This window comes from Macaca mulatta, chromosome 10 (genome assembly GCF_049350105.2).
Source record: "Macaca mulatta isolate MMU2019108-1 chromosome 10, T2T-MMU8v2.0, whole genome shotgun sequence".
NCBI lineage: Eukaryota > Metazoa > Chordata > Mammalia > Primates > Cercopithecidae > Macaca > Macaca mulatta.
In genome coordinates this window covers 33,536,613-33,763,976 of record NC_133415.1, presented here as the reverse complement: position 1 = coordinate 33,763,976, position 227,364 = coordinate 33,536,613, and the positions used below count along the sequence as shown (strand labels likewise).

Below are 227,364 nucleotides of genomic sequence, written 5' to 3'. Positions count from 1 at the left end.
ATACATCCAGATGGCCTGAAGCAACTGAAGATCCACAAAAGAAGTGAAAATAGCCTTATCTGATGACATTCCACCATGGCGATTTGTTTCTGACCCACTGTAACTGATCAATGTACTTTGTAATCTCCCCCACCCCTAAGAAGATTATTTATAATCTCCCCCACCCTTAAGAAGGTACTTTGTAATTCTCCCCACCCTTGAGAATGTACTTTGTGAGATCCACCCCCTGCCCACAAAACATTGCTCCTATCTCCACTGCCTATCCCAAAACCTATAAGAACTAATGACAATCCCACCACCCTTTGCTGACTCTCTTTTCAGACTCAACCAGCCTGCACTCAGGTGAAATAAACAGCCATGTTGCTCACACAAAGCCTCTTTGGTGGTCTCATCATATGGAGACATGTGAGACAACTGGGAAGCAAGTCTTATGCTCAGCTGGGGACTCCTGGCAGGTGGCTACCCTGAGCCAGCTGATGGCTTTTTTTTTTTTTTTAAGAGACAGGGTCTTTCTGTCTGTTGCCCAAGCTGGAGTGCAGTGGTGTGATCACAGCTCACTGTAGTCTTGAACTCCTGGGCTTAAGTGATCCCCCTGCCTCAGCCTCCCAAATAGCTGGGACTACGAGCTGGACTGCACCTAGCTAACTTTTTTAAAATATTTTTTTGTGGAGACAGGGTGTGGCTGTGTTATCCAGACTGATCTAAACTCTTGGGCTCAAGTAGTCCTCCCACCTTGGCGTCTGAAAGTGCTGGGATTCCGGCGTGAGCTACTGCACCCAGTCGTGGATTATTTTGAAAGAATGATGCCCCGCCAGGGCCAGAGGATCCAGGTGGGAGTTGGTGGCGGGGGGTCCTCAGGGAGATGGGCTGGGTGGGAGGTGAGCGCCGGGGACAGAGGGGTGGGCTCTGTTCTCCAGCTCAGGAGATGGGCAGATCTGAGGGGCCAGTCTTGGGCATGTGGTGGGGACTCAGCTGCTGGGCGCCCCCGAGGTTGGGCCGGTCACCAGGGCCTGCCACTCCCAATGAGAAAGCAGACAAGAAACAGACTTTTGAGGGTAGAGAGGCCGCTGTGCTGCCCATTCGGCCCCCTGGGGACACTGCAGTCAGCCCCGCTCAGGACTCCTTCTGTTCCCCCACTTGCCACTTGCATTTATTCCCAGCGAGATCATTGTTTCTCCTCAGCCGTGAGCATGACATAGGAGCTCTGGCAAAGTCTTTTTTTTTTTTTTTTTTTTTCTGCCATGTGCCTCTTACCTGGACCCCTGAAATATTTGTTTCTCTGCCGGAAACGGGGCTCCCTGCATTCATTCTGATTTGTTGCATTTTTGCTGCTTGCCCTGTGGCCACTTTTACTGATATATTTGCTCTGTCTGCAGGCAAAGGAATTCATTCCCATTTGTTTAATTTGGGGCTTGTCCTTCCGTTATCTGCTGCACCAAACCTGGGCCACCGGGTATATAAATTCCCTCATCGGTATTTTCTCCCCTTAACCACTCCACACTGCCGTTCACAGATCCTACTTGAGTTCTATTTAGCTATGTCATTTTATTCATTTTTCTCAAAGCTAGTAAAATGTGATTGCAGTTCCTGAAGTTAAGATTGTCTGCTAGATCCCAGAACACTCCACTATTTATGTGAAAGCAATCACACTTCACCACTTTATATAATCATTTTCAATGCACGTGTGAGGAAAGATATTTAGAGCCCCCCCCCCACCATCCCTACCAGATTGTTTCCTGCTGAGACCAGCTCAGTTGGGGAGACTCTAACCCAGTGGTGCTAGAGAAATTAAAGACACACACACAGCTGGGCACAGTGGCTCATGCCTGTAATCCCAGCACTTTGGGAGGCCGAGGCAGGTGGATCACGAGGCCAGGAGATCGAGACTATCCTGGTTAACACAGTGAAACCCCGTCTCTACTAAAAATACAAAAAAAATTAGCCGGGCGTGGTGGCGGGGGCCTGTAGTCCCAGCCACTTGGGAGGCTGAGACAGGAGAATGGCATGAACCCTGGAGGTGGAGCTTGCAGTGAGCCGAGATCGTGCTACTGCACTCCAGCCTGGGCAACAGAGCGAGACTCCGTCTCAAAAAAAAGAAGAAAAAAAAAACAAAAGACACACACAGAAATATAGGGGTGTGGAATGGGAAATCAGGGGTCTCACACTCTTCAGAGCTGAGAGCTTCTAACAGAGATTTACCCACATATTTATTGACAGCAAGCCAGTGATAAGCATTGTTTCTTTTTCTTTTTTTTCTTTTTTGAGACAGTTTTGCTCTGTTACCCAGGCTGGAGTGCAGTGGTGTGATCTCCGCTCACTGCAGCTCTGCCTCCCGGGTTCACATCATTCTCTTGCCTCAGCCTCCCGAGTGGCTGGGACTATAGGCGCCCACCACCACGCCCGGCTAAGTTTTTGTATCTTTAGCAGAGACGGGGTTTCACCGTGTTAGCCAGGATGGTCTGACCTCGTGATCCACCCACCTCGGTCTCCCAGAGTGCTGGGATTACAGGCATGAGCCACTGCGCCTGGCCAGATAAGCATTGTTTCTATAGATTAACTAAAAGTATTCCTTATGGAAAACAAAGGGATGGGCCGAAATTAAGGTATGGGTTTGGCTAGTTATCTGCAGCAGGAGCATGTTGTTAAGGTACAGATTGCTCGTGCTATTGTTTGTGGTTTAAGAACATCTTTAAGAGGTTTTCCACCCTGGGTGGGCCAGGTGTTCCTTGCCCTCATTCCGGTAAACCCACAACCTTCCAGCGTGGGCGTCATGGCCATCACGAACACCCCACAGTGTTGCAGAGATTTTGTTTGTGGCCAGTTTTGAGGCCAGTTTATGGCCAGATTTTGGGGGACCTGTTCCCAATATGTCCCCCTTCTTTGATTTGCAAAGCAATAAAAGCAAAGGCAGCCTTGTCATGGTGAGCTACTTCTTGCAGGAGTCAGGATCCCCATCTGCAGACTAAACAAACAACACAGATGAAAAGCACAATCATCATTGAAATCACAGAGCTTCCAAGTGTTTTCATCCATTTTAATGGGTTGCTAGCCGTTCATCTGTCTGCAGCTCCTTCAAGCACTCCAGTTCCTGGCATTAAGGTCAGGTGTGCCTGGGATGCTTTAAATATTTGTTCTTTTAATTTTGCAATATCCAAAGACAAGTTTGTAGAATGTCCTTCTAGATGCTTTTTAAAAATTCTTTCCCAAATTTTGATCTTATTAAGAGCTATTCATAGTTTCCACAAATCCTTACGTTAAGCTCCTAGAGTGGGCCATATCATTGGAGGTTGAGGTGCCACTATACCACCATGGTTCCAGATAACGGGAACTCTTGCCACACTTCTTACCATTTCTGCCATCTGACCATTTTGTTCAGAGCAGCTGAACGTAGTGCGGCCATGGCACACAGACTGAGAGGTGCAATTTAAGCTAAACGTCCCCTTAGGGGACCAATCAATAATGATTCCATAGGAATCGTTGCGAAGCACCTCTGCCTGTTCTGCAATGCAATCTTCCCAGACAAGTACATTCATTACTTCTGGCCAGGTTCTGTTTTGTTTACAAAGAGGTTTTTAAGGGCGGTATGCCTCAATTATAGGAGCAGATTCATTATGGTAAACACTGAGATCAGAAAGTATGTGTAACTGTGTCATAGAGTGATTACATCAGGCATTATTGCCAGCCACGATTGATAAATATGCCCAATAAGTGTAATTGTTCTCTGTGTCAGCCCTTGTTGAAGGAATACTCACGGCAGTGGTAGTCACCGCTATCATAGCTACCATTAAATTACTCATTTTGACTGGTCGTCCTGCTTTCCTCAGGTTTTCTTCTGCCATCTGTGACAGCTGCTTGATCTGTCCCCAGGTGGGTGCCTGTGTTCAACGGGTGTTGTTCGTGACAGTTGGGGTCCTCCTCAGCGTCAGTCTCCACATGGCTACAACCGGGGGGTCCTCAGGATCTTCCCGGAATCTCTTCCTCAGGATCTGGCTCATGATAAGTTTCAGGTGTCTTGATGGTATCCAAATCAGGTGTTGATTTGGTCCTGGAGAAACACAAGCATAACCTCTACCCCAAACCTATTTCCCAACTTTCTGTTATCAGATCTCTCCACCAAACCAGTTGTTCTGCTTCTCTATCTGCAGCTGGTTTCTGTAGATGCTGTTGAGCTGCTGATAACATCTGGCCTTTGGGCAGGCTCAAAAAATTTACAGTTAATAATGCTAGATTCAATTGTGTATGGGCTGTCCTGTAATCCCTATTTCTCCCCATTTTTTGTTTTTGTCATCAGTTGTTTATCTGTACAAAATAGTAACTGAGTATTTTTATTTTTTATTTTTATTTTTATTTTTTTTTGAGACGGAGTCTCGCTCTGTCGCCCAGGCTGGAGTACAGTGGCCGGATCTCAGCTCACTGCAAGCTCCGCCTCCCAGGTTCACACCATTCTCCTGCCTCAGCCTCCTGAGTAGCTGGGACTACAGGCGCCCGCAACCTCGCCCGGCTAGTTTTTTGTATTTTTTAGTAGAGACGGGGTTTCACCGTGTTCGCCAGGATGGTCTCGATCTCCTGACCTCGTGATCCGCCCGTCTCGGCCTCCCAAAGTGCTGGGATTACAGGCTTGAGCCACCGCGCCCGGCCTAACTGAGCATTTTTAATTAACTGTGTGGAATGAACCACGTATGAAGAATCAGAATCACATTAATAGGCATATTAAAAGCAGTCAACACCTCAGTTAGAGCTCCGCTTTTTGAGCTGAAGTATAGGGCGTCTGGAAAACTTTACTTTTTGAGCCAGAATAAGAAGCTTTACCATTACTAGACCCATCTGTGAAACAATGAAAACGCTTAGTAGGCTGCAGGTTGTTTACCGCAGGAATTGTAAATGCAAACCGTTCACAGTCTTGCTCAGCTAAGGGGATAGTAAAGAAACAGTCTTTTAAGTCTATGACTATTAAAGGCCAATTTTTTAGAATTATAGCAGGAGAAGGCAACCCTGGCTGTAATGCTCCCATAGGTTGTATAAGTGAATTGATGGCTCTTAAGTCAGTTAACACTCTCCATTTACCTGACTTTTTCTTAATTATGAAAACTGGAGAATTCCAAGGGGAAAATGTTGGAGCTATGTGCCCATTTTCTAATTGTTCAATAACTAATTCCTCTAAAGCCTCCAGCTGCTGTTTACTTAGTGGCCATTGTTCTATCCAAATTGGCTTATCTGTTAACCATTTTAAAGGCACAGGTTCGGGAGGCTTAACAATGGCCACCATCAAAAATGATATCCTAATCTTTGGCAGGACCTTTAACTTTCCACTTGAAGCGGTTTTTTCTTTCTTTTCTTTTCTTTTCTTTTCTTTTTTTTTTTTTTGAGACGGAGTCTCGCTCTGTCGCCCAGGCTGGAGTGCAGTGGCCAGGTCTCAGCTCACTGCAAGCTCCGCCTCCCGGGTTCACGCCATTCTCCTGCCTCAGCCTCCAGAGTAGCTGGGACTACAGGCGCCCGCCACCTCGCCCGGCTAGTTTTTTGTATTTTTAGTAGAAACGGGGTTTCACCATGTTAGCCAGGATGGTCTCGATCTCCTGACCTTGTGATCCGCCCGTCTCGGCCTCCCAAAGTGCTGGGATTACAGGCTTGAGCCACCGCGCCCGGCCTTTTTTTTTTTTTTTTGAGACAGAGTCTCACTCTGTCGCCCAGGTTAGAGTGTGGTGGCACAATCTGGGCTCACTGCCAGCTCCGCCTCCCAGGTTCATGCCATTTTCCTGCCTCAGCCTCCCGAGTAGCTGGGACTACCTGTGCCCGCCACCACGCCCAGCTAATATTTTGTATTTTTAGTAGAGATGGGGTTTCACCGTGTTAGCCAGGATGGTCTCGATCTCTTGACCTCGTGATCTGCCCCCCCTCGGCCTCCCAAAGTGCTGGGATTACAGGCGTGAGCCACTGCGCCCGGCCGAAGCAGTTCTTTCAAATCTTGCAAATTTTTTTCTAGTCCCATATCAGGGACATGCCCCATTTCATGCATCATATGTTGACTTTAAGAGCTATATAATTGTTCTGGAATTAGAACTTTGCTCCCCATTGTTGTAATAAATCTCTCCCCCATAAATTTATAGGTACAGAAGTTATAATTGGTTAAATAGTCCCAGGTTATCCATTGGGCCCCTCACAATGCAAAATATGACTACTTTGATATACTTCAGGGGCTTTACCAACTCCAACTATGTTAAATTGAGCGGGTTGAATTGGCCATGCGGACGGCCAGTGCTGTAGAGAAATGATTGAAATGTCTGCTCCTATATCTACCAAACCTTTACATTTCTTTCCCTGAATAGTCATTTCACAGGTAGGATGTTTATCAGTAATTTGATTCACCTAATAAGCTGCTTTGCCTTGTTTATTTGTGCTTCCAAATCCTCCTCCTATTGGTTTAATTTCACTTTTCCCCACTCCCACATACGTCACGATCAGGAGCTGTGCTATGCACTCTCCTGGCTCTGCTTTCCAGGAAACAGAAGTAGATATAACAATTTCAATTTCCCCATTGTAATCTGAATCAATGACTCCTGTATGTATTTGTACTGCTTTTATTTATTTGTTTGTTTATTTATTTATTTATTTATTTTATTATTATTTTTTTGAGAGGGAGTCTTTCTCTGTCACCCAGGCTGGAGTGCAGTGGTGCGATCTCGGCTCACTGCAAGCTCTGCCTCTGCCTCCCAGGTTCAACCCATTCTCCTGCCTCAGCCTCCCGAGTAGCTGGGACTACAGGCACCCGCCACCATGCCTGGCTAATTTTTTTTGTATTTTTAGTAGAGACGGGGTTTCACCTTGTTAGCCAGGATGGTCTCAATCTGCTGACCTTGTGATCCGCCCACCTTGGCCTCCCAAAGTGCTGGGATTACAGGCGTGAGCCACCGTGCCTGGCCGTATTTGTACCCCTTTTAAATTTAAACTAGACCTTCCTAGAAGTAATCCTATTGTCCCCGCTGGCAAGGGTCCACAGACTCCTGTTGGGACATTTTGCAGGGGTTCCACAAATAGAAGGCTCACAGCTTTTGTGCAGCGTAAATCTACTGCGGCACTACTGGCAGTGGCGGGGGACAGACACTGCACGGGGGCGAGGGAATGGCCTGAGCTGGAAATGCCCCGGTTTGGAATGGGCCCCACATGGCATTTCCCGAAATCAGGTTCCCATCTTTATCAAACTTAGATTGACACCGATTAGCCCAACATTTTCCTTTTTTACATTTTGGACATATTTCAGACTCAGCAGTTTTCTTTTTTCCCCTATCTGGCGGCCTGACTCGCTGATTTTTTCTACATTCTTTTTTAGTATGACCATGCTTCCCACAGTTAAAACAAGCTCCAGGAAACAGTATTTCCTTTATCCACTCTTAGTCCTGCCATTGCCTGTGCCAACAAAGTAGCTTTATGCAAATTACCTCCGATACCATCATAGGCCTTGATATAATCAACTAAATATGCCTTCCCAAATGTAAAAGGAAAAGACTCAAATGTAGCTATACTATTTCCCTGTTGATCTTGGGAGTGTATTCTAACAGGGAACTGCCAAGCCTCTATATCACCCTCTCGTCTAGCTTGCTGAATTCCTGCCTGAATAGAACTGAGAGTGGTTGCTTGAGGCGCTGCTCCAACAGTCACTGGGGCAAGTACTTTTCACCCAGTGTCCTCCAGAAAAGAAAGATCTGGAGGGGCGGGCCACTCTTTTTCTTCAAAATAATAATGAGGGGATGCAGAAGGGTAGGGATGAACTTCTCCCTCCTTTGCCACTTTAGCTTTAGCTGGCAAACAAACCTGCTCTGTAACCTCTTCTGTTACTTCGTTATACTCTCCTTCCTCCTCATCACTAGTGTGAAAAGGTTCCAAGGTGGAAGGAACCAGAGCCCACACTTGTCCCATTGTTACCCTGATGCTTCCGAGCTCCCTTTCTTACTCACCATGGGGATTGCTTTAAGAGTACTTGGGTGTCCTCCAGCTTAGTTCCACTTTCTCCAACCGTTGCTCCAGCAACTCTTCAACCTGGATTCGAGCCCCCATGTATGGGCACCGCTTGCCGAGACCAGCTCAGTGGGGGAGACCCTAACCCAGTGGCACTAGAGGAATTAAAGACACACATACACAGAAATATAGAGGTGTGAAGTGGGAAATCATGGGTCTCACAGCCTTCAAAGCTGAAAGCCTCGAACAGAGATTTACCCACGCATTTATTGACAGCAAACCAGTGATAAGCATTGTTTCTATAGATTATAGATTAACTAAAAATATTCCTTATGGGAAAAAAAGGGAGGGTCAAAATAAAGGGATGAATTGGGCTAGTTATCTGCAGCAGGAGCATGTCCTCAAGGCACAGATCGCTCATGCTATCGTTTGTGGCTTAAGAACGCCTTTAAGCGGTTTTCCGCCCTGGGTGGGCCAGGTGTTCCTTGCCCTCGTTCCGTAAACCCACAACCTTCCAGCGTGGGCGTCATGGCCATCAGGAACATGTCACAGTGCTGCAGAGATTTTGTTTATGGCCAGTTTGGGGGCCACTTTATGGCCAGATTTTGGGGGGCCTGTTTCCAACAGTTTCCTTGCAAATTTAGGGTATATTCTGCTGACAAGCATGGTGTTCACAACCTTCCCATGCAGGAGCTACGATCACCGCTCCATTCTATGCAGGGGAGACTGAAGCTCAGGAGGAGGAGGGACTTGCCCAAGAGCCCACAGCAATATTTGAAGCTGAGGTCTCTGTCCTCAGAGACATTTCCTTTTTCCAAGAGTCAGATGTGTGCTAGGTCCACAGAGCCTGCTGCCCCCCACCCCCACCCCAGGGAGATGCAGGTGACTGGCACCAGGTGAGCCCAGGCTGGCATTGTCCTGAGGGCCTGTGGGTCAGGGATCAGGAATGTGGGAGCCCAGCTGAAGGGACCTGAGCCCTCCAGCAATTGGAAGGGGAGGTGCTGATGGGGTTGAGGCCAGGTAAACACGGGCATCTTTGTGGTTGATGAAGTGGGATTGTGTGTGTGAAGGAGGAGGCAGGCTTGGGGTGCATGACCCCTTTGCTGGATGGAGCAGGTGTGAGCCTTGGGAAAGCTGAATGCCACAGTGACAGCAGCAGCAGCACTGACCCCAGATGTTGTGGTGTCCCAGGCGTGACCCACGTGGGAGCAGGTGGACTGCAGAGGGAGACTCCAGGCGCTGGCTTTGTGCCAGATGGGGTTTGGGACTTCTTCCTTGGGGAAGTGAGAATGGTAATAATGCCCCCTCAGGTTACTGTCAAGATTCAGGGGGCACCCAAGTTGTTTAGCACAAGCTCCAGCCCCCACTAAGCACACGATAACGCAGAGCCGTGATCTCTCTGCCTGAGCAGGTAGTGGGGTGGGGGACTGAGAGGCTGCAGAAAAGCCTCGGAGCCTCAGACTCCCTGAAGGCTGGGAGGGACCCTGGGGAAGGTCGGCTGCTGATTTGGAGAGGTCGAGGCGGAGCTTGAGCTGGGCGGTTTACAGGTAGGGGTGCTCCCTGTGAGATGCCCCAGCTGGCATCAGTCTTGGGGCCCCAGACAAGGCTGAGCCTCCCAGAGCCTTTCTGTAGGGTGGCTAGGTGCCTGTGATGGCCGGGCACCAGGGACCTCGTCAGGAGGGCTGACAGGTTCCAGACAGAATCTCAGAGGGCCGCCCCTTTCAGAGGTGGACGGGAGGTCAGAGGACAAGCCACATGGGCTCCTGTGGAGTCAAGATGCTTAATGGAGCCACATGTCTGGTGATGCCAGGCCAACCAACCACCCAAGATGGTTCACCCCATGGCCTGGCCACACCCTCTCTCCAGCCCGTCCAAGGCAGGACATGTGTCTGGAGTGGACCCGGTGACACCCTCGTTCAGGTGGAGCTCTCCTCAGGGAGGGGTGCCCGGCCATCCCCTGAGGTCCCTCCAGCCCGACCTAGCTCTCTTCCCCAGGTGGGCAGTCCCCAGTGTGCGGGATAAGCTTGTCTACTGTCCCCAGAGCCTGACCTGGCCTTGTGTGCCCTGCCGGGTGCCAGCAGGGCTTGTAGCCTCAGCACTGACCGTGCCTCCTGGGCACCCACTCGAGGGCTTGGGGACTTCCCAGAGGCGGTGACAACTGAGCTGAGATGAGGAGGACCCAGGCTGGTGAGGGAGAACCAGGGTCTCAGGGGACACAGAAGGACAGTCCATAAAGTCACAGGGAGACGTCGGCCCCGGAGCGTGAAATCAGCACCCCGGACTCACCCCCAAGCCTGCCCCACTCTAGCCAGGGCAGGTCGGGGCCGGGGGCTGGCAGCCTCCACTTCTCGCTTCTTTGCCATGGACACCCCCATGCCCCCGTCTTCCTCCAGCAGCACGGGAATCCCCAAGGGCCCCATCGGTCCCAGCTCCTGAACCACAGGTCTCAGACTGCAGGCTCTGCTGGAGGCCCGGGCATGGGGGGATATCGGGGGCTCCCACCGGCCCCCTCCCAGGTGTCAGACTGTCAGCAACCTGTGCCTTCCAGCAGAGTTGCCAAGGTGAGTTCCCTTGGGTGGAGGACAGGGACAGACGGTGCTGTGCCCATCACAGCTGAAGGCTCCGGCTCTCCTCCTGTTTCAGAGCCCTTCATGGGCTTCAGGCCTCACGCAGAGCCTGTCTCCTCGGCTGGTGTGGGAGGCGTTTTATCCCCAGGTCTCAGCCAGTGGTTGCCCAGCAGCACGGTCAGAGCCGGGCCTACCTGGTTCCCTGGGCTGGCACTCTGAGTCCAAGGTGGCACCGTTGGGCAGTGACCCCTCCCTAAGCCCCCAACCTCTGACCTCCTAGGCACTGGCCCAAGCCATGGTTCCTGAAAAGGAAAACCTGGGGATTCCTTCAATGTCCACCACAGGTGATGACGGGCTCAGAGCACCATGGGGTGTGCCCAAGATGATGAGCCCTCCCTGCATGTCAGTAACAGGGACACACATCCCTGATGCGCGGGGAGGGAAGAGTCTGAGTGTACGAAGCTGTCTGTCCACGCAGGCCACACGTGGATGGGGGGCTAGGACACGGAACGGAGGAAGACAGGACTTGGAGGACTCCCGTCTTATGTGGTAATGTCTTTGCATCGACCACTCTTGTATAAAGACTCACCATCATTTCTTGCAAAGTAATAACGCCATGAGATAACGCCACAGTTTATCTCGTAATGTGGATCAGTCAGGACCAACTGGAGACGAGCATCGCCCTGAGGCTGACCCGTAGCAGGGGCCACTGGAGCTTTGGGGAATTTGAGATTTCTTTAGCCAAGCCTGGGGTGCACTGTCAGAGAGCACCTCCAGAGCTGTTCAAGGCCTTTGTCTCCCCTCCGGGAAGGGCTCCGAGTGGAGTCAGATGAAGGGCCTATCAGGGGTCAGCTTGCCTACCAGGTTGTTCCAAACGTAGACAGCCGGGCTCCCTGGCAAGCTCCCGGGTGCCCTGTGAGCAGCTCTGACGTCAGTGGACAGTGTTCCCAGTGACCACTGACGTCGGTGGTCGGTCCTTGTGCCCAGCATTGATTTTCCTTCTGCGGTCAAGCTAGGCTGTGTTGTTGGTACTCGCTGTACCTCCAGGAGCTGAGCAAGCTGACCTTGGCCTCCCTGGCCCCATGGCCGCATGAAGCTAATCTCCCCCTACACATCCCGCCCCTCTGGCCCCGCCAACACCAGGGCACAGAGGAGCTGGCCCATGGCTTTCTTGAAACCATGCATTTCATTTCTGATTATAAAACTAAGGTGTGCTGGGCTGGGCACCGTGGCTCACACCTGTAATCTCAGCACTTTGGGAGGCCAAGGTGGGTGGATCATGAGGTCAGGAGATCGAGATCATCCTGGCTAACACAGTGAAACCCAATCTCTACTAAAAATACAAAAAAATTAGCTGGGTGTGGCAGCGGGCGCTTGTAGTCCCAGCTACTAGGGAGGCTGAGGCAGGAGAATGGCATGAACCCAGGAGGCAGAGCTTGCAGTGAGCTGAGATCACGCCACTGCACTCCAGCCTGGGTGACAGAGTGAGACTCCATCTCAATCAATCAATCAATCAATCAATAAAACTAAGGTGTGCTTTGGTAGACAGTGTGGTGGATATGGGGAAGGATAAAAAGGACATCAACCTGTTCTGACATCCCAGCACCCAGGGCAGGGACCCAGAGGGGAGATTTGGGTGTATTTCTCTCCTTTGTCTTCGCTGCAAGCGTGACACAGGTGTGCACACACACATCATGTGGACACGTGCAGATGCAGCCCACCCATGTGTGCACAGGCACGAACATGTGTGGGACATTTGCCCTGCCCCGCAGTGTGTGTGAGGCATGTGCACATCCACTGCCCTTTGTGGAAGGCATGTTCACACCTGTGCACACACCTGAGGCCACTCTGTCACTCCAGGCCCCTGTGCATTTCCTGGGAGACACGTTCCCATTTCATTAAGAATTCTCGGCCAGGCGCAGTGGCTCACACCTGTAATCCCAGCACTTTGGGAGGCCAAGGCTGGTGGATCACGAGGTCAGGAAATCGAGACCATCCTGGCCAACATGGTGAAACCCCGTCTCTACTAAAAATACAAAAATTAGCCAGGCGTGGGGGCCTGTGCCTGTAATCACAGCTACTCAGGAGGCTAAGTCAGGATAATTGCTTGAACCAGGGAGTCGGAGGTTGCAGTGAGCCGAGATCACGCACTCCAGCCTGGTGACAGAGCGAGACTCTGTCTCAAAAAAAGAAAAGAATTATTCGTGATGGATCTACTCCAGGCCCTGCCTCGCCATCACTAGCCACAGAGCAACTCACAGCCAGTGCTCTCCTCACAGGGGTCTGAATGGCAAGGAGTGAGCCCCAGGATTGCCCAGGACAAGTGGCAGCAACAGGGTGAGTTCCCAGGACGCTGGCAGGCTGTGTGCGGCTCCCGGCTCTTGGAGGGTGCAGAGACCCCAGGGAAAGCCTTGAGATGCCTCCTGCACTTGTCCCACCGGCAACCTGCAGGGGTGGGTGGGATCAAGAGTGGCAGCAACTGCAGACACCCAGACATCTCCCCAAAAGAGCAGGGTGGGGGGCTCTGGGTGATGTTCTGGAGGGACAGGAGCAAGGAGGGAGGCCCAGGGCACCAAGGGCTTCTCATCACACAGGCTCTGTCCCAGCCACAGTGCTGTCCCTCCCTGAGCCCTGCATAGCCTCCTGCCCATAGGTGAAGATCCAGCCTCAGCTCCCTGCATGCAGCAGGCCCACCCGTCCATCCATCTGTTCACACCAGGAAGCCCAGTCAGGTGGACGGCCCCTGTCCTGGCAGTGCCATGTTGCTGGAGGCATCCTCCAAGAGTCACCCAGCCCCACAGACACTGATGGAGGACAGCAATGGCGCTTCCTGACAGTGACCACCATTCACCGAGTGCTCGGCAGGGGTGGGCGTCAGGGTCAGCCTCCACCACATCGCTGTGGGGACAGCCCCCAGGACCCGCTGACCCATTTGATACATCAGGAGGAAAGCCAGGGAGCACGGCGCACTCTCCAGCTACCGTGGGGCCAGCACACCATCCAGCCACCGTGGGCCAGTGAAATGGAAAAAGTTCCCGTTGCCCTTGCAGGGTGTGTGACAAGGGGCGTGGCTCGCTTCTTCAGTGCTCCGCTGCCCAAACCTCTAGGGGAGCTGACAGATGCGCAGGCTGGGGCTCCGACCCCACAGCAGTCTCTAGGGGTCAATGTTTACAGCTGAAGCCCCAGTGGGCGTGTGTTATGGGGGCTCTTTTAGTTTGCCGTCCACAGGGCGACTTGTGTTAGTCACAGGGCTTTCTGCATCCTGGGTTTCTTGCCTTGGTGCACCAGAAGACTCAGGTCACATGTGGACTTGCAGAATGAGTGCAAGGTTGTATTGAGTGGAAGCCAGAAGGGGGTGGAGTGGGAAGGTTTTCCCTGGAGTGGGGTCACTGAGCGCCCAGGCTGTCCTCCGACTGCCCAGCCAAACTCCGCGTGGTTCTGCCAGTCGGTGGCCTGCCAGCATGCCGGTGCCTATCAGTGTGTTCATCTCGACGTCCAGCCGCCCGTGTGTGCCTCTGTGACGTGCTCCTCTCCACGTCCAGCTGCCTGTGTCTGCCTGCTAAGGTCTCGGGGGGGTTTTATAAGCACAGGATGGGGGCGTGGCAGGTCAGGGTGGTCGTGAGAAATGCGACATTTGGGCAGGAAATGCCTGTTCTCACCTATGTCCATGGAGTTGGAGCCCTAGTCAGGGATCACGCCCTCCTCTACCCAGCACTTCCCTTCCCCTCCTTCTGTGTCATTTAAATGGACCATACTTTTCCCTTCCCAGCACTTCCCTTCCATATCAACAGCACATTCTCCAGTCACTATGGGGTCAGCACACTCTCCAGCCACGTGGGGCCAGCAGCGGCTGGGCTCCAATTCAGGTCTGCACCAGTCCCTCATTCTTAAACCCCTGGGTCTCGGCCTGCCCATGTCCCAGCTTCTCCAAGTCTTGACTCCCAAAGTCCCAGCCTCCTTGAGGTCTCAGTCTCCCTGTTCCAGGCCTCAGCCTCCCCTGAATCCCTGCCTAGCCCAGTTCCTACCTCCCATATCCCCTCCCCAGGTCTCTGCTACTATGGCTCACCCAGCTGCACCCCCACCCCACATATCTCCTGGGACCCAGGAGGCCAGTCGTGGGCTAAGCCTGGTATCATCCGCGTGTAAACCTTGCTCTGAGCACACTCCCATGGCTGTGGCTGCCGACTTCACTGTGCATATTAAATGCCATTCAGATGGATGGGATTGGTTTTCAGTGTCCAGCAGACGGCAGCACGTGGAGAAACAGCCGTCCTGAGGGGCCTCTCCCTGAGCCCTGGCGGGTGAGCTCTTGGTGGGAGCGACTGGGGAGCAGGAACCCATTTAGGATGGGGTTGGGGGAGAAGGCAGGAGGCAGGTGGGACCCTCCCTGGAGCCTCTCCTGAGATGCCCTAAGGGCTGGGAACGGAAGCTACTTGGTGGGGGAACCCAGCAGGGGTTTCCTGTCCCCGGGCTGTGGCCATGCCGAGGACCCTCCTGCTGCTGCCTCTCCCAAGGCCACTCGGCCCCTGCTCACTGTGCGACCTCACACAGCAGCTCTCTGAGCCCTTCTGTCGTCTTTAGCCACGTCCCACCAGAGTCCCCTGGGAGCCGCTGGCCAAGGCAAGGCTGGGCAGGGGGTTGACATAGGCTCTCACTCCTTCAGATGCCCTCAAATGGGATTCCACCTTGTCTTGGCTCCTGAGACCTCCCAGCCTGGCCTCTGAGGGTCTGTCCAGACCTGCAGGTAGATGGCTGGGCCTGCAGGGACAGAGGCGGCCGGCAGAGGGCAGCAGAGCGCCACAGAACTGAGCGACCGGCACTCATCAGATGGGGATGTGGCCACCCTGCATGCGAGCAGCTCTGGCTCTGCCTCTGCCCTGGGCCTTGTCCCACCCCAGGACACCCCAGGCCCTGGCTCGGCTGCAGCAGGGAGGCCAGGCCTCACCCCTCTCTCTCCTGACACCTGCCCAGCCACCGGCCTGAGCCACCGCCCTCCAGGCCTCTCCTGCCATCCACCCCAGCACCGGGCCCCTGATGCCCCTGCTTCCCTCCCATGGGTCCCTCCTAGACACCATCCTGGCCCAGCCAAGATGCCAGCACCGGATCTCCCCAAAACATTCCGGGCCCTGGAGGACAGGGTGAGGCTCCAGCACCTTCCAGGTGGCACACACGATGAACAATCCCAGGGCCACGCACCCTGGACCCACCTCCCCCAACGCAGAGACCCCCACCGCAGGCCTTCAGCCACAAGTATGGACACACAAGGCTCCTGGGGTGTGGGCAAAGGGTTGACACTGGCCCATAGTGTGGGCACCATGTCACAGGGCGAGACAGAGACTCAGCCCCCAGGGTAGCTGACCTCGGGCTGGGCCAGGCCCTGGCCACGCTGAACCAGGCCTGAGCATCCTCAGGGGCCGGCCTCTCCCTGGGGGGTCCCCACAAAGGCAGCCATAGGCTGGGCCCACCTCAAGCCCAGCACCTTGAGGGCCGCAGAGCCTCATGGCCCGGGTCACTAGTGGTCCCTTTGTGTCCTCCGGTGACAGGAAGCCCCCTTCCCGTCAGCCCAGTCGGTCAGCCCCCTCTGTCCCGGGGTGAGGCCTCTATGGTGAGGCCCGTGGTCCTGGCTCCAACCTAGCACTCCTCGGGACCCACTCCCATGCCCAGCTCCCTGCCAGACCCACACACCCAGCTAACACCAGCCCCACCCGTCCTGCCCCACGGGGGCGGCACCCTCCACTCTCCTTCACTGGTCCCTTCTCTGTCCCCTCTTCCTGCCTCCCCGCCCTATCTGCTGGGCCCTCATTGTCTGGCCTCCTTCCACCACTCCTGAGAACCCTCCCGCACGTGAGCACCCGTCCCCGCACCTGCTCACCAGGCCTGGCTGGGCCGGACCCTCTCCCGAGCTGAGGGCTGCAGCCGGGTCGGCTCGGCTCAGCGGCGCTGACTTGTTTCTGCCACAACAGCGGGTGAGGAATGAGCAGACCACGGGCTAGCCAGGTCTCCGCAGCCTGCCCCGGGGCCGTGATGCTCCAGGGTGGTGCGATGAGGGAGGAGCTGCGGGTGGCTGAAGCAGAACGCGCTGATTGGGGCTGCCCAGAGGGGAGGTGGGCCCCTGGGCTGAGGGAGTCCCAAGGAACAGAGCTGAACCTACCTACCACTAACAAAAGATGGGCCAGAGCCAGCACACTATGCCACAGCACACAGAACAAAGGCCTCGTGCCCTGTCCCAGGCTGGCCGTGTTTCCCCTCCAGGCCCATCACTGGGCTTCCTGACCGCCTCATCTCCACTGTCCCTGGTAGCCGCCCTCACTGCACCCTCCTCCATGGCGCCCTCTGAATGAGGCCACCGAGGGGACATGCATGACTCCAGCTGGCATGGCCTTGCCCATCCCTCAAGGCTGCAGCACAGTGGCCACCCTCTCCTCACTGCTGGGAATGTTCTGGAGCTGAGTTGGTGCAGGGAGGGTGGAGAAGAGGACCCGAGCCCTCCGCACACCCACCCCTGGCAGCAGTTAGCAGCGGCTGGGGAGAGAAGGGTGTGAGCTCTTGCAGACATGGCACCCCAGGGTATCCTGTGCCAGGGACACTGGGCATGCAGGGGCTGTCGGGGCACAGCAGGCTCTGGGGAGCATCGAGGGTGCCCTGACAGCACGTGTAGGGGAGCAGGGTCCCAGTCTCGGCACCGTCCGGTCAGATGGGCCTGGCCTGAGTTCCAACTGCCTCTCCCAGCTCTTTGACCCCAGACGTCACGGCTTTCTGGCCTCTGGAATGGAGTTGGGGAGGGATGAAAGCCTCACCAGGGGTGGAGCAGGACCCACAGAGTCCCGTGGAAGTGCATGGCAGCTGTGAGCCTTTCATTCTGAGTATCTGAGACCCCAGGAGGGGCTGGGCGCTCGTCTGGGCTGAAGTCCCGCAGTGAGGGGCGGCGGCCGCAGCCAGGATGCACCATTCATTGCCGTTGACGAGGTCTGGGAAGAGAGGTGGTTTGGGGGCCATTATCTGGGGTCCCTGGGCTGGAGGGTCCCGTCTTTGGAACGGAGGGGCCGAGAGAATGGGCTCTAAGCCGGCTGCCGAGGCCCCTCGTGCTGTGTGCGGCTCTGTGCTGAGTGCATGGCCCCCAACCCCCCGGCCTGTTTGGTGGCTTCTCCCCTCCCCTCTCTGCTGCATGGTCCCCTGGAGCTCTCCCTTCCCCACTGTGGGGCTGAGTTAAAGAAAAAACTGATTCCAGCAGACGAGGGGAGGAACAGGCCTGCTGGAGGCAAGGTGGGCGTGGGGGGAGTTTGTCTCCCCCAATGCGCAGGCAGTGGCTGGGGGAGCGTCTTTGGTGGGGGGATGAAAGCTCAGACTCTGGCCTGTGGGTCCCAGCTCTAGGCTCCCCAAGCCCCAGGCTCCCCAAAAGGCCTGTAGTGTCCTGGGCACCCAGGCCCCGATCTCGGGTGGAGGGGGCACAGTGCCTCCCACAAGCAGCTCTGCCCAGCCTCAGGGCTCCTCACACACACCCAGGGCCTCTGGAGTGGGCAACTCCTGCATCCTCCGCTTCCCTCAGCTCAAAACCAGGGCAGGTTTGAAACGCGTGTGCAGCTCCTCGTAGACGCGGGTTTGGAATTTCCAACGCGGTGCCTCCAATTTCACAAAATATTGCCCCACGTTAGACACTCTCAAGGAAAGGAAATGGGGGCTGGGAGGGACCAGGGCCTGTGGGAGGTGGGGCTGGGGGCAGCAGCCTTGGGACCCTTTCCCCGCTCCTTTCAGTCTGGCTCAGATATTTTTTAGATGAAATAAAATCGGATTGAGTGGTGGTTTCTGCACTGCCCCCAGGGCCTGGGGTCAGAATTCCCCCGCTGGGGCACAATAGGTGCCATTTCCCGTGTTTGGGGGCTCAGGGAACAGGGTGTGAGCCATGAGGGGAGGGGCTTGGGAAGGTGGGGATGGGCAGCTGGAGGCTGTGGGCCAGCATCCTGGTGTGGCAGCCTCCACCACGGCAGGCGGGTCCCTGGATGCCCAAGGCCCAGGACCCCGGTCCAAGGTGAGGAGCTGGGTCTCTGGGGAGGCCAGGCTACCTATAGTGGACCAGCTGTACCCTGGAGCCCTGTGCTAATGCCCATCCTCAGATGCTCCCAGCTCCAGCTTGCCTCAGGGCCTTGGCACTGGGGGCCCCTCCCGGCCTCCTGTCCCGTGAGGCCTTCAGAGCCTGTGGAAGCAGCGCCACCTGAGTTCCAGCTCTGCGGAGTCTGCTTTGGGCCGCATTTCCTCACTGCAGGCCCAGCTGGCTCTCAGCTGGTATCTGCCCGGGTGCCTGCGTCACAGAGACTGGGGTATGGAGGATGGCAGGCTCCCAGGGACCCTCTGGGGCCACTCTCCAGGTTGGGTGCATGCTGGACACTCACTCCATTCTGCCCTCCATTTGCCCATGCTCCGTCCACCCAGCCAGGCCCGGAGGGTCAGGGGTGTGTGGGTGGGTGCTGCTCAGAAGCCCTGGCTATGGGGCAGGGGGCCCAGCCTCAAGACTGCGGCCTAGCCCTGAGCGTGGGCGCAGCCTGGCTCCCCGACTCTCCCTCCCCATAAATAAAAGATTCCCTCCTTCCAGCTTTCGCAGCCGCCGCCTGCTCGCCGGCCCGGCCCTTTGTGCCCACGCGTTGCCATGGAGATGGGCGATTCAAAGGCCTGGCACTTCAAGGCTTCCCTCCTCTCCTGGTGGGCCGGGGCGGGGGTAGCCGGGATGGTTGCTGGAGCCCCAGTGGGTGCCGCCTCCTCTCTCTGTTCGTGGGAGTTCGTGGGTGTTTTCAACAGGTACCCCTCCCCCCCGACCCGGTTTTGACTGCCCGCTGGGCTCCTGGTGTGAACAGCGGCTCCCAATTTAGCTGTCACTGCCAGGTGGGTGGCTCTAGAAGGATCCGCACTCCCTGCAGGGGCGGGGGAGGGGCGTGAAGCCACAGCGGATGCCTTGGGCACAGCCCAGGGACCCCCACCTTCCAGAGCTCTGCCCCTGCACCAGATTTGGGCCTTCAGGGACCAGAAGCTTCCTACTCCCCAGCCCCACCCAGCCGGCCTCCCCAGAGAGAGGCCACCAACTCGGTTGTGCCCACTGAGAGAAGACCCTGAGCCCATCTGCTGGTGAACACAAGTGACCTGAGCTCATCTCAAGGTCCAGGAGCCCTGGGGACTCACTCACCCCTTCCTCTGGGCACCAGGAAGAGTGGCAGACCAGGGGTCCAGGTGCCAGCCCTGGACAAGTGTCCCACTTGACCAAGTGTCCTTTCATCTCCTTTCAGGCTCCCATCCTGGAGATGGGCCACAACGGATCCCTTGCCAGTACAGGGCTGGGGGAGGCAGAGGTAAGGGCCGTCACTGTGCAATGCACACGTCCCATTGACGGTCACCAGCAGCCTCCGGGTGGTGAGAGATGCGCATGGCCCGTCGGGGGGCCTGACCACAATCCAGGATGCCATTCTGTGGGAGGAGGCCCTTGCTAGTACAGAAGTCGGAGGCATTTGGAGATGGGCAGGCCCAGTGGGATTCTTGGGGCCCCTGCTGGGGTTTGGCTGTCGGTCCCTTCCTTGTACCAGCCCCCTTTGCTGCTGCATGTGGCTTTGGTGAATAAGAGATGAGGAAGCAGATTAATTATGGCTTAATAGGCACCAAAGTTGGGCAGAGGGACTCCTAGGGACGGGAGTCCTCAGGGTGCAGAGCTGACGGGGGAAGGCCAGGACACCCTCTGCAGCCCCGGGGATGGGGGATGGTGAGAGGCTTCTGGAGGAGGCAGAGTCTGTGGACAAAGAGAGGGCAGAGAGGGGCTGCCAAGATGTGGGTCCACCAAAGCTCCCCAGACCTCTTTCTCCCGTCTGGAAAATGGGTGGTGGTAGTAGTGTCTACACTGCAGGACTGAATGGGATGACTCACTCAGCAGGCCTGGCATAGAGTCCTCTCAGGCCTTGGACATGCAGCCGCCCTCTGTGGTGACAGCAGATGGCAGGCTGGCGCCCCCCAGCTCCCTGGCACTGGGACCACATCCCCAGCCGCCCACTCAGAGTGCAGGGAAGGGTCGGTCACACTGACACACTTGGGCAGCAGGCACGCGCTTTCCACATGACCTTCGCGCTTCCTTCCCGGTCTCTCCTTGCGTTGGCCTGGAGTGGCCCAGAATGTGTGGAGCAAAGACACAGTTTCCTTGCTGCCCCATCCCTCCCCAGGAGGCATCGAGGGCCTGGATGTCCATGAGTGCCGCACAGGCATGCCAAGCAAAGCCGTGGCACGCCTGTCTCTCCAGGCGGGAGATGAGCCTCCCGAAGCCCTGGGAAGCAGTGACCTTCCAAGGAGGATGAACCGTGTCCCTGTCAGCCCAAGACAGGCCACTGTGAAAGGTCGCCTCACCTCAAGCTGGCTTCTATGGGCAGGCCTGGAGTTTTTTTTTTTTGTTTTTTGTTTTTTGAGACGGAGTCTCACGCTGTTGCCCAGGCTGGAGTGCAGTGGCGCGATCTCGGCTCACTGCAAGCTCCACCTCCCGGGTTCACGCCATTCTCCTGCCTCAGCCTCCTGAGTAGCTGGGACTACAGGCGCCCGCCACCACGCCCGGCTAATTTTTTGTATTTTTAGTAGAGACAGGGTTTCACTGTGGTCTCGATCTCCTGCCCTTGTGATCCGCCCGCCTCGGCCTCCCAAAGTGCTGGGATTACAGGCTTGAGCCACCGCGCCCGGCCCTAGGCCTGGAGTTTTGAGTGAAAACCCTGCATGATCCTCTCAGGGGACAGGAGGGATGAACAAAGGAGGGACGGTGATCAGCTGACCAGGCCCGGAGGCATTAGCGTCTGCCTCATCCACATGCTGTGCCAAGCTCAGAGAGGCCAAGGGGCTGGGCTGAGGTCACACAGCTGGGCAGGGCCCTCATGACCGGCATGCTGGTGGTGGAGGCCGAGCCCCAGGTTGGGGGTGGGGTGGGAGGTGAGGCAGCTCCTGGCCTCACTGGAGGGGGTTGGTGGACTGGGCAAGCTGGCAAAGGATGTGCCCTACAGGGTGGGTGTGGGGTGGGGAGCGATTCAGGCAGATGCCTGTGTGGCCCTCCTGGCCCAGTCCAGGCAAGGTGTGACAGGTCTGCACGGCTCTGAGGGCACAGCTGTCTGCAGTCTCCAGCTCACTCCTGATCCCCAGGCCACGTGTCCAGAAAGCCTGGGAGCTTGGATCAGCTGGGCACAGATGTCCTGTCCTCCCAGCATCCCTGCTGGGGCTTCCTAGGGACTGATTGGTGTAGACTCTGGGCAGCAGATGGCCAGGCTCTGCCCACAGGGTCCGTGGCTCCTCGCACGAGGTCACCCCATAGAACTGGCTGTGCCCCTTGACCAGGGGCTCCAGCCCTCCCTTGCTGCCCTCGCCCCCTTGCCCACTGGGCCCTGGGGGGTGATGGCTCCGCAGTCGCCTGCCCAGAGAGTACACCACTCCCCATGCTGCCCCCCACCTGGCTACACCTTGCAAAATGTGGCTTACCAAACCCTCCCACATGTGCAGCCTGAGAAGTGGGCTGTGCCTTGCTGGCAGCAGACCGACCAGCTGCCTAGCCCTGCTCAACTCTGCCTCTGCACCCACATAACTCCCTATCAGCGCTCGACACCTAACCATCCCAGCCAGCACCCAGGAGTGGACTCAGCTTCCAGTGGGGAGGGCGCTGGCCAAGGTGCTGACCTAGTGGCAGACACAGGAAATCGGCCAGTCCCTCAGCGCTCCCTCTGTGGGCACTGCACAGACCTGTGGGGAGGTGGAGGCCCAGGCCCCAGCCTAGAGCAACCGGAAACAGCCGGGCTTGGTGGCTGGAGAGGGTTCCGGTGCCAGAAGCCTCCAGGGCAGCCCCAGCTCCCCATTTTCCCCCATGCCCATTCCATGCCCCAGAATGGTCACTTCAGCTGCTGCAGGAGGGGCGGGAGGGGCTTTAAACCTATGGGAGGGGGTGGGCTCACAATCTTCAGCTGTAGTGGGCCACTCTGGGTCACTGATAACTGAAGTGACGCCTGCGTAGTAAGCACGGAAGTGTCCTTTCAAAGCTCTCTGCAAGCACAGAGCAGCCCAAGACTGGAGCCTGGTCCACCCCGGGGCTGTCCTCAGACTGATGGCCAGTGCCACATGACTCATCTAGGGTCTGATCCATCACTGCTTCTCCTAGCAATTTGAAGCGATGTGCAAATTTAACCTTTGGATTTATGACTCTATTTCTTTGCAGCAAATGTCACGGGAAATGTCAGGCCAAGGCTGAGGCTGGGTGAGGGGCCTGTCGAGGAAGGAGGTAGGGCTAGGCAGGCTGGAGTGCTGAGGAGGGGCTCAGGACAGGGTGGGCTTCAGGCCCCTCACCTCCTCCTGGGAGCCTTCCTGGGTTGTCCCTTTCTTGCCTGGATCCCCGGCTGTCACAACCTTGCTGAGATGTTGCCTTTATTTGCCTTCTGCCAGGGCCCAGATGAGGCCAGCTCGGGGACATGCCGGAAGTGCCCCATTCCCCAAGGCTGGTCAGCCGTGGGATCAGCTTGTGCAGTGTCAGCTTGCTGTGTGACCTTGGGCAGCTCCACCCTTCCTGGTCACCGTAGGCCTCATCTGCAGTCCGCGGCTGGTAGCCAGAGGTGGTGTTCCCAGCTCAGGGCCCTCAAGAGTGGGGAAACGCCTGGAGTCCTCGATGTGTGAGGTGTGGGGCTCTGGAGGAAGTGGGCGGGGGCTGAGTGCAGGGCTGGGGTTGTGGAGGGCTGGTCCTTGGTGGTCCCAGGGCCTAGGGCAGCCCCTGCACACAACAGGTGCTCAGTAAAGACCGAAAGGCAGTGTATGGATGTGGAAGGTGGAGGTGGATTCCAGCTGGGAGTCCACAGTCCCCAGTTATGCCCCCCCACTGCTACATGCCAGATGTCATTCCAAGGCCCCAGCCTGGCCTGTCACCAGCTCTGCCCTGCCTCCCAGGCCCGGGCGGGTCAGGGAACGGTGACTGCCTCCTCCCTGCCGTGTGCCAGGTCTGTGCACTGGAGCAGGGGTTCAGGCTCCCTCGTGCCCCGGCAGTTCCGCATCTCTCCTGCACACACAGCTCCCCCCACTGCACACCTTGAACCTCCAGATCCAGCCCATCCGCTAGTGTCACATTCTCCGTACCCAACGTCCAAGCCCGGAGTCCCAGCCTCTTCCCTCTACCCATCCCCAAAGGCAAAATCTGTGTAAAACTTGCACCCCATCTCCCGGTCCATCCCCTTCACTCCTCACTGAGGGCCAGCCTCAGACCCGGCCTCCATCCCTGGTCTGTGACCACAGCCGGCCCCTGCAACCTCCCCGCCTCCCGGGTTCAAGCGATTCTCCTGCCTCAGCCTCCTGAGTAGCTGGGATTACAGGTGCCCACCACCACGCCCAGCTAATTTTTTTGTATTTTTAATAGAGATGGGGTTTCACCATGTTGGCCAGGTTGGTCTCAAACTCTGACCTCAAGTGATCCACCCACCTCATCCTCCCTGGGATTACAGGCATGAGCCACCGTGCCTGGCCTATGAAGGACACTTTCAAGAGAATACACAAACAAGCCAGGAGAAACTATTTGCAAATCATATATCTGGTAAAAGAATTATATCCTAAATATACAAAGAACTCTCAAAACTCAATAATAAGAAAAAAACCTATTCACAAATTGGGCAAAATAATTGAACAACTGGTTCACCAAAGACATTTTGTCAGAAAACAGGCACAAGAATAGATGCTCCACATCTTTAGTCATTATGGAAATGCAAAATAGAACCTCAGTGAGATAGTACTTCATGCCCACCAGGATGGCTGTAATTTAAAACAGAAAATACCGAGTGTTGGCAAGGACGTGGAGGAACTGGAACTCTCATATGCTGCTGGTGGGAATATAACATGGTGCAACCACTTTGGAAAAGAGTTTGGTAGTTTCTTGAAGAGTTAAATATGAACCTACCATATGACACAGTCATTTCCCTCCTAGGTATCTACCCAAGGTAAGTGGAAGCATTTGTCCAGACAAAGATTTGTATACAAAGGTTTATAGCAGCTTTATTTGTATAAGCAAAAACTGGAAAGGACCTGGAAGTCCATCCACATGTGAATGGATAAACAGGCTGTGTTATATTCATACAGTGGATGGATATAACTGTATGACACATGAAGCATGGATGTGTATCGTGGATGAATATCAAAGGATTTTAGACATGGATAAATATCAGAATGATTGTGCTGAGTGAAAGAAGCCAGACAGAAAGCAGTGCATACCGTATGTTTCTATTTAGATTGAATTTCACAAGATGCAAACTAATCTACAGTGACAGTACAGATGAATGGTTGCCCAGGGGCAGGGAAGGGCACCGGGAACCTTTTGGGGGTCATCAGTATACTCACCTCGACTGTGATAAGAGGTTCACAGGTACAAACATGTCAAAATGTACCAAATTATACGTTTTAAATGGGCACAATTTATGTCAATTACACCTCAATAGAGAAAAATACAATGCTTATTTTACGCAAAGAGTTATTTTGTAAAACTCTTTTGAGGAGGACCATCCTGGTCAACGGCCCCCACCATCGAGACTCTCCCAGCATGTGGGTGCTGTGGTGACTCGGCCCCTGGGCTCACCCTCTGGTGCTGTGTGTACATCAAGAGCAGGATGGAAAGGTCCCCTCCCCACAGCCTGGCTGTCAAACCCCCAGCACAGAGGTGCACTGTGCAGCCTCCCGCCATTTCCCATTTGCCTGTCCAAGCTCTCAGTGTCCGAGCTCTGTCCTCTTTCTGGAAGACAGCCAGGTTTAGTGTTGGGAGCAGGAGACCAGCACGAGCTAGCCCAGTCCCACCACCTGAACAGAGGGGCTGTGATCCTCCAAGCTACCCAGGGAAGGTGCCACCTGGGTACACAGCTGGTCCCAATGGTCAGGCCTCCCCCTGACAGAGGGGCAGGGCCGTGTCATGGTCAGGGCCTGTGCCCCGAAGCCAGACTGAGGTTCAAAGCCCAGCTGCCCCACCGACAAGTTTCATGGTCTCAGGAGTGTCACTCTGCACATCAGTTTCCTCATCTATAAAACAGATCAATGACGTTATCTGCCTGGGTACCTGCTAGGGCAAGTGGGTGAGTTAAGTCTGATGAAGCACTTAGAACGGTGCCTGGTATGTGGCAGTGTACAGAGCATGGGGCAATCACTGCAGCTGACCTAGCTGGTGGCCCCAGTGGGCCTTAGTGCCCCCGGTGTCTGAGGAGCCCACACTTCGGCCCTTCCTCCCGGTGGCTGCAGCACACACTCCCCCAGGACCCATTCAGCCCTCCCAAGGAGAGGGAAGCCTCCGGAACCTGGCACTGTCCGAGGCACAACATGCAGGAAGTAGGGCAGGTGTCCTCCCTGGCCCCTCCCGCTTCCTAGCCAGGCTGCAGCTGATCTGAGGTGGTTCCTTGATTCCGGAGTCTGAAGGGACATTGAGGGGCTACCTGTGCTCCAAACAGACCAGCCCTCTTCTCATCTGCTTCACACACAGGGGCTCTGGGTAAGATCTCGCTTCATTTCTTTGAAACACCACTCTGCTGGGCCAGCCAAGTCCTGTAGACCCCACCACTTGCACCCCTTGACCTCAGCATCCACAACAGGCCCACAAACTGCACCCAGCCGTGCTCACCAGACAATGAGGATGGTGCTGCTCACTGGCTCCGGACAGCTGTTGACTCCAGGGGAGCCAGCTGTGGCTGAGATCTTGGGGGTCTTGGTAAATCTGGTAAACTCCATGTGCAGTTCTAGCGAGCCCAGATGTGAGCACTGCCTGTTGGCCGGGAACCCTAGATCTGCTTGGGCTTTGTGAGGATCTTGCCCTGAGTGACCTCCAGCTGGGGAATCGCCCTCCACCTGCACCAGGGAGAGCTTGGTCATTGTCCGCAGGACCCAACTAGTCAGGACGGGCTTCGATGAGGAGACAGATTGGAAAGTATGCTCCCTTCAGGAAGCAGTAGCTTTAAACTGGACTAGTTCTTATATAATGGGCAGTGTGTCCCTAACGAAACCAAAATATAGTCCAATAATGGCTTCTCTGAGGGAAGCACAGGGCAGTTGGGTTGTCCAAAGCCGCCTTTGGAACTTCACAGGTTTGAAAGATGATGGTTCAAGAGGCCCCAGTACTGTTCGGCCATATAAAAGAATACCTAAACAAAAAGTGGCCTAGCCATACAATGGGCTATTATTCAGCCATAAAAAATAACATTCTAATACCTGCTGCAACATGGAAGAACGTTGAAGCATGATCCTGAGTGAAAGAAGCCAGACGCAAAAGGTCACATATGCGATTCCACTCATATGAAATATCCAGCACAGGTCAATTCAAAGAGACAGATGGTACATTAGAGGCTGCCACGGGCCAGGGAAGGGGAAATGGGGAGTGACTGCTAATGGGCTCTGCTTCAGGATAATAAAAATGTTCTGGAATTAAATAGGGGTGATGATTGCACACCATTGTGAATGTACTAAAACCAATTAATTCTACCCTCTAAAGTGGTGGATCTTATGTGAATTATATCTCAATTGTATCTAAATAAATAATTTGTAAAGGCCTCAGGAGGGGAGCTGATAATCAGGACTTAATCCCTGACTTTGCACACTACCTGTCACCCACTGTCTCCAGTCCCTCATACTCATCAGGAGCCTTGTGCAATACCACCTTTGCACTTGAGGCTCCCTCTGCTTGGAATGCTGATCCACCTGCCCCAGCATGTCCCATGAGCCTGCCCGGCTCAGCTCAGTGACCCTTGGCTTCTGCTCTCCCCATTCCAGGTATCACAGCTTGTATTCTGCTTTCAGAAATCAGGTAGTCAATCTTGCTGGTGCCTAGGGGACTGGTATTCTGTCACATATAAAGAGTGGGTGACCAGCATTAGAGCATCAGGGAACACCCTCACCCAGGCACTCACCTGTGGGATGAAGCCACAGCACATCACCATGTGGAAGCCAAACTTGGTCACGTACTGAAGCTCAGCAACCTTACCTTTTCAGCCTGTTGACAGAGATCCTTGACCTGAAGGAGCTATTTGTCTTTCTCTTAAATGTCAGACCTCAGCAGAGCATCAGTACAAGCCTGGGCTGCACATGCTAGAATATAGGTGGTCTAAGGATGTACTACGTACAGTGGCAATTAGTCAATATATGGATCTGCCAGGACATACCTACCTGAAACACACTGGACAGCAGGGTCGGGTATAAAAGGGGTTATTATTACCTCAAGCACACCAGACAAGAGGGCTACGCATAAAAGGGATCATGTGCCAATTCTACTAGCTTATCAGCTCCATCAAAATTCTTATTTAATAATCTCATTTTCAGCCAGGCGCGGTGGCTCACGCTTGTAATCCCAGCGCTTTGGGAGGCCTAGGTGGGCAGATCACAAGGTCAGGAGATCAAGACCATCCTGGCTAACACAGTGAAACCCCATCTCTACTAAAAATACACAAAATTAGCTGGGCGTGGTGGTGGGCACCTGTAGTCCCAGCTACTCGGGAGGCTGAGGCAGGAGAATGGCGTGGACCTGGGAGGCGGAGCTTGCAGTGAGCCAAGATCGCACTACTGCACTCCAGCCTGGGCAACAGAGCGAGACTCCGCCTCAAAAAAAAAAAATCTCATTTTCATAATGTAGTGTAAAGGGAGATGGTATACAACTGAACCTATTATTGAAATGCCACCAAGAAGTACCATGAGCACCAATCTAGGGTAGACAATGTGGCTGGGTCAAGGTACCCAAAAGCAATCTGAACATACCCACTGTGTTCTCCTCCAACTTCTCCCTGAGCTTCTGGTTGTAAAGGTGCAAATCTGCCATCTGGTCTCCAAGTTTTGGTGCTTGACTGAGGAAAGAAGAAATGCCCCTAGTTAAAATAACAACTAAAAAAACATTACCTAGTTTGTTCCATTTTGAGAAATGTTTTAAATACATTAAAAACTACTCTCCACTCTTTAAAAAGTGAAAAATGAACACCAAGTAATGACTCTTTCTTTTCCTATTTCTTTGTTGTTTTTTTGAGACGGAGTCTCGTTCTGTCACCCAGGCTGGAGTGCAGTGGTGCAATCTTGGCTCATTGCAAGCTCCACCTCCCAGGTTCATGCCATTCTCCTGCCTCAGCCTCCTGAGTAGCTGGGACTACAGGCACTCACCACCACACCCGGCTAATTTTTTCTATTTTTAGTAGAGACGGGGTTTTACTGTGTTAGCCAGGATGGTCTCGATCTCCTGACCCCGTGATCCGCCTGCCTCGGCCTCCAAAGTGCTGAGATTACAGGCGTGAGCCACCGCGCCCAGGCTTTTTTTCTTTTTTGAGACAGGGTCCTGCTCTGTCATCCAGGCTGGAGTGCAGTAGCACAATCATGGCTCACTGCAGCCTTGACCTCCAGGGCTCAAGCAATTCTCCCACCTCAGCCTCACAACTAGCTGGGACCACATGCATGTGCCACAATTCCTTTTTTTTTTTTTTTTTTTACGAGATGGGGTCTCCCTATGTTGCCCAGCTGGTCTTGAACTCCTGGGCTCAAGCAATCCTCCTGCCTTGGCTTCCTAAAATACTGGGATTACAGGTGTGAACCACTATGCTTAGCCCTGGCAATGACCCTTTCCAAAAAATAAAATCGTGTAATCACAAACAGGAATTAAGCAAGTGAGCTTCAACAGAAGTCTTAGGAGGTACTAGGAATTAAGGGAGGAGTGCTGAAAAAGTAATGAAAAGTGAAAATGCAGGGTCAGGCACAGCGGCACAGTGGCAAAGGCTTATAATCCCAGCACTTTGGGAGGCTGAGGTGGGAGGACTGCATGAGACCAGGAGCTGAAGACCAGCCTGGGCAACATAGTGAGATCCCACCTCTACAAAACATTTACAAATTAAAAAAAAATAGCTACAAATTTTTTGAGAAAACCAATGTAAATCACATATAGGAGAAAGACTGGGGCTGGGTGTGGTGGCTCACACCTGTAATCCCAGCACTTTGGGAGGCTGAAGGAGGCAGATCACTGAGGTCAGGAGTTTGAGACCAGCCTGGCTAACATGGTGAAACCCTGTCTCTACTAAAAATACAAAAATTAGCTGGTTGAGGTGGCAGGGTGCCTGTAATCCCAGGTACTCGGGAGGCTGAGGCAGGAGAATCGCTTGAATTTGGGAGGGGGAGGTTACAGTGAGCCGAGATCGTGCCATTGCACTCCAGCTTGGGTGATAGAGTGAGACTTTGTCTCAAAAATCAAACTGTCCAAGCGCGGTGGCTCACGCCTGTAATCCCAGCACTTTGGGAAACTGAGGCAGGTGGATCACGAGGTCAGGAGATTGAGACCATCCTGGCTAACACGGTGAAACCCTGTCTCTACTAAAAATACAAAAAAAAATAGCCGGGCATGGTGGCGGGCGCCTGTAGTCCCAGCTACTCGGGAGGCTGAGACACGAGAATGGCGTGAACCCGGGAGGCAGAGCTTGCAGTGAGCCGAGATCGCGCCACTGCACTCCAGCCTGGGCAACAGAGCGAGACTCCATCTCAAAAACAAAACAAAAAAAGAATTGCATATTTGTTCGTTTTGAGACAGGGTCTCGCTCTGTCATCCAGGCTGGAGTACAGTGGCACAATCTTGGCTCCCTGCAGCCTCTGCCTCCTGGGTTCAAGCGATTCTCCTGCCTCAACCCTGTAGTAGCTGGGATTACAGGTGTGCACCTCCACACCCTGCTGTGTTTTTGTATTTTTACTAGAGATGGGGTTGGCCAGGCTGATCTAGAACTCTTGGCCTCAAGTGATCCACCTGCCTCGGCCTCCCAAAGTATAGGATTGCATGTTTAAAAAAATCAAACCTCATGAATGAGACCAAAGCGTCTACTGGTGCACAGGAAAAGAACACCCTTTACTTCGAAGTACCCCAGGGAAAACCCAGCCACAGCCTCCCCAGCCTGGCAGCCCTTGCCAGCCTGTACCTAGGGTGTGTGTGAGCGTCCACAGCTGGGAGAGCAGCTGGCACACCCCAGCCCTGCTCCCAGGGTGAGCCCCACATGCACCAGGCAGAGAACTCCTGGGCTTCGGGCTGCTAAGCCCCAGGGGCCCCAGCGTCACTTGCTGTCATGCATGGACTGAGCACCTACTGTGTACAGTTGGGGGTGGGAGGGAAGGAGTGGTCTCACCCTGCACAGCTTTCAGGACAACTAAGGATGTTTTTCCAGGGCCTGTGGGAAGTCTGAATCAAAAACTGCTTTTCAGTGAGTGGGACTCCTCGCTTTGAGGGATTTGGGTTCTGAGCCAGCAGAGCAGGCAATGCGAGGGGATCCGATCCCACACCCAGGCTCCATGGCTCTGGGGTTCCTCCTGCCAGCACTCTCCACCAGGACCCCTGCTGCCCCTCAGAGCACCCCCCACCAGAGTATGCAGGGCCTCCGAGCCCACTTGGGTCAGAAGGGCGCCCAGACCTGCCTTTCCCCGCCTGCCTGCTCTCAAGGCTTAAGCTAACTTTCTTCATTTGTGCTAACATCTTCCTTCCCTCCCTCCCTCCCTCCCTCCCTCCCTCCCTCCCTTCCTCCCTCCCTCCCTCCCTCCCTTCCTCCCTCCCTCCCTTCCTCCCTCCCTCCCTCCTTCCTTCCTTCCTTCCTTTCTTCCTTCCTTCCTTCCTTCTTTCCTTTCTTTCTTGAGACGGAGTCTTGCTCTGTCACCCAGGCTGGAATACAGTGTTACCATCTCAATCTAGGCTAACTGCAACCTTTGCCTCCTGGGTTCAAGTTATTCTCCTGCCTCAGCATCCTGAGTAGCTGGGATTACAGGCCGGTGCACCCCCCGCCCCCACCGGCTAATTACTGTATTTTTTTAGTAGAGACAGGGTTTCACCATGTAGGCCAGGCTAGTCTTGAACTCCTGATCCACCCACCTCGGCCTCCCAAAGTGCTGGAATTACAGACATGAGCCACCACGCTTGGACTTCCATACATTCTGGCCATTGGGACCAGCTGTGCACCCAGGTGGCACCTTCCCTGGGTAGCTTGGAGGATCACAGCCTCTCTGTTCAGGAGGTGGGACTTAGCTAGCCCATGCTGGTCTCCTGCTCCCAACACTAAACCTGGTTGTGTCATCCACGCAGGGCCCCCACAGGGCCTCCAGTCCATGCAGGGCCCCCATGAGATCTTCTGGTCTGCACAAGGCCCCCAGAGACCAGGAAGGGTCCCCTCACTGGGATTTGAGTCCCAGCCTGAGAGTTGGGCCAGTGGTGTTTGTTCTCCATGTGTGACTCTGCAAGCAGCTTTCCCTCCTGGTTTCTTTTTTTTTTTTTTTTTTTTTTTTGAAACATGGTCTTGCTCTGTTGCCCAGGCTGGAGTGCGGTGGTCTGATCTTGGCACACTACAACCTTCACCTCCGGTATTCAAGCAGTTCTCCTGCCACAGCCTCCCAAGTAGCTGGTATTACAGGTGTCCACCACCATGCACCCAGCTAATTTTTTGTATTTTTAGTAGAGATGGGGTTTCACCATGTTGGCCAGGATGGTCTCGAACTCCTGACCTCAGGCGATCCACCTGCCTCAGCCTCCCAAAGTGCTGGGATTACAGGCGTGAGCCACTGTGCCCGGCCCCGGTTTCTGTCTTGGGTGTGGTCCCCAAACTCTTGAGCATAGCCCCACGCCTCCACCCAGTCATTCACATAGACCCTGGGGTGCACAGAGGCGGAGGGTCGCCCTCGGAGGAGCTGTCCACATGTCCATGGCGGCCTCAGTGTGGCTCCTCTGCTTAGCCCAGGGTGTGGTGGTTCCATCACTGCTTTACGCGGTGGGGTTCAGGAGGAATTCTCATATAACAGGAATGTCTCCACATGTCTTCCCCGCCTTAGCGTCTTGGGGTGTACGTGGAAAAACCCTTGGTGGGGCTCACTCCGACAGAGTCCCGGCCTCTGACATTGAATCATCCACAGCCTCTCTAGTTTACATGGTAGGGTTCGGGATTTATGAAAATCATATATTAAAAAATGACTTCATTATCTCTTTGAATTCAACTTTGATTAATGTTTGATCCTATTTATTAACTCAGACCATGAAATTCCGTTAAGTATTTTTTTTTTTTTTTTTTTTTTGAGACGGAGTCTCGCTCTGTCGCCCAGGCTGGAGTGCAGTGGCGCAATCTCGGCTCACTGCAAGCTCCGCCTCCCGGGTTCATGCCATTCTCCGGCCTCAGCCTCCCGAGTAGCTGGGACTACAGGCGCCCGCCACTGCGCCCGGCTAATTTTTTCTATTTTTAGTAGAGACGGGGTTTCACCATGGTCTCGATCTGCTGACCTTGTGATCCGCCCGCCTTGGCCTTCCAAAGTGCTGGGATTACAGGCGTGAGCCACCGCGCCCGGCCTCCCTTAAGTATTTTAAATGAGATTAATATACATCATAGATTTGATTTTTCTTTTCATATATCAGTTGTTTGGCTAGCAAACAGACCTTCCAAGCATTTAAACCGTGCTTGTAAATCTAATAAATTAACCAAAAAATGTGAAGCATCTTTAATAATTCTCTGGATTTTAATATACTTTGTGAGCTTAGTAACATTTTTCTATTCCTCTTAAGATAAACTTAAGGCCGGGCGCGGTGGCTCAAGCCTGTAATCCCAGCACTTTGGGAGGCCGAGACGGGCGGATCACAAGGTCAGGAGATCGAGACCATCCTGGCTAACACCGTGAAACCCCGTCTCTACTAAAAAAATACAAAAAACTAGCCGGGCGAGGTGGTGGGCGCCTGTAGTCCCAGCTACTCGGGAGGCTGAGGCAGGAGAATGGCGTGAACCCAGGAGCAGGAGCTTGCAGTGAGCTGAGATCCGGCCACTGCACTCCAGCCTGGGCGACAGAGCCAGACTCCGTCTCAAAAAAAAAAAAAAAGATAAACTTAAAAAAAAATTGGGGAACTAGGCCAGGTGCAGTGGGTCACGCCTGTAATCCCAGAAGTTTGGGAGGCCGAGGCAGGTGGAACACCTGATGTCAGGAGTTCAAGACCAGCCTGGCCAACATGGTGAAACACTGTCTCTACTAAAAATACAAAAATTAGCCAGTGTGGTGGCACATGTGTGCCTGTAATCCCAGCTACTCGGGAGGTTGAGGCAGGAGAATTGCTTGAACCCAGGAGGCGGAGGTTGCGGTGAGCCAAGATTGTGCCACTGCATTCTAGCCTGGGCAACAAGAGCGAAAGTCTGCCTCAAAAAAAAAAAAAAAAAAAAAGGAAACTAATATTAAAGAGCACAATCTAAAGTGTAGGGGTGGAATGAATGAATGAACCCTCTAGGGGAGCAAAGGCTTTCAGGGCAGGTGTCCGTCAGTCCTGTGAGCCAGGCCTCCGCAGGCTAAGCACTGAGCGCTGTCTGACCAGGACGTCATCCACTCGGGCAGCGCCCTCCTGCCCCGGCCACCAGGGCGGCGTGGGAGCAGATCCAGCAGAGTGAGGGTGGCACGGCACAGCTGCTCTGGCGCCTCGAGGGCTACTTCAGCAACGTGGCACGCAACATGCAGCGGACGTACCTGTGGCCGTTTGTCATCGTCACCGTCAACATGAGTAAGGCACAGGCTGCGTGGGGGCTGGAGGCCTGCAACCCTCAGGGGTGCGCCCAGGAGCTGGGACCCCATGGGTGGAGCAGGTAGGCTCCTGGCCCCCGCTTGGCCATGCTCTTAGAAAAATGATTCAGAGGCTGGGTGCGGTGGCTCATGCCTGTAATCCCACCACTTTTGGAGGCCAAGACAGGCAGATCACATGCAGTCAGGAGTTCGAGACCAGCCTGGGCAACATGGTAAAACCCCGTCTCTACTAAAAATACAAAAAGTAGCCAGGCGTGGTGGTGTGTGCCTATAATCCCAGCTACTTGGGAGGCTGAGGCAGGAGAATCACTTGAACCTGGGAGGTGGAGGTTGCAGTGAGCCAAGATTGCACTCCAGCCTGGGTGACAGAGCGAGACTCTGTCAAAAAAAAAAAATCAGCAGCTAGGCCTCCGTTTCCTCATCTGTAAATGGAGCCTTTGGGAAGACAGTCCGCGATGACACACCCATCACTCCCAGGGACAGGTCCTGGGCTTGGGAGATGGTGGGCCATGATCTTGGGGGTCCGGCAGCCCTTCCAGACCCTCAGGTGTGAGACTCTAGAAGGGTAAATGTCGAGGGTCCTGCCTCGCTCCAGGCTCACTGCAGACAGGTGTGGGTACAGGTGGGAGGCAGGAAGTTGGAAGTCAGTTCTGTTCTAAAGATGGTCAGTCAACCGGATGTGGTAGTTCACACCTGTAATCCCTGCACTGTGGGAGACCAAGGCGTGTAGATTGCTTGAGCCCAGGAGTTTGAGACCAGCCCAGGTGCCATAGTGAGACCCCATCTCTATTTAAAAAAAAAAAATTGCCAGAGGTGGTGGCATGCTTCTGTATCCCCAGCTACTCAGGAGGCTGAGGTGGGAGGATCGCTTGAGCTCAGGAGGTTGAGACTACAGTGAGCTGAGATTGCACCACCGTACTCCAGCCTGGGTGACAGAGTGAGACCCTGTTTCAAAAAATAACATATAAATAAATAGGCTGGGCACGGTGGCTCATGCCTGTAATCCCAGCACTTTGGGAGGCCAAGGCAGGCGGATCACTTGAGGTCAAGAGTTTGAGACCAGCCTGGCCAACATGGTGAAACCCCATCTCTACCAAAAATACAAAAAATTAGCCGGGCGTGGTGGTGCATGCCTATAACCCCAGCTACTTGGGAGGCTGAGGCAGGAGAATTGCTTGAACCTGGGAGACCGAGGTTGCAGTGAGCAGAGATCACACCACTGCACTCTAGCCTAGGCGACACTGTGAGACTTCGTTTCAAAAAAATTAAGAATAAAATGTAAACAAATAAATACATAAATATGGCCAGCCAGTGTCAGTGTGACAGTTGTGGTCATTTTGAAAACAGCAAGTGTTTAAGAAAGCCCTGGGAATTACGTCTGATTAAAGGAACTGTCCCCCTAGTTCTTGCTGTCGACATCTTTGACAAGTTCAGCTTCATGGGAGCCAGTGTCCCGCGGTTCAACGCCCTTCACGAAGAGTTCCCCGGGGACCTGGAGTCCTCCATCTCCTTCCCAGCTGACTTCCTCAAACCACCTGAAGAAAAAGGTAGAACTGCTTAGAAACCTGCTACTTCCCTCGGAGTCCCCAGCGTTCAGAGAGGGAAGGGTCCCCTCCTGCGGCGTCCCAGGAGGATGAACACGCCATACTCCCCGCACTGAATATCCGGCCGGAGTGTTCTGAGTGTTCACTGGCACCAGGTCCTATTGGTGACAGCGGGTTGTTTCGTCCGGTGCTTAGGTACAGGTTCGGCATCCTAATCCTGAAATCTGAAATGCTGCAGAATCTGAACCTTCTTGAGCACAAGCCTGACACTTAAAGGAAGTGCTCATTGGAGCGTAAGTATCAAACGATACTTTAAAAAAAAAAAAAAAAAAAAAATCTAGGCCGGGCACGGTGGCTCATGCCTGTAATCCCAGGACTTTGGGAGGCCGAGGCAGGGGGATCACCTGAGGTCAGCAGTTCGAGACCACTCTGGCCAATATGGTTAAACCCCGCCTTTACTAAAAAATAAAAAAAATTAGCCAGCTGTGGTGGTGGGTCCCTGTAATCCCAGCTACTCAGGAGGCAGAGGCATGAGAATCACTTGAGCCCAGGAGGTGGAGGTTGCAAAAAATCCAGAATGTTCCCAAGCATTTCAGCTAAGGGATACTCAGTCATGTAACTGATAATGTAAGAAAGAAAAAGAGAACTGAAATTTGTATGTGAGCTGATTGTCTTTGATGTGCAGTGAAAAGCTGCTTCTAGCTGGGTGCGATGGCTCACACCTGTGACCCCAACACTTTAGCCGGGAGTGATGGCTCACACCTGTGACGCACCCCAACAATTTTAGCCAGGCGCAATGGCTCACACCTGTTACCCCACACTTTAGCTGGGTATGATGGCTCACACCTGTGACCCCAACACTTTAGCTGGGCGCGATGGCTCACGCCTGTGACCCCAACACTTTAGCTGGGCGCGATGGCTCACACCTGTGATCCCAACACTTAAGCCGGGCACGATGGCTCACACTTGTGACCCCAACACTTTAGCCGGGCACGATGGCTCACACCTGTGACCCCAACACTTTAGCCGGGCATGATGGCTCACACTTGTAACCCCAACACTTTAGCTGGGTGTGATGGCTAATGTCTGTAACACCAACACTTTGGGAGGCCGACACGGGGAGGATCACTTGAGCCCAGAAATTTAAGACCAACCTGGACAACATAGGAAAATCCCATCTATACTAAAAAAGTTTTTTGTTTTAATTACCTGGGCATGGTGGCACATGCTTATAGTCCGGCCTACTAAGAGGCTGAGGCAGGAGGATTGCTTTAGTCCAGGAGATGAGGCTGCAGTGAATTGTGATTAGGTCCCTACAGCCCAGCCTGGGCAGCAGAGCAAGAACCTGTCTAGGTGGGGGGGAGTCAGGGGAAGCTGCTTCTAAATAGAAATAGAAATTTTAGAATCACCTTCCCTTCCCTGCAAAAAACAAACAAAAACAAACCAGAATGCTGTCTGTGTATGTACAAATCTTCAATCCCGGGTTGAGATTATGACACAAAACAGTTTGAAGAATTTGAACTTTCTTAAGGTGCTTTTTTACAGATCCATGACAGTTACTAAAAACTTCCCCAAATAAAAAGGACATGAAAAGGTAAACTCCATAATGGACAGTTTAAAATTGGAAACCTTGGTAGTAAATGGATTTTGTCAGGTATATGGTGTTATCGCCTGTGTCTTTTTTTTTTTTTTTTTTTTTTTTTGAGATGGAGTCTCACTCTGTCACTCAGGCTGGAGTGCAGTGGCACGATTTCGGCTCACTGCAAGCTCCGCCTCCTGGGTACATGGCATTCTCCTGTCTCAGCCTCCTGAGTGGCTGGGACTACAGATGCCCGCCACCATGCCCAGCTAATTTTTTGTATTTTTAGTAGAGATGGGGTTTCACCGTGTTAGCCAGGATGGTCTCAATCTCCTGACCTCATGATCCACCTGCCTCAGCCTCCCAAAGTGCTGGGATTACAGGTGTGAGCCTTCGCGCCCGGCCCTCATGTGTCTTAAAAAGAGGGGTGACTCTGATGTGGGGTCATGCTTGAAACTGAGAGGACGAGGTCCCCGACTCTCCATTGCAGCCAGCTCTCTCTGGAACTAATAGAGTGAGAACTCGCTCATTACCAAGGGGAGGGCACCCCATGACCCAAACAACCCCGACCAGGCCCACCTCCAACACTGATCACATTTCAACATGAGATTTGGAGGGTTAGACACCCAAACGGCATCAGATACATTCATGTTTAAGCAGTCGGTCCCCAGAACTCTTTTCAGCCTGCAGATCTGAAACTCTAGTCCACAAAACACCAACTCCCCTCCCCAGCCCCTGGTGCCCACCGTTGTTTCTGTCTCTGAATTTGACTCTTCTAGGGACCTCCTAGAAGTGGAATCACACGATATTTGTCCTTTTGTGATTGGCTTATTTCACTGAGCGGAATGTCCTCTAGGTTCACCTGCGTTGTAGCAAGTGTCAGACTTTCCTCCCTTTTGAAGGCTGAGTTGTGCGTGGGATTAAGCAAATGTTTCCTAATCATGTTCGTCCCTGTGCTCTGGCTTCTTGACCTCAGGCTGCCTCACTGGTCCATCATTAATACCCCGATGGTGAGCATGCTGGTATACAGTGAACGGGCTCTGCTCCCGAGACCCCTGGAGAGGCGTGTCCTGGTAGAGTTCACCCTGCTGGAGATGGAGAAGCGAACCAAGCCCATCTGCGTGTTCTGGAATAATTCCCTGGTGTAAGTGTGACGCCGGGAGCCCTGCGTCTCTATGTGAGGGCTTTGCCAAGGCAGAGAGAACCTGCAGGGTCGGAGGCTCAGTTGCACAGCGTCCCACAGGGACAGTCTCTTGTGGTCTGTGTCTCCCATTTCAGCCCCCCATGGGGCAGTGAGCCTCCTGCTCTGCTTCTGTGGGAGCATCAGAGGCCCCCAGATGCCCACACACAGACGCGCACAGACCTGAACAGGGAGACACAGACATGCACATACACAGGCCCCCACACAGACACGCACAGACCTGCATGTGGAGACGCAGATGTGCTGCACGGTTTATGTGAGGTGTGGACTTACTTGAGTTACTCTGTCTTTACAGGGAGCTTGCTTTTTCTCTGCTGGTTTGTTTTCACGTTTGCTGTCTCTGTTTAGAAGAAAACATTAGAACTGGGGTGTGGTAGGAGGATGGGAGCACGATCTGGGAGGGGAAGACCTGCTGTCCCTCCACATACCAGGAGGGAGTGGCAGGAAGGGGAGACGCTGCACCGGACAGGGAGTCAGAGCGTGAGCACCCCCAGGCTCGAATCTGCTGAACGTTGTGCATCTGGGGGCGCCCGGGCAGCAGGAACACTCTCCCCATCACAATTCCTCTGGCAACAGTGGAGAGCTGTGAGTGGGGGCTGTCCTGGGCACTGTGCTATGGTGAGCGAGCGCACGCCAGGAGCTCGTTCAGCCCAGCCTCGTTCTCCTCCTGCTTCTGTGCTTTCCAAGTTCTAGTTAATAAGCAACCAGCACAGTACCTGGAATGTAATAGGCGCTTGTCTTATAAAAGAGAGAATAAAGGAACCCCTTTCACCACGAGGGACATCAGGCCCAGCTCTCTGTCCCGGGTTTCCATCTTTGTTCTGGCAATTAGCTCCAGCTCTAATGACCTGCTCTCTGCTTTATGTTGCACCTATTATTTCCAGATTGTAAAGTTGATGGCAAATGTACTAACGTTCACATCCCATTTACAGATTAGCAAACTAAGGATCTGAGAGGTTACGTGACTTTCCTAGAGTCCGGCAGGGGGCAGGGCCCTGTCTGAAGCTGAGAAACACCTCGTAACAGCTTGTTATTTGGGCCTTCCCATCAGTGAGGCGGGAGTCATCATGGGGCCCTGGCTTCTGGGCAGTTCCCATAGAACATTGTGCAATCTGAAGATGGAAGTGTCAGAGGAAGGTGAGATGTTATTTCTGAAAGATCTGCCCTCAGAAGGAGACAGGAGTGCATTGCAGCCGTGTGAACCCCGGGTGGTGGTTCCAGCAGCAGGGCATGTGGTGGACGCGAGAGGACCACGTTTGAGTTTTGCTGCTAGATGACACATAGAACTTGAACTTCAGAGGGTGCTCCTTGGAGGCCCTGACCAGACACAAAAGGGAAGGGAGACTGTTCCCATGGTCCTGCCTCTGTGGCAGCAAGCCTGCTGTTCTTGCAGCCAGGTGGCTGTTTGGTGCAGGGGGCCAGTGAGGAACACGATGGGGAGCAGAATGCGAGAGTGCCGGGCTTTCAGCACTCATGTTACCTGCTGTTTGGTTTGGCCAGGATGGCCTGGGAGTCCCCAGGGCTGGGCAAAGACTGCCCCCAACAGACTCATGGGTGGAGGGAACTGTCTCTCCCCCGCCCCTTCTCCCTTCTCTCTTCTCTGTGCAGTGTCAGTGGGACGGGAGGGCGGTCTGCCAGGGACTTTGAGCTCCTGTCCGGGAACTGGACACACGTTGCATGCCAGTGCAGCCACACAGCCAGCTTCCAGGTGCTCATGGACATCTCCAGGTATGAGGTGGGCATCCTCCTGTGGCCACTATGCTCACTGAGCCTACCCCCAAACCTGCCCCTCCTCAATCTACATCTTCCATTCTAAGCGCTTAGAACAAAGCAAATTAACCGATTAAAAAAATATATTCCAGGATCGGCCAGAGTCTTTGATGATTTCCATAACAAAGCGCCATTACAAGGGTTTTCAGAGAGCCCTGGTTGTGCATTAAACCCCGGGATGGCAGACCCAAAACTCAGGCTCCAAGGAGCTCCTGGAGTCTGCCCCTCGCTTCAGAGCTGGTCTGTGCAACGGTGCCGCTATCCACCGCTTTGACCACTTTGATCGTAAGGAAGGTGACAGCTGCCGGGGATGGTAGGTGGTCTCCCTCAGGGCCACATGCAGGGCCACAGGATAAAAGGCTGGGCAGCTGATGTTTAACCTCCGGCATTTTAAGCAGCCTGGGAGTGTGAGTCGGCCATTGTGGGCCTGCAGATTAATTGGGGAGTGGACCGAGTGCTGTTCTGTTATCCAGCCAGGAAGTGGATGGGAGCCAGCCTGGGCGTGGCCTACATGGGACCCGGTGTCTAGGAGTCAGAACCAGAGGCCTGGGTGGCCTCCCCTGGCCCCTTCCTGGGGCTGTGCTGTAGCTCAAGGGCCCAGGCCACTGTCCCTCCAGAGGGCTTTCTGATATGAAGTGGCCCTGGTTTCTGTCATATTCTTGGAAGGGTGAGTCAGCCCTGGGGCAGGGCTGGCGGAGGGCTGTGGCCTTCTGTGCAATGTGCAGGTGAAGCTGCCCCGCCTGTGCCGCCGTCTCATGGGCAGATGGCGCTCCCCAGCAGGACCCACCTGGAGAGGGGTCAGTGATTAGTGGACTTTGTTCATGCAAGGGCGGGGTTGAGGGTTGTCTCATGGCCAGGATGCCAGGTGACATCTGGGCCAAGGAAGCTGAAATTGAGGCAGAAGGAAGGAGGCTGGAGTGGGAGTCTGAGGCTCCCATGGCCCCGGTGCCCCAAAGCCAGCGGTCTCTGAACAGCCCCGAGCCAGTGGAGGGAGGCTGTGTTGCTGCTGCTGGCCCAGGGTCCAGGTCATTGAAGGGGCCTCAGGAGGGGCAGTTCCAGGCCCAGGGCCATGAGCACGTGGCCTCCCTGGCTCAGCCAGATCTTGCCTTCCCAGCTCATAGTTCCACATGGTAAGCAACACCTTCCAGAAGTTACCAGAGAACCAGAGCTTGTCGTTCCCCAAATGCAGAAACTCCCCAGGGGCCTGGGCCCTGGACAAGTGTCCTGGTTTGTGAAAGCACAGGAAACACAGTATGTATGTGAACATACATACTGCTGAACTGTGCACTTCAAAGTGGCCAAGATGATATGTTTTATGTCATGTATATTTTAGCACAACTTTCCTTTTTTGTTGTTTTGTTTTGTTTTGTTTTGTTTTTTGAGACAGAATTTTGCTCTTTTCGCCCAGGCTGGAGTGCAATGGTGAAACCTTGGCTCACTGCAACCTCCGCCTCCTGGATTCAAGTGATTCTCTTGTGTCAGCCTTCCAAGTACCTGGGATTACAGGCTTCAGCCACCGTGCCGGGCTAATTTTTATATCTTTAGTAGAGATGGGGTTTCACCATGTTGGCGAGGCTGATCTCAAACTCCTGACCTCAGGTGATCCCCCTGCCTCGGCCTCCCAAAGTGATGGGATTACAGGTGTGCGCCACTGCACCCAGACTGTTTTTTAAAGACATGTTCACTACCCATAAGAAATGCATAATAAGGTTGGGTGTGGTGGCTCACACCTGTAATCCCGGCACTTCGGGAGGCCGAGATGGGCAGATCATTTGAGCTCACAAGTTTGAGACCAGCCTGGGCAACATGGCGAAACCCTATCTCTACCAAAAATACAAAAATTAGCCAGGCATGGTGGTGCATGCCTGTAGTCCCAGCTACTTGGCAGGCTGAGGTAGGAGGATGGCTTGAGCCTAGGAGGCGGAGGTTGCAGTGAACTGAGATTGCACCTCTGCAACAGAGCCAGACCCTGTCTCAAAATAATAAGGGATCTGGAATTTAAAAAGTAAGACCATATAACGAGCTATAATAGAGACATGCGCAGCTGGCACAGGACATCCATCCACTGGTGATAATGATAGAACACGTCATATTGCGGGATAAGTAGGAAAAACAGAACGGATGGGAAGGGTGCGGATGACCAGCGCCATAGCAATCTGAAGCATTGAGCCTGCCAGTCCGCATAACTGAAACCTGAAGCTCTGCCCCTGCCCAGCTCTGTGACCTCCGGCAAGTTGTTCAGCTTCTTTAAGCAAGCGTTGATTTTCTCACCTGGAAGATGAGGGTCGCACTCGCACTCTCCTCATAGCTGTGATCTAAGGATGATATGAAACGACGCCCTTGGCAGGTCTATCAGAACCCCCACCACATAATAAGTGCTCAGTAAAAGGTTTTGCTGAACAAAGGAAATTACATTCATGTTGTATTACCACAATTACCCACTTTCTTTGTAAAGCGGGAGTAGGTCTTTCAGCCAAAAGAATAAGTCCAGGATGGGATTAAGTGAAAGCCCAAGAAGCACTGCGTGCACCTGCAATGGAGATGTGTTTATGTTTTGCATAAGCCAAGGATGTATTTGGAAGGTTTCTGCCAGCCCAGAATTTTGGGTGGACAGGCTGAGCCTCTCCTGACAGCAGGATTCACTTGTGGGGTTTGTTTTGGGTAGACCGGCTGAGCCTGTCTCGTGGAGCTGTAGGAGCTCAAGATGGCATTCCGTTTGGGGAAGGAGCTCATCCAGGAGGACTGGGATCTCTGCTTATATCTGACTTCTGACCTCTGGGGATGGAGGTCTCTCTGTAGAGGCCCGGGCCTGGGCACGAAGGGAGAGAGGCCTCCATTGTTCCGCAGGGGTCTAAATGCAGATGGTGCATCCCCAGTGTTCTCAGGGACCCTTCTCTAATCATCAGGATTCTTCTGGACCCTGGGGTCCTTGTCCTGCTCAGGCATCCCTGCCCTGCTCTCCTTAAGGGCCATCAACACGATCTTCTCTGGACAGGAGCCTGGCGCACAGCCGGGTGTTGTGGGCCGCAAAGGGGTGACTCCCTGCTCCTGGGCCCCACAGAGAGTCCTTGTGCTCAGTGCACTGGCTGAGCTGCAGGACACCCTGGAATTGGGAGCACACAGCACTGGCTTGCTGTGGTACCTGTGCATTCAAATGGAAGGCAGGATGGCCAGCAAGGAACACAGGGCTTGCAGGATCACGGAAAACCCTTGGAGTTGTCATGGCACACCACTGATGCCAAGTGTACACCACTGATGCCAAGTGTACACCACTGATGCCAAGTGTCCGGGTGCTTGTAGGATGGCCTGCCACTCCGTCCAGGGGCGGGAGCAATGGGGAGATCCCACATGAAAAGTGAACTGGGGGATCGGGTGAGCGGGCTTCAGGCAACTGAGCCCTACTGGCAGGTCCTTGCCTCCCGGGCTGGGACAGGAATGAGGGGCACAGAGTGCCCAGGTAACCGCTCCTGGGAACAGTGGGGAACTATTGGATACTCAGACTCTCCAGAGCTGGGCTCTGAGCGTCCTTGTGGAGCTACCAACTAGGTCAAAGGCTAAGCAAGCAGTTTCTTCTGTTGCCAGGCAACGCATCTTTTAAACCTGAGCAAGTGGGTGCGTGTGCAAAGAACGGGTGCAAGTGACAGAGCGACCTTAACGGATTAGCGCGGCAAGGTACGCACGCAAGTCACCTGCTGGCAATGTGGGGGTAGGGAGGGGGAGGCGCGCAATACTACTGGAGGGAGAGGCACACGCACAAAGGACTTGGGAAGAACAGGTGCGCACAATAACATAATGGCTGCAGATCTGCCCGTGGATCACTGAAGATTCCTGCTCTCCTGCTGAGGCAGAGATTGCAGTGAACTGAGATCACACCATTGCACTAGAGCCTGAGTGACAGACCAAGACTCGGTCTCAAAAAATAAATAAAATATGTACAATAAAATCACAAAATAAAATAAAGTAAGGGGAGATGACATCTGGTCATGTTTTAGTGCTGTCTGGTAAGGAAGATTCTTCCCTTTGGTTTTGTTGCCAATCAGTGATTTGAAAGAAGCAATTTACTGTTGGCTTGTTTTTCCCCTCAACTAAGTGTAAGAAAAAAAAAAGAGTCGGCTGGGTGCAGTGGCTCACGTCTGTAATCCCAGCACTTTGGGAGGCCGAGGCGGGTGGATCACAAGGTCAGGAGATGGAGACCATCCTGGCTAACATGGGGAAACCCCATCTCTACTAAAAATACAGAAAAAAAAAAATTACCCAGGCATGGTGGCAGGCACCTGTAGTCCCAGCTACTCAGGAGACTGAGGCCGGAGAATGGCGTGAACCTGGGAGGTGGAGCTTGCAGCGAGCTGAGATCGCGCTACTGCACTCCAGCCTGGGCAACAGAGCAAGACTCCGTCTCAAAAACAAAAACAAACGAAAGAAAGAAAGAAAGAAAGAGTCAAAAATACTGTAGCTAATTTAAAAATGAATATATAGAGAGAGACATGGTCTTACCTTGTTGTCCAGGCTGGAGTGCAGTAGTGCCATCATGGCTCAGGCAATCCTTCCACCTCAGTCAACCAGATAGCTGAGACTACAAGTATGGGACGCCACACCCAGCTAATTTCATGTATTTTTTGTAGAGTCGGGGTTTCACCTTGTTGCTGAGGCTGGTCTCCAACTCCTGGGCTCAAGCAATCTTTTTGCTTCTGCCTCCCAAAGTGTTGGGGTTATGGGCATGAGCCGCCATGTCCCGCCTAAATATTTTTGAGATTCATAGAGATGAGTAGGCCATAGTAACAGTTCACAACTTGTAGTTATATTTAATATCTTTATATATTTAATCGGCCACCCCCATTGTAATTTAAATGATTTGTTCCTGACCTGGTTTTACGTCGTTGGTGAGGGTTGCAGATCCCTTGAACAACATTCCATGAATGAAGCAGTGATAATAAGCCTGCAGCTGCCCGAGGGGGCGCTGTGCGGAGGTTTACAAAGGGACCTGGTGCTCCCTGGTGCGGGTGGGGCGAAGACTCCATTCTGCTTTCTGACACCACCACCGTGGGGCCAGGCTTGATGTGACCCCATCACTGCTCAGTTCACTACACAGTTGCATCTTTTGATATGGAAGACTTGACTCCATCCACGTTCCTTAGGAGGTTACTGGAAATGACAGCGCTGTAAATTCCTCTGTAAATGAGCAGCCAACAGTTTTGGAAGCTGTCACACATCCACGCTGCCTTTCCCTCTGCCTGAAAACCTTTAGGCCTGATTGACCCGGAGAAAACCCGTTAAACTCAGCCGCCACTGACTTGTTCATTCCCACTCAAACATTTCTGACAGTCCCAACACGAGGCTTGTCCTCCAAGGGACAACTTGTAAACACTTCTGAGAAAGAGGGTTGACTGGGCTCGGTGGTTCATGCCTGTAATCTCAGCACTTTGGAAGGCCAAGGCGGGCAGATCACCTGAGGTCAAGAGTTTGAGATCAGGCCATGATCTTGGCTTGAAGAGGCAAGACCCCAAGTTTATTGAACATTTTAAGCCCACTCCTTGATCCATGAGCTGCAGAATGGATGTTGTATTAGCAAAAATGAAAACAACTTTTATCTCTTTGTATCATCATTAGAGCTCCTGGCAGACTGGTTACATTTTCAAGGAGCAGTAATATTTTGAAAGGAACAGTGGGCTTAAAGTGTTCAATAATCGGCCGGGCGTGGTGGCTCACGCCTGTAATCCCAGCACTTTGGGAGGCTGAGACGGGAGGATCACGAGGTCAGGAGATCGAGACCATCCTGGCTAACACGGTGAAACCCCGTCTCTACTAAAAATACAAAAATCAGCCGGGCGTGGTGGTGGGCGCCTGTAGTCCCAGCTACTCGGGAGGCTGAGGCAGGAGAATGGCGTGAACCCGGGAGGCGAAGCTTGCAGTGAGTGGAGATCGCACCACTGCACTCCAGCCTGGGCGACAGAGCAAGACTCCGTCTCAAAAAAAAAAAAAAAAAAAAAAAGTTCAATAATCTATGCTGTCAGCAGATGTGCTATCATCCAGGCTTTGTTGTTTCATTTACAGAGCACAGGCAGAGTAGTGCAGCATAACTCTTAAGGGCCCTAGGATTGTGGGACTGGTAAATGAACATTGGCTTCCACTTAAAGTCACCAGCTACTTAGCCCCTAATGACAGAGACAGCCTGTCCTTTGAAGCTTCGAAGCCAGGCATTGACTTCTCCTCTGTAGCTATGAAAGTTTCAGATGTCATCTTCTTTTAATAGAAGGCTGTTTTATCCTCATGGAAAATTGTCGTTTAGTGTGGCCACCTTCATCAGTGATCTTAGCTAGATCTTCTGGGTAGCTTTCTGCAGCTTCTGTATCAGCACTTGCTGCTTCACCTTGCACTTGTATGTTATGGAGATGGCTTCTTCCCTTCAATATCATGAGCCAACCTCTGCTAGCTTCAAACTTTTCTTCTGCAGCTTCATCACCAATCTCAGCATTCGTAGAATTGAAGAGAGTTAGGGCCTTGCTGTGGATTCACCTTTGGCTTAAGGGAATGTTGTAGCTGGTTTGACCTTTTATTCAAGGCATGAAAACTTTCTCCATATCAGCAATAAGGCTGTTTTGCTGTCTTATCACTTGTATATTCATTGGTGTAGCATTTTTAATTTCCTTCTAGAACTTTTCCTCTGCACTCACAACTTGGCTAACAGGCCTAGCTTTCAGCCTTTTGGCTTTTGCCATGCCTTTCTCAATTAGCTTAAGCATTTCTAGATTTGGATTTAAAGTGAAAGATGTGCGAGTCTTCCTTTTACTTGAACACTTAGAGGCCTTTGTAGGGTTATTAATTGGCCTAATTTTAATATTGTTATGTCTCAAGGAATAGGGAGGCCCAAGGAGAAGGAGAAAGACAGAATGGCTAGTCAGTGGATCATTCAGAACACACAGAACTTTATAGATTAAGCAAACTGTCTCATATGGGCACAGTTCATGGCACCCCAAGACAATTACTATAGTAGCATTAAAGATCACTGGTAATATATCACCATAACAGTTATAACAATAATGAGAAAGTTTAAAATATTGCAAGAATTACCTAAATTGACCCAGAGACATTGAAGTGAGCACATACTGTTGGCAAAATGGTACCAACAGACTAGTTTGATACAGGGTTGCCACAAACCCTCAATTTGTAAAAAACACAGTATCCATGAAGCACAAGAAGGTGAAGTACAATTTGAGGTGCATCTGCATTTTCTTCCACGTCATTAGGTGTCTTCTTATAACCTACGTTTTAAATTTTCCTAGACAATAACTTAAATAATTTGAGAACATTATAAATTACTTCTCCCTTGAAGGATCACTTGTGCTTAGGAGTTTGAGACCAGCCTGGACAACATAGTGAGATCTTCTCTCTACTAAAATTAAAAAAAAAAAATAGCCAGGCATGGTGGCAATCCTCTCACCTCAGACCAGCTACTTGGAGGGCTGAAGCAGGAGGATTCCTTGAGACAGGAAGTTGAGGCTGCTGTGAGCCATTATCACGCCACTGCACTCCTGCCTGGACAACAGCGCAAGACCCTGTCTCCGAAGGGGAAAAAAAATTTCTTCCCCTTTGATTATAGAACTTTGAGATGTATCAAGTTGATTAAATGGAGATAATTCAGGCATTAAGTATTTAATGCCTCTTGTGTTCTTCTAGTTTAAGTTCTATGATTCTATGATCTTAAGATATTTACCTTAATATATAGAGAGAATATATATATGCACACAAATTAATTATTTCAATTAATAATTTGAAGTTTTTTTCCATTTACTTGGTACTTAAAAATGCAAGGAGAAATATGATATAGGATGGTTAATCGTACATAAGGAAAATTCTTTTTGTACACTTGACAGTCTTTGCTACAAATCCAATTCTCTGCTTTCTCACTTCCTTTGGACACTTCTTTGGTGATATATATGTATGGCTTGGGGGAGGCGTTTGGCTTTTGTTTCCTGTAAGACAGATATGTAAGTTCCATAGATATCTGTTCCTTCCCTTTAGAAGCAAAGAGAATACTGGTTATTTTATTGCAAGATCTGTAAGTTAAAATTGGACAATCTGAAATGCATAATCTTTTGCTTTTTGAGACGGAGTCTCACTGTCGCCCAGGCTGGAGTACAATGGTGCAATCTCGGCTCACTGCAGCCTCCACCTCCCAGGTTCAAGTGATTCGCCGGCCTCAGCCTCCAGAGTTACTGGGATTACAGGTGCCTGCCACCATGCCTGGCTAATTTTAGAGACAGGGTTTCGCCATGTTGGCCAGGCTGGTCTCGAACTCCTGACCTCAAGTGATCCGCCCACCTCAGCCTCCCAAAGTGCTGGGATTACAGGCGTGAACCACTGCACCTGGTCTGAAATGCATAATCTTTTAAAACTGAAAGCCATATCTAATAGCGCTCTTAATTTGTCAAGAATCTTTTTTTTTTTTTTTTTTTTTTTTTTTTTTTGAGACGGAGTCTCGCTCTGTCACCCAGGCTGGAGTGCAGTGGCCGGATCTCAGCTCACTGCAAGCTCCGCCTCCCGGGTTCACGCCATTCTCCGGCCTCAGCCTCCCAAGTAGCTGGGACTACAGGCGCCCGCCACCTCGCCCGGCTAGTTTTTTTTGTATTTCTTAATAGAGACGGGGTTTCACCGTGTTAGCCAGGATGGTCTCGATCTCCTGACCTCGTGATCCCCCCGTCTCGGCCTCCCAAAGTGCTGGGATTACAGGCTTGAGCCACCGCGCCCGGCCTCTCAAGAATCTTATAAGAAGTGCCAGCGCCCTTTCCCTGTCTAGCTATAAATGGACGATCATGCCCATCCTTTGGAGCCAGCAGTTTTGGTTCAGTACTTTGGTCTCTGACTACTCACAGTCTGCAGGAAAGAGCAGGTTGTGACACTTGACTGGTTTATGAGAGCAGAAGCTGTTACGTGACACTTAGCACATACTGCTCCCAGAGGCCCCAGATGGATCATTAATGCTTGGAACGTGCGTGCTTTATGAAGAAGCCATCTAATCAACGGAGATAGATTCCCTAATACCCATATCATCTTTCGTTAACTCTCTTAAGAGTCACCCTAAAATTACTGTGCTGATCACTGTAATTTCATTAAGCATCCATTACAAAGCAAGCCCTTATGAGCTTAGCTTTTATTTAACAAATACATTTTTCTCTTTTAACTTGTGCCCTTTATCATCCATTGAAGCTTTAGAATAGTAGAATATTCGTGTTGAAAACATCTTGGCATTCTGGTTTATCATCAGATTTACAGATCTGGGACTGAAACCCCCACAAGGATAAATGGCTGCCTCAAGGCTGTCTTGTGAGTCCAGGACATTATGTAACCAGCTTTCAGCACTATTGCTGTAAGGGTTGGGTCTGCCTTTTTTTCTCTTTTTAAAAAATCAGTGCCTCTGCTTATACACAATTGTGTTTTTAATTTAAGTATGGAACTAACTCTTATAATTTTTACATGCTTATCGTGAGAAGTGGTAATCCAGTTCCATTTCCTTACCTCTAAAATTTCACTGTCCAGAGACAACCACTTTTAATTTTTTTAGCTGTTGTATTTAGGGGTTGATGGTGCAAGACTGATAATACAAGAATAACCAACCGGAATAGAGAAAATATTTATACGTTCAGTAAACTTTTCTTTGGTTTTAGATTTTCTATGAGCTTTGGTTGTGTTATTGTTTTCTTGCTCTGGAAAACCCTAACTACATGTGATCCAGATGTCTCTAAAGGTTCAATTGAGAGCTTTGTTTTGAATGAAAAATCTCATTGTTTCCTGATAAAACTCTAGACCTAGAAATGGATTGGTTAAATCTAAAGAATAATGAAATCACTTAATCTAGTACAAAATAGTTTTAATAAATGAACAACAGATGTTAGTACTACTCTCTGAGGTAATTTAATCTCAGATTAACATTGAGAATGCAGTTTTATTAGGGGATGTACTTCATTAATATGTGGGTCACAGAAGAAAAGATTGGCTGTTTCTTTCTGGAGATGAGTGGAATTAAAAGAATTAATGGGCCGGAATGGTTTAGCAGGCACATATGTATGTGTTATGCTTTACTTGCATTCTAAGCTTTTTTTCCCTTTTTTTTTTTTTTTTTGAGACGGAGTCTGGCTCTGTCGCCCAGGCTGGAGTGCAGTGGCGCAATCTCGGCTCACTGCAAGCTCCGCCTCCCGGGTTCACGCCACTCTCCGGCCTCAGCCTCCCGAGTAGCTGGGACTACAGGCGCCCGCCACCACGCCCGGCTAGTTTTTTCTATTTTTAGTAGAGACGGGGTTTCACCATGGTCTCGATCTGCTGACCTTGTGATCCGCCCGCCTTGGCCTTCCAAAGTGCTGGGATTACAGGCGTGAGCCACCGCGCCCGGCCGCTTTTTTTTCCTAATATAAAAGTTAATGATTCATCAACTAGTAACCTCTGTGTCAGGTAGTGTGCTGAGTGTTTAAATAGAAGTTAGGGAATAAAAATAGTTTCTATTCTCAGGAAGTTTATAGACTAGTCAGCAAAAAATACATCAGTCATTAAAACTTAGTAAAGTAAAACTTTTGTTTCTGGTTACAACAGAGTATCGGACCAAATCTCTGATGAGACTACTGTAAAAACTGTTTAAAATACAAAAATAAATATCTTTGAAGGCACTGGGGACTAATGAAGGCAGCCAGGTCAAATCTGGCAGGAGCCAAAATTGTAGAGAAAAATCCTGTTGAGTTGAGCCATATTTACCCCTGCTTTTTTCCTTTAGGGTGGTGGCCAACTCTACACATAGGGTAGAGGCCAGACAAAGCGGTGGTCCAGAGTTTGTTTTGGAATCACTGAGTAGTGGGAGTAAAATTTGAATTGAGGGATTCTAAGGCAGCCAAGATTTGAGGGTTCAAGATCCTAGGAAAAAGACAACCTCAAGAATAATGAACTCAGCCAACATGGTGGCACATGCCTGTAGTCCCAGCTACTCGGGAGGCTGAGGCAGGAGGATTGCTTGAGCCCAGCAGTTTGAGGTTACAGTGTGCATTGATCACACCACTGCACTCCAGCCTGGGCAACAGAGTGAGACCCCATCTCTTCGGGAAAATAGAGAGAAAGAGGGTATAAACTCAACATCTGACTTAGCTTTTGCTGTTAAGGTATTTTTCAAATTCAGAAGGAGAAATTCGGTAGAAAGTTATTACCAAAACGTAAAAAACTTAAGCACAGCTTTTGTTCTCACAGGAGTAGGTAGACAAAAAATTAGATTTCAAGGCCAGCCAAAAAGGAATGACAATGGGAAATATTCCAGGCCTTCGGTTGAGATCTCAGAAGAATTATGTCCTATAGATAAAGGTTGATCAGAAGTTATCAGCTTGAAATCCAGCTTCAAAACTTTGATTGGATGAGGTGATCAGCCCTTATTCTAGTTACCTGCCAGGAGAAACTTAGCCTCTATACTCTTTGAAACATAGTATCCCGCATTCCATCAAAATACCAGGCCCAGGGCTCATGCCTGTAATCCTAGCACTTTGGGAGGCCAAGGTGGGAGGATTACTGGAGGCCAAGAGTTCAAGACCAGCCTGGCCAACATAGTGAGACCCTGTCTGTATAATTAATTAATTAATTAATTAATAAAAATGCCAGGCGTGCCCATAAGCAGGATCAAGTGAATGAAAATCAAGAGGAAGAATGAGTAACAGGAAAAGAACTTGAGGTGATCCAGATATTGGAACTCTTAGATAGGCTTTTATAATAACTGATTTATGAGTTTAAGGAAACAGATGAAGAGATGGAGAGTTTTACCAGAGAACTGGAATCTATAAAATAGAATCAAACAACAATTTTATTTTATTTTATTTTATTTATTTTTTATTTTTTGAGATGGAGTTTCGCTCTTGTTGCCCAGGCTGGAGTGCAATGGCGCAATCTCGGCTCACTGCAACCTCCGCCTCCAGGGTTCAAGCGATTCTCCTGCCTCAGGCTCCTGAGTAGCTGGGATTACAGGCACCTGCCACAAGGCCCAGCTAATTTTTTTTTTTTTTTTTTTTTTTGTATTTTTAGTAGAAACGGGGTTTCGCCATGTTGACCAGGCTGGTCTCGAACTCCTGACCTCAGGTGATCCGCCCACCTGGGCCTCCCAAAGTACTGGGATTACAGGCATGAGCCACTGCGCCTGGCCAAATGACAATTTTAGGACTAAAAAGTACACTAGCTTGAGTTAGGAACTCCCATACATGTGTTTTACAACCACTCAATACAGAAAAGATTTGTGAATTAGAGGATTGATCAGTAAGAAATATCCACAGTGAAGCACTGAGAAATGAAAGGCTGAAAAAAACAGAGTGTAATGGAGACAAGGGACATAACAGAAGGGCTAAGACACATACAGTTGGGTTCTACTAAGAGAAAAGAGAGGGCTCGGAGTGTCATAATAAAAGTGCTAAAAGTCAAGGACAGTGAAAAAAATCTTTAATTGCTAGAGAAAAAAGATGTTAGGGGCCGGGCTCGGTGGCTCAAGCCTGTAATCCCAGCACTTTGGGAGGCCGAGACGGGCGGATCACGAGGTCAGGAGATCGAGACCATCCTGGCTAACACGGTGAAACCCCGTCTCTACTAAAAATGCAAAAAAAAAATTAGCTGGGCGTGGTGGCGGGCACCTGTAGTTCCAGCTACTCAGGAGACTGAGGCAGGAGAATAGGGTAAACCCGGGAGGCGGAGCTTGCAGTGAGCTGAGATCCGGCCACTGCACTCCAGTCTGGGTGACAGAGCGAGACTCCGCCTCAAAAAAAAAAAAAAAAAAAAAAAGATATTAGGTTAAGAGGAATAATAAGATTGGCAGCTGATTTCTCAATAGATAACAAAAAGAGGATTTGTCACCAGCAGGCCCATTCTGAAAGAAAAAGGAAGTTCTTGTAGCAGAAAGAAAATAATCCCATAGGGAAACAAAATTTCAGGAAGGAATAAAGAACAGTGGAAGAGTAAATGTGAAGGTAAATATATATGAGTATTGACTGCAGTGTAATAAAAATGTCTTATTTAAAGATACATGTAGGTTGAAAATTTAAGATAAAATGGTTCAGAAGTTAGGAGGGGGACAGTAAATGTAATTAAGGTGTTGCAAGGTCCTTGAATTGTTCAGAAGGTTAGGAAATTAATTTGTCGTAGATTCTGAATAAGTGAAGGGCTGCAAATTGTCAGTCTTTAGGGCTACACTCTGCTACAGTTGAGGTCGGCTGCATGGAGTTATTGAGAACTAAAATGTGGCTATTCTGAATTGAGATGTGCTTTGATTATAAAATAAACACCAGATTTTGAACACCTAGAAGACGTAGTATAGAAAAAAAAGAATGGGTAGGGCGCAGTGGCTCAAGCCTGTAATCCCAGCACTTTGGGAGGCCGAGACAGGCAGATCACGAGGTCAGGAGATCGAGACCATCCTGGCTAACACGGTGAAACCCCGTCTCTACTAAAAAATACAAAAATCTAGCCGGGCGAGGTGGCGGGCGCCTGTAGTCCCTGCTACTCGGGAGGCTGAGGCAGGAGAATGGCGTGAACCCGGGAGGCGGAGCTTGCAGTGAGCTGAGATCCGGCCACTGCACTCCAGCCTGGGTGACAGAGTGAGACTCCATCTCAAAAAAAGAAAAAGAAAAAAAATAATGTACAATACTTCATTTAAAAAATACTGATTACATGTTGAAATGATCTTTTTTTTTGAGATGGAGTCTCCCTCTGTCGCCCAGGATGGAGTGCAGTGGCGCCATCTTGGCTCACTGCAAGCTCAGCTTCCCAGGTTCACGCCATTCTCCTGCCTCAGCCTCCAGAGTAACTGGGACTACAGGCGCCCGCCACCGCGCCCGGCTAACTTTTTTTGTATTTTTAGTAGAGACGGGGTTTCACCGTGTTAGCCAGGATGGTCTCGATCTCCTGACCTCGTGATCTGCCTGCCTCAGCCTCCCAAAGTGCTGGGATTACAGGCGTGAGCCACCGCACCAAGCTGAAATGATCATATTTTTAATATATATGATTAAATAAGACACATTAATATATATTTTTAACTTTTTCAATGTGGCTACTATAATATTTAAAATCACATATTGTTAACAAAGTAATAAAAAGAATGGAAAATAAGAGGCTAATAGAAGAGAAATGGAATATTAATACTTGATTCATCCAAAATAAGGCAGGACAGGAGAGACAAGGAACAAAGAACTAAGGTTATAGAATAGATGTAAACCCAAATATGTACAAATCACATTATAGGTAAATAGGCTGAATATTCCATTTAAAAGACAAAGATTTTCGTATTAAAAACAATAGACCCAACCATGATTTTGTACAAGAGACCCACTTTATTTTTTTATTATTATTATTTTTTTTTGAGACGGAGTCTGGCTCTGTCGCCTGGGCTGGAGTGCAGTGGCCGGATCTCGGCTCACTGCAAGCTCCGCCTCCCGGGTTTACGCCATTCTCCTGCCTCAGCCTCCCGAGTAGCTGGGACTACAGGCGCCCGCCACCTCGCCCAGCTAGTTTTTTGTATTTTTTAGTAGAGACGGGGTTTCACCGTGTTAGCCAGGATGGTCTCGATCTCCTGACCTCGTGATCCGCCCGTCTCGGCCTCCCAAAGTGCTGGGATTACAGGCGTGAGCCACCGCGCCAGGCCAAGAGACCCACTTTAAATGGAAAGACCAAAAGTAAAAGAGTTGGAAAAGATGTACTATGCGAGCACTAACCAAAGGACTGCTGGCAGAGCTATACTAATTTCAAAGCATCATTTCTCAGAAAGAAATATTACTAGAGATAGAGATTGTCCATAATGATAAAGGATTAAAACAATAGGCCGGGCGTGGTGGCTCACGCCTGTAATCCCAGCACTTTGGGAGGCCGAGGTGGGCGGATCACAAGGTCAGGAGATCGAGACCATGGTGAAACCCCGTCTCTACTAAAAATAGAAAAAATTAGCCGGGCGCAGGGGCGGGCGCCTGTAGTCCCAGCTACTCGGGACGCTGAGGCAGGAGAATGGCGTGAACCCGGGAGGCGGAGCTTGCAGTGAGCCGAGATTGCGCCACTGCACTCCAGCCTGGGCGACAGAGCGAGACTCCGTCTCAAAAAATAAAATAAAATAAAATAAAACAATAACAATAGCCAAGGCACTCTTAGAGAACAACATTGGAAGACTTCACGCTGCCCAGTAACACTTTAAAGGCACTTACAGCACGTCACAAATTCATATGTATCTAGAAACACAGCCCCAGAGAATATAAAGGGAAACTGATGGAACTAAAAGGTGAAATAGGCATATTTGGAAATTTTAACACACTTCTCTCATTAGCGAATAGAAAAAGCAAATGAAATTTAGTGGAGTTATAGAACATGTAAGTAATGCTATTAACTACTTTGTCCTGACTGATACATAAAACACTGCACCAGACAACAGCAAATTGCACATTCCTTTTTTTTTTTTTTTTTTTTTTTGAGATGGAGTCCTGCTCTGTCACCCAGGCTGGAGTGCAGTGGCACAATCTCGACTCACCACAACCTCCGCCTCCTGGATTCAAGCAATTCTCCTGCCTCAGCCTCCTGAGCATCTGGGATTACAGGAATGCGCCACCGCACCTGGCTAATTTTGTATTTTCAGCAGAGACAGGGTTTCTCCATGTTGGTCAGGCTGGTCTCGAACTCCCGATCTCAGGTGATCCGCCTGTCTCAGCCTCCCAAAGTGCTGGGATTACAGGCCCAAGCCACTGTGCCCAGCCTGCACATTCCTTGTGATTGGCCACAGTATATTCATCAGAATTGGCCACATGCAATCTCAAAACACTTCAATGAATTAAAGTCCTTCAGAGTAAGTTCTCAAAATGGAGGGAAAAATGTGATCTAATCAAAGTGATGAACAAAAGCATTTGATAAAATTCAACACCTGTTTATTAGTTTCCAAAAAAAAAAAAAAAAACCCCACACAACAAATTTCTAACAAACTGGGAATAAAGGGACTTTAAAAAAGATGACAAAGGGCATCTACACAAAATAATATTTATGGTGGACATTAAGCTTAATGGTGACTTATCGAAAGCTTTCTTTCAGAGATGAGGAAAGAGACAAGACCCTGCTCTCATCACTTCTATTCAGTGTTGTATGTAAAGCTATATTGAGAGACTGAGGCAGGAGGACCCCTTGAGGCCAAGAGTTCAAGACTCACCTGGGCAACATAGTGAGACACCCATCTCTACAAAAAATTAAAAAATAAAGTTCTAGTCAGGGCAGAAAGGCAGAAAGAGAGAGAAGAGGTATAATACTCGGAAAGAAAGAAATAAAATTCTAGGCCAGGCAGGGTGGCTCACGCCTGTAATCCCAGCACTTTGGGAGACCGAGGCAGGCAGATCACAAGGTCAGGAGATCGAGACCATCCTGGCTAACACGGTGAAACCCCATCTCTACTAAAAATACAAAAAATTAGCCGGGCGTGGTGGCGGGCGCCTGTAGTCCCAGCTACTCGGGAGGCTGAGGCAGGAGAATGGCGTGAACCCGGGAGGTGGAGCTTGCAGTGAGCCGAGATCGTGCCACTGCACTCCAGCCTGGGTGACGGAGCGAGACTCCGTCTCAAAAAAAAAAAGAAATAAAATTCTATTTGCAGACATGATTATGATGTAGGAAATACTAACAAAGAAGCATGTAAAATATGAGAATTAATAGCAAGTGAAAAAATTTCAGGATCTAATTTTTATTAACATTTAAAAAATTAAGTACAGCCAGACTTTGCTATGCCTGCAGCAGATTAGACACAGAATGCCTAATTTTAAAAGCTGATAATACCAAGTGTTGGCAAGGAAGCAGAGAAACAAGAACACTTGCACCCTGCTGAGAGGGCTGTAAACTGTTCTCGCCAGTTTGGAAAACTTTGGCAGTATCTGCTGAATTTGAATAGTCTTCATAAGAGTCAAAAGCTGGAAACAACCCAAATAATCATCAAGACGTGAATGCATAAATGAATTGTGATATATAAGGTACTACAAAACAGCAAAAAAAAAAAAAGAATAAACTGTTGCAACATGCAGCAACATGGATGAATCTCACACATGTAATATTGAGCAGAAGCAGCCGGATGGACAGGAGTCTAAACTATGATTCCATTTAAATGAAGCCAAAACAGTGGTGGGAATTAATCTGTTATAATATGTCAGAATAGTGGTTATCTTTAGGGGAATTGAGGGATGCTTTCTGGGATTCTGGGATTCTGGTTACATTCTGTATCTTGATTTGGGGGAGGCAGCTACATAGTGTATTCACTTTGTGAAAATTCTTTTAGCTGTACTTGTCATTTGGGTACTTCATGCATATTATACTTCAGGGCAAATTAATAAAAAATTTGTTGGTATTATCAGGAATGTTGTTGCCCCAATTATCGGTGGTTTTGAGGTTTTTATGTCACATTTCTGATATTTTATTCTTCATTCATTCCAGATGATTTATTAAGATCCATTAGATTCATTTTCTTTTCTATATAAAACAAATAATTTATACTATAGTGTATTGGTTTTCTATTACTATTGAAATTACCACAAATGTAGTAGCTAAACCAACATGTATTTTTCATCTTAGAGTTGTGTTGGTTAGAAGTCCAACATGGCTCTTACTGGACTAAAATCAAGGTGTCAGCAGAGCTGTGTCCTTTTCTCAAGGCTTTAGGGGAGAATCTATTTCCTTGTCTTTTCCAGCTTATAGAGGCACCCATGTTTCTTGGCTTGCGGCCCCTTCCTCCATCTTCAAAGCCAACGACAACTGGTCAAGTCATCGCATTGCATCACTCTGACCATAGGTTATCTGCTTTTAAGGCCTTGTGTGATTCGATTGGGTCCACCTGGACAATTCAGGATCATCTTCCTCTCCTTAAAATTCTTCATCACATCTGCAAACTCTCTTGCCATGTAAATAAACATGTTCATAGGTTCCAGAGATTAAGACATCAACAGCTTCTGGGGCTACCACAGATGATACCTTATAAAGTTATCTCCTGAAAGTTGGGTTTCTAGGATTTAGTTGTGTTTTTTTTTTTTTATAACTTGCATGCCATACAATTCGCCAAGTTGGACGGTTCAGTGGTTTTTAATATATGCACAGAGTTGTGTAACCATCATCACAATACATTTTAGAATATTCTCACCACCTTACAGCCCTAGGCAGCCACCGTAGGTTTGCCTGTCCCAGACATTTCATGTAACAGGAATCATTGTGGTCTTTTGTCCCTGGCATCTTTCACGTACCATATTTTTGAGGTTCTTCCATGAGGCATGTGTTAGTACTTCACTCCTTTCTATGATTGAATGATTTTTTTTTTTTTTTTTGAGACAGTGTTTCGCTTTTGTCACCCAGGCTGGAGTGCAATGGTGCGATCTCAGCTCACTATAACCTCTGCCTCCGGGGTTCAAACGATTCTCCTGCCTCAGCCTCCCAAGTAGCTGGGATTACAGGCACACACCACCACACCCAGCTAATTTTTGTAGTTTTTTTAGTAGAGACAGGGTTTCACCATATTGGCCAGGCTGGTCTCGATCTCCTGTCCTTGTGATCTGCCTGCTTCCACCTCCCAAAGTGCTGGGATTACAGGCGTGCGCCACTGTGCCCAGCCAATTAATCTTTTCTTCATGGGGTATGTGTGTCTGTGTATGTGTGTTCGTGTTGCTGTGTGTGTGTGTGTTTGTTTTAAGGAATCTTAACCCGTCCCCAGGTCAAGTGAAATAATTTCCTATATTTTTTTCTTTTTCTTCTTGTAGGAACAAGGTCTCATTATGTTGCCCAGGCAGGTCTCAATCTTCTGATCGCAGGAGATCCTTCTGCCTCACCCTCCCAAAGCCTTGGGATTATAGGCATGAGCCACCATGCCTGACCCCTACTTTTTTTTAAGTGTTTTTCTAAATTTCATATTTAGGTCCTCAATCTGTCTGGAAATAATTATGTAAAAGCTTTTTATTTTGAAATAATTTTAGGCTTACAGAAAGTTGAAGGACTAGTACAAAGAATTCTAGTACAGTCTAAGATTCCTCACATGTTAACCTGTCATGATTATCACTTCCCTGCATATACACATGTATACACACATAGTTTTTTTTCGGGGGGAGCTGTTTGAGCATGAACTATAGACATAATGCTTCTCTACTGCTGAATATTTTAGTGTGTATTTCCAGAAAAACAAGGACATTCTTTTTTATAACCATAGTAAATTGCAAAATCAGGAAATTAACATTGATAGGATGCTAGTATCTAATGTATAGCCTTTCATTAAATTTCACCAATTGTGCTAATTTCAGATATAGCAAAAGAGAAAAAAGAAATCTGTTTTCTGGCCCAGGATCCAATCCAGATTATGTATTGCATTTAGTTGTTATGCTCCTCATCCTTTTAAAATTTGGAATAGTTTCTCACTCTGTCTTTTATCACCTTGACATTTCTAAAGAGTGAAAGGCAGTTATTTGATAGACTGCCCTCCAGATTTGGATTTGGTAATATTTCCTTGTGATTAGATTTGGGTTATGCATTTTAGGCAGGAATACCACAGAAGTGTATGGAAACACATGACTTCTATCTTTTCCATTGTGGGGGATATTAACTTCCTTTGGCTAGGTTTCTCCACTGTCAGGTTACTGTTCCCTCTGGTAATTAATAAGTCAGTAGCTTGTCAGAGATACTTTGAAACTCTGTACATATATCTATTCTCTTTTTCACCAGACTTTTCACCCTGATTTTAGCTTTTTTTTTTTTTTTTTTTTTTTGGCTAGTTCTTTGCCAAATCAGTTAGTACTGTGATTTTGTCACATGGTGATTTTCTAATTCCATCATTCCTTCTATGTGTATTAGTTGGCATTTTGCTGCGAGGAAGAGTTTTTACTTTCCCTGGTTTATGTATTCATTTATATTATTGTGAATTCATAGATTCTTACTTGGTGTGGTATAAATTGTTAGGATCATTTCGTTTTATGCTCAGATTATCCCTGATTTGGCCAGTGGGAGCCCAGCCAGGCTGGTTCCTGTGTCCTTTTGAGGTGTTCCTGTTACTCTTTGAGCACTTCCTTCATTTCTGGCATAGTATGTTTTGTACCTTTCCAGCCCCAGCCCTAGAATCAGCCATTTCCTCAAGGAGGACACACACTCACCCAGACACAGACACACACACACACACACACACACACACCCCTATATCAATTTCTGTACCTGTTTCTCTCTATATTACAATGTATGAGTTCACACTGATACTTCCAATTCATTGACTTAAAAGGTTCCTAACAACCTTTCCACATCCTATAATTGTAATCCATTTATCCAACACTGAAACACCTGGTTTCCACCACCCATATTTACTTATTTTCTCTACCCTAGAATGCACAGATAATAGTTTTAGAATTACCCATACCACTGTGAAAAACAAATGTGTCAACTGAAGTTCAATATTTGCATACACTTTTTTTGTCTTTGTCTTGAGAGTTTGAGGATTTATGGTCAAAATACTACTGTGTTGAAAAAATACTCGGGTTATGCTGTTCATTTGAAATACAGTTAGTCTGTTTGTTCCTATCCTATTCCATTTTAGGCTTCTCCTATCTTTATTTAAATTTTATTTATTTGCTTATTTTCAGCATAGGAAACACTAACATGGCTCCACGAGTCAGAACTATATAAGAAGATATATTCCGAAAAGCACCCCTCCCCTCCCCCATTCCCTCTCATGCAGTTCCCACCCACCCCAGAGGTTAACAGGCAATTTAGCTTTTATTTATTCTTCTCATGTTTCCTTTTGCATAAATGAGCAAATGCACATGTATTTTTTACTTACCCTTTCTTACACAAAAGGTGGCAAAATATATTCTTTTGCATTCTGTCAATCTTTTCACTTATTGTACTCTGGAAATCTCTCTCCACACCAATTTGTAGCAGTCTTTCTTATTTTTTATTGCTGTTTACTACCTCATTGTATTCACTAAAGTGTACTGCGTATGCTTTCCTGTGTATATAGGCATTTAAGGCGTACCAGTATTGTGCAATGAAAAACAATGCTGCAATGAATCATTAGCCTTGTGCATATGTATTTTTGTATTATTGGAGGTGTATCTTCAGGTTAAATTCCCAGAAGTGAAGTTGCTGGGCAGAAGGTAAATACATGTGTAGCTTTGTTAGATATTGCATGATTCCTTTCATAAGACTGTCAAGGTGCATCCCATCAGCTACTAAGGAGAGTGCCTGTTTCCCCATATTCTTCCCAAAAGAGCGTGTTTACCAATCTGTTAAGTGACAAGTGCTGCTTAATTTGCATTTCTCTCATGATGCATTAGGTTGATCATCATTTTCTGTGTCTGTGTGTGTGTGTGTGTGTAAATTGATTGTGTGATTCATTCATTTTGCTCATTTTTCTGTCTTCTTTTGGTCTTTTCCCCTTCAATTTTAAAGCATTTTGTATGTACTAGGAACCTTAACCATTTATCTGTGAGATATTGCAAATACACTTTCACAGTTTTTTATGTTTTTAAATTCTGTTCATGATGGTTTTTGGGCTGCGCAAAACATTTTCACATTTTTTAATTACAAGCATTTTTATTTTTAAGATTTTAATTTGTATGTAGTCACATCGATCAAGTCCTTGTTTTACAATTTCGGATTTAAAATCGTAGTTACAAAACCTTGGACTTTATGTTTGATATGGTGTGAAACAGGTCTCAGCATTTATTTTTGCCCCCTTTGTGTATACACTTGGCCTAGCACCATTTGCTGGAAGACTCTTGTTTTCTGCGCTGCTGCTTTGTTTATAAATCAAGTGTCTATAAATATGCAGCTTCTTTACGGACTCTGTTTCACTAGTTTATTCTTGTGCCAGTGCTGCACTGTCTTAATTATTATAAGTGCAAAGTTTGTGATTTGGTGCCTTTGTGTATATTTAACTTTGTCCTTACCCAAAGGCAAATTGTAACCAGAGAAGTGTGATGAGTAATCCACGTTGACATGACAATGTAGCATGGTTTTCGATGTAATTATTATCAAAGGAAAGAATATTTAACTTAGGAGGAAGAAAGATTAGTTCAAAGACAACTTTACTTTTATTAGCAGGATATAAAAGTAGATTGAAAATATAAGAATGTGTCGAGTTTATTTACTGGCTAACAGAGGAGGGACAAATTGGCAGGAAAGGGGTATGACTTTCATTGTGTGACTTTTTGACATCATAGTTGATGGCCAGTTTTTGTGAACAGAAACAAGTCGTAAAGAATATGAACAGGCCAGGCATGGTATCTCATGCCTGTAATCCCAGCACTTTGGGAGGCTGAGGTGGGTGGGTCTCCTGAGGTCAGGAGTTCGAGACCAGTCTGGCCAACACACTGAAACCAAACCCCATCTCTACTAAAAATACAAAAATTAGCTGAGTGTGGTGGTGTGTGCCTGTAATCCCAGCTACTTGGGAGGCTGAGGCAGGAGAATCTCTTGAACCCAGGAGGTGGAGGTTGCAGTGAGCTGAGATTGCGCCACTGCACTCCAGCCTGGGCAACAAGAGTGAAACTCTATCTAAAAAAAAAAAAAGAATATGAACAGTCCTTGAAATTAATGAAATTAGTGCAGTGTCTCCCTCTATTTTTATATATTCTAGATTTCATAAAGTGACAGCCCTAAATTACCAGAGTTGAATTCTGTTTAATTCATTGAAAATATTGATCCCTTTTTCTGCCTCTTTTTTTCAGGAGTGGCGGGGACAGGGTCTCACTCTGTTGCCCAGGCTGGAGTACAGTGGCGTGATCACAGCTCAGTGAAGCTTTGACCTTCTGGGCTCAAGTGATCCTCTCATTTCAACCTTCCCAGTAGCTGGGACTACAGGCATGTGCCACTTTGCCCAGGTAATTAGTTTTTAAATTTTTTGTAGAGACGGAGTCTCCCTAATGTTGCCCAGGCTGGTGTTGAACTCCTGGGCTCAAGTGATTCACCTCGGCCTCCCAAAATGCTAAGATTACAGGCACGAGCCACTGTGCCAAAAATTTTCTGCCTCTTCTTAACCTAATGGTACTGTATCAGAACTTTCATAATTGAATAACATGGAATCACTGACATTTAGAACTGGAAGAGACTTTAGAGATTAGTTATTTATAAACTTTTTTTTTTTTTTTTTTTTTTTTGAGACGGAATCTCGCTCTGTCACCCAGGCTGGAGTGCAGTGGCTGGATCTCTGCTCACTGCAAGCTCCACCTCCCGGGTTCACGCCATTCTCCTGCCTCAGCCTCCCGAGTAGCTGGGACTACAGGCGCCCGCCACCTCGCCCGGCTAGTTTTTTGTATTTTTTAGTAGAGACGGGGTTTCACCGTGTTAGCCAGGATGGTCTCGATCTCCTGACCTCGTGATCTGCCTGTCTCGGCCTCCCAAAGTGCTGGGATTACAGGCTTGAGCCACCGCGCCCGGCCAGTTATTTATAAACTCTTTAATTTGTAGCAATGAATTCAGTATGATTATCTGAGAGAGGGCACGGTTCCAGATAGAAGACAGTGTAAATCGATTGGCTAACTCATGCCAAAGAGAGAAAACTTTTGGGTTCTTTTGTTAAAAAGTAGTTTTTCTTTTTTTCCCCCACAGATCTTTAACTCCTCTATGTTCCCTTCATTTCTAGGGGAAGTGAAAACATTTCTTCACTACTTTTTAGAATAATAAATTTACAGCCAGTTTATTATCCATAGTTTTTTAAAGCTCATATTTTAAAAATTGTCTTTATAAAATATAAATATTTCAACTGGTCTTTCTCAAATATGATCATTTACACAGTTTAACCCTTGCTCAAACTGTAAAGTCTCTAGTTTTTTTATTAATATATTATACATGATTTAGAAAATACCTCCTTTCAATGGTGACTGAAATTTGACTACTACAGAATTATATGGCAAAAAATATAAATTTCAGAATAATTTTTTTTTTTTTTTTTTTGAGACGGAGTCTTGCTCTGTAGCCCGGGCTGGAGTGCAGTGGCCGGATCTCAGCTCACTGCAAGCTCCGCCTCCCGGGTTTACGCCGTTCTCCTGCCTCAGCCTCCGGAGTAGCTGGGACTACAGGCGCCCGCCACCTCGCCCGGCTAGTTTTTTTTTTTTTTGTATTTTTAGTAGAGACGGGGTTTCACCGTGTTAGCCAGGATGGTCTCGATCTCCTGACCTCGTGATCCACCCGTCTCGGCCTCCCAAAGTGCTGGGATTACAGGCTTGAGCCACCGCGCCCGGCCTTTTTTTTTTTTTTTTTAAAAATAGAGTCTCGCTCTGTTGCCCAGGCTGGAGTACAGTGGCACGATCTCGGCTCACTGCAAGCTCCACCTCCCGGGTTTACGCCATTCTCCTGCCTCAGCCTCCCGAGTAGCTGGGACTACAGGCGCCCGTCACCTCGCCCGGCTAATTTTTTGTATTTTTAGTAGAGACGGGGTTTCACCGTGTTAGCCAGGATGGTCTCAATCTCCTGACCTCGTGATCCACCCGCCTCGGCCTCCCAAAGTGCTGGGATTACAGGCGTGAACCACTGCACCCGGCCCAGAATAAATTATTTTAGATACTGGCCTCATCATGGAATCACTTTAGAGCAATGAAGATTATTTGACTCTCAATGATATTTCTTTCTAGAAATTGCAAGATGACACTTCCTGTGGCATTATAGGATTTTCCCAAGATAGCTTATGTGCTAGCCCCCATCATCTGAATCCGGCATGTGTGGACACATAGCAGCTTCCATAAAGTCTTTGATTACATGTATGATTTTATTATTTTAAAAAGAAGTACGTGATTTGACCAGGTGCAGCGTCTCATGCCTATAATCCCAGCACTTTAGGAGGCCGAGGCAGGGGGATCACAAGGTCAGGAGTTCAAGACCAACCTGGCCAATATGGTGAAACCCTGTCTCTACTAAAAATACAAAAATTAGTTAGGCGTGGTGGCACATGCCTGTAATCCCAGCTACTTGGAGGCTGAGGCAGAAGAATCGCATGAACTGGGGAGGCGGAGACTGCAGTAAGCAGAGATTGCGCCACTGCACTCCAGGCTGGGTGACAGCCAGACTCCATCTAAAAATAAAAATAAAAAGAAGTACGTGATAGTTTACAAACCTATAAAGTTTTATTTCTGTAGCACAGTATGGTGTGCTGCTTACTCCCTGTCAGAAAGGTTTGGTAATAGGGCTCTTGAACTCAGTATAAAAATCAAGAGCTGGCCAGGCGCGGTGGCTCAACGCCTGTAATCCCAGCACTTTGGGAGGCCGAGACGGGCGGATCACGAGGTCAGGAGATCGAGACCATCCTGGCTAACACGGTGAAACCCCGTCTCTACTAAAAATACAAAAAATTAGCCGGGCATAGGGGCAAGCGCCTGTAGTCCCAGCTACTCAGGAGGCTGAGGCAGGAGAATGGCGTGAACCCAGGAGGCAGAGGTTTCAGTGAGCCGAGATCGTGCCACTGCACTCCAGCCTGGGCAACAGAGCAAGACTCCATCTCAAAAAAAAAAAAAAAAAAAAAAATCCAGAGCTGGCTGGTCCCAGGCCTGGTGGCTCGAGGGGGAGGAGTTACCGCCCTTCTTCGGCATCAGAACACACCATGACGCCTGTTACCTGAGACCCTCAGGAAGCCCCGGGGTCATGGCCCAGAAGCACCCTGGAGAAAGAGAGTTGTGTGGAGCCCACCACAGTGGTGGTGCCTCCCTCAGGACTTTAGGACCCTCCGTGGACCCTGAAACACCTTCATTCTCAGGACTTACAGACTCAGCAGGGACTGCTCCTAATGGCACCCGCTGCTTCACAGAGCACTCTGGTCCTAAGTACACACAGCACCCAAACCCAGCTCATTGGTTGGACCCAAGCCATGGCCCCCCAAGGGGTCCAGGACCACCCAGAGATGCAGAGGACCCTGACCAGAGTGAGACATCTTCAGAAGAAGAGTCAGGAGTGGACCAGGAACTCTTAAAAGAAAACGAGGCTGGGTACCAGGAGGATGGGAACCCTTCTTTTCTTTCCATTCCATCTGCTTGCAGCTGCCAGGGAACACCCGGAATTCCAGAAGGGCCTTACTCTGAGGGAGGAAATGGCTCTTCTAGCAACTCTTGCCACCTCTATGCCTCTCCAGCCTTGGGGGAAGATGAAGAGTTGGAAGAGGAATATGATGATGAAGAATCTCTTAAGTTCCCCAGTGATTTTTCACGTGTGTCCAGCGGAAAGAAAGCCCTATTCCGGAGACAGCGGCACCACTTTCCAACGAAGGCGGATACTCGGGAGGGTGGACGTAGGGATCCCAGGTCCCCTGGTCAACATCGACTGGGCCAGAAATGAAGTCAGGCAGATAAGCGCAGAGGCCTGGGATTGTGGGGAGCTGAGGAACTATGTCAACTTGGACAGGCAGGCTTTTCGTGGCTCATTGAACTGCTGGTGTTGGTGGGAGAGTATGTAGAAACTTGTGGGCACACCATCTATGCATGCAGGCAGCTGAAAAGCAGTGATTCGGACCTTTTTCAAGTTTGGATGGGAGTCTGGACAGGGCGGCTGGGGGCTGGGCCCAGGTCATGTTTCAGTTTCTAAGCCAGGAGTTTTATTGTGGAGTAGGATTGTTTACCTGTTTTCTTTTCTTTTTTTTTTTTTTGGACGGAGTCTCCCTCTGTCGCCCAGGCTGGAGTGCAGTGGCCAGATCTCAGCTCACTGCAAGCTCCGCCTCCCGGGTTTACGCCATTCTCCTGCCTCAGCCTCCCGAGTAGCTGGGACTACAGGCGCCCGCCACCTCGCCCGGCTAGTTTTTTGTATTTTTTAGTAGAGACGGGGTTTCACCGTGTTAGCCAGGATGGTCTCGATCTCCTGACCTCGTGATCCGCCCGTCTCGGCCTCCCAAAGTGCTGGGATTACAGGCTTGAGCCACCGCGCCCCGCCACGTTTCAGTTTCTAAGCCAGGGGTTTTACTGTGGAGTAGGATTGTTTACCCGTTTTCTTAAGCTGCTGGGTGCTTTACTGCCCCTGGCTCTGGCCCTCTTTTTGGGCTTTCTACAGTTGGGATGGTGGTTTCTGGAGGGACTAGATGACCGGTTAGGCTGGAGGGATAAGGCCACCTGGCTTTTCTCTTGGCTGGATTCTCCAGCCTCGCAGCGTTGCTTGACTCTGCTGAGAGATAGCAGGTCATGGCAGTGGCTGGTAAGAATAATTCAGTGGGGGTCGGGTGCGGTGGCTCACGTCTGTAATCCCAGCACTTTGGGAGGCCAAGGCGGGTGGATCATGAGGTCAGGAGATCGAGACCATCCTGGCTAACACGGTGAAACCCCATCTCTACTAAAAATACAAAAAATTAGCTGGGCGTGGTGGTGGGCGCCTGTAGTCCCAACTACTCCAGAGGCCGAGGCAGGAGAATGGCATGAATCCGGGAGGTGGAGCTTGCAGTGAGCTGAGATTGCGCCACTGCACTCCAGCCTGGGCAACAGAGCCAGATTCTGTCTTAAAAAAAAAAAAAAAAAAAAAAAAGAATAATTCAGTGGGGTTGGCTGGAGTTGCCTTGGGTCAAGCAGAATACTAATAGGCAGGGGAATGCACCTGTAGCTACTGGGCGCTACTGCCAGCCTGAAGAGGAAATGGCTCAACTCTTGACCTTGGCTGGGGTTCCTGAGGATGAGTTAAACCCTTTCCATGTACTAGGCGTTGAGGCCACAGCATCAGACGCTGAACTGAAGAAGGCCTATAGACAGCTGGCAGTGATGGTTCATCCCGACAAAACTCATCACCCCGGGGCTGAGGAGGCCTTCAAGGTTTTGCGCGCAGCTTGGGACATTGTCAGCAATGCTGAAAAGCGGAAGGAATATGAGATGAAAGGAATGGCAGAGAATGAGCTGAGCCGGTCAGTAAATGAATTTCTGTCCAAGCTGCAAGATGACCTCAAGGAGGCAGTGAATACTTTGATGTGTGGCCGATGCCAAGGAAAGCATAGGAGGTTTGAGGTGGACCAGGAACCTAAGAGTGCCAGATACTATGCTGCGTGTGATAGGCTGCGTCCCGCTAAGGAAGGAGACTTTTGGGCAGAGTCAAGCTTGTTGGGCCTCAAGATCACCTACTTAGCACTGATGGATGGAAAGGTGTATGACAACACACAGTGGGCTGGAGGCCAGCGTCCTACATATCTCCCCAGACCCGCAGAGTCCCCTCACATCTCTCATTTGGTTCTCGGATTCCAGGCACCAGAGGGCGGCAGAGAGCCACCCCGGACGCCCCTTCTGCTGATCTTCAGGATTTCTTGAGTCGGATCTTCCAAGTACACCCAGCGCAGACGCCCAGTGGGAACTTCTTTGCAGCTCCTCAGCCTGCCCCCGGAGCCACTGCAGCCTCTAAGCCCAACCGCACAGTACCCAAGGGAGAAACGAAACCGAAGCGGCGGACGAAAGTGAGGAGGCCCTTCCAACGTTGAAGGCCCCTTCTCTTTCCTCAAAACAATGTCAGGGAGTGGAAAGGACTGTGTACAGCGCAGGATGGAGTTTGATTTCTCCCTCCTCCCCCAACACCTAGGAACTGAATCTTTTTTTTTTTTTTTTTTTTTTTTTTTTTTTTTTTTTTTAGACAGAGTCTCGCTGTGTTGCCCAGCTGGGGTGCAGTGGTGTGATCTTGGTTTACTGCAACCTCTGTCTCCTGGGTTCAAGCAATTCTCCCATCTCGGCCTCCTGAGTAGCTGGGATTACAGGCACGCACCACCACACCTGGCTCAACGAATTCTTTTTTGGATTTTTAGTAGAGACGGGGTTTCACCATGTTGCCCAGGCTGGTCTCGAACTCCTGAGCTCAGGCGATCCACCCGTCCTGGCCTCCCAAAGTGCTGGATTACAGGCATGAGCCACCGCGCCGGACCTGAATCTTGTCTTTTGAAAACACCGAAGAAATAGGGGGTAGCTAGAGTAAAGAACCCAGGGCCTGGACCTGGGCTGGACAGTATATCCCTTTAGGTGTGGGAACTGGGTATTTCCCTGGGGTCTCTATGCCTTTGTCTTGCCATTTGCTTTTGAGGGCAGATGAGACTTTCTCCCACCCTTTTAAAGCCACAAGTCTATCTTCTTTCTTGACCCATCTCAGGAGGGAGCCCTCTCCTTTACCCTGATACAACATTTAAAAGACAGAACAAGAAAGCATTCAGCCCTGATGATAGGAGGTTACCTATGCGGTATGAGTTCAGAGTTCAGAGAATGGAAACGGAATTTTCCCTCGACTTTCACTTTGTGGGTAAATCACCCAATTTTAGGCTCTATTCTGCAAGGATGGCCAAAATTAATCTTTTTTTTTTTTCCAGGAGAATGACTCAGTTTATTATCTCAATTTGACCCTATCTATACCACTTTAGGCTCAAACACTGTACAGAGCTGCCATGCCTAACCTCATAATAATCGCATCCCTGGAAGGTGAACAGGGTAAACCACAAAGTCAGAAACATTGGGAAAAGCCACGGTCGCACGCACATCTCTCAAGGAAACAAACTACAAGAAAGGGCTCAGTCACTGTACACAGCAAGTGTGCAGTGGGCAAAGTTCTGTTCTTTTGACAGTAGCCAAATGCTTAAGTCCCTGGTTTCTTGGGATCAATCATGGCCCAAGGTTAGTAAGAAGGCCAACAATGTTGTGAGCAGGATTCAATTTCTACAGGGTCATGGGGCATCATCCACCATGTGAAGGGGCTCCAGCAGGTTGGACATGATCAATACCCATCCAGATTAGGATCCTGATGCCCTTGCCAGAGCTCGGGCTCGGGCAGCTTTGGCCTCGTCTTCTAGCTCATCTAGGAAACGCTCCTGGGAAATCGAGTAGAAGGTGTAACCATAAATAGCTAACACCAGGGCCCCGATGCCTAGGCCGGTCACGATGTTCCGGGTCTGCCGCTGCGGTAGGACCCTCTGCCACTGGGCAAGCTGCGCCCGCCGCATGGAATACAGTTGCTCGGGTGTCAGCTTCTCCCGCGTCGGGTCGACACGCTGAGCGAAAGGGGCCTCTCCACGCTTAGCATCCAGAGGGTCACCAGCTCCCGAAGCCGCCATGTTGCCGCTCCTCTCTTCGCGTTGCCCAAGCATTTTAAAAAAGTAGATTCATGCCCACTGCCCTTGGGTGAGGGGGAAGGATACGGGGGTTCCCAGAAGCCCCCATGTGATCCAAGGGTTTGTATTTTTTTTAAGTTTGTTCATATTTGTATGTATATACCTATTTAAAGCCAGGGGATTATCTTTCTATAAATGTATAACTGGCAAAAAAAAAAAATCAAGAGCTGGCCGGGCGTGGTGGCTCATGCCTATAATCCCAGCACTTTGGGAGGCCGAGGCAGGCAGATCTAGAGGTCAGGAGATCGAGACCATCCTGGCTAACACGGTGAAACCCTGTCTCTACTAAAAATACAAAAAATTATCCAGGCGTGGTGGCGGGCGCCTGTAATCCCAGCTACTCGGGAGGCTGAGGCAGGAGAATGGCATGAATCTGGGAGATGGAGCTTGCAGTGAGCTGAGATCACGCCACTGCACTCCAGCCTGGACAACACAGCGAGACTCCGTCTCAAAAAAAAAAAAATAGTCAGGAGCATTGTTGAGTCTCAAAATATCTAATCTTGCTTCATCTAGTAAATTTGCTTTTATTTTCTGTTGCTTCTAGACCAAGAGCAGTGATGACCTTTTAGCTGGAATGGCCAGAGGGGTAACAGTGACTAATGGTGTTAAAGGAAAGAAAAGCACCTGCCCATCTGTGGCATCTTCAGCATCTGCCCCTGCCGTGACCACCGTGGAGAACAAATCCAAGATTAGCACAGGTATGGGTGACACTCAGTCTGAGACTTCAACTGCGTTTTTGTTGGAATAGGCAGGATGCATTGGTGTTTACAGTGTTCCATCTCATTACAGGAAATTTTCGACATACAAAAGTAGATGGATTGATATTTCAGCCCAATACGCTCATCACACTCATCACCATTATCAACTCACAGCCAGTTGTAACTCCCTGATACCCACCCTCCCCTCTTATTATTCTGAAGCAGATTCCAGACATCATATCATTTCATCCATAAATATTTTATTATCTTGGAAAGAGGATTCTCCTTTTTTTTTTTTTTTTTTTTTTTTGAGACGGAGTCTTGCTCTGTCACCCAGGCTGGAGCGCAGTGGCCGGATCTCAGCTCACTGCAAGCTCCGCCTCCCAGGTTTACGCCATTCTCCTGCCTCAGCCTCCCGAGTAGCTGGGACTACAGGCGCCCGCCACCGTGCCCGGCTAGTTTTTTGTATTTTTAGTAGAGACGGGGTTTCACCGTGTTAGCCAGGATGGTCTCGATCTCCTGACCTCGTGATCCGCCCGCCTCGGCCTCCCAAAGTGCTGGGATTACAGGCTTGAGCCACCGTGCCCGGCCGAGAAAGATTCTTTTAAAAATATAATCATAATACCATTATCAGTCCTTAAAATAATTGATAATCATTCCTTAAATCATACCTTATTCAATGAGTATTTAAATTTCCAACAATCTTATAAATATTTCTGTTTTGTTTACTGTCTATTTTTATGTTTGGATCAGGACTCACATAAATCCATATATAATTGGCTGATGCGTCTCTTAAATCTTTTTTAAATCTATAGGTTTAACCTGATTCTTGCAGTTTAATTTTTGTGGAAGCTGGTCAAATGACCTATAGAGTTTCTGAGAATCTGGATTTTTATATCACAATATCCCCATTATGTTTTTGCCCAACACCCTTTATTGTCTCTATTTATTGTATATGGCATTGGAGTCTTATGGGACAGATTCAGGTCCCCTGTCCCCCCATTTGGAAAAAAAACAACCAAAACACCACGTTGGCTAGGCTGGTGTCGAACTTCTGACCTCAGGTGATCTGCCTGCCTCGGCCTCCCAAAGTGCTGGGATTACAGGCACGAGCTATCGCATCATTTAAATGTACTGAGAGGCTGGGCACGGTGGTTCAGAGCTGTAAGCCTAGTACTTTGAGAGGACAAGGCAGGCAGATCACCTGAGGTCAGGAGTTCAAGACCAGCCTGGCCAACATGGTGAAACCTTGTCTCTACAAAAAAAAAAAAAAAAAAAAAAAAAAAAAAAAAAAGAAAGAAAGAAAAAATTAGCCCTATGTGGTGGCGTGCGGCTCTGGTCCCAGTTACTCGAGAGGCTGAGGCATGAGAATCGTCTGAACCCCGGAGGCATAGGCTGCAGTGAGTTGAGATGGCACCACTGCACTCCAGCCTGGGCGACAGAGCAAGACCCTGTCTCTAAATAAATAAACTTTGCCGGTAATCCCAGCACTTTGCGAGGCTGAGGCGGGTGGATCACCCAAAGTCAGGAGTTCGAGACCAGCCTGACTACTATGACGAAACCCTGTCTCTACTAAATATACAAAAATTAACTGGGCATTGTGGCATGTGCCTAGTCCCAGCTACTCTGGAGGCTGAGACAGGAGAATTGCTTGAACCAGGAGGTGGAGGGTGCAGTGAGCTGAGATTGAGCCACTGCACTTCAGCCTGGGCGACAGAGTGAGACTCCATCTCAAAAAAATTAAATAAAATAAAAAATAAAAATAAATAAATGTAGTAAGGTTGCAGAGTTGTGCAGTGGAAGCGTGCTGGTTCTATCCATGTAGTGAAGGCAGATTTCATCCACAAATCTCACAAGAACTTTTAGCCCCAGTTGCCTTCCAAAGAAGCAGTACATGGACTGACACATGGGCTGTCCCAAACAGCTCTGGAAAGAAAAACAGAAAACAGAAAATGACACGCTCAGCCCTTGAGGCCCAAATGCCCTTCCCCAGAGCAGCTGCCAGAAGACAGGAAGCAGGATCGGGTTGGGGGTCACTTCTGGGTGAGGGGGAGAATGGTCAGACCCGGGGCAGGGGTGTTGGAGCCTGTCGGCCTCACTGGAACAGAAGAGAGCTGCTTCGTGATGCTCAGCTGACTGGCAGAGCCTTGTATAACCCAAGTTCTCACGGTACAGAGAGGCCAGCCAGTGTGGGGACAAAGACAGGCATGCACAGAAATGGTTTCCTGGAAGACAGCCCAGTTGCATCTCTCAAATGGGACCAGATCGGAAGGGAGACCAGCTGCTTTGGGCAACCGAGGTTGCTTCTGGGCGAGCTCCCAAACTAGATGGTGCCGAGGGCCCTGGACCTGGCAGCTGGACTGGACATCACATGACCCTGTCTTCCAGGAAACAGCACCTTAGCGCTTGTCTGGCCAGTTCTCCAAAAGAATCATCCACAGGCCATTTCTCCATTCCCCTCCTATGCACAGACTGGGCGGGGCCTGACCAGAAACTCTCCCTTAGGGTTTTGAGTCACTGCCAAAACTTGAGCCCAGCGGTGAGGATGTGATGTTAAAATGTGACTCTGGGTCAGGCGGTGGCTCATGCTTGTCCACCCAGTGCTTTTGGGAGGCTGAGCTGGGAGAATCACTTGAGGTCAGCAGTTCAAGACCAACCTGAGGAACATAGATCTCTACAAAAAAATTAAAATAAAAATTAGCCAGCTCTGGTGACATGTACCTGTAGTCCCAGCTACTCGAAAGGCTGAAGTGGCTTAAGCCCATGAGTTCAAAGCTACAGCTATGATGGTGTCACTGCACTCCAGCATGAAAAACAGCGTGACACCATGTCTTGAAAAAAGGAACAAACTAGGCATAGAAGAAACATACCTGAAAATGGCCAGGCCCAGTGGCTCACGCGTGTAATCCCAGCACTTTGGGAGGCTGGGGTGGGTGGATCACCTGAGGTCAGGAGTTCGAGACCAGCGTGACCAACATGGTGAAACCCCATCTCTACCAAAAGTACAAAAATTAGCCGGGCGGGGTGGCAAGCGCCTCCCAGCTACTCGGGAGGCTGAGGCAGGAGAATCGCTTGAACCTGGGAGGTGGAGGTTGCTGTGAGCCAAGGTTGCACCATTGCACTACAGCCTGGGTGACACGAGCCAGAATCCGTCTATAAAAAAAACAAAACAAAACAAAACAAAAACCTAGAAATAATAAAAGCTGTATATGACAAAGCCATAGCTAACCTACTACAGGATGGGGAAAAGTTAAAAGCATTTCCTGTGTAAACAGTAACAAGAGGAGGATGCCCGTTCTCACCACTTTTATTTGAAATCACACAATCACGCAGGAGAGAAAAATAAAAGCCACCCACATTGGAAAAGAGGACATCAAATTATCCTTGTCTGATGAAGATGTGATCTTGGATTTAGAAACACGTAAAGTCTCCACCAGAAAACTCTAGACTTGATAAATAAATTAATACACTCATTTGCAGGATACAAAATCAACATACAAAAATCAGCAGCATTTTATACACCAATAATGGTCCAGTTGGGAAAGAAATTAAGAAGGCAATCCCATGTACAACAGCAACAAAATGAAAACGATACGCCGCAGAAAAAGTTTTACCAAGGAGGTGAAAGATTTCTACAAGGAAAACTAGAAAACACTGATGAAAATGTTTAAGAGGAGAGAAAGAAATGGACAATCATTTCATGCCCACAGAAGGAATTCATAGCACTAAAATGACCACACTGCCCAAAGCAGTCTAGAGATTCAATACAACCTCTACCAAAATACCAACATCATCACTCACAGAACTGGAAAATCATAAAACTCATATGAAACCAAAAAAGAGCTCAAAGAACCAAAGTCATCCTCACCAAAAACAACAAAACTAAAGGCATCCCATTTCACTGCAAATTAGAATGACAAAATTTTTGACAAGTGCGTGCTAACCAAAACAGCACGGTCCTAGCATAAAACTAGACACATAGATCAATGGCACAGATAAGAGAGCCCAGAAAGACAGCCACAAAGTCTTGGGACTTGTGTCTCTCCTGCTGTACATCCAGGCTGGGTGCTTTATGTACAACAGGCAGACGAGAAGTCCCTGTTGCAAGTGAGGACAAAGTGTGGGAAGGCCGTGAGGGTCTGCAGTCCCAGAGGGCCTTAGCCTCATCCCACAGTGCACTGTTGCACCGGAGTGCCACCTCCTTCTCGAGGTCCAGGTCTTCAACAGTGACCCGGACCCCAGCTGTAAGGTAGGTGGCAGCATCAGAGGCTCCCCTTGCCTGAGCGGCAGCAGGGGAAACTTGTGTCTACGGGGCCTAGAGGCCTGGGATGTCAGGGAGCCATTCCTGGGGGCAAGTGTCTGCCCTGGTGCTGCATCTGCTACCTTTTCACACTGGGCGAGACCCCAAGAGACAGCCTGAGGCCGGTCCTCACTCACCGTCTTTGAGGACTTGAGGGGCAGCCAACAGTGGGATGAGGCTGGCCCTCTCCTCCTCTTTAGTGACGGGAAGCCTTCTGGGGAGCTGTAGGAGCTCAAGATGGCATTTCGTTTGGGGCATGAGCTCATCCAGGAGGATTGAGATCTCTGGGTATATCCCAGACTTCTTTTTTTTTTTTTTTTTTGAGACGGAGTCTTGCTCTGTTGCCCAGGCTGGAGTGCAGTGGCCGGATCTCAGCTCACTGCAAGCTCCGCCTCCCGGGTTCACGCCATTCTCCTGCCTCAGCCTCCCGAGTAACTGGGACTACAGGCGCCCGCCACCTCGCCCGGCTAGTTTTTTGTATTTTTTAGTAGAGACGGGGTTTCACCGAGTTAGCCAGGATGGTCTCGATCTCCTGACCTCGTGATCCACCCGTCTCGGCCTCCCAAAGTGCTGGGATTACAGGCTTGAGCCACCGCGCCCGGCCTATCCCAGACTTCTGACATCTGGGCATGGAGGTCTCTCTGCAGAGGTCCAGGCCTGGGCACGAAGGGAGAGAGGCCTCCATCGTCCCGCAGGGACCTAAATGTAGACCGTGCATCCCCGGTGCTCTCGGGAACCCTTCTCTGATCATGACTCTCTTGGACCCTGGGGTCCTTGTCCTGCTCAGGCATCCCTGCCCCCTTCTCCTTAAGGGCCTTCAACATGATCTTCTCTGGACATGAGTCTGGAGCACAGCCGGGTGTTGTGGGCCCCAAAGGGGTGACTCCCTGCTCCTGGGCCCCACAGAGAGTCCTTGTGCTCAGTGCACTGGCTGAGCTGCAGGACGCCCTGGAATTGCTGTGGTACCTGTGCATTCAAATTGAAGGCAGGATGGCCAGCAAGGAACACAGGGCTTGCAGGATCACGGAAAACCCTTGGAGTTGTTTTGACACACCACTGATGCCAAGTGTCTGGGTACTTGTAGGATGGCCTTTCACTCCGTCCAGGGGCAGTGGCAACAGGGAGATCCCACACGCAAAGTGAACTGGGGGATGGGGTGAGCGGGCTCCAGGCAACTGAGCCCTACTGGCAGGTCCTCAGCCCCCAGGACAGGAGAGGGGTGACAGGCAGAGAGTGCCCAGGTAACCACTCCTGGGAGCAGTGGGGAACCGTGGGATGCTTCAACTCTCGAGAGCTGGGCTCTGAGCATCTGCCTTAGCTGCCAACTCAGCCAAAGGCTACATGAGCAGTTTCCCCTGTTGACGAGCAATGCATCTTTCCAACCTGAGCGAGTGGGTACGCGTGCAAAGACGGTGCGAGTCACAGATCTTCGTAGGAAGGGAGACCTTAAGGGACTGGCGCGGCCAGGGATGCACACAAGGCACCTGCTGTCAACACCTTGGTGGGGGCGGGTGGTGCACACAATAGGTACTGGAGGGAGAGGCGCGTGGGAAGAACAGGCGTGCACAATGGCTGCAGATCCTCCTGTGGATGGCTGAAGATTCCTGCTCTCCTGCTGAGGCTTGAGGCTGCTGGGCTGGAGGACTGTATGGTCCATGCATTGTAGTGTCCCCTTCTCTCCCTGGCCTGGAGCCCCAAGAGCTATCCGGACTCTGTCCAAGGCCTGGTTCTGGCCCAGCAAATAGGTCACTGCAGGGAAGCTGGATTCCCGGCCCAGCAGCTGGCACAGGAGGTGACAGCTTTGGGATTCACATCTGAGTGTCCTCCTGCCCTTCTCCTAGGAATCTGGAGTGGAGAGTTGCTCAGAACAGAAGTGCCTGGGACACCCAGATCCTGCTGGAGTGGCAGCTGGAGTGATGGCCAGGGCAGGCTGGGAGGGACATACTTTCCACAGGACCCAGTGCTTTCATCTCTGTGCAATTGACCAAGAGAAACCAAAACCAAACTCCTTCTTTTACACAGACCTATTTGAGGGAGGCCGGGTATTCTTTGTGTATTTCAACCTAACAAGATTATGAGATAGTCGGAATGCAGAAGGAGACGGGAGGACTCAAGTGTCCTCTCTTTTGCAAAAATGTCACACGAAGCCACTCGGTCTCTTTTTGTTTTTTTTTGTTTGTTTTGAAGACTATTGTAATTTTGCAAAATATATGTTATTTGAGGATCGGTGTGCTATTTTTAGATAAATTAATATACTTTTTTTCATCAGCACATGAAACATTCTTCAAAACAGATCCTTTGTTAGTCCACAAAAGCTGTCCCTACAAATTTTAAGAAATCACAATCATAGCATTCCGATTATCAGACAACAGAGGAATAAAACTAGAAATGGATATCAAGGCAAACTACAGAACCTATACACATATATGAAAATTAAACCCCACCCTCCTGAATGACCACTGGTTCAATGAAAAAATTAAACTGAAAATCCGAAAATGTTTTCAAACAAATGAAAATGGAAACACCATATACCAAAAGCTTTTGGATTCAGCAAAATCAGTGCTGTGAGGGAAGTGTGTAGCAGTAAATGCCTACATCCAAAAAGTAGAAAGATGACACATTAATAAACTGATGATGCACCTTAAAGATCTAGAAAAGCAAGAACAAAGCAAAACCAAAATCAGCCCATGAAAAAAATAATAAAGATCAGAGGAGAACTAAATAAAATAGAGTCTCAAAAACAACACAGAAATCAGGAAAAGCAATTACTGGTTCTTAGCGAGAAAAACACACTTTGGGTATTTCCTTTTTTTTTTTTTTTTTTTGAGACAGAGTTTTGCTCTTGTTGCCCAGGCTGCAGTGCAGTGGCGCAATCTCCACTCACTGCAAGCTCCGCCTCCCGGGTTCATGCCATTCTCCTGTCTCAGCCTCCTGTGTAGCTGGGACTACAAAAAATACAAAAATACAAAATTTTTGTATTTTTAGTAGAGACGGGGTTTCACCGTGTTAGCCAGGATGGTCTCGATCTCTTGACCTTGTGATCCGCCCATCTCGGCCTCCCAAAGTGCTGGGATTACAGGCGTGAGCCACCGCACCCGGCCAGTTCTTTTGAGGGACTCTTGCATAGGAGCCCCAAGAGGCAGGTGCAAAAATGTCCATAGAAACACCGTAATACAACAACAACAAAAAATCCAGACTGATTCAAATGTCCATTAACAGGAGAATGAATACATTAGTTGGAATCTTCTTATACAGTGGTCAGACTGAATCAACTACAGCTGCACAACAGACTGGATGGAGCTTACAAGTAATGTTGGGATTAAATGGCCAGTCCCAGACCATTACATTTACCATTTGCAATAACAAGAGGAACAAAGGTAACTGAAGAATCTAACAAAAACTATGCAAGACCTGTATTGAAAAATTATAAAACTTGACCGGGCGCGGTGGCTCAAGCCTGTAATCCCCGCACTTTGGGAGGCCGAGACGGGCGGATCACGAGGGTCAGGAGATTGAGACCATCCTGGCTAACACGGTGAAACCCCGTCTCTACTAAAAAATACAAAAAAACTAGCCGGGCGAGGTGGCGGGCGCCTGTAGTCCCAGCTACTCGGGAGGCTGAGGCAGAGAATGGCGTGAACCCGGGAGGCGGAGCTTGCAGTGAGCTGAGATCTGGCCACTGCACCCCAGCCTGGGCAATAGAGCCAGACTCCGTCTCAAAAAAAAAAAAAATTATAAAACTTGATTGAAAGACATTTTAAAAATTCTAAATAAGAGAGATAATATATAATCTACTTATATATTGAATATATATATTGAATATATATATTGAATTGGAAGATTCAATATTATAAAGTTGTCGATTCTCCCCAAATTGTTCTACAGATTTAATGCAAATTAAATAAAAAATTCAGCAAGGGGTGTGTGTGTGTGTGTGTGTGTGTGTGTGTGTAACTTGACAAGCCATACACAGAATATCTTTTTTTCTTTTGAGACAGAGTCTTGCTCTGTCGCCCAGGCTGGAGTGCAGTGGTTCGATCTCAGCTCACTGCAAGCTCCGTCTCCTAGGTTCAAGTGATTCTCCTGCCCCTGCTTCCTGTGTAGCTGGGATTACAGGTGTGCACCACCACACCTGGCTAATTTTTGTATTTTTAGTAGACACAGGGTTTCACCATGTTGGCCAGGCTGGTCTCCAACTCCTGGCCGCAAGTAATCGGCCTACTTCAGCCTCCCAAATTGTTGGCATTACAGGCGTGAGCCACTGAGCCCAGCCCGTACACAGAATACCATTTTTTACTTAAGCATATTGATCTAGAAGAATTTTTTAAAAATACAGCCTACCATTTTTATTTATAACACTTACAGACAACAAACCATACTGTTCCAAGATACCATATACCTAGGAAAACATCTATAAAAAGCAAGAGAAACATACAAATCAGGCCCATCTGGAGAGAAGGGAGTGAAGCACTGCGCTGATTCGGGGATAAATACTGGTTGGGTAGACAGGCAGTCCTCATGCTTTTGGCTGACATAGATGTTACATACTATTTCATGTGTTATCACACACTCCCAGTAAACATATAACATAAGAGAATAATTAACCACCATCAGGCGTACTCATTTTGAGACAGGAAGATGTAGAGGAAAGACCTTGATGAGGGTGTCAGTTCCAAGGATGTATACCAGTGACTGACATGACTTGGTGCAAAGCTTGGGTAGAGACCTACACTTAAGCCCCTCACCCCCACTTGCTGAGGCATAAGGGCTCAGAGGGGGTTCCATGGGGTGGGCGGGAGTGGTAAGGGCCCAGGTGGGGCCGCAGCCTGGCGCCCCCCACCCCATGTGCACACCCTCTCCCTCCCCCCATGTGCACACCCTCTCCCTCCCCCACCCCATGTGTACACCCTCTCCCTCACCCCATGTGCACACCCTCTCCCTCCCCCACCCCATGTGTACACCCTTTCCCTCCCCCACCTCATGCTCACACCCTCCCTCCCTCCCACCTCATGTGTACACCCTCTCCCTCCCCACCTCATGTGCACACGCTCTCCATCCCCCCACCTCATGCTCACACCCTCTCCTCCCTCCCACCACATGTACACACCCTCTCCTCCCTCCCACCTCATGCTCACACCCTCTCCTCCCTCCCACCTCATGTGCACACCCTCTCCCTCCCCCCGCCCCATGTGCACACCCTCTGTCCCCATCGTCCTGCCCCAGCCTGTGATTGCAGTGCTGCAGGGTGGCTGCAGCCTTTGCCTCCCAAAGCTCCTCAAGGTCAGAGGGTTGGGAACCCCTGGGATGGAGCTGGGATGAGGACCCTGCCCCTCCTCAGGCATTTCCAGGCAAGGGGCACAGAGACACAGCCAGCCCAGCAGCTGAGACCCTCCTGTCAGGCCAGGTGGGAAAGTGAGGCACGAACACAACCCCAGACTGGAAATAACAAAGCCATCATGTACTGCGTGCCTACTGAATGCCAAGCCCTATGCCCTGTTCTTTAATGTCATCTTTAATGAGATGTCTTCACTCAGTGATCGTGGACAGGTATTTATGGTGTGCAGGAGCATGCTGGGCACTTTTCTGGGCCGTGAAGACTCAGGGAGGTCCCTGCTCTGGTAGAAATCAAATCCAACAGGAGACAGAGACTGGGGCCCCACACACCAGGAGGAACTACCCAGTGCAGTGAGTGCCAGCAGGAAGCCACAGGGGCAGGGAAGGGCCTCCTGGGAGGGTGGATGGCTGCATCCTGCGGCTGAGCAGGGGAAGCTGGCCTCAGGACAGGATGTGCGCGGGCATGGAGCAGGAAGTTCCTGGAATGATGGGCAAGAGGGAGCAGGTCACTGGGGGCAGGTCTAAATACTGAGGGCTGCATTGGGATAGCAGAGGCCTCGGGCAGGCCCACTCAGCATGCAGACTCCCCTCCCCGGCCCCTTCCCTAGGATAACAGTGGAGGTCCATCCCCAAGTGGTGGGGAGGACAATCCAGACACAGAGACCCCAGCCCAGCTGGCAGGGGAAGGGGAGCCCCCAAGGGCCCCTGCATGTGGGGGCCTGTCCCGCCAGGCAGCCCTCCCACGGTGCCCAGCAGCAGCCCTGCTTGCAGACCCTCTTTTGTCCCCATTGTTAAAAAAAAAAAATTCAATGAAAAATGACACTAGCTGGGCGTGGTGGTGGGTGCCTATAATCCCAGCTGCTTGGGAGGCTGAGGCAGGAGGATTGCTTGAACCAGGGAGTCGGAGACTGCAGTGAGCCAAGATGGTGCCACTGCACTCTAGCCTGGGCGACAGAGTGAGACTCCATCTCAAAAAAAAAAAAAAAAGAAGACACTTGCTAAAGCTCTGTAGGGAAGACTATTCAGGACTATCTCACTAGGTATAAGGGACCACGGAGATGAGATTCTGCTCGTCTCAAAGGCTCAGCCTCAAAGACCGCAAGGGCAAGTGGGATCTGACAGTCCAGGAGCAGGGTGGGGGCGGTGCATGGACAGTGACTAGGAGGAAACGTCAGCCGGCAGGGATTCTGGCTAAATTCCCCTAACAGGATTCTTGCTGAAGGCCGGCCAGGATGGTCAGACCGTACCTTCGGGACAGAGGGGGAATCCGATCAGATGTCAAGGATGAGGGCTTCTCGCTAAACTGACTTTGCAGGATTCTTGCTAAAACTGGAGTTTATAAGGAAGTGCTCAGATGTGCCCAGGAGAAGGCTCAGGAGCCTAAATAAAGTTTGACCAAGCAGAGAATCTTTGTCATCAGCTGTGGTGAGAGTGAGGCCCAGAGTGGGTCAGGGATTACCTGCCCAGGTTGTGCAATTGGGAGGGCTCTGTCAGGAGCTCTGAGTTTTCCCACTGGGGGCTGAGTCTGGGCCCTCAGGGCACACACAGGTAGATACTGGCAGGCCCAACACCCCATGCAGGGCAGACTGGGATGCTGGGGCCTGCGGCACAGACTGGTCAGACCCACCCCAGTCCAGACATTCTTTGCAAGAAGAGCTGAGGCTGCTGATGCCAGGAACAGACAAACAAGGTCATTACCAGGTCATAAGCTCATTACCCACATCAGGCAAGGCCATGGCTGGCTAATGAGTTGGCCTCCTGCTGAGCCACCTGCCCTGGGGCGGTTCCCAGAGATCTGGCTAGCCAGTGCCACAGGAGGCCGGGGCACAGTTCCAGGGTCCAGTGGGCAGGGCACGGGTATTCAGGGACAAGGTGTGCCTGAGTCCCCACAGGAAGCCCCAGACCCTGCAGTAAGACCTGGAGCAAGTCATTCTCCTCTCTGAGCTCTCAAAGAAGAGGTCAGCTCAGGGGTCTGGGAGGCAAGGTCTCCTGGAGTAGACTAAGCCGGCTGATACCAATGGTCACACACACCTCCCAGCCAGCCGCTGGTCCTGACAGATGAGGAAACTGAGGCTAGGTGTTTTCATGAGGCCTCTGAACCCAGAACCCAGTAGCCAGTGTCCTGAGCAAAGCCCAAGCCAGACCTGCCAGTTTACGTGTACTGAGGCCCCACTACGCAGCCTGCACTCCTGGGGCCTAAAAGGACCATCACCTTCCCTTCTAAGAGCCCGGACGCAGGGGCTGGGCCCCAGCCAGGCCAACCTCCCTCCTCCTCCAAAGGCCCAGCAGCAGCTGCTACCAGAGCAAGCAGCACAGTCACAGCAAAGGACGGACAGGTGTCCTGTGCTCTGTGGTCTGAGCAGAGGGCCAGGGGCCGTGACCCACATGGCCCCTCCAGGACCAGCTCCAAGATGAGCCTTCCTGTCCCGACCAGTGTGTCCAGGACCTCAGGGCAGATCAGCTGTACCTGCTGGCTGCTCCTGTTCCCTGCCCTTCCTGGGGCTCCCCACCACCTTTGGGAGACAGCTCCAAGACCCTGCTGCCTCCCTAGCTTACCCTCAGGCCCCTGCTGGGTGTGCCCTGTCCCCACACAGACCCCTGAGCCAGCTTCAAGGACTCTGCCCGCATCTCTACCTCCACTCTGATGACGGTGAAGCCACAGTCACACCCTCTGCCTCCACCCCAGCCCTGCTGGGTCCCTGCAGCAGCCCTCAGAGGCCCCCATAGCTCCCTCCCACACACAGAGCTCGCCTGGCCCTGCCGTCTGAGCGCTCCCCTGGCTCCCAACTGCCCTTGGGCTCTGGGACATAAAACCTCCAGCCAAGGTGGCTGCCAAGTTTGTTTTTTTTTTTTTTTTTTTTTTTTTGAGACGGAGTCTGGCTCTGTCGCCCAGGCTGGAGTGCAGTGGCCGGATCTCAGCTCACTGCAAGCTCTGCCTCCTGGGTTCACGCCATTCTCCTGCCTCAGCCTCCCGAGTAGCTGGGACTACAGGCGCCCGCCACCTCGCCCGGCTAGTTTTTTGTATTTTTTTTAGTAGAGATGGGGTTTCACCGTGTTAGCCAGGATGGTCTCGATCTCCTGACCCTCGTGATCCGCCCGTCTCAGCCTCCCAGAGTGCTGGGATTACAGGCTTGAGCCACCGTGCCCGGCCGCGAAGTTTTATTTAATAGCCATAGAGCACAGAGGTGATGACAATTGAGTCACACGGAGAGACTGCCCCATCGAGACCCCTGGCCCAGCTAAGCAGAGGAGCCTTGGGGTTTCCTCTGACCGCCCCCTCCACTGTGAATGCATTACTAAGGGGCAAGGTGGCTAGTCACCCACCCAGCTTGCATGCCTGAATGCACAGAGCTACAGCCTGGGCCCAGGGACAGCCCCCGGAGCTGGTGGCTTCCCACAGGCACAGCCAGCCTCCTCACCCCCACCATTCCTGGCCCCTGGCCCAGGGCACACTGAAGGGAACAGGAGCGGAAGGAGCAGGCCCTGCACTGGAGCCGCAGTCAGCTCCTCGGTGCCGGGGCAGCTGTGGCTGGCTGAATTTGAGGAACTTCCTAGAGGAAGTGGAGAGCAGACTTGTGTGCACGTCCCGCTCTGCCGCTCTGCCACGCTCCCTGAGGGACACACTGCTTTGGCCAGCCCCCACTCCATCTCCTCTCCGCCAGTCCCCGGTTTCCACCCCAGCCCTGCTACCAATGAAGCTCAAGCCAGGGTCCCCACAACCTGCTTCACGGCCACCGCTGCACTTGAGCTCAGGGACTCAGGGTCTTGCTGACACGCCTGCATGTCCACCCCTCACCGACACCTCCGCAGTCCTCCTCAGGGCCCAACAGGGTCCCCAGGACCCCGCTCCCATTCTGCCTTTGCTCCTGCCAACCTATCTTCTCTATGCCTATGGCTTTGGGACCCCCTGTCACAAGTGCCAGCCCCCACATCTGGAGCCCCTGCCCCCACATCTGGAGCCTCTGCAGGAACAAACCCTGATCTGGACTCATTGCAAAGGCTCAGCTTCTCTTTTCAGCCCGTCCATAAACCTCCAGGCGGAGGTCACAAAACTAACAGCTCTTTCAGCAAATCTGGACTCTCTCCTGCACCTTCTCCACCATCCAGGCCTCCCCGTCATCCCTCCTGGGGACCTCAGAGATCTCTTCATTTCACAGGTGAAGACTTGGCTCAGAGAGGGCAGAGCCCCTGGGTCTCCAGCAGGGCTGGGGAAAGAACCCAGGGCTCTTTTGCTGGCAGTGTTTTAATGACGCGGGGGAGGGAGAGAATGGCTAATGAGGCTCTAGGGATCAGTAGAGCCAGCTGCTGGAGGTCCCAGGGCACAGGTGACTCAGCAGGAATGGGGGAGTCTGAGGGGTTGACAGAATACCCAATTCTCACCTCCTCCTGTACCTTCCAGAGAGACGGGCTGCAGGGAGTGACTGCGTGAATGAACATGGCTAGAGGGACCTAGCTTCTCCTCAGCAGCTGCTTAAGGACAGCATTAGCGATCCCCTCAATCCCCCCACCCATACACGCACACATGCACTGACCTGCAGGGGCCAGACCCCGGTGGACCTGGGGACACATTCTCCAGGGACTGTCTTGCTATGTCCCTTCCCAGATCAGCCTGGATTCGTGCCAGGCCAGCCTCCACAATTTGCTGAGGGAGGCCCCAGGGTCCAGGGCACCCAGAGTGCTCACTAGCCCCTGGGGGTACAGGGAGAACAACATGCTGTGTGGGAGATACTACCCTCTGCCCATACCTAGGGCCCTGTGGTGGCCACAGGCAGCACTGCTTATGCAAAGGCACTGGGGTGAGAAGGAATGGGGTGCAGTAGTGAGGGTCCCGCAAAGGGTGGAAGGGCTGCAGGGGAAGGCAGGCCAGCAGAGATGCCATGAGGGCCTCAGATGCCAGGCTGCAGAGGTGAACAGGCTGGCCAGCTCCTCTCCCCCAGCCTCCTACTGTAAAAGGGGAGAGGATCCCAGCCCCACTAATTCATCCACTCATTCCATGGCAAGACAGCCACTGACAGCTGTGTCCTGGGACCCACCCAGGTCTGGCCTCTGTGCAGGCTAGCACTCAGCATGCTTAGTGCCACACTCAGCCCAGGAGAGATGACGCAGCCCTGGGCTCAGAGACCCCACTGTGGGAGGAAGGAGAAGAGTCATTTAAATAGAACTGTGAAGGGTGCTGTGGAGAAGGGGCTCGAGGTCCCCGGTGTGGGATGGGGTGGTCAAGGAACTTTTCCCTACCCAAGTGGGAAAAGTGAGAGCCACCAGGAAAATGGTGGGGAGGGGGGTGGTGGGGGGGAGAGGAACTATGCAAAGAGGAACTTCACCCAGAAGGATGAAGAAGACTGTTGGATTAGAGGAGGTTAAAGGCACAGACAGGCTTGGACATGGTGGCTCACGCCTGTAATCCCAGCACTTTGGGAGGCCAAGACAGGAGGATCACTTGAGGCCAGGAGTTCAAGACCAACCTGGGAAACACAGTAAGACCCTATCTCTACAAAATATAATAATAATAATAATAATAATTTTAAATTAGCCGGACATGCTGGTGCACACTTATAGTCCCATCTACTCAGGAGACTGAGGTGGGAGCATCACTTGGGCCCAGGAGGTGGAGGCTGCAGTGAGCTATGATTGATTGCACCACTGCACCCCAGCCTGGGCAACACAGCAAAATCCTGTTTATAAAAACAAAACGAAACAAAAAACCCAGCTTGAGATGGCCAGGGATTTCCAGAGGCCCTAGGCAGGCCGCCTTGGAGAGTAAGGGAGACCCTGAAGAGCTCGCATGGAAGGGCCAGCAGCTTGGTGCTGGAGATGCCACCTGGATGGATTCTTCCAGCTGTGTGGACTAGCGGACAGGGTGAGGAGATAATGGCCTGGACTACATGGAAGGAGGTCGCCCTGAGCCACTGAAAAGGGCTATGGGGTCCATGACCACTCCTGGTCTTCCCTTGACTATGATGGAGAACTGTCTCCATAGCTTCCAGCGGAAAATGTGAGCTCAGTTCCTGATTTGTGTGTAGCGGGTGGTGCCTGGGCTTCGGCTGGCGATGCTCCATGTCACCTCTGCCCAGAAACTGGGCTATGCCCTTGGTGAGAACCTGCCCACAATGCCGTCGTTCCGGCAGGGTCCCCTGGGAACCCGGCTGCCCAGGACCCTGCCCTGCCGGGGTTCACCGCGCCCCAGGCCGGATCCCCCAGGGCTTTGGTCGTTCCCACAGCCATCCCGAGGGCCCCCTCCACGGTGCGTCGCCTGGGCCCCAGCGGTCGCTAGGCTGCAGCCTGAGGCTTCCGGCCATCCCGGGCGCTGGCGGCTGTGGAGGCAGCAGTGCGGCTGGCGGAGCCTGGGGCCCAGGCGCAAAGTGCGTACGGAGCCAGCGAGGTGCTGCGGCGCGGCGCCGGCCGCCGGCGGGACCCGGGGCCACAATCCAATGGGCCCGGCCGGGAAGACGCCCGAGCCCCGGGCCGGCTGGCTCGCCTGCGCGGCCAGCTCCGGGCCCAGGCAGCTTCGCGGTCCGAGGTGCCGCGGCTGCTGAAGCTGGTGGAGCGTGCGGGGGCCGGGACGGCGGGCGTGGGCGAGAGGACCGGGGCGCACAGCCGCGACTCAGTGTGCTCGGTGTGCGGGGAGCCGCGTGGCGGGGCCACCTACCCGGCGGGGGTCCTGGAGGTGAGCGAGCGGCGGCTGCAGGAGGGCTTGGCGGCTGTGCGCGCGGAGCTGGGCGCCGGGATTGAGGCGCTGCGCGCCGAGCTTCGAGCGGAGCTGGACGCCCTGCGCGCGCTGCTGCCGCCGCCGCCGCCGTCGTCCCCCTCTGCCAGCCGCGAGCCCCGCGCGGTCCTCCGTGCCGCGCCCCGCAACCCGACCCTGCTGCGGACGCTCGGCGCCATGAGCGCCCTGGTCGCCGCCTCCAGGACCGCAGACGACGCCCCGGACGGCCCAGCAGACGGTGGAGCGCACCGAACCCCGGCCGGGAAGAACCACAAGAAGATGCCGGTGCCTCCTGGGGTCCCGCAAGGTGGCAGGGACTGAGGACGGCCGCACAAGGGCGGCCTAGGCGAGGTGCGGAAGGCGTCGCGCTGGCTACTCTGGTACCCCCAGGACGGGGCAAGTGAACAGATCGGTCCCCCTCGTGGAGCGTGGCTCTGAGCCAGAAGGGTGCCCGGGTGCCGCCGGCTAGGGCTCTGGTACTGGAGGGAGGGGGTGGGCGCGGGACGGGCGGAGGGTGGGCCACGTGCATCTGGGGAGTGCGGATGGCAGCCTGGGTCCTTGCCAGAGACTGAGTCCGGTTAGAGAACAGGGTGGAGCCCCTTTGGACCTTAGAGTGGGGCCTTTGGGCCTTGGGTCTGGGTCAGGGCTGGGTCAGGGAACAGCTGAGACTCCCCTTCCTTGGGGGTGACTGCAGGTTCTGTTTCTTTCAAGGTCTCATGAGGAGGCAGGGTCTCCACGCACTGGAATAGTGTCACCCACATACAAGGGCACAGATCCCAGGGACACAGGACAGCTGAGACACGCAGCTGGTGATGTCCCTCAGGACGGTGTCAACCAGTATGTAATCACATTCCACACGGCACCAACTGGACAGCGGCCTCCGATCACCCTCACTCTGACTGCGACCCTTCTCACTGGACAGCATCACCTGGACACAGAGCCTCACCCAGTCCGTGTCCCGTGGACCCAGCTTTACTTTGGGCGGTGACACCAAGAATACTCACCCCTTAGCCAGACCACAGGCAGCCACCTGGACACGAACATCTCTCCAGACTCACCCTCCATGCAGACTCCACAGCAGAACTCCCAGGGAAGCACTGGGCCATGGCTTCGGAACACCAGGCAGCCCTCTGTGGTGCCCAGCACCCACTCAGCCAGGGCAGCCTGCAGCGGAGCCTGGAGCCAGCAGCTTCTCATCTCTTGGCCTTGGGAAATGTAGCTGGAGTCATCATTTAGCCGAGCACAGTGTCCCTGGGTTGGTCACCCAGCTTATTTTTTAAATAAAATAATGTAATCTTGGCCTAACCGTGGAATTTCTGACTGCTAGATTTTCTCCTTCCGTCTGACCAGGGGAGTCAGACACAATGTGTAGGATAAGGGTGGGGGCCCTTCCCCCTCTGAGAGGAACCTGAAGAATCCCGGGTTCTGGTGAGGTAGGAGAGGGTCACTCAGAGGGCTCCCACAGAACAGACAGGCACACTGAGGCCTCAGTGGGATTAGGGCAGGAAATGCTCCTCTTGCAGTAGGGGACCGCGCCAGGTCACACACACCCCCCCGACTACGCCACATTAGGCTAAGGTCACTCTGTGCATTGTTTATTTCATTGTTCATTTCACATGGAGGGTCGCCCACGGTTGACAGAAGCACAAGCTGAGCCCCAGGCCCATCAGAGCCCAGTGCACACCTGCTAGGGTGGGGGAAGAGCAGGGGCCTGTCGCTGGGACCCAGGCTCTGGAGGAGGCCAATATGGCGAGCCCCTTAAGAGGCTGCTGTGGGCGGAAGTTATACGTGAGCGGTATGGGGCGAGACACCCAGGTGCCCCCACCTTGCTCTCTCTCTCACCTCCGTGGGAGCACTCCGGCCACCCCACCTCGTGCCCGAGTCTACCTCCATAGCCTGGCTCTGCCTGTCCTGGCCGTGCTCCCAGTCTGCTCAGCTCCAGCCCCCCTTCAGTTGAAGTGCAGCTACAGTGTGCGGTAGGCAGGCAACAGCAGCCCAGCCCCCCAAATCTCCAGGTGGTTCTGAGGATCAGCGTCCATTCAGAGTAGCAATGACGGGGAGGAGGCACATGACACCCTCTCTACCTCACCACCTGCCCACCTTGTGCCATTAGGACGCAGGGTATGGGCAGAAGCCCTTCCTCAGGCCAGGCTGCTTCCCAGTGGGGCCCCATTGCTTCCACTGAATGGGACCCATGGTGTCCAGGGCTCCTGCTGGTCAGCAGAGCAGAGCTCCACAGACTGCAGGGGAAACCCTCCCCGCCTACACCCAGCATGGCAAGGAAGAGGGCAGAGGGCAGCCCTCCTGGGGTGGGGCTGAGCCCAGCTGTGTGTGGTCAGGGATCCTGGCCCTGCCAGAGACCCTGACTCCTGGTCCTCAGGGGCCACGGCTGGCTGTGGTTTGTAGGGTGGGGCCTGGCGCCTACACAGAGGGCGCATCTGGACTGCTGTGTGAGGATGCTCCTTCCCTGTGGAACTAGCCCCTGTGGAGGGTTTCTGGCCCTGTAGGGTGTCTCAGCTCCCGTGTGTAGGGGGTCCTGGTCCCTATGTACACGCAGGAGCTCTCATGCCCTGTGTGGGGCTCTTGCCCCTGCCTAGGAGGGATCCTGACCGCAGGGTGCTGACCTGTGTGGCTGTCATTCTCCAGGGTCCAAGGCCCTCAAGGTGCTGAGTCATAGCCTTGGAAGATGAAGGTCTCGAGGGTAGAGTTCCGCTGGACCCTGTGAAGGTCAGTGTCGATGGGGGACTGGCCTGGGCCCCCACAGGCTGGGGCCAGCTTCTTCCAGTGGGTGAGGCCTGTGAGAACAAGGACTGGGGTCTTTGGGGTGGGGGGGTCAGGGAGGCAGCCTGGGGGTGCAGCAGAGGGTGGCCCCCATACACCCAGAGGATAGCCCAGCCTCAGGAAACCCAGCTCCCTGCTTGCCCCACACCAGAACAGGTCACAGCGCCCCCCTTCTCTTGTACCCTGCATCTGACCTAGCCATCTAGGATTGACTGCCCCATGGTGAGATGAAGGCGGAAGGGTTTCCGGCACACAGCTGCACACCCACACTGGGACCTCTATCACCTGCACACGCTTGGGCTGGCCACAGTGGCACACCAGCCTTGACTGACTCAGGACTGACGGTCACAGCAGGCCTAGACTCATGCACAGGGGGACAGTCACACACTTGCACTGATGCCCAGTCACTGGGGCAGAGGACTATAGACAGAAACCTGCAAAAACCACAGAGTGCAGGGTGCAGACTGTCTCTTGGCCACTCTTGCACCACAGGCACATGCTCTGGTGGTCCCAGGACACAGACTGATCTCACACAGCCTCACATGACACTCTGTCCTCACCACACTTGGGGTCCTGGGAGTCGTAGCAGCAGGTGCCTATGGAGACAGTGGGCAGGGGGCTGAGCTGAGAGGCCAGTCGTCTGGGCCCTCTCTAAGCCCCATGCCATCAGCTGGAGTCCAAGAATGAAGTAGGCCAGGGGAGGCCAGTGAAGAACCCTCTCTCCTGTCACCCCTACCCCAGTATCTTCTGCCCCCAGTCCCTCCCCACCCCCAGTGGCAAGACCTAAGGGGTGGTGGAGCGTGGCAAGAGAGGGTAGATTGGAAACCAGACAGGCAGAGTCCTGGTGCCCACTCTCAGAGTCTGCGCCACACCAGCTGCACCACAAGGAAGGCGAGCACAATGCCAGGGGCGCATGTGGCTCAGTGGCAGCCGCAGCTAGGAAAGACTAGAAAGTGGCCAGGCTGCTGGCCTGGCTGCTATGTATGTATTCATTAGCTAGGTGGGCTAGGGGCATGGCTATTGAGGAGAGGGTGGGAGGAGGCAGTCCCCAGGCAGGGCCACCAAGAAGACAGCAAGCTCTCCAAACTCACCCAGGTGCGCTCTGGTCCCAGGGCTGCACTGAGTGCAGCAACAATCGCTGAGGTTAATCCTGCAGGAGAGGGGTGACCTATTATTATCCCCACTTACAGTCCAGGAAATAGAGGCTGGGGACCCAAATGACACACCAAAGCCACCAGCAAGAAAGGTCAAATAGTGAGGGCACCTTGGACCCCAGCACCCATGACTTTCGGGGCAAGGATAGGAGGAAGGTGTAGGACGTCTCTTGCCCCACTGTGGGCCTGGAACTGCCACCCCATCCCAAGACCACAGCCTGCCTCCTACCCAGCACCCCCCTGTGGATCCAGGCCAAGACAGGAGGTCAGAGGAGGGGAATTCTTTACACCCCACGCCTCTCTCCAATCGCCAGAGGGCAGGGCCCTACCCACACTGGGGATGGGAAGACGGCCCTTACCCAGATGCAGGGCTCGGGGCTCTGTCCAGGGTGCTGACAGCAACCTGTGTGCCCAGGACTCAACACCACCACTCCACTCCTGCCCCAGAAGATGGGATAAAAAATGAGGGGCCGCATCCTTGAGGCTCCCATCCCTGCCAAGGGACTTACCAGCTCCTTTCCTAACCCTGATCCCTCTCACGTCCGGCCGCCGGACTTCCCGCAAGTATACACACCTGGAATGCCCCCAGAGCAGGGCATGCAATCACACTTCCTGGGCCCCCTACCCTCTGACACCGAGAGATGGCACTGCTGGACATGTGTGAAGAGGCTGCAGAAGACCTAGGCTACTTTGTAACACTAGGTGGCTTGGACTGGAGGGAGGGGCTGTTTCCAGCCACCTGGATGATGAGGGGAGCTTAGAGCAGATGGGGCCGACACCCCGTCCCATGCTGGCTCCCAGATGGTGTCAAGCAGCCTCTATGTGGATCCTGTGCAAGTCAGCAACACCTGCCAAGGCAGCAGCCAATGCCTCGAGCGAGGCTGGGTGCTGCAGGATAGCTGTAGGCAGCTCAGGGCTGCTGCTCTCCCTGCACACCCTACCTGGGGGCTCCAGGCTCAGCTCTGCCTGGTCCTCAGGGGGTTTGCTGGATGCCTGCAAGGGCTGCAAACCCTAGGAGCATTCTGCTGAAAGGTGGGTACCCAGTCTCTTCCACCTTAGCCTGTGGCAGCTGTGGGGGTCACACCAAGGACTGACCATGCTTCTTCCAGAACACAAGTTTATTTGGCATTTGGATGAAATGGTTCTCACAGCATCTTAAGAAAAGTTAGTGTCAACCCAACCAGAAACTAAAAACCCTTAATGAAAGGAAAACATAAAAAAAAAACAGGCATCAAGACAATGTACAGTATCAAATCCCACCTCCACATGGCAGGTCAGAGGACACCTGGTCTCCGAGAAACTGTGGCAAGGTGGTCCTGGGGTAGGAGGACCCCTGGAGCACAAGGTTCGGCAAGGGTAGCCCCGGGACTTGCTGGTCAGACTGGGGGCTGCAGCAGGCCTTGCAACGGGGGCATTCTGGATGGCGGTGCAAGGATAGATGAGCGAGTCCAGCTCTCCTCATGCCCCCAAGGGCCTCCTGGAGCCACAGGTGTTCCAGGCAGCTCTGCTATGTGGACCTTCTGACTGGCCTGACGTGCCAGTGGCCTGAGTGCTTGTGGAGGCGCATGGGGAAGGGGCCACCCAGTAACCCCTGGCCAGCCCAAGGCCCACCCTCTGCAGCCTGCATGGTCCACTTTACCCCATTGCCTCGCTGCCCCCTACACGTCTGACTGGCCCTAATGTTCCTCTGGTCCCCAAAGGAAGCGTCCCAGTCCCACACATCTCGTGCCAGCCACCCTGTCCTGCACACACAGTTCTGAGGCCAAGCAGGAACCCTCTAAGCTCTCAGGATCAGGCCCGTGGGGGACTCTGCTGTGTGGTCCTCGGGCCCTCACTGGCCACCTGGCACCCATAATGCACATGCCTGCTGCTCTGGAACCTGGCTGCCATGCCCCAGTGCATGTGGGATACATGACGTGCTTCCTGCTTTGTCTTCTGCAGCCAGCGGGGGACTCTTGTGGCCAGGACTTCCTTCTCAAGAAGTAGCAGCCCTTCTCCAAGAGGAGCGCAAACCTGCCCGCACACAGCCTCTAGCATCATGCTCCAGCAGGCCAAGCTCAGGGACAGGCAATTCAGTGACAAAACTCACTCACAGCTCTGGCACAAAGGTCAAGTCTGTCCATGAGTAACTCAAGATTCTCATTCCACACGGGATGGAAAAAATGGGTCTCCAGCCACAGTGTGAGAATGTGTCAAGTGGACTGTGCATGGAGTCCGTCCCCGAGCAGCACCACAGAACTGCATGCTTCAGCCAGGCCTCCCAAGTGCTGCCCCCGCAGGTCTGGAAAGACTGAGTGAGACAGCCCTGCCGCAGCACAGCCCAGGATGTCGATGACCCTAGAAGAGTGGGCCCCCACTGACCTGCAAAGTTCCATGTACCACCCTCACCTGCAAACGCTTGGCCACATACACACACAGAGACAAACATATAAAGGAAAGATCCAGACATTCAACGTAGAAAAGATGGATGTGCTAAAAATCGCACAGAACCCGCTTAATCTCCAAACCTCAGAAATGTTAAAGGCCCTGTATCAGGCAACAAGACCACTGCCCAGGAGCAGGCAACAGGGTCCTTCAGGCAGAAGGGTCCCAGGCAGGGCCCCCAGCCCCTGCGCTGCGGAGGAGGGGCCTGGAGGTGTGCATGCGGCCGCTGGGCACTGAGCTGCAGCAGTGGCGGTGATGTAGAGTGGACTTGAAGGAGAAAGATGCAGCCTAGGATGGTGGTTTCAGCCACCCCTCCTGCAATGAAGCAACCCTTTATGGCACAAACAGGGTCGGGGGCAGGCCCAGGGGCAATTCAACAGGAGGCAAGAGCCCAGGGCTCCAGAGTGGAGAGACAGGAGGCAGCTCAGTCTCCAGAGCCCGCAGAGCACAGCCCCAGTCCAGAGCTTCTTCCTGAGGCAGCCATGCACAGCAATGCTGGGAGGGATTGACGGGGTGGGGTCAGGCCTCCTGCCGCAGAGCTGGGCTGCAGAGCGCCCAGATGGAAAGACACAGAGAAGAGCTCAACCTCCTTCCAAGCTCTCCTTCTCAGGGCTTCAGGTTCCAGAGTCCCAAGGGAGCTGCCAGCCAGGGGCAGGGCCACCCTGATATTCACAACCGGGCTTGTGGGGCCGTCTTCAGTGCAGCCACTGTGGCAAACTCAAGAGGCTGCCTCCCTGAAGCAGACCCACTGCCTACACCACACCGACAGTCCAGAGGCCCTTCCTGAGGGCGGCCAGCAAGGGGCACCGTGGCAGCCCCCGCTGTGCCCATCCCCGACTGGGTCAGCAGGTCTCTGGACAGCACACTGCAGTGAGCAGGCCCACCACAGACGCGTTGGGTGTGGCCATGGCCCACAGTACCTTCTTCATTCCCTGCCTCTAAAATGTGTGGTCTGAACGAATTTTGTCACTCTTCTGCCATTTATAAAGGCGAAGACAGTGATCCAAAGCTAAGCATGTTTCTGAAGCCCTCAAGGAAGCTCCGTGCAGGCCACCACGTCTTTTGGCAGGAGGCGGGCTGTGGTCTCTATGTACACACGCATGCCCACCTGTGATGTGCGGCAGTGCGCGGCGTCCAGGCTGGGACAGGGGCCTTTCAAGTCTCCCCAGGGACCGGTGTTTTCGACAACAGACAGGTGCTCCCAGACCGTTGGGGTACAGGCCGGGCCGTCTACACCACAGTATTGAGGGAGCTGCGACTGTGGCGGCCGCCCCCTGGCAGTGCCTCTGCAGCTGGGATGCTCCCACTCTGGGCAGGGTCAGGGGGCACGAGCAGGGAGCTGCTGCTGTCGGCAGAGTCTTCCAGGTCTGCCAGAGAGGCCCCCACAGTGGGCAGAGGCTGCTCCAGGCGCCGGGGTAATGCACCTTCACTCCCACCATCCCCAGGGGCTGGCAGGCTGACCTCCGCGGGCTCAAAAGCATCATCGTCTGCAGGGAGAGACAGAAGGGTGTCAGAGACAGACATAGGCCTGGCACAGAGGATGCAGGGGAGCTGGGCAGAACCAGGAGACACTCCTCCTGCCTGAACACCCCTGTGAAGCTGGGTGGAGCAACACCTGGGTGGCTCCCCGTGCCTCAGATTTTGAAGGAAGAGCCTGCCCCACATGACCCCTGTTGTACCTACTGCTCCCTGTGGCTGGGAACCTGGTATATGCAAGGTGCAGGACACATCTCAAATGGCAGACACGCGCCTGTCCCACCATCGGTGTCAGGTCGGGGAGACACACTGACCAGCAGTCACTAGAACAGAGGGGCCCAAAGGGAAACTGTCTGAGACTCAGTACGGGTGAAGACCCGGCTCAGCGGGAAGTCAGGGGTATTTGTCATCAGGGAGGCACTGGTCCCAGGTGGGTGGAACAACATTCAAGACTGCAGCTGGAATGTGACAACCGTCGTGTGGGCAACAGGGCTGCAGGGAGCGGCCTGGAAACCACACAGGTGTCTGCAGGAAGCTCTGATTCAAGGTAGGCTGTGTGGTAAGGAGTCCACTCGCTTTGTTTTGCCCGATCTTTATTATTTGCTTTTTTTTTTTTTTTTTAAGAGACAGGATCTTAAAAGACTGCACGCTGGTGTGCAGTGACATGACCATGGCTCATGACAGCTTAGAATTCCTGGGCTCAGGTGATCCTCCAGTCTCAGCCTGCCCAGTAACTGGCACTACAGGTGTGCCCACATGCATGGCTAGTTTTGAATTTTTTGTGGAGATGGAGGTCTCACAGGCTGCTCTCAAACCAACCTGGGCAACACAGTGAGACCCCTCCTCCCGCCTCAGCCTCCCAGAGTGCTGGATTACAGGTGTGAGCCACTGTGCCTGGGCTGCCTGCTTGTCATTACCACAGGCCGTGCTGTCTCAAAGCTGACAGCACAAGGCCCCAGTGACGCATCTCCCCCCGGTCAGCCCCTCACAGCCCCCACCCTGCTCTGCAACCTGGCCCACTGAGGTATCTGGGATCTGCTGCCACCCACTGGCATCCCTTGCAGGAAGCTAGTCCTACCCTGAAAGACTGTGACAATCTTGTGTCCTGAGGGCAGGGGTCAAATCCAAGTCTTTTCCGCATCCCCAGATCATGCAAGAGCTGTGACAGCTGACCAAACAAACAAATAGGACTCAGACCTTTTGGCACAGCAGCACCAGCCTCACAATGCCCATTCTGCTGAGATGTGCGGGCATGCAAGGAGACAGCCGCCCTGGGGTGGCAGTGCCTGCCAAGTACACTACAGGTTTGTGTGTGTTAGGGGGCCTAATGCACAGGGAGAGGGGAAGGAACACCTGCACTGCTCACCAGAGACAGGGACAGGCCAGGGGTCGGGAGCCTGCCTCTCCTTAGCTACACAGCCTTGAGGAATGGTGCCACTATCAGATGGGTGGCAGACTCCAACTATGGGCCAGTGGCACGGAAGCCGCGCTTTCCTCCCACCTCACAGAGCTGCCTCCTGACATAAGGGTCTGTCACCATGGTGTCTCTAGCTCACGTGTCTTTCCAGACAAGTGACTCGCTCCTGGGTCTGGGCCAGCCCTGTCCTCACAACTGCCAGTGCCTGGCTCTCCAGGTCTCTAGAGCTGGGCTGAGGGCCCTGAGGGCTGCCCAGTTGACAGGTGCTCACAGAAGGGAGGGAGGCAGGGGTCTCAGGCCTCCTTAGAGCGCTCTGCACAGATCGCCAGGGGCGGTCAGGCAGGGAGATCAGGATCCCTTCTGCACGGGCAGCCCCAGGAGGAGCCTTAAAGGAAAAACCAAAGACAAAACCAGAAAGAAGTGAGGCCCCAGGCCTCTGCAGCTGGGCAGGAGTGCTGGGCCTGGCCCCATGTGCCAGGTTACTTGACAAGGTGTTCCCTCTCCCTGGGGAGTCAGGCACCTGCAGGGTCATAGAACACACTGTCCGGGTGGATGGAGGCCTCGTAGGGCGGCGGGGGGTCGTCGGGCTGGCCGATGTCCGGGTACTTGTATGCCGTGTAGGGAGGTGGAGGGTCGTGGAAGTGGAAAGTCCCACCCTCTCCGTCATCAGAAAGATGCAGCGGCGTGAGACCTGTGCCGAACCCGTCTGGGCCATAATCAAAGCCAGGGATCCTGCGGCCGAGGTTGAAGTGGTGCACTGGGCCATCAAAAGTGTGGAACGGGAACAGAGACAAGTCACTGGCGGCAGGCTGCCTGGCTCCTGAGCGCCCCACCCTCAGGCTGGGCCTGCCGTACCTGAGTGCACACACCTGGCCCCACTGCCTACCCCTCAGCCACATTCGGCATCCCCATGAGACCCCCGGTGTGCTCCATGGCACGTCCCACCCTCACCACACCAATCTGTCCCTCTGGGCTGACACTTCTGCCAGACCCAGCCTCTGGCTGCCCACAACCCTCCAGCAAGGGGGTGATCCAGGCCTCTGATCCTAAGAGGCCTCCGAGTTCTGCCCACCCTGTGGTTTGGGAGGAGTAAGGAGGGTCTTGGCAAGAACTTTCCTGGCCCACAGGTAAGGACACAGACCCCACAACATGCGGCATTCAAATCTGACCAGGGGGCCCTCCACCTGCCTCTGCCCTCTCTGTCCAGGGCTGGGGAGCTCACAGAGACAGGGGTGACCTGGGGTGGGGATGGGGAGCAGGGCTGTGGCCCTCAGAGGGCACTCACAGTTTGCTCCAATCAGGGACTCGATGCGCTCCCGGCGCCGCTGGCGCAGCCGGTGGACCATGAAGAGCAGCAGGGACAGGATGAGGAAGGAGGAGATGCAGCTGACAACCAGGCGCATCCCGCTGGCCATGGAGTCGAACAGGCTGTTGCCATCTGAACGGGAGGGAAGGAAATGGCCGATCTGAGAAGGGGGACCACCTTCGTGCTGGGCTGGGGATGCTGTCGTCCTCCTGCCCAGGTGGGCTGTGTGGACAAGGCACGCAGTGTCTCCCTGCACTCAACCGTCTTCAGGATACATGTGAAATCAGGCCACTCAAAATCAAGAACATGGTGACAGCACAGAAGCAGAAGAGCGAATCTCAGGTCAGGAGGAGCATCTCACCATGGCCCCCGGGGCTGCTGTGTGCTAACGCCCATCTGACTATCACTGGAGCAAAGTGGGGTTTCCTGTCCTAGGACCAGCACTCCTAGCAGGCTGTGCTCACGCACTGCATGCCCCAGGTGCGGCTGGGGAGTGGCCCTCCTGCAGAGGTGCCCATCCTTTCCCAGGGGCCAGGGCTGTGCACAGGCCACCACCCATATCCGTCCAACAGCAGCTTTCCTTTTGTCTGAGGCCTGGGCTCTTGGAAGGAAGGTGCTCAGTTGCCCAACAAGATGAGCCAGGGGGAGGTGAGGGACAGCCTTGTCCTGGTGGGAGGCCAGGGTTGGCCAGGTAGGCAGGGGTCTCATGACAGCTGCTGGCAGTTTGGAGTGGGGGTGGCGTCCCTGTGGAGCATTGCCCCGGTGGCCGCCGTGGGGAGGACAGGCTGCAAGAGAGTAGCATAGAGCGTCAGGAAGCCAGGAGGAGGACCTGCTGCGGCAGAGAAGGGAATGACAGAGGCCTGGACCGGGTAGCAACAGACTGGGAGAAGCGACAGTACAAGGTACACTTGGGATTCAGATTGCCACAACTCCCTGATGGACTGTGTAGGGGAACAGTGAGTCCCTGTGGGCAGCCGCACGGTCAACTCAGGTATCGTTTCACAAATGAGCCTCTGCTGTGGTTGGGAGTGAAGCCTGTCACTTCAATCCTTAACAAGCAATGGCAGAGAAAATGTGCATCCCCTGATGCACCCAGCTCCAGCACACACGTGCAGATGACACCTGGACACAGCACTGGGTCCCACAGGCTCCCCGCTGAGATGCTCTCCTGGCTCAGCCACACCCACACACTGGGTACACACGCACCAGGCGTAGGTGTAGGAAGGCTGGGTGGACCCGACTCCACCTCTTTGCTGGGTGAGTGGGCAGGAGGGGCCATGAAGCCGAGTCCCAGCCAGGCTAGACACCAAGGAGCACCGGGTCTAAGCTGCTGCACCTTCCTCTGCTCTTCTTGGACCCTTTCATGCTTTTCGTGGCCACCACTTGGCTGGGATGCTACTAGTATTCAGTAGGTGGAGGCCAGGGGTCCTGCTCAACATTCTCCAGGACAGCCCCCATTACACAATATCTGGTCCAAATGTCAACAGCGCCAAGAGTGAGACACCCTGCCCTGGTGCAGTGCACACCGGCCTAGGAGCTCGCTATGAGCTGCCCATGGGGAGGCAGAGATGATGTGAGTGGCAGCAGGCATGAAGGGAGAATTTGTGCCAGCCATGCATCTATAACATGCTGGCACTTCCACGCACTCCTGACCTATGTAAAATGGCAACTCACAGAAGTCACAGAATAGTGGAACCAGGAAGTGGTCCCAGAAGTAGCTGCCTCCACAGACCAAGAGTGAAGGCCAGGGAGACTTCAGAACGAGGAGTGACCCATCAGCTCCTGGAAGGAGAAGGACCCCCGCAACAGCAGGGAGCCTGCTAAGCTAGGAATGGCCACTCCCACCTCTGCAACAATCTCAGCAGGCAGGACTCCCACTGCCTGCCCCAAGGAGACACTTCACAACCCCCATGTGAGTGGCTGGGCTCCCAGAGCCCTCAAGTCATTCCTGCTAGCCCAGGACACTCCATGCCCACAGAGAGAGCAGCGCCAGCTCCTGCCCTCCTCCCACGGGGCCAGGAAGCATCTCTAAAAGCTGCAGTTGTTGCTGACAACACATGAAGTGAACATGTGAGAAGGATACATCCTCTCACCAATTAGCTGCTTTTTCTGATGCTTCTGACCCTCCTCCAGTCTCAAGGGCACTCTCATCAGTGGGCGAAAGCCCAGTGGCCCAGGGACTGGCAATGTGCCTGTTCATTGGAGGCCAGTTCAGAGATACCAGGGGAGCTCCTAAGGAAGCAGCCCCTTTGCAATGACTAACTCTTAAATCAGTTCTAAAATAAACCCAAGGACATGGTCAAGGTCCCAATTGTCCCTCAAGGTGGGGACCAGAAATAATCATCTCTCAGAACCAAGCCACTTGTAGTTAAGCACAAAGAACAGAGCCTGCCCCAGAAGCCAGAGGCCAGCCCAGGGACCCCAGAGGCCCCTTGATAGGGCTGCTCCCTCCATGGAGCTCTGGGCTGCGCGGCTGGGGTTGTCTTTTGTCTCTGAGCTATCCTGTAGCTCCCAGAGAGAGGATCCAGCCTGTGCATGAAGAACTCCAATGACAAGGAGCTCACTGTTTCACTGAGCTTGGTTACCTTCTAACAGTTTCAAAATCTCCATCAGAGACGGCAAGGGGAGCAGGAGGTCAGCAGGGATCAGAAGCTGAGACCAGGAACCCAATGTGGGCTCTGTGCCTGGCAGCTGCACCAGCCAAACACCTCAACATGCCTCTGGGAACCTCATCATATCAGGGCTGCCCAACAGCAGCAGAGCAAGCAGGGGCAGAGGGCAGCATGAGTTTCAGCTGCTCTGCATCTTGGCCAGCACTTGGTGCTGTCAGTTTCATTATTTCAGCCTTTCGAGCACGAGTGGTACCCCATGTGGATTTAGTTTGCTTCCCTAACGGCCAATACTGAGCATCGTTTCAGGTGCCTGACTGCCATCCTGTATCTTCTTTTGTGAAGTGTAATAAAGTAAATCTTCTTCTAAAGCCATTTTTCAATAGGGTTGTTTTGTTTTCTTATTGAGTTTTGGTGTATTCTGAATATAGACCTTTGGTGTGTGTTTTGCAAATATTTGTTTTGATTCAGTCAGGGGCTTATCTTTTCATTTCCTTAACAGTGTCTTCCAAAGAACAGTAGTTTTCAATTTTGATGAAGTCGAATTTGTGTTTTTTTTAAGGATCATGCTAAAAATGTTGCATAACCCATGGTCACAGATTTCTCTCCTATGTTTTCTCCTATAGAAGTTTTATAGTTCAAGGTTTTACAGTTGTGTCTATGACTATTTTGAGTAAATTTTACATACAGAAGGAGGGATAGTGCAAGTTCGTATTTTTGGCATATAGATGTCCTGCTGTCCCAGCACTAGTCATTGAAAGACTCTCCTTTCTCCACTGAACCATCCTTGCACCTCTGTCAAAGATGAGGCTGGTCTGAAGGTAGTGAGTTATCTCAATTGACTGTTCACAGTCAGTTAACAGATCAAACTCCTTGTTCTACTCTTTTCCCGTTCTCACTACTGCACTTGACTAGTCTTAAACAAACAAACAAAAAAAAAAAAAAAAAAAAAAGGAGAGAGATCACTTGATTATATGTAGTGTGGAACTATTTCTGGACTGTTCTGTTCCACTGATCCATGTGTCTATTCCTTCATCAGTACCACATTCATAAATTAGGTAGCATGGATCCTCCAACTTTGTTCTTTGTAAAAACTACTTTGGCTATTCTAGTTATTTTGCTTTTCTACCAACTTTTATCCATCTTTTTATTATTTAAGAGACGGGGTCTTGCTATGTTGGCCAGGTTGGTCTTGAACTCCTGGCCTCAAGCAATCCTCCTGCCTCAGACTCCCAAAGTGCTACAATTACAGGCATGAGCCACTGAACCCAGCCCACCTAACTTTTATTTATTTTATTTTTATTTTTTAAGATGGAGTCTCGCTCTGTCACCCAGGCTGGAGTACAGTGGCATGATCTCGGCTCACTGTAACCTCTACCTCCCAGGTTGAAGTGACTCTCCTGCCTCAGCCTCCTGAATAGCTGGTATATAGGCATGAGCCACCATGCCCAACTAATTTTTGTATTTTTTGTAGAGATGAGGCTTCACCATGTTGGCCAGACTGGTCACAAACTCCTGACCTCAAGTGATCCACCCTCCCCAGCCTCCCAAAGTGCTGGGATTACAAGTGCGAGACACCACGCCTGGCCCCACCTAACTTTTAGAATTAGCTTTTCAATACCTACAAAAATGTCTGCTAGAATTTTGGTTGGGATTATAGTGAATCTATAATTTGGGAAGAGTTAACCTCCTAATGATATTGAGACACCTGATCCATGAACATGGTGTCTTCCTTTTTATTTAAGCCTTTGATTTTTTTTCATTACGGTTTTACAGTTTGCAGCAAACAGAATGTGCACATATTTTATATTATTTATAATTGGGTATTTCATGTTTTTTGGTGCTATTATTAATGGTACTTTTCTCAAAAATTTCAATTTTCAACTGTTACAGGTAGATTATATAAATATAATGAATTTTTGTTAAGTTGACCTTCTATCTGGAGACCTTGCTTAAACACACTTATTAGTTCTCGTAACTTTCCTGTAGATTCCCTAGGATTTTCTATGCAGCCAAGTCATCTGTAAAAGGAGATGGTTTCATTTCTTCCCCTCTGGCCTGGACGGTTTTTCGTTTCTTCTTGCCTTCTGGCACTGGCTTTGACCTCGAGCACAATGATGACAGGGTGGCAAAAGTAGACACTCTCAGCTTGTTGAAGGGGACATTCTGATGCTTAACACATGACATCCTATTCCCAGAGTCTCCAGTTTTGGTGATAGTGTCTCGGTTCTTAATGTAGTATGAGCACTTCCCAGGAGAAGGCCCCTAGGAAAGTCAGGAGCCCATGGAAGCATGGCCACAGGGTGGGCAGAGCAGGGCCCAGCTAAGTTGCTCTGGCCGTGCAGGAGAGAGGGCTGCGGCTGCTCTGGGCCCACCCAGATGCACTAAGGGCCCTGCTCTGCTAAGAAGTCCCTGGGGCTGGGCAGGCTCTTTAGGCCATACATGTCCACAAATGGGTCATCCTTGTACACATCTGGGCATTCTTACAAAGCTTGGACATAGTGGCAAGGCAGCACTGGTAGACTCCTGAGAAATGGAACCAGGAGTCCAGGTAGCATGGCTTGTGAACAGTTTGACTCTTGTAGCCCGTCACTAAGTTGGAGGTTTAAAGTTATGTGGCTGGGCACAGGGAACTTGGTAAGCACTCAACTGGTGCTTCTCATGGCCTTAAACAGACATGCACCTGATACGAGGAGAAACTGCCCTGTAGAATGGGGTCCAAGCATCACCCTCTAGTTCTAGGTCCTCTGGTGGGCCTGGCTGCAAATGTAGCCTTGTGCTCACCACAGTCAACTGCACATGTCTAATGGTGCATGCCAGAGTGCCCACTTTCACCCAGCCTCAGACACGGCCTCTGGAGGCCGGCTCTGTCCTCCCACCCAGCAGCCTCCTGGTGTGGAGGGACACTGACAACATTCCACTCAGGGGAAGCTTTCACTGTTGTGGCCCAGCCTCTAGTTGCAGCCTCTCCTCTACAGGGATCCTGGAGACGGAGATGGCCATCACACCCTGCCAAAGCTGCTCTTCTACAGGGTCCACAAGTCCAGGGACTTCAATAAGTCCCCATCATTTCATTCTTACTGTGGCACCCAAGAAAGAAAGAAACTCATACTTTTGATTTACATTTCTCTTGAGATCTGAATTCACACAGAGCTACAGCTACAATGGTGTGCAGAATGACAAAGCATGCCCCTGGAGTGTGAGGGGTGTTAACATCTCAGAGAGCAGCGACCCATCTGCCCCTCTCTTTTCGCAAGTGGAAGGAAGAGGATCACCCTGAGATCAGATTCCCTGTACTGTCTACCGCCTGGTGGTGAGGAGTCTGATCTCGAAACTCAGAATAATACTTCATCTTTTTCTTGAAGATTCTAAGGTAAAAATGGATGACCGTAAGCAATGACAACTGTCACTACCCTCCGTATCATACTAGAGAACAGGAAGAGTTCCAATGTGGACATAAATTAGAAGTCTAGGCTGGGTGCGGTGGCTCATGCCTGTAATCCCAGCACCTTGGGAAGCTGAGGTGGGTGGATCACTTGAGGTCAGGAGTTCAAGACCTGGCCTGGACGACATGGCGAAACCCCATCTCTAGTAAAAATACAAAAACTAGTCGGGCATAGTGGCACACGCGTGTAATCCCAGCTACTGAGGAGGCTGAGGCAGAAGAATGGCTTAAACCCTAGAGGCAGAGATTTGAAGATAGGTTTGAAGCTGTCAGTGGTGATTTGTGAACAAACAGCCACACTCAAGTTCAAGTTCATTTGTGACTGCTGCCTGTCACCCCAGAATGGGAAGGAGGCAGCTGGAGGGGTCGTGTCAGACACGCCCACTAGAGTGGTGGCATCAAAGTCTTTGAGACATCTCCGTGACAAACGCTGCCACTGCTGCTGCGCCATGCTCTGTAAACTGCCCTGAGTCCTCACCACTGAGGAAGCAAAGGGACGCCTAGCCTCCAGCCCCAAATAGGGAGGCTGACTTGGGACCTACTATCAAGAGTCTCACCTGGGTCCAGACACATGAACTTGCAGCACTCTTTGGGGTCCTTGCGGTACTGCTGGCAGCCCTGGGGCCTCTCACAGAGAGCAGCCACGCACATCTCAGGCTCCCCTCCATGGCAGGTGCAGCTCAGGCATGGGTCGTCCCCCTTAGGGGTGAAGTAGAACCCTTCATCCACCACGTTGTCCTTGATGTCAACACATGTTTGACCTGCAATGAGCATACATTGTGTACAGATGTATACACTGCCAAAAAAGGTAGCCTCCCCATATGGGCCTGTGAATGCTACCTGCTACCTTAGAATGGGAATGAGGCAGCTGGAGGGGTCATGTGAGACATGCCCACTAGAGCAGTGGCATCAAAGACTCTGAGACAGCTCTGTGAGCAAACGCTGCCATCACCGCTGCACCACTTGACATGAGCTGACCTTCCCTCCCGGGCCTGGGGAACCAACAAGGCAACTGAAGACTTGGCCAGATTGTGCTGAGAGTCTTCCTAGGAATGGAATGTCATGGATCTGGCACGTGGCACAGGGAGTAGCTGTCCAAGAGCAGTCACTACAACACACTGTTAGGACAAAGCACATCCAGCCAGGGCAAATGGAGGCCAGAGAGCCAGGATGGAGCAGAGTGCCAGACTCCAGGGTCACGACAGAAGTGTTTGCCTTGAGGTTGCCAAAGTAGATTACTTACGAGATTTTCTCAATTCTAAGATGCAGCTGCTATGAGTATTAACCATTTCAAAATCAGAATGTGTCTAAGGAAGCTGCCAGTTCTGCTTGGGAAGACAGTCCACTGGACCTGAGGCACACTCTGCACAGAGCTGACCTGGGACAAGAGTAAGAGGAATGGCCATGGCTAAAAACCCAGAGTCTTCAACTGGTAGGCAGACATTGCGAATGCCTGGAGGAAGAGAAAAGGGACGAAGGAGCCTCCAAGAGAGCTACCCTCAGTGAAAGGCAAAGAGACATGAGAAGGTAGCTTGTTACAGTCTCCAAATGGGGTAAGGATGTCTAGAAAAAGACTCTTCCGAAATTTCACAACCACAGGTCTATGCCTCACTTAAGATTGCAGTCAGCCAGGCGCAGTGGCTCACACCTGTAATCCCAGAACTTTGGGAGGCCGAGGCAGGCGGATCGCCTGAGGTCAGGAGTTCGAGACCAGCCTGGCAAAACCCTGTCTCCACTAAAGATACAAAAATTAGCCAAGCGTGGTGGCATGCGCCTGTAACCTTGGCTACTCAGGAGGCTGAGGCATGAGAATCTCTTGAACCCAGGAGGTGTAGGTTGCAGTGAGCAGAGACTGTGCCACTGCACTCCAGCCTGGGCGACAGCGTGAGACTCTGTCTCAAAAAAAAAAAAAAAAAAAGGATTGGGATCAAATCTAGGTCACCCATGTGGTCAGGAACTCCCAGGGCAAGATACTCACATACAATTATTCCCTGGCTAAAACAGAGAAAAAAGAATGAAGAGAAATGAACAGAGCTCCCAGAGAAATGTGAAACACCATTAAGCACACCAACATATGTGAAACAGGAGTAACAAATGCAGAGGAGGGAGAGGAGAGAGAGAAAGAGGCAAAACAAATACTCGAAGAACTAACAGTTGCAAACTACTCAAATTCACTGAAAAACAATAACCTACACATTCAGGAAGCTCAACAAATTCCACATAGGATAAACGCAAAGGAGCCACAAACTGACACATCAGAGTGAAAATGCTGAAAGTGAAAGACAAGGCAAAAATATGAAGAGCAGCGAATGGGACATGATTTGTTACTTATAAGGGAATCCCAAAAAGACAAACAACTGACTTTTCAGCAGAAGTAACACAGGCTGGGGCAGTGGGATAACTGCTCACAGAAAACCATCAACTGAGATCCAAATCCAGCAAAGATATCTTCTGAAAAATAAAAGTAAAATAAACTTTCCCAAACAACAAGTGAGAAGTTGTTTGCAGACTCACCTTGTATAAAACACAAAAGGCAGTTTTGCAGGCTAAAAGTATGCAATCCCCAGATAGTAATTTGAATACTAACAAGAAACTGAAGAGCAACAGTAAAGGCAATCATGTGATTATAAATTACAGCCTATATGCATAGTTTTCCTCCTTTATTCTCTTAGCTGATTTAAAAAGCAATTGTATAAAATAATATGTATGGAATGTAGTGTTGGGTCTATAACATACCAAAATGTAACACACTTAAGATTTGCTAAGAATGGCACAAAGGTGGTATGTGGGAGCAAAGCTATACTGGACTAAAGAACCTTGACCTAAGTCTCACACCTTAATAAAAAACTCATTCAAAATACATCCTAGACTTAAATGTAAAATGGAAAATGATTAAAATTTTAGGGAAAAACACAGAAGAAATGTAAGGCTAGGCAAAGAGTACCTGGACTTGAAACCAAAAGAATAATCCATAAGAGGAGGCTGGGCTCAGTGGCTCGCACCTGTAATCCCAGCACTTTGGGAGGCAGAGGTAGGTGGATCACCTGCGGTCAGGAGTTTGCACCCAGCCTGGCCAACATTGTGAAACCCTGGCTCGTGTTGGTAATCGCAGCTACTTGGGAAGCTGAGGCACAAGAATCACTTGAACCCAGGAGGTGGAGGTTGCAGTGAGCCAAGATTGTACCACTTCACTCTAGCCTGGGCAACAGAGTGAAACTCTGTCTCAAAAAAAAAAAAAAAAAAAAAAAAAAAAGAACAATCCATAAAAGGAGAGACGAATAACCAGGACTTCATTAAAATTAATAACTTTTTTTCTTTGGGTAAACTTATACTGCCAGGGAAAAACAATAACAAAACTTTCTTTCCTGAAATCTCATTTGAAGAGGATGAAGGCAAGCTACAGACTAGAAAAAATATTTCTAGTCGGATTTCATATCCGACAAAGGACTGGTATCTAGAATACATAAAGAACCTCGAAAATCAACAGTTTAAAAAAAACAAGAACAAAACAGATCATTAGTTCACACCTGTAATCTCAATACAAGAGGATCACTTGAGCCTAGGAGTTGAATTTGAGGCCAACCTAGACAACGTAGTGAGACCGTATCTCCATAGAAAATAAAAAACTTAGCCAGGCATGACGGTGCACACCTACAGTTCCAGCTACTCAGGAGACTGAAGTGAGAGGACTGCTTGAGCCCAGGAGCTGGAGGTTACAGTGAACTATGATTGCACCACTGCATTTGAGCCTGGGTGACAGAGCAAGATCCTTTCTCAAACCAAAACGAACAAACAATGCAAAGAGAAAATGGAAAAATAACATGAACAACAAACAATATACAGACGGCAAATAAGATATGAAACATGAAAAGGTTTTAACATCATTAGCCTCAGGGAAATGCAAATTAAAACCACAAGAAGCTACATGTCTACATAGATATCTGCATACCTAACAGAAGGGCTAAGATGAAAAATAGTGAAAACGGTAAGTGCTGGGGAAGACATGGAGAAATGAAATCACTCCTACATTGCTAGTGGGACTATAAAACAGTACAGCCACTCTGGAAAACAATTTGCTTGTTTCTTTAAAAACTAAATATGCAACTACACTACAGCCAAGCAGCTGTAATCCTGGGCATCTATCACAGAGGACTGAAAACACATTTGCAGCCAGGTGCGGTGGCTCATGCCTGTAATCCCAGCACTTTAGGAGGCCGATGCGGGTGGATCATCTGAGGTTGGGAGTTCAAGACCAGCCTGGCCAACATGGTGAAACCCGTCTCCACTAAAAAGACAAAAATTAGCTGGGCATAGTGGCACATGCCTATAATTCCAGCTACTCGGGAGGCTGAGACATGAGAATCGCTTGAACCCAAGAGGCGGAAGCTACAGTGAGCCAAGACTGTGCCACTGCACTCCAGCCTGGGCAACAGAGTAAGACTCTGTTACACACACACACACACATACACACACACAAAGGAAGAAAGAAAACATGTTTGCACAAAAACCTGTATGCAGATGTTCATGGCAGCTTTCACTGTAATAGCCAAAGACTGGAATCAGCCCAGATGTCCTTCAACACTTGAGGCCTATAGTTTGAGACCAGCTTGGGCAACATAGCGAAATCCCACCTCTACAAAAAAAAAATACAAAAATAAGTTGGGCACAGCAGCATGAACCTGTGGTCCCAGCTACCTGGGAAGCTGAGGCGGGAGGTTCACCTGAGCCCGGGAGGTTGAGGCTGCAGTGAGCAGTGATCACACTACTGTACTATAGGGTAACAGAGACCCTGTCGCCAAAAAAAAAAAAAGGAATAAATTGTTAATAAAAATGACAATGTGGATGACTCTCCAGGGAATTATGAGTGAAAAAAGTCAACTCCAAAAGGTTGCTGACTATATGATTCCATTTATAGAACATTTCTGCCTCACGACAATACCTGACAAAGGCCAGACCACAAATGAGCAAAGGCCTCTGACCTACCACTTCTGTGGCAACCAGTCTAGGGCAGTCAGGATCTGGAAAATGGCCACCAGCTTCTCTATTTTGAGTCCATACTTCCAACTCAAAACCCACCAGGGAAAGCCAAATATGTTCCCCAAACCAGTCACCTCCACTGCCCTGCTTCTAGTCAGCCTGCCTCTAATCAGAGCATACCTGGAGTCTTTAGGGCCCTGGTGAAAAGCCACTGTGCTGGACCCAACTCCAGCTGCAGGAGGGTCAGAAGCAGTTGTGAAGGGTCAACCCTGGATACTCAGGGCACTGGGCCTGTCTAAGGCTGAGATGCAGTTAGAACATCAGAGCCTACTATCAGCATGCTAACCAGCTTTGAGTCACACAGTGGACTACTGCTAGGCGGGCTGCAAAAGACAGACTCTCTAGAGATGTGGCCCAAAGGGATAACCTAAAGTGGAGGGTGGCGGAGACATGAAGAAAAACCCTCTGGCAAACCAGCCTCCACCCAGAACAACAATCCTGCTGAATACGAAAGCCTGAGGTGCACTCAGAGCAACTACAGTGCCAACAAACCCCAAGCCCAGCCCAACTCTCACCCAGATCAATGCCCTTCACCGTACTAAAGACCCTCCCACAAGAAAGGCCCAGTGGAAGTAAAGGCATAGCCATTGCAAGCACAAAACTATTGAACTCAGTCTCTATTGTCCCACACAAGATGTCAGACTTCCAATGAAAAGCCTAGAAAAAAGTACCATGCTCCAGAGACAGAACATTCAAAAAACCAGACTCAAATATGACACAAATGAAGGAACTTTCCCACAGGGAATTTAAAATAACTGTGATTAATTTGTTAAAGGCTCTAATGGAAAAGCTGGACAATATACAAAGTTAGATGAGAAATTCAGATGAGAGACGGAAACTGTAAGAATCAAATGGAAAATCTAGAAATAAAAAAACAGACAAAATCAATGAAACAGATGAAGAATACCTTCAACGGGCTCATAAGCAGACTTGACACAGCCAAGGAAAGAATTAGTAAACCTGAGGACAGGTCAACAGAAATTACTCAAACTGAAGGACTAAAAGAATCCAGGAGACATGATGACTAGATGTAATGCATGATTCTGGACCAGGAAAAAAAAAGTTATAAAGGATATTATTGGAACAACTGATAAAACTGGAATGATGGATTGTGGATTATTGTATGGTACTGTATCCATGTTAAGTGTCCTGATTTTGATCCACACAGTATGGGTACATAAAAGAGTGTCCTTTTTCTTAGGAAATATACACTGAAGTAGAAAAGGCTTAAGGTCCACAGTATCTTCAGTTTACTCCCAAGTGATTCAGAAAAAATATGCAGAGAAGTGAATGATAAAGTAAATGTAGTAAAATTGAAATTCTGGCCGGGCGTGGTGGCTCACGCCTGTGATCCCAGCACTTTGGGAGGCCGAGGCGGGTGGATCACGAGGTCAGAAGATCGAGACCATCCTGGCTGACACAGTGAAACCCCGTCTCTACTAAAAATACAAAAAATTAGCCCAGTGTGGTGGCAGGTGCCTGTAGTCCCAGCTACTGGAGAAGCTGAGGCAGGAGAATTGCTTCAACCTGGGAAGGCAGAGCTTGCAGTAAGCCGAGATCATGCCACTGCACTCCAGCCTGGGCAATAGAGTGAGACTCTGTCTCAAAAAAAAAAAAAAAAAAAAAAAAAAAGAGGAGCAATGTCAACAAGAACACCTGCACCACGCTCGGCAACATCAGACACATGATCCACAAGAACAAAGCCTCTCTTCAACCTGCACACAGCTGCCATCCCAGGGCCAGCGCCACCCCGCGAAGCCAGAAGCCTGTGATGAAGAGGAAGGGGACCTGTCCCACCAAGAGCTCCTGAGGCCCCTGCCCCCCAAAAGCAATAGAGTTAGCTGGCTAAAATAAAATAAAATAAAATAAACACACCATAGACTGGCAAGGTAAACTGAGAAGCAGAGAGAAGGATGGCAGAAGCGGGGGTGGGGAGGTGACCGATGGACTCAGATGCTCCAGAGACGCCAAGTCCTTGGGTCCTCATTCCCATCTACTCTCTTAACAACACTGCAGCAGGGAGGACGGGGAGGACTGTCTCTTTCCTGGGAAAGAGAATAGTGGGCTCTAAGATGCTGACCAGCTGCCCTGGTCACAGAGCTGCAGACAGGCCCCAAGAACAAGGTGTGAGCTGGTGAGGGGCGCCCACCGCAACACAGCAATCAGGTTCTGCCCCAGAAACCTTGGCTGGTGAGGGGCGCCCACCCCAACACGGCAAATCAGGTTCTGCCTCAGAAACCTTGAACTCAGGGTCCAACAAAGTGACACAAGGGCCCAGACATCCCCAAGAACGCCAGCTCAAGGGAGCTTACTTCTTTTACACAGAAATGAAGACTTCTCGTAGCAGCTCTCGGCGTGCCAGCTGTGGAGGTCGTGGTGCCGCAGGGTGGGGAAATGGAAGCACTGAAGCTGGGCACAGAACACGTTGTCGTTCTCAGACATGGCCGAAGCAAAGATGGGGTCTGGGGGCAGGAACACCTCTGAAGAGCCTGTTGGGGAGACAAAAGGTGGGGCTGGACAACATCATGTCAGAGGACAAGTTGTGTAGTCCTCAAGGGGACCATGGCGTCAGACAGGATCATCAACCACAGGGCCTGGGCCGCCAAGTGCTGGTGGTCACTGTGGCCAGGTGTTCATTCGGGACTCCCCAACCTCCTGGGAGTCACCCCAGGTGCTGGGCCTGGCAGGAGCCACTCTGTGGGGGCTGCAAGCACACAGGCCACAAACCCTGGGTAGCAGTAAGTGCCAGCCTGAGCACCAAAAGAGGGTGCTGGATCAGGGTTAGTGGGCAGCATTTAAAGTTAGAGCAACAGCATGAATAACAAAGTAATGGACTGTAGCACACTGGATTAAAATGCAAACAGGGGAATGGGCAGGGGAAAAAGGCAGGAAAGTTCTCCCTTAGGACAGAACACTCAGTCATAAACAGAGGAGTCACAAAGTCCACCCGGCACCCATGAGGAAGGCACCATCAGGCAGCATCGGCACTGGCCAGCACTACCACCAGCTGGCTGCAGGCAACACTTAGGAAGCACTGGTTCCCAGGGACCTCTCTCAGCTCAAGGGAAACTGTCACCACTCAGCTCCTGCCTGTCTAAGCCAGGCACAAGGCAGTCAGAAACCATGTACCCTCGCCACAGACAGCGTGAGGGTTGGGGACTGCTAAGCTCCAAGCCTCTCTTCTGCAAGCTTCCAGATGGGCTCTGGCCACACCCAGGGCATAGCACAGCCAGCCCTAGGCCCCACTCTCTCCCCGGCACGGCCCTTCCAGTCTGGGCCGCCGAGATTCCTTGAGGCTTACCCAGCCAGGATCACTGGAAACACAAAGCAACCTTTCCAAGAAGCAGAATAATGAAGGCACACCTGGCGCTCTCCCCTCCTAAGATAGCAGTGCAGCTCACCCCTTCATAAGCCTCCAGCATGCTCACCTGCCTCTTTTGGAGCTCCCTTTACACCCAGCACTAAACATGGGGCTCTGCCTCAAAAGAGCCAGTGAGTCTGGAAGCAGGCCTATGCTGTGGGCCTGTGGACGGACAAGTGGTGCCCTGCCATGGGCAGGACAGCTCTCAGGAAGCTGAGACCTGAAAGACCTGTGCCGGGCCAGCAGGCAGTCACAGCAACAGCTGCGCCCCCTTCCCAGAGACACACAGGCCTAGCATCTTGCCTGCCTCATCAGCATGTATCAGACCCACAGCAGGGCAGGAAAGAGGCCCACTGTCATGGAGTCGCCTCCCCATACCAACTGAAGCGCTCGTCTCCACTGCTGACAGTGGGTGCCACCACCATCACGCTGCGCACCACCCCACCTTTTCTCCAGGCCCCCAAGCCCCTGCACACCCTCCTCATCTCCCACAGATGCCCTCTCACCTAAGTAGAGCCCCTCCCCTTTTAAACCCTGTTTTCTTCACTATTTGCCTTCTTGTCCCATGGGATGAAAACCAAATGGGTTCCTTCCAACCTTTAACAAACAAAAAATCTTCAGTACTGAAGCTAGTTGCCAGCCCAGAGCTCCTGACCACAACTACAGTACATGACGGTAGACCGAGACCAAGGCCACAAATGACCTCTCCGGGCAGAGTCCTGGGACCCAGCATCTGCCCCCAAAAGCTGCCTGGACTGGGGCACAGCCAAGTCGGAAAGTGGGTCAGGCAACCAGCAAAACAGGGTTCATGTGGGACTCTAGGCCAAGGCCCAGTAAGCCACACAGTGCTCCCTCCTGGCAGTGAGCTGCATGGGTACTTGTGCAACGCCCCTGCCCAGGAAAGCTGCTGGTGGTTCTGCATCCAGGTGCTGACTGGGGGCTGGTCGTGCGGGGACTGCACGCCTACCCGAGGTGCTGCCTTGCAGAGTGGGCAGGTGCTCGTCTTTGGAGCGTCCCTGGAAGGGCGTCACAGTGACAGCCATGAATGAGGCAGCCTGTGGGGCTGGAGAAGACGCTGGGGAGTGGTAGGTGATGAGGGTAGTGAGGGAAGGGACTGCTAGCTTTGATGGAACTGTGATTTCTATGAGAAACGAGAGCTGTGCAAGGGAGCAGAGGTGAAAAGGACCCCCGGCAGCTGTGTGAGGAACGGTGGGGCTGGGGCCAGGAGACCAGATAGAGGCCACTAGCACAATCAGGTGAGGGATGATTGTCAGGTCCAGGTGGGGGCTGCAAGACTGGTGCCAGGTGATGAGATCCTGGACGTATTCCAAAGGTGTGAGAGGAGCCAGGAGGCTTCCCTATACTGCACTGGGGATGAGTTCTGCAGATTTTTCTCCAGGGCCTCCCACTTCCTCCTGGACGCCCCCTTACCTCAAACATCCCGCTCTTCCTGAAGGACCCTCATCCTGGAGAAAGGCCCTGTGAGCAGAGCCGCCCTGGCTACCAGAGTGACTGGGAGCAGTTCCTCGCGAAGAGCCCTCCTCCCAAGCCTCCCTCCAAGACACTCCTCCTCAACCCCTGCCACCCCAGCAGATCCAGTTCTCACCTCGACAGGGCAGCAGCAAGTTTCCAGGTGCCCCCCCATTTGTCCACACATGAGGTGTGGGCAAGGCTCTGACAGGAGCCTTGGGGTGGGCCATCACCAGCCACCGGAGGACACCCTGCTCCAGAGACTGATACACGAGGGCATCTGAATGTCACTTGATTACCTCTGCCACCACATCTTCTCCCACGCATGCCAGCAACCACTGCCACCTCCATGTCTGCCCCTGCTCCCCGAGCCTGGAGAACCCTCCCCGGCCCCCCCGGCCCCCTTGTTCCTGTGGTGGGGAGACCTTCACTCACTTTTCTGAGCCCTCAAAGAACCTCCCCTTCCTGTCTCGCCACCTCCGCAGCCACAGAGTGAGCCTCCACTCAGGGCCCACCAGGGGCTGTCCAGATGCTCCCGAATGCCCCACCACGGTGGCAGCTGCCCCACTCAGGGGCTGTCTCCCCTCCAGGAACTGCGGCGACCCCAGCTGACCCCATCCTAGCCCAATGGTCACCTCACCCAGAGGGCAGGGTCTCTACAATGCACCTTCCAGTGGCTGCTAGGCCAGCCTGGCCCCTTCCTCACTGCTGACTGAGGTTTCTAGATGCCAGGTCCCGCAGGCTGGCCCAGGACCACAGCCCTGACTGCTGGCCTCAGGGGGCAGCACCCTACAATCCCTCGTGTATAGCACCAGAGAAAGAAGACGATGGAGACCATGAAGGACTGGCCACAAGATCTTGGGAGAGAAAAGAAGGCTTCTACTCAGTTACACACCTCCCGACCTCAGCCAACCTGCAACGTGCGTGCTGAGACACCATGGGGGACAAATGAGGGCCAGGCACCAAGTGATCTTACATGAGCAAGTGACACGTGTGGACACATTAAACACATGGTGTTTTCACTTTTATGTTTTAAGGTAAATACCAAGTATGACTCACCAGACAGAAGCCACACTGCTGGTGCTGACGGGAAGGCCCTGGGAGCAGCACGTGGGGCGGTGTGGATGATTCTCCCTAGACAAGGATCTGTATTTTTTCAACCTTTCTGCACAAATGTTACAGAAATCCTGGCCCCATGTCTTCTGGCAGCAGCAGCGGCAGTTCTATCTCCAGGGCATACCATGACCTGGTGCTGTCAAACCTGCAGGGTCTTGGCCCCTGGATGGGGCTCACAGGCTGGTGTGGGCCCCACCAAGAGAGCGCTCCACCAAGCCACATAGGAGCCCCGCGGAAACGAGCTCCCAACTTCAAATGTGTGTGCTGGGTGCCGACATATGGGCATAGTAAGCGTCTATGTACCATGGTATCACTCACACCCCAATCCAGAACATATTATACAACACAGAAAAGATGGACAACATGTAGATGAAAGAAACATTTTTCAACATCTTAATGTGAGGCCTTCCCACCAACATTGGCTAATATTCTCAGGTACAGTATTTTCTTAGGGAAGGGTTCAGAATGAATAACAAAAGACTCACATCCACTTCCCATAGTTTTTTGGGTATTTTTTGGGGGGCCAACCCCTCAGACCCCAATGAGCCCTCTGTTTTGCACCATGTCCCTGGGCAGGAGAAGGGCTGGGCTGGGCTGGACGTGCTCTTGTTAGCTTGTTTTATGCCCAGTACTGTCTTCACTCTGCAGCTTGCTTTTGGTACGGGAATTTTTAAAACGATGCCACTATGGAGAGAGGAGTGCATACACCCAAGCTGCTTTGGCGCTGACCATACCCTGCTGCTTGGCTCCTCTCTGCCCTACCACCCTGGGAGCCCCTCTCCTGCAGACTCCAGGATACTGGCTCCTAAACCACATAACCACAGTCCTACTGCTGCACCTAAGAAAATGAATCTTCCACAAGTCCCCACTCACATTTCTTGAATTGTCCTGTGGAGTTTTTTATAAGCCTCCCAACCCAGGATGCCATCAAGGTTCATGTGCCACATTTGGTTTTATGTTTCTTTAATCTCTTTAAGCCCAGAACCACTCATGATGTTGAGCTGCGTCAAGGGCCAGTTATCCTGCAGCAGAAAACTTATTTTTACTATTTGTTTTGTGACCACTATTTAAATCTGCTAACAGAGTTCCCAAATCCATTTAACTGGGCACAAGAAGGCAGCGGCACATGGTCACCCCCGCGAAGCTCCGGGATGCTGTGGGGCCCCTTGCACGTTGAGCTGCATGAATAGGGAGCTCTATGCCAGCCGCGGCTGCCAGCACCGACACACATGTTCAATCTTTTTCTAAATTTTAGGTTCACTCTCCTGCCTGATACTCCAATGGAGTCACCGAGCTGCACCTGGCCATTAAATCCCACCCAGGACCCTTGCCATTCTCACACCAAGCATGGGGTCCTGAGTCCCAACTCTGAATGTGCTGTCATCCCACTCAGAATCATGTCCTCTCTTCAACCACCAGCGTGAAGAGGACAAGCTACCAGGAGAATCATGTTCTACAAGGCAAATTTTGACACTGGGGCCTGGAAACCCAGACGCCATTGATTAGTCAACAGCAATCTAAACAATGCACTCATAAAGCCGGGGAATGCAAATGTGGCTGGGACTCTCAGGAGGGCACTGGTGGTCATGAGAACAGGGTGGCACCTGTCCTGAGCAGGAGCGGGACAGCAGGTGTGGACCCAATCTGCTGGGCTCTGCAGCCCCCACCTCTGCTCCTGCCCTGTCCCAGCAGCCAGGCATGGCCCTGTCTCTGTGGGGCCCTCTTCTCTCCAGGGAAGCCGGCCACCCAGGCCGTGACTCTTTTCAACCCTGTCAGAGATACTCAAGACATCAACAGCAGGACTGGGATGTGTTTATGAAAAGAACCCAAATCCTAGCTCAAGCCACAGGCACAAAGCACAGCCCAACACACAGGCCTGACAAGGGGCAGGGCGAGGGAGTGTGGCCCTGGCGGCAGCTGGAGAGGGCACTGCTGGAGTATGCCCAGGAGGAGCTCGCCAGTGCCAGGGCAATGGGACAGGAGGGGCAAGCCAAGTCCGAGCCCCCAACGTAAAGGAAGCAGCAGCCATGTTTCCTTTACATCGTCTTGGTATTTCCAAGCAGGCAGCGTAACATCTTTACACACACACACACACGCGCGCGCGCACGCGCACACACACACACACACACACACACACACACACACACACACACACACACACACACACACACTCTCTCTCTCTCTCTCTCTCTCTCTCTCTCTCTCTCTCTCTCTCTCTCTCTCTCTCTCTAAGTCTATCTGCCTGATAGCTTCCTTCAGGTCTGGATTCTACCTCTGACCTTCTTTGTCCTGGCAAGCTTGTCCTCCCCTCCGGCCTGCCAGGGGCATACTCTGCATGCTCACTTTTATACTCCAAGGTCCTTAACTTCAAAGAGAGGAGGGGACACACACACACGATCTATTTTAAGTCTATCTGCCTGATAGCTTCCTTCAGGTCTGGATTCTACCTCTGACCTTCTTTGTCCTGGCAAGCTTGTCCTCACCTCCAGCCTGCCAGGGGCATACTCTGCATGCTCATTTTTATACTCCAAGGTCCTTAACTCCAAAGGGAGGAGGGGACAATCTAGAAAGCTGGCCAAAGTGAGATGCAACAGTGGGTTCCAGAGATGACCACAGCCCAATGCAGGGTCTGATCTTCAGGCTGCACTGGCCCCATGACCACAGCCCTCCCTGCAACTGGGGCTCACCCTCTCCATGTCCTCTGCACAGCGCCCCTACAGGCCAGGCAGCACTGGGTGAGAGGGAGGAGGGGAGGCCCCAAATCAGGATGACTCTGCCCAGCTTCAAACACTCCCACACACCACAAGGTCTCACCTTTGAATGCAACCTCCCAGCGACCTTCCAAGGAGCGGTTCCGGCCGGTGATAACATACTGATAGCCAACCCACAACCTGCAGGGCACAGACAGAGACAGAGATCTCAGCGGCAGGAGGGATGCAGCCATCAATGACTGTGTTTTCTGTTTTTCGTTTTGTTTTTTTTTTGAGACCGACCTTGCTCTGTTGCCAGGCTGGAGTGCAGTGGCACGATCTCGGCTCACTGCAACTTCTGACTTCCTGGTTCAAGCAATTCTCCTGCCTCAGCCTCCCAAGTAGCTGGGATTACAGGTGCCCGCCACCACGCCTGGCTAATTTTTGTATTTTTTTTTTTTTTCCAGTAGAGATGGGGTTTCACCATATTGGCCAGGATGGTCTCGATCTCCTAACCTCATGATCCACCCGCCTCAGCTTCCCAAAGTGCTGGGATTGTTTTTTAATAGCTATACTGACCTCCAAAACACTGAGCTTCTAACAAGAGACACTCATGTCACAATGCATTAAAATTCAAAACAAGGAAGTTCACAGGGCAGGAAAACTTTTATCTCAGGGAACTCTTGCCAAGACTGTTTCTATGAGCTGAACCGATAAAGCTTTCACAATTTAAGCAAGAACAATCTTATTCTTGGTAGACATGAAACCCCATGAATACAACTCTGTGACTGTGCTAAAACCACAGAACAGGGCACTCCACATGGGTGAGTTTCATGGCATGTGAACTGCATCTCAATAAAGACATAAGCCCCTGCAAATATCTACTACCATGGAGGCTGAAAACACTTGCATGGCTTCCTGCTCAGAGCCAGCCTACCTCAGGCCTGCAGCCTGCTCCTGAGCACGCAGGCCTAGTACTGAAGGGACCTTGCACTGGGAGCTGGTTGACTGCCATAAGCTCCTGCCTAGTCTGCGCCCCTTGGCTCAGCTATCCAGCCCCAAGCCTGGAGATGCCCATCAGCAGGTCTCCCTGCATGGCAGGAGCCCAGGGATGGCACACTCAGCCCTTGGCCTGTGCTGTGCAACCACACGGCTGTCCTCAGAGACGAGGCTGCCCTGCCCTCTGGGATATGCCCTCTTGCTTCTCCACTGGACTCACAGGTCTGTCTTCAGGGGTCAGTACAACAACCTGTGAGCTAAGAGTTAGTTTCCGCCCTTTGTAGCTGCAGAAGGAGAAACAACTCCGTCTTGTGATTTGCCAAAGTCACACAGGGCACAACTGTGGAGTCAAAACCCAGCTTAGGTCTTGAAGCGAAGGACCCCTTGCTTTCTCAGGGGGAACCTCCACCTACTGCACACCCCTCACATCAGGCCCAGAAGCCCCACACCAAGCAGCTCTCTCCACACAAGCCAGCAACCCCAGGTCCCCTGCCTGCCCTTAGCAACTGCAGCTGTACACACACAGGGGGACCAATGAAAGGGGCGACCCCACAGTCCCACAAAGTAGCAGCAGAGTCCAGCCCGCCCCTGCCCCCAGGCCCCTCCACCGATCTCAATGCACACTCCAACCCATGGATCTCCTGGGCTTCCAGTGGGCGAGCTGGTCTTCCCAACCTGCTGTCTGCCAGCTGTGCCCCAGGAGAGGAGTTTACTGAGTGGTCAGAGGCCATGTGCTCAGTAGTCATCAGACTCTGACTCCAGGCTCCCCAGGTCCCCAATCCAGGACTCACTTGCGCTGGTCCTTCCAACCAAAGCTCCGCTCCGGCTGGTCCCATTCCTGGGCCAGGACAAAGCGCAGCTCCTGGTCAGTGGAGAAGGTGGCGAGAGAGCCATTCAGGCGCTGGCAGGTCTGCGCGGCATCCCAGTAGTTCTCCCCGCTCAGGTAGACCCTGTAGCAGCTGGCCGTGCCTTCGTAGTGGTGCCACCCTGTTGGGCACTTCCCTAGGAAACATAAAGGACAGAAGGGGAGTTGTCCCCCAAGTTAGGATCCAGCTCCAAAACGCAAATTCTATGTGCTCCATCAGGGACAGGCACACCTTGTAAATCACCCTAAAGAAGTGGGGAAACTGAGGCTCAAGAGGACAAGCTCTGCTTCTGAAACCACATTGCAGAAATGCTCAAGTTTCTCTAAAACACAGATTCAATGATACAAGTACATTTGGTGACTCCTCCCATTTCTGTAAGATCTTTTAATTTATTCACTAGTCAAGAATGGCTGCTGAATTATGTCTTGTAAAGCGGATTTCATCCTCTGGGTTAACAACACAGCACAACACCCATGCAGTTCACTTTGGGCCCTGCTTCCAATGCCCAGCTCTCCTGGCCTCCGCTGCCAGTTAGCCCACTCCCCTCTCTTCCTTTTCTACTTACATGAGCATTTGCAGTGGGGGCTGGCCAACCCTCCACTAAAACAGCAGCTCAAAGGATAACAGCTGGGAGGGCCATGACACTGTGTAACTCGCCCCCGCCTCCCAAAGGCAAACAAAATAAGGTGTGGGCGATGCCACAGCTGACAAAGCTGAGGAGCCAGCCAGCACTTGAGTACCAATGAGTCTGGCCAGCGTCTTCTCACTTCCCCCACCCATCACTTCCGACTCCTACACCTACACATGGGAATGCCTGGTAATTTACAGCTCACCCTAGGTAACATCAGTGATCTGTTTTACAGAATCTTTAACCTTCAAATGTTGGGTACCTCATGTTAGTATACTGGAGAAGAGTAACAATTGTTAGCAAAGCCAGCTGTAAAATTAAAAATGCCATTTTTAAAGTGCATCTATGTCTTCTGGCACTAGTAAAACTTCTAGAGACATATCGTCATGTATTTATTATGTAAGCATGTGTGTGTGTGACGCCTTCACAAAGGCACACAGATTACAGAAAAGGAGGGGCAGCCCTGGCCCCTAGGCATGGCCACAGCTGGACAGCATGATCTGCTCACCGTGAAGGGTACACCTGAGTGTGCAGGGAAGCTATTTAGGTGCAGACAAGGAATCAGAGGGCTGGGCACAGTGGCTCATGCCTGTAATTCCAGCACTTTGGGAGGCCGATGTGGGCAGATTGCTTGAGCTCAGGAGTTTGAGACCAGCCTGGGCAACAGGGAAACCCCCTATCTACAAAAATACAAAAAATTAGCCAGGTGTGGTGGGGCACACCTGTAGTCCCAGCTACTCGGGAGGCTGAGGTTGGAGGACCACTTGAGCTCAAAAGGCAGAGGCTGCCTGCAGTGAGCCAAAAGTGTGCCACTGCACTCCAGCCTGGGTGACAGAGTGAAACCCTGTCTCAAAAACAAAAAACAAAACAAAACAAAACAAAACAGTAAAAAACCCCACGGCATCAGCTCTCGAGAAGGTGTGGTGCGCATTCATTGTGTGTTTCCTGGGTGCCACACCAAAGCGTGTAGCCTGACCACATTCCCCACAGGTGGCTCTGCACCGTCTCCATGGAAAGGTGAGGACGCCGAGGCAGGCAGAGGCCAGGCCCCTATTTCATGCAAGGTGAGAGGAAGTCCTGTAGGGAGGGAAGCTGGTTGGAGCATGGAGGGAAGGAGACCTCCCAGGAAGAGAGCCAGCTGGCTGGGGCATGGAGGGAGGAAGTGCTCCTGTGCACTGACTCATCTTCTTTATGTTCGGAACTTGGAGGAGTTGCTTACTACCCAGGCAGAAGTGCTGCCTGTTCAACACTGAACAGACAGGCAAGGGGAAGGAAGAATAGGGAGCCAAGCATCAGGACCCCCTGGGGCTGCACTGTGAACTGCCCCTTCCCTACAGGCATCCTCTCAGTCTCAGTGCCCTCACACACCAAGCCTGTGCACCACACTTCCACTGTGGGGACCCCTTCGGGCTGTGGGCATAGGCTGGGGACAATGTGCATCACCAGGACTTTTGTTCAGCCCTGCTTCAGCTGCACGGACATGCATGACCACCTGGAAACACCTGGCCCCACTCTGGGCACCCAGGGTTGGTGGGGGTTCTGCCAGAAGCCTACCTGGTCACCTCTGAGGTGCTCCCAAGTGCTGAGAGTCTGGGGTCTGCGGAGTAACACTAGCAGACAGGCCCAAGGCAGGGCAGCAGGCCCAGCCAGTGTCAGTCCTGCCTGGCCCACAGCTGCTGCTCAGCGTACCTGGGCACCTCACGCCTGAGTGGGTCTGTTCAGGGCCATTTCAGCGGTGGCTTTTCCTCCCCTCAACCTTCCTTGATGATCTTACGCCCCTTTAAAATTTCAATGTCATAGGTAATTTATTAAATAACTAATCATCTTAAAAATTTTTCTTAAAATGGCCGGGAACAGTGTGGCTCATGCCTGTAATCCCAGCTCTTTGGGAAGCTGGGGTGGGTGGATCATCTCAGGTCAGGAGTTCAAGACCAGCCTGGTCAACATGGTGAAACCCGGTCTCTACTAAAAATACAAAAATTAGCCAGGCATGGTGGCACGTGCCTGTAATCCCAGCTACTCGGGAGGCTGAGAGAGGAGAATCACTTAACCTGGAAGGCAGAGGTTTCAGTAAGCTGAGATTGAGCCACTGCACTCAAGCCTGGGTGACAAAAGCGAGACTCTGTCTCAAAATCAATCAATCAATCAATCAATCAATCAATCAATCAGGAGTCAAGCCTTCCCATTCTATCAGCTGTACCTAAACTCAGAGCTGGTTTCCCCATTTATAAAAGGGAATAATACAACTTTGGAATTTCCAAGGGCCAGTGCCTTCTGGCCCTGAAAGGCAGTCACTTTGTGAGAACAAGCAGCCTGGTTTCAGAGCCGGCTGATTTCCCAGGGTCTTGAGTCACATACCACCACTCCAAAGCTGGGCAACTGCTGGTGGGTCATTCATTCCCCCCACTGGCCTCCAAGGGCTGTTTTGAGAAACCCCTCAGGCAGCACAGTAGCGCTGGAGAGGCAGGGGTCGTGTCAGGCTTGCACTCCCCAGTGTCCCAGTCAGGGCAGGTCTGCAACTTACTGCTGAAGCGAACGGGCTGTGCCACATTCACTGCGTGGAAGTGCGTAGGGTCGCCTCCTCTGGTCCGCCCCTGCCGCGGATCCACAGCCTCCTTCCCATGGTGAGGACGCGCCTCCCCCGTCACTTCTGAAAGCGAAAGGAGATGTGTGCTGTGAGTCCTGCCTGTGCAGTCGCAGCCTCCCTGGCCAGCACGGCTCAGACTACTCAGGGCTGCAAGGCTGGAGGGAGGGCCTGTAGCACAGAGTCCAGCAATGCAGGCTTTCTTTAGAGCCCTATGAAACGCTGCTGCTCGCATCAAATGGGTCCCCTGTGCTTCTTATTAAAATTATGCCCTGGTAGTTTTTGTTTTTTAAGTTACTATTGTGAAATGGAGGCCCTCTTCATTGCATTTTCTAACATGTCATTGCTAGCACAGCAAAGGGTCCTGCATAAATTAAAATCCCTCAGCAGCTCCAGTCCTGTGGGGATGGCCCACGAAGGAGTTCTCTCCAGAGCCCAGGCTGCCCCTGCCCCTTCCTCGAGGGCCTTCTCTCCCAGTACAGAGACCCACATGTGCAACCTTCCTCTGCAGCCCTTGTCCTGGGGCCTGAGCTGCCTGTCTGTCCCCCTGCCTGCTGGTCCCCCAAGGCTGTGAAAGCCTCCAGGCCAGGACCTCAGTATGTTCCTGTCTGGCTCTTTGGTGCTTGGCACAGGCCCTGGTGTGCAGCAGGTCTCAGTGCATGGTTAGAAGGTGTGAACAGGCAGCTGAAGATGGGGAAATAACTATAGTTTCATGCAGCATGATCTAATAGTAATTTGCACACCAGTCCTTCCATCCACATACGCTCTCTTTTGTCCTCCAACCCCCTTGTGAAAAAGGAGAACCACGCTCCTCCTGTCTCACAAGGTGAGGGGCAGACTCAGAGAAGGGAAGTGACTTACACAAGGTCATGGTACAGGGAAGAGGGCCCTCATGGGCCCACCCACCTCCCACTCTGTCTGTACAGGTGTACCTTGATGCATCATGAAGGGCATTGGGTACAAGGTCAGGTCAGATGGGTAACAAACTTGGTCTGCAAGGCTGCACACAGACAGACGCCTGCCAGCAAGTGCGCTCTGACTGCAGATGGCTGAGTGGGGCCTCAGCTCCCCAAAGGAGGTCACAGGGAGGGTTAGGAGGCCTCCTGCAAAGCCTCCTTCCCTGACCCTGAGCCGGCGGTCAGCCTCACCTGACAAACCCCTCTCCAGCAGGTTGGTTCTGCTGGTGTCATAGACTTTGCAGTGGTTTTTATTTAATAAAAAATCTACATGCTTTTTTTTCTCACGATAAAGTAACAAACATTCAATGTGAAATGCTTGAAATATACAAAAGTTTGAAAAGACAATAAACAACAAAGGCCATACTTAACTATGTGAGCATCTGCCCCCTCACCCAGTCTCTTTTCTACACAAATCTTTAAGAATACTGGGATCACATCAGACACTCCATTTCACGACTTGCTTTGTAAGCTTAAGATTATAAACAGCTTTCTATATTTTTAAATGGGTTTAGGAACATGACTTTTGATGGCTGCATAGTATTCCATGAATGGATTTCTTTCGTTCCCATAATCTCTATGGTTTAAGGTTAAGCTGTTTGCATTTTTTTCATTATTCTACAAAAGGCTGCCTTGAACACCTTGTACATAAGTCTGTATGTAGTCCTATTTCTGAGACTCTGGATACTCACTCAGTACTTGATAAGCATAGTTCCATAGCTCCTGTCAGGCATGTGATGGGGATAGGTTGTTATTCGACTGGGAATCACTAAAATACAAAATACGCTACCTGTGTCCAAGATACCTTCAACACAAAGTGAAGACCTCAAAGGGAGAAGCATCTTCAAGGCTTGTGTTTTTTGGTAGAGGTGCCTTTGGGGTATTTTACCACTCCAAAATACAACCTAAGGACCTCAGTGTGGGACAGTACCTGGCACCATGACAGGCTTGATGCTGTAAACACGCAGTACTGGTGGACCATCAGCTCTTCAGGACTGGTCCCATGTCCTGAGCCATGCTACCTGCAGCACCCGACACTCTGGGAAGGAGACCCAACCCACAGACTCGCTGGTAGCTCCGATGCAGGGCAGGGCTCGCAGGGATGCAGCCACTGGGATGGGGCATCAGCACGCAGTGGAGAAGGGAAGAGCCACCTGAGCTTCTGAGGAGCTGGACCTGAGACTGGAAGCTGAGAAAGAACCGAGGGGCTTCCTGGCAGATGGAGCAGCTTTGGCAAGGGGCAAAGGCAGACACATCTGGGACAAACCTGAGGCCAGGCCTGGGTGTCGCTGGAGAATGTCACTGAACTTAAATTCAACATCTCCCTCTGCTTAAATGGGTAAGACCTGTGGCTCCACTTTGTATCGTGGCCTCTTCCCCAAGCCAAACACAGTACCTGGTAAAACTGCTCACAGAAAGACAAGATGAATTGAGGGCAGAGGAAAGGGAAGAGAAAGAAAAGGTAACAGAGGGAGAGTGCTGCCAGGTCACATGGATGCCAAAGACCAGGTTGTTACATGTTGACTGAGTGAAGCCATCTGTCCCCTGGGGTGGGAGACCAGGTGAAATATTTCAGACACATAACCAGAAAGACAAATGGTGATAAAGGATAATACTCTGTTGAGCAGGCTCCTCTGGGTTCAGGTGGCGATTGTGAGCCGTTTCTTTTCTCCATCATGTGTCTTTATATATAAATGCTCACATTCATCCCCTCACCCCCATAATTATTCAATGCCCATTCTGGGCCCACCATGGAAAAATGCCAGCACAGACACAGGCCTTTGCCAGCAAGAAGGGGAAGAGCTTGGCTATCAAGATGATGCTGATGGCGGACAGTGTCCTGGGGGAGAGTCTGGGGGCCAGGCTGGGGAATGAGCACAGCACAGGACAGAACCCTTACAGACCTCTCAGGACTGCCTCTGACAGTAGAGAATGTCCCTCTTCCTGTGGAGGGCCAGCCTTTGGTGTGCTGAGGGGCCTCCTCCACTTCCACCAGGGCCACAGGGCCCTAGCAGCCCCACCTCACAGCCCAGCTGGGGACGTGGTGCAGGGGTCACTGCAGCACCCAGAGCCACATCTGTTCTGACTCTAGGCCCCATGACCTGTGCAGCTCGGAGCATATGTGCCCCTTCTGCCTCCAGCACCACTGGCGTGCCAGGCTGCTGCTTCCCCAGCACAGGAACACACTGGAGAACAAGTTCAACAAAGAAACAGAATCAGGGAGAATACCTGGAATACCACTCCACAGACTATTTATTCACAAATTACTTTTCGTCACAAAAAGGGAAAGAAATATTCACAACAGTGATTAAAAATAACATCACCAATAATGAGACAAAATGACCTTGGGCCTCGTGATTTGATAATTGATGACTTACATAGTATTGCTAACTAAAAAGTAAAGTCTCACCTGAAGCTAATCATGAAGAAAGAGACAAGTCCAAATGGAAGGCCATTCTACAGAACAACTGACCTGGACTCTTCAAATATGGCAATGTCATGAAAGACATCCCACGCTCCCTGTAAAAGAGGGCTGGGAATACTTCTAGATTAAAGAACAAAGCAATACGGCAATAAAATACTTATGTAATCCTTGAATAAATCTTGAATTAGGCCAGGCGCAGTGGCTCACGCCTGTAATCCCAGCACTTTGGGAGGCCTGAGGTGGGCAGATCACAAGGTCAAGAGATCAAGACCATCCTGGCCAACACGGTGAAACCCCGTCTCTACTAAAAATACAAAAATTAGCTGGGCGTGGTGGCAGGCGCCTGTAGTCCCAACTACTCGGGAGGCTGAGGCAGAAGAATTGCTTGAACCCAGGAGGCAGAGGTTGCAGCGAGCTGAGATCACACCACTGCACTCCAGCCTGGGCCACAGAGTGAGACAAAAAAAAAAAAAGTGAAAACAAAATGTTGTGCCAATAAAAAGAAAATGGAGTGCTCCTGCATGGCCCAGCTAGGAGCAGCACTGAAAGCAGGCAAGACCTCACAGAGCACAGGGCCCAGACTGAGCCACCAGGCTTAGGGAAGAATCAGCAGAGAAGGCCTAAAACCATGGAATTTAAAGACGCAGATAAATACCAAATGCAACAGCTAAAACAATGTTTGCCTTGAAAATTAGAGGGGTTCACTGGGTTTGCCATTAAAAAAAAAAAGATTTACAGAACTATTTGAATATTCAAATTGTATGCATAAGTAACTTGAATAAAGATAAAACTAAAAATTGGAAGCAGACAATCAAAATCAGTTCCTCTTTGGATCTGGGTGGCCCTACCCCACCTTTTTTTCACATCAGAGCTGCCACTGAGGGGTCTACTGCTCTGATTCCTGATCCTTTTATTATGACCCAGGTTTCCCGCTAGAGGGTTTGATGTCCTCTGCATTACCAATGTTCCGCAACTGCACAAGGAGGTAATTTGTACATGCCTCTTTTAAATTATTGTGCTAGGCCCTTCCAGTCCAAGGCTGCAATCTTTCATTTCTGGGAGATTTTCTTACATAACTTCTTTGCTAATTCCCTCCTACTCCATCTCCTCTATTTTCTTTCAAGGAATTTGTATTAATCAGATATTGGATTTTCTGAACTCATTTTTAACCACTTAAGAGTGCACAGTTGGGCTGGATGTGGTGGCTCACGCCTATAATCCCAGCACTTTGGGAGGCCAAGGCAGGCAGATCATGAGGTCAGGAGATCAAGACTATCCTGGGTAACGTGGTGAAACCCCATCTCTACTAAAAATACAAAAAATTAGCTGGGCATGGTGGTGGGCGCCTATAGTCCCAGCTACTCGGGAGGCTGAGGCAGGAAAATGATGTGAACCTGGGAGGTGGAGCTTGCAGTGAGCTGAGATGGCGCCACTGTACTCCAGCATAGGCGACAGAGCGAGACTCCCTCTCAAAAAAAAAAAAAAAAAAAAGAAAAGAAAAAAGAGTATACAGTTAAGTGTCATTAAGTACCTTCACATTAGTTCCATAACTATCACCACCATCCATCTCCAGAACTTCTTTTCATCTTACCAAACATTGTATCCGTTAAACATTACCTCCCGATTTTTCTCTCCTCCCAGCCCCTGGCAACCACAATTCTACTTCCTGTATATTTGCATTTGAATATCTTGACAGCACATCTAAATAGAAACATACAGTATTTGTTATTTTGTGACTGGCTTATTTCACTGAGCATAATGTCCTCAAAGTCCATCCATGCTGTAGCATGTGTCAGAATTCCTTCCTTTTTAAGGTAAACCATATATTCCTTCCACTGGATGGACAGACTATCTTTTTGTTGATCCATTCATCTGTGGATGGACACTTGAGTTACTTGCACCTTTTGGCTACTATGGGTAATGCTGCTATGAACTCGGGCGTATAAATCTCTCTTCAAGTTCCTGCTTCCAATTCTTTTGAGTCAAACTGCTAAGTCGTATGGTAATTCTACTTTTATTTTATTTTATTTTATTTTTTGAGACACAGTCTCGCTCTGTCGCCCAGGCTGGAGTGCAGTGGTGTGATCTCAGCTCACTGCAACCTTTGTCTCCCGGGTTCAAGTAATTCTCCTGCCTCAGACTCCCCAGTAGTTGAGATTACAGGTGTGCGCCATGACACCTGGCTAATTTTTGTATTTTTAGTAGAGACGGGGTTTCACCGTGTTAGCCAGGATGGTCTCGATCTCCTGACATCCTGATTTGCCCACCTTGGCCTCCCAAAGTGTTGGGATTACAAGCGTGAGCCACCACACCCGGCCGGGTAATTCTACTTTTAATTTGGGTGGCACTGTCATACTGTTTTAGTAGCTGCACCAGTTCTCATTCCTAACAACACTGCAGAGGGATTCCACTTTCTCTAAATCCTCATCAACACTTGTCATTTTCTGTTCGACAGCAGACATCTAATGGCTGTGAGATGTTTTACTTTGTTTGGATTTGCATTGCTCTAATTAGTGATGTTGGGCATGTTTTCATGTGCTTATCAGTCATTTGTTTAACTTCTTTGGAGAAATGTCTACTCAAGTCCTTTGCACATTTTTTAACCAGGATATTTATTATTATTGAGCTGTGGGAGTTCTTTTTGTATTTTAAATATTAACCCTTACCAGATATGAGTTTCAAATGTTTTCCATTTTGTAGGCTGCCTTTTCACTCTGTTGAATGTTTCTTTTAATTAATAGAAGTTTTAAATCTTGATGTAGCCTAATTTATCTATTGTTTCTTTTGTTGCCTGTGATTTTAGTGTCTTATGTAAGAAATCATTGCCAAATTCAATGTCATGAAGACTTTATTCTGTTTTTCTAGGAATTTTATGGTTTAAGGTCTTAAGTCTGATCCATTTTGGGTTAAGTTTTGTGTATCATTAGCTAAGGGTCTAACTTTATTCTTTTGATGTGTATGTCCAGTTTTCCTAGCACCATTCCCTCTGAAAAGACACTTTTTTCCTCCCTGAATGGTACTGGCATCCTTGTGAAAAATAATTTGACCACTGCATGCAAGGACTCATGTCTAAGGCTCTGTATTCTATTCCATTGGTCTATATGTCTGTCTTTATACCAGTACTACAATGTTTTGATTACCGCAGTTTTGTAGTTAAAGGTTTAAAGTCAGGAATTATGAGGTTTTCACATTTATTCTTCTTCAAGACTGTTCTGGCTCTTTGGAGTCTGCTGAGATTCTATGAACGTTAGGATAAATTTTTCTATTTCAGCAAAAAAAAAAACAAAACAACTTGTTGGCATTTTAATAGGGATTGAATCTGTAGACTGCTTTAGGTAATAGTCACATCTTACATCTTGCAGTCCATGAGCATGGAACGTCTCTCCATTTATTTTTGTCTTTTTTTTTTTTTTTTTTTTTTTTGAGACAGTGTCTCACTCTGTCACCCAGGATGGAGTGCAGTGGTGCGATCTCAGCTTACTACAATCTTCACCTTCTGGGTTTGAGCAATTCTCCTGCCTCAGCCTCCCGAGTAGCTGGGACTACAGGGGCACCTCACCACACCCAGCTAATTTTTGTATTTTTAGCCAAGATGAGTTTTTGCCATGTTGGCCAGGCTGGTCCCAAACTCCTGACCTCAAGTGATCCACCCGACTTGGCCTCCCAAAATGCTGGGATTACAGGTGTGAGCCACCGCGCCCAGTGTCTTCTTTAATTTCTTTTAACATTTTGCAGTTGTCAGTGTTTAAGTTTTTCATCTGTACTTAAGTATATTCATTTTTTTCTTTTGTTTTTGAGACAGACTCTCGCTTTGTCGCCCAGACTGGAGTGCGGTGGCACGATCTCAGCTCACTGCAAGCTCCGCCTCCTGGGTTCACACCATTCTCCTGCCTCAGCCTCCCGAGTAGCTGGGACTACAGGCGCCCGCCACCACACCCGGCTAATTTTTTGTATTTTCAGTAGAGACGAGCTTTCACTGTGTTAGCCAGGCTTGTCTCGAACTCCAGACCTCAGGTGATCCACCCGCCTCGGCCTCCCAAAGTGCTGAGATTACAGGCGTGAGCCACCATGCCCGGCCAAGTATATTCTTAAGTACAGACAGACCCCCAACTTATGATAGTTTGACTAAAACATTTTTCGACTTTACAATAGGTTTAAGACAAATCTGTTATAAGGTGAGGTATATCTGTATTTTATTCTTTGTACTATTACTGTAAATGGAATTATTTTTTTAATTTCCTCTTCGGATTGCTTAGTGTACATAAATATAAATACAACTGATTTTGTGTTTTGACTTTGTGTCCTGCAATTTTGCTGCATTCATTTATTAGTTCTAACAATGTTTCTGTGAAATCTTTAAGGTTTTTACATATAAAATCACGTCATCGCACATACAAACAGGGATAACTTGACTTTTCCCTTTCCAATTTTGATAGCTTTCTCTTCTTGATTAATTACTGTGGGCAATTAACTCCCAATACTATGGTGAATAAAAGTGGTGAAAGCAGACATCCTTGTCTTGTCTCTGATCTTAGAGAAAAAGCTTTCAGTCTTTGACCACTGATTGATTTTAGTTTGCTGAGACATCCTTGCATTACACTTGGTCCCAGCCTTTTGAAAGACTGTGAAACTTAGTTTTGCTAGTATTTTGCTGGGGATTTTGTATCAATATTCACAAAGGATACTGGTCTGTAATTTTCTAGTAGTATTATTGTCTGGCTTTGGTATCAGGGCATGTTAGAGTCACAGAATGAATTCACTTGAGAAGGACTGGTGCTAATTCTTTAAATGTCTGGAGAATTCAGCAGTGAAGCCATGTGGTTCAGGACTTTTCTTTGTTCAGAGGTTTTTGATTACTGATTCAATCTCTTTATTAATTATAGTCCTATTCAGATTTTCTATTTCTTCATGATTCAGTCTTGGCAGGTTGTATGTTTCCAGGAATGTGTCCGCTTCATTTAGGTTAAGCAATTTGTTCATGTATAGTTCTTAGCAGTATTCTCTTATAATCCTCACATCAAGGAATCCTCCCACCTTGAACTCCCAAAGCACTGAGATGATAGGTATGAGCCCAGCCCAAAATCCAAAACTTCTGAGTGCCAACGTTGTACTCAAAGGAAATGCTCATTGGAGCATTTCGTATTGGGGGTGTTCAACTGGTAAGTATAATGCAAATATTCCAAAATCAGAAAAAAAACCAAAATCCAAAACACTGGTCCCAACCATTTCAGTTAAGGAATACTCAATCTGTATTTTGAATGTGGCTTTTTCTTTATTAGGCATTTTCTTAGCTGGTATAGACCTCGGACTGTTTTCCAGAGCTTCTATAAAGTGATTTCGTCTAGTCCCTAGTTGCTTATTAACGTTTCTATGGTGGAACGAGAGCCTGGAGCTTCCTAGACTGCCATTTTACCAATGTCAGAAAAAATTTTTTAAAGTTTTATTACATCAATAAAATAACTGCTAATTGAGGGATTACTGTGTGCTACGTTCTTGTCTAACTCCTTTACATGCAGCATGTAATTTAATCCTCACAACAACCCCAAGTGATGGGCACTATTATTTTCTCCATTTTATGGATGTAATTTGCCCAAAGGATCACAACCACTAAGTGGTAAAAGCAGGGGAGCAGCCCTAGTCCCTGGTTCCAAGCCCCCACATTTAACCACGATATGACATATAGCAGAGTTGACTGCCTCAGGCCACTTTGCTCTGGCCCTTCAGGTGGGGTGCTTTGTTCAGAGTCTGGTGAATATCCATAGTGGATGTTTTCTTCTAGATCTGGTCAGCACTGGTTGTCTTTCATCATAAGAGGAAGGTGACCCAGCTAGCCAGAGGCTCTGTGAGCACTAGTGGGCCAGACGCTTGTCAGGGACCACGGTGGGAGAGCTAGTCTTTCACTTGGAAATCTTCCATTATGTTGACACCTTTTCTACCTCTTCGGTGAAGTGCCAGTGTCTCCAGGAAAGACTCCTCCAATCTCCTGTCTGGGAAAACACCTGGCTGCTGACATCTGGGGGGCAGGGCAGAAGATAGGCCTGAGCGTCCTACTTGTCACTATCGAGAATTTCTCTTAATTCCTCTATTTTCAACCTCCACGACTCCCCTCTGTTGTACCTGGTGTCACTTATTTTACAGACTTTTCTATTAGTGCTATCTAATAGAAACACAATGCAAACCACATGTCAACAAGTAGAAACAAACATGAAATTAATTTTAATACTTTATTTAACCCAATATATTCAAAATACTATTATTGCAACATGGAATCAATATAAAGAAGTATTCATGGGATGTTTTACATTCTTTTTTTGTACTAGGTCTTTCCTATTTGGTGTGTATTTTACACCTGCTGCACATCTTCCTTCAAAACAGCCACATGTGACTCACGGCTACTACACTGGACAGTGTTGGTCTTGAAAATCAACTCCTGCAGGGCACAGTGGCTCATGCCTGTAATCCCAGTATTTTGGGAGGCTGAGGGCAGGATTGCTAGAGCCCCGGAGTTCAAGACCAGCCTCGGCAACAGGGCGAGACCTCGTCTCTACAAAAAATTTAAAAATTAGCTGGGCATGGTGGTGCACACCTGTAGTGTCAGCTACTCAGGAGGCTGAGGTGGGAGGATCACTTGAGTCCAGGAGTTCGAGGTTGCAGTCAGCTGTGGTTTCACCACTGCACTCCATTTGGGCAATAGAGCAAGACTCTATCTCAAAAAAAAAAAAGAAATGAAACCCCACATCTTTTGGTAGCAGCAGGAGTCACCCAGTGATGGAAAGTGAAGAAGGGAATGCGGGTGCCAAGAGAGAATTCCACCAATCCCTATCCCATTCCCATGCCCATGCCTGATGCCTGCCACCCTTGGCACTCAGAGCCTTCAAGAACTGAGTCTTTCTGGGGGGCTGCTGGGCAAACTGCTCATTTCTTGTTGTTCTCACTCAAGCAGGCCCATGGTTGCAGCTGCTCTGCTATGCCAAGTCAGTTGTAACTCTCCTGTTGGCTGTTCTTTGGAAAGAAAAAAAGCTGTATAATATGTGAAACATTTCAAAGAATGTATGTAGCACATATGTAAGATTCATAAGCCTAATAAGAAAGCATAGCTGTGAGCGACCTCTCCACACCTGACTCAGGAACCCGAGCGTCATCTGTAGATGAACTTCCATTTTGCTTCTCCCAGTCTTCCCCTCTGTGTCCCCACCAGCAACGAGAATTTTGTGTATCATTGCACTTATTTTTTTCTTTTAGTTTACCACATGTGTATGTATCTATAAGTAATAAAACGATCTGTTTTGCTTCTCTACATTGTGCCATATGCCGTTTTTAGCAACTTGCTTTTAGATGACGTTCTGTTTTCAAGATTCATCCATGTTGCTGCATAAACCTAACACCTACTTACTGTTGCTGGTGTATAACATTCCATCATGTGAGCACAGACATGAGGGTTATTTCCAAGACCTGTATCAACGGCAAAAATTAAGATATCTGACAAAACCAAGTGTTGGAGAGGATGTGGATAGCTTGGAATTTTATCTGCTCCTTTACACTCACTCTAGAAAAACTGTACAAACAATTCTGCAAGAATTTTTCCAGAGTTTCCCTAAATAGAAATCCTGAATCACAGAAAATAAGAATGTTCAGCTTTGCAAGATAATGTCTCTATTCTAGAGTGGGTGTAAAGAAGCACATAAAATTTCCACACTATCCACATCCTCTCCAACATCTTAATTTTTGAAAGTCTAAGCATCTGTAAAGTGGTATATCTCACTGCATGTAGTCTTAGAATACTAACAAGGTGAAATGTCTTTTTCCATGTTGAATCACCATCTATGAAATGCTTTATAGGAGTTCTTTATATACACTGAATTAGAATCCTTATCCTTTACAGGCTGTAAGTGTTGCAAATATCTTCTCCCTACTTCGGCTTGTCTTTTCACAGTCTTTACTGGTGTTTTTTGTTTGTTTTGGGTTTTGTTTTGGTTTTTTTTTTTTTAGAGACAGGGTCTCACTCTGATGTCCAGTGGTGTAATCTCGGCTCACTGCAGCCTTGACCTCGGGGACTCAGGTGTTTCTTCCCACCTCAGCCTACTGAGGAGCTGGGACTACAAGTGTGTACCACCACAGCTGGCTAATTTTTTCTTTTTATTTCATAGAGACAGGATTTCACCAAGTTGCCCTGGCTAGTCTGGAACTCTTGGGCTCTGGCAATCTGCCCACCTCGGCCTCCCAAAGTGCTGGGATTCCTGGCATAAGCACATGGCCTATTGGTGTCTTGCAATAAACAAGAGACCTTAATTTTAATCTAGCAAATTCGGTCATTTTTATTTTAGAGTGAACATTTTCTGCGATTAGGAAAAACATGGCCAGAGGCTGGGTGTGGTGGCTCACGCACCTGTAATCCCAACACTGTGGGAAGCCAAGGCAGGCAGATCACCTGAGATCAGGGGTTCGAGCCCAGTCCGGCCAACATGGCAAAACCCTGTTTCTACTAAAAATACAAAAATTAGACGAGCGTGGTGGCATGCCTGTAATCCCAGTTACTCGGGAGGCTGAGGCAGGAGAATCACTTGAACCCAGGGGGCGGAGGATGCAGTGAGCTGAGATCGCGCTACTACACTCTAGCCTGGGCAACAGAGCGAAATTCCATCTCCAGAAAATAAAAAAAAGAAAGAAAGAAAAAAGAAAAGAAAAAGGTGGCTGGGTGCAGTGGCTCATGCCCCTGTAATCCGAGCACTTTGGGAGGCTGAAGGAGGCAGACTGCTTAAACTCATGAGTTAGAGCCCAGCCTGAGCAACATGGCGAAACCCTGATTCTACGAAAAATGCAAAAATTAGCCAGGCATAGTGGTGCAGGCTTGTAGTCCTAGCTACTCGAGAGACTGAGGTAGGAGGATGGCTTGAGCCCAGGAGGCAGAGGTTGCAGTGATCCAAGAACGTGTCACTGCACTCCAGCCTGGGTGACAGAGCCAGACCTTGTCTCAAAAAAAAAAAAAAAAAAAGAAAAGAAAAAGGCATACTTCCCTATCAAGGTCTTAAAGATAGTCTCCTATAATTTACCCAAAACTGAATTTCCCGTATGTTGTGAGTTAGGGATCCAACTGCATCCTTCTCCGAATGTCACAGCACTATGTTTGAAGGGTCTGTCCTTTGCACAGCGATATGGAATTCCACCTCTGGAATTCAAACTTCTTAGGTCTGTTTCTGACAGCTTCTGTCTCACTGGCCAATTTGGATTTCCCTGAGCCAATTCTGAAGTAAGTCTTGATACGGGCAAGGCAAGTGCTCCCTCCTTATTCTTCTTCACAATGACCTCTCAATACTAGGACTTAATTCTCCTCAACATTTTAGAATCAACTTATCACATTTCACATAAAACTCAAGGAGGTTTTGGCCGGGCGCGGTGGCTCAAGCCTGTAATCCCAGCACTTTGGGAGGCCGAGATGGGTGGATCACGAGGTCAGGAGATCGAGACCATCCTGGCTAACACAGTGAAACCCCGTCTCTACTAAAAAATACAAAAAACTAGCCGGGTGAGATGGCGGGTGCCTGTAGTCCCAGCTACTCGGGAGGCTGAGGCAGGAGAATGGCGTAAACCCCGGAGGCGGAGCTTGCAGTGAGCTGAGATCCGGCCACTGCACTCCAGCCCGGGCGACAGAGGGAGACTCCGTCTCAAAAAACAAACAAACAAACAAACAAAAAAACTCAAGGAGGTTTAAAGAGGCACTGAATCCACAGAACAATATGAGTTTTGAAAATATTCAGTCTTCCTAGGCAAGAACATTCTGCCTCTATTTTTTTTTTTTTTTTTTTTTTTTTGAGACGGAGTCTCGCTGAGCCGCCCAGGCGGAAGTGCAGTGGTGCGATCTCGGCTCACTGCAAGCTCCACCTCCCGGGTTCACACCATTCTCCTGCCTCAGCCTCCCAAGTAGCTGGGACTACAGGCGCCTGCCACCACGCCAGGCTAATTTTTTGTATTTTTAGTAGAGACGGGGTTTCACCGTGTTAGCCAGGATGGTCTCAATCTCCTGACCTCGTGATCCATCCGCTTTGGCCTCCCAAAGTTCTGGGATTATTTGTCTTCTTTAATGTCTCTTAATAAAATTGCAAATTTTTCTCCCTCAAAAATTTTACACATCTTTTGTTAATCGTTTATATCAAAGACGGTTCTATTGGGAAAACAGAAACCATGCTAAGGCATTTCAAACTCAAAGGGTTTAATATAGAAAATAGGTGCTTTCAAAACAACTGGCAAGGCTATATAGTGTGAGCAAAAGTAAAGTGGGCTAACTCTTCCATCTAATTCCTACAGTCATCGTCAAAAGTCAGGCAGCTACCACTGCCATCTATAGGTTAGGAAACTGCAAAAATCTGCTGCCAATAATGCAGCTGCTCTGCAGCCCTGAGACAGCTGGCCAGTGGGGGAAGGCAGAAGCCACTGCAAAAAGTCACCACAAAATCTAAGCCCAGGCACATCCCCCCACATACACTATGGCCTGAGGAAGAAAGGTTCCACCTCCCTTCCACTTGCCACATTTCCCAAGACACATGTGATAGAGCAAATGACACACAGAAGCCTGCTGCCAGAGGGTTCTGAGTGCTACTGCTCCAGTATTCCAGCCTCTGAAACCCAGGGACAAGCCCAGAAGGGAGCAGGAAGGTACTGAATGCCCAGGTTGTACCTAACATGCCATTTCCCTCTTTTCAAAAACATGCAGAAATTACTGATCTACTGTTACATCTCTCCCCTTTTTTCATCCCCTTTGGTTTTACATTTTTTATATTCCTTTTTAGTAGGCTTTTACCAGGGCAATGAAGTAACCTCACATGGTAACTCCAGAAGTCCTGAAGTCTGCGCTCAAAAGCAACCTGACTGAGCATGGCCAGGGCTTCCCAAAGGGTTACTAAAACTCTCCTCATACAAAGGAAGGTCACAGCTTTTGAGCAAATGTGGTTATTAGCTAACTCTCTACTCCCCCCACCAACACAGAGTTTCCTTTTTTTGCAGGGGGAGGAGGTTGGGGGAAGGGAGAGTGTCAATGGAGACCTGACTCTATATCCATGATTTTTTAAAAATTTCTTTTAAAATAAACTAGAAAAAAAAATCACAAGATGTTAGCAGTTATTAATTCAGGGAAGAAAATATGTATTACATTTTCTTTGTACATTTTAATGACTTAATTTGCTCAGAATCTCAACTTTAAGAACAATTAGAAATCAATCTGCTTGGCCGGGCACAGTGACTCATGCCTGTAATCCCAGCACTTTGGGAGGCCAAGGCGGGCGGATCACGAGGTCAGGAGATCGAGACCATCCTGGCTAGCATGGCGAAACCCCACCTCTACTAAAAATACAAAAAAAAAAAAGCCAGGTGTGATAGCAGGTGCCTGTAATCCCAGCTACTCGGGAGGCTGAGGCAGGAGAATGGCATGAACCCGGGAGGCGGAGCTTGTAGTAAGCCAAGATCGCAACACTGTACTCCAGCCTAGGCGACAGAGCGAGACTCCGTCTCAAAAAAAAATAAATAAATAAATCTGCTCACCCTCCAGACTGTGACACAGCCCTATACAAGGACAATCATAGGACCATGAGTCAAGGGGAAGCAGAGTGAGCCTTGCCAGGGCAGTGGCCTCCTCAGCCCACCTGGAACACTCCTAGGCCCTACCGGGTCTCAACGGGCTTGCACACACGGGTCCTCATTGTCATGCCTTCACTGCTCAGTCCTGGTGCAGGCCACCACTCATAACTCTCGGCTTCTATGAGAGATTTTATTTTTCTGTCTAGGGAAAACATATAGCAACCAATGTAACTTCAAGCCAATACTCAAGTGCAAAGCTGATGCCTCCTCCATGCCAGGCCATGTGGTCAAAAAGGGAAATCAAACCTTGCCTTCAACAAGTCTTCAGAGCGTGGAAAAATGAACAAGGCGGCAACTATGAGAGTGGATGCTATTATGTTCAGTGTGCGTACCAGGACAGTTATTACAAACAACCACAAAAGCAAAGCCAAATGGCACTTGGAGAACAGCAAATAAGCTCTGCTTCCATTTGAAAGTGAATCAAGAATCATCTGGTTCTCTCTTCAGGAATTCTCCAAGAGGCTGGATATAAGGTCTCACTCTATGAGTCAGACAAGGGGAGGCTCCCACTCATAACCACATGGTCGTCCCCAGGCTGACCAACCAGGGAACCCAGCAACCAAAGGAGCCCAAGCACTGGGAAGCCCACTGGGAATCCACTTTCTCTGGGTTTTGACCCTAAAGACCCACCAGAGAGGCTCCCAGTCAAAGGGCTGTCCCAGAGGCTCCTGACCGGGCCAACACCATCCAAACCCCCAATTGGAAAGGCAAACACCTCCACTGGAGACATGCATAATCTGATGAAGGGATGATCAGGAGAGGCCCCCTCTAAACAGCATTCTTTTCTTTTTTTTTTTTTTTTTGAGACGGAGTCTTTGCTCTGTCACCCAGGCTGGAGTGCAGTGGCACCATCTCGGCCTACTGCAAGCTCCGCCTCCTGGGCTCACGCCATTCTCCTGCCTCAGCCTCCCGAGTAGCTGGGACTACAGGCGCCCGCTACCACACCTGGCTGATTTTTTGTATTTTTAGTAGAGACGGGGTTTCACCATGTTAGCCAGGATGGTCTCGATCTCCTGACCTCGTGATCCGCCCGCCTCGGCCTCCCAAAGTGCTGGGATTACAGGCTTGAGCCACCGCGCCCGGCCTTTTTTTTTTTTAAACAGAATCTCACTCTGTCGCCCAGGCTGGAGTGCACTGGCATGATCTCAGCTCACTGCAACCTCCACCTCCCAGGTTCAAGTGATTCTCCTTCAAGTTCAAATGTCACCTAATGCCCTACCTAATACCCTGGTTGGAATGAATTGGTTTTCCTTCAGTACTAAGCCTACAGGAATTATGGCACACCGTTCATGTCCTAGGCCAAGTCCCACTAAGGAAGGAGAAAGGTCTCTGCCCTCTGGGAGCTCATAGTCTGGATGGAAAAATCAAGCCTGGGCACCAGGCATGGTGAGAATTACCAATGGTTCTGATGCTGTAAGAGAGGGACGAGTGGGGGACTGGAAGAAGCCAATCTATAAAAGGAGGGACCACAGACATTCTCCCACTGTGGTAGCATCTGAGCTACAGCCTGAAGGACAGCAGGGCTTGTCTATGCAGAAACAGAACAAGGGAATTCCAGGAAAACATAAAGGAAGCACGCATCTAGCAGATTATTAATGGGGGTGGGTACAGGAAACAACAGCCCAGCTGAGCCACTGAAGGGGAAGTAGTGATAAATCAGGCTGGCAAAGCAGTTTGTGAAGGAGTTTGCATGCCTGACCAAAGCATTTAGGCCTGTGATTCTCAAGCTGGTGTTAAGACACACTTTCCCCTTAGTGGCTTTATCAGCACCACCTACTCTTAAAAACAAATTTGTGGATACATGTATATGTATGTCTCACACATTCACACACACATGCATAAGTACTCACTACACCTCCCACCCAACACAAGTTGAGAACAACGGATCCAGTGAACATTGTTACTCATGGGGTACCCTGTATTCCTTGAGGGTGCTGGGGCTAAAGAATCTGGTTCTCTGATTTAGCCTTTTTGTGGCCTTTACATACATCTTTAGGAGGCTACATATGGCCAGGAGAGAACCCACAAGTGCAAAGTTCCAGGTGAATAAGTGAGCAGGAGGGGAGGGCGTGCCAAGGTCAGTCTAAAAGAGCACACTCGGGATCAAGAGGCAGCCACATCCAGAGCCAGGATGGGGATAAGGTCAGAGGCAGCCAGGGTGCCACCCCTCAGGAGGGGTTCACACTCAAGACCATGCAAGTCCAGGGAGTGCAGCGCCTCCTTAAGTGTGGCCTCCTGGGCATCTCACAGGCCTCCCCACAGTCCTGCCATCTTGTAAGTTCTGGGATCTGCCTAGGTTGGGCACCTATTTTTTAAAAAGATAGAAAGAGAGAGAGAGAGGAAGGGGTCGGCTCAAACTAACTTTCCAATATGTTAAGACAGCACACACCTCCACCCCTCACAAGAGGCACAGTCACCCAGCTACAACAAAGAGACAAGGTGGTGTGTACCCAGCCTACGCAACATACTCACCTGGACAGTTGGCTTCGTCACTCTCATCCTCGCAAGTTGCCCAGCCGTCACACTGCCAGGGGAGGGGGATACACTGGATGGTGCCGCTGCGACAGGCAAACTGCCCAGGGTTGCACCGCAGCTCTGTGGAACCAAAGGGTGAGAGGCCATTGAGGAAGTGGCAGTAGGTCAGCAAACCACAGCCCACGGGCCAGATCAATCTCTTCCCATTTGTTTATTTTATGAATGTATTTATTTATTTATTTTTGAGACACAGTCTCACTCTGTCACCCAGGCTGGCGTGCCAGTGGTGCGATCTCAGCTCACTGCAACCTTCACCTTCCAGATTCAAGCAATTCTCGTCCCTCAGCCTCCTGAGTAGCTGGAACTACAAGCATGTGCCACCATGCCTAGCTAATTTTTATATTTTTAGTAGAGACGGGGTTTTGCAATGTTGGCCAGGCTGGTCTTGAACTCCTGCCCTCAAGTGATCTGCCTGCTTCGGCCTCCCAAAGTGCCAGGATTACAGGCACGTACCACTGTGCCCGGCCCCCGTCTGTTTTTAAAATCAAGTTTTATCAGAACACAGCCACAAATATGTATTGTCTATGGCTGCTTTCAAGCTACAGCAGCAGAGCTGAGTAGCTGCAGGAGAGACTATATGGCCTGCAAAGCTGAAAACATTGAATGCCTGGCCCTTTACGAACCTATTACCTAGAGATAAAAACTGTAACACTTAAGATGAAAAATACACTGCAGAACATTAACAGGTTAGATTTTGTAGTAGCAAAGATTAGTGACGTGAAGACATAACAATCAAAACATTCTGAACTAAGGCCGGGCGCGGTGGCTCAAGCCTGTAATCCCAGCACTTTGGGACGCCGAGGTGGGCGGATCACGAGGTCAGGAGATCAAGACCATCCTGGCGAACACGGTGAAACCCCGTCTCTACTAAAAATACAAAAAAATTAGCCGGGTGTGGTGGCGGGCGCCTGTAGTCCCAGCTTCTAGGGAGGCTGAGGCAGGAGAATGGCTTGAACCCGGGAGGCGGTGGAACTTGCAGTGAGCCAGGATCGCGCCACTGCACTCCAGCCTGGGCGACAGAGCGAGACTCTGTCTCAAAAAAAAAAAAAAAAAAAAGAAACATTCTGAACTAAAACACAGAATGAAAAAATACCAGAAAAAAAAGTGCAAATCATCAGTAAGCTGTGGAACAACCTCACACACTGTAATACATGGGGGAACACACAAAACATCTGAAGAAACAATGGGGAAAGTTTCCCGGATGGATGAAAACTATAAACCCACAGATCCAAGTAGCTCAATGAACTGCAAGCATCAGAAATACAAAGAATACAACTCCAAGTCACATTGGAATTGAATTGCTTAAAATCAGTGATAAAATCTTTTTTTTTTTTTTGAGACGGAGTCTCACTTTGTCGCCCAGGCTGGAGTGCGGTGGCGCGATCTCGGCTCACTGCAAGCTCCGCCTCCCGGGTTCACACCATTCTCCTGCCTCAGCCTCCCAGTAGCTGGGACTACAGGCGCCCACCACCAGGCCCGGCTAATTTTTTGTATTTTTAGTAGAGACGGGGTTTCACCGTGTTAGCCAGGATGGTCTCGATCTCCTGACCTCGTGATCCGCCCTCCTCGGCCTCCCAAAGTGCTGGGATTACAGGCGTGAGCCACGGCGCCCGGCCAAATCAGTGATAAAATCTGAAAGCAGGCAGAAAAAGAAGACATGCACAGAAACACAAAGATCAAGATGACAGCAGATTTCTTATTAGAAACAACACAGCCTAGAAGACAGTAAGGTGACATGTTAAAGTTCTGAAAGAAAAACCTGTTGGCCTACAATCATTTAAAGCAAAAACACAGATACTACATTGTGGGGTTTATAACATACACAGAAGAAAAATGTTGACAATAATAGCACCAAAGCTGGGAAGAGAGAAACAGAAGTACACTGTTTTAAGGCTCTCATACTACAGGTAAAGTGGTCCATCACTTGAAGGTACTCTGTGATAAGTTAATGATGAACTCCAATAAAATAACGCAAGAGTTGTAGCAAGCAAGCCAACATAGAAGAGAACAAAAAATAATCCAAAAGAAGAAAAAAAAAAGGAGACAAACAGATGGTACAAATGAAAACAAATGGTAATATGGTAGATTTTAATTAAACTTGCCTAATCAATAAGCATACGGAATGATCTAAACACTCCAACTGAAAGGCAGAATGTGTACATAGGGAAAAAAGCAAGAAACAACTACATATTACCTAAAAGAAACTCACTTTATATAGGCATATATAAGAGAAAATAAAACAATAAAAAATGATACACCATAACACTAATCAAAGGATAGCTGGAAGGGCGGGTACAGTGGCTCACTCCTGTAATCCCCATAATCCCCGCATTTTGGGAGGCTGATGCAGAGAGATCACTTGAGCCTAGGAGTTCGAGACCAGCCTGAGCAACATGGCGAAACGCCATCTCTCCAAAAATACAAAAAATTAGCTGGGTATTGGGACAAACACCTGTAGCCCCAGCTACTCGAGAGGCTGAGGTGGGAGGATCACCTGAACCGGGAGAGTTGAGGCTGCAGTGAGCTATAATTGTGCCACTGCACTATAGCCTGGGCAACGGGAATGAGACCTTGTCTCAAAAAAAGGATAGCTGGAGTGTATTAATATCACACAAAGTAGACTTCAGTGCAAACACTACCAGGAATAAAGAAGGTCATTTAATAATGATAAGGAATTGATTCAAAAGGACATAATCCTAAATGTTTATGTATCTATTAAAATTTACAAGGCCAGGCGCAGTGGCTCAAGCCTGTAATCCCAGCACTTTGGGAGGCCGAGACGGGCAGATCACGAGGTCAGGAGATCGAGACCATCCTGGTTAACACGGTGAAACCCCGTCTCTACTAAAAATACAAAAAAAAACCAGCCGGGCTAGGTGGCGGGCGCCTGTAGTCCCAGCTACTCAGGAGGCTGAGGCAGGAGAATGGCGTGAACCCGGAAGGCGGAGCTTGCAGTGAGCTGAGATCCGGCCACTGTACTCCAGCCTGGGCGGCAGAGAGAGACTCCGTCTCAAAAAAAAAAAAAAAAAATGTACGAAAGAAACTTCAAAATTCATGAAACAAAAACTACTGTAACTGCTAATAGACTAATCCACAATTAAAGTCAGAGATTTTAATAACCCTCTTGATAGAACAAGCAGATAGAAAACCAGCAAGGGCTGGGCATGGTGGCTCATGCCTGTAATCCCAGCATCTTGGGAGGCTGAGGCAGGTGGATCACTTGAGGTCAGGAGTTCGAGACCAGCCTGGCCAACATGGTGAATGGTCAGGAGTTCGAGACCAGCCAGGCCAACATGGTGAATACTAAAATACAAAAATTAGCTGGGTGTGGCGATGCACACCTGTAATCCCAGCAACTTGGGAGGCCGAGGCAGGAGAATCACTTGAACCTGGAAAAAAAAAAAAAAAGAAAAGAAATCACAAAAGAAGAGCAAATGAAACCTAGCAGTAAGAAATAATAAAGATGAGAGTAGATATTACTGAAATTGAAAACAGAAAAATAATGAAGAAAAACAAAAGTTGTTTTTATGAGATCAGTAATATTAATAAACCTCTAGACAGTCTGATCAGCAAAAAAAGTAAAGAATACAAAATACCAGGCCAAGCGTGGTGGCTCATGCCTGTAATCCAAACACTTTGGGAGGTTGAGGTGGGCAAATCATGTGAGGTCAGGAGTTCGAGACCAGCCTGGCCAACATGGCGAAACCCCGTCTACTAAAAATACAAAAATCAGCCAGGTGTGGTGGCGCATGCCTGTGGTCCCAGCTACTCAGGAGGCTAAGGCAGGAGAATCGCTTGAACCTGGGAGGTGGAGGTTACAGTGAGCCAAGATTACACAACTGCACTGCAGCCTGGGCGACAGAACAAGACTTCGTCTCAAAAAAAACTACTATCAGAAGAGAGGTGTCATCACTATGGATTCCAGAGAAATTAAAAAGGCTAACAGAGGAGGGGTGAAGAATAAGGTAATAGTATGAACAACTTTATGTCAATAAATCTGACAATTTGGATGAAATACACAAATTATTTGAAAGATGAAATGCAAAGTTCACTCTAAGATAAATAAACAATCTGAACAGCCCTAAAAGGAACTGAATTTTTAGTTAAAAATCTTCAAAGGAAACTCCAGGCACAAATAGTTTCAATGGAAAATTCCTCCAAATATTTAAGGAAGAATCGATGTCAATTCTATACAAACTCTACCATAAGTTCAGATATTTAAAAATTACCATTAGCAATAGTATCAAAAACAAGAAATACTTAGGTATAAATCTAACAAAAGATGTGAAGTCCCGCACACTGAAAATTTTTCAACATTGCTGAGAAAAAAACATTTTTTAAAGACCTAAACCTTTAGGGAGACATACAGTGTTCATGGACTAGTAGATTCAAAACGATTAATATCAATTCTACGCAAATTGACCTACAGATTCAATTTAACCCCAATCAATATTTCAGCAGGACTTTTTGTAGAAACTGAGTGACTCTAAAATTCATATAGAAAGACAAAAGACTTAGAATACTCCAAACAACTTTGAACTGAAAGAACAAACTTGGAGGCCTCTACAAAGGAACAATAATCAAGACAGTGTGACACAAGCATAAAAACAGACATCAAGATCAAGAGAATAGAACAGAGTGCAGAAACAAACCCACACATATGTGACCAACTAATTTATGACAAAGTGCAAAGGCAGTTCCCTGGAGAAAGAACAGTCCTTTCAACAGAATGGTACTTGGAAAACTAGGAAGAAAAATGAAGAGCAGGAGGAGGAAAGAAAGGAAGAAGGAAGGAGTTCATCTACAAAATGAAGTTAAAAAAAGGAGGAGGAAGAGGAGGAAGAAAGAAGAGGAGGAGGAGGAAGAAGAAAGAGGAACAAAGAACAACTACTTTGATCCATTCCCCGCACCGCATAAAAAATTCAGAATAGCCAGGTGAGGTGGCTCACGCCTGTAATCCCAGCACTTTCGGGTGGGCCTGACGTGGGTGGGTCACCTAAGGTCGGGAGCTCAAGACCAGTCTGACCAACATGGTGAAACCCTGTCTCTACTAAAAATACAAAATTAGCCGGGCGTGGTGGTGCACGTCTGTAATCCCAGCTACTAGGGAGGCTGAGGCAGAAGAATTGCTTGAACCCAGGAGGCGGAGGTTGTGGTAAGCCAAGACAGTGCCATTGCACTCCAGCCTGGGCAACAAGAGTGAAACTCCACCAAAAAAAAAATCAAAATAGATCATAGGCCTACAGGTGAAGCCTAAAACTATAAAACTCAGAGAAGAAAATACAAGAAGAAAATCTTCGCACCCTTGGTTTAGGCAAATACCTTTAATATATCTACCACAAATACAATCTATAAAAGAAAAAGCTGATAAATTGGACTTCATCAAAATTGAGAACTTTTGTTTTTTTTCCAAGAACTTTTTTTTCAAAAGACATGTTAAGATAATGCAAAGACAAACCACACACAGAGAGAAAACATTTGCAAATCACAGATCTGATAAAGGGCTTGCTTGTATCCAGAATATATAAAGCATTCTCAAATTTCAGTAAGAAAACCACCCAATTTTTCAAATGGGCATGGGCCAAGTGCGGTGGCTTATACCTGTAATCCCTGCACTTTAGGAGGCAAAGGTGGGAGCAACACTTGAGCCCAGGAGTTCAAAACCAACATAACAAGACCTCATCTCTACGTTATAAAAAAAAAATTAGCTGGGCTTGGTGACACATGCCTGTAATCCCAGCTACTCAGGAGGCTGAGGCAAGAGGATTGCCTAAGCCTAAGTGAGGCAAGAGGATTGCCTAAGCCTAAGAGCTGGAGGCTGTGCTGAAATAGGATTGCAATGCTGCCCTCCAGCTTAGGCAACAGCAAGACACCCCCAACTCCAGAAAAAAATAAATAAAATAGGCAAAATATCTTAACGGTCACTTAACCAAACAAGACGTACAGACGGCTAGCAAGCACATGAAAAGATGCTCAACATCTGTAGTCATTAAGGAAATGCAAATTAAAGCATGAAGAGGTGGGGCACAGCAGCCCACGCCTGTAATCCCAACACTTTGGGGGGCTGAGGTGGGTGGATCACGTGAGGTCAAGAGTTCGAGACCAGCCTGGTCAACAAGATGAAACCCCGAATCTACTAAAAATACAAAAATTACATGGGTGTGGTGGCAGGCGCCTGTAATCCCAGTTATTCAGGAAGCTGAAGCAGAACTGCTTGAACCCAGGAGATAGAGGTTGCAGTGAGCCAAGATTGCACCACTACACTCCAGTCTGGGTGACAGAACGAGACTCCGTCTCAAAAAAAAAAAAAAAAAAAAAAAAAAAAAACCATGAAGAGAAACCACTTACTAAAATGTTTAAAATGAAAAAGAATGACCATACCAAGTGGTGGCAAGTGTGTGAAGCAACTGGAACTCTCCCAGTGAAAATGTAAAATGGTACAACTTTTTTGCAAAACAAGTTGACAGTTTCTTTAAAAACTGAATATATACCTACCATATAACCTGACCATTCCATTCCTAAGTATTTAACCAAGAGAAATGAAAGCAAATGTCCATACAAAGACTTGTTCATAGTACTTTTATTTGTAATATCCAAAAGCTGGAAACAAACAGTGTCTATCAAGAAGCAAATCGGTAAGTTGTGTACAGCCATACAATGGACTACTACTCAGCAATAAAAAGGAATAAGCTATTAACACATTGCGCAGCACGGATGAATCTCAAAATAATTATGTTGAGTGAAGAAGCCAGCATGTACTCAAAAGAATACCTATTGTATGACAATATTTATATAAAAATCTAAAAAATGCACTTGCAGCTGTCATGACAGAAAGGGACAGGGGTGGGAGGGATTACAAAGGAGCACGAGAAAACATTTGGGGTGACAATATGCTGTGTTCATTACCTTGACTGTGGTGACGGTTTCACAGGTTTATACATACATGAAAACTCAAATTTGGCCGGGCGCAGAGGCTCATGCCTGTAATCCCAGCACTTTGGGAGGCTGAGGCAGGTGGATCACCTGAGGTCAGGAGTTCGAGACCAGCCTGACCAACATGGAAAAACCCCATCTCTACTAAAAATACAAAATTAGCCAGGCATGGTGGTGCATGCCTGCAATCCCAGCTATTTGGGAGGCTGAGGCAGGAGAATCGCTTGAACCTGGGAGGCGGAGGTTGCAGTGAGTCGAAATCATGCCGTTGCTCTCCAGCCTAGGCAACAAGAGCAAAACTCTGTCTCAAAAAACAAAAAACTTGGTCAGGCACAGTGGCTCACGCCTGTAATCCCAACACTTTGGGAGGCCGAGACAGGCAAATCCCGAAGTCAGGAGATCGAGACCATCCTCGCTGACATGGTGAAACCCATCTCTACTAAAAATACAAACAATTAGCTGGGCGTGGTGGTGGGCGCCTTAGTCCCAGCTACTCAGGAGGCTGAGGCAGGAGAATGCCGGCAACCGAGATGGAGCTTGCATTGAGCCGAGATGGAGGTGGAGCTTGCAGTGAGCTGACATCGCGCCACTGCCCTTCAGCCTGGGCGACAAAGCAAGACTCCGTCTCAAAGAAGAAAAAAAAAAACACTCAAATTTTACACTTTATGTATAATTTATTATAAGTCAATTATACCTCAATAAGGCTGTTTAAAAAAAATAGTAACTATCATGAAACAGATTTCTGTTTAAATAAACAGGAAACAATCTTGAGGTCAAAAGATACTGACCCCAAGGCTAAAAATCCAGGCACCCTGTGTTCTAGGACTAGATATGCCTGGAACTGAAGAACTAAATTGAATCATGGCCCATCTAACATGCTTGCTCCTCTAGAAAAGACAGCCTTGGCCTACCAGATCTCACCTCCGCCATCCATACAGGAGTTAGGTCCTTTTCGTAATTATAAACCCAGGGCTTGCCCCATGACTGGTACTGAAGAACAATCTGATGAGTGAATCAGCAATTGGCACAAGCTCTTCTGGCCTTTAGGCCAGGTCTGTCTCCCTCAGCCACAACTAACCATTAGATCAAGAATCTGGAACCCTCCATTCTTCCTCAACATATTCTAGGTCTTCAGTTTTATGGTAAAAATTTCTAATTTCTTACTATTTTGCGATAAAAATGGAACATGAATGGAACTGGAGGACATTATGTTAAGTGAAATAAGCCAGGCACAGAAAGACAAACTTCACGTTCTCATTCATGTGTGGGAGCTGAAAAAAAGTTAAACTCATGGAGCTAGAGTGGAATGGTGGTTACCAGAGGCTGGGAAAGGCAGAGGTGAGAAAGAGAGCTTGGTTAATAGGTACAAAAACATAGCTAAAGGAAATAAGGAATAAGGTCTAGTATGACTATAGTTAATAATAGTTTATTCCATACTTCAAAATAAAAAGAGTAGAATCAGAATGTTCCTAACACAAGAAAAGTGATAAATGCTTGAGGTGACAGATACCCCAATGACCATAATTTGATCATTACACATTGTATGATTCTATCAAAATATTATATATACCCCATACATGTAACTACTGTGCCACAAAGTTTAAAACAAAATTTTTTAAAGACTAATGCAGAAGAAAGAAAAAAAAAACCCTCTAATTTCCCAAACTATATTGAGAAAGAGTTCATTAACTGAATAGAAATTTAGCAACAGAACATTCTTTTTTATTTTTTAGAGATGGACTCTCACTATGCTGCCCAGGCCAGAGTACAGTGGTGGCTATTCACAGGCACAATCACGGTGCCTCAAAATCAAATGACTCTCCCACCTTAGACGACAGGCCTGAGCTACTCCGCCCAGCAGAACATTTTAACAGTGTCCATTCCGTTAAAAAAAAAACAAAACAAAACTATGGTTTTGTTCAAAGTAAATTCATAGCTCACATGAATTTACTCCAAATCTACGCCCTAACACATCATACCCTAGGCCTAGAAAAACTTCAATGCACTACCTTAAATTATTTTTGAAATAGTTGAGTAAGAAGTAATAAGTAACAACCCTGTGGGTTTTCTTTCTCCATACCCATATCTCCTCCAAAAGCAAATATCCTGGTGTCAGCCAAGTCTTCTCTGGCAAACAAGGCCCCTTCCTCTACGCACCACAGCCACCTTGCCTTGCCTTGCCTTGGCCGCTTCTAAGTAGTACTTGTCACTCCTGGCTTCCTATATATTGGTATACAGTAAACCTATATATACATATATTGATATGTAAGTGAAGCAGGCAGGTGCAGTGGCTCACGCCTGTAATCCCAGCACTTTGGGAAGCTGAAGCAGGTGGATCATGAGGTCAGGAGTTCAAGACCAGCCAGGCCAAGATGGTGAAACCCCATCTCTACTAAAAACACAAAAATTAGCCAGGTGTGGTGCGGGTGCCTGTAATCCCAGCTACTCTGGAGGCTGAGGCAGAGAACTGCTTGAATCCAGGAGGTGGAGGTTGCAGTAAGCTGAGATTGCACCACTGCACTCTAGCCTGGGCAACAAGTAGTTTCCTGAGGGCACAGGTCATGTCTGCACTATTCACTCCTGTGTTCCCAGAGCATAGCAGACCACACTTAGTGTCCATAACTCAAACACACTCAAAGAATACTTCTTCTCTCCACTCTCTAATCTATGCATGTCTGGGAAAGGCTCCTAAGGCCCAAACAGCCTTCCTCTTTGAGAAGTGCCCATTTGGCCACTTCATGAGTGCCACCTGCCCTGCCCCAGGCTGGGCCAACGAGAAGAGTCTGTAAGGTGATGGGAGTGGGAAAGTCCACGCTAGCCAGACTGAGACAGTCACTTGAAGTTCTGTGCACCCTGAGGCAGAAAGAGGAAAGGGGTAAGACCAGAAGGGCTGAGAAAGGGGACAACACCCTTCACAGTCCCATGACCCCAAGGATGGCTGTGCTTCCTCCCTGGGCTCAGGGAAAAGTTCCTCCTACAGCTACTCCTTACAACCAGACGGCTCTGGCTAAAATAGCCCCCATACCAACTTTCTGTTCTTTTCTTTCTCCAAATACTTTTAAAAAATAGTTATCAAAAGAGGAAAAATCAAAAGAGCTATCAGCAGAATGACTGTCTTACTACATCCTGAACACAGCTGGGCTCCCCACTGCTGGGTCTTAGTCCATGGTACCCCCTCTCCCCAGGTCTCAAGACACACCAGGAACCCCTCCCTAAACTCCCCTTAGTCTGCCTCCTTGGCCTAGCCCTGTTTTCCCAAGCAGCTCTTCTCTGTTCTTTTCTTCACACCTTGAGTAGGGTCAGCACACTTTTCCCTCAAGGGCCAGATAAGTATTTCCAGCATCGCAGTCACCCTCTCTCGCCACAGCTGCTCAACCCTGCTGCTGTGGAGCTAAAGGAGCCGCAGATAATATGGGAATGCTTGGGCATAGCCATGTCCAATAAAGCATTAGCAAAAAACAAAAAAAAAAGGGGGGCCAGTTGCAGGTGTAGTTTGCCAAACCCTGTTCTGGAGTATACAGATAAGGACATTTTACATACATGTAAATGTTTTGTTTTTTTGAGACAGGGTCTCACTCTGTCACCCAGGCTGGAGTGCAGTGGCATGATCACAGATCACTGCAGCACAGACATCCTGGGCTCCAGTGATCCTCTTGCCCCAGACTCCCGAGTAGCTGGGACTACAGGCACATACCGCCATACCAAGCTAATGTTTTTTTTTTTTTTTTTTTAGTAAAGACAAGGTCTTGCTATGTTGCCCAGGCTGGTCTCGAACTCCTGAGCTCAAGCGATCCTCTCACTTCACACTCTCAAAGTTTTGGGATTACAGGCATGAGCCACTGTGTCTGGCCAAGAGACACATCTTTATTGCTGCCCCATACTCCATATCGCCAACACCCCACACATGAAGGCATTCACTAAATGCCTGATAAACTGCACAGCTCAAAATCTTCCCATATTCTGCTAGCAGACAACAAAGTGTCAAAAGTTCTCCAATAGGGAAGGTTTTCTCCCTTCTTGATCCACCTGTCAAGCCAGGTCTATTCTGGAAGCAACTGAAGATGTGGATCACTCATTAACATTGGCACGTACTCCATGCCAGGCAGTTCTCCAGGTGACAGGGCTGTGGTAATGAACAAAGCAAGTCAACTCCAGGACATGACAGAGCTTGCATCCAGCACAGCATGCCAGATGGTAACTCCGACAGGTCAAACTGGCATTGCTTTAGCTGGACGTCAACACTGCGTTTCCACGGCTATGCATGGTGACTCATGCCTGTTACCCCAACACTTTGGGAGGCCAAGGCAGGTGGATCACTTGAGCCCAGGAGTTCGAGACCAGCGTGGGCAACATGGTGAAATCCCAGCTCTACTAAAAATACAAAACATAAGCCAGGTATGGTGGTGTGCAGGCCTGTAGTCCCAGCTACTCAGGAGGCTGAGGCGGGAGAATCACCTCAGCCTGAGAAGCCAAGACTGCAGTGAGCCATGATAGCTCCACTGCACTCCAGCCTGTCTCAAAAAAACAAAACACCACCACCAACAAATAACTGCCTGTCGTTTCTCAATATCCTCCACAGTCTCTCTGTAAAGCATTAAGTGCAATTTCCGCGACATATAGAGTTGCTTAAAAACAGTCACCCTTGGCCGGGCGTGGTGGCTCACACCTGTAAGCCCAGCACTTTGGGAGGCTGAGGCAGGTGGATCACGAGGTCAGGAGTTCAAGACCAGCCTGGCCAAGATGGTGAAACTTCAACTCTACTAAAAATACAAAAAAATTAGCTGGGCGTGATGGCACACGCCTGTAATCCCAGCTACTCTGGAGGCTGAGGCAGAGAATTTCTTAAACCCAGGAGGCGGAGGTTGCAGTGAGCCGAGATTGCACCACTGCACTCCAGCCTGGGTGACAGAGCAAGATTCCATCTTAAAAAAAAAAAAATTCACCCTTGGCTAGGTATAGTGGCTCATGCCTATAATCCCAGCACTTTAGGAGGCCAAGGTAGGAGGATCACTTAAGGTTAGGAGTTAGGAGTTCGAGACCAGCCTGGACAAGGCAAAACCCTGTTCCTACTAAAGTACAAACATTAGCTGGGTGTGGCGGCACACATATGTAATCCCAGCTACTCAGAAGGCTGAGACACAAGAATCGCTTGAACCGGGGAGGCGAGGTTGCAGTGAGCCAAGATCACGTTACTGCACTCCAGCCTGTGCAACAGAGCAAGACTCTGTGTCAAAAAAAAAAAAAAAGGTCACCCCTTTCCACTAATGGCTTTATGAGGTCCTGTCCCAGGCCTTCTGGTGATGACTGTCACCTTGCTGTAGCATGGCAGAGGCAGGCCAGCTCCTCTTAGCCAATGGATTGTTGACACTTTATGAAACGATCCATGCCCACAACATGCCAGCTGCAGTACCAAAATAAGAACGGCCCCATCCTGGCTGACATGGTGAAACCCTGTCTCTACTAAAAATACAAAAAAATTAGCCGGGGCGTGGTAGCCTGTGCTTGTAGTCCCAGCTACTCAGGAGGCTGAGGCAGGAGAATCGCTTGAACCCGGGAGGCAGAGGTTGCAGTGAGCCAAGATTGTGCCACTGCACTCCAGCCTGGGCAACAGAGCGAGACTCCGTTTTTAAAAACAAAAACAAAAACCTGCCACATCAGCAGTTCCTAGACTTCTTCATTCTAAGATACCTTAATACACTTAAAATTATTGAAGACCCCAAAGAGCTCTTATTTATGTGGGTTATATCTGTCAATATTTACTGTATCAGAAATTAAAACTGAGAAATTTGGCCAGACACAGTGGCTCACGTCTGCAATCCCAGCACTTTGGGAGGCCAAGGTGGTCAGAACATTTGAGGTCAGGAGTTCAAGACCAGCCTGGCCAACATGATGAAACCCTGTATCTACCAAAAAATATAAAACTCAGCCGGGCGTGGTGGCACGCTCCTGCAGTCCCAGCTACTCCAGAGGCTGAAGTGGGAGAATCACTTGAACCTGGGAGGTGGATGGAGGTTGCAGTGAGCCAAGATTGCGCCACTGTATACTCCAGCCTGGGCGTCTGAGCGAAACCCTGTCTCAAAAAAAACACTTGAGAATTTTTTTAAACACAAGAATCCCAAGCCCCTGCTCAAAGGTTTTAACCTTTTATTAGAATTATCAAATGCTCATGATTCCACTCATAAGCATGTACTCAAGAAAATTAAAAGCAGACTCAAACAGATGCTGGCACACCACTGTTCCCAACAGCATTATTCACACCAGCCAAGAGGCAGAGACAACCCAAGTGGCCAGAACAGATGAGAGGATAAATAAATGCGGTATATCCATACAAAAGAGTATTATTCTGCCATAAAAAAAGCAGGCATGTAGTACCCCATGGGCAACCAAGTAATGGTGTACTGTGTCGCTTCAAAAGTGAATGTGGGGCCCGGCGCGGTGGCTCACACCTGTCATCCCAGCACTTTGGGAGGCTGAGTTGGGCGGATCACCTGAGGTCAAGAGTTCAAGACCACCCTGGCCAACATGGTGAAACTCTGTCTCTACCAAAAATACAAAAATTAGCCAGGTGTAGTGACACATACCTGTAGTCCCAACTACTTGGGAGGCTGAGGCATGAGAATCACTTGAACCAGGGAGGTGGAGGTTGCAGTGAGCCGAGGTTGTGCCACTGCACTCCAGCCTGGGCAACAAGAGCAAAACTCTGTTTTTAAAAAAAAAAAAACAAATAGTGAATGTGGGCCAAGCACGGTGGCTCACCACACTTGTCTGTAATCCTAGAACTTTGGGAGGCCGAGGCAAGTGGATTACTTGAGGCCAGGAGCTCAAGGTCAGCCTAGCCAACATAGTGAAACCTCATCTCTACTAGAAATACAAACATGAGCCAGGCATGGTGGCACACACCTGTAATCCCAGCTACTCGGGAGGCTGAGGCACAAGAATTGTTTGAACCTGGGAAGCAGAAGTTGCAGTGAGCCGAGATCGCATCACTACACTCCAGCCTGGGTGAAAGAGTGAGACAAAAAATAAAACACAAAAGTGAATGTGATCAGCCATCAGCCATAAAAAGGAAGAAAATTCTGACACATGCTACAACATGAATGAACCTGGACAACATTATGCTAAGTGAAAGAAGACAGACACAAAAGAGGCAAATAATATATGATTTCACTCATAAGAGGTACCTAGAGTAGTCAATTTCTTTTTTTTTTTTTTTTTGAGACGGAGTCTGGCTCTGTCGCCCAGGCTGGAGTGCAGTGGCCGGATCTCAGCTCACTGCAAGCTCCGCCTCCTGGGTTTACGCCATTCTCCTGCCTCAGTCTCCTGAGTAGCTGGGACTACAGGCGCCCGCCACCTCGCCCGGCTAGTTTTTGGTATTTTTTAGTAGAGACGGGGTTTCACCGTGTTAGCCAGGATGGTCTTGATCTCCTGACCTCGTGATCCGCCCGTCTCAGCCTCCCAAAGTGCTGGGATTACAGGTTTGAGCCACCGCGCCCGGCTGAGTAGTCAATTTTGTAAGGATGGAAAGTAGAATGGCAGTTGCCAGGGACTAGGGGTGAGAAAAATAGGGAGTATTGTCTAATGGGTATAGAGTTTCTGTTTGGAACAACAAAAAAGTTCTGGAAGTGGGTAATGGTGCTCGTTGCATAACATTCTGAATGTTCTTAGCGCCACTGAAATAACTGTATACTTAAAAATGGTTAAAATGGGGCTGGGCATGGTGGCTCATTCCTGTAATCCCAGAACTTTGGGAGGCTAAGACAGAAAGATTGCTTGAAGCCAGGAGTTTGAGACCACTCTGGACAACATAGTGAGACTTCATCTCCACAAAAAAATAGAAAAATCTGCCAGACATAGTGGCATGCACCTATGGTCCTAGCTACTCAGGAGGCTGAGATGGAAGGATCGCTCGAACCCAGGAGGTCAGGGCTGCGGTGAGTTATGATTTGATTGCACCACTGCACTCTAGCCTTGGCAACACAGTGAGACCCTGTCTCTGGAAAAAAAAAAAAAAAAGATAAAATGGTAAATTTTGTTATATATATTTTACCGCAATTTAAAAAAGAAATGAAATACTGACACATGCTATAACATGGATGAACTACGAAAACATAATGCTAACAGAAAGAAGCCAGACACAAAGGACAACATATTGCATGATTCCATTAGTACGAAATGTCTAGAATGGGCATATCTATACAGACAGAAATTGCCAAAGGCTGTGGGCAGGGGAACTGGGGAGTTACTGTTTAAAAAGTATCAAGTTACTGTTTGGGATTAAAAAAAAGTTCTGGAAATGGGTAGTGGTGCTGGCTGCACAACATTCTGAATGTTCTTAAAGCCACTGAATTGTGTACTTAAAAAGTGGTAAATTGTATGTGTATCTTACCACAATAAAATTTTTTTTTTTTTTAAAACAGAGGCCAGGTGTGGTGGCTCATGCCTATAATCCCCGCACTTTGAGAAGCCAAGTAGGAGGATCACCTGAGTCCAAGATTTCAAGACCAGCGTGGGCAACATAACCAGACCCTGACTCTACAAATAAAATAAAATAAAATAAAAATTAGCCAGTTGTGGTGGTGTCTGTCTGTAGTAATACCTACTCAGGAGGCTGAGGCGAGAGGATCTCTTGAACCCAGGAGTTCAAGGTTACAGTGAGCTGCGACCTGGCCACTGCAGTCACGCCTGGGCACCAGAGTGAGGCACCGTTCTTAAAAAAGAGACAGAGAGCGAGCGAGCAAGAAAGAGAATCCCAAGCATACATCCCATTAGCTGTCAGAGCAATGATGTCATCACACATCAAACAGTCTCTGGAAATGCTACTTTATGCTTGTGAGAATGAGAGAAAGAGGCAAATGACACCTTGGTATTATTATGAAAACAGTTTTGACCTCACGGAGCCCCTAAAAGGGTCAGGGAACCCCCCCAGAGACCCCTGGGCACACTTAAGAGAGCTACTGCTTTGGGTTATGCAAAGCTTGGGAATTAGTGGATTCATGCCCTGCAGAAACCCACGTGTCTCTGCAATACAGATTCTTTCTCTAGATTCAATTTCTTCTTTGTCAGCAAGTCTTAGCCTTGTTTTAAATTATGTAAACTGAGCTGTCTCAAATTACTGTGTGAAATTTAGTATGCTGCATAAATTGTTTAGAATTGATTTCTCCTCAACATGTGCCCACAAAGAACAAGAGGGAGACAGAGTACCAGCAGAAGTACACATGTCCACAGCTACATCACTAAGAAAATCAAAACACTCCCAGCAAAGAAATGCAAGAGAAATTCCAGCCCATCTTGCACTACTCACAGCCCACTAGGATAGGTCTACACCAGAGCAGTCTGAGACCCATCAGACACAGGCTCCCACACCTGGGGCAGGGGACAACCATGCCCTGCTGGAGTGCCCAGAAGGTTCCAGCATCCCTGGCAGGCCTGCTCACACCTGGGCAGGAAAGCCTCACTGCACATTCTGCCTTGGAAAGAGCTGGCAGCTGCTTCCCAGTGGGGCTTTCCCACAGGTCATTTCACCCTCCATACGAGTTGCTACTAGGAAAGGAAGATTTGTCCAGCACCACACTTCAAAGCAGCAGCAGCAGCAGAGGGGAGAGGGTTTGAAAGTCAAGGGGTGGCTGGGCTATTGTAACAGGTGACCATGCAGCTCTAGGAGATCAGAGCTGTGGATGCTGGGTTCTGCCCTGGGCCAGCCATCTCTTCTCCAGATGCCCTCAAGAAGGGACAGAGGGCCGGGCGCGGTGGCTCACGCCTGTAATCCCAGCACTTTGGCGGGCTAAGGCGGGTGAATCACCGGAGGTCAGGAGTTCAAGACCAGCCTGGACAGTATGGGAAACCCCATCTCTACTAAAAATACAAAAATTAGACAGGCATGGTGGTGCACACCTGTAGTCTCAGCTACTTGGGAGGCTGAGGTGGGAAAAATTGCTTGAACCTAGAAGGCAGAGGTTGCAGTGAGCCAAGATTGTGCCACCGCACACCAGTCTGGGTGACAGAGAGAGATTCCATCTCAAAAAAATAAAAAAATAGAGGACAGAGAGCACTGTTGATAGCAAAATAACTAAAAGACAAAACAGAGGGCATATTGCTCAGTGACCTTCTAAATGGAGCGGTCACCTCTGTCCTGAGACAAGAGAGTGAATAATAAGGGCCTTGAATGGGGCCTCAGAGATGGCCAACATCTGAGCCACCAGGGGCCATAGGGCAAGCCTCCGGCAAGCATCCATCCTGAACAAGTGCTGCCCACGGGGGAAGGGAGCGACGTGTGCTCTGGAAGACACACTGTACTCCAGGGCCCCTAAGGGACTTTGGGACCAGACAGCTTCACGGGATGTGCTGTAACTCCAGAAAGCGACACAGCTGGCGATGGAGCAGATCATCAGAATACCAATCTGCATCAACACAGAGAGCAGACCTGGGAGGGCAGAGCTAGGAAGTGAGGAAAGGCAGGACCTGGCATTCCAAACATTGCACAGACCATTCCAGAACCAACTGTGATCATATCACAAACTCCCTGCCTTCTCTACAGTGCTTAAATGCCATCTGCCCTTTTATGGGGTCCAAGGGCCACCTCTAGCCTTCCCTCAAAGCCCCACACCCAGGTTCTTGGGGGTCCTGGCTCATCAGTCCCTGCAGCTCTCCCCTGCAGCCCATCTAGCTCCTTCCCTGTCACTGCCACTGCCCCATAGCACCAGCAGGCCAGCAGCAACCTCCCCGCCTCTGTGGCTTCCTGGAACCACGCAGGGAGATTGGCTTGGAAAGAGGCCCCAGAGATCTGTCGCAAGACAAACAGCAGGCTTCAGCTCCTGGCCCGTGCAATCCCACTCAGCCTTGCCAGGCTGCTTCCTCCATCTGTAAAGCATGGAGGTGATCATCCTGCCCTGCCTATCCCTCCTGACTTCCACGGAGGTCATGAGGCCAAAGGAGAAAATCACTCCAACAATGCTCAGCTGCTGAACTTTCACATACGCCACCCCTAGGAACAATCCTGGGAGGTCCTCTGAAATGCTCTGAGAGGGACCCATAGGGGCAAAGAGAGGACGGGAGGCAGGAACCATGGCTGGGGGCTCTGTGCAGTTTGACCTGCCACTGCGTCGCAGCAGCGAGGCGCAGTGAAGACTGCTGCTACCTGGAGGCCTGGGTATCCTCTGCACTGGCAGCCACCAAGCTGTAGCACAAAGAATGCCAGCATCTGAACTTCAAGCCACAAGGAGCTCAGGGACCAGCCGGCTCCTCATCCACGAGGGCCCAGAGTTCAAAGGGGAGCAAGACATGCATGGCTCGTGGAAAATGATAGGATTGGAAGTTTCATTAGCAAAATGTGAAGGAGGGCCTGAAGCTGTTCTGTGTATTGAAACTCCCATCTAGTCCAGTCAGCTCGCTTCTCAGAGGGGCTGACCCACCTGCTCAGTGTCCCACATCAAGTTGGCAGCAGCAGAATGGGCATCAGAGGCCAGGTTGTGGGCTCTTTCACCCAAATCCCCATCCCTGAAGCCAGCAGAGCCCCTGGCTGGGGCTCTGCGTTCTGACTCCTCAGAGGACCAGGTCCAAACTTTCCAGTTCTGAGCCATTTCCTTCACTGAGACAGTAGCCAGTGGAGCCTCTGGGGGCTTGCTACACAAAGCCCAGGGATACCAGAGCCCCACCACCAGTTTGGCACAAAGCCAAGGATGTACCAACATGTTGTACTTTTTTTCCCTACCAGTGGCCAGTTACTAGAATGAAATATTTTAAACCTGCAAACACTCTTGCTGTAGTTTTGAAATATGCCCACAACTTCTTTGATATGGCTCCCTAAATGGCAGTAGCTCCCCAAACACATAACCACCAAACCCATTTCCATACAGCCCCTGGGCCAAGTGGAATCTCTAAGTGAAGGCTCCACCCTCAGTCACTCCTTCTCTGGACCTTGGAGCTCCTGACTCCCCATCACCATCACTGGAGGCAGGTGGTCAGCTCTCCTGTGACAGTGGAGAGGGAGTAGGGTTGCCAAGCGCTAGCGGAGTACCAGCCACTTTCTCCCACAGCCCGAGGGGTCACAACACTGACACTGGGGAACACCACACAAGAACAAAGGGACAACGCCTATGCTTCAGCATTTACTTCTCATAAATAACAAGCATTTTCTACCTCCAGGAGATGAAGGGACCATCACCTGCTACCATCTATCTGTAGATGCCGTCCAACCAAACCACTGGCTCAGCTGCTCTGCCCTGTGGCTTCTCCTCAGGCAGATGTTTGGGGAAGAAGGCCCTGTTTAAAATAAGTTATCCTTGAAAAGAAGGGAAGGTCCTAAGAAAAAGGAAGTGATCATATAAGATGAAAGAGGAGAAAGGCAAGTCTGCCAAGCATATCTATTCCATGAGTGCCACTTTCAAGAAAAGAACAGCAACCTACAATCAGTCTTTATTTCATGGGGGTTCGGGCAGGAGGGGCTACATACTTGGAAGTAAGACCAGGGCAGGAAGGTGGGACAGAACTGGAGTGAGAGTTATCTCGCATCTGATGTAAACATCAGCCAGCAGTTTCATCCAACATTCACACCACATTTTGATCATAGCTACAGGATAGCACAGCCAATTTCTCTAAGAGAAAGAACAGCTGTAGCCAAATCAGATTCCTGAATGCTCATTTTGCATGTGCCAGGCAGTATATCAAGTGCTTAGAATACATTATTATGAATCCTTAAGACAACTCATTTGCTCCTTCCATGAACACTGCCGTGTACCTCCTAGGGGCCAGGTGCTGTGCAGGACACAAGTGAGAAGAGCAAGATGAGAAACAAAAGGTGCCTCCGCCCCACGAAGCTCATATTCTACTAGGGGAGGAGAAGATCTTTGTAACCTTGGGGTAGGCAAAGATTTATTAGACAAACACAGAAAGCATGACCATAACAAGAAAAATTGATAAATCAGACTTCTTCAAAATTAAAAAAGTCTTTGATCAAAAGCTTAGTAAAGATACACAGACCACACTGAGCACAGTAGCTCACACTTGTAATCCCAACACTTTGGAAAGCTGAGACGGGAGGATCACTTGAGCCCAGGAGGTGGAGACCAGCTTGGGCAACATAGGGATCCAGTCTCTACAAAAATTAAAATTAAAAATATTAGCCACATATGATGATGCACACCTGTGGTCCCAGCTACTCAGTGAGGGTGAGGTGGGAGAATCACTTCAGCCAGGGAGGTCAAGGCTGCAGTGAGCTGTGATCCCACCACCGCACTCCAGCCTGGGCAACAGAGACTTTATCTGGAAAAAAAAAAAAAAAAGATGCACAGACCAACAGAACAGAACAGAATACAGATATCAGAAACAGACCCACACAAATGTAGTCAACGGATTTTGACAAAGGTACAAAGACAATTCAATGGAGAAAGTATAACCTTTCAACAAATGGTACTAGACAATTGGACTCCACATATCAGAAAATGAACCTCATACTTTGGGAGGCAGAGGTGGGAGGATTGCTTGAGCCCAGGAGCTCAAGACCAGCCTGAGCAACAAAGCGAGATCTCATCTCTACCAAAAAAACCAAAAAACAAAAAATTAGCTGGCTGTGGTGGTACGCATTTGTAGTGCCAACTACATGGGAGGCTGAGGCAGGAGGATCACTTGAGCCCAGGAGGTCAAGGCCTCAGGGAGTTACGATTATATCACTGCACCCCAACCCGGGTGACAGAGCGAAACTGTCTCAAAAGGAAAAAAAAAAAAAAAAAAACACTTCCTTAATCATCAGGGAAATGTAAGCCAAAACCACAATAGGCTATCACCTCACCCATTAGGATAGCCACTGTCAAAAAAAACAAAACAAAACAACCCACAAGTGTTGGCAAAGATGTGAAGAAATCAGAACTCTTGCACATCATTGGTAGGAGTGTAAAATGGAACAGTCACTATGGAAGACAGCATGGAGTTTCCTTAAAAAATTAAAAATAGAATTACCACATGATCCAGCAATTCCACTTCTGGATATATACCCCAAATTAATTGAAGGCAAGGTCTCAAAGAGATATTCATATACCCATGCTCATAGCAGAGCTACTGACAGTAACTAAGAGGTGGAAGCAATCCAAGTGCACATTGAATAAGCAACATGCAGTACACACACACAGTGGAACACTACTCAGTCTCAAAAAGAAGCTCCGACACATGCTACAACATGGATGAACCTTGAGGTGAAATAAGCCAAACATAAGAAGACAAATGCTGCATGATTCTACTCATATGGAGTATCTAAAGTAGTCAAACTCTTAGAAACAGGAAGTAGGACGGTGGTTGCCAGGCTGGAGAGAGAGATACAAGGGAGGGTAGTTACTCAATGGGTACGGAGTTTCAGTTTTGCAAGATGAAAACATTCTAGAGATCTGTTGCATAACAAGGTACATACTCTGACACTACCGAACTGAACACTGAATGAACTGAACACTGAATTGAGTGGTCATGGTGGTATATTTTACTATATTTTATTTAAAAAAAAAACTGGGGTAGCAGTGGGGTCACCTAACCCTGAAAAGCACACATAAAATATGGAGGGATTTTAAAGTCCTAAGGATAATACTACAACTGAACGAAGTAACTCCTGCAAGAAAGCAAGACTAGAAATCTGAGGCATCTAAAAGGAGACTGAGCCTACAGCCCAGCATGGGCAGGTAGCTCTGCCCAGTTCCTCCCTTGTCTAGCAGAGTGGGTCCAAACTTTAGTGTGATCACCACAGGGAGTTACACTCACAAAAAGCACATGTCCTATCATACCGGGTCTTTAAAGAACGTTCAAAGAAACATGTGCAGTCTGAAAGCTTCATTTCCTGCGCTTATTTCAAAACCTAAATTGAGCACAAGATTTAACACACCAAAAACTCTATCCAAAAAGTGGGGTTACAGGTAAGGTTAATGGAGCTATTGTGTGCCAAGTGCTGATCAGGGTGCCTGATGCTCAGAAATGGGGATGGGGTGGGGCTGATAATGATGACAGCATCAGCTAAGAACCAAGGCAGGGACTGCAGGAACAGGCTGCGGGGAAGTGTCAGCTTTCTGGGGGCATTTGCGTGGACACAGCAGGGGTGGGCACTGAGGAGTCAGGGCTGCAGCACCTGTAGCCTGCTGAAGCAATGGGAAGAAGACAAGAAAAGCAGGGTGGGGAGGTTCACATTGAAAAGGTGGGAGGAGAGCCTTACGACAAATACCTAATGCATGTGGGGCTTAAAACCTAGATGATAGGTGCAGCAAACCACCATAGCACATGTATACCTATGTAACAAACCAGCACGTTCTGCACATGTATCCCGGAACTTAAAGCAAAATAAAATTAAATTTGAAAAAAAAAAAGAAAGAAAGCAAAGGAGGAAGGAGAAAGACAAGGAGTCGATGGAAAACGAGCCGAAGACTTCTCTTGAAGCTGTGCAATACCACAGCATGAGCTCTATGCAGCCCAGGTTTCAAATACCCACTCCATGACTCTAAAAGCTGTGTGACTTAGCTAAGTCACTTAGTCTCCCAAGCTCTGTTTCTTCATCTGTAAAATGAGGTTAATATGAGTACCTACTTCCTATAAAAAGGCATCATCACATCTCATGCTGCAATTATAAAGCAGAAATATGCAACAGCATTAAGCTAGAATTTCATTAAATTTTTTGTTGGTTCTAAGCATTTTAGATCTATTTTTTCTGTTAAGTAATATCTGTTTTATATTCAGTTATACGAAACTTTTTCCCTTTAAAATACCTTTTCCTCATCTTTTACTTTCATGAGTGTTTCTTAAGAAGTAATACAACCACATGGTTGAAAATCCACAAAGTCCATCCATACAAAAGAAGGTGACTCTCTAATAAGCCTCCCAAGCTTCTGGAAACGTACAGATCGCTTTGAATGCAATTACTGTATGGTAAGATCACAGAGGGTGGTCACCAGCTGGCCTGAATTGATCACCCAAGCCCAAAGAGACATCACAGCACCACTGTCCACACAAGATGCTGGTGCAGTCAGAACTGTAAACACTAGCGATGCTCAACCCGGTGAAAAGGTGCCCAGTTCTTAGGCAGGAGGCCCCAGGTGGTGGCGCTCCACTTAGCTCCCTCTGCCATACAGCTCTTTCATCTGCTTTTGGAATCATGGTGCAGGAGGCAAAGCACGGGGCTCAGGACAGCAGTCCTGAGTTTCCTGTTCTTGCTTCTACTTAAAAGCTAAGTGATGCCACCAGGCAAGCTAATTAACCTCTCCGGGCCTCAGCATCCTAATCTCCAAAATGGACCTACCACCTGCCCCACTCATCACCCCTCCACAATGAGTCTGTCAGGTAAAGGGTGTGCACAGCTACACCCAAACTCCCAGGCCAACCTCAGGCCCTGTTTCAGACAGCTCCCCCATACCACTGCATGCCCAAAGACTATCAGAGCACAAACCCAAGCGATCAGACGGACAGGAAACACAAAGGGTGATGGCTGGGGGAACTGAGACCCTATTACACCAACAAGCTCACAATGTCAGCACTTGGGCCCAAATAGCCCTTGAACATCTAAACCCCCACTTTTTTTTTTTTTTTTTTTTGGTCTCCAGGAAGAAACTGAAACTGAAAAAGTGATTTGCCAAGAGTTTCGACAAAAGTACGTCAACCAAGGCTCAGGACTCTCAGAAATGAAAAATAATTATTTTAAAAATATCCAATTATTGGCCAAGCATGATGGCTCATGCCTGTTATCCCAGCACTTTCAGAGGCTGAGGCAGGTGGATCACCTGAGGTCAGGAGTTCAAGACCAGCCTGGCCATGATGGCAAAACCCCATCTCCACTAAAAATACAATAATTAGCTGGGCATGGTGGCTTGCACCTGTAGTCCCACCTACCGGGGAGGCTGGGGCAGGAGAATCGCTTGAACCCAGGGGGCAGAGGTTACAGTGAGCCAAGGTCATACCACTGCACTCCAGCCCAGGTGACACAGCGAGACTCCATCTCAAAAAAAAAAAGAAAAAAAGAAAGGAAAAAAATTTACCTAGGAAAATAATAAAACCTGTTCACAATTGAGATGCTTCCTTACCAATTAGTGTAATGAAAGAGGGGCTTGTTATAATACTGAGGTTACAGTAAATACCACTCTCAATATTATTTAATAAACACAGTTTCAAACCAAAACAGGTTTTTTTGGTTTTGGTTTTGGTTTTTGAGGCAGGTCTTGCTCTGTTGTCTAGGCTGGAGTGCAGAGGCATGATCTCGGCTCACTGCAACTTCTGCTCACTGGGCTCAAATGATCCTCCCACCTCAGTCCCCTCCAAGTAGCCAGGAGTACAGGCGTGCGCCACCATACCCAGCTAATTTTTCTATTTTCTGCAGAGATGCCATATTGCCCAGGCTGGTTTTGAACTTCTAAGTTCAAGCAATCCACCCACCTCAACCTCCCAAAGTGCTGGAAATTTCAGGTGTGAACCACCCTGCCCTGCCACAACACAGTTTTGAACCTAATTGTGTAAGAGAATTAATCCAAGTGGCTTTTGAACCCAAGACTCTTGAGTATACACCATCAGTCTGAAAACACAAAGAGTTAAAAAAAAAAAAAATTAAACTCTACTTAGTAGGTCTGCTGTTACTAGTGGTGTGAATGCAGCACTTCTGAAACGATTCTGTGTGCAGTGTAAGACTAAGCAAATGAGTAAACCTACTGATGCTGTTGGGAGCCAGGGTTTTCACTGTAGAAAAAAAGAGAAACAAACTTGAAACAGAGAAAGCAAGACCCTGTAATGCTGGATTGGAACTAAAGAAACAGTATGGGCCAGGCACAGTGGCTCATACCTGTAATCCCAGCACTTTGGGAGGCCGAGGCAGGCAGATCATGAGGTCAAGAGATCGAGACCATCCTGGCCAACATGGTGAAACCCCATCTCTACTAAAAATACAAAAATTAGCTGGGCATGGTAGCACATGCGTGTAGTTCCAGCTACTAGGGAGGCTGAGCGGGGAGAACTGCTTGAACCTGGGAGGCGGAGGTTGCAGTGAGCCAAGATCACGCCACTGCACTCCAGCCTGGCAACAGAGTGAGACTCCATCTCAAAAAAAAAAAAAAAAAAAAAAAACCAGTATGAACTTACACAGGCACAGACACATGCACGCACACACACATGCACATAGAGACATACCTCTTGGGCTAGACTGAAAAGATGGAGTTGCAGCATGCTCTAGTAGCTAGCAATAAACACACCTACCACCAAAATCCTGCTTTCTAAATACCATCTCCCACCAAAAGGAACCAGCGCTCTGTGGAAAAATGCCCCATTCCAGTCTGGGGCAGGTAAGGTGCAAGATGAGCCTGGCAATAAGGAATGTTCCAATTGATGAACACATGTCAGAAGGCAACATTCCCATCCTGAAAGGACCAGGTGAAGGGTTGGTTGAGTTGAGTTCCACTTGCCAACTCAATTATAATATGAGCCCCAATGTGAACTATGACAACAACAGGTTATAACACACTAAATAAAAAGAAGACTCCATGAGTCCATACGGAGAGTAAATAAAAAGGAATTCTGCAGGAGAAGGTTCTATTTTATAGAATACCAATAAAAGTAGAAAGAATAAGATAAAATCACCATTTAGCAACAATCATAATGGTAACCTATTCAGGCAGGAATTGGTGCTTAAAACCACCTGACAAAGCTATCTACCTCCCACAGAGTCCTTGGCCAATCACAATGGGGAAAAAGCACCTTTACAGCAGAGAAACCCTGTAGATAGCACTTGACCAAGTGGTCAAAGTGAACATCACCATTCCTGGGACAAGCTAGCAGCAGGCACCTCCTGATGGGATGCACTGAGGACTGAATGTCCTGCAGTGTTGCTCCTCCCAAAATTGAGCAGACTCAATCTTACCACAAGGAAACAACCTGATAAACCTCACGTGAGGAATATATTCTATAAGCACTGGCCTGTAGTCTTTTAAAAATATCCATGTTGGTTGGGTGTGGTGACTCACACCTGTAATCCCAGCACTTTGGGAGGCCATGGTAGGCAGATCACCTGAGGTCAGGAGTTTGAGACCAGCCTGGCCAACGTGGCGAAATCCCATCTCTACTTAAAATACAAAAATTAGCCAGGCATGGCGGCAGATGCCTGTCATCCCAGCTACTTGGGAGGCCGAGGCAGGATAATCACTTGAACCCAGGAAGTGAAGGTTGCAGTGAGCTGAGATCACGCCACTGCACTCCAGCCTGGGCAACAAGAGCAAGATTCCGTCTGGAAAAAAAAAAAGAATGAGTTAGACAATCCTGCCCCAACCCATTCCCACCTCTCCTCTCCATCTTTTGTTACAAAAAAAAAAAAAAAAGAATGAGGTTATATATGTACTGATCTACAAAGATCTGAAAACAAATGAAAAAAATTAAATAAAAAACATAATTCCATTTATGTAAAATATTCCATGTATGAATGTTACCAAATGTGAAAAAATATCAACTTTATTTTTTCTAGATTGTGCAGACAAGATCTTCTACACCCTTGGGCTCTCTCCATGCCCCATGGCTTACCATGCTGGTCTAGCAGGCATCCTTCACAAATAGGGTAGATGGGGAAATCCTAAGAGCTGCTCCTACTGTCAGGAGTGGCCAAGAAACCTCCAAGAGCTGCAGCAAAGGCCTGCCATGGGCCCCAACAAGCCTCTAGCTCTTCCGGGTCCTCTTATTCTAAGACCACAGACAGAGCTCTGTAGGTAAACTAATCTACCTGGAGGCCCTAAGCAGCAGCCAGGGGCACCGGAGAGACCTCTGCATCAGCAGACCCAGTTTCAGTGGAGCACCCGGCCAGGTCCTATGGTCAGTCTCCTGCTGACCACCCCTGTGCTGACCTTCTGGGTCCCTCTGCTGTGACTCCTGCCCCTCATCCAGTGCCCTGGCCAGCCAAAAACAATCGTCTCCACAACTATGAACTCCTAAGGAAGGTTTCCCAGAAAATGAGACTTCCCAGGCAAGGAAGAGGGCAGGGTCTACCTGGGGGACCCTCAGTCCAGCATACTCACCAGAGTACTGTCCTCAGTACTGTCCTGTCTAACAGGTAGCAGCCAACAGCTGAAGGATGACAGACTAACCAAGGAAGACAAGCTAACCAAACTGACAGCTGTCTGCCATTTTGCCAGAGGTCAGCCAGAAGTCAGGCTACAGGGAGGGACCTGTAGGGGACAAGGGCACTGAGAACAATGACCAGCCCAGAGTGACTGAAGCAACAGCTACCCCAGGCAGAGGAGGGGAGAAGGCCAAGAGGCAAGCATGTACAGCCCATGCACCCAGCCAGCTCTTGACCAGAAACAAGCCCTGCATTGTGCAAACGACCCAGGGAAGGTCCGGCCACATCCTCACACAGGGCAGTCCAGTTCTCAAAGCCAGGTGCCAGCAAGTCCATCAGAGAGGCAGTGCTCCCTCTGCACTGGCTTGCTGGGGTCCCTCCCTCTGGGGGGCCCCTCAACCCTCCACCCTCCACCCCAGGCTGGGCAGCTGGTGAGCTTCAGTGAGGATCCACATTAATGAGAAGCCGCACTTGCTCTCACCTCTCAGCTCAGCTCCCATCACAGGAGCAAGCTCCCACCAGGGTGGGGCCCAGGCCAGCTGGCTCCACAGCCATGTCCCCTACCCCCCATCCCATCCTCCCAAGGCGTTTTTGCAGGACTGCCACAAGGCTCTCATCCTCCTCGCCACCCCCACCAGAGGCAGCTGCAAGGCCTGCTGGCTAAAGTAGCTGTTGCTCTTTATGTCAAAATATAAATAGGCATTTGTGCATTTGTTCAATAACTGATTTCTGAGTGCCTACTCTGTGCCTGACCAGGCCCAGGTGACACAGCATGAATGTGACGAAGAGCAAAACGTGTATGAACAATCCTCGCCCTGTCCAAAGCACCATGGCTGTTTCAGGGGCTCTCAGAGAGTCATACGCAGTCCCTCTGATCCCATCAGAACAGCAAAGCGCACTCTCTGTGCGCAGACACTCCTCAGAGCCACTGCACTCTGCCACCTCCTGAGGGAGCCCTCTCCCGACCAATACGCCCTGTGCACACACAACCTCACACTTCACATTTCAGTTCAGGGTTCCTGAAGTCTATCTGTGATTAATACTAACATTTTGCCTGATGAAGAGTTTGCTTTACATCAGACACTTTTTAGAATTTTATGCTTACCCATTTTAATCCTCACAACGTCTCCATGAAGTTCTGTTATGATGTCCATGTTCCAAATGAGGAGACTGAAGCAGAAGTCACAGAGTGAGCAGCAGAGCAGACTGAGCCTAGGCAGTGTGGCTCTAGAGCCCATGCTCTTAAGCCACCATACCCAACTGCTGCCATGGACCGGGAGGAGAAGGCTTGATCTAATCCCAGCTGCTACTTTTACAGACAGCTCATCTGAGGTCAAACCAGACCTGAGCTTCCCCACCTCCCAAGTGGATGCCCAGAAGGTCCAGGACATCTGGGTCCACAGGCCATTCACCCTTCAACCTAGACTTACCCTGCCAAGCCCACCATGTCCACACTGACAGGACACACAGCTTGAAATGGCAGGATGAGATGGAATGGCTTTGACTAAAGCTCCCAGGACAACTGGTAAATCATGCCAGAAACACAAATACAGTTGGTACACAGTTTTCACATAATAACCATACCCAAGCCCATGCATCACGCTGCTCAATGAACTGTTGGCCCAAAACTGGTCTCTCTGGATTACCGAGCCCACTCTGCAGACTGGCAGGGAAAGAAAGGAAAGAAGACGGTCACCAAACCCTCAGCACCCAAACATAACAGCACATGTGATAAGGGAAAATCTAGCAGCACACCAAAGAAAAGACATCTAATCAGTCATGAGCTTTCTACGGGGTCCTTAATGTTGTCACTGATGCATTCCACTTAAGAGTCAAGAAACTACTAAATGCCAGTCGGGTCCTTCCTTATGCCAACAACCAAGAGAAGCAGAGGAACTCCCTGCCCGTCAAAGGCTCAGGTCCAGCAGGGGAGAGTCAACAACCAGATCACCTGCCATCAGTGTTGAGAGGATGCATGCACTACTAGATCACCTGTCATCATTGCTGAGAGGACATGCACACGACCGGATCACCTGCCACTACTGCTAAGAGAAAACATGCATAATAAGATCACCTCCCATCACTGAGATCACCTCCCATCACTGCTAAGAGGACACCTGCACAACCAGATCACCTCCCACCATGGCTAAGAGGACACGTGCACAGCTAGATCACCTGCCCTCACTGCTAAGAGGACACACGTGGATCAATCACCTCCCATTACTGCTAAGAGGATCCGTGCATAACAAGATTACCTGCCGTCACTGCTAGAAGGACACTTGCACAAACAAATTACCGGCCACCGCTGCTAAGAGGATATAATCACTCAGCACTCTGGGAAGTCTCTGGGAAGGAAGGGGTGGGAAAAGTGCCCATAAGCTAGCTTAACAGAGCCTAACAGAGCACAAATGTTCCACAACAGCAATCTTCATTCCCGAATCTAGAACCGCCAACTAAAATAATAACCCTGACATGCAGTGATGCCAGCTTGCCACCTGAGCCAACCTGGGCTTTAACCACAGGGCTTCGTGCACCCACGAGACCTTCCCACGTGACACAGGGCTTGGCACATAGCAGGTGTTAGGGAGAACAATGGGGAGGGGCTAAGTGGGAGCAGCCTCTACTCTCTGCAATGGCTAACATGTACAAGGATAAAGGGCCATGGCGCATGCAACTTACTCTCAAATGGTTCACAAAAAAGCAACGTGTGTGAATGCACGATATGCACATACACACAGAGGACGGGGGATAAGGCAAATAAGGTAAAACGCCAACAGTAGGGAAGCCTCAGCAAAGAATATGCAGGTGTTCTCTGCACTCATTTTATTCTTGCAAATTTTCTGTGAGTTTGAAATTATTTCCAAGTAAAAGGTTTCTTTTTGTCAAGAAAAGAAAGGAAAATTCATTAGCTAGTAAAGCTAGAAAGTATATTACACCACTTTCCAACTAAAAAAAATGAACCTGTTAACCCAAAAGCCAAATCTACCAGTGGACAAACTCTACAAAGTGTCACAGTACCAGGCTATAGAGGAAAGCACTCCAAACTCAGGAGGTTTTGGCAAGGCCAGGTGCAAGCTCACCTCTCCAGCTACTTCTGAGCCTCGGTCACTTTTCCTTGTGATGAAAATATGCACTCTCTCCCTATTCACCAAACCCCTGTGCTACTTCACACGATAGAAAACTCTGGACTCCAGCCCGGGTGAGGTGGTTCACACCTGCAATCCCGTAACTTTGGGAGGCCAAAGCAGGTGGATCACTTGAGCCCAGGAATTTGAGGAAAGCCTACATGGCCAACATGGTGAAACCCCGTTTCTACTAAAAATACAAAGTTAGCCCGGCATGGTGGCGTACGCCGTAATGTTACTCTGGAGGCTGACACAGGAGAATTACTGGAACCCAGGAGGCGGAGGTTACAGTGAGCTGAGATCCCGCAACTGCACTCTAGCCTGGGTGACAGACAGAAACTCCGTCTCAAAAAAAAAAACTCTGGACTCCAGAGCCAAGGTGCTGTGTTCACTTCACAGCTCCCTGAGATTTTATCAGCTCAGCACAGCTGCCTACTGAAAGCAAAAGGGCAAGAACCCTAAGCTAGCAGCCAGCTCCACCTGGGTCTGAACCCTCGCTCTGCTGCTCACCAGCTGTGTGACCTTAGACAAGTCATTTGCCTCTCCCAGCTAGCTGTACCAGCAATAGATGGAAGATGATCTTCTCATCCTATACCTCACCAAGGGGCCTGGCTGAGCACAAGCCCTGTACAGGACCAGCAACCAGCAGGAAGGGACCAGGGTGCACCAGTACTCAGAAGGCAATTTTTTCTCAGCTATGTATGGTAGGTTCAACCTGGATAGAGCTGTGGCTTGTGATACAATTTTGTTTCACAATTCAAGCTAGAAAGAAAAACAGTTTTAGAATCAGCAATCAATGCTGCCTTCTCTATACAGATGGAGAAAGGGCCAATGAGACATTATCAGTGTTCCCCAAATCCCCCACCGTCTCGCTGTCAGTTACCTTAGCAGTAGTCTCCAACCCTTCTTCCTCATCACACCCCCAGTGATCATAACACACATCATCAGTGGTCACATGGCCAAACACAGAAGGGATTTGGGGGAGTGGGTGGTTCTGTCCCTCAGACTGGAGTATCCACATGGAAAAAGATTCTGCACCCTCACCTAGAGGACCCCAGGACCTATCAGGGGACAGATAGGTCCCCTGTGGCTCCACCTGGGGTTAAGGAAGCTGTTCAGAGCATAATGTGAGGTACTCCTGTGGCTGGGCTGGAGACACAGTTGGAGTGCACAAGCCCCAGTCGGGGTGCACAATGGGGGGAAGGCCAGACTCCTACAATGAAATCTCATCTCAGCCACTTAGCTTCACAAGCACTCTGGATTTCAGCTTCCCCATCTTTAAATGAGACTAAAAATAGCATCCAGCAGGGACCTCTTGAGAGTTAATACATATTAGTGCTTAGAACAGTGTCCGGCACATGACACATCTTAAATCAAGTTCAAATGTGCATTTAAAAGAAAATTGCTGGGCATGGTACCTCAGACCTGTAATTCCAGCACTTTGGGAGGCCAAGGTGGGTGGATCACCAGAGGTCAGAAGTTCCAGACCAGCCTGGCCAACATGGCAAAACCCCATCTCTACTAAAAATACAAAAATTAGCTGGGCGTGGAGGTGTGTGCCTATAATCCCAGCTAATCAGGAGGCTGACGCAGGAGAATCGCTTGAACCAAGGAGGTGGAGGTTGCAGTGGGCCAAGATCACGCTACTGCACTCCAGCCTGGGCAGCAGAGCAGGACTCTGTCTCAAAAAAAAAAAAAAAAAAATTGGTGAAAGGTCAAGTACAGCAAGCACTTGCTGCCCTGTAACTCCATGAAAGGCCTTCCACCCTGCCCTGTACCAGAGAGGAGACCCAAGTGGCTTGGCCTCATCTTCAGGGAACCCACCAGGCAGGAGTCAGAAAACACACTCCTGAGAAGTGGGCTTTGACTGGTACCTTCCTCATACCCAAGTATGCTTTTAAGGCCGGGATCCCCACAGAAAGAACACCGACTAAGACCAGAGAAGCCCCAGCCTCTTGAAAGCACCAGCTAGGCAGATCCTTGCAGCACTCTCTCAGGAAGGACATAGGGTGAATGTGTGAAGAGGCACACGCGGGCATACAAGGAACACATCAGGCCCAGAGGCCTGCCCTCACTGCCCAGCCAAAGCCAGGGAGCCAACTGCAGCTCCCAGGTTCTGCACGGCAACTCAAGACGCCTCCAGGGGTAGCTGCAATGTTCTCATCTGGAGAGTCATGGAATCGAAAAGAATGTTTGTTCCCTCTACCAGAGCTACCCCACCCATGCCCTACTGAGACCTCAGTCTCAGTGTGAGGTCTCCTGTGACGCCCCCCTGCTTTACCTCCCGGGTTCACGCCATTCTCCTGCCTCAGCCTCCCCAGCACCTGGGACTATAGGTGCCTGCCACCACGCCCGGTTAATTTTTTGTATTTTTAGTAGAGACGGGGTTTCAACGGGTTAGCCAGGATGGTCTCGATCCCCTGACCTCGTGATCCACCCGCCTCGGCCTCCCAAAGTGCTGGGATTACAGGCGTGAGCCACCGCGCCCGGCCCTGGCTTCTGTTCTTACCAAGGCCACCCCACTACCAGTCATCCCGCTGCCCAGAGAGCAGCCAAAAGCAGTGAGCAACTAGCTCTGCATGGGGAGACCAGAGAAGCATCACTGAATCTGTCCAGGTTGAGCATGGGTCAGGGCCTTGGCCACCAGGTAGGCACCAGGGAGGAGGCAGACATTCCATACAGATGACACAAGCGCAGAGCCAAGAGGTGCGGTGTATCTGGGCTGGGAGCCTGGCTAGGACAGAGGAGAGGGCCACACACCCCGTGCTCCCACACCCAGGTCATCAGAGAAGACGGCCCTGGCACTTCTGCCTTCATGGGACCTTTCCTCCACTAAGAAATATTAAGAGTCATGCTTTTTCACTGTATTGGCATAAAGAAAACTGTATTAATATACATAAGAAAACATTTCCTTTGACCAGAAGTTGTTTTTTCCTGCTGACTTAAAAAATGAAATAAAATAACATTCACAGGCCACTAAAAGTACCGTGGGCCAGTGATATCAGAATTCCTGTGCCTGATGGATACATCGGTCCTGGGGCAGTTCAAGGGAAGGAGAGGTACACTGAAATAGGTAGAAAAGGGTCTCCTAGGAGGTTGCCCGGGTTCTGATTCCCCACCACAGACTTAAGAACACACTAGCTCCTAGGGGAGTTCCAAAGCCTGGACTCATTCATCACATACACGCAGCACGCCTAAGGGCCCCGCACAGTGGCGAGGTCTCCGCTCGCGGGACGCTGGCGCCGGCCACACAACGCTAGGCTGACTCCTGGTGCCTCCTCTGGACCGGGTGTGAGCTGAGGACTTCTTCAGTGCAACGTCTCACTGAATGACAGTCTGCCACAGCCACCAATGTCCAGGCGAGGAGTTTCCAGGACTGAGAGGCTGGCACTAGGCCACTGCTGGGAGGACTTCTGCGAAACCAGGTGCCCCCGAGAGCCGCTGTCCCCAGCCCGACTCCGACGCTGGGCTGGCGGGAGGGCGCGCCCGTGGCGTAGCTCCTGGCCGCCGCCGCTCCCAGGAAGGGCCCAGAGGCAACATCCCGGACAGCACAGCTGCACGAAGTCCGAGGCGCCGCGAGCCCAGGTAAGCTCCAGCAGGCGTCCGCAGAGAGTGCCAGGCGGCCCGCGAGCCAGGCCCCGCCCGCCCCTGCCCCAGGCGCGGCCCCTGCAGAAGGGCGCCGCGGGTGAAAGGAGGTCCTGGGGCGACCCCGGCCCCGCTCGCCGCCCCGCCCCCACACCGCCCCCATCGCGCGGCGCACCTGGCCGCAGCGGCTCGGTGACAGTGAGCACGAGCAGGAAGAGCAGTAGGAAGACGCCGCTGTCTGCCTTGGGCACCATTTATCCTCCGTTCATCGTCCCCGGGGCGGCTGCGTGACCCCGCTGGGAGGCCGGACCGAGCCGGACTGAGGGTCAGGGGACCGTGCCAAGCGGAGGGTCAGGCGGGGCTGGACCTGGGCGAGGCGCGGAGAGGCGGCGGGAAAGAGCTTCGGCTGGGCCGCGGGCTGGCGCGCACTCTCGGCGGCAGCCTCAGGCTCCGACTCCAGCTCCGCGCAAGATGGCTGCCGTCCTGCTCGGCTCCGCGCCGCGCCGCCCCGCCTCCCGCCCTCGACGCCGGCGCGGGCCAATGAACGCCAAGGCAGGGGGCGGGGCCAGAGCCACAGAACTTCCCCCCGAAGGGGGTGAAGCCTAAGGTCACGACGGCGGTGGGCGGGGACCTAAGGGCGGTGACTGAGGGGCGGGCTCTAAGGGAAGGGCGGGACCATACGGAGTTTAGGCGTGCCATTGGTTAAGCAGAGAGGCAGAGCCGGGGCTGGGGCCTGAGCGACGCGGCCTCGGAAGGGAGTAGGGTCTCTGGACGCGGGGTAGGGGCGGCGGGCGGGGGACCACAAGGACAGACATCGAAAGGCGCGGGGCATGGGGCTGGGCGCCGTGGGGTCGCGCGGGTGGGGAGCGGAGAGGACGAAGCGGGAACCTGGCTGAGACTCCAAGGGTCTTAACACCTGCAAGCTCAGGTCCCGTGAGCAGCCCAAAAGTGCGCCCCAAAGGGGTCTTTTTAAGGCCGAACCGCTGTGGAGGAGGGAGGGCCTGCCGGTTCTAAGGGTGGGGAAAGAGGGTCACCCTGTAAGGAACAGGAATGGCCTAAGGGAGTGTCAGGCAAAGAGATACTGGGAAGGCCAGATCCTGGAGACTGCAGCGAAGCCGGCTCCCTGGAGGACCTCCCTGCACAATGGCGAAGGGAAGGCCACATGTGCAGGAAGGAAAGCTAGGCAAAGAGGAGGCTCAGCGCCCCTGCGAACAGTGCTCCAAGTGCCACCTCTCACCTGTCATCACCAACAGGGTGAACCTTGGAGGGCAGTGTTGGCAAAAAGAGTCCAGCTCTGTAAAATATTTGAAGACATTTCTTCTGAGCCAATATGTGACCAATAGCCTGGGACACAGCCCCAGGAGATCCTGCAAGTGTCCACGGGGGTAGGGCTACAGCTTGGTTTTATACATTTTAGGGAGACAAGACATCAGTCATGTAAGGTATACAGTGGTTCAGTCGGAAAAGGCGGGACAACTTGAAAGTGGGGGTGGAGGGGGCTTCCAGGTCATGCGGATTGGCAGCTGGTTCAAAGAGTTTATCTAAAGACGTGGAATCAATAAAAGGGACTGTCTGGATTAAGGGATTGTGGAGACCAAGCTTCTTAGACAGATGAAGCTTCCAGGTATCAGGCTTCACAGAGAAGAAACTGTTAATGTTTCTTATTAAAAAGTGCTAGACTCGGCCGGGCGCAGTGGCTTACACTTGTAATCCCAGCACTTTGGGAGGCCGAGGTGGGCGGATCACGAGGTCAGGAGATCGAGACCATCCTGGCTAACACCGTGAAACCCCGTCTCTATTAAAAATGCAAAAAATTAGCCGGGCGTGGTGGCGGGCGCCTGTAGTCCCAGCTACTCGGGAGGCTGAGGCAGGAGAATGGCGTAAACCCAGGAAACAGAGGTTGCAGTGAGCTGAGATTGTGCCACTGCACTCCAGCCTGGGCGACAGAGCAAGGCTCCATCTCAAAAAAAAAAAAAAAAAAAAAGTGCCAGACTCCTGGGCACAGTGACTCACGCCTGTAACCCCAGCACTTTGAGATGCCAAGGTGGGCAGATCACTTGAAGTCAGGAGTTCAAGATCAGCCTGGCCAACACGGTGAAACCACGTCTCTACCAAAACTACAAAAGTTATCCAGGCATGGTGGCGCACGCCTGTAATCCCAGCTACTCAGGAGGCTGATAGCAGGAGAATCACTTGAACCAGGGAGGCAGAGGTTGCGGTGAGCCAAGATCACGCCACTGCACTCCAGCCTGGGCAACAGAGCAAGACTCTGTCTCAAAAAAAAAAAAAATTAAAAAAGGAAAAATAAATAAAAGGTGCCAGACTCTAGTTAATTCTCTCAGGAGAAAAGACCTTGAAAGGGATGGGGATTCTCTACAGAATGTAGATTTTCCCCACAAGAAACAGCTTTGCAGAGTGACTTCAAAATATGTGAAAGAAATCTGTTTTACAGTAAAATACTTGTTTCTTTCCGGGCCTGCTGTCATGCTGGTATCTTACTGCCAGAGAGTCTGTTGTCAGTCTTCAAGTCTCTGTGTCGATGTTACCATTGCTTAGCTGTGCCTGAAACCTGAAGGGAGGAGGGATAATGAGGCCTGACTCCCACTTCCTATCACAGCCTGAACTAGTTTTTCAGGTTAAGTTTGGAATGCCCTTGGTGGAGAGGAGGGGTCCATTCAGATGGCTAGGGAGCTTAGAATTTTATTTTTGGTTTCCAGGAGACAGTAGTTGGGGTGTCCCCAGCAGGAAGGAGAAGGAGGCTGTCCGGAAGAAGGAGCGCCCAGAACGCACAAAGGCCTGGCAGTGGGCAGTCAGGGTTAGGGAAGAAGGTGAAGGAGCAGAGAAAAGGGGGAAGGGCCATGGCAGGTAGGAACCCAACCCAACCTGAGTGACATCCAGCCTGCACTACCAAGTCATCCCTGAGGGATCCAGGGTTCCACTTGGCTCTGTGAGGAAGGGGTGTTCACTCCCTCTAGGTGGATGAGGCCAAAGTCAAATCCAAGGCTAGGATAGTCGTGTGACCCCTACTCCCCTAGGGCGTAGCCTGGAACAGGTGCCGGACGCAGAGCCTGGCACAGCAGCAGGGCTCCACTGCCAGAAGAAACAATAGCCACTGTCCAGTGCTGCCCCTGCTGCTTATACTGTCCTCAGAGCAGCCACCAGTGCTCAGGGTGGCATCCAGGCCCCGCCTTTGGCCCCCAGCCCCAGGTCTGCCCTGGGAGCCCAGCCAGGGTTGAGAAAAAAAACTAGTTCATCGAGTGCCAGGGAGCCCTGCCCAAGGACATGGCGTGCAAGATGTTCCACCAACTCTCCTTGGCCATTAAGTACTGCCACGACCTGGACATCGTGCACCAGAACCTCAAGTGTTAGAACCTGCTCCTCCACAAGGATTTCAACATCAAGCTGTTCTACTTCAGGTTCTCCAAGCTCTGCCTGCGGGATGACAATGGCCAACAGAGATTAAGCAAGACCTTCTGTGGGTCGGTGGCATATGCAGCCCCTGAGGTGCAGCAGGGCATCCCCTACTAGCCCAAGGTGTATGACATCTGGAGCCTGGGCATGATCCTCTACATCATGGTCTGCAGCTCCATGCCCTAGGACGACTCCAACATCAGGAAGATGCCGTGTACCCAGAAGGCGCACCATGTGGACTTCCCACACTCCAAGAACCTGACAGACGAGTGCAAGGACCTCATCTAGTGCATGCTGCAGCCCAACATCAGCCAACAGCTCCACATCCATGACATTCTCAGCCAATGCTGGGTGCAGCCCAAGGCACAAGGACTGCCCTCTATGGTCATCAACAAGGAGGGGGAAAGCTCCCGGGGAACTGAACTCTTGTGGACCCCTGAACCTGGCTCTGCCAAGAGGTCTGCCACCAAGCTGGAGTCTGGGGAAGAGGCACAGCCCAAGAGACAACCTGAGACAAAACCTGAGGGGTTGGCAATGCAAATGTCCAGGCAGTCGGACGTCCTAGGCTTCCCCAGCAAGCCGTCAACCAGGGAGAAAGAGGAAGGGCCCCCCCAAAGGCCTCCAGAGATTCGCATCCAGTGAGCATTTGTGGCCCAGTATGCCAGCAGTGAATGAGATGGAGCTCACACCTTCAGGCCCAAGCTCTGAAGAAGTCAAGGCACAAACCAGAGAAGGAAGACAGTCCCAGATGAGCCGCTGTTTTCATCAGTTTCTTCTCTCTCCCCTTGAACTTCATAACCACATTGCTAAAAGAGCAATAAATCACTATATTAATGCAGATGCCAAAGTGAATGTCTTTGCCTCAGCTGACTAGTCCTGGGCTCCCCTCCACGGGTTTCCCACTCAGATTGTGCTATGATTCCTTCTTCACTTGGGAAAACACATCCCAGCGTGCCCAGCCCAGACCATGACCTCAAGCCCGTGCTGGGGCTGGGGCTGGGAGAGACCTGGAGGGGCAGGGGCCAGAGCCGAGAGGTGAATGAGGAAGCTGCTGCCTCAGAAGGGATGCCCCCGAGTGCGGTGCTGGGGTCAGGAAAGGACAGGGAGAGGACAGGACCAAGAAGTGTGCCGAGGCACCCCTGCAGAGGAGCGCAGGCTCTGTGTACAGTTGGGACTGAGGGTCTGGGCAGACCTGCCCTCTGCAGCCCCACAAGGCTGCCAGTGGGGGTTGCAGGAGGCTGCAGAGGACAGGTGGCCAGCCTCTCAGCCACTCCTGAGCTCCCTACCCTGCTGGGCAACTCGTTCATTGTGCTCTGTCCACCACAGGCCCCGTGTCCAGCCAGCACCCAGCTTTCGACAGTGCCGGGGTCACCCCACCCTGTGGTCACTCTCCAGCCCAGGAGAAGTAGGAGGCTCTGCTGGATGGCCCAACCACACTCCAGCCCAAGCATGTCCCACAGTCGTGTGTGCTCTTGACCACATCTTATCCCCATCCTAGCCTGTCCCCAGGGATGACACCCCTGCCAGCATTAGAAGTTGACACTGGCAAGTAGGATAGGCCAGGCAACCACAATGCATGCCTGGCCTGAGGACAGGGAATGCTGACCATCGGAGCCCCACAGGGGTCATGAGCCTAAAGTTGGCACCACTGGCTAAGTGTGCTGCATGGCCTGTGCATATCTTAGGCAGGGCTACCTCCCCATGGCCCCTTTCTCCTCGCCCCACTGTGGACAACCTTATGTGGGCCTAAGGCTTGACACACACACAAAGGACAAGCGCTTTCAGAATCACCTTTCCCATGGCCTCTAAGTGGATGGGGCCAAAGTCAAACCCAAGGCTAGGACAGTCGTGCGACTCCCACTCCCCCGGGGCGGCGCCTGAAGCAGGTGCTGGACACAGAGAATGTCAGAGCAGAGGAGCTCCACTGCCAGCAGCATCCATGATCACTGTCCACAGTCTACCTATGGTCACTTCTCTACCTCAGGAAGACCCCAACCTCAGTCCCCTTGGAGAAGTAGGGTCCAGTGAGAGCCTGGACCGGCCCTCCTTGCCCTCCTCAAGTCCACCTGCCTCCTCATGCTCCCAAAGCCCCCTTCCACGTGGTTTAATTTCAGGCCTCCACCCCAACCCTCCCACCACCTCCAACAGTGTCCAGAGCCATCCCCCACCCAGCCTGGCTCCCACTGCCCAGCGGGGAGAAACCTGCCCTGGCCTCTGGGGTCCTCCTGTGGCCCAATGCATCCTCCCCTGGCCTCTGGGCACCAGGCCTCACCACTGTGCCCCCATCACACACATGGCCCATAATCATACAGGGAACTTGCCCCTGCAGACTCTGTCCAGCTCTCCAGGCTCAGCTGAGGGGCTGAGGCCTCCATAAAGCCTTCTAGGGGTTCTCAGCAGCCTGCCACTCTGTACTCTGCCAACAGGCCTCGAGGGGCCACCCTGTTCTTCCCACCAAGAAACTCATGGTGGAGAGGAAGCCCAGAGTGCCGGGATGGGGGCCCGGGTGGGACATCCTGAGGAATGGCTCTTGGGCCCTCCTCCCCAATTATCCCCACAGACCTGCGCTGGTCCTCAGGGGAGTGGCCAGCAAGCAGGTCTGGGAGCTTCACTGTAGCTCAGCCAGGTGAGCCCGGGTGGGAGGGGCTGCGGGAGGAGTTCCTGCTCTGCGCTTTACAGCTGGAAACAGCTCAGAGAGAGTGTCTGAGATCACACTGCCCAGGGCAGGAGGCCCAGGTGACCCCTCCACAGGTGGCCTCGCCATGCCGGGCGACTCCCATAGGTGGCTCAGCCCTGGCTCAGACCCCTTCAAGGACCCTCGGAGGTGCTAGGACCAGGACCTCAACAAGGCCCTCCATGGCCTGTCCATGTTCCTGCCAAGCCACATCCCTTCAAACCATCACATGTAATAGCCATCCTCATCCCCCTCCACCTGGCTCGTTCCTCAGACCTCAGCCTTCCCCAGCTTCCCAAAGTCCAATTCCCAGTTCCCTGTCCTCACAGCACCATGGTTCTGAGGCGTGGCACAGCCACCATCGTGCATACACACTTGGTGTGATTGAGCCTCCCTCGCCTCTGGGGTCCAGGAAGGCATGGGTGGTCTAGCTCATCAGTGTACCTCAGCACCCAGGGCAGACCCTCAGTGCCTGGGGGACAAATGGGTAAACAGGTATCTACTTTATAAAGGAAAGGAAGGTTCAGAGGGAAGTGGATTTCTCAGAGTGTGCAGGTACCTGGCTCACAGGACTGCATCCCTAGGAGCAACGCTGGAGGTCCCCAGATCCAATCCAACCCTCTCCGTCAAACACACCAGGAGTCCCGGCCCTGTGTGTACTTCCTGGATGAAGCAGCCCACTCCATGCCTGGGCAGCTCTGCCTCTGCAATGTTGACACCTGCCTCTTCTGGCACGTCCCCCAAGGACCAGAGAGGCACTCGGGGGGTGAAGTAGAATGCACAAAAAGAGGGAGAAGGCATTGGTAGAGTCTAGCAAGAAGGCAGATATCTGGCCAGGGCACGGTAGCTCATGCCTGTAATCTCAGCACTTTGGGAGGCTGAGACAGGCAGATCCCTTGAGGCCAGGAGTTCGAGACCAACCTGGGCAATAGAGTGAAACCCCATCTCTACTAAAAAATACAAAAATTAGCTGGGCATCATGGTGCGTGCTTGTAATTCCAGCTGCTGGAGAGGCTGAGGCATGAAAATTGCTTGAACCCTGGAGGTGAAAGTTGCAGTGAGCTGAGATCGTGCCAAAGCAAGACTCCATTGAAAAGAAAGGAAAGGAAAGGGAAGGGAAAGGGAAGGGAAAGGGAAGGGAAAGGGAAGGGAAAGGAAAAAGGAAAGGAAAAGGGAAAGGGAGGGGAAAGGAAAGGGGAAAGGAAAGGAAAGGGCAAGGGCAAGGGCAAGGGCAGGGCAAGCAGATATGCAGAGAAATGCCCCAGATAGGGCATTTAGGGGAGCAAGGGAAAGGGTCAGGGGGTGGTAAGTGGGAATTCTCATGCTCCTGGGTCCTGGCCTACAAATTTTCATAGCCAGCCCCTTCTAGGACAAAAAAAGGAGTGAAGTGCTGGTCATTTCAGCCATAGAGACTCCCAGGAGAAAGGAAAGCATCAAACTAAAGCTATTAACCACCGATGCTACAAAGAGCTTCGGGTGGGACTCTGGGAGGCTGTCACTGCTGGAAGGCAGTCACCGTGGGCACATCGGCCCATCCTGCTCATCTGAGCCTCTCAGCTTGGCATCCTGACTTTGGCTGCCCTGTTTCTCCAATCTTCCCTAGTGACCTCCAGACACAGGGTGCTCCCTGTGTACTCCAGACAGAGTGGGTTCACACAGCCATGTCAGGGCCAAGATGTCACATCTGCCTGACATGTCCTGCCCCTCTTGTCAACCCCATGGAGTCTGTTGATTCCCAGCACCCCAGCTCCAACATCACTTCCTCTTTGAAACCTTCCAGGACTAAACCCCACCTGGGAGCAGGCCTTCCTCCCTCTCCCCTGAACGCTGAGCACACAGCTCGTCTGTCCCAGCCACTCCCTGTGGACCCAGGATGCCTGTGATGGATGACAAATGAACATCCGTCCAAAGCACCTGAGGAGACATGTACAGGATGCCACATTTCCGAAAGCACAAATCCACACAGCAGCCCTGACACAGGATGTTCACACTGTTTCCAGGTGCAAAAGGCAGCCCAAGATGCAAATGATACTCAGTGTCAGGGTTCCAACAGGCGACTGCTGCTCACTCCACACAAAGGCCCAAACTGACATGACTCAGAACTCCCTCCTCACCCAGGTGCCTGCTCTTCCCAGTGCATGGCCTGGGTGCTATCAGCTCCAGGATTCCCCAGCACCAGGGCCCATCCACTGACAGACTAGCAAACAAGACAGACCTGACCTTCTGTCTCCTGCTGATCCCGAGGCCCACCCTGGCCCAGCCTCCTCTCACTTGGTCGAAGGCACTGGCCCCCACCTTCATCACAAAGCCAGTTCTACTCTGTCTCTCTCTCTGCCACTGACCATCTTAAAACACAACTGGGACGGCCCTTCTCCTGTCCTGCACCTGCAGCGGCGGCCTGCCACTTACAGAAAAAGCCCCGACTCCTTCACTTCCCTCCTCCTTCCCAGCCACTCTCAGAAAAAGCCCTCTCTTCTCCCAAGCTCTCTGCTGCCCAGGTGCCTTCCTGCCGCCTCTACCCAAGGGAGGCCCTGCCCCACCCCTCAGACATGCAGGCACCTGCCCTGGACCCTGGACACCCAGTTGGCATGTACTGCAGCCCTGACCCACCCATACACAGGCCCTTGCTCGCTGGAGCAGCAGCGACTCACCTGCCCGGCTCTCTACCCTGAGGGGCCTGCCGCCTCCGCTCCCAAACACAGGGCCGCTTTCGTCTACCAGGCTTGGCACCACTGCCAGCCGGACTGGTCCAGGGCAGTCCCTCCCAGGTACCACTGTTTCCAGAACCAAGCCAGGTCCAGCTGCATTTTCTTGAGGCCCAATAACAAGCAGCAGACAAACTAGGAAAGAAGGGAATTTATTACTGTAACTGCATACTGGAGATAATTCCACCAGACCAACTCCAAGTGTTACGATTTTCTGTTTATATAGGTTGGGGTTATATGTCTACGTGCTAGCAATCACCTAAGTCTACTGGTAACTGATTTTGTTTCAAGTAGGTCAGAGGCAAAAAAAAAAAAAAAGCTTGCTAAGTCTGATCAAAAGGGGCCCACTGTCTTCAAGGCCTGTCTACTGTGGTACGGGTGTGATTATTTCGATTTTATCTCCTTTACAGCTTGGTCCAGAGAGCTGCCTTAGACTATTCAATGAATCTATTCAAACAGCTGCCTGTTACCTTGACTTGTCTTCAGATTTTGTCGACCCGAGATGGGTCCTGGCACTAGGAATGTAAAACCGTTCCTATTATTTTGGCTGGCTCCAGCAAGAAAGAAGCCCATGCAAGGCTCCTACTGACTGTATGTTTCATTTCTAGCTTCGATGTTTGGGCACTAATTTCCCTAGATTTAACTATGTGCTCAATGTTAAGGCAGTGCTATGGAAATCTGTCTGTGTAACCGGGGTGCTATGCAGGCCTGTCTGGGTGACTGTCAGGGAGAACTGTCCTGCCACACCAAGGACACAGCCCAAGGGGGGCTTTTTTTCATAGCCCAAAGAAGCTGCAGGAAACCCACCCTAGTGAGACAAAGATCAACGCAGGGTCGGTCCCCACAGCCAGGTGATGGAAACAGGCTGGAGGGGGGCCGCCTCCCCTCCGGCCTGACTTGTGTGACAGACAGGGAAACCAATGCAAGCAGCAGCAGCAGGGTTACCACAGTCCTGTCTGGGGACAGGCTTCCTTCCAGCGGGTGGGGAGCGGGCGCTCCTGCCAGACCAGCCTGGCTTCCATGGTTCCAGGAACCCTGTTCCCCCTCAGCCCAGTCCCCGCCCCCACTCCTTGGCTTTATGAGTTCATTCGCTGAAGTCACCCAGAGACAATGCTGAGTGTTCCACCCCTGAGTTGAAGCCCAGCCCAGCCCAGCCAGACACCTCCCGGTAGTGTAAATGAGGACAATGCCCGCTGGCCCACGTGACGGGGGGATGTAGACGGCAGCGGCGCCAGTCGCTCCTGGCACCATGGACGATGCCACAGTCCTAAGGAAGAAGGGTTACATCGTAGGCATCAATCTTGGCAAGGGTTCCTACGCAAAAGTCAAATCTGCCTACTCTGAGCGCCTCAAGTTCAATGTGGCTGTCAAGATCATCGACCGCAAAAAAACACCCACTGACTTTGTGGAGAGATTCCTTCCTCGGGAGATGGACATCCTGGCAACTGTCAACCACGGCTCCATCATCAAGACCTACGAGATCTTTGAGACCTCTGACGGGCGCATCTACATCATCATGGAGCTTGGCGTCCAGGGCGACCTCCTCGAGTTCATCAAGTGCCGGGGAGCCCTGCACGAGGACGTGGCGCGCAAGATGTTCCGACAGCTCTCCTTGGCCGTCAAGTACTGCCACGACCTGGACGTTGTCCACCGGGACCTCAAGTGCGAGAACCTTCTCCTCGACAAGGACTTCAACATCAAGCTGTCTGACTTCGGCTTCTCCAAGCGCTGCCTGCGGGACAGCAATGGGCGCATCATCCTCAGCAAGACCTTCTGCGGGTCAGCGGCATATGCAGCCCCCGAGGTGCTGCAGGGCATCCCCTACCAGCCCAAGGTGTACGACATCTGGAGCCTGGGTGTGATCCTCTACATCATGGTCTGCGGCTCCATGCCCTACGACGACTCCGACATCAGGAAGATGCTGCGTATCCAGAAGGAGCACCGTGTGGACTTCCCACGCTCCAAGAACCTGACCTGTGAGTGCAAGGACCTCATCTACCGCATGCTGCAGCCTGACGTCAGCCAGCGGCTCCACATTGATGAGATCCTCAGCCACTCGTGGCTGCAGCCCCCCAAGCCCAAAGCCATGTCTTCTGCCTCCTTCAAGAGGGAGGGGGAGGGCAAGTACCGCGCCGAGTGCAAACTGGACACCAAGCCAGGCTTGAGGCCCGACCACCGGCCCGACCACCGACCCGACCACAAGCTTGGAGCCAAAACCCAGCACCGGCTGCTGGTGGTGCCCGAGAACGAGGACAAGGTGGAGGACAGGCTGGCCGAGACCTCCAGGGCCAAAGACCATCACGTCTCCGGAGCTGAGGTGGGGAAAGCAAGCACCTAGCATGATGATGACCCCGTCGTGTGTGGTGGGGGTCGTGGTGGGGGGGGCATGGCGAAGTCGGCCTTCACATTAACTAAGTAGGCAGGTAGGATCTGAAGAAGGCACAGGTGCAAGTAAAATTCGTCAATTAAACCACTATTTTGATTACGTTCCATTAGCTTTCTTCCACTTAGTAGCAAAGACGTTCTTTACTGACCACCAAATAAACCACAGGGTGTGTACAAGCATCAAGAGTGCCCAGTGAGGAGTGTTTTTCTCTGGGACTCAGCCAACCGCCCCACCTGACACACAGTGGTCTCCGGCCTAGGAGCACAGGACAGGTGCTCAGGTACAGGCAGACTCGTGGTGTGGCCTGGCCTTGTGGGGGACGAGAGGGCCTCTGCCAGGGTCCACCTGCCAGGCCCACACTGTCTCCCTCTGACCTGGCCTCCTCCTCAATGCCCTGGGGCTGGCCAGCTCCAGGGGTCCACGACTCCCCCTGGCCTCCTGCAGTTCAGCCCACTCTAACCTAACCCCACTCCCTCAGAGCCCCTCGCTCAGCATCCTCCTCTTCCTCTATTTCCCGGAGTCATTTGAGATTTCTGTCCTCAGCCCTCAAGTTCCCTGCCCAGTCCTCCAGGGGCAGCCCCAGCTGAGACCTCCCGGTGTGCCCTCCCCACCCAGTGGCTCTGCAAGCTGCTCAGCAGCCGTTGGTGATGGTGCACTGGCCTGTCTTTTGTGCTTCCTGCTGTGTCACCCATTGCTCCCAAAGCATGCGGCCCACTTGCTGGCCAAGTGCTCGAGGTGGTCAGCACCTAGACAGTGCTCCTCCCCCTCCCTCCCCACTTCCTGGGGACTCCCTTAGGACAACATGCACCCTTTCCTATGGGATAAAGCACCAAAGGCCCCACATCCCCCACCCATTAAGAGTCCCATCCTACCTGTCCAGCAACCCTACATCCACCTGCAGGTCCCAGGGCACATCTGGAGCTCAGCCACCCCAGGAACTTGCAGGAACTCACTATCGAGGAACACAGGTTAGCAGTGGCCCCAGGTAGGTGGCAGAGATCAGGCCCTGCACCAGCCTCCAGAGAACTTCAGCACTTAGGAAAGGCGTGAGAGGACCAGAGAAGATCGCCTAGCACAGGCTGGGTACATGTACACTCAAAACAAGAAGGATCCCAGTGTGAGCAGAGGCCAGGTGTGTCCCTGAGCAGTGAGACCCCCACCCTGAATGCACAATCTGTGCCCTCCACTTGAGGTCTGGGGGCCAGATCTTGGTCTTGGGCCCACCTGGGCCCCTCTACCTCTGCAGAAAGCAGGCACAGGACCGTCAGGCCACCAGACTCCTAAGGGTCAGACACCCATATCCTTGGCCAATGGGCAAGTGTGCCCGCAGTGCACAGAGGACCTGCCAGGTCTGCATGGAGCCTGGGGCCCACATTACTGTTATCTGGGAGCTCCTGTTGGTGGGAGAGACAAGGTGAGGCCAGGGCCAGCAGCATAAGATGGGCAGTGCCTACGGCAGAGAGGTGAGCGGGACAGTCCCACCCCATGAGCTGGAAGCCAGGGCTGGGAGAAGGTGACGGCTGAGATCACCTGATATGCAGCCCCTACACAGTCCTATAACCAGTGCACCTCACAGCAGGCAAGCCCAGAGTGGAGGCTGCAGACCTGGGCCCAGAACTGCAGGTGAACCTGAGAGTACAACTTCCAAGGGCTCCATTTCTCCTTCACATCCCCCCAGAGGAGCAGAAAGCACAGGAGGATGTGAGCTCAGCTCAGAACACAGGTTCCGGGTGCTGCAGAAAGCGATGCCAGAGTCATCCGGTGCCCCCACAGCCACCCCACCTGCAGCTTCCTCACCTGGGGGGCCCCTCGCTTCAAGCCCTGCGGTCCTGAGACACGATGTAGGCCCCAGGGCAAGGCTAGGGCTTGTGTGGGGAGCAGGATGGAGAGGCAACCCCCAGACTGTACCAGGTGTTCTTTAATGACACTTCAAGGGGCCAATTAAACAGCAAACAGCTTGGCAAGGCCCTGGGATGTGGCGTGGGCCTGTGCGTCCTGTGCCAGCCTGGCCCCAGCACAGCCCCTTTCTCCAGTGGCTCCTGGTGTAGTAAATAGCTTTGGCCCAGGCCTGGGCCCCGAGAAGGCTGGAGTCCTCTGCTGGGTGTACAGCTGCCCTGCAGGCTCCATGAAGCGTCTATGGGCCCAGCCCAGGCCTAGCTCTAAAAGAAGTCCGAGGCTTTGCGCCGGGCAGGGAGCTGCAGCAGGTTGTCCGTGATGGAGGCCGGGTCCTGCGTGAGAGGGGTGCGTGTGGCAGAGCCAGGCGCTGGTGTGCTTGTGGGGGTCTGTAGCCCACTGGCCGGGGTCTTGAGGTGGGTGGAGCGTGCTGGGGATGGTGTGTAGCTGGCCCGCAGGGCTCGGTCTGTGTACTTGCTGGCCGTCCTGCTCACGAGGCGCTGTAGGGCTGGGGACATGGCTGGGTTCAGGCCTTTGGGAGTGAGGCTGGGGTGAAGGGATGGACGAGAGAGGCAGGGTTAGGTGGGCTGAGAGCTGCCGGCAGCAGGGCCTTCCTCGGCTCCCAGGAAGAGCCTGGACAGAGACACAGTCACTCTGAGCTGAGGAGGACGGCACTGCCGGCATGGCGGCAAATGCGGGGGATCCCTGAGGTCAAACAGCAGCACTCAGGTCAAACCTGAGGTCAAGGCCGGGCGCGGTGGCTCAAGCCTGTAATCCCAGCACTTTGGGAGGCCGAGACGGGCGGATCACGAGGTCAGGAGATCGAGACCATCCTGGCTAAAGCGGTGAAACCCCGTCTCTACTAAAAAAATACAAAAAAAAAACTAGCCGGGCGAGGTGGCGGGCGCCTGTAGTCCCAGCTACTCGGGAGGCTGAGGCAGGAGAATGACGTGAACCCAGGAGGCGGAGCTTGCAGTGAGCCGAGATCCCGCCACTGCACTCCAGCCTGGGCGACAGAGCGAGACTCCGTCTCAAAAAAAAAAAAAGAAAAACCTGAGGTCAAACAGTAGCACTCAGTAGCACTGCCCTTGGCTGTGGGGGCTGGGGTGGACCCCCAGGCCTCTGAGAGTTGGAGTCCCCACCCCGATTCAAGGGGAACGATGGCCGTCTCCACAGGGCTGATGAAAGCTCCCAGCAGGACCACATGCCTAAAGATGCCTCTTAGGGACGGGCCAAAGAGGACGTGGAGGAAAGAGAAGATGGAGGGGGCCTCTCATCCTGTCCATGTGTGGCCGTGCTCTGGATAGAGGAGCTGCCACAGTACCCACTGCAGAACCCCACAGACCTGCCCTGGACTCTGCCGCATGGGCCATGCCTCCACACTGTCAGGGCAGGGGCCAAGCAGGAGCAGGCCAGAGCTACCCTCACACTTCCCCACCAGCCAGGCGGCCCCTCACCTGGCCAGATTCTCCGTCACTCTCCGCAAGGCTTCCTGCTTCTTGGCCCGGTTCTTGGCGGCAGCCTCGTTGGCCATCTTCAGCCCCAGTCGCTCCCTGCGGCCCGGCTCCAGGATCTACAAGGTAGCAGGCGTGTGGGTAGCTGTGCCAGGCCTGCCACATGCCAGGCAGCCCCTCACACAGAAAGCCACTGTGGTGGCTGCCAGCCTCTCTTTGTTGCCTACAAAACCCCCACAACCCACCATCATCTCCCACTAAAAGCCCCTGGAAAGCCCCCAACCCCGCCTGACCTGCCCAGGGCCCAGCACTCCTCACCTGTCTTCCTGTTCCTCCCAAAGCCATGACCTCTGACAACCTCTCAGGAACAAGAGGTCTGTTTTAACGTTTCCCTGATTATCGGCGTGAACATCTCTGTCTTATCGGCACTCTGTATTTTGGGCGCTTCCCCACGTGTCTGTGGCCTATTTTACTCTCAAGGGGCTCATTTTCTTTTTCTGCTGCTGTCACTCAGAAGACCCTCGCCAAGACCCTGTGTCAAGTCAACTGCGCTACACCGTGCATATGTGTTTTCAGTTATTTGCCCTTGTTTCACTTATAACATTTTCTGCTGTATTTGTTATTTTCATTTGTGATTTCTTCCTTTGCTTTTGTTTAGAGAGTCCTCCCTAACTTAAGATTAGACTACAGGCTGGGAGTGGTGGCTCATACCTGGAACCCCAGCACTTTGGGAGGCCAAGGCAGGAGGATCACTTGAGCTCAGGTGTTGGAGACCAGTCTGAGCAACATGACGAGACCTCTTTTCTACACACACACACATACACAAAATTAGCTGGGTGTGGTGGTGTGTGCTGTTAGTCCCAGCTACTCAGGAGACTGAGGCTGGAGGGTCACTTGAGCCCAGGAGCTCAATGTTACAAGGAGCTACGATTGCACCACTGTTCTCCAGCCTGGACAACACAGTGAAACCCTATCTGTTTAAAATAAATAAATAAATAAAGGCGAGGCATGGTGGCTCACACCTGTAATCCCAGCACTTTGGGAGGCTGAGGTGGGTGGATCACAAGGTCAAGAGTTCGAGACCAGTCTGGCCAACATAGTGAAACCCCATCTCTACTAAAAATACAAAAATAAGCCGGGCATGATGACGCATGCCTGTAGTCCCAGTTACTCGGGAGGCTGAGGCAGGAGAATCACTTGAACCCAGGAGGTGGACGTTGCAGTGAGCCGAGATCGCGCCACCACACTCCAGCCTGGGCAACAGAGCGAGACTCCATCTCAAAAAAAAAAAAAAAAAATCAAACTAGGCCAGGCGCGGTGGCTCAAGCCTGTAATCCCAGCACTTTGGGAGGCTAAGACGGGCGGATCACGAGGTCAGGAGATCGAGACCATCCTGGCTGACACGGTGAAACCCCGTCTCTACTTTAAAAATACAAAAAAACTAGCCGGGCGAGGTGGCGGGCGCCTGTAGTCCCAGCTGCTCGGGAGGCTGAGGCAGGAGAATGGCGTGAACCCGGGAGGCGGAGCTTGCAGTGAGCTGAGATCCGGCCACTGCACTCCAGCCTGGGCGGCAGAGCGAGACTCCGTCTCAAAAAAAAAAAAAAAAAAAAATCAAACTAAATACTCGCCACTATTTTCTTCTAGTTGTTTTATGGTTATTGTTTTTACATGTAACCTTTTCACCTTTCCAGAATGTATGCTGCTACACATCCTAAGGACCCAGCTTCCTTCATTTCTAAATACTCTGCTATTCAGTGCAATTTGAGTTGCCATCTTTATCGAGCCCTAAATTCTGACTCATGATTTCACAATTTCCGTTGGCCTGGAGACTCGGGAAGCAGTGGCAGGCGCACCTTGGAAGCACCTCAGCCCTTGCCTTATGCTCTCACATTTGACAGCATAGCATCCTCTTCATTATCCCTCTCGCATGCCTGCCTTAGTTATCCTTGCATCCCAGACAATTCAGAACCAAAGTAACCAAAACCTCTCCCCATGTTTTGTCTGGACATGGGTTACCTCTACTAAGTACTCTGGGGAAAGCCCCGCAGTGGTACGGGGAGGCCTGTTGCACCTGACCCAGCCCACGAAGAGCCTCCCCTGGTTTGTGCCGGTTCTCACACACTCCACCCTGACCACTCCTACAACACCAGGCTTGAGCCGTGTCATCCAGCGTGCCCCAGTCATGTTCTGTAACCAGGGGCCTTCCTCTGCAAGCACACAGCCGCATCCCGTGGTCCTCAGGCCTGCAGAGCTCCTGACGTGTCTGTGACTATCCTCCCTCACTCGTGAACAGCACCCGGCCTCCAGGATCCACAGGGCCCAAGCCACTCCCTGCCTTGGTGTCTCAGCCCTCACACCCCCAAATCCCTCTGTGACAGGTCCACCCACCCACACCTGCCTTCGGTGCCCTGGCATTCAGAAAAGCCAGCACTCTGCCTGTCAGCAGCTGGGGGCCGATTCCAGTGCTCAGTCCTGAGCCACAGGCACTCAGGGCTCTAGAGGTGTCCACCCCGGTCACACACGGTTCCCCCATCACCACGACCCACCTTGAAAGCTGGGCCCGGTGTCCTGTCCACGTAGGGGGTTTCCGACCCTTCAACTCTCAACGGTGTGTTCTCAACCTCCCCCCAGGTCATCATTGGGGACTCGTTCACACCTGCAAATAAAGAGCCCAAAACCGTCTCAGGCCAGAGGACTCCCCACCACCCTCCCCTCCAGTCACAGCCTGTTCACCCAATGTGCATCCCAGCTAACATGAATACAGGCAGCTAGCCCATTCTCCTTTCCCAGGACTCTGGAACCCTGGCACCTCCATCCTCCAAAAGGGAAATGCCAAGCTCCTAGCAGGCCCGAGGCAGGCTCAAGGCCCTACAGCCATGTGCTTAGCCTACGAGCCTCTGGGAGGTCTCCCCCAGCCATGCGGGAGGAGACACTCAGGCCTTCCAGGGCTCCCAAACCTCCTAGAACCCCGGACAAACCTGTGGTGCCTTCACATGCCCTGACCTGTGACACAGCACCAGCACCCAAAAGCACAGAGGCCAGACTGCAGGAGGGGCACCCATGCATGCCACGGGACCACCTGAGTGTCACCTGCCCCCTGAGGTGCCGAGCCTCCCTCCCTGCAGTGCTAGGTAGACTTAGACTCATAAGCACTGTGCACACACCCCCACCTGCTGACATCACAGCAAGGACCAGGACAGAACACATCACCCCAGGACATCTCGGGTCAGGTCTGCCTGAGAGTCCAGCCCGCCCATGGCCCCAAGCAGCCTGGACACCTGGCCTCTAAGGCCTTGTACAGACAGGAGACCAGGTCCCTGAGTTACACAACGTGTGGGGCAGGCCAGGTGGAGGCCGAGAGTGGCCAGGGCCGACTGAGAAGCCCACCTCTCCCAGGGAGTCCCAGCAGTAGGCCACTTGCCAGTGGGCACTTTTCTCACCAGGGGCAGGAGAAGGAGTGGCAACAAATCCAAATCCACCCACTCGAGGGGACTCCTGGGGGATCAGCTCCTTGCCATCAGGGCCCACCTTGCCCTGTTTGTGCTGGAACAAGCAGAGAGGCTGGCATCAGGGGGACTGCAGCCCACGCTCGACAGCGGGCTAGTGGGCAAACACATAGGAACATGCTGGAAACACTTCCTCTCCTCAAGGCAAGGCTGGGGCTCTGAGGTTGGCGGCCTTCTTGGAGATAGAGAGGGAGGGCCCCTGCCCCAACCACCCCAAAGACTTTGAGGGCCTGTCAAAGTGGGCACCTGAGCGAGGGAAGCCCCTCCTCCCATCCAGGGAGGTGCCAGGGCTCAGCTCCAGCTGCGCCTATCCCAGCGACTCCAGAGGATGCTGATGCCAGGCCTCTGCAGGGGGCAATGCTGACGACAGACAGGACTTACACTCTAGTCTCTTCCTGCCTTCTCCACTTCAACCGTGTGACTGCCACAGTCACTGTCAGAGTGTCCACTCATCTTGCCCCCAGACTCAGACAGCCTCTGCTCTCTGCCAACCCAGGCCCTGTCTTACCCCAGCCACCCCCGGGGCCTGGGCTCCCTCTGCTACTCGCTGGCTTCCCTGCCTGGCGTGTGCGCATGCAGCGGCCAGCCTGGACTCGCTCCCAGCAGCCCCTTTTCTCTCATGCCCCTGCCATCAAGGGAGCTGGCACAGATCTGGACCTACAGAACGTGTGTGACCAAGGCAGTGTTCAATGGAAGCCCACTGGGGCTGAGGAAAGACTCAGGACCCTGCCACACAGGGCCGCAGATGGTTCCACTCACTGAGCTCCGCCAAGCTCAAGGACATGGGAGAGATCGTGCCTACCCCCAGGCAGCCCTGCCCCGCCTGGCGCATGTGACCCTGCTGACCCGCCACTCACCTGGGCATTGAGGGCGGCTGCCTGCTGGAGCTGGCACCTGCTCAGGGCTTGGCTGAAGGGATCCCTAAGGAAGCGCGTGTTCTTATGCACCACCTGCCGGGGCTTCTTAAACAGCTGCTCCTCATCAGGGACACCTGGCAGAGGAAGCAAAGGTAGCAGCAGGTGTCAGAAAGGCAGCAGCCTAAGGAGCATGAGGAGCTCGCTTCTCGGCCAAGTCACTCCCAGATGAACAGAAGCACTGAGCAGAACGCAGGCCCTGGTGCTGCTGGAGAGGGCCTCACTCACTGCTGGCCTCACTCACTGCTGACCTCACACAGACCTGTCCACTCTGAGACAGACCAGTACCCCTCGGAGGCCCAAACTGCAAGGGGGCACGGACATACACACCTGGAAGCCTGCTCCAAACACAGAGCCAGACACTCGCAGCTCTACCCAACACCTCCCCATCTGGCTGCCAGGCCCGCTGCTTACCCTCTGGATAGTACATGAGGGAATTCTTGGCCTTGTACTTCCAGGTCTCCACACCGGCCTGGCTGCTCTCGATGGCCTGGTGCTCTGCTGACGGGAGTTCAAGATTATCTTTCTGCCTCTGCAATCACATGGGGAAAACTGATGGTCAGAGATGCCCCTGGGCATTGTACCCACGGCCCTGGGGCTCCCCCAACCACCACAGAGAGTGCCTACGCCTATGTGACACCCAAGACCCCAAAGACACCTTCTCAAACTCCTCCTCAGCCTGGTAGAGCCAAGCGTGGCGTGCCCGGCTCCTCTCCTTGGCCACCTCCATGATCTCCTGGAAGGAGGCATTGTCCTCACTCGTGTAGCGGCTCAGGAAGACATCTAGGCTGGGCAGTGGCTCCTTCTCCTCCTCCTCTCCAGCCTCTCCTGCTTAGGGGTTGCGGGAGGAGGAACACAGCACCCTTTGCAGTCAGGAAAGAGGACGACACCCAGGCCCAGGAATCACAGCCCCCAACATGCAGTGCTGGAATCCTCTCCCCTGGTCCTGGCTTCTGCCCATGAGAGCCTACACTGCCAAGGACTCCCCATGGGGGCAGAATCCACCCACTCTGACTGCCCAGAGAGCCTTCAGGTGGTGCTCTACAGATGCAGGGCTAGCTCCGCCCATGTGCTGGATGCCAAGGGAATTACATAGTCTGATTCAGACTGGAGGGAGCAACACAGGAGTTAGAGTAAGAGCTCGTGATCACAGGCAGGCTCCTCCCCCACCAAAGTGGTGCCAGCCCTGTGGGATGTACCTCCAAATCCTCGGGGGCTCTCCCTCACTTCCTAGGATTTCCTTACTAATTTAACCACTCTTCTCTTCCCAGTACCTGTACTACAGGTGGGTGGTCATCGCCTAATCATCCTGACCTGAGAGCCAGCCCCAATTCCAGGGACCCCATATGACCCGGTCCTCTGGATGGGGCCTCACAGGTGCTAAGCCACAACCCCAAACACCTCGACACCAAGCCTGCCACCATGGAAAGTGGTACCCCCACTGAGGTGGTGCCCTGGTGCTGCGTGTGGTGGTGCAAACTTCAGTGGGGCCACCTGGAGAGCTTTGCCTTCAAGTCTAGTGACAGTCCTGACCACCTGCTACACGCGAGGCTATGCACAAGGCACAGTGGCTACAAGTTCAAGACCCAAGGGATGAGGACAGGGGTCAGAGAGATAAGAAGTGAAACCCCATTCATCTCAGAGAGATAAGAAGTGAAACCCTGACCATCGCTGAGACCTGCAGAAGTGACTCCCTTTCTGAGCCTCAGCTTCCTCACCTGTAAATGCGATGATGACTCCTACCACTTAGGTTCTGAAAAGGATTCCTGTATTTACTGGCATGTAGGTGTATAGGTATTGAAAATCTGCAAATTGGCTACGTATGATGGCTCACACTTGTAATCCTAGCACTTTGGGAGGCTGAGGTGGGAGGATCACTTGAGCTCAGGAGTTCAAGACCAGCCTGGGCAACATAATGAAACCTCATCTCTATAGGGAAAAAAAGGAAGAAAAAAATCTACAAATTGTCCTGTGATGCACAAGCTACATTTCAACAGATAATCAAGTTTCAAGGACAACAAGGACTGTGTTAATGGCCGAAAAAGCTGAATTGTAAAGCAAAAAATATCATGTTTGTGCAAACATACAACACATCTGTGCTGTTCCAGCACACTGGAGTCTAGAAACTGATAGGAAAGAGCATCTCATTCGTCCATACGTGCACTGACGTTCTACTACTGATTAAAAGAGGGCCTGACCATGCGGAAGTCCCATGGCGTGCAGAACACTTACATTCAACAGGACTCGGAGTGCCCTTTCCTAAACGGACTCCCCCATCAAGTCACAATGTCACCATATAGACCTGTGTGTCCCAGCAAACATGCTGAAGATGACAACTTTCATCTGTTCCACGTGTACCTGTGCAAGGCCCACAATACCACGTGTGCTGTTCCCAACACAGCATACGGATGAAAGCAAAATAACGCTTCTGCTCTTATGCAAGTGATGCCAATTAGGGAAAGAGACCATAAATAGTAATCCCTTTAAAATGTTATGTCTCGGCCAGACGCGGTGGCGTAAGCCTTGTATATTAAGGTATAAACCTGTAATCCCAGCACTCCGGGGGGGCCAAGGCAGGCAGATCACCTGAGGGCAGGTGTTCAAGACCAGCAGGGCCAATATGGCAAAATCCCGTCTCTACTAGAAAATACAAAAATTAGCCAGGTGTGGTGGCAGGAGCCTGTAATCCCGGCTATTTGGGACGCTAAGGCAGGGAGAATTGCTTGAATCCAGGAGGTGGAGGTTGCGGTGAGCTGGGATCACACCATTGCACTCCAGCCTGGGTGACAGAGTGAGACTCTGTGTCAAAAAATAAAAAATAAAGTAAAATAAAATAAAATAAAATAAAATGAAATGTCTTGTGATGAAAAACCAAAGCCAGGCTGGAAGCCACAGAGCACCAGTGGTGTTGTGACTTTACAGTGGCAGGTCAAGAAAGGTTTCTCTGAACAGGTAACATCTATACAGAGATCTATAGGAGGAAAAGCAGCGAGCCATGCAGTTATCTGGGAAGCAACCAATATGAAGGAAACAAATGGAGAGGCCCTGAGGCGTCTTCAGGATAGTGACAAAAGGGGCCTTCCAACATCCATGAAGCCCACAGGGCAGGGCTGGAACACAGCCGAAAAGCCAGTGAGAGCTAGCGAGAGTCCCATTTCACAGAGGCGAGTCACGTGTGGGAGCTGGACCCAAATGTTTAACAGTTAGACCAACGTCCTTTGACTTCACAGGCTACTATTTAGGCAAGACCCCTCAGGAACAAGATGTGACCTGCAGCCCTCTGGAGCACCCCCTCAGGGCCTCACAGGCTAAGATTCCCAGGCAATCCTGACCAGGTGACTGAAAGAGGGCATCCTCACTCACCATCCTCCGGGCCTCGGCCGCGGGGCCTGGGCTTATTGCCCACCACTCCAGTGCCCGCGTGCACCTCAGGGGTTTCAAACGTGGCTGGAGTCACGTCTAAGGGAAGAGAGGGGGATGAGAATTAGAGTAGCCTGAAGCAACAGTTCAGCAGGCTTTCCCCTCTCCACTACCCACAGGGTCCTCATACAGGGTGGCGGGGGCTCCCGGGACATCTTGCCCAAGGCAGAGCCAAATTTGATGGCAATCTGGCGCATCCGTTCCAAGTCTCCATTCTCCTCGGCTTCCAGGTACTCCTTCTGTGCCTGGAGCTTCTCCACATCAGGAAAGAAATCCCTTTGGATGACTGTCTGGAGGCCCTGCAAGGAGAGATCAGAATGAAGGTCAGAGGCTGGGCACAGTGGCTCATGCCTGTAATTCCAACACTTCAGGAGGCCAAGACAGGTGGATCACGAGGTCAGGAGTTCCAGACCAGCCTGGCCAACATGATGAAACCCCATCTCTACTAAAAATACAAAAAATTAGCCAGGCATGGTGGCAGCCACCTGTAGTCCCAGCTACTTGGGAGGCTGAGGCAGGAGAATCGCTTAAACCCGAGAGGTGGAGGTTGCAGTGAGTCGAGATCATGCCTCTGCACTCCAGCCTGGGTGACAGAGCAAGACTGTCTCAAAAAAAAAGAAAGTTTGAGTTGCCGTCTGGGCGTTCCTGCCTTAGAGTCCACTCCTTCAAATTCTGCTTCCCCAGTGATTGGGCCTGGCTTGAGGGAGCTTGAGGGCACTTTCTAGCCAGGTTGAGCATCCCATATGGTTGCCATGCTGCAACCTCTAACATCACTAAACACTCTTCTGATGTCCGTGAAACTCTTCTCTCTCGCCCTTGCTAACTGGTCATTCTCATTCTCCATTGCTGGCTGCCCACCAGCCAGACCAACGTGGGTATTATCACTTTCATTCCACACATGACTTTCTATTTCCAATCTAAACCTTTTTCCTGGCGGGGCATGGTGGCTCACGCCTGTAATCCAAGCACTTTGAGAGGCTAAGGCGGGAGGATCATCTGAGGTCAGCAGTTCGAGATCAGCCTGGCCAACATGGTGAAACCCTGCCGCTACTAAAAATACAAAAATTAGCCAGGCGTGGTGGCGGGCACCTGTAGTCCCAGCTACTCGGCAGGCTGAGGCAGGAGCGAGACTCCGCCTCAAAAAATAAAATAAAAACAAACCTTTTTGCTGAGTAACTTCAGCCAGTCACTAGCACCGGCTGAGATTCCCAAGTCTGCACCTCCAGCCAGACCTTGCTCCCGAGCTGCGAATTTGGGCACCCAACCGTCCGTTAAAGCCACTCATCTACATATCCCAAAAGGTGTCCCGAATTACACAGGTCTAAAACCAAACTAACTTCCGCCAATCCCCGTTTCAGCTCCTTCTGTGAGCTTGTGGTGGGGCGACGGAGGTCCACTCACTCGAGATGCTGTTACAACTGCAGGCTTTTTCCTGGAACCCCAGCATTCATACTTGATGCCACCGCTCTTTAGAAAGCCCTCTTTGCCACCATCCTTCCAGTGTGTCAAACTCTTACACTTTAACAGAAAATCTTATTTCCCTGACCCCCGTCCCACAGAAAGAGAACCGCTCCCTCTTTTCCCTGACAACACTGCTACAGCCTCTTCCACCACAGACGTCTTCCTCTGCCCTGTTTACTTGACTCGTGGGACCGTCCACACCCCAAGGGCAGGGACTCCGGCTCCTCCACTTCCAAGAGGAGACGGAGCGTCAAGACCCGAGAAAGGGAACCCGAGGGGAGCGTGAAGCAGGGGAGGGGCCCAGAAGTCGCCGGCGTCCGCACCGAGGTCGCACCTCAATATACTCTTCCTCGTCCAGGACCCGCTGCTTGCTCGTCGCAGCCCCAGCCTCTCCCGCCTCGCGCTTCCTCGGGGGCCTGGACGCGGCGGGGAGCAACAAGGACGAAGCTGATGCGCCCGGAGTCTCCATCGCTATCCCAGGAAAAACCTCGGGCACCCCAGGCGCGTCACAGGGTGGAGGGGGCGGGATTGCATCATTTGCGCAGGCGCCTCCAATAGTTGGCCAATGGAAAAGCGGTGGCTCTACAAAGCCAGCCCGCGCTCCGTACTGACGTCACTATAAATGCTAGACATTATGGGAGTTGTAGTCTTTGTCCTGCCCCGCGCTATTCATGCTTGTCAATGCTGTGAACACGAGGTGGTGCTGTGGAGGTGGCGGGGGGCGGGTGCTATGGGGCGTGTTCTTCACGCGAAAAATTCTAGCTTTACGGTGCCCAAAGGCCTTAGAATTCTAATTTCCCACAGGTAAGAACTATGTATGCTTCGAGATTATTCAACAAAAATACACACGAGGAAATGTGCTTATATAGGAGTTTCAAGCTTTATGCAAAAAAAGGGCCTTAAAACAATTTTTTTTTTTTTTTTTGAGATGGAGTTTCGCTCTTGTTGCCCAGGCTGGAGTGCAATGGTGCGATCTCGGCTCACCGGATTTCCCGGGTTCAAGGGATTCTCCTGCCTCAGCCTCCCGAGAAGCTGGGATTACAGGCATGGGCCACCACGCCCAGTTAATTTTGCATTTTTAGTAGAGACAGGTTTTCTCCATGTTGGTCAGGCTGGTCTCTGGATCACAGGCGTGAGCCACCGCGCCCGGCCAAAACAATCTTTTTTTATAGCTATCTAACAAAAGATAAAAGAAAGAACAAGACAGTGGATCAATTAAGAAATGTCTAAAGATTATTCTGAATCCCAGCACTTTGAGAGGCCAAGAGGGGCGGATCACCTGAGGTCAGGAGTTCGAGACCAGCCTGGCCAACAAGATGAAACCCGATCTCTACTAAAAACACACAAAAGGCCGGGCGCAGTGGCTCACCGCCTGTAATCCCAGCGCTTTGGGAGGCCGAGGCGGGTGGATCACGAGGTCAGGAGATGGAGACCATCCTGGCTAACATGGTGAAGCCCTGTCTCTACTAAAAATACAAAAAAAAAATAAGCCGGGCATGGTGGCTAGCGCCTAGTCCCAGCTACTCGGAAGGCTGAGGCAGGAGAATTGCTTGAACCCAGGAGGCACTTGAATCCTGAGGCAGGAGAATGGCGTGAACCCGGGAGCAGAGATGGCAGTGAGCCGAGATCGTGCCACTGCACTCCAGCCCGGGGGACAGAGCAAGACGCCGTCTCAAAAAAAAATAAAAAATAAAAAAATAACACGCACACACACAAAAAATTAGCTGGGCATGGTGGTGGAGGCGGGTGCCTGTAGTCCCAGCTACTCGGGAGGCTGAGGCTGGAGAATCACTTGAACCCAGTAGGCAGAGGTTGCAGTGAGCTGAGTTCACGCCACTGCACTCCAGCCAGGGCAACAAGAGTGAAACTCTGTCAAAAAATAAAAATAAAAAGAGATTATTGGGCCCCCAAATGCCATAGTGGGCTTCCCAGAAGAGGGATAATTCTCATTCAAGGCCAGGCACAGTGGCTCATACCTGTAACCTCAGCACTTTGGGAAGCACAGGCAGGTGGATCACTTGAAGTCAGGAGTTTGAGACCAGCCTGGCCAACATGGTGAAACTCCAACTCTACTAAAAAAAAATATGTATACACACACACACACACACACACACACACACACACACACACATATTAGCTGGGCGTGGTGGTGGGTGCCTGTAGTCCCAGCTACTTGGGAGGCTGAGGCAGGAGAATCACTCGAACCCAGGAAGCGGAAACTGCAGTGAGCAGAGATTGTGCCACTGCACTCCAGCCACACACACATTAGCTGGGCGTGGTGGTAGGTGCCTGTAGTCCCAGCTACTTGGGAGGCTGAGGCAGGAGAATCACTCAAACCCAGGAAGCGGAAACTGCAGTGAGCAGAGATTGTGCCACTGCACTCCAGCCTGGGTGACAGTGAAACTCTGTCCAAAAAAAAAATTGGCCGGGCGCGGTGGCTCACGCCTGTAATCCCAGCACTTTGGGAGGCCGAGGCGGGCGGATCACAAGGTCAGGAGATCGAAACCATGGTGAAACCCCGTCTCTACTAAAAATAGAAAAAATTAGCCGGGCGCAGTGGCGGGCGCCTGTAGTCCCAGCTACTCGGGAGGCTGAGGCAGGAGAATGGCGTGAACCTGGGAGGCGGAGCTTGCAGTGAGCCGAGATTGCGCCACTGCACTCCAGCCTGGGCGACAGAGCGAGACTCCATCTCAAAAAAAAAAAAAAAAAAACAGAAAATTTAAGGAATTTCTCCCCAAACGGAAGATGTGAATTATGTCAGACAAATAAATTCTGCCCTGGAACAATTTAATACAATTTTCCTTTTGCAACATACAAGCATACCTTCATTCACTGAAGTGCAGCATGCTGCTGCTGCCCTGGTACAAGTGACAGGGCAATGGGGGAGACAGAGACACTTGTTAGATCATCACACAAACAGGTGTAAAATTGCAGCTGTGTCCTTGCAAGAAAAGAGTTTGTACTCGGGGAATCTTGACCTAGTTTGGGAGGTCAGAGAAGTTTCCCCAGGCAGAAAGTGATTGCAGATTCAAAAGATGAACAAACAGGCAGTGGTCAGGTGGAAAGAGCATGTGCAAAGGCCTAGTGGTGGGAGGGAGCAAGGCAAGTTCCCAAGAAGTCCTTTGGAAATGCACAGTGCAGTGAGGTGTGAGATGATGCCAGAGAGGCAGGGCCAGGCTGCACGGGGCCTCGTGGGGTATGGTGAGGTGGTTTGTCTTTATTCTGAATTGAAGGGACAGGCCAGGAACAGTGGCTCATGCCTATAATCCTAGCACTTTGGGAGACCTAGGCTGGCGGATCATTTGAGGCCAGAAGTTTGAGGCCCGCCTGGTCAACATGGCAAGACCTCATCTCTACAAAATATTTTTCAAGTTAGCCAGGTGTGGTGGTGCCCACCTGTGGTCCTAGCTACTCAAAAGGCTGATGCGGGAGGATCACTTGAGCCCAGGAGCTGGAGGCTGTAGTGAGCCGTGATTGCACCACTGCACTCCAGCTTGGGTGACAGAGCGAGACCTTGTCTCAAACAAACCAACCAACAAAAAAGCAGAGCCAGTGTGGGTGCAGGTGGACAAGACTGGAAACAGTTGGCAGTGGTCAAGGTGAGAGGTGACGGTGGCTTACATCAGACTGGTACAGTTAGAGCTGAAGAGATTCTGGAATTTATTGATAAACAGTAAAATTGACTTCCTGTCAGCCTGGGTATAGTGGATGATCAGGAGAAGGAGGGGTCCAGTGACTGCTGGCTCTTTGGCTCATGTGCCTGGTTTGCACAGAAGAGCTCACTGTGGACAAGGTGACCTTAAGGAGTCTGTGGGCTTCAAGCAGACAGCTGGAGATAAATACCTGGCTCAGGGGAAGGGCCTGAGCTTGAGATGTAAATGTGGCAGAAAGATGGGAACTGGAGTCCGAGGGTAAAAGATAAACCGGGGAGAGGGTGAAGATGAGAAGTGAGCGCCTGGGTGTGAGCCTGAAGGATGCCTATGTTAACAGCCTGCTGGAGGGGGGTCAGCCTGCCAAGGAGCAGCTAGAGCTCAAGGAGCAAATTCAGGAGAGCAACACAGCCACTGAGCCCTGGAAGGTGGCGCTCCACAAGCTCTGATCAGGGCTCCCGACACAATGACAGATGGCCATTCAACCAAGGAGTGCGAGGGGCCTGGAACCCGCCAGATGGGAGTGTCCCCACCTGCAAGGGAGCTGACCAGGACACGGGCATGTCCACAGGTCGTCTGTTCAGTCCCCGAGGGCAAGACCAGGGTTCAGGGAGAAGGGTTTTGTGACAACCAGCAGTGTGCATGCTAGGGGTGGAGGCGGGAATGCTAGGGACACCCAGCAGTGTCAGGGCAGTTCTGACTGGGGACACCATGCTTGATTGGTGTTATCCAAGCTGGCCAGCCTTGGGGTGTCCGAGGAGCTGCAGCCCTGGCTTCTGCAGTCCTGCTTTTAGAGATGGATTTCGTTTCCTGCAGGGAGAACTGCCCCGTTTCCTGCACGGCCTGTAAGGTGACAGAGCGAGGTGCTCAAGCCAGCTGAAGGGGATGTGAGATGCTTTGGACCCACTGTAGGGCCTACTTGGAGAATCGAAGGCTTCTTCGCAGGGTGCCTTTTGCCATGGGCCAGGACAAAGAAGGGGAAGGCAGGCATCTTCCTAGGCAGCAGGGGTGGGGTCTCCCCAATCCAATCTCCTTTTGCCCTACCCTAGGATGGCAGAGATTGCTGTGAGGGAGGCCGACCCCACAGCATGAAAACCCCAGGAGGAAGCAGGGGACCCCCACCCATGGGCAGGTTCACAGTAGCCCAGAGGCCAGGGCTGGACCCCAGGGGCCCAAGGCCACCATCCATGGAGCAGTCTCCTCTGCTGGGGAGCACCCTGGTGCAGAGACTGAGGCCTCGCAAAGCTGTGCTCCTCTCAAAGACAGCTGTACCCTAAACTCCCCTCGCTGCGAAGGAAGGAAGAAGGGACAGCTCCTTGTTGGTTGTGAGGGTGGAGCCAAGGTGGACTTTAGACTCTGGGCGGCTTCTGTGGTATCTGAAGTTGCTTGTTTCTCAGTATCAGCGCGAGGCTCGAAGGTGAAGGTGAAGGGACTGGGGAGGGGCTCCTGGAATCGCTCCTGCGACCTTCTTATCCTACAGGTCCAGATACCAAGAGTCAGCCCAGGGCCTGGGAAGCCTGCAACCCCAGGACTGTACAGACACGAACCCCACCCCGCTTCCCGCTGCGGGAGGGCGGGCCAGGTCAAGTTGGGTCAATGTTCACATTGAGAAGAGGGAGGCCAGCATGTCCCAGGGTGCGGAGAGAGGCTCCGCTGCGGAGGATTCTGGGTCCAGTGTTGATACGGAGTGGTTCCCCTCCTGGGGTGGAGTTAGTGTCTCTTGGGGTGATGAGGGGGTGAGGAAGCTGCTCTATGCCCCAGCCCACCCCCCAAGGGACTCCCCACTCCCACTACCGTGGAACACCATGCACCAGGGGCCCTGGGCTGGGGTCCTTCCTTCCCAGCGAGGAGTGTTTAGGGTACAGCTGTCTTTAGGGTACAAGCTGCAGGAAGCAAGGGCTGTGGAGACGGGCGGAGCAGACGGGTATACTCTCCCAGTTCCTTTTCGGGTAGATCTGTCTTCTCCCAGGGCCAACTCCAAAGACCCCAAAAAGGGTGGCCGAGCCCAGGGGCAGCTCCTAGAGTCATCAGCAGCTCCCCTTGGAGGACTTCTTGACGCCGGGCAGGAGCCTCGCGGAAGCCGACGCGCGCTTCTGGTGTCGCCATTTGGCCCGGCGGTTCTTGAACCAGACCTGGGAATGGGGAGAATGTTCAGCCCCAGCCCAGGTCCCGCGTCCCACCGGCTCCCGAGGCTCCCACAGGGACCGACAAGGGAGCTTCGCGACAGGGGCGTGGGCGGACGGCGCTGCAGAGCCGGCAACCGGCAGCGGCTGCGCGCCACCTGCTCTTATTCGCTGCGGACAGACTCGGTGGGTCTGAACGCGAGATGGGAACCCCCTTCGTACCCGCCCCAGCCTCCAGCTGGCGGCGAACAGGACGCCCCTTCTTGGGTTCAGGGCCCTTCTGAATATCCCAAATTCGGGACGTGAAGGCGCGCCTCTTTCGTCATCAGGATAAAGTGTAAAACAAAAGTAGCCCTCCCGTCCCTTTCCCGCGACACCTGCCCGCCCTCACCCGCTCCTCGTCCCCCTGGACGCCCAGCACCTTCCAGGGACCTCCGGCGCGCCAGGGTAGGGCTTGGGCCGAGGCCGTTTTTGCAAAGGGCGCCCGCCCGCCAGGACCCAGTGCAGTGTAGCCGCGGCCCGCGCGCTCTGGGGAGAGGCTGGGCGGGGCACCCACCTCCACGCGCTCCTCGCGAAGGCGGATGCGGCCGGCCAGGCGCTCGCGCGTGCTCACGTCAGGATACTGGTTCTGCACGAAGAGCGCCTCGAGCGCCTGCAACTGCTCCTCGCTGAAGATGGTGCGGTGGCGCCGCGTGCGCCGCTGCGAACCCGGGCCGACCGGGCCCGGGAGCGCCCGGGAACCTCCAGCTGGCGCACCCAGGGACAAGGGCACCGCGGGTCCCAGCCTCAGCGGCCACGCCAGACGAGCGTCTGTGGAGCGAGGGCGCGGTGAGGCGCGGGGCTGGGGCCAAGCTCGGCACCCACCGCGCTGCGTCCCGGGCTCCCCAGCCGGGCCCCGCGCCCCGCCCCGCGCCCCGCCCCGCGCCTACTCACTCAGCCCGGCTGCCGCCTCTGGGGACCCGCAGGGCCCCGCGCGGGGGCTGCAGCAGCAACAGCAGGCGCAGGGCGCAGCCTCTGGCGCCCCGGGCTCCTCTGGTTCGGTGGGGCTCTGGCCACCGGCGGGCTGCGGTGGGCAGGCGGCCCGGGCCGGGAGGCTCCGCTCGGGCAGGCTGGAGAGGATGTGCTCGATGGAGAAGGGGCAGGGCCGCCCGGGGGCCCCCGCCGCTGCCGCCATGCCCTGCCCGGCCCGGCCGCCGCCGCCGCCGCCGCCGCCGCCGCTGAAATATATACGTCGAGGGGGGGAGCGCGCAGTAATCCCCGGGCCGGGCGCCCAGTCCACGCGGGTTAATCCCGCAGCGCCGGCCGCGAGCGCGCTAATCCTCGACTGCGGCGGCTCTGCCTCGGCGCGCGGGGGCCGGCGGCGCTGCGGGGAGGGCGCCCTGTGCCTTCCCCCCCCCCCACCGCCCGCGTCCTCCTGTCCCGCCGGGGCCCACCGCTCGCGCGGTCAGGGCGACCTGCGGGGAAGGGTCGGATGACCGCCTCCCCGCCAACCCCTGGGCCTGGCAGCCGCCCGGAGGGCGCCCCGACCCTGGCGGCCCCCAGAGCGCGGCGGTGCCTCCCGGCCTAGCCTCTGGTGGCCCCCCACGCCTCGTTCCGCCGGGCCTTGTTCCTCGTCCCCTCTGGGGCCCTACCGTGGCGGCTCAGCACGCCTGCAGAAGCCCAGCCTAGCCGCCCACCCGAAACTCCGGGACCGCAGCCTCCACGGGGCCCAACACCACCGTCAACCCCACGGTCCCGCCGCGCTGGGTTCCAAACCCGCCCGCCGCCTCGGAGCCAGGGTCTCATGGCCCTAGAGGACGTGGGAGCGCGGCAGGAAACCTGGGCTGCCGGGTGCCCCCAGTTCTCCGTCTCCTCACTTGCGTCAAGGAGACCTCCCTGCTCCTTTCAAGGCCCCTCCTCGGTGCTCCACAGCCGTCCGTCCTCCAGCTTTCCCACTGGACCCAGAATCCCCGCAGAAACATCCAACACTGCACCCCGCCCTTCCTCGCACTGTCACTGCCCCCAGGAGCTGTGGGCTCCCCCTCCTCGCTCTCCGCCCAGGACAGTCCTACTTTGGCCACACCGTCCTCGGTCCCTTCTGCCACAGCGCAGGTGACCGGCACTTGGCTGCATTGTTTCACCCTCAGTGAAGCGGCTTCGGACAGCGGGACCGTCACTTCAGCTTAAGACCCTCTCCTCGGCCGGGCGCGGTGGCTCAAGCCTGTAATCCCAGCACTTTGGGAGGCCGAGGCGGGTGGATCACGAGGTCAGGAGATCGAGACTATCCTGGCTAACATGGTGAAACCCCGTCTCTACTAAAAATACAAAAAACGGCCGGGCGCGGTGGCTCAAGCCTGTAATCCCAGCACTTTGGGAGGCCGAGGCGGGCGGATCACGAGGTCAGGAGATCGAGACCATCTGGCTAACACGGTGAAACCCCGTCTCTACTAAAAAATACAAAAAACTAGCCGGGCGAGGTGGCGGGCGCCTGTAGTCCCAGCTACTCGGGAGGCTGAGTCAGGAGAATGGCGTAAACCCGGGAGGCGGAGCTTGCAGTGAGCTGAGATCCGGCCACTGCACTCCAGCCCGGGTGACAGAGCGAGACTCCGTCTCAAAAAAAAAAAAAAAAAAATACAAAAAACTAGCCGGGCGTGGTGGCGGGCGCCTGTAGTCACAGCCACTTGGGAGGCTGAGGCGGGAGAATGGCGTGAACCCGGGAGGCGGAGCTTGCAGTGAGCCGAGATCACGCCACTGCACTCCAGCCTGGGAGACACAGCGAGACTCCGTCTCAAAAAAAAAAAAAAAAAAAAAAAGACCCTCTCCTCTTGACCTCCGAAAATACAGTATGGGACTCAGCACAGAGAAACAGACGGCCTGGCTCATACCGAGTTGTCACTTTCTGGCCGTGTGACTTCCACAGGTGCCTTCAGCCTCTGGGCTTGACTCTCCCAGTCTGTAAACTGTAGTGACTGGGCGTGAGACGGTTAGAAGCTGGCCGCCTCCACAGGGCAATGCGTATTCCTGCGCTCCTCCCGCGGCCAGCCCCTCTGCAAGACTCTGCCATCCCCGCTCTGCTATCAGTGAAAGTGCTGTGGACATCGCTGTGACAGAACCTACTGATTTAATTTCTGTCACAAGAGCTCCCACATAGGATTCCCAGGGGTTGTTAGTCTGGAGGCTCAGTGATGGAGCTGCCACCTCCGTGAGTGGCTCTGCCAACCCCACACCCACCTCCTGGTGGTAGAATGGCTGCCACAGCCCCACACTTTTCGTCTCCTCCCATGGCCTTTTGGATGGCCATGGATCCCTTCTACCCCAGCAGACCTCCCTCACAGAACTGCATCTGGACCATCCTCGAAAATCAGAGCTCTGCTATGATAGGGGAGGCAGGGTCATTGGTCATGAGAGCCACCCGAACATTTGCTGAGCCCTCTTCCTCCTAGCCCTGGCCATTGCTTCATCCCTTCCCATTCTCACCCTCGATACCTATTCCAGCCTTGGAGATCCAGACACCATCTTTGTGACAGTGACTCACAAGTGCACCTCTAGCCTGGCCTTTCTCTCTGCTCCAGGCTCTTGTTTCCAGAGCCTGCTCCACATCTCCATCTCCACCACCAATAAAGGTCTCCCAGTCACCATGCCAGAAAGGAACTCTAGGTCTTCTCAAAATCCCTTTCTTGTTCCCCACTTTTACAAATGGACCAGTGCCCACCTGTCCACCTCCAGGGCTTATTCTCTTCCACCTGTCTGCTTCTGCGTGTGCCCTGCCTCATCATCAGTCCACCTTGGTAAATGGCCCACTGTGGCACCTTTTCAAAATATTTTCTATTTTGTATTATTTTTTGGGACAGGGTCTTGCTCTGTCGCCCAGGCTGGAGTGCAGTGGTGCAATCACAGCTCACTGGAGCCTTGGTGCCCTGGGCTCAAGTGATCCTCCTGCCTCAGCCTACCAAGTAGCTGGGACTACAGGTGCACCACCATGCTCAGCTAATGTTTCTGGTTTTGGGGGGTTTTGCCATGTTGCCTAGGCTGGTCTCAAACTCCCAAGCTCAAGCAATCTGCCTGCCTCAGCCTCCCAAAGTGTTGAGATTACAGGTGTGAGCCACTGTGCCTGCCTGGCCTGCCCACCGCCCCCCCCCCCTTTTTTTTTTCACTTTTGAGACTGGGTCTCACTCTTTCACCCAGGCTGGAGTGCAGTGGGTGACCATAGCTCACTGCAGCCTCGAACACCTGGGCTTAAGAGGTTCTGCCACCTCAGCCTCCTGAGTATCTGGGAACACAGACACACACCACCACACCTGGCTAATTAAGAAACAATATAGATCTATGTTGCGCAGGCTAGTCTAGAACTCGTGACCTCAAGCAATCCACCTGCCTCAGCCTCCCAAAGCTCTGGGGTTATAGGTGTGAGCCACTGTGCCTGGCCACTGTGGTGCCTCTGAAATATGCTGGCAGGTTTTCTGACACCCCTCCCTTTGGGAGTTTAGTTGGGTTTCTTCCTGAACATGGGCTGGCCTCAATGACTTGCTTCTAATCCACAGAATGCAGCAGAACTGACATCGTGTGGTTTCTGAGGCCAAGTCACACACAGAGTCACACAGATCAGCGACCCAGCTCCTTCTCTCTGTCACATCTCGGGATGCTTGCTGTTCGCACCCAGCCACTATGCCGTGAGGGGCACAGGCAGCCTCGGGAGAGGATAGGAGTGCTCCAGCCAGCAGCGCCAGCTGAAGGACCCACCCACCCCCTGCACGGGGCACCTACAAGTGAGTGAGGAAGCCTTCCAGATGGCTCTGGCCCCGGCCGCCATTGGACTGCAACCACAGGAGATACCAAAACTGAGAATCCCCTCCCTGAGCCCAGTCAAGCTCCAGGACGATGAGAGATAATAAAATAGATGATGCTGTGCATTTTTACTGCACCAAGTTTGAGGTGGTTTGTTATATAGCTACAGATAAGCAGAACGGGATCTGGTAGTGGAAGTGGGGTGCTGCTGATACAAAACCTAAATCATGTGACATTGGCTTTGGGACGGGGCAGGATCCGGGAGCTGGGAGGATCTTGCAGAGGCTGACAGTGGGAACTTAGAGGAAAGTGAAGAAAATGTTACTGGAGGACGGAGGAAAGGAGACCACTGTTATGCAGCGGCAGGAAGTTTAGCAACGTTGTCACCTGTGGCCAAATAGGAACTAGAAGCCAGACAGTATACCCAAGAATAAGAGGATCCAGCTAAAGAGATGCCCAGAGAGAAGGTTCAAGGTGCTGCTTGGCTTCTTCTAGCTACCAATAATAAAAAGAAAGAAGATATGATTCAAAAAGCAAGAGTTAGGGCCGGGCATGGAGACTCACTCCTGTTATCCCAATGCTTTGGGAAGCTGAGACGGGAGAATCGCTTGAGGCCAGGAGTTCAAGACCAGCCTAGGCAACATAGCAAGATCCTCATGTCTATAAAAAAATGTTTTTTCCTTGAGATGGAGTCTTGCTCTGTTGTCCAGGCTAGAGTGCAATGGTGTAATCTCTGCTCACTGCAACCTCCGCCTCCTGGGTTCAAGCAATTTTTGTGCCTCAGCCTCCCGAGTAGCTAGGATTACGGGCATGTGCCACCATGCCCAACTAATTTTTTGTATTTTTAGTAGAGATTCCATGTTGGCTAGGCTGGTCTTGAACTCCTGACCTCAGGTGATCTGCCTGCCTCAGCCTCCCAAAGTGCTGAGATTACAGGCGTGAGCCACCTCGACTGACTACAAAAAAAATTGTAAAAATTAGTTTTGGTGGTGGCCCCGGATTGTGGTGCCAGCTACTCGGGAGGCTGAGGCAGGGAATTACTTCAGCCTGGAGGTTGAGGCTGCAGTAAGCCATGATCGTACTACTGCACTCCAGCCTGAGCAATACAGAAAGACCTCGTCTTTAACTAAAACAAAGCAAAACAAAATACCAGAACATAAAGGGTTGTTTCACAGACACTTTCCAACAGACCAGAGGGTCCAGCTGTGGGGCTGCAAGGGAGTGGAGTTCCTGACAAATTCAAGAAAGGGGCCCCCAGGTTCAAGGGAGGGGCATAAAGAGACTCTGCCTCTGTGTGGAGGGCTGGAGAGGAGCTGGAGCCGGGAAACCGCCCACCTGCCCACCCACCCACTTCCTAATCCCATACCCACCCACCTCTCTTAGTTTCACTCCCTGGAATTGCAGCGAAAGACAGGGATTTGGGCACCAGGGCTTCCTGAGGTGCCAGGGGAGGGCAGGTGATACTGCAGAAGCTCCACTGTAGCCCACAGAGGGTCGGGGTGCACAGTCTCCCCGCTCCAAGGCGGCTCCCACTTGGCCAGTGCTCCGGAGAAGGGGCTTGCTGTGAGTGAGCTTCTCGAGTCAGCTGCAGGCGAAGGGCTCCAGGAGAGGCCAAGGATGGTTCCCATAGCCCTGCAGAGCTCCGCTCCCCTGGCTTCTTGGGCCAAGTCCATTCCATGCAGATGCAGGGAACAGGAAGTCTGATTGGTCACAGCTGCTGTGCAGGTGTAGAGGAGGAAGGTTGGTGGGGCCAGCAGCCGCCCATGCTGCGTGAGTTGGTCCTGAGGCTGTAACTGAGGATCATCTCCTCCCCATTCCTCCCCTTTTCAGGGCTCCCTCTCCTGGAGCCGGAAGCACTTCTGAAGGTCTGGGTGGCTCACCTGGCAGGCTGATCCAGGTCCTCCTCCTGGAGGGGTCTGATCCCCTGGGTGCCAGCCTGTGGCAGGCTGCAATGCTCCAGTGGCCCATTGACAGGGAGGGCTGGGCATGGGAGCATCACAGGACACCCAAGGGATGCCCGGAAGATGGAACATTCCTCCCGGTCCCCAGTATGAGCTGGGTTGGGTACCTGGGCCAGCCTGGGGACTCTTTTGCTTGCTGGCACAAGGAGCCTAGAGTGACTGGGCAATTGTCATAATTTATGTTTCACACAACCCTTACCATGACCCTGGTGACGGCACTCCCCGCCTCCCACCCCAAGGGACCCAGAACCTAAAGTTGTGAGGTTGGGAACAGAATTACCCCAGGGGGATTACCAGGAGTCCTGGGGAGCAAAGCACGCCCTTGGGGCTCAGACCAGCGCATTCACCCATGGAAGCAGCACGCATCACCCCAGAGCTTCAAGTGCCTCTCTTGATGTCCTCATCTCCTAACATTCTTCTTCCTCCTCCTCCTCCTCCTCCTCCTCCTTATTCTCCAAGACAGAGTCTCACTCTGTTGCCCAGGCTGGAGTGCAGCAGCGTGATCTTGGCTCACTGCAGCCTGCCTCTGCCTTCCAGGTTCAAGCGATTCTTGTGAGCTGGATTCCAGGTATGCACCAACATACCCGGCTACACTTTGGTATTTTTTTTTTTTTTTTTTTTTTTGGAGACGGAGTCTCACTCTGTTGCCCAGGCTGGAGTGCAGTGGCCGCATCTCAGCTCACTGCAAGCTCCGCCTCCCGGGTTTACGCCATTCTCCTGCCTCAGCCTCCCGAGTAGCTGGGACTACAGGTGCCTGCCACCACGCCCGGCTAGTTTTTTGTATTTTTTTAGTAGAGACGGGGTTTCACCGTGTTAGCCAGGATGATCTCGATCTCCTGACCTCATGATCCGCCCGCCTCGGCCTCCCAAAGTGATGGGATTACAGGCTTGAGCCACCGCACCCAGCCTATATTTTTAATAGAGATGGGGTTTCACCATGTTGACCAGCCTGGTCTTGAACTCCTGACCTCACGTGATCTGCCCATCTCAGCCTCCCAAAGTGCTGGGATTACAGGCATGAGCTACTGCACCAGGCCCTCATCTCTTAACTTCTAATCTTGCTCTGTCCAGGTCCCTGAACCAACCAGCTTAACTATTTGCTACTGCCAGTGGGTCTCGCAGCATCTGTCTTTGCATGTAGTGGATGGCACAGTGCTCCCAGAAACTCTGTCATTTGGGGGTCTTCGCCCTCATGCTCCACTGCAGTTCGGGGCAGTCTGAGTGAGCCGTAGGGCAGACGTCGTAAGTGAGGCCACATGGGATGGCAGTCACCTGCTTTCACAGCTTACGTGTATCCCCTGGACTTGCTGAGAGCTGATCCTGGTAATGCCACTTCTGTTGTGTGATGGTACCTTAAGACCTGGTGGCTTGGCCAAGCGCAGTGGCTCACACCTATAATCCCAGCACTTTGGGGGGCCGAGGCAGGAGGATTGCTTGAGCCCAGGAGTTGTAGACCAGCCTGGGCAACATAGCAAAACCTTGTCTCTACAATAAATAAAAACATTAGCTGGGCGTGGTGGCATGCGCCTGGGGTCCCAGCTACTCAGAAGTCTAAAGTGAGAGGATCGCCTGAACCCAGGAGTTCGAGGCTGCAGTGAGCCAAGATCACACCACTGCACTTCAGCCTGAGCAACAGAACAAGACCCTGTCTCAAAAAATAAAATAAGTAAAGCCAGGCACAGCAGCTCATGCCTGTAATCCCAGCACTCTGGGAGACCAAGGCGGGTGGAATACCTGAGGTCAGAAGTACCAGACCAGCCTGTCCAACATGGTGAAACCCCATCTCTACTAAAAATACAAAAATTAGCTGGGCGTGGTGGTAGGTGCCTATAATCCCAGCTACTCGGGAGGCTGAGGTTAGGAGAATCGTTTTAACCCAGGAGGCTAAGTTGCAGTGGGCCAAGATCACACCAGTACATGCCAGCCTAGGCAACAGAGTGAGACTCTGTCTCAAAATAAAATAATAAAATGAAATAAATAAAAGACCCAGTGGGTGGCTCTGACAATACCCAGCTCTAATGGGCCTTCTGGTCACTCAGTAGCCCATTGTCAGATGCCCAGTTTGTGCCAGGGCCCAGAAACGTGGAAGGAGCTGTTTTGTTTTGTTTTGTTTTTTTGAGATGGAGTCTCGCTCTGTCTCCCAGGCTGGAGTGCAGTGGCACAATCTCGGCTCACTGCAACGTCCACCTCCCAGGTTCAAGTGATTCTCCTGCCTCAGTCTCCCGAGTAGCTGGGACTACAGGCACCTGTCACCACGCCCGGCTGTTTTGTGAAAGGTGTGTGGCATGGCCTTGCTCCAGAACCCTAGGAGTGGGCACTGCCACCCTTCCACTGCAGCCTGCTGAAGGCCCTACATGAAACCTTTCTCTGCCAAGCACTGGCCATGGCTCTGTCAGGTCACAGGGTCAGGCTCAGGGCTGCTGGTACCACAGCCTGGACCTGCAGCAGATCCCGTATTGCCCTGGGCTCTACTAAAAGCTGCATCCTCCATATCACCCACAAATTTCTTGGGCGGTATTCCCAAGTTTTTTCCGCCTCCAAATCACAAAGAAGCCTCACCCTGTTGTGTTCTTTCGTAGTGGTGGGAGGAGCTGGGTGCTCGCCCTTTGCTTTGGAGGGGTTGCTGTGGTATCCCAGGCCACTGGGCTCCCAGAGGCGTGCTTTTTTTGTCTCTTCTTCATTATTGGTTTGTGAGAGTTCTTTGTATATTTAAGATACTAGTCCCTTATCAGATATATGATTTGCAAATATTTTCTCTCATTCTGTGGGCAGCTTTTACTTTTTCTTTTCTTTTTTTCTGAGACAGAGTCTTGCTCTGTCACCCAGGCTGGAGTGCAGTGGCACAATCTCGGCTCACCGCAAGATCCGCCTCCTGGGTTCATGCCATTCTCCTGCCTCAGCCTCCCCAGTAGCTGGGACTACAGGCGCCCGCCACCACGCCCGGCTAATTTTTGTATTTTTAGGAGAGACGAGTTTTGCTATGTTGGCCAGGCTGATCTGACCTCAGGTGATCCGCCCACCTCGGCCTCCCACAGTGCTGGGATTATAGGACTGAGCAACTGCACCCAACCTTTACCTTTTTTTTTTTTTGAGATGGAGTCTCGCTCTGTCACCCAGGCTAGAGTGCAGTGGTGCGATCTCGGCTCACTGCAAGCTCTGCCTCCTGGGTTCACGCCATTCTCCTGCCTCAGCCGCCCCACCATCTGGGACTACAGGCGCCCGCCTCCACGTCCGGCTAATTTTTTGTATTTTTAGTAGAGATGGGGTTTCACCATGTTAGCCAGGATGGTCTCGATCTCCTGACCTCGTGATTCACCCACCTCGGCCTCCCAAAGTGCTGGGATTACAGGCATGAGCCACCGCGCCTGGCCAATACCGATTGATGCATTTTATTTCATTTTCCTACCTAATTGCAGAGCTTTCTTTTCTTTTCTTTTTTTTTGAGACAGAGTCTCACTCTGTTGCCCAGTTGGAGTGCAGTGGCACGAACGTGGCTCACTGCAACCTCTGCCTCCTGGGTTCAAGTGATTCTCCTGTCTCAGCCTCCCGAGTAGCTGGGATTACAGGCACACACCAGCATGCCTGGCTAAGTTTTGTATATTTTTAGTAGATATGGAGTTTCGCTATGTTGGCCAAGCTGGTCTTGAACTCCTGATCTCAGGTGATCCACCTGCTTCGTTCTGCCAAAGTGCTAGGATTATAGGCATGAGCCACCGTGCCCAGCTTTCAATACAGTGTTGAATTGAAGTGGCGAGAGAGTGGACCTCCTTGTGTTGTTCCTGATCTTAGAGGAAAATGATTCGGTCTTCACCACTGAGTGTGATGTTAGCTGAGGATTTTTCATAGGCGCCCTTTATCAAGTTGTGGAAGTGTCCTTTTTTTTTTTTTTCGAGACAGAATCTCACTCTGTCGCCCAGGCTGGAGTGTAGTGGCATGATCTCCTCTCACTGCAACCTTGCAACCTCTGCCTCCCGGGTTCAAGCAGTTCTCCTGCCTTAGCACCCCGAGTAGCTGGGATTACAGGTGCGTGCCATCAAGCCCAGCTAATTTTTGTATTTTTAGAAGAGACGGGCTTTCACCATGTTAGTCAGGCTGGTCTCGAACTCCTGACCTCGTGATCTGCCCGCCTCGGCTTGCCAAAGTGCTGGGATTACAGGCGTGAGCCACCGCACCCAGCATGTCCTTCTAGTTTTGGGATTAAACAACATGATCCACTGGTTTTTGCAGGAGCCCGATAATGTATTAAACTGGGATTTCCTAAGGACCACATTGCAACCTCCTTTCAATCTTTATTTATTTATTTTTTGAGACAGGGTCTTGGTCTGTCACTCAGGCTGGAGTGCGGTGCTGTAATCAACACTCACTGCAACCTCACCATCCTGGGCCCCGGTGATTCTCTTGCCTCAGCCTCCCAGGTAGCTGGGACTGCAGGCATGCACCATCATGCCTGGCTAAATTTCGTATTTTTTTGTAGAGACAGGGCCTCACTATGTTGCCTAGGCTGGTCTCAAACTACTAGACTCAAGTGATCCCCCTGCCTCAGCCTCCCAAAGTGCTGGGATTACAAGGCATGACCAGCCGCGCCCGGCCATCCTTTCAATCTTCAACTGAGACCTCTAAGCTCTGCTATACTTCCTGGGATGCAGCACTGTTTTTTTTATCTTGGTGGGGGCAGTTCAGGAACTTTCATGTAGCCTTTATTTTAAAATAGGTCTCACTCCTGAGAACTAAAAGTAGAATCCTAAGCACTCCCACCAACTGAAAAGATCCCCCTTGACCGAAGGGACCGCAGAGAAACCTTAAAAACTGAGTTAACAGCCGTGAGAGGACAGAAGGTCAGACATGCCTTGCTGAACCCTGTCCCTTTTGTGGTTTAAACACAACAACTGACCAACATTAATGTTAAAATAGAGATCATAAAACTGACAGAAGAGACAGGACTAAAGGCCATGCTAGGCAAGGGTTAAGTCACGCATCCCCATACTTAAAGAAGAAACTATATTCTGTCACGGGCGGTTGGTTTGTTTTTTTTTTTTTTTTCCTGTAACAGTTAAACAAGCACTCACCTCGAGATAAACAATATTAAAACAATTACAACTCAACTACCGCCGGACACTAACTGACCCTCCTGTTCTTACAAGCCACAACTACAGCTTTGATAGGACAAGAGACTGGATTTAATAACTGTCTTCTGATAAAAAGACCACCCAACCTAGACTGCTTCTGGCTGGTTACAGAGGCTGCACACTTGCGTGCCTTCACGTCCGTCCCTGCTTCACCTTTGGACGTGTAGGGTCTAATTGTAATGCATTTAAATGTGAAGTCTCCACCCCAAAGTAAACGTGGCTGCATGTGACATGCATATTTGCTTACCACATATGCACATGTTCCCCCTTCGTGAATATTCACAACTCCTCCCAGATCCTGTTAAATACGTATACTTGGCTGGCCGGGCGCGGTGGCTCACGCCTGTAATCCCAGCACTTTGGGAGACCAAGGCAGGTGGATCACGAGGTCAGGATATCGAGACCATCCTGGCTAACACAGTGAAACCTCGTCTCTACTAAAAATACAAAAAAATTAGCCGGGCGTGGTGGCAAGCACCTGTAGTCCCAGCTACTCGGGAGGCTGAGGCAGGAGAATGGCGTGAACCCAGGAGGCAGAGCTTGCAGTGTGCCGAGATGGTGCCACTGCACTCCAGCCTGGGTGACAGAGCGAGACTCCATCTCAAAAAGAAAAAAAAAAAAAAATGCATACTTGGCTATCCTATTCAGCATAAATTCCTGTTTCACTGCTGTCATCCTAAACATGCCGGTCTTTTGGTCTCTGCAAGTGGCTACACTTCCCAGCCTGGCCGCCTTGTGGGCTGTAACCCTTTATAAGAAATAAAGTTGGCAAAGCATAGCGGCTCATGCCTGTAACCCCATAATCCCAGCACTTTGGGAGGCTGAGGTGGGAGGATCAGGCCAGGAGTTGGAGATCAGTCTGGGCAACATAGTGAGACCCCATCTCTACAAAAAATAAAAAAATTAGCAGGTATGGTGACGTGCACCTGTGGCCTCAGCTACTTGGGAAGCTGCAATGGGAGGATCTCTTGAGCCCAGGAATTTGAGCCTGCCGTGAGCTATGATTGTGCCACTGCACTCCAGCCTGGGTGACAGAGTGAGACTGTCTCTAGAGAAAAGAAAAGAAATAAAGTCTCCTTTCTAAATTTATAAATTGTGTGATTTTTCAGCTGGCACTCTAAAGGTTAGAAATCACTATGAAAGTTCTGCCAAATACTAAATATGTCTATTCCAATTATGCATTCAGAAACTGCAGAAATAACCCGTGGGTAGCTCATGCATTGCTGGGGCCACTGTGGGATGGAATTGGGCCAGGACTTTGCTTACTGCCTGACTCTCTGTGCTCCTGCTCTAGCAGGGAGGCCATGAGGGCACTTTGGGTCCCAGGAATCAGTGCTGACTTGGAGCCAGTATCTAATAGCACTAAAAAGATCTGAGTTTTCCCTTTCCCCAGCACACAGCTACCTGAGTAAGCGGACACAGGCCCCTTCAAGGAAGGATGAGGGAGATCACCAATAGAAATACCCTTCATGGGCCGGGCGCGGTGGCTCACGCCTGTAATCCCAGCACTTTGGGAGGCCGAGATGGGTGGATCACAAGGTCAGGAGATTGAGACCATTCTGACTAACATGGTGAAACCCCGTCTCTACTACAAATACAAAAATTAGCCAGGCGCGGTGGTGGGCGCCTGTAGTCCCAGCTACACAGGAGGTTGAGGCAGGAGAATGGCGTGAACCCGGGAGGTGGAGCTTGCAGTGAGTGGAGATCGTGCCACCACACTCCAGCCTGGGCGACAGAGCGAGACTCCGTCTCAAAAAAATAAAAAATAAAAAAAATAAAATAAAGAAATACCCTTCATGGTGTTACTGGCTCCTTTCTCCTGGGAAGGAGACTTCAACAGAGGAGGTCTGGGCCTGAGAACTGGCTGGACACTGGGCGAAGCACTGAGACAGTTCAGTGGGCAGGTGACCTCAGCCTTTTGCCCTTCTATTATTTTTACTTATGTTTTTAAATTAAAATAAAAACAGAATAGCATTTACCATTTTAACCTTTTTGTTTGTTTGTTTTTTGTAGAGGGGGTCTTGCTCTGTCGCCCAGGCTGGAGTGCAGTGGTGCAGTCATGACTCACTGCAGCCTCGACCTCCTGGGCTCAAGCGATTCCCCCACCTCAGCCTCCAGTTGCTGGGACCATAGGCATCCACCATGCGCACCTAATTTTTGTATATTGGTAGAGACCGGGTCTCACGTATTTGCCCAGATTCATTTTAACCTTTTCTACGTGTGCAATACAAGTGTGCGTTAAGGATATCCACAAAGCTGTGTAACTCTCCACGACCGTTCCCAGAGCCTTCCTAATCAGAAAACTGTAACCATTGCACAGTAACTGCCCTTCCCTGAACTCCCAGCGCCCGGCGAGTGGGGGGCTTACTGCTGAATAACACCGCACTGCGCATGTGCAGACCACATTTTGTTTATCCACTTATTCCTCCAGGGTCCCTGGGTTGTTTCCGCCCTCTGACTCCTGTGAATAGCGCTGCTGTGAACGTGGGTGTACAGCGTTTGCTTCAGTTCCTGCATTCAGCCCTTCTGGGTATACACTGAGGAGAGGAATTGCTGGGGTGCATGGTAATTCTATGTTTAGGGATTTGAGGATCCACCAAACCTTTCCATAGCTGCAGCTCCATCTTACATTCCCACTAGGTTCCCGTAAGAGTTCTACTTTATCTTTGTCCTCAACAACATTTGTCATTTTTTGGTTTTAAAATGTATAGACACCCTAGTGGGGATGAAGTATTTTTCTCATTCTTATTTATTTATTTATTTATTTATTTATTTATTTTTTGAGACGGAGTCTTGCCCTGTCGCCCAGGCTGAAGTCAAAGTGGTGCGATCTTGGTTCATTGCAACCTCCACCTCCTGATTCAAGCGATTCTCGTGCCTCAGCCTCCTGAATAGCTGGGATTACAGGTGCCTGCCACCACACCCAGCAAATTTTTGTGTTTTTAATAGAGATGGGTTTCGCTAGGTTGGCCAGGCTGGTCTCAAACTCCTGGCCTCAAGTGATGGGCCAGCCTTGGCCTCCCAAAGTACTAGGATCACAGGTGTGAGCTACTGTGCCCAGCCTCTTTGCTTATTTTTTCAATTTTCGTTTATTTATTTTTTTTGAGACTGAGTTTCACTTTTGGCCCCCAGGCTAGAGTGCAGTTGGCACGATCTCACCTCATTGCAACCTCCGTCTCCTGGGTTCAAGCAATTCTCCTGCCTCAGCCTCCCAAGTAGCTGGGATTACAGGTGCCTGCCACCACACCCAGCTAATTCTGTATTTTTAGTAGAGACGGGGTTTCACTATGATGGCCAGGCTGATCACGAACTCCTGACCTCAGGTGATCCACCCGCCTCAGCCTCCCAAAGTGCTGGGATTACAGGGGTGATCCACCATGCCTGTCCTCTTTGCTCATTTTTATGTTTTTTTTTTCTTTTTTCTTTCTTTCTTTTTTTTTTTGAGAGAGTCTTGCTCTGCGGGCTAGGCTGGGGTGCAGTGGCTATTCACGGCTCACTGCAGCCTCAAACTCCTGGACTCAAGTGATCACATGAGCCACCGTGCCCAGCCAGTTGTTTGTTTGTGGTTGTTGTTGAGTTTACTTATATTATTTTTTCCAATATGTCATCATGAAAATTTTCCAATATTCAGATAATTTGAAGGGATATTCACTACCTAGATTATTTAGTGATTAATATTTTGCTATAGTTGATTTATCACTATGTATGCATTCATCTTTTCATTTTTACAAATGGGGTCTGGGTATGTTGCCCAGGCTTGTCTCGAACTCCTGGACTACCGTGATCTTCCCGCCTCAGCCTCCCAAATTGCTGAGATTACAGGCGGGAGTCACAGCAGCAGGCCAGGATTGTTTTTATTAATCTTTCAGTGGCCTGCCAATGGTATATAAAAATACAGTCCATTTCTGTGTAGTCATCTGGTAACTGTTTTAGCATCCTAGCACACACCCGAGAAAAAGAAACTTTAAAAATAGCTAAAATAACGAAATAACTAAATGGGCCAGCGCGGTGGCTCACGCTTGTAATCCCAGAACTTTGGAAGCCCGAGGCGGGTGGAGGCGTCTGAAGTCAGGAATTGGAGACCAGCCTGGCCAACATAGTGAAACCCTGTCTCTACTAAAAATACAAAAAATTAACCAGGTGTGGTGGTGGGTACCTGTAATCCCAGCTACTCGGGAGGCTGAGGCAGGAGAATTGCTTGAACCCAGGAAGCAGAGGTTGCAATGCACCGAGAATACGCCATTGCACTCCAGCCTGGGTAAAAAGAGCCAAACTCTGTCTCAAATAAATAAATAAAATAACAATGGAAATTCTAGAACTGAAAAATGCAACATCAGAAATAAAAAATTCCCTAAATAGGCTTGACAGCAGAAGAGAGATAACAGAATAACGGAAGAGTCAGTGTGAGACTAGCTGGATAATAGAAATTATCCAGTCTGGGGTGGGATGGTGGCTCACACTTGTAATCTCAGCACTTTGGGAGGCCAAGGCAAGCAAGTCACTTGAGCTCAGGAGTTAGAGACCAGCCTGGGCAGCATGGCAAAACCCCACTTGAATTTCTACAAAAAATACAAAAATTAGCTGGGCATGGTGGCACATGCCTGTAGTCCCAGATACTCGGAGGCAGAGGTGGGAGGATCGCTTGAGCCCAGGAGGTTGAGGATACAGTTAGCCAAGATGACACTACTGCACTCCAACCTGGGCGACAGAGTGAGACTCCATCTTAAAAAAAAAAAAAAAAATCCTAGCACTTTGGGAAGCTAAGGAGGGCAGATTGCTTGAGCCCAGGAGTTCAAGACCAGACTAGGCAACATAGAGAGACCTCCATCTGTACAAAAAATTCCAAAAATTAGCCAGGCGTGGTGGTGCACACCTGGAGTCCCAGATACTCAGGAAGCTGAGGTGGGAGGATCATCTGAGCCTGAGGATGTCAAGACTGCATTGAGCCATGATCATGCCACTGCACTCCAGTCTGGGTGACAGAGCAAGACTCCATTTCGGAAAAAAAAAAAAAAAAAGATGCAAGTAAAAGAAGGTATTTTTGTATAGAGTCAATAATATATAAAAAGGCAAAAATAGAGAAAATAATGAAGCCAAAGATAAACAAAATTAATAAATTGAACTGAATCAGAAAAAAGGAACACAAATTACTAACATCAAGACTGAGAGAAGGGGTATAACTCTAGATTCTGCAGACATTAAAAGATAATAAGGGAATGTAATGAACAACTTTATTAATAATCTATAGTTAACCTACAGTTAATATCATACTTTCTGGCAAAACATTAGTTATTTTCTCCCTAAAATCAAGAGTAAAGTAAGGATATCCATGACACTTCTATTCAACATTGTCCTGGAAGTCTTAGTGCAATAAAGCAAGAAAAATATATAAAAGGTATAAAGGACTTGGCGTGGTGGCTCATGCCTACAATCTCAGCATTTTGGGAGGCTGAGGCTGGAGGATCACTTGAGGCCAGGAGTTTGAAACCAGCCTAGGCAACATAGTGAGACCTTGTCTCTAAAAAATTTTTTAAAAATTTGCGGGGCATGGTGGTGCACACCTGTAGTCCCAACTACTTAGGAGGCTGAGGTGGGACGATCACTTGAGCCTAGGAGTTGGAGGCTGCAGTGAACTATGATCATGCCACTGCACTCCTGCCTGGGCACCAAAGCAAGACTCCATGTCAAATAAATACCTCAAGGCCAGGCGCGGTGGCTCACGCCTGTAATCCCAGCACTTTGGGAAACCAAGGTGGGTGAATCATGAGGTCAGCAGTTCGAGATCAGCCTGACCAGCATGATGAAATCCCGTCTCTACTAAAAATACAAAAAAATTAGCTGGGCATGGTGGCGGGTGCCTGTCATCCCAGCTACTTGGGAGGCTGAGGCGGGAGAATCGCTTGAAATCGGAAGGCAGAGGTTGCAGTGAGCCGAGATCGTGCCACTGTACTTTAGCCTGGGCAATAAGAGCAAAACTCCTCTCAAAAAAAAAAAAAAAAAAATTAAAACAAAAAACCAAAGTGCGCAAGGCCATCCACTCCGATATCCCACCCCACACATTGGCGTCCCACCCCTTCACCATCAGGGCTGTCACTTTGCTGCCAGAGCCTTGTTTAAGTTGAGATCCCCCGCCTTGCCTGCAGTTCAGCTGTGCTCCACTAACCCCCAGGGTCTCATCTTCATTTCTGTCCACCCGCCGGCCAGTCTCTGCGTGTGCCAGCTGGGCTCTGACACGGGGCACTCTGCTTCATGCTGTTGATGGGTGTGTCTGGATCTGTCATGTTCTCTCCCCAAGGAATCAATAGTGCTTAGCAACAGCCTCTGAGTCCCATGGCTCTTGGAGTTCCTCCCCACCTCTCAGGTGCCCAGGGCGCTGCACCAGTGACACTGCCTCCCAATGTCTCCCATCCCATTCCCCCTGGTGACAGTTCTTACTGTCATACTGCGACCCAGGCCGGGGGCTCTCAGTTCTCCACCTGCCACCTTGGCATCTACAAGGACGGAACACCACAAAATGCTGGAAACATGAGAAGAGTGACGGCTCCCCGTTGCCACCCTGCTGGTGCGGGATCCAATAGCGGAGTGCTATCCTTCAGGTGGGCTTCCCAGGGCCACCCACCAGACACCCACTGTTGAGGTCAAGTTCCCTAGAAGCAAAGCCTGAAAGCGAGGATTCTTGTTCTCGGGCTGTTGCTGAGCGTGTGCTCAGGAGAGTGGGGAAGTCCGTGCTGCCTTCCGGTGGTGCTGAGCCCTGAACAGTTTCCAAGAGAAGCTTACTTGCTCTTACTTCTGGAGGCCAGGAACCCCGATCAGGGTGTCAGCAGGGCCATGCTCTCTGAAGGCTCCAGGGGACAGTCTACCCCCTGCCTTTCTCCCAGCATCTGGCATTGCTGGACCCACTGGGCATTCCTTGGCTCACACATGCCCCCTCCCATCTCCACCTCGGTCATCACATGGCCTTCTCCTGTATGCAGCTCTTCTCTTCTGAGGACTTCATCAGTCTTACTGGGTTAAGGACCTACCCTACTCCAGTATGACTTCATCTTCATTTACGTGGTTTTTGTTGTTGTTGTTTTGCTTTGTTAAGAGGCAGGGTCTTGCTCTGTTGGCCAGGCTGAAGTGCAGTAATGTGGCCAAAGCTCAGTGCAGGCTCAACCTTCTGGGCTCCAGCAATCTTCTCACCTCAGCCTCCAAAGTAGCTGGCACCACAGATGTGTACCAACATGCCCAGCTAATTAATTTAAATGTTAATTACATCTGCAAACACCTTATTTCTAAATAACTTCACATTCACAGGTACGATGAGCTGGGACTTTGGCATCTCTGGGGGACACAACAGAAACCTAGAGGGACTCACCATCCTGGTTTGCCTGGGACTTTCCCAGGTTTTGGTGCTGAAAGCCCTGCTTTCCAAGAACCTCCTTAGTCTTGGGAAAACTGAGATGCCTGGTCACTGTGGAAGTAGGACAGGGCTGGGTGGTGGAGTGGAGACTGCTGAGCAGAAGTCTGTCTCTGTTAGAGGTCAGTTTCCATCATTCCACATGAAAGCGCTGGGGCAGACACTGAGAACTTCACAGATCTGAACTACCTTTTGGCAAAGCAGGGACGCCCATGTATCAGCCATTGTCAGGGTTCTACCTCTGGGTCTGGAGGGCTGCTGTGTGGGTGGCTGTCATTCCCCAGGACAATTCTCCAAGACCAAGGCCATGAGCCACCAGGAGGCAACAGTCAGCAGGTGGGGACCAGTAGGCTGACCTCAAAAGGGGATCTGAACAGAGTCATCTGTGCACACCCATCCCCTTGTCCTCCCAGTAAATGGCCCACCGCCCCACCTGCTCACCTGGGTAAATGCATACCTCGACTCTTGTGCACCTTGGTAAACACACACCTGTCCGTCCAGGTAAATGCCCCACTCACTCACCTGCACAGCGCTCACCTGCCTCTGGGGCCGCTCAAGGCTCAGCTGGTGGGCAATGCTTAACACTCCCCACTCCCACCTTGGATCTCATCGTTCACCTCCAGATCCAGCTGGCATTGCCCATGCCTGTCCCTGTGCACTGCCTCCGCCTTGGCGCCAGTCACAGATGTCTGCTACCTGCACCCCCATAGTGGCTGGCTTTTGAACCCACTCTCAGCCACTTTTCTCTCCTGTCCTCCTCCCCAAAGTGAGCCTCCCCCAGAGAGGCGTCAATGCTCGCCACAAACACAAGTGCAATCATGGCGCCCTCACTTCAGATGCCCAGAGTGAGTGGTCCTCAGTGCCTGGAAGCCCTGGACTCTGCCACCTCTCCCATCTGTCCCCTCCCTCCTCACTCTCAGCTGCTCAGGCCCCTGGTCAGCTCCTCCAATGCACGGAGCTCGCACCCACCCTGGCTCCTTGATACCCTATCCTGGGGCTCCCGGCACCTCTGCAAAGGGGCCTTCCCTGCTGTCCCCACCTGCACCTCCCTAGACAATCCCAGTGCTTGCGGCTGCCACCATTTCTTTCCTCGATTAAAGAACAGACCTGATTGTTTCCAGGACTGGATGAAGCTGAGACAGATGAAGGGGGCAGGGATCTGGAGGGGCTGGGGGAGAATTAGAGGCCACAGAGGAATGGAGCTTTGGGTGCACACGGACAGACCACTGGATTTGGTCAGTCAGGGCCGAGACGCAGGAGCAGCTAGGACCCAGGGAGCTGGGGGGTTAGATCCCTTAGGTCCTGCACATGCAAAAGTGAGGCTGAAGTAGGGGAGTGGTCCCTCGGCATGTGAGCCCAGGGGCTTCCCCAGCCAAGTGGCAGCCAGAACAGCGGGGAGGGGCAGTCATGGAGGTGGGGAGGGGGCGCTGGCCCCGCTCAGGGCTGGTTGGGGTGGAGGAAGCCCGGGCCCAGGCCATCCCCCGCTGGGTCGAGGCCACCCCGCCTCGAGGGCGCGGCCGTCCGGATCCCCTGATTGCTTTCTTTCATCCCGGTGCCTTTCTCAGCCACAGACGCCTGCTAATGCCTCCTTTATCACGGAATTAGGGGATTTAGGGCCGGTCACACAAAGGGGCCCTCGATAGCGGCCATAATCAAACTCCAATCGGCCGATCTCGGGCGGTCCGGGGAAGAAAGGAGCGCCGCGGATTAGCGCGGCTCCGCGGCCGGGCAGGCGGAGATAGCATCGGCGCCGCTGCGGGGCTGAAGCCGCGGAGGGCTCGGCCGCGCACGGAGAAAGGCCGGCTTAGCTCCTGGAGCCGGGGATTCTGAAGCCATTAAGGGGGGCATTAACACCCAAGTTAATCTGCTTTGGTCGCTCAATTGTCAGCATCGTACGCGCGGGGCTGAGGAAACTTGGCTCCCAGCGACCACAGGGCCTTGCCACCCGGCAGTCCAGAGCTACGAGCTGGTATCAGTTTCCCCAGCTATCACCTGGCCAAGGCGGGCCCTGGAGCCAAAAGGGAGATGCGCACGTTGGTGGGCTGGCCAACGGGTCTGGATGAGTGGATCCCCCGCCCCTGCCAGCCTTCCTGGGTGATCAGGGAACTCAGAGAAGGATGCTCCTGCCCCTCCCGACCCACACCACTTGTGGACCCTGATCGCCAGTGCTGCCCTGGGTGCCACCCACACACTAAGCTTGGGTTGCATGGCAACATGCGTGACACACCTGTCCCCATCAAGCAGGATCAGGGGGCAGCCTGCAGACTGGGTGGATGCTGACTGAGGGCAGCTAGCAGCCCCCTTGCAGACCCTCCATCTCCCCTTTGGGGTCCCTGTCCAGGTACAGCCCCCTGAAGGCCTCTGTTGACTAACTCACTGACAGAGCAGAAGTGACACCACCTGCTCTCAATCCAGCCTCACTCTTCATCTTCAGTCTTTTCTCACTAGGTGGCAGAGGGAAGGACTGGGCCTCCACAGGTCCCAAGTAGGTCCTTTGTCTCTGCCTGAGTTTTCCTATCTGAGGAATGGAGCCGGCTAAGGAAAGGCCCAGCCAGGATGTGCCAGTATGGTGTGTGGCCTGTGCTCACTGCCACCTTCTGTGGGGACACAACCCCAACCCAGACTCCTTCTCCTGTTCCTGCCAACAGGCCCCCAGAGTAGGCGGCTCAGAGGGGTGTGCCTACACCTGCCTCCTCTTCCATGGGGATGTGGCAAGGCCACCGTGCCTTACATGAGCCTACAGGCAGCAGTAAGTGGCTGGACTGGAGCTGGCCAGGCAGGCAGGATGGGGTGGGCAGTAGCAGAGGAGAGGCTAGTGGAGCGCTCTGGTTCCCCATCTTCTTTCCCATGGCTGAGACTAGGGACATTGGGACAAAAAGTCACAAGTGGAGGAAGAGAGGCAGTCATAAGTACATTTGTCTTTCCTTCCCTCTCACCTCCCTCCCTCCCTTTGTTCCTTCAGCAGTGACCAAGGACCATCCAAGCCCGGTGGAGGGGACACAGGCGTGAACCACAGGCCCAGGCTCTCCCCTCTGGGAGCTTGGGTCCGAGGACACAGTTAGACAACCGGATGGGAGGGCGCCGTTCTGGAAAGGGAAACAGGCACCCCACCTGCACATGAGCCAGGCAGGGCCTGCAGGACAGTGTGAATTACAGGGGAAAGGAGGGGGGAGAGGAAGAGTGTTCCAGGGCGAGGAAGCCGCGCCCGCAGCGATCTGGAGTGCGGTGGGGAGCACGTGAGGCGGGAGAAGCCCAGTTCTGGGACACGCAGGCCAGCTCTAGGCAGGGGAAAGGAGGGGCGGGAGGAGCGGGAGGCCAGGGAGTGTCCCCTCAGGCTGGTGAGTCAGGATGGCCCAGGCAGCCTCCAGCGTGGGCCTCCGCTGGTCCCGGGAGGCGCCGTCAGAGGCTCGGGGAGGGTAGACGATATGGCTGGGCCGGCGAGAATCCAGGGGCTGCAGGCGAGGACGGGGACTCGCGATGAAACCCGAAGGTCAGGGGCTGGTGGCAGTAACCGCGAGGGACCTCCAGGCCGCCCAATCAACCTCGGACGAGGCGTCGAGCCCGCGGCGGTGCAGGCGGCCGGGGTCTGAGCAGCGCGGCTCCAGACCTAGCAGCCCCGGCAGGGCGCGTGCGCAGCCCCGGGCTACTGGGCGCGCCCTCGTGACGCCATCAGCGCGCGCCGCTCCAACTTCCGAGCGCAAGCATGGCGGTCCCCGCAGCCTGTGCGCTCCGAGAACGCGATCCGACTCGGCGGCCCTACCTGCCTGGATGGCCGGTCCGCGAGACTGAGGAAGTCCATTCCTTTTTCGGAAATGGGCCCCAGGAAGCCTCTCGGTGTGGCTGGGCACTGAGCGGGGCCCGGGTGATCTGCGGCCGTGGCCCCCGCCCCTCAGCGCAGGCGACCCCCATCCTGGCCCTGGCGGGCACAGCGCCTCTCCCGTGACCTGGGCTGGCCCGCTGGATGAGCCCCCGGATCACGGTCGCTGGCATTTTATTTACCTTCCTCCATGACAACCCCAGGCGAGTCCCCGGGGCCCCGAGAGGAGGGGGTGACTGGCCAGGGCCATCGGCAGCGGCAGCTGGGGCCTGCATAGGGCTGCCTCGGGGCGACTGGCAGGATGGCCGCGAGCCTCGGGGGCCGTAGCCCCCAGCGCATGGAATGTGCCCCGGGACCCAGGAGCTCCAGGAGCCGCGCTTGTGAGACAGAGCTTGCGCTGCTTGGAGCTAGTGAGCCACCGGCCACGGCAGGGATATAAGCAGAGCTTGGAGGAAGAGGGATGAGATGGTGCATCTCTTGAGGTCACTTCAGGAGATGACACTCCTGTGGCTAAGTGTAGCCTGCCAGATACAGCTAAAAGCTGGTCATTGTTCCCAGGTCAGGCCTGGTCAGTGGAGAATTAAGTGGGCGATGGGTGGTGGATGAGTGTGGTTTGGCAGAGGGGACAAATGTGACAACAGTGTAATAAGGGCCATGTTGGGGAGGGTCAGGGGTCAGGGCCTGGCCCAACCTGAGCAGAAGGGAGGCTGCTCTCAGGGATACTTGTCAGGTAGGAATGGGTGGAGTGGAACTACAGGGCCACCATGTTTCCCATGGGTCACCCATGTTTTTGGCCTTGTCATGTTTATCCGTGATCCTCAGTGTTCTCTGTGGTCCTCCCAGCACCCCTTTCAGGCTGTGCTTTCAGTTCGCCAATGTCCCTGC

At 51.3% G+C, this 227,364-nt stretch overlaps 8 protein-coding genes, 6 long non-coding RNA genes and 1 pseudogene across 27 annotated transcripts; 7 read left to right on the top strand and 8 right to left on the bottom strand.

The window, feature by feature from the left end:
• The first annotated feature begins 65,640 nt into the window (after nucleotides 1–65,640).
• On the top strand, nucleotides 65,641–68,524 carry LOC695613 (dnaJ homolog subfamily C member 14-like). Its single transcript, XM_015149693.3, is given in 5 exon segments — nucleotides 65,641–66,628; nucleotides 66,631–66,673; nucleotides 67,026–67,280; nucleotides 67,592–68,232; nucleotides 68,235–68,524. Coding segments are annotated over 5 exon segments (2,124 nt in total). The 5' UTR covers nucleotides 65,641–65,733.
• An 854-nt stretch (nucleotides 68,525–69,378) lies between these two features.
• LOC695732 (cytochrome c oxidase assembly factor 3 homolog, mitochondrial) lies at nucleotides 69,379–70,155 on the bottom strand. Its single transcript, XM_001082471.5, has one exon. It carries the CDS (start codon nucleotides 70,130–70,132, stop codon nucleotides 69,812–69,814), a length of 321 nt encoding a protein of 106 aa, XP_001082471.3. The 5' UTR covers nucleotides 70,133–70,155; the 3' UTR covers nucleotides 69,379–69,811.
• Nucleotides 70,156–74,714: 4,559 nt separating this feature from the next.
• Nucleotides 74,715–84,513, bottom strand: LOC100424673 (uncharacterized). Its single transcript, XM_077949051.1, is given in 10 exon segments — nucleotides 74,715–75,123; nucleotides 75,126–75,487; nucleotides 75,791–76,038; nucleotides 76,040–76,369; nucleotides 76,587–76,967; nucleotides 80,865–81,000; nucleotides 81,769–81,850; nucleotides 82,784–82,942; nucleotides 83,941–84,072; nucleotides 84,318–84,513. Coding segments are annotated over 10 exon segments (2,292 nt in total). The 3' UTR covers nucleotides 74,715–74,857.
• Nucleotides 84,514–86,303: 1,790 nt separating this feature from the next.
• Nucleotides 86,304–88,537, top strand: FAM246C (family with sequence similarity 246 member C). Its single transcript, XM_015149694.3, has 4 exons — nucleotides 86,304–86,378; nucleotides 86,542–86,611; nucleotides 86,806–87,575; nucleotides 87,936–88,537. The coding sequence occupies exons 1-3, from the start codon at nucleotides 86,304–86,306 to the stop codon at nucleotides 87,543–87,545; spliced, it is 885 nt and encodes a 294-aa protein (XP_015005180.3). The 3' UTR covers nucleotides 87,546–87,575; nucleotides 87,936–88,537.
• Nucleotides 88,538–88,798: 261 nt separating this feature from the next.
• On the bottom strand, nucleotides 88,799–90,469 carry LOC144331989 (uncharacterized). Its single transcript, XR_013399647.1, has 3 exons — nucleotides 90,200–90,469; nucleotides 89,849–90,019; nucleotides 88,799–88,993 (listed from the first exon to the last, which is right to left on the bottom strand). It is a non-coding gene; the product is annotated as an uncharacterized LOC144331989 (long non-coding RNA).
• On the bottom strand, nucleotides 90,463–91,647 carry LOC144331970 (uncharacterized). Its single transcript, XR_013399628.1, has 3 exons — nucleotides 91,519–91,647; nucleotides 91,097–91,155; nucleotides 90,463–90,601 (listed from the first exon to the last, which is right to left on the bottom strand). It is a non-coding gene; the product is annotated as an uncharacterized LOC144331970 (long non-coding RNA).
• A 615-nt stretch (nucleotides 91,648–92,262) lies between these two features.
• DGCR2 (DiGeorge syndrome critical region gene 2) lies at nucleotides 92,263–174,300 on the bottom strand. 10 transcript variants are annotated; one of them, XR_013399584.1, is made up of 12 exons: nucleotides 173,991–174,300; nucleotides 143,473–143,520; nucleotides 140,069–140,191; nucleotides 122,528–122,653; nucleotides 119,301–119,511; nucleotides 117,635–117,711; nucleotides 111,186–111,362; nucleotides 104,394–104,597; nucleotides 97,762–97,914; nucleotides 96,997–97,233; nucleotides 95,263–95,382; nucleotides 92,263–95,070 (listed from the first exon to the last, which is right to left on the bottom strand). XR_013399584.1 is itself a non-coding variant. In XM_077950861.1 (11 exons), exons 1-11 carry the CDS (start codon nucleotides 174,067–174,069, stop codon nucleotides 94,814–94,816), a joined length of 1,692 nt encoding a protein of 563 aa, XP_077806987.1. In that variant the 5' UTR covers nucleotides 174,070–174,300; the 3' UTR covers nucleotides 92,263–94,813. The 10 variants fall into 10 exon arrangements, 7 of the variants coding, with proteins under 7 accessions (XP_077806987.1, XP_077806988.1, XP_015005181.1 ...); XR_013399586.1 differs by lacking the exon at nucleotides 122,528–122,653; XR_013399585.1 differs by lacking the exon at nucleotides 143,473–143,520.
• On the top strand, nucleotides 104,391–107,095 carry LOC144331975 (uncharacterized). The gene is made up of 2 exons (XR_013399633.1): nucleotides 104,391–105,473; nucleotides 106,230–107,095. It is a non-coding gene; the product is annotated as an uncharacterized LOC144331975 (long non-coding RNA).
• LOC144331973 (uncharacterized) lies at nucleotides 128,909–132,671 on the bottom strand. The gene is made up of 2 exons (XR_013399631.1): nucleotides 132,555–132,671; nucleotides 128,909–129,536 (listed from the first exon to the last, which is right to left on the bottom strand). It is a non-coding gene; the product is annotated as an uncharacterized LOC144331973 (long non-coding RNA).
• LOC144331985 (uncharacterized) lies at nucleotides 130,104–134,966 on the top strand. The gene is made up of 2 exons (XR_013399643.1): nucleotides 130,104–133,474; nucleotides 133,701–134,966. It is a non-coding gene; the product is annotated as an uncharacterized LOC144331985 (long non-coding RNA).
• On the top strand, nucleotides 154,859–155,624 carry LOC144331987 (uncharacterized). The gene is made up of 2 exons (XR_013399645.1): nucleotides 154,859–154,995; nucleotides 155,482–155,624. It is a non-coding gene; the product is annotated as an uncharacterized LOC144331987 (long non-coding RNA).
• On the top strand, nucleotides 173,410–185,168 carry TSSK2 (testis specific serine kinase 2). The gene is made up of 2 exons (XM_001104572.5): nucleotides 173,410–173,815; nucleotides 183,016–185,168. The coding sequence occupies exon 2, from the start codon at nucleotides 183,855–183,857 to the stop codon at nucleotides 184,941–184,943; it is 1,089 nt and encodes a 362-aa protein (XP_001104572.1). The 5' UTR covers nucleotides 173,410–173,815; nucleotides 183,016–183,854; the 3' UTR covers nucleotides 184,944–185,168.
• Nucleotides 176,674–177,998, top strand: LOC719017 (testis-specific serine/threonine-protein kinase 1-like; annotated as a pseudogene).
• On the bottom strand, nucleotides 185,080–198,147 carry ESS2 (ess-2 splicing factor homolog). 4 transcript variants are annotated; one of them, NM_001194280.3, is given in 11 exon segments: nucleotides 185,080–185,877; nucleotides 186,368–187,430; nucleotides 188,342–188,457; nucleotides 190,885–190,994; nucleotides 191,779–191,881; nucleotides 192,702–192,835; nucleotides 193,173–193,290; nucleotides 193,417–193,586; nucleotides 196,122–196,217; nucleotides 196,309–196,477; nucleotides 197,974–198,147. In NM_001194280.3, coding segments are annotated over 10 exon segments (1,431 nt in total). In that variant the 5' UTR covers nucleotides 198,109–198,147; the 3' UTR covers nucleotides 185,080–185,877; nucleotides 186,368–187,150.
• Nucleotides 198,148–201,276: 3,129 nt separating this feature from the next.
• GSC2 (goosecoid homeobox 2) lies at nucleotides 201,277–204,632 on the bottom strand. 2 transcript variants are annotated; one of them, XM_077950983.1, is made up of 3 exons: nucleotides 204,346–204,632; nucleotides 203,834–204,222; nucleotides 201,277–203,421 (listed from the first exon to the last, which is right to left on the bottom strand). In XM_077950983.1, the coding sequence occupies exons 1-3, from the start codon at nucleotides 204,584–204,586 to the stop codon at nucleotides 203,317–203,319; spliced, it is 735 nt and encodes a 244-aa protein (XP_077807109.1). In that variant the 5' UTR covers nucleotides 204,587–204,632; the 3' UTR covers nucleotides 201,277–203,316. The 2 variants fall into 2 exon arrangements, with proteins under 2 accessions (XP_077807109.1, XP_001112633.2); XM_001112633.5 differs by having other exon boundaries at nucleotides 203,969–204,222; nucleotides 204,346–204,613.
• Between the last annotated feature and the right edge of the window lie 22,732 nt (nucleotides 204,633–227,364).

Coding starts and splice junctions, on each gene's coding strand:
- LOC695732 (XM_001082471.5), bottom strand. CDS start 70,132: ATGGCGGCTTCGGGAGCTGGTGACCCTCTGGATGCTAAGCGTGGAGAG.
- FAM246C (XM_015149694.3), top strand. CDS start 86,304: ATGGAAGGGCCAGCAGCTTGGTGCTGGAGATGCCACCTGGATGGATTC. Junction 86,379..86,541: donor TGTGTGGACTAGCGGACAGG/GTGAGGAGATAA, acceptor ATTTGTGTGTAG/CGGGTGGTGCCTGGGCTTCG. Junction 86,612..86,805: donor GAAACTGGGCTATGCCCTTG/GTGAGAACCTGC, acceptor CTGCAGCCTGAG/GCTTCCGGCCATCCCGGGCG.
- DGCR2 (XM_077950861.1), bottom strand. CDS start 174,069: ATGGTGCCCAAGGCAGACAGCGGCGTCTTCCTACTGCTCTTCCTGCTC. Junction 119,512..122,527: donor ACAGCCCGTTCGCTTCAGCA/GTAAGTTGCAGA, acceptor TATGTTTCCTAG/GGAAGTGCCCAACAGGGTGG. Junction 111,363..117,634: donor CTGGGAGGTTGCATTCAAAG/GTGAGACCTTGT, acceptor TCTCCCCAACAG/GCTCTTCAGAGGTGTTCCTG.
- TSSK2 (XM_001104572.5), top strand. CDS start 183,855: ATGGACGATGCCACAGTCCTAAGGAAGAAGGGTTACATCGTAGGCATC.
- ESS2 (XM_077948613.1), bottom strand. CDS start 198,108: ATGGAGACTCCGGGCGCATCAGCTTCGTCCTTGTTGCTCCCCGCCGCG. Junction 193,590..196,121: donor CGGCCGAGGCCCGGAGGATG/GTGAGTGAGGAT, acceptor GCAACCCCTAAG/CAGGAGAGGCTGGAGAGGAG. Junction 193,291..193,416: donor CTGAGGAGGAGTTTGAGAAG/GTGTCTTTGGGG, acceptor ATGTGATTGCAG/AGGCAGAAAGATAATCTTGA.
- GSC2 (XM_077950983.1), bottom strand. CDS start 204,586: ATGGCGGCAGCGGCGGGGGCCCCCGGGCGGCCCTGCCCCTTCTCCATC. Junction 204,223..204,345: donor AGAGGCGGCAGCCGGGCTGA/GTGAGTAGGCGC, acceptor CTCGCTCCACAG/ACGCTCGTCTGGCGTGGCCG. Junction 203,422..203,833: donor GCGCCGGAGGTCCCTGGAAG/GTGCTGGGCGTC, acceptor CCCCATTCCCAG/GTCTGGTTCAAGAACCGCCG.